We start from the raw sequence: 263,928 nt of genomic DNA on the forward strand, positions 1-263,928 counted from the left end.
TATCTACGCGAGATCGCACCGGAACATTAGATCGCTTAGCGGCACGTCTTTGTCGGTAGGGTGGTAGCTAGCCACGGCCAAAGCCTCCCACCAGACCAGACCAGAGAACATTCGGAAACTAAAAATTCCCAAATCGCCCCTGCTGGGAATCGAACCCGGGTCCTCCTACACAAATTCACAGCACTCATCGCTGCGCTATGGAGGTCATCCAAGTTTTGCTGTTCTTACGCATGCGTCTGTTAGTTACTCCATACGTTGAACATCACTAAGTAGGTCGTCTAAATCCGTACATAACACACTACTTAAAGGTAACTCTTAGTTCTCCTTCAGGGACCCTGTTAGGGGCGAAAAGCCGGGTCGCACGTACATTTTTAATTAGAACCCACTGTAACCTCAATATTGTAGGCAGTGGGCACTCTAATTTTGCTATATTAACCTACCTTTAAAACACTTTCCCACGTATGTGCAAAGATAATTCGCTACGAGAACTGCACAATTTGTGTATAGTAGATATTTATGAAGCTTATTTCTTTTTGACGTGACAACGTCTTATAATTCGATGGAGCCGGCTGCACGCACGAAAAAACATGACGCATGCGGCGTTACCTCGCTCTGAGGCGTTCCATTCAAGGCTTGAAGTTCGAGAGCGCGGAACGAGCGACAAAGAGGCACAGTCGGCCTCCGCGTTCGACATCTGTCTCTCTCCTACTTGAGTGAGCGATGCGTCCGCGTGACAGCTTCTATACAATAATACATTTACATGTTTTCGGCAAGGATGAAGTGCAGTGAAAAGTGAATGTGGTGTCAATTGTTTATAGCAACGATAATATCTATCAAACAAATAAAATTAATTTATTTTTTTGAAAAATGCCGTTCGTTGTCACGTTCAACTATCGTCAGTAAGCCGACTTTACAGACAACCAATTTTTTTATTTTTTCTACGAATAAACACATCTCCATCTAGCCCAAAAAGTAAGCGTAGCTTGTGTTATGGGTGCTAAGATAACTGATGGATATATTTATGAATAATATACCTAAATACTTATAATTTATGAGACTCTGTAAAACATTCATGTTCATCCACAAAAATTTTCCAGTAGTGGGAATCGAACCCACGGCCTTGCGCGGTCGCTGGTTAGCTGCCCACCCCGCCGATCAGCCGTCAAATTTTAGATTTTTTAAATTGCAATAATTATGAAGCTTAGTAGGAAGTTGTGATAGCGCAGTGAGTAGGAGCTCGACTACACTTTCGGCGGGCCCAGATTCGAATCCCAGCACGCACCTCTAACTTTTCTAAGTTATGTTACCTGCATGCCTGAGAGTTCTACATAATGTTCACATTCTGAGAAAAAAAATGTACCCTCCTCGTACATTTTTTTTTAAATAAGCTAGACTAGTTAGACTGAGAAAGCAGGGTCGCTGCCTAATGCGCCAATCGTTCGTCATTGTCGGTAGGGAAACTAGAAGCTAGTTTCCCTAACCAAAGCCAAAGCCGTGACCAGTCTAAAGACAAATCAGAAGTTATGTATTACTAAATTGCCCCTGTCGGGTACCGAACCTGCCATTTTCCACTTACACCACAAATAACTACGTCTTTGACAAAGGTCAACCTAAACTTCACGGATCGTTTGCACCAGTATCCGCAAATCATCGTCGGGACATCACTTACACATTTCAAAGTACAGTGAAAACTCCTTGACAGTTATTGCTTTCAACTGACATGTATTTCTTACTATATATTGTAGCTTACTATATATCCTACTACGGCTGAACGGATTTGGATGAAATTTGACATCCATGTAGCCTTTGACATGGGAAAGAACATGGGCTACCTTTTATCCCGATTCCTGAAGTAGATCCCGAGGGAAAATTGAAAATTGTTTACGAGCTAAGCCGCGGGTAGACAGCTTTGACATTTGGTATGCATGTCAGCTATGCTAAAAATAAAAATAATAATAAATATACTACGATAATACACGCATCGCCATCTAGCCCCAAAGTAAGCGTAGCTTGCGTTATGGGTACTAAGATGACTGATGAATATTTTTATGAATAATATACATAAATACTTATAATATACAGATAAACACCCAGACACTGAAAAACACTTATGTTCATCACAAACATTTTCCAGTTGTGGAAATCGAACCCACGGCCTTGGACTCAGAAAGCAGGGTCGCTGCCCACTGCGCCAGTCTGCCGTCAAACGGCTATGGAAAAGGACATGATCTTTCTATACCGATTTCTCAAATAGTTGTCGTGGTGAGTTTAGAAATTGTTAACGAGCGAAGCTCTAAACCCAGTTCTGAAGTAAACGCAGACGAAGTCGCGGGCAACAGCTAGTATTGTATTGTATATTTTTTCAATATATTACATTTAGGATAGCAGAGCTTTTTTTGACAGAGTTCGTGCAGTGAAGTACGCCGCCATGTTTATTTCTGCCGGCGGCTTTGCTGCTTTGCTGGTCTCGTCTGAAGGGTTTGGTTGCGGGTGTAATTGCAGACACATGAGGCTTAACACATACGCCTCAGGTTAATAATAATATAATAATAATAATAATTTAATTATTTCATATATAAAAACTAGCGGACCCCAGCGCCATCTGTCGGGCTGATTTGTAAATCTAAACCATCCAGGGTGCCACCCAAACGCATACAAAAAAATTCATTGAAATCGGTCCAGCCGTTTAGGAGGAGTTCAGTGACATACACACGCACACAAGAAATAAATATATAAAGATAATGGACACAGTGATACTCTATTGATTTGTGCACAAAAAAGTGCTTAAACACTCGCACTAAGGTAAGGTGTTACGAGTGTCGCCACCTTCCTTCGGACCCATTACAACAACGTGAAATTAGGCAAATACTATCATCGCAATACATAATAGATATAAAACAAATACATATATATTAAATTAATTACAATGATGTGATTGTTTTTTTTTTTTAATTTAATTACATTGTGGTGTGTGTGAGTGTGTGTGTGTGTGTGAAACAAGGTAGATGGACACAGGGCGGCATGTTACAGGACGTGTTCCCATGAGCGTTTGAAACCCTCGTAGCTTTAGTTTTAAGTCGAATTTAGCTATCGCCCTCAACTCACTTCGATGTCATATTTTACATGTAATGTACGCACGCATCAATAGTGCCATCTACGTACCTATACGTACTACGTACATCTTTATTCAATAAAGATGTCCTAGCTGTCCCGTGCAACTTCGTTGCACCAAATCGGTTATTACCGGAAAGCACAAATAAAAAGATATTTTCTAAAAATGAATCCTAGTTAGAGCGATTTATCGCCCCCGAAACCCCCTGTATACTAAATTTCATGAAAATCGTTTGAGCCGATTCCGAGATTCCAATTATATATATATTAGAATTGCTCGTTTAAAGATATAAGATTTGACTTTGAATTTGGGCTAGATGTAGGACCTATACTGTTTATACAGTCCCCAAAGACGGCCCCGCATGTTTTTTTACCCTCATTCTAAATTATGTATGTGTCAATTCGAATAAAGAAATATTTGACTTTGACTTTAACTTTGAGCTCGATGTAGGACCTATACTGTGTGTCTAGTCCAAAAAGAGGGCCTCGCAGGTTTTCTCACACTCATTCTAAATTATGTGTCAATTTGAATACATAAATATTCGACTTTGACTTTGAGATATATTTAGGACCTATAATGTGTATACAGTCCCCAAAGACGGCTCCTCATGTTTGTTTACCCTCATTCTTAATTATGTGTCAATTTGAATAAAGAAATATTTGACTTTGACTTTGAAGCTGAGCTGTAGCTAATACCTATAATGTGTACACAGTCCCGAAAGACGGCCTAACATGTTTTTTCACCCTCATTCTAAATTATACGTTAATTTGAACAAAGTAATATTTGACTTTGACTTTGACTTTAAGCTATACCTGGGACCTATAGATAATGTGTACACAGTCCCGAAAGACGGCCTTACATGTTTCTTTACCCTCATTCTAAATTATATGCTAATTTGAACAAAGAAATATTTGACTTTGACTTTGACTTTGACTTTAAGATATACCTGGTACCTATAATGTGTAGACAGTCCCGAAAGACGGCCTAACATGTTTCTTTACCCTCATTCTAAATTATTTGTTAATTTAAATAACAAAATATTTGACTTTGACTTTGACTTTGAGCTATACCTAAGACCTATAATGTGTATACAGTCCCCAAAGACGGCCCCTCGTGTTTCTTACTCATTCTAAATTACCTTGCTTTATTTCTACGCGAGGAAAGAGTCGCAATAAAAGACATCTCTTTGTATTCTCTCGCTTCGAATTATACGGAATCCCAATTGTGTACGCGTCGTAGTTACAAGCATATCTCACATTACATTATACGGAACATAGCAGGTGCTCTAAACGGTTAGGGCGTACCTAACTCACTGGCGTAACTTTGAGCCATTAGTGATGTGCGTGATTTTGCTTTCGATAAAGTTGAATTCATCGATTTTAATAATAATAAAAATCCTTTTTGCCATACACTATTGTTAATACAAGATTTTTATTATGGCTTTATAACTAAATGTTTATCACTTAATATTAACAATATGGCAAATGGCCGCAACATTGCTCAGCGCTGATTTTCAGTCTGCTCCAGTATCAATCTGAACAAACAATCGCGTCGCCCGTTGCGTTATTACTATAACAAGAGTTAACTTTTAAGAAAAATTAAAAAAAAAAAAAAATTAAATAAAGGACGCCGTTTCTCAGTGCACATGGTATAGATTCAAGTATATTGAATCTATACTTTTTTCTTATATAAACGAATAAATATACTACGACAATATACACACCGCCATCTAGCCCCAAAGTAAGCGTAGCTTGTGTTATGGGAACTAACATGACTGACGAATATTTTTTTTATGAATAATACATACAAATACTTATAATATACATATACACACCCAGACACTGAAAAACACTTATGTTCACCACACAAACATTTTCCAGTTGTGGGTATCGAACCCACGGCCTTGGACTCAGTAAGCAGGGTCGCTGCCCACTTCGCCAACCGGCTGTCATCTTGTTAGACAATACGAATATGTATATATTTTTTTAAAACTATGCTTTCAGAGCTGTATTATTTTAATCCGTAATCGTACGGGTATGATTCTACAATATTTTTTAATCCCGTGAGTACTAATGCCTCCTGAAGGATTTTTCAAAACCCCGGATTTCAAGGGATATATATATATATATGTATATAGCTAGTTAGAAATAATAAAATAAGGAATCTTAAAATACTTAATTACTGTATCTCTTGCATTACATTAAACGTAACAAAACCGATGTTTAATACAGTTTGAACACAGCCACAAGGAAAACTTGGGTCTTGACTAGTAATGTGCGAGATCTTGTTATCGATAAACGTTTTTATTGCCGAGTACAAGAAAGCAGTAGATTTTCGATTCCAACTAAATGCATGTTTATCTATAAGTAGGGATGTATCTATGAAAATATACATCGACATCGACTTAACAAATTTAAGTTTTTATGGGGACTTACATTCGATGGTCGTTGGGGTCCCAACGTGCTAGAATGGCGACCCCGCCAATGCTGAAATTAGAAATGCACGTAACTCCGAAAAGATAGAGGTACGGGCTGGGAATCGAACTCGGTTTTTTCGAAAGGGAGATCGCAACACGAACCACTAGGCCATTGCTACTTTACATGAAAAGAACAGCCAGCTGTGGAAGTACTGTGTTTGAGATGATGATAATAAAACTCTTACATTATTTTTTATTGAACGAAACTGTTGTTGTAAACAGTTTAGGGATTGCGTAAATGGTTAAACTTAACTATTGACTAGTGATGTGCGATGTTTTGCTATCGATAAAAGCTTTGGCCAGGTCCAGGCCACAGAAAGGTAGGCAGACCGCATATCGCTAAAGTTGCCGGCATAAACTGAATGCAAGTAGACAAGGATAGAGACCGGTAGTCATCTCTGGAGGAGGTCTTTACCCTCGCATGAGAAAGGTTCTTGCTAGAAGATATATTACACAAGATAATAATTATTAATTCTCTTAAGTGCAATTTAGAACCACTTATTTATTAGTACTTAAGAACCAGTTATTTTTTTTCTGTTTATTTTTTACTAGCTGTTGCCCGCGACTTCGTCTGCGTTTGATTTTGTTTTTTGATGTGGCATTAAGTTCACTTGTAGTTCTAAAAGATTTTAAAGTATTCAGTATCGCTAAGCCTTGAATGAGGGGTTTGCTGCTGTCCGCTGAGGAGTTCTGCCCTCTGTCTCCAACCACAGTTTGGACAAAATTAAACACATATTATAACCTCTATAGTACAAAAATAATTATTTGAATTGGTTATAATTTGTCGGAGTTACGGTGTAAAATCGTCAAAACCAAAGGAACCGAGCTTAATGTGAATGGGATAAAAAGTATCCTATATTACTTCTAACACTTCCAAGAATATGTGTACAAAGTTTCATGAGGATCGGTTAAGTAGTTTTTGCGTGAAAGCGTAACAAACAAACTTACATTCACATTTATAATATTAGTAGGGATTTATTTTTTTTGTGTTTAATGTTTTCACGTAAACCGTGACCAGTCTAAAGACAAATCAGAAGTTATGTATTACTAAATTGCCCCTGTCGGGTACCGAACCTGCCATTTTCCACTTACACCACAAATAACTACGTCTTTGACAAAGGTCAACCTAAACTTCACGGATCGTTTGCACCAGTATCCGCAAATCATCGTCGGGACATCACTTACACATTTCAAAGTACAGTGAAAACTCCTTGACAGTTATTGCTTTCAACTGACATGTATTTCTTACTATATATTGTAGCTTACTATATATCCTACTACGGCTGAACGGATTTGGATGAAATTTGACATCCATGTAGCCTTTGACATGGGAAAGAACATGGGCTACCTTTTATCCCGATTCCTGAAGTAGATCCCGAGGGAAAATTGAAAATTGTTTACGAGCTAAGCCGCGGGTAGACAGCTTTGACATTTGGTATGCATGTCAGCTATGCTAAAAATAAAAATAATAATAAATATACTACGATAATACACGCATCGCCATCTAGCCCCAAAGTAAGCGTAGCTTGCGTTATGGGTACTAAGATGACTGATGAATATTTTTATGAATAATATACATAAATACTTATAATATACAGATAAACACCCAGACACTGAAAAACACTTATGTTCATCACAAACATTTTCCAGTTGTGGAAATCGAACCCACGGCCTTGGACTCAGAAAGCAGGGTCGCTGCCCACTGCGCCAGTCTGCCGTCAAACGGCTATGGAAAAGGACATGATCTTTCTATACCGATTTCTCAAATAGTTGTCGTGGTGAGTTTAGAAATTGTTAACGAGCGAAGCTCTAAACCCAGTTCTGAAGTAAACGCAGACGAAGTCGCGGGCAACAGCTAGTATTGTATTGTATATTTTTTCAATATATTACATTTAGGATAGCAGAGCTTTTTTTGACAGAGTTCGTGCAGTGAAGTACGCCGCCATGTTTATTTCTGCCGGCGGCTTTGCTGCTTTGCTGGTCTCGTCTGAAGGGTTTGGTTGCGGGTGTAATTGCAGACACATGAGGCTTAACACATACGCCTCAGGTTAATAATAATATAATAATAATAATAATTTAATTATTTCATATATAAAAACTAGCGGACCCCAGCGCCATCTGTCGGGCTGATTTGTAAATCTAAACCATCCAGGGTGCCACCCAAACGCATACAAAAAAATTCATTGAAATCGGTCCAGCCGTTTAGGAGGAGTTCAGTGACATACACACGCACACAAGAAATAAATATATAAAGATAATGGACACAGTGATACTCTATTGATTTGTGCACAAAAAAGTGCTTAAACACTCGCACTAAGGTAAGGTGTTACGAGTGTCGCCACCTTCCTTCGGACCCATTACAACAACGTGAAATTAGGCAAATACTATCATCGCAATACATAATAGATATAAAACAAATACATATATATTAAATTAATTACAATGATGTGATTGTTTTTTTTTTTTAATTTAATTACATTGTGGTGTGTGTGAGTGTGTGTGTGTGTGTGAAACAAGGTAGATGGACACAGGGCGGCATGTTACAGGACGTGTTCCCATGAGCGTTTGAAACCCTCGTAGCTTTAGTTTTAAGTCGAATTTAGCTATCGCCCTCAACTCACTTCGATGTCATATTTTACATGTAATGTACGCACGCATCAATAGTGCCATCTACGTACCTATACGTACTACGTACATCTTTATTCAATAAAGATGTCCTAGCTGTCCCGTGCAACTTCGTTGCACCAAATCGGTTATTACCGGAAAGCACAAATAAAAAGATATTTTCTAAAAATGAATCCTAGTTAGAGCGATTTATCGCCCCCGAAACCCCCTGTATACTAAATTTCATGAAAATCGTTTGAGCCGATTCCGAGATTCCAATTATATATATATTAGAATTGCTCGTTTAAAGATATAAGATTTGACTTTGAATTTGGGCTAGATGTAGGACCTATACTGTTTATACAGTCCCCAAAGACGGCCCCGCATGTTTTTTTACCCTCATTCTAAATTATGTATGTGTCAATTCGAATAAAGAAATATTTGACTTTGACTTTAACTTTGAGCTCGATGTAGGACCTATACTGTGTGTCTAGTCCAAAAAGAGGGCCTCGCAGGTTTTCTCACACTCATTCTAAATTATGTGTCAATTTGAATACATAAATATTCGACTTTGACTTTGAGATATATTTAGGACCTATAATGTGTATACAGTCCCCAAAGACGGCTCCTCATGTTTGTTTACCCTCATTCTTAATTATGTGTCAATTTGAATAAAGAAATATTTGACTTTGACTTTGAAGCTGAGCTGTAGCTAATACCTATAATGTGTACACAGTCCCGAAAGACGGCCTAACATGTTTTTTCACCCTCATTCTAAATTATACGTTAATTTGAACAAAGTAATATTTGACTTTGACTTTGACTTTAAGCTATACCTGGGACCTATAGATAATGTGTACACAGTCCCGAAAGACGGCCTTACATGTTTCTTTACCCTCATTCTAAATTATATGCTAATTTGAACAAAGAAATATTTGACTTTGACTTTGACTTTGACTTTAAGATATACCTGGTACCTATAATGTGTAGACAGTCCCGAAAGACGGCCTAACATGTTTCTTTACCCTCATTCTAAATTATTTGTTAATTTAAATAACAAAATATTTGACTTTGACTTTGACTTTGAGCTATACCTAAGACCTATAATGTGTATACAGTCCCCAAAGACGGCCCCTCGTGTTTCTTACTCATTCTAAATTACCTTGCTTTATTTCTACGCGAGGAAAGAGTCGCAATAAAAGACATCTCTTTGTATTCTCTCGCTTCGAATTATACGGAATCCCAATTGTGTACGCGTCGTAGTTACAAGCATATCTCACATTACATTATACGGAACATAGCAGGTGCTCTAAACGGTTAGGGCGTACCTAACTCACTGGCGTAACTTTGAGCCATTAGTGATGTGCGTGATTTTGCTTTCGATAAAGTTGAATTCATCGATTTTAATAATAATAAAAATCCTTTTTGCCATACACTATTGTTAATACAAGATTTTTATTATGGCTTTATAACTAAATGTTTATCACTTAATATTAACAATATGGCAAATGGCCGCAACATTGCTCAGCGCTGATTTTCAGTCTGCTCCAGTATCAATCTGAACAAACAATCGCGTCGCCCGTTGCGTTATTACTATAACAAGAGTTAACTTTTAAGAAAAATTAAAAAAAAAAAAAAATTAAATAAAGGACGCCGTTTCTCAGTGCACATGGTATAGATTCAAGTATATTGAATCTATACTTTTTTCTTATATAAACGAATAAATATACTACGACAATATACACACCGCCATCTAGCCCCAAAGTAAGCGTAGCTTGTGTTATGGGAACTAACATGACTGACGAATATTTTTTTTATGAATAATACATACAAATACTTATAATATACATATACACACCCAGACACTGAAAAACACTTATGTTCACCACACAAACATTTTCCAGTTGTGGGTATCGAACCCACGGCCTTGGACTCAGTAAGCAGGGTCGCTGCCCACTTCGCCAACCGGCTGTCATCTTGTTAGACAATACGAATATGTATATATTTTTTTAAAACTATGCTTTCAGAGCTGTATTATTTTAATCCGTAATCGTACGGGTATGATTCTACAATATTTTTTAATCCCGTGAGTACTAATGCCTCCTGAAGGATTTTTCAAAACCCCGGATTTCAAGGGATATATATATATATATGTATATAGCTAGTTAGAAATAATAAAATAAGGAATCTTAAAATACTTAATTACTGTATCTCTTGCATTACATTAAACGTAACAAAACCGATGTTTAATACAGTTTGAACACAGCCACAAGGAAAACTTGGGTCTTGACTAGTAATGTGCGAGATCTTGTTATCGATAAACGTTTTTATTGCCGAGTACAAGAAAGCAGTAGATTTTCGATTCCAACTAAATGCATGTTTATCTATAAGTAGGGATGTATCTATGAAAATATACATCGACATCGACTTAACAAATTTAAGTTTTTATGGGGACTTACATTCGATGGTCGTTGGGGTCCCAACGTGCTAGAATGGCGACCCCGCCAATGCTGAAATTAGAAATGCACGTAACTCCGAAAAGATAGAGGTACGGGCTGGGAATCGAACTCGGTTTTTTCGAAAGGGAGATCGCAACACGAACCACTAGGCCATTGCTACTTTACATGAAAAGAACAGCCAGCTGTGGAAGTACTGTGTTTGAGATGATGATAATAAAACTCTTACATTATTTTTTATTGAACGAAACTGTTGTTGTAAACAGTTTAGGGATTGCGTAAATGGTTAAACTTAACTATTGACTAGTGATGTGCGATGTTTTGCTATCGATAAAAGCTTTGGCCAGGTCCAGGCCACAGAAAGGTAGGCAGACCGCATATCGCTAAAGTTGCCGGCATAAACTGAATGCAAGTAGACAAGGATAGAGACCGGTAGTCATCTCTGGAGGAGGTCTTTACCCTCGCATGAGAAAGGTTCTTGCTAGAAGATATATTACACAAGATAATAATTATTAATTCTCTTAAGTGCAATTTAGAACCACTTATTTATTAGTACTTAAGAACCAGTTATTTTTTTTCTGTTTATTTTTTACTAGCTGTTGCCCGCGACTTCGTCTGCGTTTGATTTTGTTTTTTGATGTGGCATTAAGTTCACTTGTAGTTCTAAAAGATTTTAAAGTATTCAGTATCGCTAAGCCTTGAATGAGGGGTTTGCTGCTGTCCGCTGAGGAGTTCTGCCCTCTGTCTCCAACCACAGTTTGGACAAAATTAAACACATATTATAACCTCTATAGTACAAAAATAATTATTTGAATTGGTTATAATTTGTCGGAGTTACGGTGTAAAATCGTCAAAACCAAAGGAACCGAGCTTAATGTGAATGGGATAAAAAGTATCCTATATTACTTCTAACACTTCCAAGAATATGTGTACAAAGTTTCATGAGGATCGGTTAAGTAGTTTTTGCGTGAAAGCGTAACAAACAAACTTACATTCACATTTATAATATTAGTAGGGATTTATTTTTTTTGTGTTTAATGTTTTCACGTAAAATCATAATATGTACTCCAATAAGTAAGAATTAAAAGGCTTTTTTTTTTTATTTATTTATTTAAAAGCTTTGGAAAACATGAAATTCCCCAATCTAAATGCATTTACGTACCTAAGTTTGCCGAATCAAGGTATTTTATTTTAGTAATAATTGGCGGACCGAGCATATGGCTTCATCATATCCCATTACCGGCCAACTACAGGGCACGGGTATCTTCCCATAATGAGTTGAGGCCGTAGTCCACCACGCTGGCCCAGTACGGATTGGTGGACTTCACACACCTTTGAGAACATTCAATAAATAAATAAATATGCTACGACAATACACACATCGCCATCTAGCCCCAAAGTAAGCGTAGCTTGTGTTATGGGTACTAAGATGACTGATGAATATTTTTATGATTAATGTACCTAAATACTTAGAATATAAATATGAACACCCAGACACTGAAAAACGTTCATGTTTATCACACAAAAAATTTCCAGTTGTGGGAATCAAACCCACGGCCTTGGACTCAGAAAGCAAGGTCGCTGCCCACTGCGCCAATCACCGTCAAACTTATAATACATTACGTAGAACTCTCAGGCATGCAGGTTTCCTCATGATATTTTCCTTCACCGTTATATTTTAATTGCTTAAAACTCACATAACTTGGAAAAGAAGTGCTGGGATTCGAACTCGACCACCCGAAAGTGAAGTCGAAGTCTTAGCAGCACGCGTTTTTAATATTTTAATAATTTTTTATTAGTGTTTTTACCTACACTTGGAGGAATTATCAATTTTATAAATTTAAAATGCATATAAAAAATTTCGGAACCGACAGGATTTGAACCTGCGACTCTCGGGCAATCGCGGCCTGAGCGCTTTCACCAATTAAGCGACGGCTCTCCTACCGTCGATGCCGAAATTAGTATATGCCTTTTACATCATATACGCGTTTTTAATTTCTCGACTCACTCGGAACTGTAATCGTTAAAGCATTTTGTTCTCTTCTCTGAGTAATCGATAAATCTTTTGGAATACTATCATCTTCGTCGTATATTACTTACTAGATGTGCCCTGCGGCTTCGCCCGCGTAATTTTGGGAGGCAGCGTACTGCTTCATAGTCTACACCTATAGTCATTCATATATGAGATTTTGAGATTTTTTCACAAACACCTTACGTAATTTTTTTTCAATGAAAAGTATACTATATTATTTCTAATACCTCCAAGAATATGTATAAAAAGTTTCATGAAGATCGGTTCAGTAGTTTCCGCGTGAAAGCGTAACAAACAAACTTACATTCGCATTCATATATATAGTAGGGATTGTTAAATTCTTTTAATAGCCCCGGGAAGACGAATTTTTCAACTGTAATGTATTTACGGGGTGCGTGGCTTTTCACGTCAAAATTGGACTTTTTGGAAATTTATTATGGCAAAATTAGTATTATAAGCTTTAAAAGTTTTTGTTTTAATTTAATTTTGTTGTATAATTTTCGCTTGGTAGGTACTTATTCCTAAGCAATTGTTCAAAAATTCAAAATTCAAAATTCATTTATTTCAAGTAGGCCTAATACAAGCACTTTTGAAACGTCAAGTCTGTCCGTGTGTAGTGACTCTACCACCGTTTCGGAAGGTAGATTCTACCGGAAGAATCCGGCAAGAAACTCAGCAGTTGCTCTATTCCAACATCAACAATTTACATTTTAACATTCATTTTTCTATCTTGTGAGAGATGAAAGCGGAGCCGGATGCTTGCAAGCAACCTTGTCATTAAGAAATTCATTAATTTTATAGTAACCTCGCTGTTATAAATGTGTTTTAACATATTCTTTAAATTTATGCATTGGTAGGTCCAAAATTACCTTAGGAATCATACTATAAAAGCGTATACTCAATCCCACAAATGACCTTTCGCAGACGATATGCAGATGTCAATAATTTATGACCATTTCTTGTAAGTCGACTGTTTATATCAACTTTTTGTTTATAAAGACTAATATGTTGCCTTACAAATACTATATTATTATAAATATATTGTGGTTAATGTTATTGTTTATGTTTAACTAAGTTGTGGAATCTTCATTGGTTTATGTGATATAGAAATACATTTTTAAATAAATTTTATGTGTAATAGTACAGTTTGTTTCCCTTGAAAAGCTAATCTTTATATATATATTTCTTGTGTGCGTGTGTATGTCACTGAACTCCTCCTAAACGGCTGGACCGATTTGAATGAATTTTTTGGTATGCGTTTGGGTGGCACCCTGGATGGTTTAGATTTACAAATTAGCCCGACAGATGGCGCTGGAGTCCGCTAGTACATATATAAATAAATACTATCATTGGCAATAAAAAATACATTTTTGGGGCCCCCGTAATTTAAGTCCAAGCCCATTATATGTTAAAGTCATAAAACATCGCGAACTATGGGCAAGTCACGCTTAGTGCTAGTTTTGTTAATTATTTTTCTCTTCCTTTGGGAGTTAAACGTGTATCTAATTGATTCCCAATGGGGAAAAAATAATTCACTAACTAATTCACTAACTAATTCACCGACCATTTTAACGTAATTACCATGGTGACATATACGCCTTGCGTGGCTTCTGAAGCTTAGAAGTATTATAAAACCCCTGACCTTTAATATCGCGTATATTATTCTGCCAGTCAAGCCCTTTCATTTTATACCCATATTGATGGAGTTGTAAAAAAGGCGCCATTTTGCGGTGGCGGCCATCTTGGAATTGACATTTATCATCCTCATATCAACCGATAGACGTCCACTGCTGGACATAAGTCTTTTGTAGGGAGTTCCAAATTCCACAGTTCTGTGCCGCTTGAATACAGCGGTCACCTTCGACGCGCCTAATGTCCGTCCACCTCCTTGGGTGTCGACCAAATTTATCATACTTTATAAATAAATAAATATATAAGTACTAGCGGACCCCAGCGCCATCTGTCGGGTTGATTTGTGAATCAAAACCATCCCGGGTGCCACCCAAACGCATACTTAAAAAATCATTCAAATCGGTCCAGCCGTCTAGGAGGAGTTCAGTGACATACACACGCACACAAGAAATATATATATATAAAGATAATCAACACAAATACGTATCATCTTCATCACTTAAACCGATTGAAGTCCACTGCTGGACATAGGTCGTTGGTAGGGAGTTCGAAATCCACAGTCCTGGGCCGCTTGCCTTCAGCGGCTCCCAGCGACTCTTTGATGTCGTCTGTCTACCTCGTTAGGGGCCGACCAACGCTGCGTTTACTTGTGCGGGGTCGCCATTCCAGCACCTTGGAACCCCAACGTCCATCGGTTCACCGAGCTATGTGCTTCGCCCATTTCCACTTCAGCTTTGCGACTCGCTGAGCTATGTAACTCAGGTTCTTCTACGGATGTCCGTTTCCTGATTTGAACACGTAGAGATACTCCCAACATTACTCACCCCATCGCCCGCTGAGTGATTTACAGAAAAACACCCAGACACTGAAAAACATTCATGCTCATAACACAAACATTTTTTCAATTGTGGGAATAGAACTCACAGCCTTGAACTCAGAAAACAGGGTCGCTGCCCACTGCGCCAACTAAAATTTGATACACATATTTAACCGCCATTTTGTGGCGGCAGCCATCTTGGACCGATTTTCATCAAACATAGCTAAGGACAATGCAACTAATTCATCTATCAAACGAAAAAAACTTAATTAAAACTGGTTCATCCGTCTGGGAAATGTGATGCCACAGACAGACACACGTCTGTGTCAAAATTGTAACACACATCATCATGTCAACCCATTACCGGCCCACTACAGGGCACGGGTCTCACAATGAGAGGGGGTTAAGGCCGTAGTCCACCACGCAGGCCCAGAGCGGACTGGTGGACATAACACACGTCGATGTTTAAAACACCATAACAGATGTTTATAGACATTATATCTGTTAATAAGTAATATAGTCTCAGCATGTCATAATGAATTTGAACAAAGCTTTTTTCATACTTTATGACATAATAAATTTTTTCTCGAAGCCTTACACTTTATGTGAACTTCGATCCAATTGAGAGTCTTCAAGACGTCGTCATTATAAAATAGCATACAATGCCCTTTGAATGGATAACGAATTTTATGTAGCTAATTAGAGTATATCAAGTTTATATTGCTTTCTACTTATCTTCGGATTTTATTCTTTTTTATATTTATTTTATTAATATATAAAACATGACGTAATTTTCATACTTAGAATAGAGAAGAAAAGAAAAACTTTATTGCAACACAACACAATAGGAGAAACACAAGGAAAACAGTAATAATATTTAGTGCTAGGGTGCAAAGGCGGCCTTATCACTTAATAAATATACTACGACAATGCACACATCGCCATCTAGCTCCAAAGTAAGCGAAGCTTGTGTTATGGGAACTAAGATGACTGATGAATATTTTTATGAATAATGTACATAAATACTTAGAATATAGAGATAAACACCCGGGCACTGAATGAATTAATGAATATACTTTTATTGCACAGAACAAAATGTACATAAAAAAAAGTATAACAAAACAACGTATACATTTAGTATATCAGTCCTAGTATATATATATATATATATATATTTTACTGGAAAACGTCTTGGAGGAAAAAGTTTGACCGTTCTTTTTCTTTGTTTCAGTTGCAAAAGTCTGAATGAACCAAAGCGGTGACAAAGTGACGTTAGGATGGCAGTGCGCACCGGGAGGCGGCGCTAGTGAGAGTGACAGTGCAGTGCGGTTCATATTAATGATCGAAGTGAAGTGAGGGAGATGCGAGACGGGTCCAAAGCTGGCCCGAGTGGAGGCTCGTTGGGGCATGCGCTGGACAAAGACTTTGAAGGTACGTTTTATTTAGGGGTAGTTGCTTTAAATAAATTCAAATTCTAAATTTCTTTATTCATGCCTATCACAGGCACTTATGAAGCGCTCATACCTATATGTTTACATAATTGTAAGGGAATGGTGATAACTTCGTTCGCCAACTTAAACCTAAAGCTACGAGGATTCCAAACACGCCCACAACAAACTTAGCCGGGTAATTTTTTTTTGTTATCACCATCTCACAGTAATTTAATATTAAATTATGAAGTTAGAGCAGTTCAGACTCAAGCTTTTTTATCGTTTTTAAGTAATCCTTAACATTACAATAGCTTACGTTTTATATAAAGTTTAAACTTATTGAGAGACATCTCAGAGATTTCATTCGATAATTTGTTACAAAATAATATATATGTAGCCTAGTAAACTGCACGACGAGTCTATTTTTGCTTCTAATATTTATATTGTTACAGTAATTTTCTTTTTAAATTTTGTCATATTTTTATGGACAACAATTAAATTTTCAAATATGTACTGACTATGCGCCGTCATTATTTAAACTTCTTTAAATGTATCCCTTAATTACTCTCTTGAGCCCATTTTATATATCGCACGAACAGCCCCCTTCTGCAGAACGAAAATTAAACGCATATTATAATCTCTATAGTACAAAAATAATTATTTAAATCGGTTACAATTTGTCGGAGTTATGGTGTAAAATCGTCAAACACTTTCATCCCCTCTCCCAAATGAACCGAGCTTAATGTCGGGATAAAAAGTATTTTATATTACTTCTAACACTTCCAAGAATATGTGTACAAAGCTTCATGTGGATCGGTTAAGTAGTTTTGCGTTAAAGTGTAACAAACAATCTTACATTGGCATTTATAATATTAGTAGGGAAGTAGGGATTTACTTGTTTATTCAAAGTCAAAGTCAAAAATATCTTTATTCCTAAAAATATTCCCTAAAAAGAAAATTTCTCCTAGAAATATTTCCTAAAAATTTGCAATTTAAATTTTTTTTTTAATACTGTTGAATTTTTATTCACTTTGCTATTCACAATTCATCCGTTAGAAAATATTTAAAAAAAAAATGCTAATTCACTATGGATATTTGTCTCTAAATCCGGCAACTTGTTTTACCACCGGGAGGGTGACCAACAGTCACAGGGTGGTGTCGGGTTTATCGTCCACAAGTCTCTCGTCAACAATGTTGTAAAAGTCGAAAGTGTGTCGAGCAGGGTAGCATACCTTATACTCAGAATTACCAAACGGTATTCGTTGAAGGTCATACAGGTATACGCGCCGACTTCGGCACACCCAGACGAGGATGTAGAGGTTTTGTATGAGGACATTTCAAAAGCCATACATGCCTCGAACACCTACTACAATATTGTGATGGGGGATTTCAACGCGAAGCTTGGCGAGCGAACTGGTTCAGAGTTGAGGGTGGGGCAATTTGGGTATGGGCAACGGAACCACAGGGGTCAAATGTTGGCTGACTTCATGGAGAAGGAGGGCCTTTATATGATGAACTCCTTCTTCAAGAAGCGGCCACACAGGAAATGGACCTGGCCCCGGATAAGCCCCGATGGTTCCACGAGAAACGAGATCGACTTCATCATGTCGACCAAACGGCATGTATTCAATGATGTCTCTGTGATCAACAGGGTTAAAACCGGAAGTGATCACCGTATGGTAAGAGGCACATTGAGTATAAACGTTCAACTTGAAAGAGTCAGACTGGTGAAGTCTACACTCCGGCCTACTCGTGCCCATATTCAAAACCCCGAGAGCTTTCAACTAGAACTACAGAACCGGTTCGGTTGCCTAGCAGATTGCGACACTGTGGACGATTTGAACAACAGGCTGGTGGAAACTGTCCAAACAGTCGGGTCCAAATTCTACAAGACCCACCGTAGAAACAAGGCCAATAGGTTCTCAACCAATACACTCAAGCTTATGACGGAGAGGCAAGAGATGAGACTACAGTCTACAGCAGACGCGTCCGCTTACCGGCGGATTAATAGGCAGATCTCTAAATCACAGACTCGTGATATGCGGCACTTCAAAACAGAGCGTATTAAAAATGCCATCGAGCAAAACAGAGGCTCTAAAGTGTTCGCTAGAGATCTGTCTATCGGTCAGAGCCAGTTGATGCGACTGAAGACTAATAATGGTAGTCTTGTCTCTTCCAAACCTGAGTTCTTGGGTGAGGTTGAGAACTTTTATGGACAGTTGTACACCACAGTACAGACGCCTGTTGAAGATTTGGCTAAGGATCCTAGAGCCAAATTAACTCGACACTATACCGAAGATATCCCAGACGTCAGCCTATACGAGATAAGTGTGGCTCTCAAGCAGCTTAAAAATGGCAAGGCGCCGGGTGATGACGGAATAACGGCAGAACTCCTGAAGGCAGGTGGAAAACCGATACTGAAAGTCCTTCAGCGATTGTTTGATTCCGTTATTCACCAAGGCACAACGCCAGAGGCATGGCACAGGAGTGTGGTGGTTCTGTTCTTCAAAAAAGGTGATAATACCTTGTTGAAGAATTACAGACCCATCTCGCTGCTGAGTCATGTCTACAAGCTGTTTTCGAGAGTCATTACGAATCGTCTCGCTCGTAGGTTTGATGACTTCCAGCCTCCCGAACAAGCCGGTTTCCGTAAGGGTTTTAGTACCATAGACCACATTCATACGCTGCGGCAGGTTATACAGAAGTCTGAAGAGTATAACCGGCCACTTTGCTTAGCGTTTGTGGACTATGAAAAAGCCTTTGATTCGGTGGAAACTTGGGCTGTGTTTAGGTCACAGTGTTGCAGTGTTTGTACAAAAACGCCACTATGTCAGTTCGTATACAGGATCAGACTACGAGACCAATCCAATGGCAGCGAGGCGTGCGACAGGGAGATGTTATCTCCCCGAAACTATTTACCGCTGCGTTGGAGGACGTCTTTAAGCTTCTGGATTGGAACGGACTTGCCATCAACATTAACGGCGAGTACATCACTCAACTTCGGTTTGCCGACGATGTAGTCATAATGGCAGAGACTCTGGGAGACCTAAATACGATGCTCAATGGCCTCAGCAGAGCTTCTCAACAGGTTGGCCTACGAATGAACATGAGCAAGACGAAGATTATGTCTAATGCTCATGTTCTGCTTCAACCAGTAATCGTTGAGAACACTGCACTCGAAATTGTTGACAAATACGTATACCTAGGACACACGATCCAGTTAGGTAGGTCCAATTTCGAGAAGGAGGTGAACCGCCGAATCCAACTCGGATGGGCAGCGTTCGGGAAACTTCGTGCCATCTTTTCGTCAAAAATCCCTCAGTGCCTGAAGACGAAAGTCTTCGAACAGTGCGTGTTGCCAGTGATGACCTATGGCTCTGAAACATGGTCGTTAACTGTGGGCCTCATAAGAAGGCTTAGAGTCACTCAGCGGGCGATGGAGAGAGCTATGCTCGGAGTATCTCTACGCGATCGAATCAGAAATGTGGAGATACGTAGAAGAACCAAAGTTACCGACATAGCTCAACGAGTCGCGAAGCTTAAGTGGCAATGGGCCGGGCACATAGTTCGGAGAAAGGATGGACGTTGGGGTCCCAAGGTGCTGGAATGGCAGCCCCGTACTGGTAAGCGCAGCGTTGGTCGACCCCCAACGAGGTGGACAGACGACATTAAACGCGTCGCAGGTAGCCGTTGGATCCAAGCGGCTCAGAATCGTGGAACTTGGAACTCCCTACAAAAGACCTATGTCCAGCAGTGGACGTCTATCGGTTGATGTGATGATGATGATGATTTGTCTCTAGCTCGCGTATAAGTCGAGAAGCGTGAAGTATATGACATATACTTACAACCAATCCAAATTATTATTTTTAAATAGCTACACACAGCTACGTAAGCGTTACTTCCGTCAGAAATAAAATCTAAGTTACTCCCTAGTCGGGCCTAAAGAAGTTTTACTTCGAAAGCTCCACTTCTACAAAACGCACTGTCAGTTTAACATTTTGGCGAAGGAACTCTAAAAATAGAGCTAACTCTATCAAGCAATCAAAGTGTACGTAACAAATTATACAACTATGGAACTAAAAGCGAAAATAAAGGAGGAATCTACAGAGGGTGCTTAATTTGAAAAGTTTGGAAAAACGTCCATTTACACAGCACGGGACGATCGACGCGATACGATTTTACGACTTTTCTGTATATCGAGGAAAATGTAAAAAAAAAAAAAAATGCTGTTTAGCAACCCCATGAACATAATACTATACACAGAAAATATATTATATTGTGAACTATATACGCATTCTCAATTATTCAGGATAACTTTAAGAAAATCACATTTTTTTTTTTTAATTTTGCTACTATTTTAATTCAATCTCTGTAAGGCACACCCATCATCATTCCACGTAATGAAATCGCTGGGAAAAAGTGATATTATAAAAAAATTAAAATACATATACTAATTTAGGATTTAAACCTGTATCGCTCCGGCAATCGTAGACTGTATGTTTTGTAATAGCTTATGGCTACATACTTCCATACTGAGTTTTTTTCTAAATATAATAATTAAGAAGCAAGCAGAAGGACAAGCATACTCTGTCACAAAAAGCATGATTAAAAAAAATCGTAATGAATATTTTAATACAATTTTATTGTACGTCACATGAAAATACAGAAAATTTGCACGTGAACCGTTTACACAATGTAAACAATTTGGCGGCCTACATAGCGATCTCTTGAGTGATCGTATTGCTCACGTTACGTTTTTTTTATCGTGTGGTGTAAAGGGATCGTCAATTAAAATGATAAACTGGCATAAGCCCAACATTTGGCTTAGAATAATAGCTAGCCTGATTGGAATGGATGAAATTTCAGCTTATGGAAACCTAGCATTTGTATGGTTATGCTCACAATTTGTGATGTTATTAAACATATTTTGTATATACCTTCTTCAAATTCAAATTCAAAAAAATTCGAATCCAAATTCAAAAATGTTTACCCTATCATAGGAAATCATGAAGCGTCCATACATTTAACATGTTACACTTATGTTAGTGATGGTGATAACTGCATTCGTTAACTTAAAACTAAAGCTAAGAGGGTACCAAACGCGCTCTGGTCTAAGAAGAGCCCACAACAAACTTAGCCAGTTTTTTTGTTATCACCATCTCACATTGTCATTTAAAACTATTAAAGAAGCCACCTGGTTAGAGCAATAATTTACACCCAAGTATTTTTATCGGTGACGTAGTCCTCAATACTAGAATAGGAGCTATATAAAAAGTGGTGATAGCCTTTCTTTGAAGCGGTGATAGCCCTGTGGGTACGACTTCGACTTCACTTTCGTGGGGCAGGGTTCGAATCCCAGCACGCACCTCCAACTTTTTTAAGTTCGGTGCGTTTTAAGTAATTAAAATATCACTTGCTTTACTTCATCGTAAAGTCAACATCTCCGGTTTCGGAGCGAGACGTTCGTAGAGGGTACATTGCTGAAGATCTGTTTGGTGTGGAGTATATTATATTGAAGAAATTACATTCTCCTGCTTATCGCGGAGTATAGCGAATTGAGGTTAATTTTCATAATATCACTTGCTGTGAAGGAAAACCAAAAAAAAAATGCATGCAGATTTCCTCACGATGTTTTCCTGCACCGTTCAAGCAGCCGATATTTTAATTACTTAAACCGCACATAACTTGGAAGTTTAGAGGTTAGTGGGATTCGAACTCGGCCCCCCGAAAGTTAAGTCGAGTTCCTACCCACTGCGCTATCTCCGCTTCAAGTCTGCTCTGTTTATTGGCGATGGTATCCCAACTGCTTCATTATATCAATCTATTACCACTACAGGGCACGGTCTCCTTCCACAATAAGAAGGGGTTAATGCCGTAGTCCACCACGCTGGCCCAGTGCGGATTGGTGGACTCCACATACCTTTAAGAACAATTTGTAGAACTATCAGGCATGCAGGTTTCCTCACATTCGAAGCAAGTGACATTTAGTATTACTTAAATCGCACACAACTTAGAAAAGTTAGAAGTGGGTGCTGGGATTCGAATACGGTGCCCCGAAAATAAAGTCGAGCTCCTACCAACTGCGCTATCACCGTTTCATGTCAAAAATATCTTCAGAAGATTTTTGACATTAATGTAAAACTAGCCGTGCTTCGTTCTTCTTCGTTGCACCGAATCGTTTATTACCGGAAAAGACAAATAAAATGACATATTCTAAAAATGAATCCTAGCTTGATCGATTTATCGCCCCTGAAACCCCCTGTATACTAAATTTTATGAAAATCGTCGGAGCCGATTCCGAGATTCTAATTATATAAACACAAGAATTCCTCGTTTAAAGATATAAGATATAACAGATGGATTGATCGGTTTTCTTCTGTCCCAGGCACATCATCAGACGACAGCAGCCACGAGGAACTGATCACGTTGCGGACCCTCCTCCATTTCCCAGAGGAAGTAGCCCTGAGGCTCACCGACACAGAGTACAAGATTTTTTATCAGGTACGTAATAATATACTACATAAATATACTAAGACAATACACACATCGCCATCTAGCCCCAAAGTAATACACTAAAAAAATATACTACGACAATACACACATTGCCATGTAGCCCCAAAGTAATACACAAAAAAAATATACTACGACAATACACACATTGCCATGTAGCCCCAAAGTAATACACTAAAAAAATATACTACGACAATACACACATCGCCATCTAGCCCCAAAGAAAGCGTAACTTGTGGTATGGGTACTAAGATGACTGATTAATGAAGATGAACATTTGTATGAATAATATACATAAATGCTTACACGTACATCTATCTATACTTATAATAGAACTGTAACTGGAAGATTTCTGTACATTTAATATATTTCGAAAATTTTGACCGGGGGGTGCTTTATAATCGATACTGAGTCCAAAACAGATTTTTATTAAATGTTTGTTCTGTCTGTCTGTCTGTCCGGGCATCACGTGAAAACTACTGAACGGATTTAAATGTAATTTAGTATATGGTAGCTGATATTCCGGGTCATCGTATAGGATACTTTTTATCCCGATGAACAATAAGTTTCCTCCGGGAAAAGCGATGAAAGTTTTTATCAATTTTAGGACAAAACTCTTCACAGATAACAGCAAGTCGCAAGGCAAATATAAAAAGGATCGAATAGATGCGTACCAACCTACTAATATTGTAAATGCGAAAGTTGAAATTAAAACTGATAATAACCGATTTGATGCAGACGAAGTTGCGCAGGTCAGCTAGTTCTGAATAAATATACTATGACAATACACACATCGCCATCTAGCCCCAAAGTAAGCGTAGCTTGAGTTATAGGTACTAAGATGACTGATGAATATTTTTATTAATAATATACATAAATACTGTAAATAAGTACACACAAGTTTTTTTTTTAAATAAAGATTTGACTTGACCTATATGTTATAAGTACTAAGGATGCATAAATATAAAGAATGCCTTTTTGCCCACCGGTGGGACATTAATAACGCACTCTGCGTCGCGTAAATCCCAAGACAATATGAGTAGATACGAAGGGCCAGTAAGATGTTACTACCCTCGCAGTCCATACGCCTGGAGTTCCCGGGACCTCCATTCGTATGGACTTTACTGTTTTGGAGATGTCCCTAAAGAAGTTCCAAGTTTGTATTAAGCGAAAGTTTATATAAAATTCCTATTATAGTATAAAGGATTACATAAACGATTAAAGAGCTTGGGTGTGAATTATTGCTGTAACCAGGTTGATTCTATAGATATTTTCAAATGACAATGTGAGATGGTGATAACAAAAAGAATACCCGGCTAAGTTTGTAGTGGGCTTCTTCTTAGACCAGGGCGCGTTTGTAACCCTCGTAGCTTGAGTTCTAGGTTTGCGAATGTAGTTATCGCTATTAATACTCAATTTTTTTTTTATATGTCTACTTGAATAAGAATTTTCTCTGGCTTGATCTAGTGGGAGGGTTTAGATGAGGCTAGTTACCATCGTACTGACAAATGCGTACCGCCAATCGTTTTAGCATTCCGGTCAAAAACCGATTGAGTTTCACAGGTTGTACAGGTTCATAAAACTGCCATCCTCCTTAATAGATTAGCATCTGCATGACACCTCTTATGTAGTAGTAGTGCTTCTTGTGCCAGAGCTCACCCGGGGAAGTTAAGACAATAATTCAAAGTCAAAGTCAAAAATATCTTTATTCAAGTAGGCCCATAGTTGGCACTTTTGATGCGTACACAAGAATTACACGGTAGTGAGATGATGGATTCATTAACATAACAATTGCAAAGTCAAATTCATTGTAAAGTCAACATCTCATCATTATTTATGTATTTCATACTAATTGGGGATGTTATATGTAATATATTTATATAGATATTTATGTTATATATTTTATTTGTATTTATATATAATATATTTATATATATATTATAGTTATATTTATATATATATACATATATATATTTTATTTATATTTATATATTTGTATAATTTTTAAATCTTATTTATTGCACCACCTACCTCTTTTCTACGTTTTTTCCTTTTACGCCATTGGTTGCCTGGAAGAAATCGCTATGTAGCGATAAGGCCACCAAATTGTACTCTCTTGATTGTATTTATATCTTTGTAACTACTTTTTGTTTCTTTGGTGTACAATAAAAGTGTATTCATTCATTCATTCATTCATCTCCTGAGGATGCTCCGGTTTCGGAGCGATACGTGCATAGAGGGTACATTGCTGCAATCTGTTTGGTGTGGAGTATAAGGATTGAAGAAATTATAAATTACACCATACAGATTCTCCTGTTGTTCGCAGAGTATAGCAAATTAAGCTTAATTCTCATGAAGCTTAATTTAGCCACCAAGCAGAATCGATCTGTTCCGGTCTAAAGGGCGTGATTTCCGGTACAATCACAGGTATTTGAAGCACGCGTCAAATGCTCGAGGTCGATGGACACAAGGTAGCACTTTGTGGAGCGTGTTTATGCATGCCTTGTTTATAGGCGAATATTTTCAAGAACATCAGGTTAACCTGTGCTTGGTCTTAATTAAAGCATTTGTTTATTAATTTATTTTACATGTTGTTATTACGGCAGGACCACTTACAGTAATTAGATAGAACTACATGATTTAGCGTTAAATCTCCCATTCCTCGCACTCTTTTGGCGCTAAATGCAATGCTGAAGAAGTAGACATTTATAGCAAATTAAGCTTAATTTTCATAATATATCACGGATTTCCGCAAAGTAACGCCTGCTTCTATCCAACATGTAGAGATACTGCGAGCATCTCTCCATCGCCCTCTGAGTGACTCTGAGACTTCTTATGAGGCCAATAGTAACCGACCATGTTTCTGAACCATAGGTCATCACTGGCAACATGTGTGTAGCATGTACCATTAAGAAATCGTAGATAAAGATGTCAGGGAAACTCTAGCGTTAGTGCATCTCATTGCGTAGGCCACTCGAGTATGAAATGAAGAACGTATAACCAAAGTACATTTTAACCTCAAACATGGCCCCGTAGGTATGAAAGGAAAAAGGCAGACCCCCAAGGCAATTCTGCGATAAACTCCCAGCTCTGTGCTTCTAGTGAAATTAGTGGTGTGACCGTCATTTTCGTACCAATTTTGGGACGTTATGAATAATTTTTGACGTGAACACTTTTATTCTTGCTTCCATATAAAAATATCATTATCACCACCATCTTAACCCTTTGTGACACCTTGACATTGTGAGATGGTAATAACAAAAAAAAAAAAAAATAACACCCGGCTTGTAGTGGAATAAAAAAATTAAAGAAAAAAATCTTGGATAGAATCAGGCGTTACTTTGCGGAAATCCAAAATATGTTATGAAAATTAAGCTCAATTTGAGAGAAAAGAAAGAAAGACAGAAAAATCGTATTTATTGTCACACATTTGTGTCATAAAATTGTTAAAGTATAAAAAAAATGTGTGACAAAGGAACTGGCTCAGTATAGCTGCATACTAAAACGCGCAGCACTGGTTTTCAGCCAGCCCCATTATCTTCGTCGTCACTGAATCCTCGTGGCTAAACAATAACAAAATAATCATTAAAAAAGGACAATAACATAGAATTTAATATATAAATAAACAAAAGATATTTTTTACATTAACACAAGCTTATTTACATCGAGAAATACAAAATCATCAAAGAGGTAAATAATAAACAAAATCAAAAATTATGAAATTAATAAACATGAAAAACTAAAAAATTTAATGCAATGTAAAAATGAATAATTATTAAATGAAAACCCCACCTTAACTATTAACTATTTCTATAATTTCTATCTATTATCTATCTAAGCCCCTCCCTTACCTTATATGCGACAATATTCAATTTTTACTTAACAATTATTCATCGGAGCGAAACGTGCGTAGAGGGTACATTGCCAACGATCTGTTTGGTGAAAGAAATTATAAATTACACCATACAGATTTTCTTGCTTTTCGGGGTATAGGAAATTAAGCTTAACTTTCATAATAAAAACATCGTCCACCCACAAAATCCCTACGTCCCTTCCACAAGATAACATTATCTGTTAAATGACTTGTCCTTAACTTTCTTAATCTAGGGACACCCTTTTTCGGGACATTAGGCATGATTTTCAAATAAGCTCAGCGAAATCCTAGTTTTTAAATCTGTCTTTAGCTTCTTATTTGAATTTATTGTATACAGCCATACCACATTTCTATGGGCCTCATAAGAAGGCTCAGAGTCACTCAGCGGGCGATGGAGAGAGCTATTCTCGGAGTATCCTTACGTGATCTAATCAGAAATGTGGAGATCCATAGAAGAGCTAGAGCTACCGACATAGCTCAACGAGTTGCGCAGCTGAAGTGGCAATGGGCGGGGCACATAGTTCGGAGAAGGGATCGACGTTGGGGTCCCAAGGTGATAGAATGGCAACCCTGAACGAGGTGGATGGACGGCATAAGGCGCGTCGCTGGTAGCCGCTGGGTTCAAGTGAACCGTGGAATTCGGAACTCCTTACAAAAGACCTATGTCCAGCAGTGGACGTCTATCGGTTGATATGATGATGATGAGTCATACTTAAAGACATAAACGGTGATAGCCCTTTAGAGAGGTTACTTCAATAGACTTTGGTACCTTTTTGGACCTTCCCCCGATGACGTCAAGTCCTGGAAATATTCTCATGGCGAGGTTCTGCACTCACCGTCTCCCCGGTGACGCTGTTACAACCCTTAAGCTGGTTTACAACTACTGTCCTTCCAAAATATAAAAAAAAGGAAAGGAAAGATTGGTTGTAATTTTGCGCGTTGCTTCGCCATCTTGTATTTCGACAATACACACATCGCCATCTAGCCCCAAAGTAAGCGTAGCTTGTGTCTGTTGTGTGGTGACATTCCTATCATGATATCAATCCTTGACCAAATAAATAGTTTTATAATTAAAATTGATTATGTACCTGCAAATTCCTCTTAAAATTATTCAAATTGGAACTATCGTTTAGAACTTATAGACGATGGGTATAGAAATACTTAAATACAATTTGACAACCGATTGGCGCAGTGGGCAGCGACCTTGCTGTCTGAGTCCAAGGCAGTGGGTTCGACTCCCACGATGGAAAATGCTTGTGTGATGAACATAAATGTTTTTCAGTGTCCGGGCGTTTATCTGTATATATTATAAGTATTTATGTGTATTATTCATAAAAATATTCATCAGAAAATGTGACTGCAATAATTTGAACGTTAGAAGCAAAAATAAACTTGCAGTGCAGTACACTAGACTACACAAAATAAGCAATTCATTTAAAGGAAATTGTATACAATTTTACAATAAATTACCGGTTGATATCTTGGGGATGTCACTAAAGAAGTTCAAAGTTTGTATTAAGCGAAAGCTTATAGAAAAGGCCTATTATAGTATAAAGGATTACGTAAACGATAAAAAAGCTTGGGTGTAAACAATTGCTCTAACCAGGTTGCTTCTTAAATATTTTCTAATGACAATGTGAGATGGTGATAACAAAAAGAACACCCGGCTAAGTTTGTTGTGGGCTTCTTCTTAGACCAGGGCGCGATTGGAACCCTCGTAGCTTTAGTTTTAAGTTTACGATTGTAGTTATCGCCATCACTACTCACTGCTATGTACACATTTTGTATATAATAACGCATCAAAAGTGCCATCTATGTGCCTATTTGAATAAAGATATATTTGACTTTTGACTTTTAAACATACAAACATTTTTTTGCCGAGGGTCACTCAGCCGCGTATTATAGAGTTTGGAAATAAAACTGAACCCGGTAGGTGTGATCAAATCCGTTATTATCCGTTTTAATGTAGACAAAGTTGCGCGGGTCAGCTAGTATACAATAAATTCAAATTCAAATTCAAAATTTCTTTATTCATGTAGGCCTATCACAGGCACTTATGAAGCGTTCATACATAATTGTTTACATAATTGTAACGGGATGGTGATAACTTCGTTCGCCAACTTAAATCTAAAGCTACGAGGGTTCCAAACGCGCCCTGGTCTAAGAAGAGCCCACAACAAACTTAGCCGGGTAAATTTATTTTTTTGTTATCACCATCTTCCAGTAAATTTAAATTAAGCTATGAAGCTAGAGCAATTCACACCCAAGCTTTTTTATCGTTTAAATAATCCTTAATGTTATAATAGGATTTTTCTGTAAGCTTACGTTTTATATAAACTTTGAACTTATTGAGATTTTGAGACTTTGAATATATTTGGTAGTTCTATAAAATTAGTATAAAACACCAATTCAGGACTTTTAATAACTATTTGGCTTAGAAGAGAATAGCTAAGAAACTATTGTCTAATAAAAAAACCCAATATTTTTGTTAGGTTAGGTTTTAGTTAAATAGTTTTTTTAAGGTTTTTCTGGAAACTATAACAAAAAAAGTTATATCAGGAGATTGATAAATGAAAAAGAATGAAAAGAAAAAAACAAAACCAGAAGTAGAACTAGCGTGTCCTGAAACACGCTAGTTCTACTTCTGGTTTTGTTAATAAATGCTCATGCATGTTTGAGATTAAATAAATAAACGACAATACACACATCGCCATCTAGCCCCAAAGTAAGCGGTAAGTTAACTTATGTTATGGGTTGTCAGATGACTGATGATCATTTCATTTCATTTCATTTTATTTCATTTTATGAATAATATACATATGTGCTTAAAAATACATATTAGAGATTATTATGAATCACACTGAAAGTGTTCCATACCTAAAATAGCGCAAACTGTGTATTCTAGTCAGATATCTAATAGACACTTCTCGGTATTTACTGTCGTTTTACGTCCATCTTTTATAGGCAATAAATAATTTAACGCCGCCTTCAACGAATGAGCAAGTTTTACTCGTGATTTTTACGATATCTATGGTGTAACCCAGTGAGGCGTTAATTACTGTCTTTGGCTAAAAGGTTTTTTAAGTGTAAACTTCTTTAGCGATTTTTGACAAAGTAAACACTCAAAATTAGCGCTCCACAAGCAAAGTCCATACGCAGTGTCTATAAAAAAATTTAACCATCGTCAGTTTTTATTACGAACATTGAAAATGAAAATGAATTTAGTAAAATATAAAAAAAATACCTCAAAGATAACACAATAAAAGCATTGCGCTTTTATTCTGTAAATGATTTTGATTATCCCCAATGAAATCGATTTCTATAGTATACTATGTCTTACTTATGTTTTTAATTATTCTTCAATAATTCATAAAATTATTTAATTTATAAAATGACTTTGATCGAACTGGATGTACATACTTTACATTATATAGTTAAATTTATTTAAAATATTGTATTATAAATGTAACATCATGTATTGTGCTGTATAAATTGAGATTGAAACATATGGGCTCGCGTCACCGATCACCTCGATATGCTCGTGAACGAAAAATTAATAATTGTTAAGTCTAAATAATGAATGAATTTATTTTTATTTTATTTATTTATTTTTTTATTACACGAACTACTAAAATTATTGAAGTCAAAGTTCAAAGTTGGACGCTGCACATTCCTCTAAAATCTCATAAGTTTATAAGTTTATCATATACTAGCTGTTGCCCGCGACTTCGTCTACGTTTGATTTTGTTTTTAAAGTATTCAGTATCGCTAAGCCTTAAATGAGTATAGTTGTATATACATATAACATGTGACTGTCAATTAATTATAGACAAATAATTTGCAATAAAATAAAATTGTGACTTTACTTAAAGATCTAAGCTATCCTATCTCTTAAGTTGGACCAGACTGCTCACGGTGTGCCAATTTAATTTAAAATCGGTTCAGTAGTTTAGGAGTCCATCGCGGACAAACATCGTGACAGGAGATTTATATATATTTAGATTAACCATTAAAAAGCAATACAGTATACAGCAGGTAGTACACTAATAAATCCAGTGTAGGTAATTCTGTACTGCGAGCCATCGCGTCGCTCAGTAGATACGAGCGACCGGTTTGGCGCTGCCCCGAATGCATACGAATGAATGTATGAAGTATACTTTATTGCACACCAATAAACTACTCAACACAAATATACAAATAACTAGTTTGCTTTGGATTTAACCCACGCCCGTAACATAAGTTCACCCCTTCGGAGGAATATTGAAAATTAAAGACTTTAAACTAAGTTTTCGTTGTTAATCAACATTTCCCAAATATAGTTAAACGGGTACATACCACGATAATATTTTGGATTTGTCGATATTTCGAGCCAGTTGCATGGATCGTGGTCACGACGGGACTGCGTAGGTGCGAGATGTCAAGTTGGATGTCACGGTCAGAATCTGACTACCCGCTTTCGTGTTCTTTTTGTCAGTATTTAACGAATTCGACACACTACACTGACAATGACACTTTTATTTTTATATTCATAAGACACACCAGCAATTAATTGTAACTACATTCATAAAAAAAAAATATGTGTTAGAATTATAAATTCTGTCTAGCATCATTACAATAATCAATTATAGGTGTATACAGCATTATCGTTGTTATCTCCGGTCACAATTTAAATAAAAAAATTGAAAACTTAAATAAGTATTTAACTATAGATTATTAAAAATAATAATATAAATATGAATTAAGCTATTAAACAGATTGATTAGTAATATTTAATTAAAATTAAAATTTATTATTAAGATTTTTTATATTTAACTAGCGGACCCCAGCGCCATCTGTCGGGCTGATTTGTGAATCTAAACCATCCAGGGTGTCACCCAAACGCATACCGAAAGATTTATTCAAATCGGTCCAGCCGTTTAGGAGGAGTTCAGTGACATACACACGCACACAAGAAATATATATATAAAGATAGTGGTCCCTCGCGACGTCGTCCGCGTAAAAGTCAACCTTAAAAGATAGACATGCTGTCGCCTGTACCAGGCTTTTTTAGAACTTATAAAGGGAGAAACTTTTTTATGCGTGATTTTATCGAAACTTTAACCGTTTACGCAGCGCACGTGGCGTAAGCTAAGTGGCCGAATTTGAAACATTCTTCATTGGTCCTATGCTCCTTTTAGTCTTAGCGTGATGGTATATACTCTATAGCCTTCCTCGATAGATCAGCTATCCAACACTGAAAGAGTTTATCAAATCAGACTCGTACCTGAATAAATCAGCCGTTTATTTGCAGTATAGGTAAATAACCTATATACCGACTGCAGCGCCATCGTTCAGTGACATACACACGCGCAGAAGAATTATATATATAAAGATTTACATGCAATTTTCTTCCTAAAACTTTCTAGGGTATCGTGAAAGATAAGAAGAAACTTTTAAGCAACTGGCTGGAATAACTACAAATCCAAAATATTATCGTGGTTTGTACCCGTTGAACTATATTTAAGAAATGTTGAAAATGTTCCAGTTTCAGTGCAAGTATTGAGCGCTAAAATACTTAAAATGAATCGCTATCTAAAGCCGTATAATCTGTCTGTTTATCTGGAATAATGTACGGACATCTGCGTCCGCGGCCGATCCGCACGCCCCGGTGGATTTACATAGAACATGAATATTTGATAACAAAATGTACCCTCCAAAGTTGAACGTACGCCGCTGTGATAGCCGTTATCATTGCATGAATAAATAGACGGAAAGGACGACCTCTCTAGCGCAACGGTGAGCGCCAGCACTATAAAATAAGTAAGACTAATATGTAGGTAATTTGATGTAATTGTATAGAAGCAGGCGTTACTTTGCGGAAATCCATGATATATTATCAAAATTAAGCTTAATTTGCTATACTCCGCGAAAAGCAGGAGAATCTGTGTGGTGTAATTTATAATTTCTTCAATCCTTATACTCCACACCACACAGATCCTCGGCAATACACCCTCTACGCACGTTTCGCTCCGAAACCGGAGCATCATCAGGAGATGCTGACTTTACAATGAATAATTGTTAAGATTGATAATGAAGATTGATGTAACAAATATTCATTATAAGTCAACATCTCCTGATGATGCTCCGGTTTCGGAGCGAAACGTGCGTAGAGGGTGTATTGCCAAGGATCTGTGTGGTGTGGAGTATAAGGATTGAAGAAATTATAAATGACACCACACAGATTCTCCTGCTTTTCGCGGAGTATAGCAAATTAAGCTTAATTTTGATAATTTGATGTAATGTAAAAGTAGTATACACGTATAATCAGCGTGATAGATAAGAATGTGCACCGAATGACAAATCTGCACCTCAATGCCTATGAAAATACACAAAACAGAGCAAATACAATAACTGAGTGAAATTGTAAGTAACAACAGTCTCCGACTGTCATGTCGGAGGAAAATAGGAAGGTACATATAAAAAAAAAAAAAAAAAAAAAAACGGTGAGCGCCGTGAATTTAAGTTGGCGGGCCCTGGTTCGATTCCCGGCAGGGGAATTTATAATTTACGAATTTCCATCTAATTATATAATAAATATATATATACTAAGACAATACACATCGCCATCTAGCCACAAAGCAAGCGCAACTTGTGCTATGGTACTTATAATATACAGATTAACACCCAGACACTCAGACACTGAAAAACATTCATGTTCGACACACAATTTTTTTTTCCAGTTGTGAGAATCGAACCCACGGCCCTGGACGCAGAAAGCAGGGTCGCTGTCGACTACGCCAACGTGAACGATTTTCAGTGTCTGGGTGTTTATATGTATATTCTAAGTATTTATGTATATTATTGATTCAATAATATCTATCTATATATGTATATAAAAGAGAAAGTGTGCGGGTATGTTCCGTATAGGCTCCGAAACGGCTGGACCGATTTCAATGAAACTTTCAGGGAATCTCCGGATTGACCTGGCGAGTAATCCTGTAAAGTTTGGTGACGATTGGAGCACTTCTATTTTTGAACTGTCAAACTGTCAAATACAGCTTTTATTTACTATGATGATATTCTATTGTTGGGTTTATAAGGGTGTAGATAATGATCTTCACCCGCTCGAGAAGAGAATAGAAGAGAATGAATACGGAGAGAAATAAATGATTTAATATATTATGAGACTTAAATTAAAAATTTAATTATGTAAGTTTATTGTTTAAATAAAATAAAGCAAAATCTAGCCCGGCGTTCATCAGTCATCTTAGTACGTAGTATATTATTGTATATTATATTCAATGAAATAGAAATACATGATTAGGGAAATTATGCAAACGAAACCGCGCTAATGTGCTAGTAATTCCCCTTAGGGTCCGCAATGACTTCAATAAATAAAGCTTCCCAAAGTTTCGGTTGAAAAAGTATAAAGTTACAACCCGGTGTAAAATATCAGAGCGTTTAAAATAATTACCTTGATCCTTTGAGAACTGCGCTAAAATTAAAGGCTTAAAAACTTTTTAATATACAAGCGGTCCGTCGCGACTTCGTCCGCGTATGAGCTCTAGTTCCCCCCTCGCCTTTTTACCATCGAACCGCGAGGCACCGTAAGGATCTGCATTACTACGTGGTCGATATAAAAGTAGAAAGAATTTGTTAAAACACATTTATTAGAGCGAGGTTACTATACAATTGATGAATTTTTTAATGACAAGGTTGCTTGGAAGCATCCGGCTCCGCTTTCAGCTCTCACAAGATAGAAAAATGAATGTTAAAATACAAAATGTAAATTGTTGATGAATTGAATTTTGAATTTGAATTTGAATATACCGCGGACGCGTACGAAGCGCTTCGCTTCTTCGTTTCTGATCCGCACCGCTAGGATCTGGAATGCCCTTCCATCTTCCATTTTCCCCAGTGCCTACAATATGAGTACGATGAAGTCAAGAGTGAATAGGCATCTTCTAGGCTGCATCATCGCTTATCATCAGGTGTGATTGCAGTAAAGCGCTCGTCTATAAACATAAAAAAAAAAGTCGACCTTAAAAGTGTGATGTGAGATAGAAGAGTTATATGTTGCTACGGAATCAAGCACGGCGTTCGTATTTCTTTAAATGAAAATGCGTAATATAAATGTGCAATTTTCGTTTGTTTTTCTATTACTAGCTGATAACAGCGACTTCGTTCGCGTGGATCGAGGTTTTTGTTTCCGCGGAAACTCTCTTATTTCCCGGGATGAAAGTTAGCCTATTTTGTTCTTAGCTCCAGCTCCTTTTTCACGCATTTTTATTGAAAACAATTTTATGATACAAATGTAACATTTGACACAAATGTATTTTTTTTTTCCTCTACAAGTTAGCTATTGACTGAAATCTCACCTGGTGGTAAGTGACGATGCAGTCTAAGATTGTAGCGGGCTAACCTGTTAGGGATTATGGTACTCATACCCCTAATCGGTTTCTACGCGACATCAAAATTCAAAAAATTCAAAATTCAAAATTCATTTATTTCAAGTAGGCCTAATACAAGCACTTTTGAAACGTCAAGTCTGTCCGTCTGTAGTGACTCTACCACCGGTTCGGAAGGCAGATTCTACCGAGAAGAAGCCGGCAAGAAACTCAGCAGTTGCTCTTTTCCAATAGAAAAAATTTACATTTTACATTTTAACATTAATTTTTCTATCTTGTGAAAGATGAAAGCGGAGCCGGATGCTTCCAAGCAACCTTGTCATTAAGAAACATCGCAAACATCGCACCGGAACACTAAATCGCTTAGCGGCACGTCTTTCTCGGTAAGGTTGTAACTAGCCGCGGCCGAAGCCTCCCGCCAGACCAGACCGGAGAAAATTCACAAATTATAAATCCCAAATTGCCTCTGCCGGAAAACGAACCCGGGGCCTCCTACGTAAATTCACAACGCTCGATATTACAGCTTGACCAAAGGACATTCAACCAATCACACTGAAATATTTAATATATTAGTTACGATAAATTCAGTTATCGGGTTACTGTCCCAGTTATCCGCCATTTCGGTTATTAATTATTTATCAAACAGCTTAGCGCTGTCGATATATTTGTCATAGAACCAAAGGCGCGGAACTATTAACTGTACGCAACTGGTAACGGTCATCGTTATTAACTTCTGATACAATAATAATAAGAAGGGATGGAAACGGTTACTAAACACAGCATGTTATGGACATGTGTGGCGGTCTACAAGTTACCAAACTAGATGGCGCCACAAGATCCTACATCGCGCTATCAAAGTTTTTGAAAATGAGCACTATACACAAAGTCAGTGGCGTGCATAGAGAATGAAGCTTATCTCTAGTTTATAACTCTATTATAAAAAACTTAAGAGTTGGCATTGTAAGAGTTATTAAAAGCCTACCCTTAAGTTTCTATTTCTCAATCACGTAAAAAAAAAAATACTTGAATAAAGGTATTTTTGACTTAACTTTGACTTTGATGTTGGAAAATAGCAACCGCTGATAAGATAAAATCTGCCTTTCAAGTCGGTGATAGAGTCACTACAAACAGACAGATTTGATTATTCAAAAGTGATAATAAAGTAAGACTCATCATCATCATACCGACGCACTACCGGCCCACTACTGGGCACGGGTCTCCGCCCATATTGGGAAAGGGTTAAGGCCATAGTCCACCACGCTGGCCCAGTGCGGATTGGTGGACTCCACACACCTTTGAGAACATTATGGAGAACTCTCAGGCATGCAGGTTTCCTCACGATGTTTTCCTTCACCGTTGAAGCAAGTGATATTCAATTACTTAAACCGCACATAACTACATAACTTACTAAAGTTAGAGGTTGTGCTGGGATTCGAACTCGGCCCCCCGAATGTGAAGTCGAGCTCCTACTCAATGCGCTATCACCGCTACAAAAGAAATTTAATTTTTTTGAATTTTGAATTTTATGAATAATCTAACCTTCTCAGCAATGGACAGTCATTCCAGACCTTTTAATAAAAAACTACACTGATTATGGTATACTAAAGTACTAACACGTGGAAGTAGTTTTACTATTCTATTTGCATCCCTGGAGGTAATAAAAATAAAAACGGCTCAGTACAATTTAGTCAGCAAAGCGAGGGTTCTGTAGATTATAAAACTAAAACATTGATTGGTAATGATTATATGGCTGTTTTTGTACACGCATGTGGTGGATAATGGCTTGTTTTTATTTTGATTTGTTGTTTTTCTTTTGTTTATGTTTTGTCATGATCTGTTTTGTGTGTTTAATAAATTGTACGGGATGGTGATACGACCGTTACAAATAGGAGGAAGATCCTCCTCCGTGCGGGTGATCGTGCTCGGGGACCGAGGTCCGAACATTCATTTTTGTAAGTTGTACATATAGCCATTCTTTGTGAACACTTCGCTAGCGGGATGCAGGATTCTTGTGGCGCCATCTAGTTCTGTAATGTGGAGACCGCTACAAAATATAAAAAAACAGCCATTTAATCATCACCAATCAATCATTATTAGTCTATAACTGGACTTCAGGTCTCTCTCAACACTGGCTGGTGATCAAAGTAGATCCGGAGAGATAGACAACAGCTGTATTCTGCCGTCACCGTTTTCAATCAGTACTCGTTACTTCTTCTTTGTTTCTGACAGCCTGGTACATTGCAGGAAGCTACCCATCACCATCGAATCAACTGACTTACGTCCACTGCTGGACATAGGTCTTTTGTAGGGTGTTCCAAACTGCACGATTCTGGGCTGGTTGTATCCAGCGGCTCCCCGCGACTCGTTTGATGTCGTCTGTCCACCTGGTTGGGGGTTGACCAACGCTGCGCTTACCGGTGCGGGGTTGCCACTGTAACACCTTGAAACCCCAGCGTCCATCGGTTTTCCGAGCTATGGGCCCCAACCATCGCCACTTCAGCTTCGCGAACCGAAATGATTCCAATCCGGGTTAGTGACCGAAACGGTTGAAATTTGTTCCGGTTACTTGGCGGCAGAAGTATTGTGAGAGCTGAGTAGCAAGTACTATACAAAAGTTCTACTACTACAATTTAAGGCTTTCACTTAGCCATGATAAAAAAGGGAACCCTAAAAAAATTAATTCAATAAACAACATCATGCCTTATTAGCAGAAAAACCTAAACAGAAACCTGTGCTCGGACATGCCAACGGAAAATATACTTTAACGCACTACGAATAGAGTGTACTTAAGATGTAAAATAAAAAGGGTAGCTTTTCCATGAATTATTATCTCTGGACGTAACCGCGAGAATATAGCGGTTTCACTCCGTCCCTCTCTTTTTAACGGATTAGAAAAGGACGGGCGGTGGTTGGAATTACACTCTTTGTACTCGTGGCGGAGTTTTAAGCTTATTACTTTCATTTTGGTGGTCTTTGGGGCGAGTGAAATACCCAAATTGTCGGGATATAAAATGTTTTTTGCTTGAGCAAGGTGTTTTGAACTCTGTTCGTGGTAGATAAACTAGAAATTATAAAATAATTTGTACAGTACTTTATTTTTTTAAGTAACAAATTTCCCATATAATTTTTTTTGAAGTGAAACTTCTGTTACAGTAAATTTAAAATTTTGTTAACTATAAATTCATATTTGCCAGATATTTTATTGGATTACAATGAACAATTAAAATTATATTTGACTAACAACCAATGTTCATGACATTGAGTTAGTGGGTTTTTCGATATAAATACGACTGCATTATCGATGCACCTCATTCAAGTCCTGCAGAACAAGTTTATGCGTGTAACCACGGACAGTCCGTGGTTCATGCACAAAAAATTTGTACAGTACTTTATTTTTTTAAGTAACAAATTTCCCATATAATTTTTTTTTGAAGTGAAACTTCTGTTCCAGTAAATAATTAAAATTTTGTTAACTATAAATTCATATTTGCCAGATAGTTGATAGATTTCAAGAAACAATTAAAATTATATTTGACTAACAACCAATGTTCATGACATTGAGTTGGTGGGTATTTCGATATAAATACGACTGCATTATCGATGCACCTCATTCAAGTCCTGCAGAACAAGTTTATGCGTATAACCACGGACAGTCCGTGGTTCATGCGCAACGTAGATCTCCACCGAGACCTCGATCTTCCCACCATAGCCCAGTACATGAAATCATTATCAAAGACCTACTTTGAAAATGCAGTCCGACACCCCAACCCCCTAGTGGTCGAGGCGTCCACATATACCCCCGTCCCCGACGTCGAGCCAAAGCGGCGACATCCGAAGCATGTCCTTGACGACCCTGACGATAAAATAACTACCGACAACGTGTCCCAACAACACACACACATACAACAAACACAGCGTCTTCGCCGGCGAAGACGAGGGCCCCGATTTCTGACGTCATCCGGACGTGGATCCTTACCACGGTCACGGGGGCGGTCGGACTAAACAATGATTAGTCCAAAAGTCCACCAACAGTCAGATTAACGTCGAACCGAGCCGAGGTCCGAGTCCTCGCAGGAGGCACCCTCGGGTCGACGTCTCCCACTCTCCCCCCCGATGTCGTCGAGCCCTGGGGCTCTTCTCATGGCGAGCTTTCGCGATCGCCCCACTCCCCCGGTGACGCCGTAGCAACCCCTCAGGTTGTTATCGGCAAGTGTCCTTCCGAAAAATGAAAATTTTCAAGCATTCATTCTGTATCAAGTAGTTGTAGGGGAAACTCTGCTCGATTATATGTCAAATGTGAAAAGTGAAAAATAGTATTATTCCAATCCCCACATTCTTCAACATAATATAATTAAAAAGTTTAGTTTTCTCTGTCCCCATTCATTAGTCTGTGTAAATTACCGAGCGATGGGGTACTACCGGTTAATTAATGTGGGGTCGGAAATGCAATTAGATCGAGTTAACGCGAAAGAAAGAATTTTCCGGATTATTTCATCCTCAGCTTAGTGTCTCCGTTACCCTTCCGATATAAAGTCAAAGTCAAAGTCGAATGTTTCTTTATTCAAATAGGCAAAGAATTGCTTGAGAAGGTAATGCTTCTACTTTTATACGGCTCAGGTACCGTTTACAATGTTGACAACAAAACGAACCAATAATAATATTTTACGATATCAGTTTCCGGTAAGTTATTTCACGAAATATAAAGTTATTATTCTGTTTGGAAAACATTACTTATTTACACAAGTATTATTACGAATTATATAAAGCAAAATAGAACTATTAAAGCAATTCTATATTAATAAATCTTGTAGTGACGTCACAACTTGTTTATGGCGTAGCGTAGGTATCAGCCAGGAGGAGCAACCGCTAACAATTACGTACATGAGTTGAGCTTATTCATGCAATATTCTTTATTCATTTAGGCCTATCACAGGCACTTATGAAGCGTTATATGTTTCCATCACATGGATTTATAATAATAACACTAAAAATAGAATAAATGTATGTCAGAGAGCGATGGAAAGGAGTTTGCTGAATATAAAACGAATACACAGAATAAGAAATACAGAAATAAGAAAAACAACAAAAATAATAGATGCTTTAGAACATTCTCAAAAACTAAAATGGAAATGGGCGGGTCATATTGCACGTATGGACAAGGAAAAATGGGCAAATAGAGTAACTACCTGGCAAGGTCCAACAATCAAAAGGAAAAGAGGTAGACCGAAAGGAAGATGGGTTGACGAAATAATAAGAAAAGCCGGTGAATGTTGGTTAACTTAAGCAAAGGACAGACAGTCGTGGGGAAAAATGGTGGAGGCCTTCACCCGTATAGGGGTCCATAGTGAAACTTGATTTTATTATTTATTACTAAGAATTTAATATATACATATATATATATAGATATCATTTTTTATGCATGCACATATTTTAATGTATTAATAGTTGATAAAAATGTATTATGGAAATAAAGAGGCTATAATAATAATAATAATAACCAAGACCAACTTTCGCTTGGTTGTTGGATCAAGGGTCGGATACAGAAGGCAGTAGTCCTTGAAACGGCGCGTATTGTGAGGAGGTTCCTCACTCTGGAGCCCTGACCACCGGTTGCTTGGGCATTCAAAAGCCCCGCAAGCGGAGGGTGGAAGTTTTTTTTTTTTTATAAATTTTTAATAGTGTTTTTTAATTTATTCTTAAGCATTGTTAATAATTTAAAAAAAAAAAGAAAAATAATAAATGATAGAAATATATAATAATAATATGTTTCCATCATCATTATATCAATCTATTACCCATTACAGAGCAAGGCAGGGTGATAACGTATCTCGCGACAGCAATGCCTCAGACGTAAAGATTTACGTCTGTGGCATTGCTGTCGCGAGATACGTAATCACCCTGCGTGTGTCCTCCCACAGTGGATTCTACCTGCATGCCTGAGAGTTCTACATTATGTTCTGGAAAGGTGACACCGGGAGGTATCTTTGCATCGTTCGAGTCCATGTTGGACTGAAGTGTATCGAAAAGCAGCCGTAATTATATCAAATGAACATTGGTATTTACTCAAATTTATAAAAATCCTACAACAAACAAACAAACAATTTAATAGAATATCTGGCAAATATGAATAATTATCTATAGTTTAATTATTTACCCACTTTATAAATTTACTGTAACAAATCATTAATTCCCAAATATACCTAAGATTATGTCGTCATATATAGAAGCGGTGATAGCCCAGTGGGTAGGAGCTCGACTTCACTTTCAGGGGCCCGAGTTCGAATCCCAGCACCCACCTCTAACTATTCCAAGTTATGTGCGTTTAAGTAATTACAATTTCACATGCTTCAACGGTGAAGGAAAACATCGTGAGGAAACCTGAATGCCTGATAGTTCTCCATAATGTTTTCAAAGGTGTGTAAAGTCCACCTATCCGCACTGGTCCAGCGTGGTGGACTACGGCCTTAACCCCTTCTCATCGTGGGAGGAGACCCGTTCTCTGGAATGGGCCGGCAATGAGTCGATATGATGAAGCTTGAATTCCATGTGCTAAAATTAGCTTCCAACTTTCAAACGTTCTAATAAGTAAACTTAGCTAGCTAATCTCACATTTGACACTCAGATCACGAGGGACTCGTAACCACGAGTCCGAAGTTTTGATTAAAATATGCTTTATAGTGATCTTTATTTATTTATTTATTCATAAGACACACCAGCAATTAATTGTAACTACATTCATAAAAAAAACTACGTGCTAGAATTACAAATTCAAAATTCATTTATTTCAAGTATGCCTAATACAAGCACTTTTGAAACGTCAAGTCTGTCCGTGTGTAGTGACTCTACCACCGGTTCGGAAGGCAGATTCTACCGAGAAGAAGCCGGCAAGAAACTCAGCAGTTGCTCTTTTCCAACATCAAAAATTTACATTTTAACATTTATTTTTCTATCTTGTGAGAGATGAAAGCGGAGCCGGATGCTTCCAAGCAACCTTGTCATTAAGAAACTCATCAATTGTATAATAACCTCTCTGTAATAAATGTGTTTAAACACATTCTTTAAACTTATTCATTGGTAGGTCCAAAATTACCTTAGGAATCATATTATAAAAGCGTATACTCAATCCCACAAATGACTTCTGCACCTTTCGCAGACGACATGCAGATGTCACTTATTTATGACCATTTCTTGTAAGTCGACTGTTTATATCCACTTTTTGTTTAAAAAGACTAATATGTTGTCTTACAAATACTATATTGTTATAAATATATTGTGAGCCTACCGTAAGTATACCTATTTCTTTAAATTTTTCACGGAGGGATTCACGTGATTTAAGTTTATATATTGACCGTACAGCTCTTTTCTGCAATATGAATATACTGTCTAGTATCGTTGTTATCTCCGGTCACAATTTAAATAAAAAAATTTAAAACTTAAAAAAGTATTTAACTATAGATTATTAAAAATAATAATATAAATATGAATTAAGCTATTTAACAGATTGATTAGTAATATTAAATTAAAATTAAAATTTATAATTAAGATTATTTATTATTATTTATATTTAATTTACATACAATTTTCTTCCTAAAACTTATTATTCTAGGGTATCGTGAAAAATATCAATGTCAGGGTCGGCCAGGTTGTTGTAACTTTTTACTAGACGATTATATGCCTAGATTTTACTAACTTAAATCCAAATACAACAAGAAATAAAAAACTCATGTACACTTGTGTAGTCATTTATCTCCCTCTTATTTAAGGGATCGTTTTCGCTTTATTTCTGACGCATCTTCTCATTCCAACCTTCGATCCCGCCTTGGTAACCGTCTGGTACTCCCTTTTAGTAAAACAAAGTTCTTCAGTAATTCTTTCACCTTTAAAGCAGTAATGCTCTGGAACAATCTGCCTGCTGAAATCCGTGGAAATAGTTCCCTTCCGATATTTAAGAGTCGTCTGAAGGACTACTACCTCTCTTTGAGTGATGAATTTTTTTTTTTTTTAACTGTGTGTTAAAATCTACTTATATATATTATGTTTGTTATAAATATATATATATTATGTATATTTTCTATTTATATATCATGTAGGTATATTTTATATATTACGTATATTTATTTAAATTATATATGTATTTTATCTTCACATTTTGGTATGTATGTATATCTATCAACACTCTTGGCACTATCCCGTTCTCTTGCTGTAAGTCCTATCTACAAAGGTTGCATGTAAGAGATTGCTTGTAGCAATAAGGCCGCCTTTGCATGTCTACATTGTGTACTGTATACTCCTTACTGTTTCTTTTCCTGTATGTTATACGTGCAATAAAGTGTTTCTTCTTCTTCTTCTTCTTCTCATTTTCAAACCACGTTATAAACGTGATACGATACATATACGAAGCCTGCATGTATAAAGCTCGAATTCCAGCACGCCTCTAACTTTTCTAAGTTACGTGCGTTTTTGGCAATTGAAATATCACTTGATTCAACGGTGGGGGAAAACATCGTGAGGGAACCCGCATACCTGAGACTTCTCTATAATGTTCTCAACGGTGTGTAAAGTCCACCTATCCGCACTGGTCCAGCGTGGTGGACTACGGCCTTAACCCCTTCTCATCGTGGGAGGAGACCCGTTCTCTGGAGTGGGCCGGCAATGAGTCGATATGATGAAGCTTGAATTCCATGTGCTAAAATTAGCTTCCAACTTTCAAACGTTCTAATAAGTAAACTTAGCTAGCTAATCTCACATTTGACACTCAGATCACGAGGGACTTGTGACCACGAGTCCGAAGTTTTGATTAAAATATGCTTTATAGTGATCTTTATTTATTTATACCTGAGACTTCTCTATAATGTTCTGAAAAGGTGTGTGGAGTCCACCAATCCGCACTGCGCCAGCGTGGTGGACTACATTAACCCCTTCTCATTATGGAAGAAGACCCGTGCAGTTCATTAATCGATATGATGAACCTTGAGTTCCATGAGCTATAATTAGCTTCCAGTCGCGAAGAATATGCCATTGCTACTTAGTTTGATAGAAAATGCGGTTGCACAAAGTCAAAGTCGAAGTCAAATATTTCTTTATTCAAATAGGCACATAGATGGCACTTTTGATGCGTTATTATATACAAAATGTGTACATAGCAGTGAGTAGTGATGGCGATAACTACAATCGTAAACTTAAAACTAAAGCTACGAGGGTTCCAATCGCGCCCTGGTCTAAGAAGAAGCCCACAACAAACTTAGCCGGGTGTTCTTTTTGTTATCACCATCTCACATTGTCATTAGAAAATATTTAAGAAGCAACCTGGTTAGAGCAAATTGTTTACACCCAAGCTTTTTTATCGTTTACGTAATCCTTTATACAATAATAGGACTTTTCTATAAGCTTTCGCTTAATACAAACTTTGAATATCTTTAGTGACATCCCCAAGATATCAACCGGTAATTTATTGTAAAATTGTATACAATTTCCTTTAATCTTTACCTAAATTGCCAATCACCACGAGATCGGCGGTAAGACGCGGTCCTATACTGATACGGAAAATATCATCACTTCAAATTAAAGGCACTAACTTTGCAGATCTTGTTTGCAAAACATTCTCAAAAACACGCAACACTCACACACACTTACATACACTTACACACAAATACAAACACACTGTCGCACACGTACGCATACACGAACACGTACATTATAAAATTGTAAGTTGTTTTGTTTTAGTTAGTTGTAATTCGACGGCCGATTGGCGCAGTTTGCAGCGACCCTGCATACTGAGCCCAAGGCCGTGGGTTTGATTCCCACAACTGGAAAATGTTTGTGTGAAGAGCATGAATGTTTTTCAGTGTCTGGGTTTTTATATGTATATTCTAAGTATTTATGTGTATTATGCATAGAAAATATTCATCAGGCATCTTAGTACCCATAACACAAGCTACGCTTACTTTGCGGCTAGATGGCGATGTGTGTATTGTCTTAGTATATTTATTTGTATTTAAAAAAAAAAAATTCTTTGTTTTAGTCTTTTTGTATCCAATCAAACCCGGAGGTGGGCGTTAATAGCTGGAACACAGTTTTTAACTAATACCGTTGTTACCGTTCCTTAGATATATAGAATCCGTATAAAAAAAAAGATGTGAAGCTACTGTATCTCTTCGTTAACGGAAGTGTCCCACAGGTGGGATTGAAGCCCACGCTTCAGATTAAAGCGACGCCGAGCGTTCGTAAACACGGAATTTCCGCATCAAATAAAACGCTTTGAGAGACACCGACATACCTTTGCCGTATGCTAGTATGGAAAATAGTTTTTCCAATTTTCCGAGTTTTTCCCCGCAGAAGGCTCTTTGTCACTGGCGCTGTGATGATTTCTTTTTGTTTCTTACATCCGTGGAAATATTAGTTCAAGGTTATAGTGAGACATTTATTAATAAATAATAAATATACTACGACATTACACACATCGCCACCTAGCCCCAAAGTAAGCGTAGCTTGTGTTATGGGTACTAAGATAGCTGATGAATATTTCCATGAATATTAAACACAGAATTACTTATAATATACGGATAAACACCCAGACACTGAAAAACATTCATGTTCATCACACAAACATTTTCCAGTTGTGGGAATCGAACCCACGGCCACGATTTAGAATGCAGGTTCGCTGCCCACTGTGCCAGTCGGCCGTCGTCGTATTGTTGCGTTCATGCGATCTTTTTTATGTATCGTAATTGTAAAACCTCATTTGACTTATTAAATAAATAAATATACTTAGACAATACGCACTTCGCCATCTAGTCCCAAAGTAAGCGTAGCTTGTGTTACTGGTACTAATATGACAGATGAATAGTTAATAAATACTGATAACTAGTGGACCCCGCGACTTCGTCCGCCTATGAGTCAATCGAGAAGCTAGAATATATCTGATGCTAACATTATAATCATCCCAGCTAGTAACTACTATTATTTTACGTAACATTTTAGTTGATTCATACATACATACATGCTCACATACTTTGGCATTTATATTATTAGTAAAACGCATGCATTCGATCGTTGTCTTGCGACTAACAGTTATTTGTGAAGAGTTATGTTCTTTATCTCCGACAATATTTATCAAATCCTTATTAAAATAAGACCATATATGCTTGATAGTATACACTTTCAAATAAAAAAAGAATTATTAAAATCGGTTCAAATTTAATGGAGATATGAAGTAAAATTGATAAAAAATATCATCCCATTTCCGGAGGAAATTTATTGTTTATCGGGATAAAAATTATTTTATATGTTGACCCGGAATATCAACTACCACTATACCAAGTTTTATTTAAATCCGTTCAGTAGTTTTCACGTGATACCCGGACAGACAGACAGAAATTAAATAAAAATCTGTTTTGGACTCAGTATCGATTATAAATCTTCGAGTTACAGTTTTATTATAAGTACAGCTAAACACCCAGACACTGAAAAATATTCATGTTCGTAACACAAAAATGTTCCAGTTGTGGGAATCGAACCCACGGACGTGGAGAAAGCAGGGTCGCTGCTCACTGCGCCAGTCGGCCGTCTACTACGAACTTCAGCTACAGAATCAAAGCTAGATCTGAAGTCACTTTACTAGACGGCCGACTGGCGCAGTGGGCAGCAACCCTGCTTTCTGAGTCCAAGGCTGTGAGTTCGATTCCCACAACTGCAAAATGATTGTTGATCTGTATATTATAAGTATTTATGTGTATTACATTCATACAAATATTCATCAGCTATCTTAGTATCCATAAAACAAGCTACGCTTGCATGTTAGATAGAAGCACGCGTAACTAAGCGGTAATCCATGATATATCTGTCTTTGTCTTAACAATTATTCATTGTAAAGTCAACATCTCCTAATGCTCCGGTTTCGGAGCAAAACGTGCTTAGACAGACAGACAGAGCGAAGATCTGTTTGGTGTGGAGTATAAAAATTTAAGAAATTGTAAATTACACCATACAGATTCTTCTGCTTTTCGCGGACTATAGCAAATTAAGTTAAATTTTCATAAGCTACGCTTGCTTTGACGCTATATGGCGATGTGTGTATTGTCGTAGTATATATATGATCTATTATTCATTTATTTCAAGTAGGCTCGGCTCACTTAGCTACCCGTCACTCATATGAGTCTCCCTACTGTCTGAGGGGGGTCCAGCTGTCCTGATCCCCTCCTCCTTAGCGTAGTAGCCACGGCAATCGGTTAGGGCGGTTTGTAGACTTTTGGGAAGTATAAAACGGGTTCCCCGGACGTTTACCAAAGCCAAAGAGAGGGACATGCCGTAGTGGTTTTTATTTTGGGTAAACGAGTCCCACGTAACCTCTGTCCTGCCCAAAAGGAAAAAGAAGGAGAAGAAAAAGTCTTTATTGCACATACAAATATAAAACCAGGTTAACAAAAAAAAAAACGATAATATACATATGCACAAAGGCGGCCTTATCGCTTGAAGCGATCTCCTCCAGACAACATTTGGTTGAAGAAACATATTAGAGAAAACGGGATAGTGCAATACCTAAATTGTACTAATTATAAACAAGGACAGAGGTAGCCATAAAGATTTCCACCACGAACACAAAAAAACTTTGTGCGTATAACCTTTACACGCGGTTGAAGCTGAGTTGATAACTTTTATTATTATTTAATGATGAAAGAGTAAAATGATCCTGGGACTCCATTTCATTTTATCTATATGACATATACTTACGATTAATCCAAATTATTATTTTTAAATAGCGGAAACTACACAGACGTCTAACGTAAGCGTTACTTCCGTCAGGAAAAATCTGAGTCAATCCCTAGTCGCGCCTATAGAAGTTTTACTTAAAAAAAAAAAGGCTCGGCCTTTTTAAATAGCGGAAACTACACAGACGTCTAACGTAAGCATTACTTCCGTCAGGAAAAATCTGAGTCAATCCCTAGTCGCGCCTATAGAAGTTTTACTTCAAAAAAAAAAGGCTCGGCCTTTTTAAATAGCGGAAACTACACAGACGTCTAACGTAAGCGTTACTTCCGTCAGGAAAAATCTGAGTCAACCCCTAGTCGCGCCTATAGAAGTTTTACTTCAAAAAAAAAGGCTCGGCCTTTTTAAATAGCGGAAACTACACAGACGTCCAACGTAAGCGTTACTTCCGTCAGGAAAAATCAGAGTCAATCCCTAGTCGCGCCTATAGAAGTTTTACTTCAAAACAAAAAGGTTCGGCCTTTTTAAATAGCGGAAACTACACAGACGTCTTACGTAAGAATTAATTCTGTCAGGAAAAATCTGAGTTAATCCCTCGTAGCGCCAAAAGAAGTTTTACTTCAAAAAAAAGGCTCGGCCCACTTTGCACTTTTGAAAAGACAAATCAATCTGTATGTATGACTCGACCGCCGGTTCGGGCAGATTCCACCGAGAAGAAGCCGGCAAGAAACTCAGTAGTCGCTGTTTTCCAACAACATTTTAAAGTTAAACATTGTTTTTAATATCCCGTGAGAGATGAAAGCGGAGCGGGTTGCTTCCAAGCAGCCTTGTCATTAAGAAATTCTTCAATTCAAATTCTTCAATTCAAATTCTTCAATTCAAATTCAAATTCAAAATTTCTTTATTCATGTAGGCCTATCACAGGCACTTATGAAGCGTTCATACATAATTGTTTACATAATTTAAGTTTTAATGTTACAATTGTGTAGTAAACACGAATTACGCCCGTTTTCACTAAGCCAAGGCATCGATTAAATCGCCCAAAGATTCGGTTGATGCGTAGCGATAAAAAAACGTTTCACCAACTCTTAGATGATGAACTATTGAGATGGTGAAGATGGGGTAAAGGCCGTAGTCCACCACGCAAGTCCAGTGCGGATTGGTGGACTCCAAATACCTTTAAGAACATTATGAAGATCTCGGCATAAGGCATGCAGGTTTCCTCACGATGTTTTCCTTCACCGTTGAAGCGATTGATATTTAAATTGCTAAAAACGCATATAAACTAGACAAGTAGGAGGCGCGTGCTTGGATTCGAACTCGGCTCCCGAAAGTGAAGTCGAAGTCCTACCCGATGGGCTACCACCGCAACTTAAACTGCGGAAACCCTGCTTTCTGAGTCTAGGTCTGTGGGTTCGATTCCCACAACTGAAAAAATGTTTTAATGTTTCAGTGTCGTTTTTTTATGTATATTATTCATAAAAATATTGACCAGACGTCTTAGTACCCATATGACAAGCTATGCTTACTTTGGGGCTAGTTTGGGATGTATGTATTGTTGTACCTAATATTTTTAGTTAATTATTTAAAAGAAATTTTTTTCTACAAATGGTTATTATCCTGTAGAAAGACGGCCACAGGATACAGTTCATGTTGGAAAAATAGGGGGTCTTAAAAACCCAGAATAAACACGGACAAAGACGTGGGGCAAGAGCTAGTAAATAAATAAAACTTTCTAATCACTAGTTCAACGAGTCATGACGCCTGCTCTTTATTAAATCATATAATAAATATAAATAAATATTACCTACTACGACAATACACACATTGCCTTTTATGCCAAAAGTATCATCACACAAACATTTTTTCAGTTGTGGGAATCGAACCCACAGCCTTGGATTCAGAAATCAGGGTCGCTGCCCAATGCGCCATGCGACCGTCAGCCTTTTGACAAATGGGAATCTGAAAACCCGTTTTTTTTTTTACTTTTGCCGCCCAAAGGTTTTTGTAAACAGCCGAGTGGATTCCTTTTTTTTGTTTTTTATTCACGTTCGTATTCCATAAATATTTTTAAAGTAAATAGGAAATACACTGTTCATACTTATTCGTAAGCGGTTATAGCCCAGTGGTTATCAGTTTCACTTTCAGGGGCCGAGTTCGAATTTTTGTGATATTAAAATAAACTTGATTTAACTAGATAATGCGTTATAATAAAACTTTCAATGTAATAATCGCATTTTTTCTATTGTTAGTGTAGTTTTTTCTACAAACGTAGAGTAAGGCGAGAGATAATCGTCTTGGTATATTTATTATCATACTAATTTGTCATTTTACTTGGCACCGACTTAATACTAAAAAAAGAGTTATAATTTGATTTGTGTAACGGAAAGCATTCGTAACCTAGGAGAAAAACCTTTCTTTTTCTTTCTTTAACTTTATTGATAACTAGACAATAAAACGTAAACCAAACTAAATATGTGCACATCCTGGCTGCCGATCAGCCAGGCTGATTCTTTGGACAAAAAATGAGCAAGTCCTTCTGCCCAGATAAGACAACCAACAGTTCTGTAATGTCTCGCAAGTTTTTTTTTTTGCGTTTAGACACCATGGCCCCATGATATAAGTTACAGTTCAATGTCAATTAATATTAAAAATGGTTTAACCTTCAGGTACCGCCAATCGACTACCTACGTCAAGTAACGCTGGACCTTGGCGGAGAAGGTGTCCTGGGTACAGTCAGCGATCGACATATGATCAGGCGAACTCCTCCCACTCACACTCCGCCACAGAAAAGCAACGTGGGCACCTTAATACGAAGATTCAACGAGGTAAGTTTATTTCAGTACCATTTCTGTAAAATCCCTAGCACATCTCTTATACTAGTTATCATATTCTGATAAAAACCCTCGTGTTTCTTAAACTAGGTACCGTACTGTGCTTAAAACCCGCATGGGTCTCTTATACCAGGTACCGTACTTTGCTTAAAACACTCATGAGTCTCTTATACTACGTACTGTATTATACTCTGATTAAAACTCTCATGTGTCTCTTATACGAGGAACCAAACTCTGATTAAAACCCTCATATGTCTCTTAAACTAGGTACCGTACTCTGATTAAAACCCTCACGTGTCTCTTATACTAAGTACCGTACTCTGATTAAAACCCTCATGTGTCTTTTATACCGGGTACCATACTCTGATTAAGACCCTCATGTGTATCTTATACTTGGTCGAAGGCGAAGCCGGAGTCCTGACCACTAGGCTATCACTGATCTAACAATAAAATAAAAAAAAAAGTTTTGTAACTGAACTAAACTGAATTTGGAAGGCAGGTTTGCGAAGTTGGCAGCGACCCTGTTTTCTGAGTCCAAGGCCGTGGGTTCATATCCCACAACTAGAAAATGTTTGTGTGATGAACATGAATTGTTTTCGGTGTTTGGGTGTTTATCTGTATATTATGTACGTTATTCATAAAAATATTCATCAGCAACTTTAGCACCCATAACACAAATATTGGATAGAAGCAGGCGTTACTTTGCGGAAATCCATGATATATTATCAAAATTAAGCTTAATTTGCTATATTCCGCGAAAAGACCACACAGATTCTCCTGCTTTTCGCGGAGTATAGCAAATTAAGCTTAATTTTGATAATACCCATAACACAAGCTACGCTTACTTTGAGGCTAGATGGCGGTGTGTGTATTGTCGTAGTATATTTATTTATTTATCAACAACTTCCGGTCCACTATAGGGCACAGGTCTCCTTCCACAATGAGATGGGGTTAAGGACAGTAGCTGCTTGCCAGCTACCCATACTCACCTTTACCGGATAACCGTTACCAGAATACCAGAATACCAGAATACCAGAATACCAGAATACCAGAATACCAGAAAACCAGAATACCAGAATACCAGAATACCAGAATACCAGAATACCAGAATACCAAAATACCTGAATACCAGAATACCCTGTCAGATTACCGTACCAGGATAATGGGAAAACAGAGAGTGTAATAACACAGAGAGACATAAAACGCAGGTCTCAAGAAAAGTATTTATTAGAATACCTACCTCTGTTCCCTCGTCGCGGCGTGCTATCGATCTTCGCTGGAGAAGATATTTCCAGCATAGTTAGTGGTTTTACTAAACAGATAGTTACACCCACTAATATTCTGCATCGAGACACTGGACGTCGGCCGATCCACAAACACATTATCACAGCAGAAACTTCTGAAGTTTTATTACGTACGCCATCCCGCTAAAGGACGTTGTTCACCACGCCGGCCCAGTGTTGGATGGTGGAGTCCGAACACCTTTATTTGTATTATGGAGAACTCTCAGGCATGCAGGTTTCTTTCACCGTTGAAGCAAGCGATATTTAAATTGCTTAAAACGCTAAGATTTGAAAAGAAAAGAAAAGTTAGAGGTGCGTGCTGGGATTCAAACTCGGCCCCCCGGAAGTGGAATCGAAGTCATACCCACTGGGCTAATAAATAATAAATAAATATACTACGACAATACACACATCACCATCCAGCCCCAAAGTAAGCGTAGCTTGTGTTATGGGTACTAAGATAGCTGTTGAATATCTTTATGAATATAATACATATAAATACTTATAATATACAGATAAATACCCAGACACTGAAAAACAATCATGTTCATCACACAAACATTTTCCAGTTGTGGGAATCGAACCCACGGCCTTGGACTCAGAAAGCAGGGTCGCTGCCCACTGCGCCAATCGGCCGCCAAATAATAAAACTTGTTTTCCCTCTAATTACTCTTGTTGTACATAAAATATCACTTAGCTTCCTCGTCTCAAATTGATTAATTTACCATCAACTCGTAATCTGTAGTAATTAAGACAAATCTCTGGAAATGTTCAGTGAAATCCAATCCGGAAATGTTTATTTATGATTACAATCTACATTCAATGATACAGCTAAATTCCCGATAAACGTGTCGGCTTTCGGGGTACGCGATATAGTCATATTATAAGTAAGAAGTCACAGGTTCGATCCTTGACCTGCAATTTGGCAATTTATTATTGCACGACTCATGATGCATCAGAGAGTGCTTGACGAAATTTTTTTCGCCTCATTTCGGCGGCTATTTTTATTATTATAGCCTTGTTAGTTCACGGAATCAAGATATTTTGCATACTATTGTCGAGATAATTTAATGGAGATTAATTCCATACTTTTAAAAAATTGATTTACTGCAATAGAATTGGAAAAAAACACCAAAATAGGTCAAAAAATTTTCCCTGTCCGTCATGTGTTAAACCCGAAAACACTCTAACTAACTTGTGAAAAAATCCATTATTTAAGTTAAATTTTTTTTTTTTAAATTCTAATCGACGATTGTAGGTCACTGAATGCGAATGATTAATTAATTCAGTGTAGTTTAATTGCAATTAATAAAAAACGAAAACTGCAAGACTGTATATCTATATATATCCATGTAAAATTAACATGGATGGTGATATATTTATATCTATAGATATTATGTACATTTTATTCCACCAGGGGCGCCTGTGCATCACTTTCCTAGTACAGCTGTTTTAAATTTTTTTTTTTTTTCTTTTTTTTTTGCACGACTCATGTGTTACTTTTTTCGTTATTTATTGACAAATAATTGGATAGCTATTTTATTAATGAGTCGTATGAGTCACTTTTGGATTTTCCAAATTTTTCTTCATTTACTCTATGGTAGGAGGTCCGGACAAAGCTGTACAGCCCAGCGATTTTGCCGCATAGAAACTGCCTTACCCCATTTGTTAGCCCACTTCTATATCTTCATAATGTTCATCATATTTACTCATTACCGGCCCGGGTCGGTCTCCTCCCACAATGAGAAGGGGTTGAGGCCGTAGTTCACTACGCTGGCCCAGTACGGATTGGTGCAGTACGGATTGGTGGACTTCACACACCTTTGAGAACATTATGGAGAACTCTCAGGCATTCAGGTTTCCTCACTATGTTTTCCTTCACCGTTGAAGCATGTGATATTGTAATCAATTAAACGCACATAACTTAGAAAAGTTAGAGGTGGGTGCTGGGATTCGAACTCGGGCCCCCGAAAGTGAAGTCGAGCTCCTACCCACTGGCTATCACCGCTTCTATATATGACGACATAATCTTAGGTATATTTGGGAATTTATGATTTGTTACGGTAAATTTATAAAGTGGGTAAATAATTAAACTATAGATAATTATTCATATTTGCCAGATGTTCTATTAAATTGTTTAGGATTTTTTATAAATTTGAGTAAAAACCAATGTTCATTTGATATAAATACGGCTGCTTTTCGATACACTTTAGTCCTACATGGACTCGAACGATGCAACGATACCTCACGGTGTATTAGTCGTTTATCAGATTTCTTTATTTTCTTGTAGGAGAACCGGACAAAACTGTGCCGCCAAGCGACTTAGCAGCAAAGAAACTGATTAGGGATATTGGTTAAGGGGTATATGCCTTACCCCTAACTAGTTACGACCTATATATCATCACCAACGACCTATACCTATAGTAGGCACTAGATTATTCCCGCTCGCAATCGGGGATACGTTTACGAGTATCGAAATACTTGAGCATCAGAGTAAAATGGATTGATGGATAGACGAAGACGAGGGCCCCGATTTCTGACGTCATCCGGACGTGGACCCTTACCACGGTCACGAAGGCGTTCGGACTAAACAATGTTTTTTTTTTTTTTTTCAATACACACATCGCCATCCAGCCCCAAAGTAAGCGTAACTTGTGTTATTGGTACTGAGATAGCTGATGAATATTTTTATATGAACATAATACACATAAATACTTATAATATACAGATAAACACCCAGACACTGAAAACCATTAATGTTCATCACGCAAACATTTTCCAGTTGTGGGAATCGAATCCACGGGCTTGGACTCAGAAAGCAGGGTCGCTGCCCACTGCGCGACTCGGCCGTCAGATTAGTCCAAAAGTCCACCAACAGTCAGATTAACGTCGAACCGAGCCGAGGTCCGAGTCCTCGCAGGAGGCACCCTCGGGTCGCATCTCCCACCTCCCCCTCGATGTCTTCGAGCCCTGGGGCTCTTGTCATGGCGAGCTCTAGCGCTCGCCCCACTCCCGCGGTTATCGGCAAGTGTCCATCCGAAAAGTAATTGTATCTCTTCTTCTTAGGGTGCCGTCTCCTTACGAAGGTTGGCAATCATTAGGGCTATCTCTACCTTGGACACCGCTGCTCTAAATAATGATTTGGTGCTCTTTCCAAACCATTGTCGTAGATTTTTGAGCCATGATATTCTTCTTCGGCCAGGCCTTCTTCTGCCTGCCACTTTACCTTGTACGATAAGCTGAAGAAGTTCATACTTTTTGGTGTTCCGCATAATTGTATCTATATTGTATTAAAGCTCCAATTTGCCTTTAACTACGACCTCCAAGCGGTGAGCGCTGAAGTTTTAAGTGGAAGGGTTGAACTCCTTGCATGGACAATTTAGGAATTTTCTCTGGCTGGGGATGGGACGTTTTCAAACATGACAAAAAAGTCAACCGCGATTGCTGTTTACGGCAATCGCGGAACGAATCTGCTTAAATTCATAGCCGATTTGACGGCCGATTGGCGCAGTGGGCAGCGACCCTGCTTTCTGAGTCCAAGGCCGTGGGTTCGATTCCCACAACTGGAAAATGTTTGTGTGAAGAACATGAATGTTTTTCAGTGTCTGGGTGTTTATATGTATATTATTCATAAAAATATTCATCAGTTATCTTAGTACCCATAACACAAGCTACGCTTACTTTGGGACTAGATGGCGGTGCGTGTATTGTCGTAGTATTTATTTATTTATAGCACTCACCGTTGCGCCAGTGAGGTCATCAAAATTCATACAATAATTAGTTTACTATTTATTTTGGAAGTCGGTTGTCGGTTTGTTTATAGTACTGATTAGTCCGGCTATCGGAGATTACGCAAGTTAAGCAGGAATTCATTGTATATTTTAGGATATGTAAATGAAGTCCTACCTAAATATACTCTGCTTGACCCAGTAACCTTGTTTTAATATTTCGACCCTCCATTGTTGGCAGTAATTCAATACGCGAATTGAAATTATTGATTTTACAATTTTTCTGTTATTAACTTGTGCTGACATCATACGTTCGAGCCAGGTTATAATAAATTATTGGTTTGTATATTGCGGTTTAAGAAAGGACATTGCCCATACATGATACAAGAGCCATGATAAGATCAAGCAATATTATATGTGATAATATAAATTTTTTTTTTAAATTCAGTTTGAGAATACAAATAAAGTAAAGTAGTACCTCCTAAGAAACAATGCTGGAAAGTGTTGGGTTTTAGAGCACTGTGACTCTCATTAAAGCTAGAGTAGCTAGTGCATAGAGGGTACATTATAAATATAAATAATATAACATAAATATAACTAACGCACAAATCGCCATCAAGCCCCAAAGTAAGCGTAGCTTGTGTTGTGGGTACTAATATGACTGATGAATATTTTTACGAATAATATAAATAAATACTTAAAATATACATATAAACACCCAGACACTGAAAAACATTCATGCTCATCACACAAACATTTTCCAGTAGTGGGAATCGAACCCACGGCCTTGGACTCAGAAAGCAGGGTCGCTGCAAACTGCGCCAATCGGCCGTCATAACATTGCCGGAGATCTGGTTGGTGTGGAGTATAAGGATTGAAGAAATTACACCATACGGATTCTCCCGCTTTTCGGGGATTAATGAAAATTAAGCTTAAATTTCATAACTCTGCTTAGTCCATGGAGCATCGTGTTAAGGTTCCGAGGTACTTGCAAATCAGTGGCGTGCATTGAGGGTACGCACAGGGTATGCAGATGATGTAAAATGAAGAAAATCTCCAGTACGAGTTATAAATACTTACAATGCCTATCCTAAAGTTTTTTGTAACTTTTAATGAAGATTTTCTCCATTTTATATCATCTGCATACCCTGTGCATAGTATGCACGCCACTGTTGCAAATAGATTAAGGCAATAAAGTTTTATTATTAAAGAAGAACCACGCCGAGCACTCTCAAGTAAAGATAAAATCGCTACATCATTTGTGCATCAATCTCTCAACGACATTCGTTATCCTAAGCGACGAAAACAAATCAATGTAATCCATCAAGCCTATACAGATTGCGTCGCGAGATACTCTCACAATAATTGGGTGTTGGAAATGAAATCAAGTGGGTATTAGGAACGATATCTAAGGTAATTTTGGAGCTACATAAATTTAAAGAATATGTTAAAACACATATATTACAGCGAGGTTAGTATACAATTGATTAATTTCTTAATGACAAGGTTGCTTGGAAGCATCCGGCTCCGCAGTCATCTCTCACAAGATAGAAAATGAATGTTAAAATGTAAAATGTAAATTGTTGATGTTGGAAAAGAGCAACTTCTGAGTTTCTTGCCGGCTTCTTCTCTGTAGAATCTGCCTTCCGAACCGGTGGTAGAGTCACTACAATAAGACAGACTTGACGTTTCAAAAGTGCTTATATTTTTTAATTTAGGCACGATTTTAACTGGATGTTTAGTGTAAGGACAAAAATTAATATTAGTCTAATGAACTTTCGGGGAGCTGGATTCAAATCCCAGAACGCACCTCTTAACTTTTCTAAGTTATGTTGATTTTAAGTAACTAACTATCACTTGCTTTAACGGTGAAGGAAAACATCACGAGGAGACCTGCATGCCTGAGAGTTCTACATAATGTTCTCAATGGTGTGTGGAGTCCACCAATCCGCACTGGACCAGCGCGGTGGACTACGGCCTTAAGTGCCATAGATAGATAGATAGATCTTTATTTGTATAATACACACGTTTACATAGATGTAATTTTAATATCAATTGCGAAGTCACAGTGTATTGACATTAGCTGGCGTGCAAATATTGCAAGCCATTAGTTGCAATTAACACAGAATCAATTTAAAAACATGCAATTTTAAAACAATACGAAATAAAAATTAGAGTTAAAAATATATATACATTATTTACCATTTATAAATAATACAACTTGAATAAAGATATTTTTGACTTTGACTTTGAAACTTTGACATGTTTGACTTAAAATCTGTGTACAGCGATCTTGTTACACCCACATAATGTGACTAGCCCCGAGTTCCGCTCTATTAGAGTGTCCATTATGAAGAAAACAAGAACTGTTTTGGTCCATTTGCTCTGAAGATGATTATCGAATGGATATATAAAAACTAGACGTACCTCAATTTGTCACTTTCTTTTTAATATTCGATAACCATTTACTATTCGTATTCTTTTTTCTTATAAAAGTTCTAAAAAAATCCACGATAGTTTATGTTTATCTTTTAATATTGACTTATACGCGGACGAAGCCGCGAGGGACCGCTACTTTATATATATATATATATATAAAAGGCAAAGGTGACTGACTGACTGACTAACTGACTGACTGATCTATCAACGCACAGCTCTAACCACTTGACGGATCGGGCTAAAATTTTGCACACAGACAGTTATTACAACGTAGGCATCAGCTAAGAAAGAATTTTTAAAAATTCCAAGCTGGTTAAATGGGGGATGAAAGTTTGTATAAAATCCTTCATTTACCAATTTATTTTTCAAGTTACATTCATTAAACTTCGATTTTAGGTTTTCGATTAGAACTAAAGAAATACATGTTTCATAAATTTTCAAAACTCCACCCCCAAAGACATCAAATAGGGGATGAATATTTATATTAAAGTTTCTAATTTTTTAAGTAATGTCAATAAACGTATACCATATAGGCATACCAAGACTGACTGAATTTTAACTGTTCTCTCTTCTTTGTTAAGGTTAATCTGTTGATAAACTTTTTGACCTTCTAATTGAAATTGGCAGGGATTTTCCGACATAATAACCATCCCGGTAAGTTTGTGACTATAACCAGAGAAAAAGCTGCTTCTCACATGGGTAGTTCTACGTAGCTTGCTAACGCGTAAGTTCACCCAGTAGCTTGGTAGTTTCGGCTCCTACTGATAGATCAGTATAGAATATCTTTCTTAAAAATTTAAAGAAATTGGTATACTTACGGTAGCCTCACAATACATTTATAACAATATAGTATTTGTAAGACAACATATTAGTCTTTATAAACAAAAAGTGGATATAAACAGTCGACTTACAAGAAATGGTCATAAATTAGTGACATCTGCATATCGTCTGCGAAAGGTGCAGAAGTCATTTGTGGGATTGAGTATACGTTTTTATAATATGATTCCTAAGGTAATTTTGGACCTACCAATGCATAAGTTTAAAGAATGTGTTAAAACACATTTATTACAGCGAGGTTATTATACAATTGATGAGTTTCTTAATGACAAGGTTGGTTGGAAGCATCCGGCTCCGCTTTCATCTCTCACAAGATAGAAAAATGAATGTTAAAATATAAAATGTAAATTTTTGATGTTGGAAAAGAGCAACTGCTGAGTTTCTTGCCGGCTTCTTCTCCGTAGAATCTGCCTTCCTAACCGGTGGTAGAGTCACTGCACACGGACAGACTTGACGTTTCAAAAGTGCTTGTATTAGGCCTACTTGAAATAAATGAATTTTGAATTTTGAATTTTTTGAATCTTATATATATAAAACTTTTATGTTGGTTTGTGTACGCTTCAAAAACTTAAAAAGTTCTGCACTGATCGAGCTGAAATTTAAGCATGATATATAATAAGCAACAAGGATTGTTTTTATCTATTTTTGGCATCAGTCACATATCCGCGACCGCGTAAATACAGGTTTTTGTAACGATCAGCTGTGTACCAGTGGTCGCGCCATCTGCCGAAAGCGAGAAAAACACTCGCTGACAACCGCAACAGTAATGGCGCGGTCACATCAGAAACTGTATTAAACAACTTATGTCCATAGACAAAAAAAAATTCTATGCCATTCATACCAACATTGAGAGTGTCAAAAGAAAAATAAAGAAATTATGTAAGTTGAATGTTGAATCTTTTATACAATTTTATCAACAAGATTGTAAAGGGGCATCAAATACTCATTTACAATAGTTATTTATCCAAATTATAGTATAAATTAAACTTATATAAAATGTATTATTTGTTTTGTTTCACATTTCTCAACTATTCATCTGTATATTTTAATGTCCATGTTTATCCGTATATTATAAGTATTTATGTGTATTATATTCATAAAAAAATATTCATCAGCTATCTTAGTACCCATAACACAAGCTACGCTTACTTTGGGGCTAGATGGCGATGTGTGTATTGTCGTAGTATATTTATTTATTTATTTATTCAATCACAGTGTGCCACAGCGAAGCGTGGCATGGTACAGCTAGGTGTCTATAAATAAGTTCGTATATATATAGTAGTAGTTCATATTTTTATATTAGTAAGACATTTTTGGTTGACGGCCGACTGGCGCAGTGGGCAGCGACCCTGCTTTCTGAGTCCAAGGTCGTGGGTTCGATTCCCACAACTGGAAAATGTTTGTGTGATGAGCATTAAGTGTTTTACAGTGTCTGGGTGTTTATATGTATTTTCTAAGTATTTATGTATATATAATTCATAAAAATATTCATCAGTCATCTTAGTACCCATAACACAAGCTACGCTTACTTTGGGGCTAGATGGCGATGTGAGTATTGTCGTAGTATATTTTTTTTTTTTTTTTTAAACTTTGTATTTAAAATTTACCAAATCGAAAATTAAACTAAACGCGAGCGAAGCGGCTGGCAAAAGCTAGTTGCATATAAACCGCCCCAAGAAAAGCCGTAAGATAGGAATTATCAGCAAATTGAGTGCGCGATAATTATACGGCGAACCGAGAGAGCCCTTGTACAGTCCCTATTAACGCTGAGGGATGGGCGGGTACGTATATCGATGATAATATAATATGATTCTTAAGGTGATTTTGGACCTGCCAATGCATAAGTTTAAAGAATGTTAAAACACATTTATTACAGCGAGTTTACTACACAATTGATGAATTTCTTAATGACAAGGTTGCTTGGAAGCATCCGGCTCCGCTTTCAGCTCTCACAAGATAGAAAAATGAATGTTAAAATGTGAAATGTAAATTGTTGATGTTGGAAAAGAGCAACTGCTGAGTTTCTTGCCGGCTTCTTCTCGGTAGAATCTGCCTTCCGACAAACAGACAGACTTGACGTTTCAAAAGTGCTTATATTAGGCCTACTTGAAATAAATGAATTTTGATTTTTTTTTTAATTTTAATAATATACATTGCTCTACTGGGATCTAACAATTATCACTGACAGGTATATTACAGCTAATAGACCTGATAAAGTGCTTGTCGATCGATCAGTGCGCCGTGCAATAATTGTTGACATTACTATTCCACATGACGATAATCTGGTGAAAGCTGAAAGGGAAAAAGTATCTTACCTAATACTTGGACCTTGCTCACGAGATTACCGCCATGTGGGGTCAGTCGACCGTTATTGTTCCATCGTCGTTCCAGTCAATGGTCTTCTCGCGAAAAGCTTCGACCTACATCTTAAAAAGCTTTCGCTTGGTTGTTGGATCAAAGGTCGGATACAGAAGGCAGTAGTCCTTGAAACGGCGCGTATTGTGAGGAGGTTCCTCACTCTGGAGCCCTGACCGCCGGTTTCTTGGGTATTCAAAAGGCCAAGCAAGCGGAGGGTGGCTGTTTTTTCTTATAAATTTTTAAAAGGGTTTTTTTATTTTTTTAAGCATTGTAAAGAATTTAGAAAAAAATGACAATCCATAAATGATAGAATAGTCGAATAATTTGTTTGCTAGAATTCTGGGTCACGATGCGTTGTTTTACAATAATTAAAAAAACACTCCTACACAATCTACTGTTAACGAAAGTGTGCAAATCTTTCGTTTTCAATCAGATGATTTCTATCCACAGCCAATATTTGAAAATTGCACGCATGTTTACAAAAATATAACTAAATTTTAGTGATATTGTTGATCAATGAGAAATTTGCAAATGTCAAAACATTTATGTTTGGTTGAGGATATTTTTATATCATCATTAATAACCCATGAAAGACCAGTACAGGACACCGGTTGCCTCCTCTTTTGCGCAATACTAAAAATAAAGTTGTTCTTAATTTAGTAATTGAAACTTTTTGATTTTACTCATCCAGTAACGACCCATTCAGAGAAGAGGCCCAAAGCACGGGTCTCCTTTTGAAGTTTTAAGGCCGGTTTTTTTCTGAATTGTTAGCTTATTAACCCTAATGATTTTAACAGCGTAACGCGGGCTTGTTGGCGAGCCTCGGAATGGGGCTCTGCCGGGAAGAGTTTGAGCCCTAGGGCTCGAAGAAGCGAAGGGATCGTTGGCCTGAAGGCGCCTCATGTGAGGCTTTTAGGCCGTAGTCCACCACGCTCGCAAAGTGCACATTGGTGGACTTCTCACACTTTTGAGAACTTTGTTAAGAATGGTCAGGCATACATGCTTCTTCTTCTTCTTCTTCTTCTGTTCCTGAGCCTTTTCCGCACTTGGTTGGTCTGGAACCGTCCGTTGTACGTGTGGCCACTGATGCGGCTCCCCGCTGGATCTCTCCAGCCAGCCGAGCTCGCTCCAGAAACTTAGCAGGCCGCCCAGGTCGCCGAGTGCTTCATGGAGTGTTGCTGAGGAGCCAAGGTGTGCTGCGCGTTGTTCTGCTACCCCATTGCATTGTATCGGTGTTTCTTCCGTCTCCATGCATGCTCTGCAGAGAGGGCTGTCAGTTATACCTAAAATGGAGAGATACCTACAACTGTCCTTAGTTTAGACCGATTTAGTTGCAGTAATTTTGTCTGGTACGGCCTCCTTCGTGTGTTTGCACTCTTTTGTTTTGGACCATAGCATCGAGTGTGATGATTGATGTAGAGGCATACATGCTTCCTCACGATGTTTTTATTTAACCGTTTAAGCTAGTGATTGTGAGTGTCAATTGCTTAATATGCACATAACTTAGAAAAGTTAGAGGTGCGTGCCAAGGTTTGAACCTGTTCTCAAGGATTGAAGAAACACTTCTTAATATTATAAAGAGAAAAGATTTTTTTGTTTGTTAGTACCAAATAGGCTCCGAAAGTACTGAACCGATTTTAACCATTTCATCGCTTAAAGAAAGCAATACTATCACGTCCAGGCTATCAAGTAACAAAGGCTATAATTTTTATTTAAAGGCTTTTAATTTTAAACAATATCGATATCATCAGGTATTCGCAACACTAGCACTCTCCCAATAGCGTCAGTTTCGCGCCCTTGTCTCACTAGACGTCACGTTAAAAATACTTTGTAATTTTTTAGCGAATGCTATTACGAGGTAATATTATTCATTTAATATTGACTATTTCGCATATATAAATATGTGTATACAATTTGTATTTCAATATTTCGAAGTAAAACTTCTTTAGGCGCGACTAGGGGGTAACTCAAATTTTTTACTTACATCAGACGTCTGTAGTTTCCTATATAATAATAATTTGGATTGGTCGTAAGTATATGTCATATATTCCACGCTTCTTGACTTATACGCCAGCTAGTGGCAAATAGCATAATCAATTAGGATTATTTATTTTCAATATTATTTTTAACTCATCATGCTCTGAAAGACTTGTGAAGTATTGATATACTTGAGAACTTGGTCAGCGTGGTGGACTACGGCCTATACCGTTCTAATTTTAAATGAGGAATCGATATCGATAGTATAAGTTAGTCGCAGCACTAGAACTCTCCGAATAGCATCACGTCACGCCCTAACGTCACGTCACGTTAAATATACGTTCCAATTGTTTAGCCAATGTTTGATATAGAGGTCTTGTGTAGCCCGCCGGCTTCGTGGTTAGATTGCGGTGAAAGCCAAGTTCGATTCGAAGCTTTCACCGTTATGTGCGTTATATGCAAATAAATATTTTTAGGACTTCAATAGTACTCATTTTTTACTTGTTACAATTGTTATGTATTCAGCAGAGTATCGTTCTGGCAACTCCTGTTATAACAAAATTCTGTTACTTTTATACCGCCTTGATACCGTTTACAATGTTGAAAACAAAACGGGCCTATCATATTTTAAGATATTAGTTTCTGGGATGGTTTAATACAAACTAAAGAGTGAATATTCTATTTTAGTATTTTATATCAAGCAAAGCTGTAGTGACGTCACAACTTTAAACGAAGAAGCGTTAAACTAAAATGTGATAATATATTAAATTATTGTTTAATAATTCTGGAAGCTTTCAAATTCAAATTCAAATTCATTTTTTCAAGTAGGCCTACTTTATAAGCACTTTTGAAACGTCAAGTATGTATGTTTGTGTGACTCTACCACCGGTTCGGAAAGCAGATTCTACCGAGAAGAGCCGGCAAGAAACTCAGTAGTTGCTCTTTTCCAACATCAACATTTACAATCATTTTGCTATCTTGCGGCAGATGAGAGCGAGGCTGGCTGCTTCCATTCTACCTTGTCATTGAGGAATTCATCAAATGTATAGTAACCTCGCTGTACTAGATGCGTTTTTACACATTTTTTAAATGTATGCATTGGAAGGTCAAGTTTACTTCTTGCAACTCACTGCTAATAATAATTAATTAAAAACTTGAAAAAAAATTGGTTGTCTGTAAAGTCGGCTTACTGACGATAGTTGAACGTGACAACGTCGTAAGAAAATACTGATGGAATGGTTGCAGTTTTCAAAAGATTTTTTTTATTTTATTTGTTTGATAGATATTATCGTTGCTATCTATAAACAATTGACACCACATTCACTTTTCACTGCACTTCATCCTTGCCGAAAACATGTAAATGTATTATTGTATAGACGCTGTCCACGCGGACGCATCGCTCACTCAAGTAGGAGAGAGACAAATGTCGAACGCGGAGGCCGACTGTGCCACTTTGTCGCTCGTTCCTTCGCTTGCACTTCAAGACTTGAAGGGAACGCCTCCGAGCGAGGTAACGCCGCATACGTCATGTTTTTCGTGCGTGCAGCCGGCTCCATCGAATTATAAGACGTTTTCACGTCAAAATCATTCCGATATCACGCTAATATGGCGTAGCCGGTTTGTTTCATTAGTCGGTTAGTGTCTTCTATATTACAGAATATTTTTTTGATGTTAATTTATTATAAAAAAGTAAATACTGTATATCCAAACTCAAATAATTATCTAATCTATACTTATAATAAAACTGTGACTAGAAGATTTCTTTACATCCCTATCCCTATCCCTACTAATATTATAAATGTCACTGTAAGTTTTTTTGTTACGCTTTCACGCAAAAACTACTTAACCGATCCTCATGAAACTTTGTACACGTGTTAGAAGTAATATAGGATACTTTTATCCCGACATTAAGCTCGGTTCCTTTGGGAGAGTGAAAGGATTTAAATAAAATTTGGTATAGCGGTAGCTGGTATTTCGGGTCGACATATAGGATACTTTTTATCTCGATATACAATATGTTTCCTCCTGAAACTGGGAAGAAATTTTCTATCAATTTTCCTTCGTAGCTTGTGTTATGGGTACTAGGATGACTGACGAATATTTTTATGAATGATATACATAAATACTTATAATATACCGATAAACACCCAGACACTGAAAAAAATGTTTCAGCTGTGGGAATCGAACCCACGGCTATGGGCTCAGAAAGCAGGGTCGCTTGCCCACTGCGCCAGTCGGCCGTCAATTAAATTCTGAACACTTTGAAGTTCTTTTCCTTTGAGCTTTCAGTTGTATGGTTTTTGTTTGTTCACAGTAAGAACGCTATAGCTTATAAGATATCATTTCGACGGTGGCAGAAATACTTATTTTATTTGTTAAGCGGGTCGTCGGAATTCGTCGAATCCGTTTAATAAAACACCTTTTTTTGATTCCACTACAAGTTAGACGTATAACTAATTTTAATATCGTTCGGATGGGATTCGAACCCACGGACTTGGACTCAGAAAGCAGGGTCGCTGCAAACTGCGCCAATCGGCCGTCAAATGATTGGCAATGTACCGAAGATCTGTTTGGTGTGGAGCATAAGGATTGAAGAAATTATAAATTACACCATACAGATTCTCCTGCTTTTCGCGAAGTATAGCAAACCAAGCTTCATTTTCATAATATATCATGGATTTCCGTAAAGTAACGCCTGCTTCTATCCAAACATTGAGACACACACAATAATCGTTTGATTATGCTGAAGGATCAGGTCAATTCTTTAAGATTACATTTAACACAAGATACCAACTAAAAGGTCCTGTATCCTACACTCGGTTATAACGTAAAACCTTTTCCAGCTGAGGTAGCTGTGAATTTGGACTTTTCAGGATTAACTCGGTTTTTGACGAGCTCCCTGGCGCTTTGCCACCTATTTCTATTTTATATATATATATCTATATAATAAAAACAGAAAAGAGGTAGATGGTGCAATAAATAAAATTTAAACATTACACAAATATACAAAAATATTTAACTATAATATATATAGATATACATTATAGTAATTATTAGAGAGTATATATACTTATTATAGTATATATATATATATATATATATATATAATAAGTATTTCTATCAAAATGATATCCACCCTACAAACCTACTGGATAAAGCTCTTTTGTAATCGGATCATGTATCCCATATGCAAATAGGGGTCATGTGCCGTTTACATTATCTCCTTCCGACGCGGACGGGCATGTTTGAAGTGCTGATAGTATAAGCTCCCGTTTATGAGTCACTCGGGATTGGACGCTCTCATAGATAATACAGAAGATACGTTTACATTTCGACGCAACGATAAGATCTCTCATATTAATAAATATACTACGACAATGCAGACCTCGCCATCTAACCCCAAAGTTAGCGTAGCTTGTGAAATGGGCACTAAGATGAGTAATGAATATTTTTAATGAATAATATACATACTCTCTGTATATTATAAGTATTTATGTATATTATTCATAAAAAATATTCATCAGTCATCTTAGTACCCATAAAACATGCTACGCTTACTTTGGGGCTAGATGGCGATGCGTGTATTGTCGTAAATACTTAAAATATACAGAAAAACACCCAGACACTGAAAAACATTTATGTTCATCACACATTTAACAGTTGAATCTAAGGGAATCGCACCCACGGCCTTGCACTCAGAAAGCAGGGTCGCTGCCCACTGCGCCAATCAGCCGTCTGATAAAGTGACTTCAGATCTCGCTTCGATTCTGTAAGTAGCTGAAATAATCGCGATAAACAATTGGTTTTATACGAATATGTTCCCTACTAATATTATAAATGTGAATTTAAGTTAGTTTGTTACGCTTTCGCGCGAAAACCACTGAACCGATCTTCATGAAACTTTTTATACATATTCTTGGAGGTATTAGAAATAATATAGTATACTTTTCATTGCAAAAAAAAAATTACGTGAGATTTTTTTTTATGTAGCAGTACGCTACCTCCAAAAATTAAGCGGGCGAAGCTGCAGGGCACATCTAGTATGTTATATTAAGTCATCATCATCAGAGATGATGGTCCACTGGTGGGCTAAAGACTCTCCCAACGGGTGGGCTTGCACATAATCACTACGCTGGGCAGACGGGGTGGTGATCGCAGCCGATGGTAGCAGCATATGCCTCTTAAAAAGGTCAATGTTTGTATTAAACGTAAGTTTAGAGAAAAGTCCTATTATAGTATAAAGGACTATGTTATCGATAAAAAAGCTAGGGTGTGAATGATTGCTCTAACCAGGTTGCTCTTCTAATAATTTTAAATGACAATGTGAGATGGTGATAACAAAAAAAACACCCGGCTAAGTTTGTTGTGGGTTTCTTCTTAGACCAGGACGCGTTTGGAACCCTCGTAGCTTAAGTTTTAAGTAAATTTACAACAGTGATTGCAAGATTTACGCCTGTCGCAAACCTGTCGCGAGATACTTCATTACCTTGCGGAAGCCCTTAAAAAGAACTGCACGATCAACGTCAGATATTTCCATCTAAACTAAAATCGTTTCTACTAAATTCAAACGGATCCATACTAGAATCAAACCCTAGCGCGAATTTATTTTAATATTTATTTTTACTTCATTACAAGTTAGCTCTGGCTTAATGAATACACTGAATGAATGAATAAACTTTTGGATATTGGATAGAAGCAGGCGTTACTTTGCGGAAATACATTATATATTATGAAAATTAAGCTTAATTTGCTATACTCCGCGAAAAGCAGGAGAATCTGTATGGTGTAATTTATAATTTTTTTTTTTTTTTAATTTTTTTATTACACAAACTTCTAAAATTATTATTCTTCGCATCCTGAAACTCACATGAGCTTATTTGGACGCTGCACATTCCTCTAAAATCTCATAAGTTTAAATATATACAAAATCATATATTAACCATTAAAAAGCAATACAGTATACAGCAGGTAGTACACTAATAAATCCAGTGTAGGTAATTCTGTACTGCGAGCCATCGCGTCGCTCAGTAGATACGAGCGATCGGTTTGGCGCTGCCCCGAATGCATACGTTATACAGGTGTTCCAATATTACTATGTTTAAAGTTTTTAAGTTACATTTATTCTTAAATCTGTATACTCCACACCAAACAGATCCTCGGCAATGTACCCTCTACGCACGTTTCGCTCCGAAACCTTTATTTTACGCCACATAGAAAATTTACAGAGATATATATTATATACAAGATATATATATACAACAGCACAATAACATACAACGTACAATTTGGCGGCCTTATCGCTATATAGCCAGTGTGCACAGGGTTTTTGACCAGTGGATGCATAAAGAAGGAAATTTACAAATTAAATAAATAAATATACCACGACAATACACACACTGCCATCTAGCCCCAAAGTAAGCGTCGCTTGTGTTATGGGTACTAAGACGACTGATGAATATTTTTATGAATAATATACATAAATACTTAGAATATACATATAAATACCCAGACACTGACCGACATTCATGCTCATCACACAAACATTTTCCAGTCGTGGGAATCGAACCCACGGCGCTGGACTCAGAGAGCAGGGTTGCTGCAAACTGCGCCAATCTGCTGTCAAAACAAATTGAAAAATTCGCATTTATGAGTTATACAAAAAAATTAAGGGTAGGCAGTGCTTTTGTGCATGTATGCAGTGCACGCCACTATATATAGCGATATCTTCCAGGCCACCAAAGGCATACGAGAAAATGCTATACGAAATCGATAGGTGCTGACCTATCGATTTCGTATAGCATTTTGACTTTACAATGAATAATTCTTAACAATTATTCATTGTAAAGTCAACATCTCCTGAGGATGCTCCGGTTTCGGAGAGAAACGTGCGTAGAGGTTACATTGCCGAGGATATGTCTGGTGTGGAGTATACGGATTGAAGTAATTATAAATTACACCATACAGATTCTCCTGCTGTTCGCGGAGTATAGCATATTAAACTTAATTTTCATAATATATTATCGATTTCCGCAAAGTAACGCCTGCTTCTATCCAATACCGCTAAATGGAAAGAAATGGCTAACCGAATGTTCAAGAAACTGTACTAAAGTGGAGTGGTTTTTGATGCTTCAATATTAGCCGTGTACAAGGTTTCTGTATACATTCTGTATAATTAAATTCCAAGTCAGTCTGCATTACCTACTATTTTCTTTACCGCAATTACGTGTAGGAACAGACATATTACCAGCTGGAACTTGGAACTTATGTTATATAATTACAGTTTTTCGATATTCGAGAACGATCGACGTTTGTGAGTTATAGAACCTCGTATTACGGGTATTGCTCTGAAAGCTTTTGTTAAGAAATCATCGTAAAACCGTGTACTGTATTATTTTAACCCATTCTACCGATTTTATCCTGACTAAGGCTGTAGTTTCATATAAATTCAAAAATTCAAATCCAAAAATGTTTTATTCCTGTAGACCTTATTACAGGCATTTATGAAGCGTTCATACATTGTGCATGTTACATGTTACACTGATGTTAGTGATGGTGATAACCGCATTCGTTAACTTAAAACTGAAGCTACGAGGGTTCCAAACGCGCCCTGGTGTAAGAAGAGCCCACAACAAACTTAGCCAGGTTTTTTTTGTTATCACCATCTCACAGTCTAGTTAATGTTGAGCTATGAAGTAAGAGCCATTCAAACTACTATTTTTATCATACATGTAATCCTTAATATTATAATAGGATCGTTTAGATAACAAAACCTATATTAGCAGAAATCTATATTCTCGTTTCCTACGATTCTGGCGCAGTGAGCAGTGGCCATGGTTTCTAACTCCAAGGCCGCGGGTTCGATTCCCACAACTGGAAAATGCGTGTGTGACGATGATGTATCTGGGTGTTTTTTTCTTTTTTTTTCATATGTACCTATATTATAAATGTGTATGTATAATCTTCATAAAAATATTCATCAGCCATCTAAGTACCCATAACACGAGCTACGCTTACTTCGGGATTAGATGGCGATGTGTATGACGTCAGCAGCGTGCACTTCATACAGGCATACAAGCACTGCCTACCCTAAAATATTCGTATGACCCATAAAGTGGAAGGATGTTCCCTTTTTACGCCATCTTCCTTCTTTAAGCATAACCTGGACAAAGACCTTGTGCACGCCACTGTATGCCGTAGTAGGTACATTTAAAAAATAAACCAGTGTGTGCGTGTAACCTTTACGCGCGATTGAAGTAAAACTTTTAGTATTATTTATTGATGAAAGAGTAAAATGTTCCTTTTTTTTTCATTCCATGTTCTATTTAAAATTCATTAATATCACTTTCACATTTTTTCAATATTTTCATTTGTTAAATAGAATAATTGAAAGAAGAAAATTGAAGGTTAGATCAGCACATGTCAATATAACCTTGTCATTGAATATTATAGAATGTCGCAGTAGACAGAATTTTTTTAAATAATAAATTTAAAAATAAATATACCACGACAATACACACATCGCAATCTAGCCCCAAAGTAAGCTTGTGTTATGGGTACTAAGATGACTGATGAATTATATACATAAATACTTATAGTATACGTATAAACACCCAGATACTGCAAACATTCATGTTCATCATACCAAGTTCATCGTTCCAGTTGTGGGAATCGAACCCACGGCCTTAGACTCGGGAGCAGGGTCGCAGCCCACTGCGCCAATCGGCCGTCAAATTACAAATACAAATTTATTACAAAAGTAATAAATAAACAAGTATATTTTGAGATTATCAAAATACTTTGCAATTTAAAATATTTATTTAAAAATTCACTTTGCTATTCACAATTGATCCGTTTGAAAATATTGGAAATAAATAGTTCTAATTGATTATGATATTTGCCACTGGCTGGCGTATTAGTCAAGAAGCGTGGAGTATGTGACATATACTTACGACCAATCCAAATTATTATTTTTAAATAGCGGAAGCTACACAGACGTCCGACGTAAGCGTTACTTCCGTCAGAAAAAAGTCTGAGTTACTCGCACCTAAAGAAGTTCTACTTCAAAATACATTTATAACATATTGTGGATAAATTCTATATCTATTCCAGTCTTAACATCAATCCGGTGTAGTAACTCGCTCCGTTGACTCCGAAGGGGCTCCGTCCTCGATAATAATCAATCTCCGATCGCTCGCCGTACATTTGAGATAGCGCTGTGGTATAAGTAACTAGATGTGCCACGCGGTTTCGCACGCGATCACATTAATCCCTTCGTGAAAAACCGGCTAAGTATGACTTGGACTCGCGCACGAAGTGCTCCGTGCCATTGTCTATACAAACAATAAAAAAAAATTTATTCACACTCGGCAGAGGTGTAAATTCTGAAAAGTAACCTACGAGATATTGAGGTGGATGTAGAGCATCAGAACTAGCAGGATAAATGTAAGTTTCCAGGGTAACTGGAATAGGTAAAAAAAATACATAATGTTTTCTATCTCAATCTGTCTTTTAATTTTATTTTCATTTTTTTTCAGCCAGTATTCACGATTTTTTTCAACTTTAGTTGTAGTATAATTTTTAAATAAATTTATCAAGGAAATGGAAATATTGACACAAATAAAAATTCATCAACAAACGACACACTAATACTAAAACTTTCTAATACGCAGGCGCAAATACATGCATTATACAGATGGAGTCCGAGAACGTCTAACATGTTCTATCTCACTCTCTCGCCGGCTGAACCCTACATACATTTATGTGTCTCTATGGACTTGTTTTTTCGTTTCATCGAGTTTAAAATCACAACGATTCTAAAGAAGTTTCTGTTACAGTAAATTTGTAAAGTGGGTAACTAATTAAACTTTTGTTAACTATAAATTCATATTTGCCAGATATTTTATTAATTAGTTAATAGATAGTTTTCAAGAAACAATTAAAATTATATCTGATTAACAACCAATGTTCGTGACATTGAGTTGGTGGGTATTTTGATATTTTACGACTGCATTATCGATGCACCGCAGTCCTACATGGATGGACTCGAAGTTCGAACGATGCAAAGATACCTTCCGGGGTCTAAGTCGTTTTCACTTCAAAAATCATGCCTGTTGTTTGAGAGCCCCCTTAAAATTTAAATTCAAAATTCGTTTACTTCAAGTAGGCCTAATATAAGCACCATTTCATTCCAACATCAAAAATTTACATTTTATATTTTAACATTCATTTTTCTATCTTGTGAGAGATGAAAGCGGAGCCGGATGCTTCCAAGCAACCTTGTCATTAAGAAACTCATCAATTGTATAATAACCTCGCTGTAATAAACGCCTCGCACCCGAACACTAAATCGCTTAGCGACACGTCTTTGTCGGTAGGGTTCTAACCAAACCAGAGAAAATTCAGAAATGATAAATTCCCAAATTTCCCTTATCGGGAATCTGACCTGGGACCTCTACTTAAATTCACTGCGCCAGTGTGGTCGTCGAAACTGTGCAATCGTCAGAAATCAATTCAAATGCTTCATTTCTGCAGTCCATTATACACGTAGCAAGTCACATAATTCACCAAATTCGCCATCGTACAATGAGCCCCTCAAAGTGAAAACAAAGTTTTCCCGGCGCGTGTAACGAACCGCATAACTCACGTCACGTAACGAATATATTACGTACAACCTTTTTTCTAGACCCTTCCATAAGTACGTAACGATATAGTGTGTACGGATGTAAGGATATATTTTTCTGGGCACTATTAAAAGAAGCGAATTTTAATGTACCGGTCCGCGTATAGTTAATCGAGAAGCTAACAAATTATAACCGATTTATATAATTATTTTAGTACTATAGTGGTTATAATATGTGTTTAATTTTGCCCAAATTTTGTGTAGAACTGATGAATGTGGTTGGAGATAGAGGACAGAACTCCTCAGCAGACAGCAACAAACCCCTCATTTAAGGCTTAGCGATACTGAATACTTTATTTTTTTAGAACTACAACTAAATGTAATGCCACATCAAAAACAATATCAACCGTAGACAAAGTCCAGTATCCATATAAAGACAGATGTACCCTTGAATAAAAATGTGGATATCGATTTTATCTCGCGCGTCTATTTCAGGGCTACATAAGAGAGCAAAATATAAAGCAACATTCATATGGAAGAAGAAACCTTCGTAATGGAAAGCTTTTAGTTTGAAAAATCTATAGGCGGAGGCGGTTGCGACACGTCGCCACGATATTTGATTGAATTTTTCGTATTTCATATTTAATAATTAAAATGAATATTAATTTTGTAATAAACAGTTATTATTTACAGTCTTACAGAAAGGAGATGAAATTAAATAAATAATTTATCGTCTTCATCATCATGGGCCTATCTTAGTCCACAGCTGGACTAAGGCCTCTTCATTCGCATGCCATCTCGGTCTATTGCTGGTTAGCTGCATCCAGTTCTTCCCTACTGCATTTACAATATCATCCCTCAACCGAGCTGGTGGTCGGCCGATGCTTGTGTCCAGTGCGCGGTTGCCAATCCAGAATCACTCGGCTCCACCGCCCGTCCTCCCCTCGACATATGTGGCCCGCCCAGTTTCAGGCCCGCTGCTCTTTGGACGATGTCAGTGATTCCAGTTCGGTTTCTGATCTCTACGTTGGGAATTTTATCTAATAGAGACAAACTTAACATCGCTCTTTCCATTGCCCGCTGAACCACTTTGAGCCGGTGCACCACCTTTTTTGTAAGGGTCCATGTCTCTGCTCCATATGTCATAGTGGACGTACACATAGTGGACGTACATAGTATGTTAAGGACGTCTGAGAGTGTCCCAAAGGCTACCCACCCGAGTTGGAAGCGTCTGCTAATCTCTATTTCCTGTCCCTCCTTGCTTAAGGTTATTGTTTGTCCGAGGTAGACATATTCGGAAACACACTTTACCTGGCAGCCGTGGACAGTAATATGGGCAATGTTATCCCGACACATTACTTTCTATATTACACAATTGATGAATTTCTTAATGACAAGGTTGCTTGGAAGCATCCGGCTCCGCTTTCATTTCTCACAAGATAGAAAAATGAATTTTAAAATGTAAAATGTAAATTGTTTATATTGGAAAGCAAATTGCTGAGTTTCTTGCCGGCTTCTTCTCGGTAGAATCTACCTTCCGAACCGGTGGTAGAGTTACTACACAAAGTCTGTCTGACTTGACGTTTAAAAGTGCTTATATTAGGCCTACTTGAAATAAATGAATTTTTATTTTTTTAATTTTTTACTACGACGACGCACACATCGCCATCGTAGCTTATGTTATAGGTACTGAGATGACTGATGAATATTTTTATGAATAATATACATAAATACTTATAATATACATATAAACACCCAGACACTGAAGAACATTCATGTTTTTCAGTTGTGCATTCAACATTCGCCAGTAGTTGGGATCGAACCCACAGCCTTGGACTCAGAAAGCAGCCAAAAATAAAGTGCTATGCGATACCTTGAACGCCAAAATGCTTTACACATGTATTCGTATATTGGCAATTAATCGATTTATATAACTTCGAGCGGATGTCGGTAATCTCATCTGCGTAGAATTTCTGATTAACCGTGAGATGAAGAAATTTGCCCGCGGCAGCTAATCCCGTAGCCAGAAAGCACGCGAATCTACTCGTACAAGCAAAAATAAAGTCGAAATACACATATTGCTTGAAAAATTAAATACATTTCAACTAACTGCGAATAATAAATAATAATAATAATAAATAATAATAATATATATGACGGCGCGTCAAAGTTTAGAGTGAATCCGGCCGTGACGGCGCGTCAAAGTTTAGAGTGAATCCGGCCGTGACGGCGCGTCAAAGTTTAGAGTGAATCCGGCCGTGACGGCGCGTCAAAGTTTAGAGTGAATACGGCCTGTCAAAGTCACTCTAGCGGAGCGTCGCGTTTATGGTAGCGGGGAAAAGGATCGCCATCTTGTTTTTCTCGAAAGGCGGGAAGAACCGGCGCGCCGTTTTTGCGACGAACCGCTGTTTGTTAACTTAAACAAATTATTTTATGATAGTCTTTATTGAAATACTGATAATTAGTAATATAGATTGAAATAATTATTATTGTGATATAATACATACTAGAGGAATATAATAATTTTGTGTTTGTACTGACTTGTGTTGTTATTTTAAAAGAAGAGTTGTTAATTTACAATAAGTTAAGAAATGAGTTTAGAAGAAGGCCCTTCTGCGCTTTTATATAAATAATAAATAATAATAATATATAAATAGCAGTGCATTGCTCTACTGGGATCGAACGATTATCACTGACAGGTATATTACAACTAATAGACCTGATATAGTGCTTGTCGATCGATCAGTGCGCCGTGCAATAATTGTAGACATTACTATTCCACATGACGATAATCTGGTGAAAGATGAAAAGGAAAAAGTATCTTACCTAATACTTGGACCTTGCTCACGAGATTACCGCCATGTGGGGTCAGTCGACCGTTATTGTTCCATCGTCGTTCCAGTCAATGGTCTTCTCGTGAAAAGCTTCGACCAACATCTCAAGAAGCTTTCGCTTGGTTGTTGGATCAAGGGTCGGATACAGAAGGCAGTAGTCCTTGAAACGGCGCGTATTGTGAGGAGGTTTCTCACTCTGGAGCCCTGACCACCGGTTGCTTGGGCATTCAAAAGCCCCGCAAGCGGAGGGTGGAAGTTTTTTTTTATAAATTTTTAATAGTGTTTTTTAATTTATTCTTAAGCATTGTTAATAATTTAAAAAAAAAAAAAGAAAAATAATAAATGATACACACATCGCCATCTATATGTTGTGTTATGGGTACTAAGACGACTGATGAATATTTTTATAAATAATATACATAAATACTTAGAATATACATATAAACACCCAAAAACTGAAAAACATTAATGCTCATCACACAAAAAATTTCCAGTTGTGGGAATCGAACCCACGGCCTTGGACTCAGAAAGCAGGGTCGCTGCAAACTGCGCCAATCGGCCGTCAAAAATTTATTGGGAAGAAAATGTATTTATTTTATTTTTAGGACTAGGAAAACATGAGGAAAACAGACTGCGTCGTCATCTACTGTACTTTTATGCATAAAATAATCAGCTTCGTAGCTTTGATGAAAGTTATGAAAATGTTGGTCTAAAGTTAAAAATTTAAGTTAAAAGTTAAATTTTCAACATTACTTCTTCCTTTACGACTGAGTGAATGCTTTGTACATAACTGTTGCATAGTTCCGAGATCACCCTCGTTTAAATAATAAATATACGATTTATGAACAACTATTTATTTATTACTTATTTATTATTTAAACATCTTTATTGCGTAGTGTAAAGGAGAAATTAAAAATATACTTTAAAAAAATTAGAAGCAAAAGGCGACCTTATCACCAAAACTGATATCTGCCAGGTAACTTTATCGAGGAATATGCAATGCATGAGAGACGGGAAGTCGCAATTACAATAAACAATACATAAATTTACACACTAAAGTACATACATACTAATAACTAATATAATAAATTAACCTTCCCTATCCCTCCCTATCCCTATCCCTATCCCTACTAATATTATAAATGTCAATGTAAGTTTGTTTGTTACGCTTTCACGCAAAAACTGCTTAACCGATCCTCATGAAACTTTGTACACATATTCTTGGAAGTGTTAGAAGTAATATAGAATACTTTTTATCCCGACATTAAGCTCGGTTCCATTGGGATAGGTTATGAAAGTGTTTGACGATTTTATTTTATTTTTGTACTATAGATATGGGTTTAATTTTGCCAATCTTTGTGGCGATCTGAAGAATGTGATTGGAGATAGAGAACAGAACTCCTCAGCTGACAGCAGCAAACCCAAATTTTTTTTAGGACTTGAACTAAATTGAATGCCACATCAAAAACAAAATCAAACGCAGACGAAGTCGCAGGCAACAGCTAGTTTTTTAAAAACGTATGTCTGTACGTTCTACGTAAAACATTACGTTCACGTGGATGCACGTGGGGAACAGCGAGTTTGATAAACCGTCGTTTTAAAGTAATACTGATTTAAGCGACAGTAGTAAGCCCCCGGGCGTTTTGGCTTAAACGAGCTTTCAACATACCGTATTGATGGAAATTCAGCGTTTTGTATTTTCAGCGGTACGTTTGGAACGACTGCGATTTAAAATTAGAGTCAAAACAAACGGTGCGATCTGTTTTATCGCTTTATTTATTTACTAGACGACCCGCGCGACTTCAATACGACTTAAAATTAGACTAATAAATCCTTAATAGTATACACTTTCAAATAAAAAAAGAATTATTAAAATAAATTGTTATTTAACGGAGGTATGAAGAAAAAAATTGATAAAAATTTTCGTCCCATTTCCCGGAGGAAACTAACTGTTTATCGGGATAGAAAGTATAAGGATTTAAATTTTATTTAAATCCGTTCAGTAGTTTTCACGGGACGCCCGGACAGACAGACGGACAAAAATTCAATAAAAATCTGTTTTGGACTCAGTATTGATTATAAAGCATCCCACGTTCAAAATTTTCAAAATATATTAAATGTACAGAAATCTTCCAGTTACAGTTTTATTATAAGTATAGATTTATTTATTAGCTTTTAAAGGGAAACAAACAGTACTATCTATCTGTACTTATACAGACGAATAGATGTATGGATGGTGTGACCACACGGATCTTGTCGTTGAGATCCGGTGATGACACTGGGTTTGGAACACTATCGTTAGGCTGATGTTCCACCGATATAACGGACAGATTCTGGTTTTGATGATAAACTGGTCTAGACAAAGGGCAGTTACTTACCGGTTGTACCGAGGCGATCCAGACCGGGTTTCCGTTGGCTAGTTCGCCGCTGATTTGAAGGGAGGAGACGCAATGCCGTCTGGATACAACGTTTCCCTTCTGTTGCTAATGTTGGGTATACTCGTCTCACACACTTCACCAAACTTCACCGTGTCGAATTAACTTGGTTGTTCGATATTGGTTATATTAGAACAACAATGCCTTTTTTTGCTCGGATTAACGGCGTTCGCGTCGGTAGTTCGTTGCCAACTCACTATCGGCCGGGGCCAATGGGCATACGTGTACAACCAGTACACTCATAACGCGAGCTCTGCTATTGGCTAGACCAGATTTAGAGTAGGTAGGAAAAGAATGGAATGAAGTAAGTTTGAGTGAGCGGTAAGAACGGGTTGTATACGCGTAGCGTACAGATGGATGGATGTTTGTTACTCTTTAACGCCACAACGAATGAACCGATATGGCCAAAATTTGGCAGAGATACCTACAATATAGTCTGGCATAGCTCACAGGCTTCTTTATCCCGGAAAAGCGAACAGCTTCTACAGGATGGCTTCGCTATTTTTTCCCCATTTGTCTTTCAATATCCGCGCAACGGAGTTTTATACGACGACGTGATGTGGTTTTTTGGATAGGCATAATTGACGTGGTTTTTTTAAGTCGACTCATTCGCGGACGAAGTCGCGCGGGTCCGCTAGTTACACATAAAAGTAATGCAGTTATTTTATATCACATAAACCAATGAAGTTTCCACAACTTAGTTATACATATACGATAACATTAACCACAATTGCTTAGGAATATGTACGTACCAAGCGAAAATTACACAAAAAAAATTAAATTAAAACAAAAAAAACTTTAAAGCTTATATAATACTTATTTTGCCATAATAATATTTCCAAAGAGTGCCAATTTTGACATGAAAAATGTCCGTCTCACAATATTTGCTGTTGAAAGCAATGGACGCACGAGATAAAAAGTTATTTGCCAAATACCTTGTCTTCCATCGAGCCAACGCAAAAGGAGGTTTACGCCTTGCATTTAACCTACGACATGCTAATTTTGTTATCACCGCTTCAAAAGCGCTTGACTAGTAAAATAATGTACACCTGATTTTTGACGTGACAACGTCTTATAAATTGGTTTGCCGGGTGACACTTCAAGAAACTGCGTTACGCTCCGCTCACGTTATGCGCTCACAATGAGAGCGAGTGAGAGGCACGCGTCCCACTCGGGCATGGTTAGCCCGCCTAAGAGCGAGAGAGACAGACATAAAAAGTGAAAGGCACGCGTCCCTTTGTAGTAAACGCTGTTTCATTGTACGCAAATGTATTGCAAGTTATTGTATGTATATATATTTTTTTATTTTTTTTACATACGTTAATTTGCGACAATCCTCAGCCTATCGTATTCTATTTCAGTATTTTAGCCAGCTATGTTTTGGCAGTTTTTTTTTGGGATAGAGTGCGTTTGGAACCCTCGTAGCTTTAGTTTAAAGTTGTTTTTTGCATTTCATTCCAAAGGTTTAATATATAACTAAGATAAACGTACAAGGCATCTTTTTTTTAGTATCAATAGTCCAATAAGGTTATGTCTACATCCAAGTCATTTAAAAATGCCTACATCATCATATCATAACTCCACACATGAGAACATTATGGAGAACTCGCTAGCAATCTATGTCAAAAGATTACTAGATTGAAAATGTACACGTCAAAGGCTCAAAGAACCTGGAATTCAGCAAAATACGCACATAAATAAAAGCACATTCGAATATAATCTCGACACGACACTGAGGTGTATTTCAGAACGTGGTTGCTTAGAAGTTGCATAATTTTCTTTGAGGTACTCAACTATGATTAAACCGTATAGCGTAAATTTTATAAATTGAAAATGCATATAGTAGATCGAAACTGCAACGTTTCCTACCAGATGACGCTACAGTCGCTATAATACTGATGTGTACGGCATATACTAATTTCGGCATCGACGGTAGGAGAGCCGTAGCTTAATTGGAGAAAGCGCTCAGGCCGCGTTTGCCAGAGAGTCGTAGGTTCAAATCCTGTCGGTTCCGAAAATTTTTATATGCATTTTCAAAATTGATAATTCCTCCAAGTGTAGGTAAAAACACTAATAAAAATTATAAAAATTGTGTACCGTAATACCGTTATGATGCGGTGCCGTACCGGAACGCTAAATCGCTTAGCGGTACGTCTTTATCGGTAGGGTGGTAAGCCACGGCCAAAGCCTCCCACCAGACCAAACCTTAAGAGTTTGGAACATCGTCGCAAGGTTGCCTTCCTTTCTGTATTCTATAGGATATATTTCGGAGAGTGTGCTCAAGAACTATTTGATCTAGTTCCCCCCTCGCCTTTTTACCATCGAACCGCGAGGCACCGTAAGGATCTGCATCCCTACGTGGTCGATATACCGCGGACGCGTACGAAAATGTGATCCGCACCGCTAGGATCTGGAATGCTGTTCCAGCTTCCATTTTCCCCAGTGCCTACAATATGAGTACCTTCAAATCAAGAGTGAATAGGCATCTTCTGGGCAAGCGCGCTCCACCTTAGGCTGCATCATCGCTTACCATCAGGTGTGATTGCAGTCAAGCGCTCGTCTATAAACATAAAAAAAAAAACCCGAGAAAATCCAGACGACATAATTATCAGAATTGCCCCCTCTGGAAGGTCGACACCCGTTGTAGTTTTTCTTCAACTCTGTATTCTGTCTGCAGGTGTCAGCGTGGGTGACAGAGCTGGTGCTAACGCAGTCCTCACTGGAGGAGAGGAAGGTGACCCTCGCCTGCATACTCCGAGTGGCACTGACGTGCTGGAATATTGGCAACTTTAACGGCGCCATGGAGATCGTAGCTGGACTGAAGTAAGTGCGATCTTTCTTATCCCTACTAAAATAATAAATGTCAATATTATATCTTTATATATATATTTCTTGTGTGCGTGTGTATGTCACTGAACTCCTCCTAAACGGCTGGACCGATTTGAATGAATTTTTTGGTATGCGATTTGGTGGCACCCTGGATGGTTTAGATTCACAAATCAGCCCGACAGATGGCGCTGGGGTCCGCTAGTGTCAATATAAGTTTGTTTGTTACGCTTTCACGCAAAAACCACTTAACCGATCCTCACGTAACTTTGTACACATATTCTTGGAAGTGTTGGAAGTAATGAAGGATACTTTTTATACCGACATTAAGCTGGTCATTTTATCCTATACGTTATCCCATGATAGGATTGGTCTGGAAGTTTGTAGCAATTCAAGAATCAGTAATAATAGATAAAAATAATAAGACAATTGTTACAGTAATTTTATAATAAAATAAAAATAAAAATAAAAAATAAAAATAAAAATAAAAAATAAAAATAAAAATAAAAAATAAAAATAAAAAATAAAAATAATAATGCCTTTTAATTCTTGCTTACAACATACTGATAACATCAAAAACACAAAATAAACAGAAAAATAAAAAAAAATAACAAGTGATTCAATTAATAATTTTTATCTGGTGTAACAGTAACAGTAATTTTATAAACATATACTAAATATACTAAAAATTCATATTTGCCAGATACTTTATTAAATTGATTAGGACTTTACAAATACCCTAAGAATTATTAATTATATATATAAATATATTGAAAACTATCTATAAATAAATTCATAGATAGTTTTCAAGAAACCGTCAAAATTATATTTGACTAGCTGTTGCCCGCAACGTCGTCTGCGTTTGATTTTGTTTTTTGATGTCGCATTAAACGCTAGTATCGCTAAGCCTTAATAGAGGGATTTGCTGCTGGCCGCTGAGGAGTTCTGTCCTCTATCTTCAACCAAATGCATCAGATCTACACAAAGTTTGGACAAAATTAAAAAAAATATTATAACATCTATAGCACAAAAATAATTATAAAATCCCAAAGGAACCGAGCTTAATGTCGGGATATAAAGTATTCTATATTACTTCTAACACTTCCAAGAATATGTGTACAAAGTTTCACGAGGATCGGTTAAGTAGTTTTTGCGTGAAAGCGTAACAAACAAACTTACATTGACATTTATAATATTAGTAGGAGATAATAACCAATGTTTATGACATTGAGTTGGTGGGTATTTTGATATAAATACGGGTGCATTTTCGATATACTCCAGTCCTTCATGGACTTGAACGATGCAAAGATACGTCCCGGTGTCTTAGTCGTTTATCACAATACACACACCGCCATCTAGTCTCAAAGTGAGCGTAGCTTGTGCTATGGGTACTAAGATAACTGATGAATATTTTTTATGAATACATATAATATATAGATAAACACCCAGACACTGAAAACCATTTATGTTCATCACACAAATATTGTCCAGTTGTTAGAATCGAACCCACGGCCTTGGACTCAGAAAGCAGGGTCGCTGCCCACTGAGTCAATCGGCCGTCAAGTAATAGTTCTAGTACTCGCAAAGTGTATTAGAAAATAAGAAGATAACAGCGAAAAAAGAAGGTGAGAGAAAAGAGAAGAGAGAAGAATACGAGTGCTATCAGCAGGGGTTTCTTTCGGCCTTCAGCTATTAAAAAGACTGTAGGCCGGCGGAAACTACTTGCTGATGTTACTCTCTGTCTACTGTCAGAAGAAAAGAGAAGAATAAAGAAGATAATTAACAAGAAGAGATGTGGGTTTTTCCTACTATTTGTACCTTGAAAGTAGAAAGCTAAACTAAATAATGCTGATTTTGTTCTACTCAAATCTACTATAACTATTTTGCAATATACCTATAGAGAATTTGCAGCTTCATCAGCTAACTCCTGTAAGAAAAAACTTTAGATTTGTGTACAACAGAATCTGCATTATTTCTAATGTAATTATATATGCCATTGCACCGAATTAGTAAATATTTTCTTTTATAATATCAACCCATATAAAGTGTTTATTTATGGAATATAAATTGTGTGTTTATGTATGGAAAAGTGAAGTTTGACAGCAGTGATTGCAAGATTTACGCCTGTCGCATTGCTGTCGCGAGATGCGTAATCACACTGCCGGTTTCCTCACGATGTTTTCCTTCGCCGTTGAAGCAAGTGATATTTTAATTGCTTAAAACATAACTTTGACAAGTCAGAAGTGCGTGCTGAAATTGGAACTCCGCCTCCCGAAAGTGAAGTCGAAGTCTTTCACACTGGGATATCACCGCTCTAAATATATTGTGCATTTATTATCTTAATATATATAAATCTCCTGTCACGATGTTTGTCCGCGATGGACTCCTAAACTACTGAACCGATTTTAAATTAAATTGGCACACCGTGAGCAGTCTGGTCCAACTTAAGAGATAGGATAGCTTAGATCTTTAAGTAAAGTCACAATTTTATTTTATTGCAAATTATTTGTCTATAATTAATTGACAGTCACATGTTATATGTATATACAACTATACTCATTTAAGGCTTAGCGATACTGAATACTTTAAAAACAAAATCAAACGCAGACGAAGTCGCGGGCAACAGCTAGTAGAGCTATAAAGACCTTTACAAGATGTCGTTTAGATGAATATCTTCGGAGATATTACAATACAAAGGCTTGTCTACAAAATAAGCATTCATAATAATAATTCATTTTTGCAACATTGCAGATGTACAGAGCAAGATTTAATTAAAATAAAATTGCACCCATTCGAAGCCGTGGTGGCTTAAGTAACTTATTTAAATGACTTTTAAAACTTTTACTCCAGTAAAATTAGGCACTCTTTTATTTCTTATTTTTTCTGGTCTGGTCTGGTGGGAGAAAAAGGCTGCTAATACCCTACTAACAAAGTCGTACCGATTGCGATCGAAAGCTAACATGTAGCGGAATAAAAAAATATTAACAACAATACTTTAAAGTACAGAAGTCATTTGTGGGATTGAGTATTCGCTTTTATAACATGATTCCTAAGGTAATTTTGGACCTACCAATGCATAAGTTTAAAGAATGTGTTAAAACACATTTATTACAGCGAGGTTATTATACAATTGATGAATTTCTTAATGACTAGGTTGCTTGGAAGCATCAGGCTCCGCTTTCATCTCTCACAAGATAGAAAAATTAATGTCAAAATGTAAATTGTTGATGTTGGAAAAGAGCAACTGCTGAGTTTCTTGCCGGCTTGTTCTCGGTAGAATCTGCCTTCCGATTTCCGAGCCGGTGGTAGAGTCACTACAAGCAGAAAGATTTGACGTTTCAAAAGTGCTTATATTAGGCCTACTTGAGATAAATGTTTTTTTTTTAAATGCCCGATTATATCGACTATATTCAAAAGAAAAAGTTGAAGAATTTCATGTGCTTCTTATACAGACAGAATTTTTTTGTGTAAGAAAAACTTTGGCGGCCCCTTTTGAAATACTTTCGAACTTTTTCGATCAGTGTTGTATGGTTTTACAATGAACGAGCATTATTTCGACCAAAAATTCTTAATTATTCATTTGTACTCCTTAATAGCTGCTGCCCGCGTTTATTAAGTCACGTGTTTATTAAGGGATTTTAACCCCCGACGCAAAATACACGGGGTGGTATAAAGTTTTACGTGTCAGTATGTGTATGTCTGTAGAATCGTAGTGCCCGAACGGATTGACTAACTTAATTTGACGGATTATAACGGATTGATTAACGAAAAATATGTAAACCGCCATTTTGTATTTGCGGCCATCTTGGACCGATTTTCATAAAAACCTAGCTGAGAACATTCCCGATTAATTCGCTGAGTTTCTTGCCGGCTTCTTCTCGGTAGAATCTGCCTTCCGAACCGGTGGTAGAATCACTACAAACAGACAGACTTGACGTTTCAAAAGTGCTTATATTAGGCCTACTTGAAATAAATGAATTTTGAATTGAATTTCACCATTCAAACAAAAAACCAAAATCAAAATCGGATCAGCCGCTTCGCACACGCACACTCGAAAACAAACCCGTCAAACTTATAACACACCGTCGTCTGCGTCGGGTGTTAAAACAGAATAAAATATACAACGTGTAACCGAATAACGAAATAATGTTGAAAGGTGCACAAGTATATTTCATGAGGAATCTCCCTGTAAAGAAATTAAATGAAAAGAAGCATATTTATTTTCCCATACAAACCAATTCAAAACATTCTAAGTGACAACCCTATTGAAGATAAAAGACCGACACCTGCATAGTACCTATGCTACGCAACGCGTACCTAATAAATTGGCAGGAGTCACTTGAATGAAAATCTGTATGTGATTTCTTTCAGTACAAAGTATAGCAGTGGTTTACTCAAAAACTATGTATTAGAGTTTCAGTTTCACAGATGAGTCTTAGAAATAGACGTCATACAAATAGATTAAGATATCCCGCACATAAAACCGCTCTGTATAACAATAGTTTTTATATTATGGCGATAAAAATATTCAATAAATTACCTACCTGACGAAATTAAGCCACTAATAAATGACATGAAATGTTTAAAAGATAAGTTATTTCAATATTTAAATAGACATTATTTTTATACTATTGATGAATATTTAAAATGACATTTGTTAGTGATTATTAATTTATTTGTATTTCTTTGACATGTGCACATATAAACTTAATAGTAATTTATTATTTTATTAATTGTATTGTGTTATTATAAACATTGTAATTGCCAATATTTGAATTGTACCTAGTAGTAACAAATTAGAATTTTAAACACTACCCTGAAAACAATTTGCATGCCAATTTGGCGTGGTACAGTTAAGATATGCATATATATTTTTTTCCTGTAACACCTATTTACCTGTATCAGCGAATAAATAAAATTGAACTGAATTGAATTGAAACAGTTAAAAATGTACCTCTAAAGCGTGTGAACTTGTGAAGTAATATTGCACTCGCTTTTTTTATTCTTTATTGCTTTTATAAGTGAATATAAATAGACAAATGTTGAGAAAAAACACTATTTTTAACACTCATGATATTTTTAAATCTCTTTTAATTATTTAAACTAATGAAAAAAAAGATTAAAAATGTTCTGTCTTGGACGCCCGTGTGTCTGTATGTGCGGATCCCGTATCTTGTCGTCACGATAACGAGCGAAATACTTCACTTATCGAGTTGGTTTTATTTATAGGCTTCAGTATTTTGAGGAATAGAAAGAAGCCTATTACTTTTCACGGTATAATCAGATGTAGTTTAATTATTATTGACTAATAATCTCAATTTTATTGTAATTAATGAGATTATGAGGCGTGTACTTGTGGATTTTCCAACTATTAACACGTTGTATATTTAAGGGGGCTCATACAACAGCCATGATTTTTTTGTTGTTTGTTAACACCGTTTTCTACGTGATAACATGTTCATTGCCTGTAACCCTCACTAACGCAAGACTGCATGAGTCATCAGTCACAATTTGTGGGTACCGTATGTTTATATTATGTCACGAAAGCTTTTGTGTGACGCCATAAATATTTATTTAGAAACGTTCGCCAAGCGGATAAGGGCATCACTTATATTCAAATGCCACCTAAATAACCGGTTTAGTTATTTTTTTTATTCCGCTACATGTGAGCCTTTGGCGTATACTTTTTTTTAATTTCTGACGTCGAGAAATAAAATCTCAGCGCATGTGATTGTAAATTATCTGTTTTCCATGAAGGAGTGTTCAGTACCATTCTGGAATTAGGAAATCGGCGGTGTCAATCCCCGTGCCCCGGAGACCACGGTAGGCCGTCGTTAAAGCCCACCATCCCGCATTGGAGCAGGGTGGTGGGTCCATGCTCTAAAACCGCCTAGTTGGGGGACGTTAATAGAATGATGATGATGAGGGTGAAAATTATTTTATAACAATGCCAGTTCTGATAGTTCTTTAACTCTATGTAACGAAAACAAATAGTATATAGTAAACGGCCGATTGGCGCAGTGGGCAGCGATCCTGCTTTCTGAGTCCAAGGCCGTGGGTTCGATTCCCACAACTGGACAATATTTGTGTGATGAACATGAATGTTTTTCAGTGTCTGGGTGTTTATCTATATATTATAAGTAATTATTATATATTATTCATAAAAATTATTCATTAGTTATCTTAGTACCCATAACACAAGCTACGCTTACTTTGGGACTAGATGGCGATGTGTGTATTGTCGTAGTATATTTATATTTATTATTATTTACGTTTTATTATTAACTAACTTGAGATTATTGTAATAGGAATTTAAATTTGTTAGTGTAGATGCTTTAATTTAGTGCATTATTTTATGTATTGTAATTGTGTTTATAAATAAATTAATAACAATATGCAATATCAACAATAATACTAATCTTAAGAGCAATTTATAATTATGGTATTTTATTTATTTTCTAACTTTTCGGTGAGGATGAAAATAATTCTTTAACAAGCCAGTTCTGATAGTTCTTTAACTCTATGTAACAAAAACAAACAATACGTGATATTTAATATTCATATCGTACATTTGCGCTATTGCAAATAATTACGTTTTATTGTGAACTAACTGATGCCCGCGACTTCCTCAGCGTACGTTTTCTGATCAGTGTTTTTTTCCAAGAGTAATGAATTTTGGGGGGTCCATCCCCGTGCCGCGGGGAGCACGTTAAGCCATCAATTCCAATCAAATCAAAACACACTATATTGTACACCAAATACAAAGCATTAGAACAAAAAAAACACAATAAAAACAAAAGATACAATAGGCGGCCTTATCGCTTACAAGCGATCTCTAAGGCAACCTACCAAAGCACTTGAAATTAAGAAGAAGGGTTAGGATGTACACAAAATAATACTTAAATGATAAACATAAATGCCTTTTCATAGAACTAAGTTCTATGAGCACTCGTTTACAGTGCAAGCCATAGCGCTGTGGAATGCGCTCCCAAGCGACATAAGGCAGTCTAAGTCACTTTGTATTTTTAAGAAAGCTGTCAAAAACCACTATAGTTTGCATTGAAGACGACTTGTAATAGTATTTACTGTTGTTAATGTATTTATGATATGTTATAGTATATATTAGTTTATTATTATTTTTTTTTTTAATATATAATATATTATGTATTATTTTATGTGTGTAATCTAGTTTAAGTATTAGTATGTAGTTATTAGAATGTATTTTTTTAATATGCATAACCTGCAGTATGTTATCCTTTTGTTTTTCTAATTCTAAGGTTGCCTGGAAGAGATCGCTAAGGCCGCCTTTTGTATACTTCTTCCGTCTTTGTTTTTTTTATTCTTCTTCTGTATTTTTATTTGTGTGCAAATTGAGAGTATAAATAAATAAATTACTAGAAATTAAATAATAGAAATAAATTAAATTCAGCCTCATCGATGCCACTGCGGTGACAGCGTTGACACCTACGGTCACCATGGACTCTCCTGTTCAACAAGCGCTGGTCGCTTCTCTCGCCATAGCACCATCAATGACATCATCCGACGATCTCTTGCTACCGCTCACGTACCAGCTGTATTAGAACCTAATGGTTTGGCGCGGAGCGATGGCAAGAGACCTGATGGTGTGACGCTCATACCTTGGAGGCTTGGAACGTCACTTCTGTGGGACGTAACTTGTGTTGATACCCTAGCTGCATCACACATCCAGGCCACCACGTCAATGGTAGGTGCGGCTGCTACCAGTGCCGAGCAGGCCAAGAGGCGTAAATATGAAAACCTGGATAGCAGCTTCATTTTTTGCCTTTTGGAGTAGAGACTTTGGGACCGTGTGGTCCGGAGGCAAGAGCCCTTTTCAAAGAATTATCGAAAAGGGTTATCGAGTCTACCGGTGATCCTAGAGCGGGCAGTTACCTTGGCCAACGAATTAGTTTGGCCATCCAAAGGGGCAATGCTGCGAGCATCTTAGGAACTCTGCCTCGCTGCGGTGGTTTCGAGGACGTTTTAGATTTAATTTAGTTTTAAATAGTTTATTTTAGGTTATATTTGTAAAACAATTATTTTAAAGAATAATATAAATATATACCAATATACAATATACACCTGCGATTAGTATTATATAAGCCTGAACAAAATAACAAGCATAAATTAATAAGCGCAAGTATAAAATAATCCAATACCATCCAAGATGAAGATCTGTGTTAATTGCTGTGCGTTAGTGATTGTGAAATACCAAGTGTAACTATAGTATGCAACCAGCGGACCCTCGCGACTTCGTCTGCGTATGAGTCAATCAAAAAGCGAGAATAGATCTTATACTAACATCATAATCATCGTAGCTAGATATGTACCCTCTATTATTTTACGTGGTATATTGAGTTAGTAAGTTATCATAATTTTAGTCGATACATCCATACGTACATCCATCCACACATCCGTACTCACAAGCTTTCGCATTTATAATATTAGTACGAAACGATGATACACACGCATTCGATCGTTGTTATGCCTTGCGATTTGCTGTTATTTATGAAGAGTTATGTCCTTTATCTCCGACAATATATATCAGATCCTTTTTAAAATAAGACGACGCATGCTTGATAGTATGAACTTTCGATAAAAAAAAGAATTGTTAAAATCGGTTCAAATTAAACGGAGCTATGAAGTAAAATTGATACAAATTTATATCCCATTTCCTGGAGGAAACTTAATGTTTATCGGGATAAAAACTATCCTATATGTTGACCCGGAATATCAGCTACCACTATACCAAATTTTATTTAAATCCGTTCAGTAGTTTTCACGTTATGCCCGGACAGACAGACAGACAAAAACTAATTAAAATTCTGTTTAGACTCACTATTTATTATAAAGCATCCCCCGGTCAAAATTTTCAAAATATATTAAATGTACAGAAATCGTTCAGGTCCAGTTTTATTATAATTATAGATATAGATTAAACCCTTTGAATCAGTTTATCGTGTTTTATCTGCTCGAGTACCCGCCATGTCACCAGATCATGATGGAAGAACGAGACATACGGACAAACACACTGCAAAACATTCATGTTCATCGCACACTTTTTCTGGAATAGTTCACAGCCTTGGGCTCGGAAAGCAAGGTTTCTGCCCACTCGGCCGTAAATTTCAATTCACTTATATCAATATATCTTCAATTTCTGCAAGTGTAAGGAGACTGGATCAACAAAACTCCGTTGTTTGCATCCACCATTCAATCCTTTTCTTTTTCGTCACCACGACACACCCCGTTCTTGATGCCCGCGCTGACTCGAACCACTTTTCCCTTTTGTTTTTCAACTAATCACTTTTCATTTCCTTTTAAATTTTCCAATAAACGTCGGTGGATCGCTTTTAATCTCACGCAAAATAAAACCTCACACAAGTATAAGATATTATTCCGACAAAGCAGATACTTCCGAACATTTTTTTTATTTTGTAGTCAGGGGCGTTCATTAAATACGTGAGATGTTTGAGGGGGGGAAGGGGACGATTCAAATCTCATCAAAAAAAAGCTTGGGTGTAAATTATTGCTCTAACCAGATTGCTCATAATTTAAAATGACATTGTGAGATGGTGATAACAAAAAAACACCCGGCTAAGTTTGTTGTGGGCTTCTTCTTAGACCAGGACGCGTTTGGAACCCTCGTAGCTTTAGTTTTAAGTGTACGAATGTGGTTATCGCCATCATCTCACTACCGTGTCTTATGTATGCATAAAAAGTGCCACCAATTACTTGAATGAAGATATTTTTGACTCTGACATCTAATCTTACGCAATTTTTTTGTGAAATTTTAATTACACTAATAATTAAACTCTCAGCAATATTGATTACTAGTCTTAACTAGTCGTAAATGAAAGTTCGAAGCATTTTTTTTTTTGTTACAATAACAATCCAACGCTTTTACGTAAGAAACCCACATTTTAAAAACTCTCACGTGAGATTGGGGGATGGAGGTTGAATAAAATCTCACGGCATCTCACCAGGGGGCAGGACTCACGTAATTTATGGACTCATGCCTTTTGTCACTAGATGGCACTCTTTCGATAAATTGAGTAAATAAAGGTCAAAGTGGCATGTCCATTGTAAGTAGAAGAACCGTCAAATTAACGAATTTAAGATTAGATTCGATTGAACGAGGGGCGAAATGACCCCCAAGTCTTTTCCAGTTATCCCGAATGGGGTTCGAACGACACCTGTCAATTACAGGTCGGGTTAAATGGGGCCAAATAACCGCTTTTGTAAGGTTTGATTTTCTGTCGTTACCTAAAAGGCAGCATTTCATCGAACGTAGGTGAGTAAAAAATGAATTTTAAAAAAATGTGTGTGTACTTATGTACACGCGTTAGAAGTTAAATTCCTTTGGCGTAACGAGATAAAAACTTAAAATCTTTTCAAAAATTTCATCTTTCGCATTATTCTACGTTTGTAGAGAAAGGTATTTCAATACATTGAAAGTTTATTTAAATATCACAAAAAAGAAATCTATTAAATTAAAGAAATTGACATAATAAACATAATAAAATTCGGAATACTAATAGACTCATTATCGGACAACCAACATTAAAATTTGAGATTTCTGTACAATTGAATGCGCCCGCAGATTTTGACAATTAAAAGTGTACACTGTCAAACCTTATAGCTAACTTCAGGGTGTCGGTTTTTTGTGACGGTGTGCGCGCGCATCACAAATTTACTCTTCTTCTCCCTAACGCGCCACGCGCCTTCTTACTTTCTCCCTAACGCGCCAAAAGATGTATAACTTCAAAAATACGTTTCATCGTCATCACACATCACCCACTACCGGCCCAGAAGGGGTTAAGGACGTTGTCCACCACGCTGGCCCATTACGGATTGGTGGACTCTTGAATACCGCATCAATTATACTTTGATTTCTCGTTGTGCTAATATTGCGTTGATTGTACATCATCATCATAATTTCAACCAATCGACGTCCACTGCTGGATAAAGGTCTTTTGTAGGGAGTTCCACAATACACGGTCCTGGGCTGTTGCCTCCAGCGGCTACCAGCGACTCGCCTGATGTCATCTGTCCACCTCGTTGGGGGCCGACCTACGCTGCGCTTACCGGTGCGGGGTCGCTATTCCAGCACCTACGATGCTGACAATCTGAAATTTTGAATAAAGAATTTGATTTTACTTGTACAATCTTTTTTTTATAAGTATTGAAAAGATTGTAAGTCAAAATTCAATTATTTCAAGCAGGCCTAATATAAGCACTTTTGAAACGTCAAGTCTGTCTGTGTGTAGTGACTCTACCACCGGTTCGGAAGGCAGATTCTACCGAGAAGAAGCCGGCAAGAAACTCAGCAATTGCTCTTTTCCAACATCAACCATTTACATTTTAACATTCATTTTTCTATCTTGTGAGAGATGAAAGCGGATATGCTTCCAAGCAACCTGGTCATTAAGAAATTCATCAATTGTATAGTAACCTCGCTGTAATAAATGTGTCTTAACATATTCTTTAAACTTATGCATTGGTAGGTCCAAAATTACCTTAGGAATCATATTATAAAAGCATAGCAATGCAAGCAAAATGTACAAAGTAAAATCAAATTCTCTATTCAAAAATTCAAATAGCTGCGTTTCGAAACGGTGCCGCGATTCCAGAGATTATAACTCATCTAAAAATATGCGTACCACGCTAAAAGAAGTTTACACTTTTGTTGGCAGTCCCGGAGTGTAAACCGGTATTTTTTCATTCCCTGTATAGCTCCTTTAAGTTTGGATTAATAATAGATTATTTCACTCATTTCCTCGGGAAGGCTCCGTCTGTCATTTCGCTGTAATCTGAGCTATTTAATAAAAACCTTTTTATCGTTTATGTCGGCATTTAGACGAGTGATTCCCGCCGTTACTGGCAAGTCGTAAATATAAAGACGAGGTGCTTCATTAAGCCCAAACTTTGGCGATAAAGAACTCTTTATAATATTACTAGCTGCGCCACGCGGTTTCACCCGCCGTCATAATTTATTTTTGTCATAATTGTTTAAAGCTTTTTTTAAAAAGTACATAAATAAATTCACCATCATGTCAACCAATTGATGTCCACTGCTGGACATAGGTCTTTTGTAGGGAGTTCCACAATGCACGGTCCTGGGCCGCTTGCCTCCAGCGGCTCCCAGCGAATCGCCTGATGTCATCCGTCCACCTCGTTGGCGGCTGACCAACGCAGCGTTTACCTGTGCGGGGTCGCCATTCCAGCACGTAAATAAATTATAGAAATAAAATTATAATATTCACAAGAATGTAGGTACACTGAGTTTTGGTGGATATCAAAAAGTTCCAATAACATTCTACCAGTCAGTGCATAAATATTTCACTAGCAAAATAGTTAGAAGACGTTACCTAATAATTTATCATTATTATATAGTCTCTGTCTTATAATTTAGTGTCAGTAAAATTAATAACCGGCTAAAATCAAGTATAAGTACCTAAATGTAATAAAGAAGTGTTAGCATTGAATAATGAACTGTCGTGATTAAAGTTTTTAAACTAAGATTCTCGTGGTTAATCAACATTTCTTAAATATAGTGAAAGCTCAGAAGGGTAATCTGGAATGATACTCTGATAAAATTTCATTAAATCATTTTATTATTTATCTCCTATTTAACACACATTAATCACATTAATTATTCACAGTAATATATTTTATGTCCACGTCCGCACGTGACCAAAGCCGAGAATAGACTGCCGTCCGCCTCAACCATTCAATGCCAATAAGTCTTATCAGTATGTACCTATTATGGAGGGTAGAGGTTAGGAGAGTCATCTGTGTATATGAAAAAGTGTCGTCAAAATGTATTAAATTAGGATGGCGCCACATTTGCATCAGGGTAACTCTTAAAAGAAGCGCCAAATATAAATATTGTTAGAGTAGGCTTGAAAAATAAACAAGGAAGTATGGAGATACAAGGAAGTAAGGTTATATTTACCACAATATTTTGTACAACGTAAGTTGTTGAAATTCTCAATAATTAACTACTTTAGTCGATAATGACATTACATTTTTTAACTCGGCATACTTCAATTCATCTACGATTGCTACATTCATACCATACCCTGTGCATCCACCAGCGCCATTGTGGAGGATTTTTGAACTGTTATTTAGAGCAACAACTGGACACTTTTTCAACTTTTCTCCCATATAAGATGACTCTCCTTACCTCTACCCTCCATAGTACCTATACACAAATCGGTATCGCTACCTGTCAATGTACGTCGTACGTTTTTTTTTAATTAAGTATTTATAGTAGCGTATTTGTATGTTTATATGTTTGTATATATGTATGGAATATATTTTATATTTTTGTACATATCTTCAATATGTTATGTTTAGTATATACTATGTTTTATGTTTTGTTTTTTTTTTTTTTTATGTTAATTTAGTTTTAAGTCCTAATATTTAATTTTGTTTGTTGTACCACCTACTTATTTCTTATAACATTTTCTTGTATGTCTTTGGTTGCCTGGAAGAGATCGCTATTTAGCGATAAGGCCGCCAAATTGTACGTTCTACCTTATTGTGCTGTTGTATTTGTATCTCTGTAAATTTTCTCTGTGGTGTACAATAAAAGTGTATTCATTCATTCATTCATTCATACGTCATGAAACGTATGCAACAGGGGTATATTGACATGGTTACACTTATTATTTCATGAGGTACATTGACAGACACTAATCATATTTGAAATTGCTAACAATAGTTCAACGGGTACATACCACGATAATATTTTTGCATTTGCTCTTAAATGCATTTTGACTTATATGGTAATTATTGTCTAGTGACATATATACTTTTTGACAGGTTATAGAGAACGCCTCGGTCCGCTCCGCTCGGCTCTGAGTGGTTCTATAACTTTCTACCAAACCTAACCTAGTTTTTTAAATGCATTTACACAAACGCACAATAATAATTAATAAATTTTTTTTTATATCGCCTGTATGCGGGGTAATTCGACGTCTTGATGCGACAATGACTTTAACTTTTATTTAAAGTTACGTTTTTTAAACCAATATAACCTCAATTTTTTTTTTCATTGTTGATATTCATAAAAACTACGCATTTCCACAGAAAAAGAAAAGCAGTTTGCTATGAAAAGTCACTTTCACCTTTCTATCGATGAGACACCTCAAAACAATAAAATTCATTTTCGCAAAGGTTTTACGTTATTATTGAATTTCATTATCAAAAATTTTCATTTTCGATTTTCTCAAAAACTACGCATTTGCTCGGAAAAAGAAAAACAGTTTGTTTGTGTCTGTCCTCTATCGAATGCACATCTCATTTTAATGAAATTCAGGGCGCACGATATAAAAACCAACCCAAGTAATGTTTCGTTTCCCATAATTAGTTCTCGGTTGGCGTAGGATTATATTGAGGCACTTCTCAAGTGTTGCTATCAAGTATAAATAAATAAGTAATAAAATAAATAAACCAGCATGCCTTATAGTTCTCCGTGATATTCCCGAAGGCTTTTGCTTTTTCGGAAGGACACTTGCCGATAACCACCTAAGGGGTTGCTACGGCGTCACCGGGGGAGTGGGGCGAGCGCGAAAGCTCGCCATGAGAAGAGCCCCAGGGCTCGACGACATCGGGGGGAGTATGGGAGACGTCGACCCGAGGGTGCCTCCTGCGAGGACTCGGACCTCGGCTCGGTTCGACGTTAATCTGACTGTTGGTGGACTTTTGGACTAATCATTGTTTAGTCCGAACGCCCCCGTGACCGTGGTAAGGATCCACGTCCGGATGACGTCAGAAATCGGGGCCCTCGTCTTCGCCGGCGAAGACGCTGTGAATGTTGCGTGTGTGTGTGTTGTTGGGACACGTTGTCGGTAGTTATTTTGTCGTCAGGGTCGTCAAGGACATGCTTCGGACGTCGCCGCTTTGGTTCGACGTCGGGGACGGGGGTATAAGTGGACGCCTCGACCACTAGGGGGTTGGGGTGTCGGACTGCATTTTCAAAGTAGGTCTTTGATAATGTTTTCATGTACTGGGCTATGGTGGGAAGATCGAGGTCTCGGTGGAGATCTACGTTGCGCATGTACCACGGACTGTCCGTGGTCATACGCATAAATTTGTTCTGCAGGACTTGAAAGCTCCTGTAAGAGCTGTGAGGGCGATGGGCGAATACGACGCTGGCGTATGTCATAATGGGACGTATGCACGTTTTATACAAGGTTACCTTGTGACGGAGGGATAATTTGCTTTTGCGGCAAATCATCGGATAGAGACGACCCATCACATACGCAGCCTTGTTGCGGGCCTTGCGAATGTGTGCGGTGAAGCTCATTCTATGATCGAACGTTACTCCCAGGTATTTGGCCTTGTCTTGCCAGGGTATGGGACGCCCGTAGAGGGTGACCTCTGCGGGGTTTACCGTGAAGCGGCCTCTCGGTTTGCCCGTGAAGAGCACCGCTGCGCTCTTCTCGGGGTTAACCTCGATCCTCCAGAGGCGGAACCACTTGCCCAGCAGGTGGAGCGCCTTTTGGAGTCGACTTGCAATGTTGCTCTTTTTGGGATCGGTCGCAAAGAGAGCGGTATCGTCGGCGAATTGGGCCAGTTTGACCGTCGCCGGTAGGTCGCGGGGAATGTCGCTCGTGAAGAGCGCGTATAGAAGTGGGGAGAGCGCGGAGCCCTGAGGGACTCCCGCTCGTATGGGTCTAGGGGAAGAGAGCGTACCGTCTAGACGATAGCGAAATGTGCGATCGGTGAGATACGCTCGCAGCAAACGAACGAGACTAGCTGGCACGCCCAGATGGTGCAGCTTGTACAACAAGCCGGCGTGCCAGACCCTGTCGAAGGCCTTGGCAATGTCTAAGAACACGGCCCCAGTGGGGCTCATGTGTCTGTATCGATTGAATCCTGCCAGTATGTGCTCCGTGAGGCGGTGCGCTTGGTGGACGCAAGAGTGCTTGGCTCGAAAGCCGAATTGCTCGTCGTTAAGGAGGTTTTTCTCCTCTACGACTGCCTTCAGTCTGTGTAATATTACCCTCTCATACACCTTTGCTAAGGTGTTGAGGAGGCTTATAGGGCGATAACTGGAGGGAAGGTCGCGGGGTTTGCCCGACTTGTGGATACCTATGACTGTTGCTTCCTTCCACTGGTTGGGGAAGTAGCAGTTTGCCAAGAATACATTAAAAATTACCACTAGTAGGTTGATAATTTGTCCTGGGAGTAACTTTAGGGTTTTATTGGTAATGCCGTCGGGGCCTGGGGCTTTCTTAGAGTGGAAACCCTTGATAATAGTATGAACTTCATCGCAGGTCGTCGGGGCGAGAGGTTCACCATCGGGAGGGGTCGAGAGGATTGTTGCGAGTTCGCTTTCGACTCGCAAGACGTGGGGCCTATCAATGGATACGGTGCTCGGAGAGCATTGGGATTCGAGGCAGTCAGCCATGCATTCAGCCTTATCGATATCTTCAAAGGCGGGCGGAAGGTCGGGCCGTGCTAACGGGGGGAGGGCGGGAGCGCGGGTCATTTTGAGAGCCTTCGCCAGTTTGTAGAACGCACTACGCGATGGCGAGAGCTCCCCCAAGAACCTGTCCCATTGTCCGTGTCGGAGTGCGGTAATGATAGACACTACCTTCCTCTGGGCTCTCCAGAGTTCTAACCGATTCTGTCGTGTCGGATATTTGTCATGCTCCCTATGGGCCCTATTCTTGTTTGTGATTAGCTCTCGCGCGTCCTCCGTGAGTACCATGCGGTAAAATCCGCACGGCATCTCGCGGGAGCATTCGCTCGTAGCGTCACAAACGTGGTTGGTCAGGTGCAGTGAGGCTGCCTGGGCTTGCTCTAATGTCTCTACGACGTCAGGAATTTTAGAGAGGTGCACAGAGTCCTTCGCTTCGAGTAGCCCGGAGAGCTTCTTGAAGTCGATGACTTTACGGGTCGGGAGGATCGCGGGGCCTACGGGGCCTAGCTGTAGTTTGACAGGTCTGTGATCCGAATATAGCTCGGATAGCACTTCCACAGAGTTCACCTGAAGGGTGATATTCTTGAGGAGCGCTATGTCGAGTATGTCCGGTCGGTCGATCGAACTATCCGACATCGGGAAGCGAGTCGGCGAGTCTGGGGCAACTACGATAAAGTTGAGGTCGGGTCGTCTGACAAGTATGTTAAGTTGTCGTCCGTGCGCGTTAGTGGAGCGGGACCAGTCGGTGTGCTTAGCGTTGAAGTCGCCAGCCAAAATGACAGAGTCACCTAAGGAGAGGAGAGCGAGTAAGTCACTCTCTAAAAAGGTTTTGTTCGGTGAGAGATAAACGGATGCTAGTATGATCGACGGATGGCCGGTCATACCCACCTGACATACGGAGGCTTCCATGTTGGTAAGCTGTGGAGGATCGAGAGGAGTGCAGTGAAGAGCCCTTCTGTAATAGATCGCGGTACCACCCAACCGGTTGGTGGTCCGATCATTTCTAATTAAGTTATAATTTCCAACTTTGGGATCGCTTCTACTAGGTTTTAAGAAGGTCTCTTGCACTAGGAAGATATCGATTTGTTGTGCACATATAAATTCACGGATTTTATGCATTTGATCGATAATGCCGTTTGCATTAAAGAAGCTGACTGCCAGGGAGTGTGGTTTTACCCTACCTTTATATGTACTACCCATTAACGGATTGCTTTTTGGATAGTCCCGATGGTTGTTAGGAGGCTAGAGTGCTCACGCATAGCCTGGTTGAGGGAGACCTTTGCCTTTGCAAAGAATACTTTTACCTCGTTCATGTCAACCGCAGACACGAGGTACTGGATGAAGTCCAGGGGGTCCATATCCGGAGATAGGTGCATGGGCGAGGGCGCTGAGGCCGGGTGGGCCGCTGCCGGTGCGGTGGCCTGAGGGGCTACCGGCACCGGTGCGGGGGCGGGGGCGGAGGCGCTAGGCGCTCCGTTAAGGGGCTTGGCCCATGCGCTGGTAGCGGGTACCGGCGCTGGGACGAAGCGTTGGGCGGGCTGTGCTGCGGGTCTCCGAGCCGGCGGCGGACCCCTGCGCCGTGTAAACTGCGGCGCCTTTGGGCATCCGCGATAATTCGCGGGGTGCCCTTGGGTGTAGCAGAGTACACAGCTCGGTGGTTCGTCGACGGTCGGGTCCCGTCGGGAGCAATCGGCGGTGCCGTGGTCGCCCAGGCACTTGACGCACCTAGGGCGGGCGAAACAATTCCTTGCGGAATGGCCGTACAGTTGGCATCGGTGGCACTGGCCGACCTTGCCTCTGTTATGGGGCTTCTCGATAGTGAGTCCTGAAAGGTGGCACACTTTTTCGAGATTGTAAATCTCTTTACCTTCGGGGGAAAGTTCTAATAAAACGAGAACCATCTCGTAGACATATTTCGTCCTGGTATTGTACATCCTATGTACCTCCAGGACAGGTAGATTTTGCGACAAAAGGTCGGCTTTTATTACCTCGGAGCTAATCTCCTTCGGTAATCCTTTAATGACGACGCGGAGAATGCGTTCGTCTCTTAGGGCGTAGGTATGAAAACCTATATTATGCTCTCTGAGCATTGAAGTTAGCCGACGGTGGTCGTCGGAGGATAGGCACTGTACTCTAATGCCTATAGCGGTGGATCGGGCACCGGTGAAGCCGATGCCGTTCGCTTCAAGAAGCGGGATGATTTTCATCCATGCGAGCTTGTCGCGGATGAAGAGAGGTGGGATTCTATCCCTGGGTTGGGGTTGCTCCTCCATAGGGGAGTCTTCGGGCTCGTCTTCGTCCGCAGGGGAAGCCTGGGACGCTGCGCGAGGCGCTGCGCGGGGCGCTTGGGACTGGGTCTTAGTTGGGCGGTCCGTTACCACTTTCTTTGGCGGGTTCGCCTTGGATTTGGAAGCCTTAAGCTTCCGCTTTTTAGCACCGACGACGGTGAAGCCGTCGTCGGTCTCGGATGATGCCGGGGAGGTAGATTCTTCGATCGCTATCGCAGGGATAGCGACCGGGTCGTCGGTAATCGGCTCTGCGGGAGCCGGGGATTGCGGGCTGTCCGTGAACACTCTAGGCCTAACAGTCCTAAAGCGGTTTAGGTAACCCGCGTTATTCTCCTGGAGGTCCTTTAAGACGGCCTCCAGATTAAGGTCGGAGTCGGCGAGGGCCATGGCGGCCCCCGGGGTAGCGGTTGACCTCCCTGCCATGCAGGGAGGTGTGTGCCTAAAAAAGGGTGTGGCCCTATGGGGCCTCGCCTTTAGGTGACGAGGGTGTTAAACTACGCTAATAATAACACGTGTACTTACAGGAATCCTAGACCCTAGAACTACACTGCACTACCACAACGCAGAAACGGACACTGATTTCCACTGACACTTTCACCTCGAGCAATCGGTTGCGAGACAGACATCCGTACGGGACGGATGCGCGAGTCGGAATACATTCCCGAAGGCGTGTGAAGCCCACCAATCCGCACTGGGCCGGCGTGATGGTAGTCCAAACCCTTCACATTGTGGGAGGAGAACCGTGCCCTGTATTGGGCCCGTAATAGGTTCTAGAGATGAGATGATTAAAGTCGACACATAATTCCTTTATTGTGTTTATTGCATGCCACATATTTTTGCGAATGTTTAAGATTACGAAAATCATTTGAAAACCACGTTCCCTTTACCTCCCTTATTTATGATGGCGGACGAAAAAAAAAAATGGCGGCCGGAAAGGTATAAATTAAAGGTCACTGCTAAAACGTTGGGAGCGCTGAAATCGAATTTTAAATTTATGTTTTGATATTCAATATTCATTTTTAGTCTGTAATCAACAGCTTTTTATGTTTATACCACGATAATGTTTTTGGATTTGTCGATATTTAAGACTGCGTAGGCACGAGATGTCAAGTTGGATGTCACGGGCAGAATCTGACTATCCGCTATCGTGTTCTTTTTGTCGGTATTTTACGAACTGTTCGACACACTACACTGACAACGTCACTTTAAAATTGAGAAGCTGTACGATGCTTTCTTAGTTGGCATAATTCTACACATTTGCTAATTTAAAACCGTCCTCACGATTGAAGTTTCTGTGCTTCCGAATTTCAATCGCTTCACGAACTAGTCTTGGAGTATAGTGCGTGCGAGTTATGCTCGAACATACAGAAACAAAACCGGACCTACCAATGCATAAGTTTAAAGAATGTGTTAAAACACATTTATTACAGCGAGGTTATTATACAATTGATGAGTTTCTTAATGACAAGGTTGCTTGGAAGCATCCGGCTCCGCTTTCATCTCTCACAAGATAGAAAAATGAATGTTAAAATATAAAATGTAAATTTTTGATGTTGGAAAAGAGCAACTGCTGAGTTTCTTGCCGGCTTCTTCTCGGTAGAATCTGCCTTCCGAACCGGTGGTAGAGTCACTACACACGGACAGACTTGACGTTTCAAAAGTGCTTGTATTAGGCCTACTTGAAATAAATGAATTTTGAATACAAATTCACCGATGTGTCAACACTGGCTGTGAATCAAATATAATTTTAATTAAATAAATTTGACGGCCGACTGGCGCAGTGGGCAGCGACCCTGCTTTCTGAGTCCAAGGCCGGTTCGATTCCAGCAACTGGAAAATGTTTGTGTGATGAGCATAAGTGTTTTTTAGTGTCTGGGTGTTTATCTGTATATTATAAGTATTTATGTATATTATCCATAAAAATATTCATCAGTCGTCGTCGTACCCATAACACAAGCTACGCTTACTTTGGGGCTAGAAGTCGATGTGTGTATTGTCGTAGTATATATAAAAAAATAATAATAATAATTATTTCTTCAAAACTAAATAACTTTATTAGTTAAATAAGAATTATCATCAAATTTGTTTAAATGCTAAACAATTTAATTGAAATATTCGGTATCATATAGTTATCCAAAGTTTTTAAAAATACTGTTAAACTGAAACAGCAGCAGACAGCAGGCGAAGTATTGTAGACGTGGTAATAAATTAGTATGGCCCAAAGTAAACTTCACTTTATATAAAAGAAATGTTTATTGTATGGCAATAACAATTTAAAACAAATTACCAAATACTTTAATTGACATACCTCTGCCTCAATTTAGGATTAAAATAATTGAATGGCTTATGCTTCGTCAGTTTTATTCCATAGACGAATATCTAAAACTAAAGGTTTAAATAATGGTGTTTCTAGGTTTATATTTTGGTTTACTTTATATTATTTAATTTTAGTTGCTATTGTTATTTAATTTCACAGCTTTGATACCTTAATTTTCTGACATTTTGTATAAAATGGAAAATAATTTTATAATTAAGGTGTTGTTAAAGTTAAAGTCAAAGTCAAAAATATCTTCATTCAAGTAAGGACCATAGGTGGCACTTTTGATGAGTACATAAGAATTACACGGTAGTGAGATGATGGCGATAACCACATTCGTAAACTTAAAACTAAAGCTACGAGAGTTCCAAACGCGTTCTGGTCTAAGAAGAAGCCCACAACAAACTTATTCATATAATATAATTTGCATGCCACAGAATGGTAGATTGTATGACGTAACTTGTTAGGTTTTATTATAAGATCAAATTTGTTAACCACGCAAATAAAGATTTGAATTTGTTTTTTTTTTTCTGATAAGGTAATTTAATTATCATTTAAATTTAAATGGCAATATATATATAACCTAAAATAAACTATTTAAAACTAAATAAAATCTAAAACGTCCTCGAAACCACCGCAGCGAAACATAGTTCCTAAGATTTAAGATTTGAATTTGAACTTTTACTTGCAGATCGCATAAGCTGAAGTCTTTCTGGCTGAGCATCTCGGAGGAACCTCTACCAGTGCTGGACTTCCTCTCCGCCGCGCTGCTGTCCGCGGAGTACGAGCGAGCGTTGGCTCGAGCGTTGGCCATGCCGGAATGCAGACTGATCCCTTTCTTCGGCGCCTTTTTAAGGGAACTAAGGTAAAAATGTAGCTAAGAAGCTAAAAGAGCAACCTGCTGTGTTTCTTCCGGCCTATTCTCAGTGGAATCTGCCTGCCGAACCGGTGGTAGACTCACTACAAACAGACTGACTTGACATTTCAAAAGGGCTCATAAACTAGGCCTACTTGAAATAAATGATTTTTTAAGGTAATAACGTAGCTAGTGGTGACACTATGTACGAGTAGCTAAAAGAGCAATCTGCTGTGTTTCTTGCTGGCTCTTCTCAGTGGAATCTGTCATCTGAACCGGTGGTAGAGTCACTACAAACAGACTGAGTTGACGTTTCAAAAGGGCTCATAAACTAGGCCTACTTGAAATAAATGATTTTTTAAGGTAATAACGTAGCTAGTGGTGACACTATGTACGAGTAGCTAAAAGAGCAATCTGCTGTGTTTCTTGCCGGCTCTTCTCAGTGGAATCTGTCATCTGAACCGGTGGTAGAGTCACTACAAACAGACTGACTTGACGTTTCAAAAGTGCTTATAAACTAGGCCTACTTGAATAAATGAATTTTGAATTTTGAATTTTTTATTTTTAGGGTAAGAATGTAGCTAGTGGTGACACTATGTAGCTAGAAGAGCAATCTGCTGTGTTTCTTGCCGGCTCTTCTCAGTGGAATCTGCCTTTCGAACCGGTGGTAGAGTCACTACAAAAAGACTAACTTGAAGTTTTAAAGTGCTTATAAACTAGGTCTACTTGAAATAAATGAATTTTGAATTTTGAATTAGAATTTTTATGGTAAGAATGTAGCCAGTGGTGACGCTAAGGTAAGAATGTAGCTAGTGGTGACGGTAAACCAGAATACACCACCTCTCCTCATCCCGCGGGACTCTGGGGCGGTACTTCCATGGAAGCCGAAAAGCCGAGCTTTATCATGATTATCATCACATCAACCTGTTACCCCCACTACAGAGCACGGGTCTCCTCCCACAATGAGAAGGGTTTAAGGCTGTAGTCCACCACGCTGGCCCAGTGCAGATTGGCGGACTCCACACACCTTATTGTGCAGAACTTTCAGGTATGCAGGTTTCCTCACGATGTTTTCCTTCACCGTTTAAGCAAGTGATATTTTAATTACATAAAAAACGCACATAACTTAGAGGTGCGTGCTGGAATTCGAACTCGGCCCCCCGAAAATGAAGTCAAGCTCCTACCCAATGCGCTATTATATATCTTTTAAATTGTAATCGACTTTTCCGAAATGCAATTGCAATGAGGGAATAAACAGAATGTTTTAAGTTTTGCTCAATAATGTATGGACAAAGAGTATACAAGCTATAAGTTACTCTACCTTTTGAAAACCTCCCGGCTACCATCAACGGTGAGGGATGTGAATTTAAGTAGGACGCCCCGGGAAATTTGGGAATTTATAATTTCCGAATTTTCTCTGGTCTGGTCTGGTGGTCACGGCTTTGGCCGTGACTAGTTACCACCCCACCGACAAAGACGTGCCGCTAAGCGATGTCGCGTAGAAACCGATTAGGGGTACGCCTACCATACTCCCTAACAGGTTAGCCCGCTACCATCTTAGACTGCATCATCATATTGTAGTGGAATAAAAAAATTTAAAAAACTAGCAGGTAGACTCTGTGGTACCGGCCGATAGAGTGACATTATGATGACTTTATATATTTTTTGGGTACCTACCGGTGACTGAAGAAGATAAAAATTAAAGAGACCAGAATTAACAGAATAAAATAATAAATAAATATACTAAGACAATACACACATCGCCATCTAGCCCCAAAGTAAGCGTAGCCTGTGTTATGGATACTAAGATGACTGATGAATATTTAATACTTATAGTATATAGATAAACACCCAGACACTGAAAACCATTCATGTTCATCACGCAAATATTTACCAGCTGTGGGAATCGAACCCACGGCCTCGGACTCGGAAGCAGGGTCGCTGCCCACTGCGCCATTCGGCCTTCAAAAAGAAACAGAACAGCAAACCTTGGGGTGTTTTTATTTCTGTTTTTGCATTTGAAACATACACGAAAAAGTACTCTTTTTAAATCATTTCACACACACTACCATGTGTTTGACCCAACACGTATAAATTCTGTTTAGTAATCATTTTTATGATTAAAATTTGTTTACAAAAATAACAGTCCTTGGCGAAGTCCGTAACTAAACAAGTATAGTCTCTGTTCAAACTTATAATTTTGTTTAATTATGGTCGATATCGACCATTAGGCGACTACTAGTTTTCATAAATGCACGTGGAAAACAAAACAATCGCAAAAGAAAAATTTCTCACCATAAACTCGTAGGGAATTTACGAAATTAGACCGGTAGCTTCGCAGCGACGGAATACCTCGCCCGGACGAAAGAATCTTTGATATCCGATGCTGGCGCGACTGGCTATAGAAAGTTGGGTATGCGAGTTGACGCCCCGCAAGTGGCCTGGGAAAGCTTATTGTAATACAAAAGCTGTTTTCTTCTACTCCGCTCGCAAAATTAGTTCGGTAGCTAAATTCAGTTCGGCTGGGATTCGAACTCGGTCCCCGAAAGTGAAGTCGACTTCCTACCCAATGCGCTATCACCGCCCACCCAATAGGCTATCATACAGTGGCGAACATGAAGAAAATCTCCAGTACGAATTATAAAAAACTATTTGTTTTCTTTTTAGTTTTCCTAATCCTAAGGTTGCCTGGCAGAGATCGCTACTTAGCGATAAGGCCGCCTTTTGTATCCTGCTTCATTCTTCATGTGTTTGTTCTTTTTTTTGTCTCGTTTTTCTGAGTGGTGTACAAATAAAGAGTATAAATAAAATAAATAAAAAAATAAAAAACTGAGACAGTCATTGTAAGAGTTATGAAAAGCCATTTTTCTTCATTTTATATCATCGACGGCCGATTGGCGTAGTGGGCCGCGACCCTGCTTGCTGAGCCAAGGCCGTGAGTTCGATTCCCACAACTGGACAATGTTTGTGTGATGATCATGAATGTATTTCAGTGTCTGGGTGTTTATCTATATATTATAAGTATTTATGTATATTATTCATATAATTATTCATCAGTCATCTTAGTACCCATAACACAAGCTATGCTTACTTTGGGGCTAGATGGCGATGTGTGTATTGTCCTAGTATATTTATTTATTTATTAAAAAAAAAAAAAAAAACTGCATGCCCTGTGCATACCCTCAATGCACGCCACTGTTATCATATATCTGAGATTGTATTCGACTTTTCCGAAATGCATTCAATGAGGAAATAAACAGAATATTTTAAGTTCTGCTCAATAATGTATGGACAAAGAGTATACGATCTCTTCGTTACGTTTTTGACGACCTCCCTGGCGCAATGCTGGGCGCTGTGAATATATGTTGGGGGCCCCGGGTTCGATTCCCGGGTGTGCGAGTTCTTCTTCTTCTTCTTCTTCTGGGCATTTTCCGCACGTAAGCGCTTCGCTTGTTGTACGTGAAATTTCCCATTGTTTCTCGCTACTCCAGCCATCCAAGCTCGTTCCAGAATCCCAGCATGCCGCCCAGGTTGCTGAGGACTTCTGGGATAGTGGCTGGTGATCCCAGGTAGATCTCGCGTTGCTCTGTCACGCCCGTGCACTCCAGCATCACGTGCGTAGGTGTTTCATTCTTCTCCATGCATGCTCTGCAAAGAGGGCTGTCGGTGACACCTATAATGGAAAGATGTCTGTTTAAGGAGCTATGTCCTGTTATGAGTCCCACCACCTTCCTAAGTTTGGGTGTGCGAGTTTTGGGAATTTATAATTTCCGAATTTTCCCTGGTCTCTTGGAGGGTTAGGCCGTGGTTAGTTACCACCATACCGACAAAGTCGTGCTAAGCGATTAAGCTTTCCCGTACGATGTCGCGTAGAAATCGATTAGGAATATGGCTTAAATATAACTGCCATACTCCCTAACAGGTTAGCCCGTAGTCGAGGGAAAAATCCATCTATTGTATAATAACCTCGATGCAGGTATTATTTAAACCCAATGGGTATACGCAAGGGGGGAGTTCAGCGAACACACAGACAGATCACACTTCAAACTTATAGCACACTAGTTTTTGCGTCGGGACTTAAAATACAGTGTGTATATGACGGAGTTATCCCCGAGCTTACATAGTCGGGTAAAAAGGAGGTAGAACAAGTCGCGAACTACTGCCTGTATACCGTTAATACGTTCGGGAAATACGATGCCACACACACACACACACAGACACACACACACACACACATACCAAACACGTCAAACTTATAACAGCCTGTAGTTTTTGCCTCGGGACTACATATACAGACTGCAGTCTGTATATGACGGAGTTATCCCGGAACATACATAGTCGGTTAAAGAGGAGGTCGAACAAGTCGCGAACTACTGCCTGTATATCGTTAATAAGTTCGCTAGAGACGCACACACACACACACACATACCAAACACGTCAAACTTATAACACCCTGTAGTTTTTGCCCGAACGTACTTAGTCGGTTAAGAAGGAAGTATGGTAGCGAACTACTGCCTCTATTCGAAAACCGCGTGTCAATGTAACAGAAACCCTGTAATTATCACAACTAAGCAATCCCGCAGCTCATTAATCACACTAAACAACTGTCATTTGATGTTGACGTCAAATATCAGTACTTAATTAACCGGCCAAACCACCCCCACCCCCCCTCTACTAATAAGCTAATGACGGCCTATTGGCGCAGTGCGCAGCGACCCTGCTTGCTGAGTCCGAGGCCGTGGGCTCGAGTTTTTTTTTTTCACTACGACAATACACACATCGCCATCTAGTCCCAAAGTAAGCGTAGCTTGTGTTATGGGTACTAAGATGACTGATGAATAATTTTATGAATAATATACATAAATACTTATAATACACACATATACACCCAGACACTGAAAAACATTCATTAAGTAACAAAACATCGGTTAAGTAGTTTTTGCGTGGAAGCGTAATAAACAAACTTACATTCACATTTATAATATTAAGGATGTTATGTTGGTTTGTGTACGCTTAAAAACTCAAAAAGTTCTGCACCGATCGGGCTGAAATTTTAGCATGACATACGCATCAAGGATTGTTTTTATCTATTTTTCTCAAACATCCAATCACGATGTGCCACAGCGAAGCGTGGCAGGGTACAACTAGTTATTCATAAGAATATTCATCAGTCATCTTAGTACCCATAACACAAGCTACGCTTACTTTGGGGCTAGATGGCGATGTGTGTATTGACGTAGTATATTTACTTACTTCTAACTTATCAGTTTAATCACGTCGCGCGCATGGAATTAAGTAAATATTCAGCCATTATTGTATGCAGTACATTGTGCCCAAAACAAGTGCAAAACGCCCCGCGCACATTTAGCGCTGTGAACTTAAGTAGGAGGTCCCGGGATCGCTTCCCGGAAAGGGTATTTTGTTGAATTTATAATTTATAAATTTTCTCTGGTCTTGTCTGGTGGGAGGCTTTGGCCGTGGCTAGTTAATAATAATAATATATAAATTTATTAACCAAAATTCACAAGTAGACTTAAAACTATTATGGTGTAATCACAAATTCTTACGAATTTTCCCGTACACCATGGTGCCGTCGACAAAAGGTAACATCTAAAGAAATTAATTAACACCCCACCTACTCACTACATCAATCAAGATATTCCATATAAATAAAATTCCCTCAATATAATTAGGTAGATACATCGGAAGTTTAAAATTGGTAGCAGGTAGGCAGGTAGGTACTATAAATTTCTTTTAATATTAACTAACAATCTTATTTAAACCTATATCCTATAACTTTATTAGTAATGTTAACTATTGCTATTTACAAAAAACCTTAAGTGGATAACAAAGAAGGTAGTTTAAAAATGCGGTAAGTTAATGCCACGAACGTCCACCGAGCAACGCAATACAGGATGTTCAGTTGTCGCATATTTTTACCACCCCACCGACAAAGACGTGCGATTTAGTGTTCCGGTGCGATGTTTCGATTAGGGGTATAGCTACCATACTCCCTAACAGGTTAGCCCGCTACCATCTTAGACTGCATCATCACTAACAACCAGTTGGGATTGCAGTCGAGGGCTAACTTGTAATAGAATGATTTTTTTTTTAAATGCACTCCGTGCATGGCGGCGGCCATCTTGGATTTTCATTAAGCAGCTTAAAACACTCCCGACGAATTCACCTTTCTATAAAAAAAAAAACAAAATCATCCGTTCATCCGTTCCGGCGCTACGACGCCACAAATAGACACGTCAAACTTATAACAACCCGTTCGACAATAAAAATATGGACTCATCGATATTTCTTCAAGCGTATATCAGATTTAGCGGTGATAGCGCATTGGGTAGAAGCTCGACTTCACTTTCGGGGTGCAGAGTTCGAATCCCAGCTTCCTCTAACTGTTCTAAGTAATGTGCGTTTTAAGTAATTAATAAATAAATAAATAAATATACTACGACAATACACACATCGCCATCTAGCCCCATAGTAAGCGTAGCTTGTGTTATGGGTACTAAGATGACTGATGAGTATTTTTATGAATTATATATACATAAATACTTTGAAAATACATATAAACAACCAGACACTGAAAAACACTTATTGCTCATCACACAAACATTTTCCAGTTGCGGGAATCGAACCCGGCCTTGGACTCAGAAAGCAGGGTCGCTGCCCACTGCGCCAGTCGGCCGTCATAATAAAGTAATTAAAATATCACTTGCTTAAACAGTAAAGGAAAACATCGTGAGGAAACCTGCATGCCTGAGAGTTCTACATAATGTTCTCAAAGGTGTGTGGAGTCCGCCAATCCGCACTGGGCCAGCGTGGTGGACTACGGCCTTACCCCCTTTGGGTGGAGACCCGTGCTCTATAGTGGGCTGGTAATGGGTTAATATGTTGTCAGATTGTCCAGAATTGGAGACAACCCTAAGTGACGTTGAGCTATTGACGTTCCGAAGTCGTTGAGCTTGTACACAGGTATGGGGGTTTTAAAGGGGTAAAACGGGGTAAGGGTAACCCCTTACCCCGTTTTCACCCCTGCGGTAAAATGACGTAGAAGGTAGTAATTAAAAAATAACATGCAGATGCGACCACTCGAGCGGTATGTGGCGATGATTAATATTTACACGGAGCTGTTATTACCACCGGATTGGCTCGTTGGCCTAGTGGATAGCATGTTGAACTACGGATCAAAGGGTCCTAGATTGGAATCCCAGGACTGGAAAAATATTGTTATAACATGATACCGAAGATTATATTAGATCTACCTTTACCTAAGTTTAAACAATATATTAAAACACATTTAATAAATCGTGATTATACACGATTGAGGAATTCCTTAACGACAAGGCTGCTTGAAAACAGGCCACTCCGCTCTCATCTCTCACAAAACAGAAAAATTCTAAAGATTGTTAAACTTTAAAATGATGTTGGAAAAGAGCAATCTGCTGAGTATCTTGCCGGCTCTTCTCAGTGGAATCTGCCTTCCGAACCGGTGGTAGAGTCACTACAAACAGACTTGACGTTTCATAAGTGCTTATTAATTAGGCCTACTTCAAATAAATGAATTTTAAATTTTGAATTTTGACTGGTGATTTTGTTTGTTGTGGGCCCTTCCTAGACCAGGGCTCGTTTGGAATTCTTGTAGCTTTAGGTTTAAGTTATCGCCGTCACCTTAAAATTAAGTAAACATGTATGTATGAACGCTTCAAAACTGCATGTGATAGGCCTACATGAATAAATAGTTTTTGAATTTGAATTTTGAATTTAAGCTACTGCACCATTTGATGCAGTATGCCTATTTTTTAACTCTGTTTTTCGTGGCAAAAGTATCTAAGACCTATCTTAGACCGTTTTTAGTCGCTTTTTCTAGCTGTTATCTTCATAACAACCCTTTACCGGCCCAATAAAGGGCTCTCTCCCACAATGAGAAGGGGTCAAGTCCGTAATCCACCACACTAGCCCAGTGCGGATTGGTGGACTCCACACACCTTTGAGAACATTAACTCTAAGGCTTGCAGGTCTACTCACTGTTTTCATTCACAGTCTAGGTGTTAACCCAAAAAAAAATGTCTCGACGGTGGTATTAACAACTCTAAGCGCATTCGGCAGATGTATTAACCCTCTTAAAACAGCGTGTATTCATGATTTTAGGATGTAGCTGAAGTGCGGTTTATTTTTGGTTTTTTTTTGCCAACATTCCGAACGCCTCCTAAGTTTTTTGACACGTGCTTCGAATATTATGACATTTAATAAGTTAAATAATCTTTAATTGGTTCCTCATATTAACCCATTACCAGCCCACTACAGAGCACGGGTCTCCTTCCACATTGAGAAGGGGTTAAGGCCGTAGTCCACCTAGCTAACCCAGTGCGGATTGGTGGACTCCACCGATCCGGCCCAACTTTTGCGAACATTATATAGAACTCTCAGGCATGCAGGCTCACTTCACCGTTGAAGAAAGTGATATTTTAATTACCAAAAACGCACATAACTTAAGGTGCACGCTGGGATTCGAACTTGGTCCCCCAAAAGTCAAGTCGAGCTTCTACCCACCGTTCCATCCGTTCGAGAGCTACGATGCCATAGTTAAAAACACACACAGACACGTCAAACTAATAACACCCCGTCGATTTTGCGCTGGGGGTTTAAAATATAGAAAAAAAAATATATATATATGGAGAAAAAACATGGTAGTACTGGGCGGGCTCATTCAAAAAAAAAAGCAGGCAGTGCTTTTACGCATTTATGAAGTGCTCGTCTCCAAAGTAAGCAACGCGGGTAGGTATATTAAAGTGGCAAAACATTTCTCTCGTAAAATTAGTAAATAACAAACCCCACGGACTCCTACAGACCCTTCATCTCTCTTAAATGTAGGCCAAGATCAGAGGGCTGGAGTAGCATAGGGGTAGGGGGACGACCTTGCTCCAGATACTCCCCCAAGGTAGTCTTGCGTACTTGTTACACATTTACCCCTTTTAGCAAACTATCTCTTAACTAGAAGAGCGAAAGAAATAATAGCGTTTTATAATTTTAAAAAACTCACTATTGAATCAAGTTTCCACAAGTTTTTAATATGCTTTCAGAATCTAGGTTATGATTTTATCCGAGTAGGCGACACTGACATCCAAAATTCCTTTATTATCTAAGCACTTTTGGAACAAATAGTCAATATTATAATTTTTAAATGCATATAAAATTTTTTGGGACCGACAGGATTCGAAACCGCGACTCTCGGGCAATCGATGCATTTATATGCATTTTAAATTTATAAAATTGATAATTCCTCCAAGTGTAAGTAAAAACACTAATAAAAATAAAAAAATTGGTTGCCTGTAAAGTCGGTATACGGGCGAAAGTTTTACGTGACAACGACTTTGAGTGGTAAAATAATTTTAATGTGAATATTCATTCGTATAGTAGGAAGAAGGATGAAATAATAGTAACAATTTAAAACATTTATTTATACAAAGAATTATATTTAAAACATTAATTTATACAAAGAATCTCGCACTGAATTTCATATTAACAAAGTTTTATTTTTACCTTTACACATACATACGTATTTATATACAAATATACATACAATAACTTGCAATACATTTGCGTACAATGAAACAGCGTTTACTACAAAGGGACGCGTGCCTTTCACTTTTTATGTCTGTCTCTCTCGCTCTTAGGCGGGCTAACCATGCCCGAGTGGAAGGGACGCGTGCCTCTCACTCGCTCTCATTGTGAGCGCATAACGTGAGCGGAGCGTAACGCAGTTTCTTGAAGTGTCACCCGGCAAACCAATTTATAAGACGTTGTCACGTCAAAAAAAGCAATCGGCTCGGCTGCCGTCGAGTGCACACGTTTGCACCGGCGCTCGGGTCCGCTAGTTCGGTTTCGCGTGACTGCCTACCGAACACACTGCGTCCAGCGGCGGCGCTCGGAACCACACGCCTTTCCTCTCCGATTGGGTTCCCGGTCTGCCACCAGCGGCAAGCCCCGGGGACCGGGTCGGTGGGGTTGGCGTGCCGGCACCGCGGCTCGGACCGCGCCTAGGCAGCTCCGCCCCGCTACACGCACTGCGTCCCGCGTACCGCGCCCCGCGTCGAGCCCCTGCGCTCCGCACCCCCCGCGTCCCGCGTCGAGCCCCCGCGCTCCGCACCCCCCCGCGTTCCGCGTCGAGCGCCCTGCGCTCCGCACCGCCGCGTTTCGCGTCGAGCCTCTAGCTCCGCGACCCGCAACCCTTGCGTGCCTTCGGCCAGTGGCCTGCGGCCATGCCGCCACCGGCACCCAACCCACCGCCACTATCCCAGCGGCGCGTCACCCGACCGCGCGCGATCCGCCGTAGGGTGTTCGTGCGGTCAACAAACTCCGCAATTGAAGCTGGCCTGGATGCTATAATAGCGACCGGCCATGCTACAATCTCCGCCCGCGCAACCAGGAAGCCCACGGGCTTCCCGTCCGATGCCGGACCTTCCTCCGGAGCCGGTGAGGAGGCTTTTGATGCGAGCCCGCTCAGCCTTTCGCCGACCCCCTCAAGAATGCTGACACCAGCGCCCCCCACGGCACAGGCAAGAACTGCTGTGCCGACTCCGTCCCCGCGCCTCATCGCCCCGCAAATGGATATTGCGGTGGGGCGCTTCCCGTCTCCGCCACCAAGGAGAAATGAGAAAACCCCGGCGGCATTTACTGCAAGGAACATGCCAGTAATATCGCCGAGTTCCCCAATGGACGAATCCTCGTCCCCAGGCCCTTCGTACGCGGCAACAGCCGCGAAGAAAACTGGTGCGGCACCCGCCGGCACCACCAATGCCACGGCAGCAACCTCTGCTGTCCCAACCAGCGCTCCCACTGTCACAATAGATGTCGGCAGCGCACCGAAGGCCACCGTCCGCTACCCTCCGCTCATCGTGGAAGCACTGCCGGACTGGCCCCAGCACTTCCGGGAGCTTAAGAGACTCCTCGGACACACACCGAACGGACGCCCATTTGGCAAGAGGGTCCGTTTCCTGCCGAAGTCGGATCAGGAGTTTCGGCTGATCCAGCGCTACCTCACGCAGCTGGAGAGCACCAGCAGAATCTCCTGGTTCTGCTACTCGCTGCCCGCCGAGCGAAGCCTTAAGGTCGCGATTCGTGGCCTGCCGGCTGACACGGACCCGGCACTAGTGGAGGAGGAACTGCGCGAGCTCGGGTTTGTGCCAGAGCACGTGCGTGCCATCCCCGCCCGTCCAGGCAGACCAGGCTGCCTCATGTTCGCGCAGCTGAAGCGAACATCGGAGACCATCCCGGGTATATATGAGGTGCGCGAGCTCCTCTGTATGCCCGGTGTTATCATCGAGGCATGGCGCGGCAGGAAGGGGCCCGCCCAATGCCATCGCTGCCAACAATTCCGGCACTCGTCGCACAATTGCCATAGGCCTATTGCCTGTGTGCGGTGCGGTGAGAGCCACCCAGCAAGAGACTGCCCTAGATCCCGGGAGGAGCCGCCAACCTGCGCTAACTGCGGGGAGGCGCATACCGCAAACAATGCTGCTTGCCCGGTTTTCCGAAAGGAGAACCGAAATCGCCGAGCAGGCACCATTGCGCGCACCGCTACAGCGAGGCGCACCACCGCCGCCACGCTTCATGCCGAAGCCGACGCACCCGGCTCGCTGACGGCCGCCGCCAGCCGGGCCGTCCTCCGGGCAGCAAGCGCCGACGTAAACGGGGCAAGCGTGCCCAAGCCCGTAAAAAGAGCATGCTACCCACGTCGCCTGCGACAGTGCCACCTTCGTCTTCTTCTACGACGGCACCGCCTTCCGTGCTGCCGCGCAACGAACCGTCCAAGCCCACCGTGGTCGCTGCCCCCGAAAGGGGGACGAAGGCGAAGCGAGTGGGAGTCCCGCAGCCGGCAGCCCAGCCGGCCCGCGGGCACTTGGACCCTAGATTAACCAGGATCATTGGGATCCTAAACGAGGTGCTGATGGCAATCCAGGAGCAGCGCGACCCAGTCCCGCTCATCCTGGGATGCATCAAGGAGCTCTGCAATGGCTGAGCTCCCCATCACCTACTGGAACGCCGACAGGCTTTTTACACAAAAAGCCCGTCCCACACAGAGCCTGCTCTTCCAGCGTCGAGTGGACACCACGCTGCACCTTCAGCCACGCGACGAGCAGTTCGGTTCCCGTGCCGAGTCTCTCGATCGCGCCTGGTATACCGGCCCCATGCATGAGACGCCCACGTCGGCTATTCCCCGTCGAATAGTCAAGACTGTGGGCACCTCTTTGCAAGACAGGCGTCTTCAAGTGGCGGATGAAGACGCGCTGTCTACGGAGCGCCCCACGAGGACCACATAACCACCGGACTTCCAAACGCTTCCTCGCCGCTGGCTGACGGGCGCTTGCCAATGCACATTGGCAAGCTCGACCTCGCTGAGCGGCGGGCGTAAGCCCCATCCAGGACATACCAAGTCGCCGCAGTTCCGCTGATCGGCGCGTCATAACGCAGGTTTGATCGCGCTGCCGCGACTTCTTCCCCGGACTCGACACCACGGACCCAACGGTCCCACCAAGTGACCCGTCTGTAGTTGCAGACGGCGTTGCTACCACCGAAAAGGGCCATCGCCCTGAGCGGTTACCCCGAGCCCCATTTGGGACTCCTAGGAAGAAGAGTAGGAAAAAGCAATGTGTCATCTCTTGTTTCAAACGTGTCGCATTGTAATATGGACCTTTGAAAAAGTAGATCGAAACTGCAACGTTTCCTACTAGGTGACGTTACAGTCGCTATAGGACTGATGTGAAAGGTATATATATATATATATATATATATATACGTAATTTTATTGACTTGTTATTTTTTATTTTTTTTATAATTTTTGCAGGTATATATATATATATATATGTTATAAAATTGATAATTCCTCCAAGTGTAGGTAAAAACACTAATAAAAATTATAAAAAAAAAATGCAAGTCAATAAAATTACGACTAATAGAAACTAGAGATTTTGGGACCGTGGGGTCCGGAGGCACGAACTCTTTTTAAAGAATTATCAAAAAGGGTTATCGAGTCTACCGGTGATTCTAGAGCAGGCAGTTACCTTGGCCAAGGAATTAGTTTGGCCATCCAAAGGGACAAAGCTGCCCAGCATCTTAGGAACTGTGCCTCGCTGCGGTGGTTTCGAAGACGTTTTAGAATTTATTTTGGTTTTACATAGTTTATTTTAGGCTATATACATAAAACAAATGTAAAAGTGATATTATTAAAGAGATTATCAGGTATGAACTGCAACTTTCGACTATTAAATATACGTGCGACCAATCCAAATTATTATTTTAAAATAGCGGAAACAACAAAGACGTCTGACGTAAGCGTTACTTCCGTGGAAAAAAATGTGAGTTACTTTTTGTAGCGGTCTCAAAATAACCGAACTTGATGGCGCAACATCCTGCATCGCGCTAGCGAAGTGTTCACACAAATTGACTATATATACAACTTCCAAAGATGAATGTTCGGACCTCGTTCCCCGAGCCCGATCTTCCTAAAGTCAAAGTCAAAGTCAAAAATATCTTTATTCAAGTAGGCCCATAGGTGGCACTTTTGATACGTACATAAGAATTACACGGTAGTGAGATGATGGCGATAACCACATTCGTAAACTTAAAACTAAAGCTACGAGGGTTCCAAACGCGTTGTGGGCTTCTTCTAAGACCACTAAGAAGAAGCCCACAACAAACTTAGCCGGGTGTTTTTTTTTTTTGTTATCACCATCTCACAATGTCATTTTAAATTATTAGAAGAGCGACCTGGTTAGAGCAATAATAATCCGCGTGAGCAATCCTATTGTTACGGTCGAGCGTATCACCATAGCTCCCGTACACTTTTACTTCAAAAAATGCATATATACAAATTTTGTAACCGACAGGATAGGTCAGCCGCTATAAGACTGATAAAGAGGGCATTTATTAATTTCTCCACTTATGGAATGAGGGCCGTAGCTTTGTCGTAAAGCGCCACATGCCGCGATTGCCAGAGAGTTACAGGTTAAATACCTGTCAGTTCTGAAATTTTAAATGCATTTTATAAATTTACTAGCTGCCCCCAGCGCCATCTGTCGGGCTGATTTGTGAATCTAAACAATCCAGGGTGCCACCCAAACGCATACCGAAAAATTCATTCAAATCGGTCCAGCCGTCTAGGAGGAGTTCAGTGACATACACACGCACACAAGAAATATATATAAATCTATATTTCCAAGTGTAGGTAAAAACATTATGAAAATTATACAATGACAATATATGTCGATGCCAATTAGCGCAGTGGGCAGCGACCCTGCTTTCTGAGTCGAAGGCCGTGCGTTCGATTCCCACAACTGGACAATATTTGTGTGATGAACATGAATGTTTTCAGTGTCTGGGTGTTTATATATTATAAGTATTTATGTATATTATTCATAAAATTATTCATCAGCTATCTTAGTACCCATAACACAAGCTACGCTTACTTTGGGACTAGATGGCGATGTCTGTATTGTCGTAGTATATTTATTTATTTATTTATGTCTGTATATTTAAAGTTACTTCTACCACCAGCTTGAAAGACAGATTACAGGTGGCGATACCATAATTCTAATTTATTTAATTCAAGTGAAATTTCTCTAAGTGGGTATAGCCCAGTTAAACTTCGACTTCACTTTCGATGGGCCGAAATTAAAATATCACTTGCTTCAACGGTGAAGGAAAACATCGTGAGGAAGCCTGCATGCCTGAGAGTTGCTCATAATGTTCTCAAAGATGTGTGGAGTCCACCGATCTGCACTGGGCCAGCGTGGTGGACTACGGCCTTAACCCCTTCTCATTGTGGGTGGAGACCCGCACCATGTAGTGGGCCTTAAATGGGTTGATATGATGACGATGGTAATTTCTCTATAAGCACTTTTGAAACTGTCTGTCTGTTTATAGTGCCTACTACTAGAAGGCACTATAAACAGACAGACAGTTATTACTAGCTCTGGAAGGCAGATACTACGGAGATGAAACACCTAGGAAATCAGCTGTTGCTCTTTTCCAAAATTAACAGTTTTAAGTTGTAATTTGACTAGAGAACACCTCTAACCTTATAGGCTTACTCTATAAGCACTTTTGAAACGTCAAATCTGTGTAATTAAAGTGACTGCCACCGGTTTGGAAGGCAGATTCTACAGAGAAGAAGCCGGCGAGAAACTCAGCAATTGTTCTTTTCCAACATAACATGTTGCGATAACAAACATCGAAATTCATTTATTTCAAGGCTATCTCTTTAAGCAGTTTGAGGTGAGAATTTATTTGCGTGCTTTTAACTTTACCGTTTCTTTTTCAGAGAGATTCTCGCAGCAACGCCTCTTTTGATGAGTCATTCGGTAGCGGCGACACCCACGCATAGGAGAGATTTCAAACGGGACGCCGACAGGTAATTATTCTTCATCTTTTTCTTCACCGTCTTCTTCAGCTTCTCCTAGTTACACTTCTTCTCATTCTCCTTCTGAAACTGGGCCCTTATATTTACATCAACAAAAATTATACCCGGATACTTTACCGCCCTCGTCAGCTTCTCCTAGTTTACTTCTTCACATTATTGGGCCCTTCGCAAGAACAAAAATAATACCCAGCCAAGTTTTTTTGTGTGATACGTCTGAGTCTTCTTGGAGCACGTTTGGAACACGCGTTTATCTTTCTTCTTCTTCATTTTTCTTCTGTCTAGTATCTCTTCTGTATAGAATGACATTAAAATGTAGAAAATATTTCTAGTAGTATTAAGAAAAAAAAAAGTTTAAAATTAAAACAATGTCTCTCAAATCATAAAGAAGATCTTTATGATTTAAGAGACATTGTTAAGCAAAACCGCCTAAAAGCAAAAAAATATAATCCTTATTACGCTCTCAAATGCAATATCAGTTTGCGTTAACCTGTTTCTTATTAAAAGCAATAAAATGAACCCATTAGTTTAAGCCGTATTCCAACATCATATAGCATTGGCATCGTACCAGAACGCAAAGCTTGTCGGCACCACAAAAAAGTTATAAATTTCCAAATTGCCCTGCCAGTAATCGCACACGGAATTTACTACCAAGACCACAGCGCCAAACCATGATTCTCTCTACAGTTTATTTACAATTTGTATTGTCAACTTAAGTTAATTTAACTAACTTTTTGTCAAAGCAAATTTGTAAATGTTACTTTGCGGAGAGTTAATTCTATAAATCCTGAGCCACCGCCGCAAAATACAATATTGACACAATCAGTAGAAGCTTTGAAATTAAAACCACATTTATTTTAAAACAATTTTTTGAACAATGTTTGTGTTGGGGCGACGAAGCACGTGGTGTTCTGTAGGTGCTTTTCTTTCATTTTCGAAGTTATTGTTTTGGCGCGTTTGGAAAAAATTATGAGAGTAAATATTTACGATGCGTGCCGTCTTCACTGACACCCTGAATTCAGTTATAAGGTTTGACAATGTATACTTTCAATTGTCAAAGTCTGCGGGCTCATTTCGGTGATTCAATTGTACAAAAATCTAAAATTTTGAAGTTAAGTGAAACTTGTCTGTTTATTAGTTTTCCAAATTTAATTATGTTTTTTGATATTTGTATAAACTTTATTTACTAGATAATGCGTTATAACAAAAATTTCAATGTATTTTCCTTTTTTCTTTGTGTCGCTTTTACTACAAACTTAGAATAAGGCGAAAGATTTTTATCTTGTTACGCCAAAACAGTATAACTTCAAACGCGTGAACATAAGTACACACACGTTTTTAAAGTTCTACTTCACACCACCCCCTGAAGTAGCTACACATTTCCATTTTCGTTTTTTTATCGTAGCTATTAATTAAAGAAATAAGTGCTATTAATTGGTGGACCGAGCAAATATCCCACCTGATACTGTTCGTGCGACACAATCACCTGTTTATATAAGAACAACACTTTGCAGTTTTTACAAAGATTTGCATTGAGATATGATGGTTGGTCTCTCCACAGATCCTCAATAAAAAGGGACACACGAAGAGAAAGCGGTAAGAGGATAGACCAAAGCACGACCAGCCCCTTTCGAGAGAGCAATAAACGAGATCCAAGATACAGCGAACCTAACAGACAAGTGGTGAGTAAACTAAGAAAACCAATTAGGTTGGCCCTAAACGAGGTAGACAGACGATATCAGGCGAGTCACTGGAAGCCGCTGGATGCAAGTCACCCAGAACCGTGGATTGTGGAAGTCCCTACAAAATAACTATGTCCAGCAGTGGACTTCAATTGGTTGAATTTATGATGATGATGACGAATGAACTAACTTCTAGTAAGTTCGATAATAATTAAGTAAAAAAATTTGGAAAATCCAAAAGTGCACGACTCATAATGCTCATTTAATTATCAAATATAAAAAAAAAAAAAAAAACATAAGTCGTTCAAAATTAGTTGCCGAAAAAACAGCTGTACTAGGAAGGTACTGCACAAGCGCCCCTGGTGGAATAAATGTACATAATATCTATAGATATAAATATATCACCATCCATGTTAATTTTACATGGATATATATAGATATACAGTCTTGCAGTTTTCGTTTTTTATTAATTGCAATTAAACTACACTGAATTAATTAATCATTCGCATTCAGTGACCTACAATCGTCGATTAGAATTAAAAAAAAAAAAATTAAACTTAAATAATGGATTTTTTCACAAGTGTTTTCAGGTTTCACACATGACGGACAGGAATTTTTTTTGACCTATTTTGGTGTATTTCCAATTCTATTGCAGTAAATCAATTTTTTAAAAGTATGGAATTAATCTCCATTAAATTATCTCGACAATAGTATGCAAAATATCTTGTTTCCGTGAACTAACAAGGCTATAATAATAAAAATAGCCGCCGAAATGAGGTGAAAAAATTTTTGCGATCGTAAAGCACTCTCTGATGCTTCGCATCATGAGTCGTGCAACATTCATTATTTCTTCCAAGTATAGGTAAAAAAATGTAATATCTCTTGATAAACATTTAAGAATTCCTTGTGAGATTAACAGTTTACTCTAGTGTATTTCAAAAAGAGACAGTAACAAAATTCATCATCGTCGTCCACCCGTTAACGGCCTACTACAGGGCCCTCTCGGAATGAGTAGGGCTAAAAAAAATAGCCCAGCGGCTGGAACTTCGGCTTTACTGTCGGAGGGCCGAGTTCACAGCACGCACCTCTTAACTAACCTCACTAACCGCTGCTTCAAAGGTGAAGGAAAACATCGTGAGGAAACCTGCATGCCTCAGAGTTCTCCATAATGTTCTTAAAGGTGTGTGGAGTCCACCAATCCTCATTGGGCCAGCGTGGTGGACTACGGCCTTAACCCCGTCTCAATTTGGGAGGAGAACCCTGTAGCGGGCCGATTATGGGTTGATATGGTGACGATGATGAGACGAATCCTGTCATCTTCATCATCATACTGGCCCAAAATTATAATGAGGCACTTTTTGAAACAAAAAATAACACATTGCTTTTTGTATAATTTTTATTATCTTTATATATATATTTCTTGTGTGCGTGTGTATGTCACTGAACTCCTCCTAGACGGCTGGACCGATTGCATGATTATTTTGGTATACGTTTGGGTGGAACCCGGAATGGTTTAGATTCACAAATTAGCCCGACAGATGGCGCTAGGGTCCGCTAGTAGTAACATAATAATAATAATAAGAAAGCTTTATTTACATTCCTTACAATTAATTACCTTACTGGCTAAATATAATAGAGTTAAATACAATTTTCCTTAATCCTAATTTCTTATTCTCTATTTATAATGTTTTCTTAACTAAGTAATATATTGCCCTTATAGTACTTATACTATCTAATTTAGAACATTTATGTAATGGCCGCCAGCGGCGGTAAAATCTTCCTCCATATTTTTCCATTTGCACCTGTCCCTTGCAAGAGTACTCCATGTCTTACCCGCAACTTTCGCGATGTCGTCCTCCCATCTTTTCAATGGCCTACCGGGTCTTCTCTTCCAATCCATGGGATGCCAGTTGGTAACAATTTTTGTCCATCTACTATCTTGACATCTTTGAATAATAATAATAAATAATAATAAATATACTACGACAATACACACATCACCATCTAGCCCCAAAGTAAGCGTAGCTGGTGTTATGGGTACTAAGATAGCTGTTGAATATTTTTATGAATATAACACATATAAATACTTATAATATACAGATAAATACCCAGACACTAAAAAACAATCCTGTTCATCACACAAACATTTTCTAGTTGTGGGAATCGCACCCACGGCCTAGGACTCAGAAAGCAGGGTCGCTGCCCACTGCGCCAGTCGGCCGTCAAATGTGACCCGCCCATCTCCATTTAAGTTGCAGAGATAGTTTATATTAATAGTTTACCTAAACTTGGAGGAAGAATCAAATTTATAAATTTCTTAAATGCGTAGCAAAATATCGGTATCGTCAGGATTGAACTAACACTCTGGCCTGAGCGTTTTACCACTAAGCTACGGTTCTGAGCACTTTACGACTAAGCTACGGCTCATATTCTATGATTGCCAGAGAGTCGCAGGGTTCAAAATCCTGTCGGTTCCGAAATTTTTATAAGCTTTAATAAACATTATACGCACACTAATAATAAGCGCAATATTTTAATAATTTTCACTTTTTTACAGTACATAGCATCATTCGATGAAGAGGGCGAACAGTTCCGCAGGGTGGGACCCGAGGGTCTGGTGAACTTGGAGAAGGTGTACCGGACCCAGGCGGTGATGGACCACATAGCCAGCTTCCACCACCATCGGTACAGCCTCGCGAGGACCTCCGCACCTTTGTTCGGAGACTATTTAAGGTGGTCATCTTACCAACATGCCTATAAATATGCATTTTTATAATTTTTATAAGTGTTTTTATCTACACTTGGAGGAATTATCAATATTATAAATTTAAAATGCATATCAATTCCTCTCCCAGCACCTCCAACTTTTCTAAGTTATGTGCGTTTTAAGTAATTAAAATATCACTAGCTTCAACCGTGAAGGAAAACATCGTTAGGAAACCTGCATACCTGAGAGTTCTTCATGTCTGGTCTCATATATGTGTAGTCCACCAATCCGCATTGGGCCAGCGTGGTCAAGTCAAGTCAAGTCAAGTCAAGTCAAAAATATCTTTATTCAAGTAGGCCCATAGGTACTTTTGATGCGTACATTACATAATGGCGATAAACATATTCGTAAACTCCAAATTAAAGATACGAGGGTTCCAATGCGTCCTGGACTAAGAAGAAGCCCCCAACAAACTTGTTGGGGGTGTTTTTTTTTGTTAGCACCATCTCACATTGTCATTTAAAATTATTAGAAGAGCAACCTGGTAGAGCAATAATTTACACCGAAGTTTTTTTATCGATTACGTAGTCCTTTATAATGTAATAGGACTTTTCTATAACCTTACGTTTAATACAAACTTTGAACTTTTAAGAGACATCTCCAAGATGTCAATGGGTAGTTTATTGTAGAATTGTATGCAATTTCCTTTTAACGAATTATGAATTTTAACTATTGTGTAACTTATTATATTGCACTGTAAGTTTATTCTTACTTCTAATGTTTAAGTTATTGCACTCATATTTTTTTCTTAAATTTAGAAATGTTTTATGAACAATGAACATATGTTTCTTAAGCATAGATCAACGGGTACATACCACGATAATATTTTGAATTTGTCGATATTTCGACCCATCGTGGTATGTACCCGTTGATCTATGCTTAAGAAATGTTCATTAACCACAAAAATCTTAGTTTAAAATGAACATATGTATATTAAACTAACTAATATCAGACTTGCAGTGGATTTTCACCTGTATGTATCCTGTACTGTCCCCAAAAATTACATGCCCCATATCTTTCCAGAACAGCCATGGCAGCGTGCGAGAGCCCGGTGTTCGTGCAGCCGCAACGTCGGAGTAGCGGTGCTGACTTCGAGAACGAGGCGCTGTATGAGCTAGAGGGAGGGGGGTACTGCCCCGTGCAACCCCTTCCACATGACCACGGGGTCACCATGTTCCCCCTCGCGCCGCAGAACGGGGACCGGATGGACAGACATATACTTCAGGTAAGAGTACCATCGGGCTATTGTGTCCTAAACGTAATGCTAAACCTAACTAAGTATTATGAAAGAATTATTTATTGTAATAGTAATAAACATGTTGTATAGTTCAATTCTTTTTGTAAACAAAACAATAAAAATTACAATGAAAATTTGAGGCGATTCTAATGACCTTCTTTTTTTTTAAAGCGAGTGCGAGTTTGCACTCGCGTGAATGACACTATTCTTTTTTTGAAATTCATACACATACCACGCATCGAGCAGATATATATTGACTGTCTGTGTGAAATCCTTTGCGCAAATGCTATCGGAAAAAAACAAAAGAGTTTTAGTGTAGTGTGACTTAGGTGTAGTGGCGTGAAAGTAAATAGTGAAAAGCGTGTGAATGTCAATTTTCTTTTTTTTAAGTTCATACAGATGTTCTTTTTTTGAAATTCATACAGATGTCATAAGGATACAGATTTACGGGGAGACATTTCTTATGTTATGTACGCATAAGTGCCATCTATGGGCAGACTTGTATTGTAGACTTGAGATTTAAAGCATGAGAGTAGATAAAAGTGTTATTGTTATTTCACAGATAATGCATCACGGCACTTCCTGTGTGGTGGGGGAGGCGGAGTGGGGGGGGACGTTTGCTCACCTGCGGCTCGAGCGGTCGTGCGCACTGCTCACGTGGTCGCGGACGACGCATCGCCCGCACTCCCATCATGGTCAGTTATCATTACTTCATCTCATTACTCAAATACATATCTAGAACATAGTGTCCGCACTAATATTATAAATGCACAATGCTGCACTTGGCGGCCAGACAGACATACAGGCATACAGAAAGACATACAGACATAAATACAGACAGACATACATACAGTCAGACATAAAGCAGACAGACATACAGACAGACAGACATACAGACAGACAGACATAAAGACAGATATACATACAGACATGCAGACAGACAAACAGACGTAAAGACAGACAGACAGACTGACAGATATACAGACAGACATAAAGACAGACACACAGCAGACGTATAAACAGACATATAAACAGACATACAGATAGACATACTAACCGATATACAGACAGACATACAAACAGACAGACAGACAGACTAGACATACAGCAGAAATGCCGGTCATGCCTAATGACTTATGACCATTTCTTAGCCCCTTGTATTTTATACTGATTTTCTGTTTCAGGCGACACCCCATCGGAAAGTGTACAGCAACCCGAAATAAGTCTTTCATATAATCCTGAAGAAGTGATACCGCTTAAGTATTCTGGGAACCTGGTACATGAAAACGAAGCTGGAGTTGTTGGTGAAGAGGGGTAATCTATTTTTGAAGTTAAACCTCCTTTAGAATCAAACAAACTCAATTAAAATGCCATGTAAAAAAGACAAATATAATATAGTCTAAAATCCCGATATAAAACGACCTTCACCGAGATAGTTATTTGATGAAACGTATTTTATATTTAATTTAATATGTCAATAAATATATTGCATATGGGTTGTCTAACAAATTTCAGTCCATGATATTTTTAAAATTCGACAACCGGAATTCGGGACTGATTTTACTAAAAAGTATCACCGCTGTGCCGGTTGGAGTGAGGGGTGTTAGGTTATTTTCGTTACGGAATTTCTGGATTCGGTCTCCACGCTCAAGGCCCGCGATAGAAGCTATGCTTAAAATATTAACAAAAAAAATTATGTGTTTTCTGAAATTGAAATTATATTTATGTACGAAAGGGGTTTAAATAAAATAAATCATTGGATAAAAAAAAACATGATTTCAATATTTTGGATTTTTTATTTTTTTATTTTATTCCATTTTTAAATGATTGTTATATTCATGCGTACCTAGTTCATTTCACTAACAACTACTGTTTCAGGACGAAGTAATGAAATAGACATTTTTTTTCTTTACTGACTACTCCAGTTCGTGCCTTTTCCAGGCTATTTGTATTATGGGTACTAAGATGACTGACGAATAATTTTATGAATAATATACATAACAATACTTATTAAATACAGATAAACACCTAAACACTAAAAGACATTGATACTCATCACACAAACATTTTCCGGTTGTGGGAATCGAACCCACGCCCTTCGACTCAGAAAGCAGGGTCGCTGCCCACTGCGCCTATCGACGTCAGAATACCACTATGACATATTTGAAATCCAAGATGGCCGCCACCATAAAACGGGAAATAAAAATTTTCTTTCACAACCCCCTCAATATGAATATCAAAAAAAAAGATTGACTAGTAAAATAATGTACATTATATTTAAGGAAGGGATTATAAACATTTTTAATTTAAAAAAAACTCTATTTTCAGATTCATCGATCTTCAGTGTGTCAAGGACATGCGTCTGAATGGAAAGCTCATAGAACCTCGTGACATAGCAGAACTATGTGCCTCCGCGAAAAGATTCGGCTTAGAAACTTGCAGCCAACGGCCACAAGTCATATCACTAGTCTACGGGAAGACACTCAGTGATAATAGAATAGTCCATTTTGTTCTACCTCTATATTCATTTAGGTAAGTAATATAGATATATATAAGATATTAAAAACAATAATTCCATAAATCCGCAGCCTTAACAGTTATAACGCGCTCACGCCTGCAACGGTGGAAGTTCCCTTTTTTGAGAACGAAGTTTCGACGTAGATTTTACCTGTTTGCTGGACCATTCCTCTATACGAAGGTTAACAGAATACTAAAAATTGAAAAAATGTCACGATATAAATGTAAAAAAATCTTATTTTCTATATTGAAAATTGGAATAATCTTCTCAGATTAGTGTATTGTCATCGGTCCTCGATGTGTCTACAAAGTTTGAAAGAGATGTCTTTCAACTTTGACCGTTTAAAGTGGGTCAAAATAGCGTCCAAAGAAGTCGGTTACAAACATACAAACATACAAGTGAAGCTAATAAAAGCGTGTTAAAAACACTTGATATAATGGTTAATTGAATCAAGCTACGGAGAAACAGAAAAAATGCTCACAATATTAGAATAAATATAACATACAATAAACACACAGACACACGGATGCACTCACAAATACAGTCATACACAAACATCAACACAATTATACACACGCACACACACTCACTAAAGAACATTGTTTGTCATTATTGCTCCAACAGAATTTGAATGCTAAGCTGTTTTCTTTTTTTTCTTAAATTTTTTTTTTGTTTTTGTTTTTTTTTGTTTTATTATTAAGTTACCTTTATTTATCTTTATTGTATTCAACCATGAAGGAAATGATTTCCACGACACAGGGAATCTTAGTGTGGAAATCACAGACTTTATCTCCATTACTTAGGCTTTCTTTTTATGTGTTTGTTTGAAATAAATAAATAATAAATAAAAAAAAATAATAATGTGTGGCAATTCACAAGCAAAGTTTCATTTGAATGCACGTAAAAGTGTTTTTTGAATTAGCTAACAAGTCTAGAGATGTAATCTTAATAACACTTTCAACCAATAGACAAATTAGTTAAAGCTTTTTGAAGTTATACTTCTTTTGGCGCGTTAGGTAAAAATTATAAGAGTAAATTACCACGATGCGCGCGCGCACCGTCACGAAAAACCGACACCCTGAAGTTAACTATAGTCAACAATTTTGATTTTCAATAAAAGGTTTGACAGTGTACACTTTGAATTGTCAAAGCCTGCGGGCTCATTCCGGTGATTTATTTCATTCAATTGTACAAAAAAAATCTCTTAAATTTTAATGATAAAACTTGGTTTTCCGATAACGAGATAACTAGATAATGCGTTATAATAAATCTTTCAATGTATTAAATACCTTTTTCTATTGTTAGTGTAGTTTTTTCTACAAACGCAGAATAAGGCGCAAGATAACATTTTTGAAAAGATTTTACGCCATACAAGTATAACGTCTATCGCGTCTACATAAGTACATACACTTTTTTTTTTAACTAAGTCTTTATCCTTCTAATTGAAGTAATAATAAAACCAAATTATAAGAACATGAAAATAAAACAAACAAAACTCGGAATAGGGTATGTTGATCATTTATTTCACATAAATCTTTTTGAAGAATCCCCAGGGAATTCTTTTTAAATATCACATCTATACTTGTAATAAAACTGTAACTGGAAGATTTATGTACATTTAATATATTTAGAAAATTTTGATTACGGGACGCTTAATAATCGATACTGAGTCCAAAACAGATTTTTATTTAATTTTTGTCTGTCTGTCTGTTTGTCCGGGCATCACGTGAAAACTACCGAACGGATTTAAATAAAAATTGGTATACTGGTCGCTGGTATTCCGGGTCAACATATAGGATACTTTTTATCCCGATAAACAATAAGGTTCCTCCGGGAAACGAGATGAAAATTTTTATCAATATTATTTCATAGGTCGGTTAAATTTGAACCGATTTTTATAACTCTTTTTTTATTTGAACGTGTATACTAACAAGCATGTATTATATAATTGTAATGAAGATCTGATAAATACTGTTGTAGATAAAGGACATAACTCTTGACAGATACTAGCAAGTCGCAAGGCATATGGCACGATTGAATGCATGCGTACCATCCTACTGATATTATGATAGCGAAAGTTTGTGAGAATAGATGGACCTGGTAGGCAGCGCTGCAATTCGTTTCTAGGTTTTTTTAAGATATTGAAACCTCTAATAACCGATTCGGTGCAGACGAAATGAGGTCTAAAATATGTTTTCCTTGTCAAGCTACTAGTTATAAAACTTTTGATTCCCGTTACAGAGTATGGGCAGTGGGCCTTCATTCGGTCATCAAATCGCTTATAAGTCAGACTAAACTGGCAGACAGGAGCCTGGCTTGGCTCAAAAACAAATACACCGCACTGTATTACGAAGACGCGTGCTGTTGCGAGCCATTGGTTTCTGATGCAATTCGGGTGAGTACTGTCACCAAATCGAATTATTCAAAATTCAAAATTCATTTATTTCAAGGAGGCCTAATTAATAAGCACTTTTGAAACGTCAAGTCAGTCTGTTTGTAGTGACTCTACCACCGGTTCGGAAGGCAGATTCCACTGAGAAGAGCCGGCAAGAAACTCAGCAGATTGCTCTTTTCCAACATCATTTTAAAGTTTAACAATCTTTAGAATTTTCCTGTTTTGTGAGATGAGAGCGGAGTGGCCTGCTTCGAAGCAGCCTTGTCGTTAAGGAATTCATCAATCGTTATAATCGTCGTCGTAATTCATCGTCGTTATTATTGAAGTTAGTGAACGCCCCGTTCATAAAATACCTGAGATGTTTAAGCGGGGGAGGGGGTCGACTCAATTTTACGAGTTAGCAAAAAGTATTTTTATGAATCATATACACTTTATACATATAATATACTGATATAATATATACTTAATTGACGCAGTGGGCAGCGACCCTGTTTTCTGAGTCCAAGGCCGTGGTTTCGATTCCCACTACTGGAAAATATTTGTAGGATAAACATGAATATTTTTTAGTGTCTGGGTGTTTATAAGTATTTATGTATATTATACAAAAAAATATACATCATGCGTCTTAGTACCCATAACAGCTACGCTTACTTTGGGGCGATGTGTGTATTGTCGTAGTATATTTATTTATTTATTAATACGGCTCACGATTATTGTGTAGCAACTTCTGTCTATCTCCTAGGTATTTGGAGGTCGGGAGTCAATATACGGCAGCTCCAGTCACTCAACACCAGTCAAGTACGCAGAATCCCACAGCGACTCCGCGAAGAGCGCGGGAATGAAGTTCAAGAAGAACAAATCCACTTCAGAGCTGAAGAGTTCTCCGAGGAGTTTCAGCTCGCACGCTTCCGGGACCAGGAGCGATGATGACGCAGCGCAGAGTTCACCAAGACACAGGTATTCTTTTTGACCACAAACAAAAACAATAGATGGATGTATCTAAGACAAAAACTTTCATCATCGTCATATACCCCTTATTGCATACTACAGGGCTTCTCCCATTATGAGAAGGGGTTAAGGCCGTAGTCCACCACACTGGCCCAGTGCGGATTGGTGGACTCCACACGCCTTTGAGATCATTATGGAGAACTCTCAGGCGTGCAGGTTTCGTCACACTGTTTTCCTTCACCCTTAAAGCAAGTGAAATTTGATTGTCTTTATCTTTACATATTATAAAATGAAGTCCCCCGCCACGTCTGTCTGTCTGGACGCTTAAAACTGAAAAACTACCGAACCGATTATCCTGTATGCCAGAAAATGCACTTTAACAATATAAATATTAGAAGCAAAAATAAACTCGTTGTGCAGTTTACTAGGCTACACAAAATTGCAAATTCCAGGGCAATTGTATATTATTTATAACAAATTACCAAATGAAATCTTTGAGATGCCTCTCAAAAAGTTCAAAGTTTATATAAAACGTAAGCTTACAGAAAAATCCTGTTATAATATTAAGGATTACTTAAACGATAAAAAAGCTTGGGTGTGAATTGCTCTAGCTTCATAGCTTAATATAAATTTACTGGAAGATAGTGATAACAAAAAAAATTTACCCGGCTAAGTTTGTTGTGGGCTCTTCTTAGACCAGGGCGCGTTTGGAACCCTCGTAGCTTTAGATTTAAGTTGGCGAACGGAGTTATCACCATCCCCTTACAATTATGTAAACAAATATGTATAATAAACATTTACGAAACGCGCGCACCGTCATAAAAAACCCTGAAGTTAGCTATACTCAACACATTAGTACTTCAAAAAGAGCGTTCAATTGTCAAAGTCTGCGGGCTCATTCCGGTGATTTAATTGTGTCAATTATACAAAAATCTAAAATTTTAATGCTCAGTGAAACTTGATGGCCCGATAGTAAGATATCTAGATAATTTGTTGTAATAAAACTTTCAATGTATTAAATACCTCACTTCGTACAAACGTAGAATAAGGCGTAAGTTAAAAAAAAAAAAAATCTTGTAAACGCCAAAGAAGTATAACTTCTAACGCGTGTACATAAGTAGACACGGGGTTTTTTTTTTAATTTTAATTTTTCTATTTCTCGAGTTATAATTATAACATACCTAAAATAATATACTAGGGTAGCATAATTCTTTGTTCAACAGCTCTTACTCGGCGGCGTCGAGTCAGCACACGACTTGCACACAACGTCACAGTAGCCTCACCACCAGCGGTCATAGCAGCTCACCGAATCGTAGTAGGTAAGCTTTCCTACTGTATGCAGGAAGAAGTATAGCTTCTCTTGACAGAGCTCGTTCAGTACCAGGCAAATCTGCACAGTGCTATTTATATACGTTTACACACCTCACAGATGTTCCTAAATTATAAATAAATATAAAATAAATATACGACGACAAGACACACATCGCCATCTAGCCTCAAAGTAAGCGTAGCTTGTGTTATGGGTACTAGGATAGCTGATATTTTTATGAATATAATACACATTAATATTTATAATATACATATAAACACCCAGATTCTGAAAAACATTCATGTTTATCACACAAACACTTTTCCAGTTGTGGGAATCGAACCCACAGCCTTGGACGCGGAAAGCAGGGTCACTGCCCACTGCGCCACTCGGCTGTCAATTAAACCTCCAAAGTCATAAGTCAAATGTTATGAAAATGAAGCTTAATTTGCTATATTCCGCGAAAAGCAGGAGAATCTGTGTGGTGTTATTTACAATTTCTCCAATCCTTATACTCCACGCCAAACAGATCTTCGGCAATGTACCCTCTACGCACGTTTCGTTCCGAAGCATCCGGTCAGGAGATGACTTTGCAATGAATAATTGTTAAAACAATTATTACAAATGAATTATCCAATATTTCGTAAGACGAAGTGAAAAATATCTTTACAAGAACATATTATGTTTATATTTATGTAGGCCTATCACAGGTACTTATTGAAGCGTTCATATATATATGTTTACATAATTGTAAGGGGATGGTGATAACTTCGTTTGCCAACTTAAACCTAAAGCTACGAGGGTTTCAAACGCGCTCTGGAATTGCTCTAACCTCATAACTTCGTAGCTTAATATTAATTTACTGTCTGAGGGTGATAACAAAAAAAAATACCCGACTAAGTTTGTTGTGGGTTACCAGGGCCAGGGCGTATTTGGAACCCTATTACCTTTAGGTTCAATTGGCGAACGTAGATATCACCATCACCTTACAATAATTATGTAAACATATATGAACGCGTCATAAGTGCCTGTGATAGGCCTACATGCATCACCACTTTAACAGGTGAAATTGTAGTCAAGTTTGCAGTGTAATAAAAAAAATGTTAGATAAGATTAGAAGCGATCTCTTTAGTCCCAAACTTATTTTTAACAAGACTTCATAATCAATCTATCCTCAGTTTACGAAGACTAGAGACCAGCGAGAGGTTCTGGGAGAATCTCAAGCACCTACGGACGGGGTCGGTCGGATACGACACTCAACTGGACTTTATGGACTTCGTCGCATTGTTCCGAAGCTTCAGGTAAGCAAACTGTTTGTATGTACCCTCAATTAATCTTACTATCGTAGGATGGTAAGATTTAAGATTTAAGATTAATTCCTATCCTTTCCTATCCTATCCCTATACTTATTACTAATATTATAAATGTCAATGTAAGTTTGTTTGTTACGCCTTCACGCAAAAACTACTTAACCGATCCTCATGAAACTTTGTACTCATATTCTTGGAAGTGTTAGAAGTAATATAGGATACTTTTTATCTCGACATTAAGCTCGGTTCCTTTGGGAGAGGGGATGAGTGTTTGGAGATTTTACACCATAACTCCGAAATTATAACCCATTTAAATAATTATTTTTGTACTATAGAGGTTATAATATGTGTTTAATTTTGTCCAAACTGTGGTTGGAGATAGAGGACAGAACTCCTCAGCGGACAGCAGCAAATCCCTCATTTAAGGCTTAGCGATATTGAATACTTTAATTTTTTTTTAGATCCACAACTAAATTTAAAGCCACATCAAAAAAAAAACAAACGCAGATGAAGTCGCGGGCAACAGCTAGTGATATTATAAATGTGAAAGTGTGGATGTTTGTTACTCAATCACGCAAAAGAACATAGGCTAACTTTAATTCCGATTCCTTAAGTAGTCCAGCTGGAAAAATTGAAAATTGTTAACGAGCGAAGCCGCGGACAAATAATTAATAAATAAATATATTACGACAATACACACATCGCCATCTAGCCCCAAAGTAAGCGTAGCTTGTGTTATGGGTACTAAGATAGCTGATGCATATTTTTATGAATAATATACATAAATAGTTAGAATATACATATATATAGCTGGAACATCCTGTGTAAAGTTTACTCAAACGATAAAGTGCGATATGTGGAACTGGTTGAAACGCGATCATTATTTTTTATATTTTTTTTTTGGAACTACCCGTCATATTTTGTATGTAGCTTTAAAATACTTTACCTACTTATAATTCCGAGCGCTTAACGATGAATACCGGTGTACGGATAAACCCGACTGCGTCTTTGTTACGCCGTAACAGATATTATTATGTTAACATAAAAAATGTATATTTTTCATTAAATAAATAAATAATAATAATACATATAAACACCCAGACACTGACAGACATTCATGCTCATAACACCGACATTTTCCAGTAGTGTGGTTAATGTTATAGTATATGTATAAAAAAGTTGTGGACACTTCATTGGTTTATGTGATATAAAAATACGGGATTACTTTTATAATAAAACTGTAACTGGAAGATTTCTGTACATTTAATATATTTTGGAAAATTTTGACCGGGGGATGCTTTATAATCGATATTGAGTCCAAAACAGATTTTTATTTAAATTTTGTCTGTCAGTCTGTCTGTTCGGGCACCTGTATAGTGGTAGTTGAAATTCCGGGTCAACATATAGGCTACTTTTTATCCCGATAAACAATAAGTTTCCTCCGGGAAATGGGATGAAATTTTTAATCAATTTTACTTCATAGCTCCGTTAAATTTGAACCGATTTTAATCATTCCTTTTTTATTTGAAAGTGTATACTAACAAGCATGTACGGTCTTATTTTAATAAGGATTTGATAAATATTGTCGGAGATAAAGAACATAACTCTTCACAAATACCTGTTAGTCGCAAGGCATATGGGACAACGATCGAAGGATGGTAATCCTACTAATATTTAAAATGCGAAAGTTTGTGAGGACGGATGTATGGATGGATGGCATGTATGTATGTATCAACTGAAATACAACGTAAGATATATTCTAGCTTCCCGATTGACTCATACGCGGACGAAGTCGTGGGGGTCCGCTAGTTTACTAATAATTTAATTCGTAATTAAGTAATTAATTATCTTACGGTTTTAATATAACTGCCCCCACCCCCCCCCCCCCCCCCCCCCAATGGGTAGCCCGTTACCATCTTACCATAAGGGAGATTGCAGTCAAGGGCTAACTTGTATTCAGTGGCGTGCACTTCATACATGCACAAAAGCACTGCATACCCTAATTTTTTCGTATAACTCATAAAGGCGAAGGATTTTTCACTTTTATGCCATCTTCCTTCTTTATGCATACCCTGGTCACAAACACTGTGCACGCCACTGCTTGTATTGGAATAAAATGAAGTTCAGGTATGCGTACTCGGAGTACCTACAATTGATCTGTTTGTTACAGTTTAGTGATGCGATCTGAATTGCGTGACGTGTTTGAGCAGCTGGCAGTACCTAGGATGAAGAGTCCACTACTCGGTGCTGAGATGAGCAGAAGTTCGCCGGAACTGTTCAGAACTAAAGCCGTATTTCGAACGGGTAAGTTACTTGTCTTAAGAGCTTTCTTTTCATCCCATCTAACAAATGACGGACAAATCAGATAGACAGTACGAAACTGAAGATGCAATACACAATATGTTCAACTGCGTCAAGGAAGGACGGGAAATTATTGCAGAAAATTAAAAGAAATAATAGTGTTGAAAGCTTGGTGCATAAAATAGTGAAGATGGAAAAAAACTGGCTTTCCTACTATCGCAAACTATTTGTTTGAGACTATAACACGAGAGAAAGAGAAAATGGGAAAGAGGAGAAAGACAAGACCAAAATAGTCCTGCACTACCTAGAGTATGGGAAATATTCTCATGTGGCGCTAGTAACCCTGTATAATAAAAAGAAAAGTGTGTGTACTTATCGTACACGCGTTAGAAGTTATACTTCTTTGGCGTAACACGATAAAAAATCTTTCCAAAAAATTTATCTTACGTCTTATACTGCGTTTGTACAGAAAACGACTCTAACAATATAAATAAGGTATTTAATACACTGAAAGTTTTATTATAACGCATTATCTAGATATCTCATTATCGGACCACCAAGTTTCACTGAACATTTAAATTTAAGATTTTTGAAGTTATACTTCAAATTCAAAATGTCTTTATTCATGTAGGCCTATCACAGGCACTTATGAAGCGTTCATACATATATGTTTACATAATTGTAACGGAATGGTGATAACTTCGTACGCCAACTAAAACCTAAAGCTACGAGGGTACCAAACCCGCCCTGGTTTAAGAAGTGCCCACAACAAACTTAGCCGGAATTTTTTTTTTTGTTATCAACATCTCACAGTTTATTTATATTAAGCTATGAAGGTAGAGCTTTCTTCTTTTGACGCGTTAGGGAAAAATGATGAGAGTAAACTTTTACGATGCGCGCGCACACCGTCACAAAAAACCGACACCTTGAAGTTAGCTATAAGGTTTGAGAGTGTACACTTTCAATTGTCAAAGTCTGCGGGCGCATTCCGGTGATATAATGTCCGGTTTTCTGGCCATTTCTGGTGATACTTAAATAAACTTTATTTAACTAGATAGTGCGTTATAATAAACTTTTATTACTAAAGTACGTAAAACGCTTGGCGCTACGTCCACAGGTTTACTAACTCGGAACGGTTCAATGGACTTGGAGCCTCCATCGGATAAGGCTGGAAGGAAAAAGGCTTTCGACATCCTCGCAGCTGCTGCCCTACCAGGTATTTTTTTTTTTTTAGGCAAAAACAGACATAACGTTTTGGATAAAAGCAGGCGTTACTTTGCGGAAATCCATGATACTCGTATTTGCTATAGTCTGCGAAAAGCAGGAGAATCTGTATGGTGTAATTTATAATTTCTTCAATCCTTATACTCAACAGATTTTCGGCAATCCGGAGAGAATAATTGTTAAACCGTCATTACGTAGAACTTAGAAGTAACTTAATACGTATAATAACAATCTTATAATTTTGCCGAAAAAGAACAGTTTATTTACAATCGTAGAAAATTTTAAATGCATTGAGCAGGCTAGCAGTGGCTTGCACTTCATACATGCACAAAAGCACTGCCTATCCAAAAAATTAAATATAACTCGTATAGGAGAAGGAATTTTGCCGTTTGATGCAATCTTCCTACTGTATGCATACCCTAATAAATAAACTTGCAGTGCAATACTAGACTACATAAAAGAAGTAATTCATTTAAAGGAAATTGTATACAATTTTACAATAAATTACCAGTTGATATCTTGGAGATGTCTCTGAAAAAGTTCAAAGTTTGTATTAAACGCAAGCTTATCTTCTAAGTCGGTAAGCTTATAGAGAAGTCCTATTATAGTATTAAGGACTACGTCAACGATAAAAATGCTTAGGTGCAAATTATTGCTCTAACCAGGTTGCAGGATGGTGATAACAAAATAACAACCGGCTAAGTTTGTTGTGGGCTTCTTCTTAGACCAGGGCGCGTTTGGAACCCTCGTAGCTTTAGTTCATCAATCAACTCACTCCTATATCATATTTTACATGTAATGTACGCATCAAAAGTGCCATCTATGTGCCTATTTGAATAAAGAAATATTTGACTTTGACTTTACTCTGGTAAATAGCTCAGTGAACGCCACTGCAGAGCAGTAAGGCAATCGGTGGTGGGAAAAAAGAATAGGTACATAAGCAGGAAGAAAAAGATATAGTTACATATCAAAAGCTAAAAGTTATACATCAAAAGTATAAAGGTAAAACAAAAGTATTTTCTTTAAAATGCAGTTTTAATTTCCTTTAAAAAAAAGGTCCACGTCAAAAAAATCCCGCAGTCACAGCACGAGAAACGTAACAGTTGCATGTGTATTTTTTATGGAAAAATGGTGGCCAGAACAAGTTTAGTTGACATCATGTCTACAAAGTCTGTCTGTATGATTGTTCGCTAACGCTTCATATACCTACCATCAACTCACTTCTATATTATATTTTACATGTAAAAAATATATGGCACAAACCTAACGCTAAATCCTAAACCCTCCTTTTGATTTAACATTTTTACAGTCCTTATGAAATATCCTTATGGTGCCTTCAATATTATTTCGCATATTTATCTTGCAGGCGCCAACCCAGACATGAGCGGTCGGGTGCTCTCGCTACCCACGCTCGGCAAGTTCTGCGAGACCAGGCAATGTGAACCTAAGACTGAGCAACAATTAAAAGACATTATACAGGTATAATACCCAACAACAACGGTATACAGGTATACGGTATACGGTAGGTACATGAATTGCCCGCTCGCAGTGGAAGAGTCGTTTTCGAGTATGGTAACATTTGAACAGCGGAGTAAAATGTATCTTATTTTAACTGAGTTAGAGCTCACAACTATTTAGCTTGGACTTTATGCAGAACGTTTGTAAATTAAAAAAAATCTGTATTTGTTTTCTTCGCCATTGGTTGCCTGAAAGAAATAGCAATGAAGCGATAAGGCCGTCAAATGTATACGTTGTTTTTTCATGCTTTTCTATTTTTATGTACTTTTTGTGGTGTGCAATAAAAGTATATTCATTCATTCATGCATAAAAAACAGAAGTACAGGATTTATGACTTTAAAACGTCCATTTTACATGGGCGATATAGACTTTTAAGTCGGAACGACTCGTCGATTGAGAGATAATCTTGTAGCCTCAGTAGGTATAGCATTATAGTATAGTAAATTATAGTATATATTATAAGCAGTAAATTATAGTAAATAAATAAATATACTACGACAATACACATATCGCCATCTAGCCCCAAAGTAAGCATGTAAATCGGTTTTAGAGTATAAAAACGCTGAAACATCAGGGTAAAATGAAGCTTATCCTGCTTGTTTTAAGTCTCAGTTTTGTTTACAATTCTACAGCTAGTGCTTTTAGCAGAACTTTTGTAAAGTAAAAGTCAGTAGCACAGAATTCTACTCTGAATTTAGGATTATCAGGTCATTTTTGCTATGACTGTATGTGCTTTGATACTCTTAAGCGATTTCACATACTGGGGGCGTAGTTATAATAGTATCGATAGAGCGCCATCTAGTTATAATAATGGGAAACAGTATTGCCAATATGGCGCTGTTTACGCAATCTCATCATTATACTTAACTCTCGTACTAGTTGCTTCTTTTGTTTTCGTCTTTGTTATTCATTTATACTGTTTTCTATCGAAAAAAATACTGAATCAGTCAGAAATATGGTCAAGATTTTTTTTTTTTGCTGTGGAAAAGTATTTTAGGGTATTGTTACTTTAGTTATTTTCAATCTCATTTTGGAGTAGTAAGAATACCTAGGTACCTATAATTTCCTCCGCAGAGGCATGAGCCGGACTCGACGTTGAGGGGTGAGAACTGCCTCTCGTTCGAGGGCTTCGTGAGATTTCTCACCGACAAAGACAACTACGCGTTTGTGCCGGAACAGCGGAGGGCTAACAATTTCGTGGGGTGAGTCTATGCTGTATTTTTTTTTTTAATTGAAAACATCATGTTAGTCGAAACGTTCAAATTCAAAAATGTTTTATTATGTAGACCTTATCACAGGCACTTGTGAAGAGTTCGTACATTTAACATGGTACACTAATGTCACAGACACAGTGTACCGCGAGTGCGCGAGCACAGTGTGCGAGCCCACAATAAACTTAGCCAGGTTTTTTTTTTGTTATCACCATCTCATAGTCTAGTTAATGTTGAACTAGATTTCATCTGGTAATTTGTTATAAAACGTTAAAAAGCACATGGCAGCACGTTTTTGCCCATAAGGTGGGAACTAGCCACGGCTGTAGCCAAAAGAAAATTCCGATAATATTATAAATTTCCAAATTGCCCCAATTCTGAAATAATAAATTACCAAATTGCCCCAATTCTGAAATAAAAAATCCAAATTGCCCCAATTCAGAAATTAATAATTACCCAATTGCCCCTTCCGGGAATCGAGCTCAGAACCTCTGATTTAGTTCGCAGCGCTAATTGGTGTTGTCAATCTGACTCATAGTGTTTTCCAGCAAGCCAATGCACCCGGACGAGGATGTGTCAGCCAAGGAGTTGTCCCGGGAGATGTCGGGTCCGCTGAGCCAGTATTACATCGCGAGCAGTCACAACACCTACCTCACGGGACACCAACTTAAGGGCGAATCATCCGTCGAGCTGTACAGCCAGGTATGATATATATTTTTAGAGATATCTATTCAATTTTATAGTCATAAAGCCACTACGTATTTAAAATTTTGCAGTACTTAAGTACATTTTACATATGTCGAGTTACATCATATCGGCGCACGTGGATGTAGAATCTCATTGGAACTTTTTCCATTGGTTTTCTTTATAAATACCATTATTATAGGCTGTTATATTATATATAAACTGAAATAAAACATTTTATTATACTCACTTTATGTTATAATAAATAATTTATTGACCGTAAGCTAACTTTCTCACTGACTTAATAAGTCGGTAACTTCTAATCTGTAAGTTTTGAACCATCCTTAAGATAGAGAGTGTAATACGAAAATAAAGGACGATGAAGTACATCAATATACATTTATTCAGTCACAAAAGTACAATGTAGAAAATCGTATTCCCAAAATACCCCACGAGGCATCACATTAAATTACGGAAACGCCCCATGGGGCAATTCACTATTCTGGCGATGCTCCAAGGGGAATCAAATGTATTACGTATTTGCCCCACGGGGCAATAAACCTAAACTCACAACAGACACACATTAAAATATACGACACTTAGTACATACAAAAGTTTAAAATTATTTACTTAATCACAAAACGTGTTTAGATTTTAATTACTTAAATTATTAGGCTCAATAAATGTGCGAGTGAAAGTATTGTTAACGAAACTATAACACAAATAGCGGGAGAATACCTAGTGTTCGTTTATTATTGAGAGTTTTCCCTTTATAGATCTCCATTAGACATTTAATAAATAATATGGGCATAGGGAGAGCCCTATTTCAAATGTTAAAGAATACACAACGTTTAAATGAAACCGAAATAATACTTCACAGGCTTTATAGGTACATTATTAACTGTCTCTGAGACTTATCTGTGAAATCGAAAGCCTATTTAATAGTTTTGAGTAAACCACTGCCATAGTTTTTACTAAAATAAATCAGATACAGCATACAGCATCTCAAGTGCGAACAAGCATGGAGTACTGCAGTCACCTGTGGGGTGGCTCTGCCAAGTACCAGCTTGAAGCTTCAGATTCGGTGGATCGTCGGGCCAGGAGAATTATAGGCGACAAATCGTTAACTTAACAATCGAAACTACAGTCTCCAGCACCGACGCAATGTTGCCTGCTTATCGGTTTTTTACCGGATATGCTTACGGTGAGTGTGCTCAGGAACTTCACAATCCTGTTCCTCCTTCCCCGTTCTACCACAGAACAGCGAGACACCGTGAGCGGTGGCATCCTTATGTGGTTGATATTCCATCAACACGCACGAAACGTTTTTTATTCACGTTTCTGATACGTGCCGCTAAGATGTGGAACGCCCTCCCGGCAACTGTGTTTCCTGCCACGTATAATTTCAGTACGTTCAAGGGTAGAGTGAATAGGCTTTTTCTAGGCAAGCGTGCTCCAACCTAGACCTCATCATTGCTTTCTAACGGGCATGATTGTCGTCAAGCGCTGGCATATCGATAATAAAATAAAAAAAAACAGCCCAAACATCTGATGCAAAATTAAAATTATGTGACTCCTGTCACTTTATTCACGCGTCGCGTAGGTCGGTCTTTTATCTTCAATAGGGTTGTCATAAGTTAACACTTAGAATGTTTTTAATTCGTTTGTATGGAAAAATAAATATGCTTCTTTTGATTTAATATTTTTACAGGGCGATTCCTTATGAAATATACTTATGCATTCTTCAATATTATTTCGTAATTCTATTACACGTTGTATTTATTGAAATCGTTTTTGTTTTGACGAAGATAATAAGCCACAACTTCAAGAAAGCTTAACATTGGATTTTAATTGAAAATGAGTATCATTCTCCATCTCCTTGGTTTTTTAAAAATTAAATTAGTAAAAGAAGACAGTACACGTTTTAAAGTTACAAAAAAATATCGAAATCTGTTGAGATTTTGAGCAACATTGTCGAAAGTAATCACGGTAAATTCACGCACGGTTTGGAGAACGGGTGAAAATCTTTTTGAAAGTCATTGGATACATTGCTGGTAATTTCGCTGCTACAAGAAAACTTGCAAACATGTCGTTTGTGCTATATATAGAATTGCCATCGTACTAAAACATTCGCCAAATATCGGATATAAGCAGGCGTTACTTTGCGGAATTCCATGATATATTATGATAATTATGATTAATTTGCTCCGCTGGCTTCACAATGAATAATTGTTAAGAATTATTCATTGTAAAGTCAACATCTCCTTAGGATGCTCTGGTTTCGGAGCGAAACGAGAAAAAGATTGAAGAAATTATAAATTGCACCATACAGATTCTCCAGCTTTTCGCGGAGTATAGCGAATTAGGCTTAATTTTCATAATAAAATCTGATATCCCCCACATATAATTTGTTATTTTAATTTTAAGTAATTAATTTCGGGAACTTTAATCGCTTGATGTTATTCTTTATTTAATGGGTATTTCGTCTGTACCAAAATCTTGCGCGGTAATCGTCGCTGCACGTGAGAAAAGCTGGCGCCGTGCCCGAATGGACAATGTGTCTGTAACCACAAAAAACGGTTAAAATATCCACGACCAAAAAATATAGTATAGAACTAAAGAACCTATCCCACACTGCATTTAATCTGCTTAGTTTCTTGTTGGCTTTACTCAGTGGAATCTGCCTTCCGAACCGGTGGTAGTGTCTACAAACAGACAGACTTGACGTTTCAAAGTGCTTAAGTCAGTCTGGCTACTCGGCTTCTCGAAATAAATGAATTTTGAATTTGAATTTGACTGCCCCAACGATTAAAGTGCGTGCACTTTGCAAATGCATATTTTCAAAAGTTTTAATTTTTGATTACCTAACTAGACCATTGTGGCATGTCGACAGATTTTTGAACAATTACAATAGAATAAGTTTTTTTCACCTACTTCAACAATTAAAACAATGTAAATTGACTAATAACTTGATAATGATTTAACATCTACCGATCTAGACATTTACATTCACAGATGGACATTAGTACTTTTTTTTACATGATTACCTCAATGCCCCATTGTGTTCCAACGGCATGAGTAATAAAGTCTCATAGGCTCATACTTTTAAGATCTACCGATCTAGACATGGACGTTCACGGATGGACATTAGTACTTTTTTACATGATTACCTAAATGCCCCATTGTGTTCCAACGGCATGAGTAATAAAGTCTCATAGGCTCATACTTTTAACATCTACCGATCTAGACATGGACGTTCACAACTGGACATTAGTACTTTTTTTTACATGATTACCTAAATGCCCCATTGTGTTCCAACGGCATGAGTAATAAAGTCTCATAGGCTCATACTTTTAACATCTACCGATCTAGACATGGACGTTCACAACTGGACATTAGTACTTTTTTTTAGATGATTACCTAAATGCCCCATTGTGTTCCAACGGCACGAGTAAAAAATTCTCATCGGATCATACTTTTAACATATACCGATCTAGACATGGACGTTCACAACTGGACATTAGTACCTTTTTTACATGATTACCTAAATGCCCCATTGTGTTCCAACGGCATGAGTAATAAAGTCTCATAGGCTCATACTTCTAACATCTACCGATTAACCCATGGACGTCCACGGCTGGCCATAGGTAGTTTGAAAGGAATTATTTTCAAAATCTTAAGCTCCTCGCGACCCACTCGTTGTTTCCTTTTCACCTAGAGAGGTCTGCCACAACTGCGTTTTCCGGCGTGGTGTCACCATTTGGGACCCAATCCATCGGTTCGCCAAGCTATGTGATTCACCCATTACTTTTAGCTTCATAACTCAATGACCTATATTATTAACTCAGTTTATTCTTCTTATCTCCTAAATCCCACTAATATTATAAATGTGAAAGTATGGATGTTTGTTACTCAATCAAACACAAACGGCTGAGAGAATTTGGATGAAATTTGGTAGCATGTAGCCTTTGACATAGAAAAGAACATAGACTACCTTTTATCCCGATTCCTTGAGAAGTTGCTGAGGGAAAATTGTTTACGAGCTAAGCATGCAGAGAGCTTTGAAATTTGGTATGCATGTCACCTACACTATGGAAAAGGACATGTATTTTCTATACCGATCTCTCAAATAGTTCCCGTGGTAGGATTATAATTGTTAACGAGCGAAGCTTAAGACCCAATTTAGAAGTCCACGCAGAGGAAATCGCGGGCAGAAGCTAGTTGAGAATAAATTAGTCGACAGTTAGCGACATTTATGATAATGGATCTCGTTTCTGATTCGATCACACAAAAAAACTCCAAGCATTACGCTTTCCATTGCCAATTGATGTTTATATAAAAATAGAGCATTAATAGCTCTTTCCATCGCCATATGAGCTATATTTTTATTTAAAAAAATATTTTTATATGATTACCTGACTGCCCCATTGTGCCCCAACGACATCAGCTGACACCGGCTCGCGCTACGCGAATGCCATGTACACAGAGACGTGGTAGCTTCATCGGGGAACATTATGTAGTCTTCAGTGTGGTTGAAAATTGCTTGCGCAATGTTATCTTGTTTACCTAGATGATAAATGAAATATAATTAATATTTTTTCTTTTATATACGTCTTTATGATAGGTTTTAGTTTTTAATAAATCCAGTTTGGGACTGTGTGTAATAAGAGAGGTATATAGTTTTGAGAGATCTCTCAAAACTATATACCTCTAGAGACTAAGCTGCTTTAATTATTTGGATATGGTATTACAAGTGAGAGGTGCCGAATTCCCCCAGAGGACATATGGGAAACTTTTAATTTCATGATTTTGTTTAGTCTAATAACCCAGTGGGTTATTAGACTAAAACATCTAAAGTTATGTGCGTTTTAAGTTATTAAAATATCACTTGCTTAAACTGTGAAGGAAAACATCGTGAGGAAACCTGCATGCCCTGAGAGGTCTCGGTAACGTTCTCAAAAGTGTGTGGAGTCCACCAAACCGCATTGGACCAGCGTGGTGGACTACGGCCTTAACCCCTTCTCATTGTGGGTGTAGACTCGGGCCCTGTAGTGGGCCGGTAATGGGTTGATATGATGTTTAGTCTGTTCTGGTGGGATACTTCGACGACTAAGACGTGCCCGCCAGCCGAAGAAACTGTATGGGCTTAAAATAAGAACCAATTCTCTTACAAGTTAGCCCGCTAACATCTTAGACTGCATCGTCACTTAACACCAGGTGAGATTGCATTCAATAGCTTGTAGTGGACACATAAGCTACCTTCATTTAATTTGTAATTAAATGAAGGTAGCTTATGTGCTTCTGTAATCTTACCCGTGGTTCCAGCACCAGTGTATTGTATAAGACATCTGCTGCTAGCTAGTTCCCAAAGCTTGATCGATGAGTCCATCCCAGAAGTTAAGAGATACTGAAATATGGGGCAAATTGGGATTAAATACAAATAATAATAAACATTTTATAAAAGAAAACCATATAATAGAAGATACATAAAATTCAAATCTTGGGGCAAGTCGGGACACAACTATGTGTTGTACATTTTATATTCAAACTAAAATATTGGTGGGGTAAGTTGAGATAAAATATAAATAAAAATAAAGTAATTATTAAAGACAATCATAATGTAGAAGGTACATATAATTCCCAAAATATATAAATTGTATTAAAATTAAAAATCTTGGGGCAAGTTGGGACATTACTATATTCTGTACTTTTTATATTGAAACTGCAATTTTCGTGGGGTGAATTGGGATAAAATAAAAATAAAGTATTCATTAAAATAGAAGGTACATATGATTCACAAAATATTATAATAAAATTAAAAATCTTGGGGCAAATTGGGACACTTAACTAAATTTTGTAAATTTTATATTGAAATTAGAATATTCGTGGGGTGAGTTGGAATGAAATTAAAAATCAAAAGGCCAGTTTAACATTTTGCTTTTTACACATTTATAACACAGTACATACATGGAGAAAAAACATAATAAATGGTTCTTAAAAGGATATGAAGTGAGATGTAGAGGATTTACCTTGCTGTTTCGCGTGAAGGCGACAGAGCAAACTTCCGCACCTTCGTGCGCGTTGATAAAAGTGTTGAAACACCGGTTGGACACTGTGTCCCAGAGCTTGATCGACCCGTCCGCACTGCCGCTAGCGAAATACTTACCGTTCGGCGAGAACCTGTTCAATAAAATGACGTCAAGAAAGCGCATGTACAACGTGTAAAGCAATTACGTAAAAATGCTGAAGGATGCATAGCTATATTTCATAAGGAATCACCCTGTAAAAAAATTTAAATCAAAAGAAGCATATTTATATTTCCATACAAACTAATTCAAAACATTCTTAGTGTTTTATCATAAGTGACAACCCTATTGAAGATAAAAGACCGTCACGCGCATAGTAGCGACGCTATGCGATGCATAGCTATATTTCATAAGGAATCACCCTGTAAAAAATTTTAAATCAAAAGAAGCATATTTATATTTCCATACAAACTAATTCAAAACATTCTTAGTGTTTTATCATAAGTGACAACCCTATTGAAGATAAAAGACCGTCACGCGCATAGTAGCGACGCTATGCGATGCATAGCTATATTTCATAAGGAATCACCCTGTAAAAAATTTTAAATCAAAAGAAGCATATTTATATTTCCATACAAACTAATTCAAAACATTCTTAATGTTTTATCATAAGTGACCCTATTGAAGATAAAAGACCGACACGCGCATAGTAGCGACGCTATGCAACGCGTAACTCATAAAGTGATGGGAGTCACATGATTTCAATTTTGTGCGTGATGTTAGGGCTGTATCTGAATTAATTCTAAGTAAAAACTATGGCAGTGGTTTACTCAAAAACTATTAGGTTTTCAGTTTCACAGCTAAGTCTCAGATACAGTACATAATGTAACTCTAAAGCCTGTGAACAATAATTTCAGTTTTCCTTTACCCACGTAGTACTTGCTATTTGGTTGGAAACTAGTGCCCGTGTTTACTATCGACGACCAAGGCAATAAAAGAATCATGCTCATCACACAAACATTTTCCAGTTGTGAGAATCGAACCCATTCGGCCTTGGACTCAGAAAGCAGGGTCGCTGCCAGTGGCGTGCACGGGGTTCTTGACATAAAGAAGAAAGATGGCATAAAATGGAAAAAATCCCTCGCATTTATGTGGTTTAAAAAATAATAAGGGTAGGCAAAGCTTTTGTGTATGTATGAAGTGCACGCCCCTGGTCGCTGCAAAATGCACCAATATAGTATAAGAGTCCGTGAAACGTATTATTCTCTAGGAATCACCTATATTTACACCCGGCTAAGTTTGTTGTGGGCTTCTTCTTAGAGCAGGGCGCGATTGGAACCCTCGTAGCTTTAGTTTTAAGTTTACGATTGTAGTTATCGCCATCACTACTCACTGCTATGTACACATGCATATAATAACGCATCAAAAGTGCCATCTATGTGCCTATTTGAATGAAGAAATATTTGACTTTGACTTTATTACTAGGCATCCGATTAAGGAGATACCTAGGTTATGTGAAAACGGGCTTTAATGTCATGGTAATAGGGTTCATTTTAACAATAGAATGATAATGATTGTCAAGAATGACGTACCTGATCGAGTTGACCTGCTTCTTGTGGTGGTGCGAGGGTATGGGGCACACGAAGCACTGGCTCGTGGTGACGTCATACAGCCTGATAACCGGGTGCGTGGTGGACGCTATGACGTGGTCTCCAAGCGGGTGGAAAGACACGCATAGAACTTGCTCCGCGTCCTACAGGAAATACGTCATCATAAACTCACTACCGGCCCAATACAGGGTACGGGTCTCCTCCCACAATGAGAAAAGGTTAAGGCCGTAGTCCACCACCCGCAGTGAAGTTTCTTGTTTTAATATTAGTTTGTTAAGTTTTGTGTTTATTGAGTTTATAGACCTACTATTTAATCATGTTTTCATATTAAGTTGTGTGTTATATATGTTTTTTAACAGTGAACTTTATCAGTACATTACATTACAGTATTTATAGTATGAATACTGTTCATGCAACTAGTCCGAGGTAGAATATGTGATATCCTAAATACAGTTGTAACTGGTTATTGGTGGTGGTGGGGTAGGTATGGTGGGGGTGAGTAGTCAGATACTCACCCACACCATGGCCAAAGTAGGACTTTTTACCTTCATCTATTCAATTATTTGTGGATCATAGTAAACCTTGTTTTTATATATATGTAAAGCGGCGTGCACTGGGTTTCTCACCAGGGTATGCATTAGGCTGATTAAAAAAAAACGGCTAATGTTTTCTTTCAAAATCCTCACATAAAAACTTTCTAGAAGGTGTGAAAAGACACCTGTAAAAAGCAGAGCCCTTAATATTATTATTAAGAGGTCGCGCATCGGGAATTTCAATTTCCCGTTCAAATAACACAGGCAATTTCTTTTTTAAATTTTGCAATTTCGTATTTCTGCAACGGCTCATTGAATTAGCGGGCCAAAGCATGTTTTTATAGGAAATTTAACGCTCTACAAAAAAGGTCCTTACAAAGTTTTCGATAGTCACACTCCTTCAAAAGTTATTCGAGGTCAAAGTTGAACTTACAAAAAAATTTGCATTTTTTTAATCAGCCTAGTGTGCATGCAGCAGGAAAATTGGGTAAAACGGCTAAAATTCTTCTCTTATACGAGTTTTATATCAATTTTAGGGTAGGCAGTGCTTTTGTGCATGTATTAAGTGCACGCCACTGTATATAAATTAATAATAAATAATCCTGGCCCAGTGCGGATTGGTGGACTCCACACACCTTTGAGAACTTTATGGAGAACTCTAAGGCTTGCAGGTTTCCTCACGATGTTTTCCTTCACCGTTGAAGCAAGTGATATTTTAATTGGTTAAAACGCACATCACTTTCAAAAGTTTGGGATTCGAACTCGAAGTCCCGCCCACTGGGCTATCACCGCTACTATAAAAAATTAATAAGCACATATATTAATATTGGATAGAAACGGGCGTTACTTTGCGGAATTCCATAGTATATTATGAAAATTAAGCTTAATTTGCTATACTCCGCGAACAGCAGGAAAATCTGTATGGTGTAATTTACAATTTCTTCAATCCTTATACTCCACACCGAACAGATCTTCGGCAATGTACCCTCAACGCACGTTTCGCTCCGAAACCGGAGCATCCTCGGGAGATGTTGACTTTACAATGCATATTTGTTAAGAAAACTTAATATTTTTTTTATTTTCATACTACATATTTAAATATAAACAAAATTTCAGTCTTTACAAATATCTTCAGGCATAAATAAATAACAATAAATATAACTTACCGTTATAGATTTATACGCCTTCTTTGCGGATGCCTTCGTGATGTCGAATAGTTTGATGCAGCAATCTCGGGAGGCGGACACTAGTATCTGTTCCCGCGGGTGGAAGTCTAGGGCGGTTATTTCGTCGGTATGATCATATCTAGATATGATTAGAAGAGAAAAACTCCCAGTCAATATTTTTACTATTTTTTTATATTTTTTTTCAATATTTGTATTAATAAAAATTATATTTTATTAATAAATACATCAAAGTAATTAAAAAAAAAAAAGTGGAATAAAAAAAAAGTGGAATTTTAACTTAAAATATTCCTATTTATTTACTACGATATTATAGTGTCAGTAAAATGTAAAGTATAAATACAAATTGAATTGACATATTTTTTTTTTCATGTGTAAAAGATTTTCCTAATTCAAAGGTTGCCTGGCAGAGATCGCTATTAAGCGATAAGGCTGCCTTTTGTATTCTACTTCTCTCTATATGTTTCTGTTTTTATTATATTTTGTATATGTTAATGTTGTGGTATACAAATAAAGAGTTTAATAATAATAAAATTTGTAAAGGAGGTACAAGTATTTTTTTTTAGTGACAGGTTACTGAAAAAAAAACTCGTTTTTACTCAACTAGTGATAAACGACGGCCACAGTCTGAAAAACAATAGTAATGAATAACAATCGACATTTCAGCTGACAGTCAAATCAAAGTTAGGTAGTTAAGCGTAGAAATGCAAGGACAGAAGAAACATTCCATTATAGAATACTCACAGGGTCCTAATGACCGGATGTCCCTGCTGTTCTCTCCCGGGATCCACTTCTTCCGGTGCTGATTTTGCCAACATACGTTCCACATCCAATATCTGAACAATATTTATTTCTAGTATGAAGTTTCTACTATTAGGAAACTTTTGTACACAAATTCAAAAAATTCTTTATTCATGTAGGCCTATCGCAGGCAATCATGAGTATATATATTATTAACCCACCCAAACATATACAAAAAAACTGATTAAAATCGGTCCAGCCTAGACGGCGGAGTCCGGAGGATCCAGACTCCGGAGGACTAGCGGAGGCGACGGAGGAGTTCAGTGACATACACGCGCACACAAGAAATATAAATAAAGATATGACTTTATAATATAATACGACGGCCGACTGGCGCAGTGGGCAGTGTCACTACTTTCTGAGTCCTAGGCCATGGGTTCGAATCCGACAACTGGAAAATGTTTGTGTGATGAACATGATTGTTTTTCAGTGACCGGGTGTTTATATGTGTTTTATAAGTATTTATGTGTATTACATTCATAAAAATATTCAACAGCTATCCATATAACCCATAAAACAAGCTACGCTTACTTTGGGGCTACATGGCGATGTGTGTATTATCGTAGTATATTTATTTATTTATTTATTTTCAAAAACATTCATGCTCATCACACAAACGTTTTCCAGTATTGGGAATAGAACCCACGGCCTTGGACTCAGAAAGCAGGGCAGTGACCCTGCTTTCTGATCTTTCTGATCAAACTGCGCCAATCGGCCGTCATGTGTATTGTCGTAGTATATTTCTGTCGTGGTAGTATATTATAATCAAACCCGCGGCTTGGACTCAGATAGCCGCCCACTGCGCCGGCCATCATTAAAAAGACAAAAACAAAAACATTTCAAAAAAATCCACTGCAAAAGGTTACATTCTATTCGTCTGTTACTGTGCAAAATAGAAACTAACTGTCTCTTTTCCTTTATATATTGCGTGCAATGAAATATTTCTTCTTCATCTATTAAGATAAACGACTAAGACACCGGGATGTATCTCTGCATCGTTCGAGTCCATGTAGGACTGGAGTGTATCGATAATGCAGCCGTATTTATATCGAAATACCCACCAACTCAATGTCATTAACATTGGTTGTTAATCAAATATAATTTCAATTGTTTCTTGAAAACTATCTATAAATTAAATAATAATTATTATCGTATTTGTAAAAATCCTAATCAATTAAATAAAATATCTGGCAAATATGAATTTATAGTTATCTAAAGTTTAATTATTTACCCAGTTTATAAATTTACTGTAACAATTATACCTTAATACTAGCGTCGACACTACCAGTGGCAACGAGTTGCCCGCAAGAGCTGAAAGCTCCAGCACGACATGACATCTTGTGTGACGTCACGTACGCAGTTTCATACGTGGCCGGTTCCGGGGCGAGCGACGATGCGTCCATTTCGAACTCCAGATCTAAAGGTTTACGTAAATCCTGATATTATTAAAATTAAGCTTAATTTGCTATGTCCCGCGAAAAGCAGGAGTATCTGTACTATGGTGTAATTTATAATCTCTCCAATCCTTATACTCCACACCGAACTGATCTTCGGCAATGTACCCTCTACGCACGTTTCGCTCCGAAACCGGAGTATCCTCAGGAGATGTTGACTATACAATGAATAATTGTTAAGTCAGCAGTAAGTATTATTGGAGTGGAGGATAAGGATCGAAGAAATTATAAATCACAACGTACAGATTTTCTTGCTTTTCGCGGAGTATAGCGAATTAAGATTAATTTTAATAATATAACATGGAATTCCGCAAAGTAACGCCTTATTCTGTCTAATAAATCCTGATATGTTGGCAAAATTACCGGGTATTTATTAAGAAAACACATTTTGCCCCAAAATTCCGACTGTGCCCCATGATTACCATTATGCCCCAAAATTCCCACTCATCCCCATGATTACCATTACGCCCCAAGTTTATAATTTCCTACCCCTTTACTACAGTGAATTACTTTCCCTAGGGTTATCTGGAAGATACTGCTTTAGTCGCGTAGAAACCGATTGGGGTATGACTACCATACTCCCTAACAGGTTAGCCCGCTGCCATCTTTAACTGCATCATAACTTACCACCAGGTGCGATTGCAGTCAAGGGATAAATAAGAACCAAGGAAATAGTAAATGAATACATACCAAAACCAGTGGTCCCAAGTAGATGCTCAGCCCCACTCGATGCAGCTAGTCGGTCCTTCCTATCCGGCTCGTGTTGTAGGCCCACCATCATTAGGTTCAGAAGCCTAAAAGTTTAATTGTCACACTATCAACCCATTACAGACCCACTACAGCTTCTAGCATGAGCTGGAGACAATTGCATCCCCGGGAAAGGATAAAAATTTATCTTCTCCCACAGCTTCATCAACTCTCAGAGCACTGAAATAATCCCTTCCCTACTAATATTATATATATTGTAAGTTTGTTTGTAAAGCTTTCACGCAAAAACTACTAAACCGATCCTCATGAAACTTTGTACACAATATGTGTACAAAGTTTCTTTGTACACAATATGTGTACTTTGTACACAATATGTGTACAAAGTTTCTTGAGAACTTGGAAGTGTTAGAAGTAATATAGGATACATTTTATCAAGTTTATTTTTGCTTCTAATGTTCAAATTATTGCAGTCACATTTTCTCTTAAATTCTCCCAGAGCGACACTTGTTCAAGAAACACTTGTACAAATAATGATATACACAAAAGTTATTTATTACCTGTCGCTCGGTGGGCACGGTGGGTCAGCATGAACGGCTGCAGATAAAGTTGCAGCTATCGGCTGGAATCCATCGTAGTACAGCTGGCTGAAATATTAAAAATTAATTCAAAATTCATTTATTTCAAGTAGGTAGTAGTAGTAATATAAGCTCTTTTGAAAATTCAAGCATGTCTGCTTGTAGTGACTGTAACACCGGTTCGGAAGGCAGATTCTACCGAGAGGAAGCCGGCAAGAAACTCATAAATTGCTTTTTTCCAACATTGTTTTACAATTTAACAATCTTTTTTCTATCTAGTGTGAGATGAAAGCGGAGGGGCTGGCTTCCAGGCAACCTTGTCAATTATAATTTAAAGCCTATAGTAAGAATTTCTTGTTAGAATAACCCAATCCTATTAGTTGGCTCAACCTGGGGATCAAACCCACAATATTTTAACTGCAGTTGACAGGGATAGTTATTAAAATAGCTTTAAACTCTTTATTCACCATCATCATCATATCAGCACGACAGGGCATGGGGCTCCTACCGCAATGACAAGGGGTTAAGGCCATAGAAAACCACACTGGCCCAGTTAGTGGACTCCACAAGCGTTTGAGAACAATATAGAAATCTCAGGGATGCAGGTTTCCTCACATTGTTTTCCTGCACCATAGATGCAAGTGATAATTTAGTAATTAAAAAGCACGGCCAACTACAGGGCAGGGATCTCCTACCACAATGAGAAGGTATTAAGGCTGTAATCCACTAAGCTGGCCCATTGGACGACTCCACAAGCCTTTCAGAATATAGAAATCTCAGGGATGCAGGTTTCCTCATGCAGGCTTTGGTGAAGCAGAACATTGTTCTGGTGTCTGGGTGTTTATCTGTATTTTATAAGTATTTATGTATTTTATTCATAAAATTATTCATCAGTCATCCTAGTACCCATAACACAAGCTACGCTTACCTTGGATTTGTATAAAACCTTCGAATAAATAATATATAAATAAATATACTACGACAATACACACATCGCTATCTAGCCCCAAAGTAAGCGTATGGTCCGGTAGTTGTGTATGCTCCGGTGTCGGAGCGAAACCTGAAATTGAACCATACAGATTTTCCTGCTTCGCGGAGTAAGCGAATTAAGCTAAGTTTTCATAAAATATCAAGAAGTTCTTGCAAAGGAACGCCTGCTTCTTTCCAATGGTCATATTTATCTTAGGACCGAGTGAAAACCGAGCACATTTATAAAATTGATGAGGCCGGGATTGTGACGCCATATTTGTGTTAAATGCATTAGAATATTCGATATACACGAAAATATGCGAAAAATTGTCGATCACAATAATAAATGGAAAAGTCACATACTTTGGTAAGATGGATGGATGTCAAAGCAATTGACAATTATGTAATTAAAACGCAAATAACCTAAAGTTACACTTGGCGACCTGGGCGGCCTGCTAAGCTTCTGGAGTGAGCTCAACTGGCTGGAGTGAACCAGCAGGGAGCCCTCCCAGTGGCTCTACGTACAACGGAAAGTTCCGGCCGGCCAAGTACGGAGACAAGCCCAGAGAAAGAAGAAGAACCTAAAGTTAGAGGTGCATGCTGGGATTCAAACTCTGCATCCCTAAAGTGAAGTTGAAGTGCTACCCACTGGGCTATCACCGCTTCCGAAATTCTTTATTAATATAATAAAATAATAAATCCCATAAAAATATTACAAAATTTAAGAAAAATGGGAATGAAATTACATTTAATTTTGTAATAAACTACCTATTGTATGTAATCTTAGAGATGTCTCTTAAAAAGCTTTAAGTTTGTATTAAGCATAACCTAATTGTAAAATCCTATAATAGTATAAAAGACTGAAATCAATAAAAAAGACTCGAGAAAGAAGATTAAATAAATAAATATACTACAACAATACACACATTGACATCTAGCCCTAAAGTAAGCGTAGCTTGTGTTATGGATACTAAGATAACTGATGAATATTTTTAAAGGTTGCTCTTCTAATAATTTTAATTGTCAATGTGAGATGGTTATAACAAAAAAGAACACCCAGATAAGTTTATTGTGGGCTTCTTCTAGTTTTACATTTACTACTATGGTTATTGCCATCATGCCAATAATGACAGTGTATAGTCAGTACATATTTGAAAATTTATTGTACGTTCATAAAATAATTTCTAAATTTAGAAAAAATCTGACTGCAATAATTTAAACATTAGAAGTAAGAAAAAACTTACAGTGCAATATACTAGGTTACATAAAATACATAATTCGTTTAAAGGAAATTGCATACAATTTTACAATAAACTACCAATTGACATCTTGGAGATGTCTCTTAAAAAGTTCAAAGTTTGTATTAAACGTAAGCTTATAGAAAAGTCCTATTATAGTATAAAGGACTATGTAAATAAATTATTGCTCTAACCAGGTTGCTCTTCTAATAATTTAAAATGACATTGATAGATGGTGATAACAAAAAAAAAAAACACCCGGCTAAGTTTGTTGTGGGCTTCTTCTTAGACCAGGACGCGTTTGGAACCCTCGTAGCTTTAGTTTTAGGTTTACGAATGTGATTTTCGCCATCATCTCACTACCGTGTAATTCTTATGTACGCATCAAAAGTGCCACCTATGGGCCTACTTGAATAAAGATATTTTTGACTTTGACTTTGACATCTCACTACCATGTACACATTTCTCATGTTATGTATGCATCATAAGTGCCATCTATGGGCCTATTTGTATAAAAAATTCTTAACTTGACTAATACAGGCACATGAGGTCTAACACATCCTACACACAGGAAGTTGCAGGTTGTATTCCTTGCAAGGCCTGCGAAGTATTGCTCTATTTATTTCTACTGACTATTAGGTGGGCTCCGTTAATTGTTACTAAATATATACAAATTAGAACACTTTAATCGTATTGGGCGACTTAAAATCATGGTTTTACGTAAATACACAACGATATTTTGTAAATAAAACGTTTATTTTATTTGTATTTAGTTCGCAAATTGAATGTAAGAACATAACCTATACAAAACTTTAGTTAAGAACAAATATCTTGCGTAAATATTCCAATTTCAAAACAATATGACTACAGTTAATAAAATTGTGGTAACTTTTATAGTTTCACCCTATTTACGAGATTTATAATTAAAACACCAAGTATTAATAACGAAAACATCAAAAACAAAAGTATGTACATTGGTTACCTTATCATCATTCGATAAAGCAGCTCCCTAGTCTTAACCACATTCCTTGTATCCACATCTCCAGTAGTTTCCTTCATACTGTCTTCTATATTTGAAGAAATCTTGAATAATTTCACTAAAACCGGCGGCGAAAACTTCTGGCTTCTGTTTTCAAAACAGAAATCACCAGAAATCACAATGACACGGCCACAGACACAGACGAACAACCTCAATGATATATGACAGTCACAGGCAGATTATATACGGACAGGCTACAAGATTTATAACGACAATCCAAGTCGATTTTGTAAACGCGATGTGGAAATGCAGACAGGTGAAATAGAAGACAGTAGGTACAGACTGTATTCAGACTCCAGACGAGTTCGAGTAAATGAGAGAAATAATCAATACTTTTGATCATGCGCCGACAACACAAGCTATCACGTACTGTTCATTTTCTCATTACAGCCACTTTAAGCTTAATTTCCACTGACAAACGGCTATTCAAAACTAGGTGCAACCAGCAAGGCCTCCTGCCTCCTGTAGTTCGCCTACAAAATCCCTTTATTTATATATTTACCGCTTTTCCCTACCTACCTTGGTGTGGAACCTAGCTATAAAACTTTTTTGTAACTTCAAGACTTATATCGTAAATCGATATAAGGTATCGATTAATATAAATCAAAAGCTAATATTATTTGAAAAAAAAGCTAGAGCAATGAGTTCACTTTTAAATGATTATACTAAAGCTTAATTATTGCATTGGTTTTGTATTATTCTCAGAAAACATGTAAAATGTTCGCACTAAATTGAACATCACAAAATATTGATCATGGTCACCATCGTAAAAAATACAAAGAGAATACAAACGTAAGGCAAATGTACTTCAAGATTCTGGCCAAAGGGTAAAATATAACTGGGGGGGCTAAATTAAATATAATCAGTAACAGTATAATCCAACTGCTCCACTTGCGTGAAAGTTAGCAGCTGCGTCTTTATGTGCAATATTTTAAGGCACTAAAAGTAACGCCAATATTACCCCCGTCTAGGGTTACCATATCTTAGGATTTGTCCTGAGATTTCGAGATTTTTGGACTCATCTCAGGATTGCGGCTGGATTTAGCAAATCTTATTAAATCTCCCCAAGCAGCTTTGTTGCAAAGTGTTCCGGTCTGAATATAGTATGTGCATTTATCTTACATCAGTACATAACTCATTTTTTTCGGATTGTGTGTAGCTGCGTTTTAACAGCGTAACGCGGGCTTGTTGGCGACCCTCGGAATCGGGCTCTGCCAGGAAGAGTTTGAACCCTAGGGCTCGAAAAAGCGAAGGGATAGGTAACTCGTGCAAGCAGCTTGATCCAGTAACATTTGCAGTTTTAGTGGTACCTAGTAAAGCTTTTTGCGACCGAGCCCGTCCGGGGAAGTTAATACCGCCATGTTTATTTTTGACGGCCGACTTGCGCAGTGGGCAGCGACCCTGCTTTCCGAGTCCTAGGCCGTGGGTTCGATTCCCACAACTGGAAAATGTTTGTGTGATGAGCATGATTTTTTTTCAGTGTCTGGGTGTTTATATGTATGTTATAAGTATTTATGTGTATTATATTCAGCTATCTTAGTACCCATAACACAAGCTACGCTTACTTTGGGGCTAGATTGCGATGTGTGTATTGTCAAAGTATATATATATTTTTTTTTTTAGTATATATATTTTTACCTCGAGCAGCTCTGTTGTAATGCTGTATTACGGTCCGAATACTGAGGTGTACACAGGCACCTGTGGCTAAACCTTACACTTGAGGTTCAAGGACACAGGTCCGGGAGGTATACGCAGTGGCGTGCACTGGCTTTTTTACCAGAGTATGCATACAGCAGGAAAATTGCATTAAACGAGTTATATATCAATTTTAGGGTAGGCAGTGCTTTTGTGCATGTATGAAGTGCCCTCCACTGGTTATACGACGGTTTCCCCGGGCGTCTAACAAAGCCAACAAGAGGGACATGCCGTGGGGGTTTTTAGTTTGGTTTCTGGGTATACCCCTTTAGAGGGGGGAGTCCCACATAACCTCCGTCCTACCCAAGGGTCGGAGGTAGCAATAAAGCTTTTCCACTACGCCAAAAAAAAAAAAATGGTTGGCACGATGCAGAACGTGTTCCTAGCATGACTTAGCGTCGCCCGGTTTATAGGCGATGGTTTTACTTTTACCATCTGCTTGGCCAGTCAATTATTACAAAAGAAAAAAAAGTTAACAGACGTTAAATAAAACGGTAAAGCATATAGCGTGGAAGTCTTAATAAGTTTAATGGTATGAAATAAAAAAAATTTAATTGTTTCATTTTAGGTCGGGGACTCATATACAAAATTAAGAGATTAACATAAAATGAATATAAATGACACTCAGATATAAAAAAAAAAAAAAAAAAAAATAATAATAAAGCCTTTATTTCCAACTTTAAGTCAATAACAATTTTTAGTCGTACATAGTAATTCATACATTTATTCATTGTAATTTTAGTTAGTTTGTGTATGTCAAAAATTTTACAATCATTTGCTATCTTAAATTTAATCTTAATTATTTTTGTTATTTTTCTTTGTCATTTATAAAATCGTTGTATGTCAATGTTAGGTATTTAATGTCAATGTTAGGTATTCTACGTCAATTGGAATGCCCATTTTTGGGCATAGGCCTCCTCCATCCTTTTCCATCTGTTTCTCTCTCTCGCCAGCCTTGTCCAGGTAGACCCAACAATAAAAAAATAAAATAAAAAAAAACAATAATTAATTTGAAATAAAAAACTAAAAATGAAAAAATTAGAATAAATTCAATTAAGTTAGAATTCAACTATTTTATACTATTTCAGGTTTTGAATCTGGAGCACTTTTTGCCAATGTTTAAAAAATACTTTGTCAGCGACTGAGCGACGATTCTAATGATATTAATATAAATTATTAGAATTTTGAACGGTTTCCCAAAAACTCGCGATTCTTTTACGAAGCACAGCGTAGATGTCTGGGACTCCGGCATCGGCAAACATGCCCGACACACTACAACGCCTCGCCTTTTTTTAACAAAATGCAAAGTGCTTCGTTTTACTGGACTCTGAAGGTGTTCGTGAATCGATCTTAGCTGATCCACAACTGCGAAGTATAAAAACTAAAACTAAAGTCACATATATATTTCTTTATTCAAATAGGCACATAGATGGCACTTTTGATGCGTTATTATATACAAAATGTGTACATAGCAGTGAGTAGTGATGGCGATAACTACAATCGTAAACTTTAAACTAAAGCTACGAGGGTTCCGATCGCGCCCTGGTCTAAGAAGAAGCCCACAACAAACTTAGCCGGGTGTTCTTTTTGTTATCACCATCTCACATTGTCATTTGGGAATATTTAAGAAGCAACCTGGTTAGAGCAATTGTTAAAAACAAACTATAAGCTAGCGGCCAGCGACCTCCGCTCCCATTCTATATCCACATCGTCGCCCAAGGATCCTGACAGCATCTGACCTAGATACATAAACTGCACAACTACCTACACTGGTCTGACAACACCTCGCCTTTTCTAACAAAATGCTAAACGCTTCGTTTTACTGGACTCTGAAGGTTTTAAACGATCTTAGCTGATCCACAAGTTCTGTGAAGTATAAAAACTTAACTTTAAACAGTGTTATTTCAATATCCTAGGAGCACCGAGCAAATCTACGAGCGAGCATGTTACGCCGAATTGGTGCTCCATCCAACAGGAATCCTCTCCAGACCCTAACCAGCTAGAAACACTACCATTTCCGATTTTCGACCATCATCTAACCAATTTTATTATTTCCAGGTGTTGTTGACAGGCTGTCGGTGCGTGGAGCTGGACTGCTGGGACGGTGACGATGGAAATCCTGTCATCTACCACGGACACACGTTCACTACTAAAATACCGTTTCGGAGAGTTGTCGAGACTATTGCGAGGTTTGTATCAGTAGGATAGAAAGAAAATTTTCTATGACAGATGCATAGAAAGGGACTGTAAAGTTCACTATTTTTTTTTAAGTTATATCGTAGTAAACGATAATGACCAAAATAATTTTTATTATCTATATGTTCATAACTATTTATGTATGATTGATTATATATTAGTTTATTATTTTATATTTATTTATTATATTTTTCTTATTTGTGCAATTTTGTTTATGTATTTGTAATTAGCTATTTGAATGTACGTTTATAATAATTTTACACCACCTGTCCGCTCTCTCTCATCTTGTCCTAATCCAAAGGTTGCCTGGCAGAGATCGCTACTAAGCGATAAGGCCGCGTTTTGTATTCTACTTCCGTCTTTGTATTTCTATTGTTTTTTTTATTTTCCTAACTTCATTGTGGTGTACAAATAAAGAGTTAAATAAATAAATAATTAATAAAAAAAGTATTTAGGTGCGTTAGGGAAAAATGGCAAGAGTAATTTTTTACGATGCGCGCGCACACCGTCACCAAAAACCGACACCATGAAGTTAGCTATAGCGAACATTTCAGTTTTTCTAAAAAGGGTTTGACAGTTGACTCTCAATAATTCAAACAATGCCTTTTTTGTATTGTTAGTGTCGTTTTTTCTACAAAAGAATAAGGAAAGATAAATTTTTTGATAAGATTTTTATCTTGTTACGCCAAAGAAGTATAACTTCTAACGCGTATACATAAGTACACACATATATTGTATACACACTGTATTTTTTTCTTTTTAATACAAAAAAAACATGTTTGCATTTTGGCCTGTTATATTTGCCAAGATTAAATGGCTTATTTATTTATTTATTTATTTTATATCTGCCAACATAACTATATATAACAATTTGTTACATCATTGAATGTAAGTTAAAAAAAATGTGTCACACTACATGGCACAGAGGTGAGCGCTTTGGTATTGTGTTGGAGGTTCCGGGTTCGATTCCCGGCAGGAGCGGTTTGGGAATTTATAATTTGCTAAATTTCCTCTGGTCTCGTGGGAGGCTTTGGCCGTGGCTAGTCACCACCCTACCGACAAAGACGTGCCGCTAATCGATTAAGTGCGATGCGATTTCGCGTATAATCCGATTAGGAGTATGACTGCCATAGCCCATACCCCTAACAGGTTATCCCAGTACCATTTAGACTGCATCATCACTTACCACCAGGTGAGATTGCAGTCAAGGGCTAACTTGTAATGGAATAAACTCATTACCGGCCCACTGCAAGGTTAACTTTAGAGTTTTATATTCGACAAAAAGGGCAATAATTATAATTATTTATTTGCAAAATTGTGGGTACATAACAAGAACACATTTCATTAAACAGACCCTTCACAATCGACCACAGACAGTGTGCAAATGTTTATAAAAATAAAAAAAATAAAATATAAATTACATTACAATTTAAAGAATAAAAATACAATAATCTATAATATATAATTGACGGCCTAGTGGCGCAGTGCGCAGCGACCCTGCTTTCTGAGTCCAAGGTCGTGGGTTCGATTCCCACAACTGGAAAATGTTTGTGTGATGAACATGAATGTTTTTCAGTGTCTGGGTGTTTATCTGTATATTATAAGTATTTATGTGTATTTCATTCATAAAAAAAAAATATTCATCAGCTATCTTAGTACCCATAACACAAGCTACGCTTACTTTGGGGCTTGATGGCGTTGTGTGTATTGTCTTAGTATATTTATTTATTTATTTATTTATTTATTCCCATCTTACATTTTTGTCATTACAGGAAAAAGTTATCCTAATACGACAATGCAGCATGTTATGTAAATAATAATAATAATCTATAATATAAAATAATAAGATACCTAAAACTATAGTTCTACATTAGTCACCATTTTTTTTTATTATTCACAGAAGTGCCTTTGTGACGTCACCGTACCCTTTGATACTGAGCATCGAAAATCATTGCAGCCTTCCACAGCAACAAGTGATGGCAAGCACTTTTGAGGTCAGCGTCCTTACTATAATATAATATATATATATTTGTATATATAGGTATAGGCATGTTTATTTAAATGCACCACCTACCTCTCTTCTTGAGCTGTGTTTAACGCCTTTGGTTGCCTGGAAGAGATCGCTATGTAGCGATAAGGCCGCCAAATTGTATACTTTTTGTAATTTTTTTTACTTATAATTTGTTATTTTTATTTGGTGAACAATAAAAGATTTAAAAATTCATTCATTCATTCTTTCATTCATTCATTCATTTATATATTACTAGCGGACCCCAGCGCAATCTGTCGGGCTTATTCGTGAATCGAAACCATCCAGGGTTCCGCCCTAACGCATACCAAAAAATTCAAATCGGTCCTGCCGTTTAGGACGAGTTCAGTGATTTACACGCGCACACAAGAAATATATATATCCCTCTCCCTATCCCTACTAATATTATAAATGCCAATGTAAGTTTGTTTGTTACGCTTTCACGCAAAAACTACTTAACTTTAAAATTTTAACTTATCCTCATGAAACTTTGTACACATATTCTTGGAAGTGTTAGAAGCAATATAGAATACTTTTTATCCCAACATTAAGCTCGGTTCATTTGGGAGAGGGGATGAAAGTGTTTGACGATTTTACACCATAAAATTATAACCGATTTAAATAATTATTTTTGTACTATAGAGGTTATAATATGCGTTAACTTTGCCCAAACTTGGTGTAGATCTGATGAATGTGGTTGGAGATAGAGGACAGAACTCCTCAGCGGACAGCAGCAGACCCCTCATTTAAGGCTTAGCGATACTGAATACTTTAAAAACAAAATCAAACGCAGACGAAGTCGCGGGCAACAGCTAGTATAGATATATATATATAAGTAGATTTTAATACATAATTTACAAACAATAATAAAGAATCTACTTCAAATACGGTCAGTCAAAGAGAGGTAGTAGTCCTTCAGACGACTCTTAAATATCTAATCTCCATTCATTTAATTTTAAGTAAACAAATGTGCCTAATAAGTCTATTGTACCTTTTCTTTTTTATTTGTGTTTTTTTTTGTTCTAATTCTTTGTATTTTGTGTACAATAAAGTGTATTTTGATTTTGATTTTTGAGTTTGGAATTTTTAAATTCGAATTTAGGAGCAGCGACCAGCTTATGTTGTAAGGCGGGCGGCGGCTACTACAAAGGATCGGCACGTACACATTAGCAGGGACGATAGCGATCGAAGAATCTACCTCCCCGGCATCATCCGAGACCGACGACGGCTTCACCATCGTCGGTGCTAAAAAGCGGAAGCTTAAGGCTTCCAAATCCAAGGCGAACCCACCAAAGAAAGTGGTACCGGACCGCCCGATTAAGACCCAGTCCCAAGCGCCCCGCGCAGCGCCTCGCGCAGCGTCCCAGGCTTCCCCTGCGGACGAAGACGAGCCCGAAGACTCCCCTATGGAGGAGCAACCCCAACCCAGGGATAGAATCCCACCTCTCTTCATCCGCGACAAGCTCGCATGGATGAAAATCATCCCGCTTCTTGAAGCGAACGGCATCGGCTTCACCGGTGCCCGATCCACCGCTATAGGCATTAGAGTACAGTGCCTATCCTCCGACGACCACCGTCGGCTAACTTCAATGCTCAGAGAGCATAATATAGGTTTTCATACCTACGCCCTAAGAGACGAACGCATTCTCCGCGTCGTCATTAAAGGATTACCGAAGGAGATTAGCTCCGAGGTAATAAAAGCCGACCTTTTGTCGCAAAATCTACCTGTCCTGGAGGTACATAGGATGTACAATACCAGGACGAAATATGTCTACGAGATGGTTCTCGTTTTATTAGAACTTTCCCCCGAAGGTAAAGAGATTTACAATCTCGAAAAAGTGTGCCACCTTTCAGGACTCACTATCGAGAAGCCCCATAACAGAGGCAAGGTCGGCCAGTGCCACCGATGCCAACTGTACGGCCATTCCGCAAGGAATTGTTTCGCCCGCCCTAGGTGCGTCAAGTGCCTGGGCGACCACGGCACCGCCGATTGCTCCCGACGGGACCCGACCGTCGACGAACCACCGAGCTGTGTACTCTGCTACACCCAAGGGCACCCCGCGAATTATCGCGGATGCCCAAAGGCGCCGCAGTTTACACGGCGCAGGGGTCCGCCGCCGGCTCGGAGACCCGCAGCACAGCCCGCCCAACGCTTCGTCCCAGCGCCGGTACCCGCTACCAGCGCATGGGCCAAGCACCTTAACGGAGCGCCTAGCGCCTCCGCCCCCGCCCCCGCACCGGTGCCGGTAGCCCCTCAGGCCACCGCACCGGCAGCGGCCCACCCGGCCTCAGCGCCCTCGCCCATGCACCTATCTCCGGATATGGACCCCCTGGACTTCATCCAGTACCTCGTGTCTGCGGTTGACATGAACGAGGTAAAAGTATTCTTTGCAAAGGCAAAGGTCTCCCTCAACCAGGCTATGCGTGAGCACTCTAGCCTCCTAACAACCATCGGGACTATCCAAAAAGCAATCCGTTAATGGGTAGTACATATAAAGGTAGGGTAAAACCACACTCCCTGGCAGTCAGCTTCTTTAATGCAAACGGCATTATCGATCAAATGCATCAAATCCGTGAATTTATATGTGCACAACAAATCGATATCTTCCTAGTGCAAGAGACCTTCTTAAAACCTAGTAGAAGCGATCCCAAAGTTGGAAATTATAACTTAATTAGAAATGATCGGACCACCAACCGGTTGGGTGGTACCGCGATCTATTACAGAAGGGCTCTTCACTGCACTCCTCTCGATCCTCCACAGCTTACCAACATGGAAGCCTCCGTATGTCAGGTGGGTATGACCGGCCATCCGTCGATCATACTAGCATCCGTTTATCTCTCACCGAACAAAACCTTTTTAGAGAGTGACTTACTCGCTCTCCTCTCCTTAGGTGACTCTGTCATTTTGGCTGGCGACTTCAACGCTAAGCACACCGACTGGTCCCGCTCCACTAACGCGCACGGACGACAACTTAACATACTTGTCAGACGACCCGACCTCAACTTTATCGTAGTTGCCCCAGACTCGCCGACTCGCTTCCCGATGTCGGATAGTTCGATCGACCGACCGGACATACTCGACATAGCGCTCCTCAAGAATATCACCCTTCAGGTGAACTCTGTGGAAGTGCTATCCGAGCTATATTCGGATCACAGACCTGTCAAACTACAGCTAGGCCCCGTAGGCCCCGCGATCCTCCCGACCCGTAAAGTCATCGACTTCAAGAAGCTCTCCGGGCTACTCGAAGCGAAGGACTCTGTGCACCTCTCTAAAATTCCTGACGTCGTAGAGACATTAGAGCAAGCCCAGGCAGCCTCACTGCACCTGACCAACCACGTTTGTGACGCTACGAGCGAATGCTCCCGCGAGATGCCGTGCGGATTTTACCGCATGGTACTCACGGAGGACGCGCGAGAGCTAATCACAAACAAGAATAGGGCCCATAGGGAGCATGACAAATATCCGACACGACAGAATCGGTTAGAACTCTGGAGAGCCCAGAGGAAGGTAGTGTCTATCATTACCGCACTCCGACACGGACAATGGGACAGGTTCTTGGGGGAGCTCTCGCCATCGCGTAGTGCGTTCTACAAACTGGCGAAGGCTCTCAAAATGACCCGCGCTCCCGCCCTCCCACCGTTAGCACGCCCCGACCTTCCGCCCGCCTTTGAAGATATCGATAAGGCTGAATGCATGGCTGACTGCCTCGAATCCCAATGCTCTCCGAGCACCGTATCCATTGATAGGCCCCACGTCTTGCGAGTCGAAAGCGAACTCGCAACAATCCTCTCGACCCCTCCCGATGGTGAACCTCTCGCCCCGACGACCTGCGATGAAGTTCATACTATTATCAAGGGTTTCCACTCTAAGAAAGCCCCAGGCCCCGACGGCATTACCAATAAAACCCTAAAGTTACTCCCAGGACAAATTATCAACCTACTTGTGGTAATTTTTAATGTATTCTTGGCAAACTGCTACTTCCCCAACCAGTGGAAGGAAGCAACAGTCATAGGTATCCACAAGTCGGGCAAACCCCGCGACCTTCCCTCCAGTTATCGCCCTATAAGCCTCCTCAACACCTTAGCAAAGGTGTATGAGAGGGTAATATTACACAGACTGAAGGCAGTCGTAGAGGAGAAAAACCTCCTTAACGACGAGCAATTCGGCTTTCGAGCCAAGCACTCTTGCGTCCACCAAGCGCACCGCCTCACGGAGCACATACTGGCAGGATTCAATCGATACAGACACATGAGCCCCACTGGGGCCGTGTTCTTAGACATTGCCAAGGCCTTCGACAGGGTCTGGCACGCCGGCTTGTTGTACAAGCTGCACCATCTGGGCGTGCCAGCTAGTCTCGTTCGTTTGCTGCGAGCGTATCTCACCGATCGCACATTTCGCTATCGTCTAGACGGTACGCTCTCTTCCCCTAGACCCATACGAGCGGGAGTCCCTCAGGGCTCCGCGCTCTCCCCACTTCTATACGCGCTCTTCACGAGCGACATTCCCCGCGACCTACCGGCGACGGTCAAACTGGCCCAATTCGCCGACGATACCGCTCTCTTTGCGACCGATCCCAAAAAGAGCAACATTGCAAGTCGACTCCAAAAGGCGCTCCACCTGCTGGGCAAGTGGTTCCGCCTCTGGAGGATCGAGGTTAACCCCGAGAAGAGCGCAGCGGTGCTCTTCACGGGCAAACCGAGAGGCCGCTTCACGGTAAACCCCGCAGAGGTCACCCTCTACGGGCGTCCCATACCCTGGCAAGACAAGGCCAAATACCTGGGAGTAACGTTCGATCATAGAATGAGCTTCACCGCACACATTCGCAAGGCCCGCAACAAGGCTGCGTATGTGATGGGTCGTCTCTATCCGATGATTTGCCGCAAAAGCAAATTATCCCTCCGTCACAAGGTAACCTTGTATAAAACGTGCATACGTCCCATTATGACATACGCCAGCGTCGTATTCGCCCATCGCCCTCACAGCTCTTACAGGAGCTTTCAAGTCCTGCAGAACAAATTTATGCGTATGACCACGGACAGTCCGTGGTACATGCGCAACGTAGATCTCCACCGAGACCTCGATCTTCCCACCATAGCCCAGTACATGAAAACATTATCAAAGACCTACTTTGAAAATGCAGTCCGACACCCCAACCCCCTAGTGGTCGAGGCGTCCACTTATACCCCCGTCCCCGACGTCGAACCAAAGCGGCGACGTCCGAAGCATGTCCTTGACGACCCTGACGACAAAATAACTACCGACAACGTGTCCCAACAACACACACACACGCAACATTCACAGCGTCTTCGCCGGCGAAGACGAGGGCCCCGATTTCTGACGTCATCCGGACGTGGATCCTTACCACGGTCACGGGGCGTTCGGACTAAACAATGATTAGTCCAAAAGTCCACCAACAGTCAGATTAACGTCGAACCGAGCCGAGGTCCGAGTCCTCGCAGGAGGCACCCTCGGGTCGACGTCTCCCATACTCCCCCCGATGTCGTCGAGCCCTGGGGCTCTTCTCATGGCGAGCTTTCGCGCTCGCCCCACTCCCCCGGTGACGCCGTAGCAACCCCTTAGGAGGTTATCGGCAAGTGTCCTTCCGAAAAAGCAAAAAGCATTAGCAGGGTAGATTGGCGCCCCAGGGACTCCTAACTGCAAGTCAAGATGTAGGCGATACCTATGTTTTGTGATACCGGGCAGTCTAGAGCACTTTATGAACGTCACGTTGCACATTGAAGGCAAATTGTACCGAGAAGAAGTCAGCGAGAAACTCGCAGTAGCTCTTTTCCTAACGAACTGTATTAAATCTTTACCCATTTCTATCGCACATGCTTTACTGGATCTGTCTTCATCCAGGCAGTGTTTGGAGATCAACTGGTGACGTCGTTTCTATTTGAAGTTGACTACACGGACGAGCCGCGACTTCCAAGTCCCGAGCAGTTAAAGTATAAGGTAACATAATATACTTATTTAACTTCATAGATTTATCTACAGACAACTTAACATTCAAATTCAAATTCATTTATTTCAAGTAGGCCTACTTTATAAGCACTTTTGAAACGTCAAGTATGCATGTTTGTGTGACTCTACCACCGGTTCGGAAAGCAGAATCTACGAAGAAGAGCCAGCAAGAAACTCAGTAGTTGCTCTTTTCCAACATCAACATTTACAATCATTTTGCTATCTTGCGGGAGATGAGAGCGAGGCTGGCTGCTTCCATTCCACCTTGTCATTGAGGAATTCATCAAATGTATAATAACCTCGCTGTACTAGATGCGTTTTTACATATTTTTTTAATGTATGCATTGGTAGGTCAAGAATTTCCTTAGGAATCATGTTGTAAAAGCGTATACTCAACCCCACAAAGGAGTTCTGCACCTTTCGCAGACGATATGCAGATATCACTAATTTATGACCGTTCCTGGTAAGTCGATTGTTAATTACAGCTTTTGATTTATAAAGAGTAATATTTTGTCTCACAAAGACTATATTATTATAAATGTATTGCGAAGCTACTGTAAGAATACCTATTTGTTTCAATTTTTCACGAAGCGATTCGCGTGATCCAAGTTTATATATTGATCGTACGGCTCTTTTCTCATTACCTTATCCCTATACTTACTAATATTATAAATGTCGATGTAAGTTTGTTTGTTACGCTTTAACGCAAAAACTACTGAACCGATCCCCATGAAACTTTGTACACATATTCATGGAAGCGTTAGATGTAATATAGGATACTTTTATCCCGACATTAAGCTCGGTTCCTTTGGGAGAGGGGATGAGTGTTTGACGATTTTACTCCATAACCGATTTGAATAATTATTTTTGTAGTATAGAGGTTATAATATGTGTTTAATTTTGCCCAAACTGTGGTTGGAGATAGAGGACAGAACTCCTCAGCGGACAGCTGCAAACCTTTCATTCAAGGCTTAGCGATACTGAATATTTTAATTTTCTTTAGATCTACACCTAAATTTAATGCCACATCAAAAAACAAAATCAAACGCACACCAAGTCGCGGGCAACAGCTAGTTAGTTATTCAAAGTCAAAGTCAAAAATATCTTTATTCAAGTAGGCCCACAGGTGGCACTTTTGATGCGTACATAAGAATTACACGGTAGTGAGATGATGGCGATAACCACATTCGTAAACTTAAAACTAAAGCTACGAGGGTTCCAAACGCGTCCCGGTCTAAGAAGAAGCCCACAGCAAACTTAGCCGGGTGATATTTATAGGTTATGTTAAGTTTTTGAGTACATAGAAAGTCAAGTTGGGATCAATTTTGGTGAGGACAGGCAGTGGCTTGCATTGAGGATATGCACAGGGTATGCAGATGATATAAAGTGAAAAAATGTCCGATCATCTTCATCATATCATTTCAGGAAATAACCTGAAATGACATGAATAAGGAATGTTTAAATTTGTAATTTTTGAATTTTATTCAAACTTTTGACACGCGTTATAAATCCATCATCATCATCATATCCACCCATTACCAGCCCACTACAGGGCACGGGTCTCCTCCCACAATAAGAAGGGGTTAAGGCCATAGTCCACCACGCAGGCCCAGTGCGGATTGATGGACTCCACACACGATTGAGAACACTATGTAAAACTCTCAGGCATGCAGGTATCCTCACGATGTTTTCCTTCACCGTTTAAGCAAGTGATATTTCATTACTTAAAGCGCACGTAACGTAGAAAAGTTTGAGGTGCGTGCTGGGATTCTAACTCGGCAACCCGAAAGTGAAGTCGAGCTCCTGCCCACTTGGCTATCACCGCTTCATTACTACATTAGTATGGAGGGTAGAGGTAAGGAGGATCATCTGTGTATATTAAAAGGTGTCGTCAAAATGTATTAAATTAGGATGGCGCCACATTTGCATCAAGGTAACTCTTAAAAGAAGCGCCAAACCAAATATTGTTAGAGTAGGCTTGAAAAATAAACAACAATAAACAACTTACGTTGTACAATATTTTGTACAACGTAAGGTAACGTATTGTGTACAATATTTTGTACAACGTAAGTTGTTGAAATTCTCAATAATTAACTACTTTAGTCGATAATGACATTAAATTTTTTAACTCGGCATACTTCAATTCATCTGCGATTGCTACATTCATACCATACCCTGTGCATCCACCAGCGCCATTGTGGAGGATTTTTGAACTGTTATTTAGCGCATACAACTGGACACTTTTTCAACTTTTCTCCTATATAAGATGACTCTCCTTACCTCTACCCTCCATATACATTAGTAAACTAAAACTAAAGCTACGAGAGTTCCAAACGCGAGCTCTATGGTCTACGCGAGCTCTATGGTCTACACGAGCTCTAAGAGTCTATGGTCCAGCAGATACTGTATCAACTGTACCGATATAAATAAATATACTGAGACAATACAAACAGGTGTATACAGCATTATCGTTGTTATATCCGGTCACAATTAAAAAAAAAAAATTAAAGATAACGTTTACTATGTCCACTTTTTTTTGTGGTATTTAAATAAACTTTATCTAACTAGATAATGAGTTATAATAAAACTTTCAATGTATTAAATAGGTACCTTTTTTCTATTGTTAGTGTCGTTTTCCCTACAAACGTAAGGCGAAAGATAAAATTTTTTGAAAAGATTTTTATACGACAAAGAAGTATAAGTTCTAACGCGTATACATAAGTAGGTACACACACGGTTTTTTATATGAATAATATACATAAATATCTATAATATACAAATAGACACCCGGACACTGAAAAAACATTCAAGTTCATCACACAATTATTATCCAGTTGTTGGAATCGACAGCCTTGACTCAGAAAGCAGTCGCTGCAAACTGCGCCAATCGGCCGTCAAATATAATGTCTGTTTATATCCATTTACTTTCTTGTAGGTTCTAATCAAAAACAAAAAGCTGTTGCCAATGGAGTCGAGCCCTACGATAGGGCTGACAGGTGCCAGTTCCGCGCAGGGCTACGGCGGCGCAATGACAACAGTGACAAGGTATAGTATATCTGTATATTTATATATATACAAGTTGTACCCTGCCACGCTTCGCTGTGGCACATTGTGATTGAATGGTTGAGAAAATTAGATAAAAACAACTCTTGATGCGTATTATATATCATGCTAAAATTTCAGCCCGATCATTGCAGAACTTTTTGAGTTTTTGAAGCGTACACAAACCAACATAACATTTTTATATAAATAGATATGTGTTTTAGCAATAAAGATGTCCCTCCTACTTCCGCACTTTAAGTTTTAGTAGTAGTACCTATTAAAGCATTTTGTGGCCAAGCTTGTCCAGGGAAGTCCCTACTACCCCCATGTATGTCCCTTTTGCCTTATATATATATATATATATATATATATATATATATATATATGAAAGGCAAAAGGGACTGACTGACTGACTAAACGGAAGAAAAATTCTATACGTATTGTAGTGGAATAAAAACAGTCCCTCGATGTTATCCAGGTCAAACGGAATGAGGCACACGAGCTCATCCCTGCCCGACGCCAGTAACCGAACGAGTTCCATCATGTCCAACCAGTCTGCTGGTTCATCTATCACGGAGTTCTTCTCTGATGAAGACTATGACGAAGACGATGAGTTTGACGGTAAGATTCGATAATACTCAAAGTAAATACGATTGAGAATACGACAAACAATAAGACAGACAATACGACAGACGATATGACAGACTATATGACGGATAATATTTTAGAAGGTACGGTAAAAATACGACGGTAAAAACGATAGACAGTACGACAACAAATACAGAAAAAAAAACGTAGGGAAAATACGATAAACAATATGGCAGTCAATAAGACAGACAATATGAACGACGGTATGACAGATGATATTATAGAAATACTTTATACAATACCAGAAAAATAAAACCGAAAACACGATAAAAATACTCGTATGTACGACGGAAGATGCAGAAAAAATACGGAGGGAAAAAACGATAGACGATATGATAAAAAAGTACAGTAGAAAATACGATAGGCAATACGAGAGACTATATGACATATAATATTATAGATAATACTTTAAAAAGTACAATAAAAGTACGACGGAAAACGCGATAGACCGTACGACAGAAAATACAGAGTATTACAAAATAAGACAGAAACTGCAGTTGAAAAGTGGTTAGAATTGTGACACTTGAAAACGACTTTGCGCGCGTTTTCATTAGGTATACTATTTTCCGCATTTCTTTTTTTTCAGAAAAAGAACTCCACAAAATTCTGAACTTACTAGAAGAGAAAGTCGGTCGGACGTCTCTTTCCCTCTACCAGAGTTTTCGCAGGGGTGAGGGAGAGGCCGAAGCCGCGGGTGCTATGAAACACGCAACCTCAAGGAAAAGGAGTAACCAGATCGCGAGGGAACTAAGCGACATGGTTACCTATGTTCAGGTAAATATATATATATATATATATATATCTGGATAATAAGCTTTATAACATGTTTGATAATTATATATTCAGGTAATTAGATATTCGAGATCGCTTTTAAGCGATAAGGCCGCCTTTTGTATTCTACTCCAGTTTCTGTGTTTCTCTCTATTCGTCCTTTATTTTCCTAACTGTGTAGTGGTGTACAAATATAGAGTTTAAATAAATAAATATTCGGGGGATTATATATTCGCATGGTGATAGCGCAGGGTAGTAGATCTACAACACTTTCCGGGGGCCGAGTTCACCTCTAGCTTTTCTACATTATTTGCGTTTTAAGTAATTCAAATATAACTTGCTTCAACGGTGAAGAGAAACATCGTGAGGAAACCAGCATGTCTTAGAGTTCTGCATCTCAAAGGTGCCTGGAGTCCACTAATACTGGGTCAGCGAGGTGGACCTTAACCCCTTCTCACTGTGGGAGGAGACCCGTACCTTGTAGTGAGCCGGTAATATGATGGTAATGATGGATTAATTTAAACCTGATACTGGCTAAGTTTATTGTGGGCTCTTCTTAGACCAGGGCGCGTTTGGAACCCTCGTAGCTTTAGTTTTAAGTTAACGAATGCAGTTATCACTGGGCCAGCGTGGTGGACTAAGGCCTTAACTTCTCATAGTGTAAGGAAACCCGTGCTCTGTAGTGGATAACGGGTTAGTGTGATGTTAATGCCATATTCGGGAGATTATATATTCAGACAAGTAGATATTCGGGTAATAAGATATTCATAAACTCTTTCTTTTTTGTCTCCTTGGCGCAGTAAAATTATTACTGGATCCCTGGTTAAATACCTGGACACTGGACAGTGCAATTATTTAGTGGCAGGGTATGTGCTGATGCAGTAAAGCGTTCTACATACGCAACGTGTAAATGAAAACCGAAATAATACTTCACACGCTTTGGAGGTAAATTATTACTGCCATAGTTTTTACTGAAAGAAATAATAAACGGCCCTAAAATCACGCGCAAAATTAAAATCATCTGACTCCTGCCACTCTATTAGAAACGCGTCGCGTAGCGTAGGTACTATGCGCCTGTCGGTATTTCATCTTCCGTAGGGTTGTCATGAATATGCTTATTTTGGTTTAATATTTTAAGTGTCACTTTATTAGAAACGCGTCGCGTAGCGTAGGTACTATGCGCGTGACGGTATTTTATTTTCAGTAGAGTTGTCATAAATGTGCTTCTATTGATTTAATATTTTTACAGGGTGATTCCTAATGAAATATACACATGCATCCTTCAATATTATTTCTTTATTTTGCTACACGTTGTATTGAGCTTTTAGAAGGTCAAAGTACGCAGATGATAATTATTTAAATAATAATAATAAATAATAAATAAATATACTACGACAATACACACATCGCCATCTAGTCCCTAAGTAAGCGTAGCTTGTGTTATGGGTGCTAAGATAACTGATGAATATTTTCTATGAATAATATACATAATATATAGATAAACACCCAGACACAGAAGAAAATTCATGTTCATCACACAAATATTGTCCAGTTGTGGGATTGGAACCCACGGCCTTGTACTCAGTAAGCAGGGTCACTGCCCACTGCGCCAATCGGCCTTCAAATGAATACATCACATCGTCCGCAGCCTATCAGGTCTGTTCAGATAATTCAGCAGCAGAAATTTAACTTCGACAGGCGATAAAGTTCCGCGGCCTGAACCCTATCTCACCTCGGAGTTCCATCAAGCGCACGAGCAACGCTGTCAAGGATACTGCCAGCGGTGCTGCCTGCAGCAGCTTCGAGTCCTCGGAGAGCAGCGACAGCGCCGGCACGGTGAGGCTTAGGCAGCGTAACACCAACACAGACTTTTTTTTTCTTATTTTTGATTATGATTTATTTATTAATAAAGGGCAGTTAAATAAATAAAATAAAATAAATATATTACGACAATACACACACCGCCATCTAGCCCCAAAGTAAGCGTAGCTTGTGTTATGGGTACTAAGGTGACTGATGAATATTTTTATGAATAACACACATAAATACTTACCGTAACATACACCCAACAATAGAATATCATCATAGTAAATAAAAGCTGTATTTGACAGTGCGAGAGTTCAAAAATAGGAGTGCCCCGATCGTCACCCAAGTAAACTATAGAATTACTCGCCAGGTCAATCCGGAGATTCCCTTAAAGTTTCACTGAAGTCGGTCCAGCCGTTTCGGAGCCTATACGGAACATACCCACACACTTTATCTTTTATATATATAGATATACATAAATACTTAGAATATACATATAAACACCCAGACACTGAAAAACATTCATGTTCATCACACAAACATTTTCCAGTTGTGGGAATCGAACCCACGGCCTTGGACTCAGATAGCAGGGTCGCTGCCCACTGCGCCAATCGGCCGTCAAGTTACCTTGGCCAACGAATAAGTTTGGCCATCCAATGCTGCCAGCATATTAGGAACTGTGCCTCGCTGCGGTGGTTTCGAGGACGTTTTAGATTTTATTTAGTTTTAAATAGTTTATTTTGGGTTATATTTATAAAACAATTATTTCAAAGAATATTTTAAGTAACGCAATAAAAAATAATACTGACCTTCATTAATATAGCTTATCATAATATATGTTATTACTAGCTGTTGCTCGCGACTTCGTCTGCGTTTGTATTTGTTTTTTGAGACACATGGACACTAAATGAAGGTGTAGTTGTACTGAAATTTTTAAGTTGTGTATTCTTATTAAAAAAAAAAATCTTTTCGCATAAACAATACCAGCTTGTCTTCAACTTGTCTGACCAGTCTCAGCTCCCTCTATCACTTACAAAAAATAGTAATAGTTAAATGACGAATCGAAATCGCATTGTTAGTTGATTTACATGCTAGGTTTAGGTTAACGAAGAACATTACTAACATTTTTTATATAGTCCTTGTGTGAAATCGTCAAACTTTTTCGTCACCTCTCCCAAAGAAACTGAGCTTAATTTAGGGATTCAAAAGTATCCTATATTACTTCTATTACCTCCAAGAATATGTTTCCAAAGTTTCATGATGATCGGTTCAGTATTGCACGACTCATGATGCGAAGCATCAGAGGGTGCTTTACGATCGAAAAATATTTTTCGCCTCATTTCGGCGGCTATTTTTATTATTATAGCCTTGTTAGTTTACGAAATCAAGATATTTTGCATACTATTGTCGAGATCCGTAAGTCATCACTTACGGATCAGAGACATGGTCGCTAACTATGGGCCTCATAAGAAGGCTCAGAGTCACTCAGCGGGCGATGGAGAGAGCTATGTTAGGAGTGTCTCTACGTGATCTAATCAGAAATGAGGAGATCAGTAGAAGAACTAGAGTTACCGACATAGCTCAGCGAGTTGCGAAGCTGAAGTGGCAATGGGCGGGGCACATAGCTCGGAGAACCGATGGACGTTGGGGTCTTAAGGTGCTGGAATGGCGACCCCGCACCGGTAAATGCAGCGTAGGTCGGCCCCAAACGAGGTGGACAGATGACATCAGGCGAGTTGCTGGGAGCCGTTGGAGGCAAGCGGCCCAGGACCGTGCATTGTGGAACTCCCTACAAAAGACCTATGTCCAGCAGTGGACGTCAATTGGTTGAGATGATGATGATGATGATGATTGTCGAGATAATTTAATGGAGATTAATTCCATACTTTAAAAAAATTGATTTACTGCAACAGAATTGGAAAAAAACACCAAAATAGGTCAAAAAAATTTCCTGTCCGTCATGTGTGAAACCCGAAAACACTCTTACTTGTGAAAAATCCATTATTTGAGTTAAATTTTTTTTTTAAAAATTCTTATCGACGATTGTAGGTCACTGAATGCGAATGGTTAATTAATTCAGTGTAGTTTAATTGCAATTAATAAAAAACGAAAACTGCAAGACTGTATATCTATATTTATCCATGTTGAATTAACATGGATGGTGATATATCTATATCTATAGATATTGTGTACATTTTATTCCACCAGGGGCGCCTGTACAGCACTTTCCTAGTACAGCTGTTTTTTAATTAATTTTTTTTTCTTCAATATTTGATAATTAAATGAGCATTATGAGTCGTGCACTTTTGGATTTTCCAATTTTTTTTAACTTACAGTCACATTTATAATATTAGTAGGAAGTAGGGATAGGGATAGGGATAGGGAAACCTAATAGTGTATATACAACATTCTTCTAATTACAAATGTTTATTATTTTTAATATACATATTAGCAATTGAGTGGGGATATGACATACCTAATTACTTTAAGATTTGCATGTCGTAAACTGCGACTAAACATGTATAATGTTTTTTCATGTTTTAAGCAAATTAATGGATTCGAATTTTGACTTTGTTAAGGTATAGTCCATTCGCTTGGATACGGTCGAATTTGTACCGTGCCGTCTTGGCCCTTGGAAAAATAAAAATGCTTCTTTTGTTTTAAAATTTTTAAAGGATTACAGGTATCCTTATGAAATAAACGTATAGATCAATTCAATATTATTTCATAATTCTGTTACACGTTGTATATATTTTTTTTAAATAATTTATCCTTCAAGGTCCAGGTAAAATTTTGTGTCCACCCTTTTAATTTTCACCCTATCCCAGCGACTAGAAGCGTCTTAGAACCACCGTCGTAAATAACTACCTTTATTTTCGCCCCACTCTTTTTAGCAATTAGCAGTTGGGTCTCAACACTCACGCGGGCGTTGCCTCAACACCCCCGCCGCTCACCACCCCTGCTACAGATGCTCGTCGGTGAACGAGGCGATCGCCAAGAAGATCTGCAGGAAACACCCCCTCGCACTCATCGCGCACACAGAAACACAGCTCGTGAGGACTTATCCAGCCGGGTAAGTGTTGATTTTAATAAAAAAATATCACTTGCTTCATCGGTGAAGGAAAACATCGTGAGGAAACCTGCATGCCTGAGTCTTCTACATAATCTTCTCAAAGGTGTCTGGAGTCCACCAATAGTGGGTCAGCGTGGTTGACTACGGCCTTAACCCATCTTATTGTGGGAGGAGACCCTTGTAGTGAGCCAGTAATAAGGATGAATTAATTTAAACCTGACCCTGGCTAAGTTTGTTGTGGGCTCTTCTTAGACCAGGGCGCGTTTGGAACCCTCGTAGCTTTAGTTTTAAGTTAACGAATGCAGTTATCACCATCACTAACATTAGTGTAACATGTTAAATGTATGAACGCTTCATAAGTGCCTGTAATGGTGGACTTTCCACATGAATAAAACATTTTTGAATTTGAATTTTAACGCCAGAAAGGTTAATGGCTCCATTTCTTACAGCCTAAGAATAGATTCCTCGAACTTCGACCCAGTAATGTTCTGGTCGAGCGGTGTGCAACTGGTGGCGTTGAACTATCAGACAGAAGACGCGGCGATGGCCGTCAACGCAGCCATGTGTGAGAGCAACGGCTGTCTAGGCTACGTGCGGAAACCCAGGGTCATGTGGGATCCCAGCCATATCGCTTATAGAAGGTAAGTTCAAAACAAATAATTGTACGAGTGATGAAGCAGTTTTAAATGAGTGATGAATGAGCGGAATAAAAATGAGTGACTGATGGTTGTTGGATCAAGGGTCGGATACAGAAGGCAGTAGTCATTGAAACGGCGCGTATTGTGACGAGGTTCCTCACTGTGGAGCCCTGACCGCCGGTTGCTTGGGCATTCAAAAGCCCCGCAAGCGGAGGGTGATTTTTTTTTATAATTTTTTGATCGTGTATTTTGTTTTTGTAAGCATTGTTAAGAATTAAAAAAAAATGAAATTACATACTAACATTAATATTTTTTTTATTTGTACGTTCTACCTTATTGTGCTGTTGTATTTGTAACTCTGTAAATTTTCTCTGCGGTGTACAATAAAAGTGTAATCAATCATTCATTCATTAATATATTAAACAAAAAATATAAGCCGTCTATACTGTACTGTAAAATTGTTCATGCATGGTACCAAAAAAAAAAAAAAAAAAAAAAATTGTATCTTTATTTCCTTTTTTTCAATATTTCTGCCAGATTTAATCCAATGGACAAGGAGTTCGACGGGATACACGCAGCACAACTCACGCTAGCGGTCATATCCGGGCAGTACGTCGCTGAAAACGTGTACTCGTTTTACAACGCGTACGTCGAAGTGGAAATACTCGGGGTGCCTGCGGACTGTAAGAAAATTAAGACGAGGGTCGCCAGAAGAAACGCTTTGAACCCGATATGGAATGAAACGTTCACTTTCAAGGTGAGAAGCTAAATGGTAAACGGACGAGTGGCGCAGTGGGCAGCGACCCTGCTTTCTGAGTCCAAGGTCGTGGGTTCGATTCCCACAGCTGGAAAATGTTTTTGCGATGAACATGAATGTTTTCAGTGTCTGGGTGTTTATCTATCTTCTTAATATATATAAATCTCCTGTCACGATGTTTGTCCGCGATGGACTCCTAAACTACTGAACCGATTTTAAATTAAATTGGCACACCGTGAGCAGTCTGGTCCAACTTAAGAGATAGGATAGCTTAGATCTTTAATTATAGTCGCAATTTTATTTTATTGTAAATTATTTGTCTATATTTGACAGTCACATGTTACATATATATATATATATATATATATATATATATATATATATATACTACTATAGTCATTTAAGGCTTAGCGATACTGAATACTTTAAAAACAAAATCAAACGCAGACGAAGTCGCGGGCAACAGCTAGTATATTATAAGTATTTATGTATATTATTCATACAATTATTCACCAGCTATCTCAGTACCCATAACACAAGCTACGCTTACTTTGGGGCTAGATGGCGATGTCTGTATTGTCGTAGTATATTTATTTATTTATTCTGAAATAAACTGGCTAAGAGCTAAGACGAGATCTGAGTCCTCGGTTCGACCCCTTCTTCTAATACTCCTTTTACTTTTATTCCACTACAAGTTAGCCCCCAACTACAATCTCACCTGGTAAGTAAGTGACGATGCAGTCTAGGTAGCGGGCTAACCTGTTAGGGAGTATGGTAGTCATACCCCAAATCGGTTTCCACGCGACATCGCACCGGAACACTAAATCGCTTAGCGGCACGTCTTTGTCGGTAGGCTGGTAACTATCCACGGCCGAAGCCTTCCACCAGACCAGACCAGAGAAAATTCAGAAAAGAATCGAACCCTCCTACTAGTGGCGTGCACAGGGATTTTGACCAGGGTATGCATTAAGAGAGAAAATGGCATAAAATGGACAAAAACCTTCCCCTTTATGAGTAATACAAAATTTGTAGGGTATGCAGTGCTTTTGTGCATGTATGAAGTGCACGCCACCGCCTCCTACTTAAATTCACAGCCCTCACCGTTGCGTCTGGGAGGTCGTCGAAAACTGAACTTCTCCCAAATTCCACTGCTACAATCCTTAAGATTCTTACCAGCTACTGTCCTCAGTAGAATCTTAGAAGCGTACACAAACCAACATAACATTTATATATATATAGATTACACAGAACACTTCTCGAGCTATTCTTCTCGCACTTGGCCGGTTTTTTCACTATTCGGATCCTTAATAGGCTTAATTGAACTATGAGAACGAGGTTTTGAAGAGCACCCTCACAATCTTTAGATATTATGACGATAACCCAATGTGGATCGTCAGTTTTATAAATTTAAAATGCATATAAAAAATTTCGGAACCGACAGGATTCGAACCTGCGACTCTCGAGTTTACGGTAGCCTCACAATATATTTATAACAATATAGTATTTGTAAGACAACATATTAATCTTTATAAACAAAAAGTGGATATAAACAGTCGACTTACAAGAAATGGTCATAAATTAGTGTCATCTGCATATCGTCTGCGAAAGGTGGAGAAGTAATTTGTGGGATTGAGTATACGCTTTTATAATATGATTCCTAAGGTAATTTTGGACCTACCAATGAATAAGTTTCAAGAATGTGTTAAAACACATTTATTACAGCGAGGTTATTATACAATTTATGAGTTTCTTAATGACAAGGTTGCTAGGAAGCATCCGGCTCCGCTTTCATCTCTCACGAGATAGAAAAAATAATTTTAAAATGTAAAATGTAAATTGTTGAAATTGGAAAAGAGAGAGAAAAGATCGTTTCAAAAGTGCTTATATTAGGCTTATTATTTGAAATAAATGAATTTTGAATTTTGATTTTTTTATTTTTTTGAGCAATCGTGGCCTGAGTGCTTTCTCCAATTAAGCTACGGCTCTCCTACCGTCGATGCCGAAATTAGTATATGCCTTTCACATCAGTCTTATAGCGACTGTAGCGTCATCTAGTAGGAAACGTTGCAGTTTCGATCTACTTTTTCAGAAGACAATATTACAATGAGACACGTTTGAAACATGAGATGACACATTGCCTTTTTTTATATTTTTATAATTTTTTTTTTATTAGTCAGGCTTTAAAATTTATACGTTAGTCATTATGAGTGCCGCAGGGTGATTACGTATCTCGCGACAGTCTTGCGACAGGCGTAAATCTTGCAATCACTGCTGTCAAACGTCACTTTTCCATACAATAAATAAACGTTTGTTTTTATCCTTCCGAATAATGAAGAAAACCGGGAAAATGCGAGAAGAATAGCTCGAGAAGTGTTCTGTTTAATCTATATATATAAAAATGTTATCTTGGTTTGTGTACGCTTCAAAAACACTGCACCGATCGAGCTGTAATTTTAGCATGATATATAATACGCATCGAGGATTGTTTTCATCCATTTTTTGCATCAGTCACATATCCGCGACCGCGAAACTACAGTTTTTTTTTAACGATCGACGTACCAGTGACCGCGCCATCTGCCGAAAGCGAGAAAAACACTCGCTGACATATTTAATGTATTCTTTGTTTTGTTTCTCATTTCTCAACCATTCCATAAAAATGTGCCACAGCGAAGCTTAGCAAAGTACAACGTAGTAGTAAGTAGTATTAGAACTGTAGTAGGATAGCGATGAGGCCACGAAAGGATGCAAATAAACATACCATACAAATATCACTTTATTAATTTATTTTATAAACTATGACAATATGAACTTATCGTTTTATAGCCTCGCAATTCACTTCATAACTCTCCAGAGTACGATCCAACCCGCCAAGAAAAAAACCCAATTTTCCCGCCAAAACTCATAGCCGTCCAGGTAGGATCCAAGCAATTTGATTGGTTCCCGCCGTTATGCGTCTACCGGCTTTAACCAATCGGAGAATGACAACCGATCGTCTCGTTCAAAAATAAGAGTAAATTAAAAAAAATAACAGAGAAGTGGAAATTATAATGCTAGTTAAATTTAAATCCTAACACTAGTTATCTATAAAAACGGCAAAAAATTATGTCATTTGTATGCCCCCTTGAATTTATATTTTACTGCCATCACGGGTCTACTCTTAAAATGAGACGATTTTTTTTTAATTTAATATATACTCCGAGCATAGCTCTCTCCATCGCCCGTTGAGTGACTCTGAGGCCGATTTGGGGTACCGATACAGATTCTCCTGCTTTTCGCGGAGTATAACAAATTAAGCAAAATTTTTATAATATATCATGGAATTCCGCAAAGTAACGCCTGCTTCTATACAATCCCTATCCCTATCCCTACTAATATTATAAAAGTGAATGTAAGTTTGTTTGTTACGCTTTCATGCAAAAACCACTAAACCGATCATCATGAAACTTTGTACACATATTCTTGGAAGTATAAGAAGTAACGTTACTTTGGGAGAGGGGATGAAAGTGTTTGACGATTGTACACCATAACTCCGTCAAATGATAACCGATTTAAATAATTAACTAATATTATAAATGTCAATGTAAGTTTGTTTGTCACGCTTTCACGCAATAACTACTCCTCATGAAACTTTGTACACATATTCCTGAAGGTATTAGAAGTAATATAGGATGCTTTTTATCCCGAAATTAAGCTCAGTTCTCGAGGATTTTACACCAGGCTCAGCTATCCTAAATACATAAAGTGCTGCCACATTTATGAGGCACATGTCTTTCGAAAGACAAAAAACAACAGCAGACGAAGTCGCGGGCAACAGCTAGTAACTTAATATTCGTTTCAGGTGAACTTCCCCGAGCTGGCGTTCGTCCGGTTCGAAGTTTACGACGCTGACACGAACTACATGCTGTCGCAGAGGGTCATACCGCTACAGTGTCTACGACCTGGATACCGGCACGTGAGACTTAGGTGAGTAAACGTAAAGCCTAGCATAGAATAAATAAATAAACTACGACAATACCAACTATACATCTAGGAGATCTTGGAGATGTCTCTTAAAAAGTTCAAAGTTTGTATTAAACGTAAGCTTATAGAAAAGTCCTATTATAGTATAAAGGACTTCTTCTTCTTTGTCGTAACACTCTTGCCAGAGTGGTCGTGGTCATCACGGTGGGACATTGTTTGTGGCAGTTGTTACTCGCCTCACGATGATTCGCCACTTCTCCCTGTTTGCAGATAGACTGGTACACTCATGCAAGGGACCTCCCACTGAAGATTTGATTTTAACGGTCCATCGCATGGGTGACCTACCGCGTGCTCTAGTGCCTTCTTTCTGCCCTGCACAATAAGGCGTTCTATGGAGTTGCTGTCTTTCCGAGAGACGTGACCGAAGAATTTAATATGCGGCTATGCACTAATGTTGAGAGACGTTGCTTGATAAAGGACTAAGTAATCGATAAAAAAGCTTGGGTGTAAATTATTGCTCTAACCAGGTTGCTCTTCTAATGATTTAAAATGACATTGCGAGATGGTGATAACAAAAAAAAAACACCCGGCTAAGTTTGTTGTGGGCTTCTTCTTAGACCAGGACGCGTTTGGAACCCTCGTAGCTTTATTTTTAAGTTTACGAATGTGGTTTTCGCCGTCATCTCACTATTATTTTAAAGCCAGCTCTGTAACACTGTAGGTCGCCGACCAACCAGCCTCTGAACATGGCGTCTCTGCTGATCTTTTCGCGGTGCTCCGAGGAGCTGGCGGGTGAGAGCTGCCGGGCGGACGCGGAGCCCGGCTCGCCCGCGCAGCGCCGCCGCATCCACTTCCTCCTGGTGCACGCCGTGCTACTCCACGAGCCCTACTCCATCCTCAAGGTCACGCACGACACCACCACCAACGAGGTCAGCTAACAGCTTTTTGCCTTTTTTTCTGGCTTCAGCACGTGGCACAGATTAGCCAATTTTTTATTTTATTTATTTATTTATTTTTTATTTAGAATACTTTATTGCACAAACTTAGAAACAATACAAGAAACACACAAGAAAACAAAAAAAAAATAAGTAAAATTAAAAACAATTAAAAAAAAAATAATAATAATAAAAAAAAGTTAAATACAGTTGTGTGCAAAGGCGGCCTTATTGCAAAAGCAATCTCTTACAGACAACCCTTGGTGAAAGTAATAATAGAAAACAATTTATGTATACTCTTTATAAATACAGAAGAAGAATAAATGAAAACACAGACAGAAGAAGTATACAAAAGGCGGCCTTACCGCTTTGTAGCGATCTCTTCCAGGCAACCTTAGAATACCATACTGCAGGTTGTGCATATTAAAAAAAAAAATACATACTAATACTTAAACTAGATTACACAAATAAAATAATACGTAATATATTAAATATTAAAAAAAAAAAAAAATAATAAACTAATATATACTATAACATATCATAAATACATTAACAACAGTAAATACTATTACAAGTCGTCTTCAATGCAAACTATAGTGGTTTTTGACAGCTTTCTTAAAAATACAAAGTGATAGTCGATTGGGAGCGCATTCCACAGCGCTATGGCTTGCACTGTAAACGAGTGCTCATAGAACTTAGGTCTATGACAAGGCATAATCAGAGTCAGCGCGTGACACGATCTTAAATCGGATTGCACCTTCGGATTTATAAATAATACACAGTACAGAAGCGAAAGTACATGCAAATCCCGGCGACTTGAGTTGAGCCAATTCCAGGTGTCTGTATGTTTTATAAAGGACATTGCCCATTTTCTTGGGAACTTTGGGCCCCTGATTACATTATGTCACTGTGGTTTTAATTTTATTACTGAGAAAAATAATTATCTTTCAAAATTCCGCAAACTATTTTGATTTATTCACCCAGTTTTGAGAGAAATCTTTTTGTTTAAGTTGCTGAAATCGAGGTTATATGTTATTATTATGATGTAACACAAAAACAACTTGCCGCAACCGGCCGAATTCATCATCACACAAACATTTTCCAGTTGTGGGAAGGTGGCTGCCTACTGCCTACTACGTCAGTCGGCCGCAATAAAATATACATAGGTTATCCTGTCTGTCCTTATTTCAGGCAATAGCCCAATGCCTCACAAAAGCTGGAGTCTGTAAATCATCAAGAGCAAACTACGTCCTGGTGGAGGAAGTGCCTTCACGAGCACCAACACAGAGAGTCCTTGCCCCTCACGAGAGGGTTCTGAAGGCTGCCACCTCGAGGCCTGGAGCCAAGTTACTACTGAAGAGGGTGGGAGATGATCCCAGCAGCAGAGCATGGCTAACGAGTATCAGGTAAGGGTTTCTTATTCATTGTAAAATAAATAGATAAATATATTACGACAATACACACTTCGCCATTTAGCCCCAAAGTAAGCGTAGCTTGTGTTATGGGTACTACTAGCTGTTGAATATTTTTATGAATATAATACACATAAATACTTATACATGCTCATCACACAAACATTTTCCAGTTGTGGGAATCGAACCCACGGCCTAGGACTTAAAAAGCAGGGTCGCTGCCAACTGCGCCAGTCGGCCGTCAACATCTGCTGAGAAGGCTCCGGTTTCGGAGCGAAACGTTGTCTAGCATCTGTTTGGTGTGGAGTATAACGATTGAAGAAATTATAAATTACACCATACAGATTCACCTGCTTTTTGCGGAGTATGGCAAATTAAGCTTAATTTTCATAATGCATCGTGGAATACCGCAAAGTAACGTGCTTCTATCCAATATTTCCCGCATTTTTTAATAATGATCTTTTTTCAAGAGTGCAGGACGTAATCCAAAACATGTCGTGGTCACATTGTAGATCGACCTCAACAGACAGGTCCCGAGATCTCTCGGTGCCGTCTGATGAAGATTCCAGTACTCAAGAGGAGCCGCGGAAACCCTCCGACAGCTTCCTGGTCTGCGTGCACAATGTGTGCCACGAGATACCGTACGCCATTTTGAAGGTACCCCAATAAATTAAGATATCAACTTTGAATGAATGAATGAATGAATACTATAAATAAATAAAATATTGTAGAATTGTATGCATAATTTAAATTGCATACAATTCTACAATAAACTACCCATTTAAATCTTGGAGATGTCTCTTAAAAAGTTTAAAGTTTGTATTAAAAGTAAGCTTACAGAAAAGTCCTATTATAGAATAAAGGAATACGTCATCGATAAAAAAGCTTGCTCTAACCAGGTTGCTCTTCTAATAATTTAAAAATGACAATGTGAGATGGTGATAACAAAAAAAAACACCCGGCTAAGTTTGTTGTCGGCTTCTTCTTAGACCAGGACGCGTTTGGAACCTTGTAGCTTTAGTTTTATGTTTGCGAATATGGTTATCGCCATCATCTCACTACGGTGTAGTATCATCATCTCACATCTCAATACTCAAGTAATGTAAGCATCAAAAGGGCCACCTATGGGCCTACTTGAATAAAGATATTTTTGACTTTGACATAATGTTCAATCAAAAATGTAGGTGGTGTATATAAATGAACATATATAGCTACCCTTTACCCTGCCTTTCAATGTTGAACAAACGTGCAACGAATTTTTTTTTTACTCTTTTTTTTTTAAGGTACCGCTGACTGCTTCAGCGTCTTACGTGATCTACCAAGCATTAACCAAAGCAAGATGCCAAGACGACCCCAAACGGTGAGTAGCATATCTGTGACGTTTTGAAGTTATGCTTCTTTTGGTGCGTAAGGGAAAAATGATGAGAGTAAATTTTTACAATGCGCGCGCACACATCACCACAACAATTGTCCCATAATGCGATACTAACTAGATAATGCGTTAATAAATCTTTCAATGTATTTCAAATAATATTACATTTTAGCTGAAATTTCTAGCTTTGTTTAATCAATGACCATAGAATGTTGCACAATACAGATTCATAATGAATGAATGAACGAATGAATACACTTTCATGGTTCACCACATAAAAATACAGGAAAATTTACAAAAAACTAGTTTACACGGTAAATAACATAATCATACATCTATATATATAGAAGAGAACTTGTGTGGGTATGTTCCGTATAGGCTCCGAAACGGCTGAACCGATTTCAATGAAACTTTCAGGGAATCTCCGGATGAACCTGGCGAGTAATCCTATTAAGTTTCGTTAGGTTAGCTTTTATTTACTATGATGATATTCTATTGTTGGGTGTACATGGGTGTAGATAATAATCTTCACCTGCTCGAGAAGAGAATAGAAGAGAATGAATACGGAGAAAAATAAATGATTATTATGAGACTTAAACACATAAAAATAATAATTTGCAGTATGTCATATGTCATGTCATATGCGCAGACGGCCCAGCGTACTGATTACGGGGAAATCGTCTCGTAGCATTGGCAGTGGCTTCTAGTCCAGTGGAGTAGAGGCTATAGATGGATTTTAATTATTGTACGCTTGCATTCATTGCACGGAGAATGTCGCACGACGCCACGCAGCGACCGTTCGCGGCGCAAGCGGCGGGTAGGCACACAAATTCCAGTAGGCAATATTGTTCGGTATTCACGTATTGTATGAGTGAGTTTTTATTAAAATACTAGCTGTTGCCCGCGACTTCGTCCGCTTTTGTTTTTGTTTTTCGAAAGACCTGTGCCTCATAAAAGTGAGAGAACTTTATGTATTTAGGACAGCTAAGCCTGGTTTAAAATCGTCAAACACTTTCGTCCCCTCTCCCAAGAGAACTGAGCTTAATTTCGAGATTAAAAGCCTCCTACAATACTTCTAATACCTTCTGGAATATGTGTACAAAGTGACGTGATGATCGGTTTAGTAGTTTTTGCGTGAAAGCGTAAAAAACAAACTTACATTCACATTATAATATTAAGTAGGGATATCAAGAAGTATGCAGTAAAGTTTCTTGTTTAAATGTTATTTTGTTAAGTTTTGTGTATATTTTGTGTATAAACTCAATACTATTTAATCATGTTTTGATATTGAGTTAGTAAATTCTAGTGTTTTAACAGTGCACTTTATCAGTACATTACATTACAGTATTTATAGTATGACTACTGTTCATGCAACTAGTTCGCGGTAGAATATGTTATATCTTAAATACAGTTGTAATTAGATACTCACCCACACCATGGCCAAATTAGGTCTTTTTACCTTCATCTATTCAAATATTTGTGGGTCATAGTAAACCTTGTTTATGTATATATTTTATATCCTTACTAATATTATAAATGTCAATGTAAGTTTGTTTGTTACGCTTTCACGCAAAAACTACTTAACCGATCCTCATGAAACTTTTTACACATATTCTTGGAAGTTTTAGAAGTAATATAGGATGGATACCTTTTATTCCGACATTAAGCTCGGGAGAGGGGATGAAAGTGTTTGATGATTTTACACCATAACTCCAACAAATTATAACCGATTTAAATAATTATTTTTGTACTATAGAGGTTATATTATGTGTTTAATTTTGTCCAAACTGTGGTTGGAGATAGAGGACAGAACTCCTCAGCGGACAGCAGCAAACCCCACATTCAAGGTTTAGCGATACTGAATACTTTAAATCCGACGACCGATTGGCGCAGTGGGCAGCGACCCTGCTTTCTGAGTCCAAGGCCGTGGGTTCGATTCCCACAACTGGAAAATGTTTGTGTGATGAACATGATTTAGTATTTATCTGTATATTATAAGTATTTATATGTATTATATTCATAAAGATATTCAACAGCTATCTTAGTACCCATAACACAAGCTACGCTTACTTTGGGGCTAGATGGTGATGTGTGTATTGTAGTAGTATATTTATTTATTATATTTATTTAAATTTTTTTAGAACTACAACTAAATTTAATGCCGCATCAAAAAACAAAATCAAACGCAGACGAAGTCGCGGGCAACAGCTAGTATATACATAAATAAATATAAATAAATTTCTGTTGTAGATTCGTCCTAGTGGAGGAGTTGGAGTGGGGTGGCAGAGCAGGCGCTGGTCCTCAGCAAAGAGCCCTTGCTGATGATGAGGTGGTTTACGCTGCTCAGGTACGACCTCAAAAAAAGTTTTGGGGCATAGACCCACCATGCTATTCCACGTTAACCGGCTTTAAGGCTTATTTTTCATTACCCGTACCCAGGGGGGGGGGGGGCAGAGGAGGGCAGCTGCTCCTCCTGAAAATCTCGTAGAGAATTTATGGCGGCCAATACAGACAGACATACAGACTTAAATAAAAAAATACAGTTTTGGCTTCAGTATAGATTATGGAGGGCCATCTAAAAAACCTCCTTTTCACAAAACAGCCGCTGAATATCTGACCTAAAATAATCATATCCATATCCTCGCATTAGTACGGTAACAGCGAATAGGAAAAGTCCATCAACGTTAATAACTTGGATATTATTTCCACCTGTGCACCAAATAATAGTTGATAACTACTTAATATTATAAATGTGAATGTAAGTTTGTTTGTTACGCTTTCACGCAAAAACTACTTAACCGCTCCTCATGAAACTTTGTACACATATTCTTGGAAGTGTTAGAAGTAATATAGGATAATTTTTATCCCGACATTAAGCACGGTTCCTTTGGGAGAGGGTATGAGTGTTTGATGATTTAACACCATAACTATGACAAATTATAACCGATTTAAATAATTATTTTTGTACTATAGAGGTTATAATATGTGTTTAATTTTGCCCAAACTGTGGTTAAAGATAGAGGACATACCTCCTCAGCGGACAGCAGCAATCCCCTCATTTAAGGCTTAGCGATACCTTAATTTTCACATCAAAAAACAAAATCAAACGCAGACGAAGTCGCGGGCAACAGCTAGTAGTTGATAAATAAGTAAACAAAATCATTTATTTTGACCGGCTTGTACAGAAACTGTACAACAAGCAAACCGCGTGCGATCACATTCGCCCGCACAATAAGCGTAAAGCTGTATGAGAAGACAACATTTTATCCTTTCCCGAGGAGATAAATCTCTCCGTTAGCCGTGCTACTTGGTGGAGTGCCGCCTAAACCCTCCTCATTCTGAGAGGTGGCCCGTGTATTGAGCCATTTGATTTTGATGGTTTCAAATTTAATTTTCCAGGCAAGTTGGAAAACTCTTGGTAGGTTCGTCTTGCAGGAAAGAGGTAGCACGGTCCCGCTACCCCGACACAGGGCGTGCATCGCGCGTATCCAACGCGGTCTAAGCATGACTCGAGGAGCTATAATTGGTAAGTGAAATGTAGAATAAAACCACTGCAACTTATTCTACGCTCAGTTGTATAAAAGTGCAGTAAAAGAAAGAAATAAAGTTGTTTGGGGGAAAGAAAAAAAGAAGAATGTTTCGGTAGCTACTAGAAGTCAGTTTTGCAGTTACCTGCCTATTGAAAGCATTGCTATAGACTTTTGACTGCTCTTTTAATATTGTTTTAGGAGCATATGTGTCATACACAAAACAGCACAGTACATGAATTCAATTTTTGTTCAATAATAATGAATAATATATTATAAATAATACAAAGAGTGTACGACAAGAAACCCCACTTTACTTCACTTTTACTAAATTCATCAGTGGTGTAATAGGTAAAATAAAATAGACTTCATTTCACTTTTACAACACTCGTGTAAAGTTTAAAAGTTGAGTGAAACGACTTCTTCTTTAAGTTAGTTATTTTAGGCTTCATGTCCCCGTTAATTTACATTTATTATATTCGTGGGTGATATAAATTCTAAATGCCCCAATGACAAGACTGCTAGAATCAGATTTGTCGCCTTACGAGGACCTCCTTAACGGCTAAGAGCACGAAATTATGCATTGAACTGTGATAGCCCATTCTAAGTGCCAACATGACATAGCTGCTGCACTAAGGAATGGCTCACGACAGGGAACTCCTCAACAGCTAAGAGCACAAATACGAAATTTTGTATACTCGTTCAATTTTGATAGTTCTTTCTAAATGCTAGTATAAAATGTCTGCTGCACTTAGGTTTGTCTCCCAACAGGGAACTCCTCACCAGCTAAGAGCACAGACACGACCTTTTGCATACGTGTCTATTATGATAGTCCGTTTTAAGTGTTAACGTGACATGGCTGCTGCACTCAAGATTATCTCCCGACGAAGAACTCCTCAACGGCTGATAGGCACTAGAAATTTGTATAATCAATGCTTTAAGGCGGGTTTTCGGATATTTTACTTTTTCGGATATTTCACATATTAGTAAATATAGCCGGAACCGGCTTAACTTGTTCTCCAAGAGAAGGGGCTGGACCCCGCCAGGATTCTCGGTATACAGAGAATTCTTTTAGAGGAAAACGCACTACCCTTAAATTTGTTTTCAGTTAGATAAAACAAAAATTGAATAATTTCTACGATGCGACGTTGTATCGCGTTTTGTTTGTATTTGCGAGCTAAAAAGATTCAAAACCCGAGTGCCAGTTCAACCGTAATTTCAAGAAAACCAGATATTTTATATATTTCTTGCAGGGGGTACAGGATTCCCTCTCGGCAACATCATATCAAGTGACAATGTCGCTACAACCGAAGGCAAAACCCCGGTCCAGACTGCCTACAGTGACCCGACACACTGCAGGTAATCCCCATTTTGTTTATGACGTAGATTATACCGCTAAGCTAGAAGCACACCTGCCGAAAAGTGCTCACCTTTTCACTCTAGATTTGAAGGATTTATATAAGTCTATTTATAAATTGTGAATGTCATAAATTTCTCTATTCCAATAGGTCACACTAGGATACATAGGATAGGTAGGATGACACTTTTGATGCGTATATTTGATAGATGTATTTAAATGAGTAAAAAATTTATAAAGATAATCTTAACATGAAGTGCTATAGTTATATTTAAAAAAACACGTAATGAAATCCCGACTAGTATAGTTAGCTAGGTATAAGTGTCAACCCCCGTATATCGTAGAGCAAGTTACGCCGTCGGTCCGCGCGGTGATCATGTATCTCACGAAAGGCTTGCGACAGACGTAAATCTTGCGATTTGAAAAGTGACGTATGAAATGATCGTTAGATTTACGCGTGTCGCAAGACTGTTGTGCCATACGTAATCACCCTACGGGCTATCACTTACTTGTGATAAAGGTCGTTAAAACCCACCAACCCGCATTGGAGTAGCGTTGTGGGTCTATGCTCTACAACCCTCTCCTATGAAAGACAGTGCCCAACAGTGGGACGTGAACAGGCGATTAAACACACGAAGACTTATTCAGACTTCTCTTCCAGAAGAGTGTCTTCAGTACCTCTCGGCAAAGGCATCGGGCGTGCGAAGGGACATTCGGACAAGGATATCAGGTCGTACACGCAGAGGAGAGCTGGCGCGAGGGAGGTCCACTCGGAGGGGGAGGTTGGTGGGTCCCTGGGGGCTGAGGCCCTGGCGGCGCAAGTGGCGCGGTTCAAGAGAGTCTCTTTACGGAAACTCAGGGCTTGGCGCTCCTGAGTGTTGCAGGTATACACTATCATGAAGGTTTTTTTATCCTTTCTGTATTCCTATTTGTTTTAATTCCGAGCATTATCATCAATTGATAAAATTAAGTACTTCACAAGCCACAACTGAGCATTGTTGGACGTTTCATGACAAGGTTGCCTGGGAGCAAGCCGCTCCGCTTTCATCTCACACAAGATGGAACAATGATTGTTAAATTGTAAAATGATGTTGGAAAAGAGCAACTGCTGAGTTTCTTGCCGGCTTGTTCTCGGTAGAATCTGCCTTCCGAACCGGTGGTAGAGTCACTACAAATAGACAGACTTGACGTTTCAAAAGTGCTTATACCTACCTACTTGAAATAAATGAATTTTGAAAAACTTAACTTCTTCTGTAGGTAAGTTAGGCTTAACCGTCACGCTCTGAGGTGAAAGGCTCGATCGGAACTCTTCACTGTAGTGTCGCTGTGTTTAGTATATTCAATCCATACCTAATAATTGTCTTTGTTAATTCAATAGTTATTATTGGTACGTAATAATTATTATTTTAGCAATTATTCGGTTCACATTGTGAGGTTTGTGTGTGTAGTCAGCGGTTTATGGTGCTAGTCAAAAAACATAATAAACATTAAAGATTATAGAAAACACAGTTTTTTTTAACTTTTGCCGTGCGGTCTTAAGCATACACTCTTTTTTTTTTGTTCATTAACTTCATGTAAATCTCCAGGTCTTCCGTCGGCTTGGCACGAGTCTGGCGAACCATCGGGCATCTCTGTCCTCAGAACTGGGTTCACTCTGGGACTTCTTCCGCATCGACCGTGAGAGGAGGCGATCCGCACCCGCAACCTCCGCATTCGAGCACCAGATCCCGCCAGTAGACACCAAATCACCCGCAAAACTGGCCAGGGATTTGCTCCAAGTTGTTCAGGACACGGTTTTCTCGAGAAAGTTCGAAGAGAAACGATGCCCATTGGTCAAGGAAGAATCTGACTTGAGTTCTGACGATGAAGACGGAACGGAGCGGAGAATAGCTAACCTGATTGATTTCTTCTTCACGATAGTCAAAAGTCAAAAGGAGGAAAGAAAAGGTAATATGTACGACCACCTGCTGTCTGAAAATCAAGCATCGTTCTTCAGGGTGTCTGCCCAAAATTTTGTCTAGATCAGTTTAGCAAGGTCCAAGGCTGAGGGTTCGATTCCCACGACTAAAAAACGTTTGTGTGATGAACTTGAATTTTTTTCAGTGGCTAGGTCTTTCTATGTACATATAAGTACAAGTATTTGGGGATGGGAATAAAATTATTCATCCGTCATCTTAGTACCTATAACACAAGCTACGCTTAGTTTAGATGGCGATAAGTGTATTGTCGTAGTATACTTATTTGTTATTTCAAGTATCCTTCCTCTATCTATAAACACTGTTGGAAACTTCAGGTATGTCTGTTTGTAGTGACTCTACCACCGGTTCAGAAGGCAGATTCCATCATGAAGAAGCCGTCATGAAACTCAGCAGTTGCTCTTGTCCAACATCTACAATTGACATTTTAACATATTTTTTTATATCTTATGAGAGATAAAAGAGGAAGCAGGAAACCTCGCTGTAATTATGTGTTTTATTAAATGTTTAAACTTATGCATTTGTGGGTCCAAAATTATCATATTCGTAGGAATCATATTCTTCTTCTTTATAGGTAGCGGTGGAAGTTGTTTCAAAAGCGAAGCCAGCCCGGAAGATACAAATAACGTATACGTGCCAACAAAAGTTAATACAGAGTTAGAGAGAAAGATGGAGACCCTTATAGAGTTTTTAGCGACAACAGGCTGTGTTGATGATAATAACGAAGAAAAGAAAATCACTTTAATGGAGTTTTTGTTCGGGACAGAGGAAAGGAAGTTGGAGAATCCCACCATAGAAATAAACGCGAGGGGTATAAGTCTATCCGAATCTAATGTTAATGTTAAAAACTTAACGTTCATAGATGAAACGCCCGGAGACGAAGGAAACGACACTCTAGTTGAAATGTTATTAAAATACATGGAAGATTACGGCGGACAGGAGAAGGAGGAAGCTCCTAAATCTCTGTCAGTTACTCCATCGCTATCAGAAAAATCGAAATCGGACATGACAATAAGCAAATTTGAAACGATAAGTGACATAAGCAAAACTAAATCGGACTCAACATTGACGCATACACAAGACACTGTAATAGATAGAGGTGAAAATTCCGAGAGGAGAATCTCTGAAACAGTTATAGATTTGAGTTGCATTAAATCTGATCTCGAAGAGATCTTCGAGGAAGCAATCTTAAGAGTTTACGAACTGAATATGATGTTTGAAGACGATACTATGAGTGAACAAGAGGACATCGAAAACTTTAATTCGTATACACAGCCTCCCAAACTAAATTATAGTCAAGGACAACCATATAGTGTAGAGCTATCCGATATAATAGAAGAAGATGAACCCGAAGCTTCTTCTCCAGGTCTGGATAACAACATGGATCAAATTAGACAATGTGCCGAAGAATTAGTACAATACATAGAAAATAAGATTAAAGATTATCCATTCGACGACAGTTCCGGCCCATCAACGGAGGAATACAGTCGCGAATTCGATTTGAGTCCAAGTTTAAAATCAGTCAGTTTAGTAGACTTGAGGAACATACCGGATCTTCCGCCGAGTACTATAACGAAGCCTAAAGTTTTGAGAGTAGATAAATCGACATCTACAACGGAAATATCAGAATCTATATCAGAGATGTGCAGGCGAATAGATTCTGCGTGCATGACTGATGATACGACATTAACGTCCAGCTCGGAAAGAAATGAAAGGGCGTTGGACAAATTGGAATCTTTGCATCGTTTCTTCTCGAGATCACGATTGGAAATAATCGATGAGAGTTTAGAAGAAAATGGCGAGAAGGTCAAAAGTGCGAAAGAGGATAAAACCTCAAATGTTGAAGTTCTTAAAGGTGATATGACAGAGTATAAAAAAGGACAAGCCAGTTTAGACGACGTTGAAGATCTGCTAGATGATAATGATAAGACGGAGAGAGATTTGGACAAAATGGAAGATATTAGTGACGTTACTGAGGAATAAATGTAAATATATGAATATTTTATAACCATATAACTTTAGCTAGCACTGGGTGACACTTTCTTGCTCAGTAGAGACGTGCGTATCCGTTTTTTATACACATTGATAAATTGATACAAGTCCTGTATTTAGATTATCGATATCGGCCTCCGATATCAGAAGTACAGTTTGCTACCGATACCATCAGAGGTACATTATTCATGGTATATCTATATCCTGTATATTTTGATCCAACGTATGACCATTTATTTATGTTTTGATACTATAAATTACTATTCTGGCACGCTTCGATTGTGCAGGAAAATGTTCTGGTGTTCGAAACTCATACTAACATTTTAATATGATGTGAGCATACCTTATACGTACAAAAGACTACGATTTATTATTGACGTCAATTTATGACAAACGAGAGGTCAATGCTAAATTGACAGGACTAAGAAGTGTAATTCCTTTACCATAAAGGCGATTTCTTTCAGTTTAGTAATACATTAGCGTTTATTTTTTTTATTTTTTTTAGTGGAATTTCATGAGAAGCTGCGTTAGGAAGAAGTTTTTATAGTACCTACACTTTTTTTTTTTTACTAAATTTATAAAAAAAGTTTTAATGATTAAAAATATTTCTCTGAATAGGTACTAAAGAGGGCATCATATCAACACAGCATATACCGGTTGATATATAAAATATCGACTATTTTTGATTAAACTCTTTTTATTTAATCTTAGCAATTTTATTAAAAATTTCGCTTTAACTTTAAAACTGTTTTTTTTAGCTTCGAGACGTTATCATAACAACGTTTATATCATCATTTGGCGAAACTACAACACCGCTGCACTTTACTTTACCTATACTTCGTCTAATATAAGATGTTAATTTTGACAGCTCGCAGATTCATATTCGATTACCGATTATTCTTTTCATAGAAATTGGAATCGATAGTTTCATCCCTTGCGTGGCAAAGTCAGATTATAATTTAAGATACAAAACATTTAAAATATCATTTCTTTTTTGATGAAATAATTCCCATATTATATGAAATTTGAATGCTACACGGCTGGCAATATTAATGTGTTATAACTAATAATTTCTAATTATTTTTAAACTAGAAAGATTTGTTATAAAAGTAACAGTTTAGTGTAACAAATAATTGTGTGATATATATTTTGGTTACACTCAAGCAACTTTAGCGTGCATCTGCCAAAATAATCATCCTAAATTAGACAAAGCATATAAACTTCACAGGAATTTCGTGTTCATTGTAATTTTTAGTTGTATAAATTGTATAAAAAAGGAAATACGGGTATTTATAAATAACTCTACAAAATATCACTTTGTCGTGCGTTCGTTGATTAATATACAGGTTGTGACACGGGAATAGGGGAAAAATATGACAGCCAGGCGTAACTATGCTATTAAAGATCATCATTTCAAGCGAATGGTGTCCACCGCTTTTGTAAGAAATTCAAAATTCATTTATTTCCAGTAGGCCTACTTTATAAGCACTTTTGAAACGTCAAGTATGTGTTTATAGTGACTCTACCACCGGTTCGGAAAGCAGATTCTACCGAGTAGCCGGCAAGAAACTCAGTAGTTGCTCTTTTAAGGACTTTTATACTCCACGGTCGCAAATCTGTGTCGGTCGCACAAGTCACTGGACCGTCAATTGCGTTATGATAGTCAAGGACCGAAGACGTCAGTGATTTCTTGCGACTCGCTTGACTTCTTCTGTCCACCTGGTGGGGGTACGTATACTAGTATACGACCTTTGGACCCCAACTTCCATCGGCCCTCTGTACTATATTCATTGCAACTTTAGCTTCGTAACTTCTACAGATGCCCTTATTACTTACTGATTTACCACGAAGCGGTACTGCAAGCATAGCTGTCTTCACTGTTCGCTGAGTGCTTATAAAAGTTAATGGGATACGTTGTCTGATAAATAAATAAATAATTCAATTTCCATTTTTAATATATCACCGAGCGATCATCTCTAATACAATATTTACAAATAAGCTACCTTACTGTAAAATTGACAATTTTCATAAATCGATTGATAGAAATCGATATTTATCGATACATTTTGGTCCGACCCTAGATATCTGTATGTACATTATTTAGCTGACGGTTTTTTAATTACCATCTAAACCCACTTAAAATAGATCCTACTTTCGTGACACAACTGTATATAAATATAACATACTATTAACCCGCGATTACGTTCGCGAGGACCATTTTTTAGCATATCCCTGTTGCCATATTAAAATAAAAACTTCAAAAAAATAATTGTAAAAAAAACTCTTGAATTTTTATCTTATACGCAAACGTTTAAGAATAACACAGATTTCATATATTTATTTAATTTAATAAAATCACTATATTATATTTAAATACAAAGTTATTCTTTTTAAGATTTAAATCAATAAATTACCTTAATGTTGGTATGTACCTACTTAAATTAATTTTATAATCTATATAAAAAAGACATACTTAACAAAAACATAATAATAATTATGGTATATGACAACAGGCTTAGAATGTAATGAAATATAATATAATATATGCTTAATAAAAATATCTCGTCAAATTCGAGAGGAAATAGTGAGATTTTTTAATATTAATAAAAATATATAGTAATTAAATATATTATTCTTAGACATAGAAATATAGGCATAATGTATTTATTAGTGTTCTAAAATTAAAAAAATATATATTAAAATTAGGGAAACTATTACTATAGATCTATCTCACGAACACGATTTCACTTCTCTTGGTAACATGAACATTGGTTTAGTGTGCGCAAATCTGGGATCTGAACTCTTTTTGTAACTTATCTTATAATGTAAGTACCTACGCTTTAAATTATAAAAAAAAACAAGTTAAAAAAAGAATTCTTAAATTATTATGGCATTATTATTTTCTAAGCAATTTTTAAATAGGCTTAACACTAATATTAAACAAAAAGATTGTTTACAATATATAATAAATGTAATAAAAAGTTGACTGTAGAGTTTTGACAGACACACGCTTGACATCGCACTAATACTACAATCGTAACCATTCTTCGTGAGATAGGACAACACTACACCACAGGTATAAGCCTATACGTGTTTTGTAAACATTTACTTTAAGAAGTCTGCCTTAAAATATTCTTTTTTTAATAATACACACATGCTAATACGCACTCACATGCACGTGTAAATGCGATTTCAAGTCGCAAGAAATGGTATTATAATTTTTTTTTAATGTTTTTATTGGAAAACTGAAATAGGTCATTAGCTATGGCGAGTGCTGGCAGTTAAAATGCAGTTACCACCACCCCTCATTTTCCTGAGGGTGTCGTACGAGTCGACTAAGGGAAAATAACTGAGAATGTACAGCAGAGCCCTCTGTGGATTACCAACAATAGGTTGTTGATCAGCGTCACGAATATGGGGTATTCCGAAAGGCCTTTAATAGTCCAGCAGTGTAATGTTATAGAATATCTCGATTGAAACAGGTCACATTAATCGATATAACCCCCTTTCTAACTTACCATGTATGAATAGTTATTGTCATAAAAACGAATTGAAATTGCTGTTCAATATGTGTGTATGACAAATATGTGTGAACATTTTCACACATATTTGTCGTACATGCAAATTGAACATACATTTTTCATACAAACAAATTTTACAAAAAACAATTATATATATTTTAATAGCGCGATTATCCTCCAGTAAATGTTTGCAAAAACAATATTGACCTACCTACACATTTACGGCAAATTGAATTTATATTTAGTGAAATTAAATGATAAATTTATTATCTACACAACGTTTTATACTATCCCTTTAACTGTAGTGAATAAGAGAAATAATATTTAAACTTATTCAGCCTCTTGGATATGGAAACTTCTTTATATTTCAAATAAATTAAAATATATAAATTATTGTATACCAATCTAGATAATGTTTGCTTAGTTCTTGTACAATTATAAAATGTATAATTTATTTATTACGAAATTAAATGTAGTTTATATTATAAAGATCGTATAACTATGTATTATATTAATAGTATATTTAATTTCCTTTTATAATTTTTAGAAATAGATGTTCTTTGCCCCAATCCAAGATTTTTTTAAATGCTATAAATTTAAGGTATACTGTCACTGAAAAGGTTTAAATGTAATTAGTTGGATCAGCATATCTACGTGGTCCTGCGTTGAAAAAAAAACCTGGATTCTGGTCACAGCGCAACCTGCCAGGTCGAGTTGTGAATTTTATACAAACCTGACATCAAAATCAGTCCAGCCATTTAGTTCAGTGGCACACATGTACAGAAGAATTATTCATATAAGAAAAATATATCCACTTCAAGAACTAATGCCAAATTAATCAACACACTGATGATAGCATTTCTAGCAATTTTTATCATGTAAATTATTTTTGTATACATCATAAATGTTTATACAAAATAAATTGCATAGTTATTTTTTCTTACCCGATCTTATAATGTTCAGTTCAATCGTCCTTTCAAATATTTTAGAAGTGTGTTAAAAATACCTTTATAAATAAATGAAAGTAATTTTTTTTATTTTTTTTTTTAATTGTTTAAATTTCACAACACGTAAGAATATATAAACTATGCCTATGAAAATATGTTGTTTGTGACTAAAGTTAAAACCCCCTATGCAAAGTTATATTATTAATGAAATAAATAAATATATAAAATATTTGTCTAAATATTTAACTGTATTATATTTATATTTATAATTTTTCATATGTTAAAATATAACGTCTGTAAATATGGTTTAAGGTTCCATACTACTGCCCCAAGAAAAGAAGTGGCAAATACTTCAATTTTTTTTTTTTTAATCATTATGTTGATGTCTGTAGATACACCTTATTAATCTATTTAATGTTTGAAAATCAATGGAATTATATTTTATGAAACGAAATAAATTTTATTTTACCGTGTCCAGTTGCTTTATTTATTCTTCTTATTTAACAATGAAGGAAAACATTGTGAGAAAACCTGCCTACTTGTGGGTTCTCTATAGTCCTCAAAAATTTTGTGCACTTGGCCAGCATGGTAGAACCTACTCCTCCAAACCTTTGTCATTCTGTAAGTTGGTAATAGGTTGATTGTAATGAAGATCTTTATGGATTTGGGATATCTAGAGGCATTATAAGCTATTTCCTCTATAGATAAAAAAAAACGGTTAAATACAGAGCCAAATATTATCTCCATCCTCAGAAACGAAACATAACACAATATTGAATTGAAAGTAGTTTGGTTTTTAGTACTTAACTTTGTTTTATTCTTTAGGCACCACTTAAGGTTTTATCACATAATCAATGATATCTTATATCAATACTATAGCTTATATAAATAGATAGCCATAAGGCAAATCTTAAAAAAAATACAAACATGTATTTTATAACACCTGCGGTTAGTTCTTTATTTTTCTAATTCTACTGTGGCCTAGCAGAGATCGCTAATAAGCCGCCTTTTGTATTCTGCTTTTTTTTTCTTTTTTTTTTTATAATTCTTTTACTTCAAAAGTACAAATAAAGAGTAAGTAAGAGTAATATTAATAATAATAAAACATGTTTTTGATAAATTTAGAAATGCCACAAGAGTGAACTTTCAGATTACAGCATACCCAATATCTGGTAATACCCACAGTGATAGTCGAATAAACTGTGGCTTATGATGAAATGCGGTCCTTGCCAGTGTTGGCCAGTAAACGCAAATCTGTATCCAAGCCCAACGCACTTTACTATCTATAAACTCCTGATGGTAGTGAGTTTTTTTTTCGGAAGCAATATTTTCAGTGTTAAAGAATTTGGCTAGAAATGCTCACAACTTACCACAGATTGATTTGAAGTATTAACAGAATCTGCTCTGTGAGACATGTCGGCGTACCCAAGAGGAACAAGACTGTTATTTGGAACTCCCTATACAAATAAACCTATATACGGCAGTGCAATGGACGCTCCTTTAGTAAATGATGATGATTAAAGTCATTTTGATTCAAATGATTACTTTGTCGCTCAAGTGAAACATGTTCACATTTCCCTTGAGCGACAAAGTTTCCTGTGTGCTTGTAATTTGTTGGAGTAGTAAACAAAGTAGTTGTTGAATAGACCAAATATTGACTGGTAGCTGAAAGTTCATGGCATCAATTTTAATCTGAATCTGAAAATCTTCTTCTTTCCTTTACATATGACCATGCTTTACTGACACAGTCCTCAAATACATGTACCAGCAACTCAGGGTCTTCCTCGCAAGTTTTATTTAAGCTCCGAAAGGCGTCAACAATTTTTTCTTGCATCTCCTCTTCACATACACATAAGTCTTCGTACACCCTCTCATAAACATAATCCCATATAAACTGTGTTGGCATAAGCTCAGGGGATTCATTAGGAAATATGATGACACCACACGGGCCAATCCATTGGTCCGAAAAGAGTTTCTCAATTTCCCTAGAAACTAATACACTTTTATGCCATTTCGCAGAGTCATGAGCGAACCATAACTCATTATAGATATTTAACGGTAAATCTTCTTTTATACTTGGTAGGGTTTCACGTATAAATTCACAGTATTTGTCTATAGTCAAGTCTTTGGGTATTATGTAAGGGCCATAGATTTTCTTGTTTAGTATTGCCGCCCAGATTCGTATAGACCACTTTTCCACTGGATAGCTGTCGAAGTGAGCTGGATAAAATTTGTGACGGTTAGACATACCTCTAGGGTTTAAAACGGCGGTGTCCGTCCATAAAACATGTTGTGTAAAACCTCCTTTTCGCTTCTGCTTTTTTATTAACCATTCGCAGAATTTTAAACGGTCTCCCAATTTCTGATTTTGATTACCAAGTTTTATTTTCTTAGCTATAGGTTCGGGGGCTACAGATGACTTTAGTGTGGCTATCGGTGCAGTCTCCGAATCAGAATCCTCACTACCAATTTCGTTAGTAGACGGTACCAAACGTAAGTTTTTTCTCAGTCTATTGTAAGCATCCAATATTACTTTAGGGTTTTTAGGATGGCGGGCTTTCGGTCGTCTCTCCTTGTATATCTCTAAAGCTAGTTCGGCATTGCAATCAGCTTCGCCATAGTATAAAATCATATTGGCGTATTCGCGGGATGTGAACTCTTCCTCTTGGTCGTCTAGCGAACCATTGATACAATCCATTTCGATTATATAACAATTCTAGAGATCCACAATCACTTTTAGTTGTGTTAGTCTAATAAAATATTGTAAATCTCAATCCTTTTAAATAACAATTCAATTCAATTCAATTCTTGTTTATGGCTTTTGTCTGTGCCAACTGGGCACAAGGTACTTCGCCAATGTCTTGTAGATGAAGAAGGCACGAAGGAGATTGATCGGTGAAACTAATGAAAAGTTAATTTTGAATATGTACCAAGAAATAGTTGTTATTAGCTGGTTAGCTCTTTAACCTAAGGCAGCACAGACAACACATGCATATATATCTAACACGGATATTTTTTGTACATTATACTTTAATTTTATTACTTACTATATATTTACATAAAAATCTACAATAAGGACTGAAAACAAACATTAAAAAACATTTAACACTCAAAGGACGGGGGACTTTGGGAGGAAGAACGTCATAGAGGGGATAGGTAAACAAATACCTTTACTTTTACAGATTTACAGTTGTGACTTGTTTACAATAATAGTTTTTTTTTCTTTATTCCTTCTCGTAGGAAAAAAGCAAAGGCATATCACCGTACAGCCAATTACAAACGATTGTTACAGACAAATAATCACACCCCGTTATTCATGAGAATTAGTAGGTATACAGAATATTTTAGAAACACATATGAATATCTCGTAAATATAATCGCAACTATGTTTTAAGTAGTATTATTTATTTGAGATTATAAATATGTAGCTACAATTAATAATAATTGAAAGTTAAGTATTACAATTCATTACTACCTAACTTATAGATAGCTTATTATACGTTACAAATTAGTTACAAAGTAGCGTCCGCAGGTAGTTACGTAAATTAAAATAGGCGACATGCGTACTTGCTATCTTTGCTGTCAAACGTCACTTTTGTATTTTTATTGTATGCAAAAACGCGAGATTTACGCCTGTCGCAAGTAGTCTAAGTACAAGATTCGCTCGCTCTCAATAAGAGTCGTCAGTGAGATACCACAGAGTATTGCGTTACACTTAAAATAACGGAACCCGCATCTATTAAATTCAATCACATTTGGATCATTACACATTAATATACCACCGGCAATATCATATTTTCTAATAAATAGACAATTTGTATCAGTTAAGGTAACATTAATTCAATCTGTACAAGATATGCAGGATTGGCTGCTACATTGATGGGGTTTGTTTAAATAAGTTACGTCGATGATATGATGCTGCCGAGTGTATCGTTGACGGCCGACTGGCGCAGTGGGCAGCGACCCTTCTTTCTGAGTCCAAGGCCGTGGGTTCGATTCCCACAACTGGAAAATGTTTGTGTGATGAGCATTAAGTGTTTTTCAGTGTCTGGGTGTTTATATGTATTTTCTAAGTATTTATGTATATATAATTCATAAAAATATTCATCAGTCATCTTAGTACCCATAAGCTACGCTTACTTTGGGGCTAGGTGGCGATGTGTGTATTGTCGTAGTATATTTATTTATTATTTTTATCGTTCTGTGGACTTAGGAAGCTGTTGGCTAACGCCTTTCTAACGCCTAGTCACATTTTTCAGAGCCTATTGCACTAATTATTACACGTGCTGCGGGGGCCGAGTACTCTCTAAAAACTTACATCGCACGGAGTACATTATAATAATGCATTCAGTGTTGATGAGGCTGCCCCGCTTTTGTAGCGCATCAGGGATGTTTGCGGGGGCGAGAATTGACTGCTTCTATAACATAATGCGTAAAACATGACATGACATGACATGACATGCATAACCAATGTGGCTCCCTGGTGCGGGTGAGCAGCATCCGGAAGATGATTGCTGGCAGGTTGGGCTGCGGGTATGTGAGACACTGCTGTGCTATTTCAAATGCATTGGAGCGGCAGTGATACGCATATTGAATAATATGTACTTATTGATTTTTGTTTATTATTTTATATTTATCTTTTCGCTAAATAAAAGTAATGTATTTTTTATAACAAAAAGTAGGAGCCATGATGTTTTTTTTTTTATTTTGTTTTACTGCACTTAAACTTAGCCGTTGACTGCAATCTCACCTGGTAGTAAGTGATGATGCAGTCTAAGATGGTAGCGGGCTAACCTGTTAGGGATTATGGTCCACTAATCGGTTTTTAAGCGACATCGCACCGAGACACTAACGATAGCGATAAGGCCGCCTTTTGTATACTGCTTCTGTTTCTGTTTTATTCTTATTCTTCTTATGTATTATTTTTGTGTGCGAATAAAGAGTACTTATAAATTTTATTTTTTTATTTTTATTTTATTTATTTATTAGGAACAACAGACAGTCATGCACAAAAATAACAAAAAATACATCTAAAAATAAAATAGCATTAGCACAAGACCCACATCATTGTCCACGAATTACTAAACTTATATTAAAAAATAGGGCTAAATTTTTAAAAGAGATTAAAGTTATTACAAAAGTAATAAATAATCCATCACTTATAATGCAAACTAACTAACTACTTAAAACGACTTATTATTTAAACTTTTTATATATCTAATTGCTTATTACCAACTTCTTGAAATTACTTACACTAGTTGCATGAATGTCAACGTCGCCAAAGTGTTCGTTATACATCTGTGTCATTCTTAACATTGGTGAGCGTTTACCTGCATTAGTGCGCCATTTTGTGGTAGCAAAAATCTGATATGTTCTGCAACTACGTATAGAAGTTCTAAAAGGCACACGGTAGCAGAGCTTACGAGTCAAAGCGATGCAGTCATATTTGTTGTGACACAGATCATACAAGAACGTGGCTTGTAGTTGTAAATAAATGAATGAAAAAAATAAAACACTAAATCGCTTAGCGGCACGTATTTGTCGGTAGGGTGGTAACTAGCCACAGCCAAAGCATCCCACTAGACCAGATTACCATGCGGCGTATAGCAAATTAAGCTTAATTTTCGAAATATATTATGGATTTCTGCAAAGTAACGCCTGCTTCTTCTATCCAATACAATCGTAACTGAATTACAATGGCAAAGTCGCCATATTCAAAAATAATGTAAAATAGCAGGCTTTGGGGCCCAGCAGGGCAACGTGACCGTAACGCTAAAGCACAGTAACATGAAATAGGAGACGTTTACCCCCTTTATTAATACACATATATTATTTTGATTGACTGGCGCAGTAGGCAGCGACCCTGCTTTCTGAGTCCATAGCCGTTGGTTCGATTCCCACAACTGGAACATGTTTGTGTGATGAACATGAATGTTTTTCAGTGTCTGGGTGTTCATCTGTATATTAAAAGTATTTATGTATTTTATTCATAAAAATATTCAGCAGTCATCTTAGTACCCATAACAAGCTACGCTTACTTTGGGGCTAGATGGCGATATGTGTATTGTCGTAGTATATTTATTTATTATTTATTTAAGAGTTCATAAAGCTGCGGGGGAAGATACATTTTCATCCTTTCCACGGGGAAGATAACTGTCTCATGCCCATGTTAGCCGTGCTAGATGCAAGTTACATGTGTGCTAAATTTCATGAAGATCAGTTCAACCCTGTTGGCTAACATATGTAATAAACAAACAGACAGACACAATGTTGTGTTTATAGTATTACTATGGGCGAACACAATTATCACAGTATTCTATCCCGCTAGCTGTTGCCCGCGATTTTGTCCGCGTTTGTTAACATTTTAAAAGCATCCAGCATATAGGACTAATTTGGTATCTACTTATTTAAAAATTGAAACTACATAACATATGATTATAAAATATTTTAATGGATACCACAAAACGAGACAGGAACGTCATTATTAAATCAAACAATTAAGTATACATTTATTAAAATAGTTCATAATATCATTAATAGGTAATTATTATTATAGTAATATATAAAAAAATATATAAACATCTTATTAATATCAACATTTATTAAATTATCAGTTCTTTTTATTATTTAACAACTCATTAAAATACAACCCCGCTTTGAAAAAGAATCACTTACTCTAATAGCTAACAATTAAAAAATATATATTTTAAAATAATTAAAATACATCTCGAGATAATAATGAATTATAACTTACATTATTACATATGATCGTTCGATTCTGAATAATAATTAATCATTTAATTTAATCGAGTATTATAAAATTATATTTACAATCGATAAACTGTATGGTTTTTTTAATTGCAAATTTTTACATAACAAAATAACAATGCGAAAAAATATCGTAAAAAAACATTTTAAAAATAAATCACAATAATTCTTTTACATCATAAAAAAAATATCATTTTAATAATAACAGTAACTGAACAATTTTGCACAACAAAATCGCAGAACGTTTAAATATTCTTTCATTCAAAATATGTATTATTAAATTGAAATAAAAATTACAAAAAATATGCAAATACGACTTGTAGGTATTGCTAAAGTTAAAAATAAATGGTGACTTCCTTTTGTTTAAAGCCTGTTTTAGCTGTGCATGGAAATACTTTAAAATAAATGAGAAAATCTTGGGCCAGAAAATACTGTGCAGCTCTGTCCATTTTTTTTTACCTGTCAAGTTTTTATAAACACGTAAACATGACATGTATGAAAAGCAATCTTTTCAATTTATGGTCTAGTAATAAAAATATATGAATTGAAAATTTAGAAACCCCTGACTATATGTATAGTGTTCATTATTCTACTAGTCGAGCCCTTTTTTTTGATAGCCATATTAAATGAGTTACGAAAAAAATTAAATTCGCCATTTTGTGGTAGTGGCCATCATGGATTTAAAATTAGCCATAGTGTTTAGTATTCTACTAGTCAAGCCGTTTCATTTGCGATATTGAGCGAGTTGTGAAAAATATGTACATTTTGTCTCCCCTTTCTACTGACTAATTCACCTTTCAAATAAAAATAAACAACAAAAATCGTTTCATTCGAACTTATAACACCCCTATATCCGCAGGAGGTTAAAACTGGTTTTGTTTGAAATGTTCACTGTGACTCTTTTCGTATCCATTTTATCTGTCCAATGGTTTATGATAAACAAAGAGACCGATAAGAAAATTACGGTGGGATATAGATATATGGGCCTCATAAGAAGCGGGCGATGGAGAGAGCTATGCTTGGAGTGTCTCTACGTGATCAAATCAGAAATGTGGAGATTCGTAGAATAAAATAAATAAATATACTACGACAATACACACACCGCCATCTAGCCCCAAAGTAAGCGTAGCTTGTGTTATGGGTACTAAGATGACTGATGAATATTTTTTCAATGAATAATATATATATATATATATAAATGACCAAGTTGCGCCTCGCAGGGAATCGAACCCCGAACCCCACAAATAAAGCCCAGAGACCGCAGTGCCTTTGAGGTCATCGGAAGCTTGTATGGTAAAATTCCGCGGCTATGACCATGAAATGTTGAACTTAAAGACGTGTCCCACAAACCAAGGTTCGGTGCTCATTACTTCCTGTTTGCCACTCATTTTAATTCATTTCATCTTGTCGGTAACGCGTGTTCCTACCATATAGGATATTTGATGGAATATAAGGTCTTGAAGTTACATTTGAGTTATTGATGCTATTTTTATAAAACTTGTAAATGAAAACCGAAATATTACTTCAGAGTCTATAGAGTTACATTATATAATGTCTCTAAGACTTATTCGTGGAACCGAAACGCTAATAACTTTTGAGTAAACCACTGCCATAGTTTTTACTGAGAGAAATCAGATGCTTAATTAAAATCAAGTGACACAAGTGAGAGTTGATACTGTGCTCGTGTCAGTCTTTAATATTCAATAGGGTTGTCATAACTACACTAAGAATGTTTCGAATTCGTTTGTATTGAAACATAAATACGCTACTTTTGATTTCTTGTTGACAAGGTGATTCTTTATGATATATACTTACGCAACCTTCTACTTGTATGCACGTTGTATAAGCGATGATGCGAAGCGATGACTTGTGGTTATGACTTAGGCAGCAATTTCTGATGGCTGAATTATGTGCGTTTTAAGCAATCTTATATCTTATGTCTCATAAGAATATAAAATTTAATTAGATAAGAATATTTATTTTTATCCTTTATTTTGTGTTTAATTTAATTCCAAGTTGTGTACACATACTTTGGGTTGTAGCTTAGAACAAAACTTGTTATTACTTATATTTAGATCTACTTTTAGTTATTACCTGTTTTGTGTACCTAATAACAATAAACAATAAAAAGCTAATCGGTTTTTTTGTTTGTTTTTTTGAACGCGATGATCGATGATTTGACAACATTAAATCGAGTGTCACAAAGTGACCTATAAGAATGTTACATAGTAGTGGGATATAAATATGTGCAATGAAAAGTTTTTTTTTTTTTTTTTATCAAGACAATCTTGTAAACATGACATGTAACAGACATATCCCAAAAAATATCAAAGGAAAAGATAATTATAACTTGTTTATATATAACCTTGTGGGCGTGGGCCTCATAAGAAGGCTTAGAGTCACTCAGCGGGCGATGGAGAGAGCTATGCTCGGAGTATCTCTACGCGATTGAATCAGAAATGTGGAGATTCGTAGAAGAACCAAAGTTACCGACATAGCTCAACGAGTCGCGAAGCTTAAGTGGCAATGGGCCGGGCACATAGTTCGGAGAAAGGATGGACGTTGGGGTCCCAAGGTGCTGGAATGGCAGCCCCGTACTGGTAAGCGCAGCGTTGGTCGAACCCCAACGAGGTGGACAGACGACATTAAGCGCGTCGCAGGTAGCCTTTGGATCCAAGCGGCTCAGAATCGTGGAACTTGGAACTCCCTACAAAAGACCTATGTCCAGCAGTGGACGTCTATCGGTTGATGTGATGATGATGATGATGATATATAACCTTAAAAATATAACTTATAACACGTGATTTTTTTAAATAATTAAATTTTACATCTTTTAGTATTGAATGGTCTACTACCCTAATTGCTGAGCCATAAGGGGGTTTAAATTACAATTGCTTTTGATAATTGTGATATTATTATGGACAATGTACGAGTAATGTAATGTGAAATGCAAATAAATTGAAATTGATACAGTAATCGCCATCATCTCACTACCATGTACACATTCTAATCAAGAGTGCCAACGGACCTTTTTTAATAAAGCAATTCTTTTTTACCTGTCTTTGGCGCAGCTCGTGTAAAAATTAAAAAAATTGTATTTTTTTTTACATGTTTACGTAAAGTTCAGTAAAGTTTCTTTATTGTGATCAAATTCAAAATTCAAATTCAAAATTTCTTTATTCATGTAGGCCTATCACAGGCACTTATGAGAGAAGAAAGATCCTGAGAGAAGTGTATAGAGTAGCAGGAATTTTGTTGTATTCGTGGAATTGATTCCAATTATTTTTTTGTAGTTATGAATAACATATTATTTACATTACATAAGCTAGTTGCCTATTTATATCAAACTACAGGCAAAGCTGAAACTCAAAAGAGCAAATTTGTGGACATAAATTTATTACCTATTTAATATGTCTCAAGTAAAGTTCAAAGTTTGTATTAAGCGAAAGCTAATAAAAAAAGTCCTATTTTAGTATAAAGATTACGTGAACGATAAAAAAGGTTGGGTGTGAACAATTACTCTAACCATGTTGCTTCTTAAATATTTTCAAATGACCATGTGAGATGGAGATAACAAAAAGAACACCCGGCTAAGTTTGTTGTGGGCTTCTTCTTAGACCAGGGCGTTTTTGCAACCCTCGTAGCTTTAAGTTGTTGTTTAAAGTTTACGAATGTAGTTATCGCCATCACTACTCAATGAAAAACATTTTGTATGTAATCAACGCATCAAAAGTGCCATCTGTGTCCCTATTTTAATAAAGAAATATTTGGTTTTGACTTTTATACTTGAAGGGTGAATTTTTAAAACCGAAAGCCAAAATTACAGTTTTCCTACATCGAACTTGAAGAATGTCTTGAGAAATAAAAGCGTTCCCTATTTTACACATTTAGGGGTAAGATATTCAGAAACCGTAAAACAAATATTTTTAATTTTGTAACCAAACGCCCAAATATCAAGTTTCATTGATATAAATCACTGACCTCTATTATACTATATACAGATTAAAAATGACAGATTTTTCATACAAACTCTCTTTCCCAGTGTAATAAACCTTCTTTAGGAGTTAAATTAAAAAAAAAAAACAACATTATGACTATAACACCTAGAATGCGCAAAGAATATTATCAAAATTTTTCTTTTTTCGTTCAGCCGTTTGGGCTATAGGCTGTATGCTATTCAGTGAGGACAAAGTCTTTTATAGTAATTGATAACACATTTTTATAGTCTATCTGACCCAAACAAATGAGATCAAAGATTTAACTCTCCTTGACATAAGATAACGTTAACATATACACAAACAGGAACTTCGAAGTAAGTTTATATGTTGTATTTATTTACTATCATGTGTCACTTAGCATGAGGCATTATGCAGTTTAATGGATAGTACGAACTGTCTTCCCTGCAATTCGAAGAAAGAATAAACGCAAGTTACGAATTTAAAATTAAAAAAAATAATAATAAGTGGCTTTAAAAAAAGAAAGATATAGTGTACCCACTCGATTAATTTGTGTCCAGTAACGTCAGTGACACTCCAAATAACTCATATGCTAACAAAACTGTAGATCGCGAATTCGTTCGCGTTTGTTTCGTTTTCAACGTGACAACGTCTTATAATTCGATGGAGCCCGATGCACGCATGAAAAAACATGACGTATGCGGCGTTACCTCGCTCTGAGGCGTTCCATTCAGTCTGCCTCCGCTTTCGACATATGTCTCTTCTACTTGAGTGAGCGATGCGTCCGCGGGACAGCTTCTGCACAACAATACATTTACATGTTTTCGGCAAGGATGAAGTGCAGTGAAAAGTGAATGTGGTGTCAATTGTTTATAGCAACGATAAATGATAAAATTTTCTTTTGACATGCAACTATTCCATCAGTATTTTCTTACGACGTTGTCACGTTCAACTATCGTCAGTAAGCCGACTTTACAGACAACCAATTTTTTTTTAAATTACGATGGCAATTTTTAAATGGGAAAAATTCCGGTATACACATTCTCTGCGGAGTTTAACCGTTTTAACATAGCACGCAATATTTTTGCTATTTTTACAACATTTTTCATTGATGCTCTTCTCGTACGGTCGCAGCGATAAAGCGTAGCTTTCCTCGATTAATGGACAAGCCAAAAAAAGTTCTAACCTGTAGTTTTTGATGATAGAAACAGATTTAGAATAAATGAGTCTAATATTCATATATGTGCTCTCAGGTTAGCTCGAGCAACTCTCTGCTGAGTTTCTTGCCGGCTTCTGCTCGGTAGAATCTGCCTTCGGAACTGGTGGTTGCGTCACTACAAACAGACAGACTTGACGTTTCAAAAGTGCTTATATTAGGCCTACTTGAAATAAATGAATTTTGAATTTAACTTGTCCGATCCATTACCTTGTTTATATGCAACCTACTACAATGAAATGGCGTTAAGTGAAATAATTTGTTATTACTATTAGATATATATAATAATCGCTGTAGAAATAAAACAGATAGTTATCACAATTAATTACTCAATTAATATAATTGCCTTTAATATACCTAACGTAATAACTTAAAAACACGTGTATTAGACGCTATAGCACACATGAATATTTGTGAGGATGTATGGATGTATCGGTGTACTTATGTATAGATGTATGGATATATGGATGTCCTGATATACGGATGTATGGATTTTTTACTCTTTCACGCAAAAACAACACAGTCAATTTAAATAAAACTTAAACTGAATGTTTATGATACTTTCTTTAAAGCAGGTGTTTGTCTTTCAACAAAATTTGAGGTTATCAATACAGATGTTTTTTGAAAAAAAAGATAAAGATAAAAATTTAAAATCTTTTCAAAAATTTCATCTTTCGCCTAAATCTACGTTTTTTTTCTAATGTCATATGTAGGCAAATAACTATATCACTTAAAGGCAGTTTTATAAAACGTTTTTTTTTTTCGTTCAAAAGGGGTTAATTTCGAAATGTGCAGCAGGACTAGCAAAGGCAGGAGAAAGAATTTGAAATATCCTCCTCACAAGGGACATAATTAATGTGTCACCTGCTAAAGCACGGGAACGTAGAATGGGAGGAGTTTAACCCCGTTTATTTTTAAATAAGTATATATTATTTGGATATTACTTGCAGAGAGTTGATAAAGCTGTAGGAGAAGATAAATTTGTATCCTTTCCACGGCGAGATAATTGTCTCCTGCACATTCTAGCCATGCGGATGAATTCAGTATTTCGGTGTACACAAAAGTTTGCTAGTAGCGCATAGTATGAAAGCTTGATTTGTACTTTTTATTTTGTAGTCTGTTTTTTTTTATTGAAAATTTTTCTTGTTTAAATATTGTTTTACTTACTTATATGTTTATTTATTGTGTAGAGGAGCACCATTGAAACACTAGGATATGCATATTTTTTGTAATTAAAAAAAAAAAGTCATCAATCAACAATTTTTAAAAAGAGTAGATATAAAAATTAAGCACATAAATATTGGAATATTGAAATAAATAATAATAAAAAAATAGATTATATATTCTTCGATATTGATTTTCATAGAGACGTCGTTTCACTTTAAACATCTTTGCACTTTTATAAATTGGACAAAGATATGAAATATTGAAATAAAAATATAAAGATCAAGTATTAATTAATTAAAATAGTAAAATCATTTTCCTAAATTGGCTTTCATTAAGATTATTATTCAGACATTATCGCAGCTGTACAATAGGTAATATATTAAATAAAGATATTGAATATAAAATGAATATAAAAATATTAAATTCGATATTGACTTTCAATGGGACATTTTAAAGGCTTTGACTTATAATATAACATAATTACATCAATTATATTCATTTTAAGCAATACCTATATTTATATACAAAAAAAATAGTAAAAGTATTTTTCGATATTGACTTGAGAAATTGTATTGACTATTTGTCTTTTGACATCATCGCACCTATAATAAACTCAATTTTTTCTGATTTGTCATTTTCAAATTGTTAAGAAAATAATACATTGTTTACATTATAAGACAGGTAAGATAAAATAGACTTAATGTTGAACATACTTTCCATTGAGCATACAAACATACAAACCACACATCGTAGCATAATTTCTATTTACCCTTTCACTGACAGCTAGAAATCAGTCTATCAATAAATCGTAGTGTAAGGCGCTGTCCACACATAGACACTTTAGTTAGTTAGTTGCTTTCATCTGAAACACACAATTGCCAATCCAGAAGAATCTTTTGTTTGCCATACACGCTGTGATAATAGTCTTCAAATGGCAAATTGAATTCAGTAGTGCTAACCAGAAATCTTTAATTCAATGTAATTAAAAGAATTTGGGATAAAACATACATCGGGCGTACATAAAGCTGAGCTTTATAGATCGTAACACTTTGACTTTGCTCTGCCAGACAAACAGATTTATGTCAGGCACATAACTATGTCATTATTTATTATTTCTTAAGTCTGTAGTAAGGCGAAGCGTGATTTCAAAATAATTTTGTCTCAGTAGAATCAATGTACGCTCTTATATGACATTTTCAGACAAGCTTGAGTTCAAACGATTAAATTTATATTACACACAAAACTTTATCACATATTATTTGTTTCTTGTATGTGAGGGAAGGTTAAGAAAGCTATGAATATCGCAGGTTCAAGTCTCTTCGACGTGCCGCAAATAAAAACTTTTGCTGAGTAAAGCTTGTTAATTTCTTGTGGAAAATAAGCTATATCACTTGTGTCTTCCTATTTGATCGCATGAAAAAAAAATGTATAAAGCTAGCTTGTTAAAATATAGCTTCGAAGGTAGGTAATACACAAGCTACCTTTTAATACCTACAACAAGACGCCATAGTGTCTTTGTGTGCACAGCGCCTAAAGCTAACTTAGGCTAAACATCCACTAGAGAGAGCAAGCGACGATTTTGTCACATTATTCGCTCGCAGAGACGCAGCCTTAAGGTGCCTTAATTAAAATAGAATTAACCAAAAGCAGTCTAGTTTTTAGCTGTATATTTTTACAATAGCTAAGTCTTTCATCATCTTCCTACACCTCCAAGTTCTGATATTAATTTGACGGCCCCCTAATTTTCACATACTAATTTAATGACACAATTCATTTATATTTAATGACTGCACGTTAACAAATTAAACAAAAGAATTAAGTGTGTAATTTCATTAAGTATATTATTTACCGGCATTTTTGTGTACAGACGCAAATACATAAATAGTTAAGTTTAGTGCCATCTTTATCATAATATACCTAGGTAACTACGTTCTAGAAAGGCACTGACGGCTTGACGTTCTCTACAGGGCATGGGGGAGATCGTATCAATTGCTTAACTGCAGGCCGCCGTAGTAGTTCAAGTCGTTTGATATTCGTGTGATATGTGCCACAGACTACGATTGTTAAAGTTCCAACTTTTTCATTCATTTTCATTCTCGAGTTCCGTAGTCAAAATAACAGCCATTAGTCCAATGCAGCAATCAAAAGATTAATAAAGGCTTGGATGACCAGGAAATTGCTACATATCCGTTCCCATTTGATTTACGATTTAGGATCGGAAATAGCCTTTAAATGACCATACAATGACGATATCAACGAGCGCCATAAGAGTAGGGTCATGTCAAAACCAAAACAACTTTTATTTGGTTTGTTCCATTCGAATTACTTACCTATATCGAATGCATTATACGATGTTACCGTTAAATTAAATAATTGAAAAATAAGAAGTTTGGCAGCACTCAGAGTATAAAAAAAAATAAGAAGTTTGGCAGCACACAGAGTATAAATTCGAGGGATATTATAGTCTGTACAATTTGCTCTTGATTCGTCACCTGTAGGGGTAAATTTATTGGTAGTGTGGCTTGCCATTTTTATCATACTAACAAATAATATTCTAAATAAAATTCAAGATTTCTTCGTTGCATTTTAGTGTAAAAAGGAACTATGCTTTAAAAGTAATATCCTCTTTTTCGATTTTTATAAGATTCTTTGCAAAGAAAAGAAAATAAAATGAATTATAAGACAGGTCGGAGAGAAGGAGAAGATATCATCAACATCTCCCTTTTAACATGATACATTTTTGGTCCCACTGGCACAATTTCAAGGTCAAAAATTCATTGAACTATTATAGCGCAACTGAAGATAATTCAAAGTGCTCCATACAATAAAGACCTGGTGACCGGTGAAAAAACAAACCGTACCCAAATCGTCTATGTAAGTTGAAACCCAAACACAATAATCAAATCAGCCGTTTATAAATAGAAACCATATGTTTTTCTGTTGTCAAACGATAACATTTTTTTTACATTGTTAGATTACAGCACTCATTTTAGTTCAAGAATTTGTCAAAAGATGGCACTAAACGTATCGAATATAGCGCTTTGCTTTCACTCTTATCTACACGGCAAAACCTTTTACGTACTTAATATTCGAGTCAAATGGCAATTTCATTTTGCTGTTATCGAATTGCTATTCAAATAGTTCCAGTTCGTGAACTTTAAGATTAGCTTCTGCCATGATTCACCTTAAATTATATTTAAAAAGGATTCTTACAAACCTTATGACTCTTTGATTTATTCCACCAACACAATATGGCACAAAATCACTAATTGGCTTAAGCCGAACAGAACCAATAAACTTTTTAACACCATTCACCAGTACGGCGTATTTCCATCGTTGCTGGATTTGTCCGTCCAAGAATTTCCGTAATTGATTCTAGCGCACGCAATCGCTGGCGATTTTCTCACAGACGACTTCTCGATCGTGTAGTTTTCGCCGTTTTTATTGTCCCAGTACTCCACGTCCTTACAGCGGAAGCAAACACAGAAATCTAACCTTCGAGAGTGTATCGGCAGCTGTAGGCGGAACCCAAAAGTGTCGTAAGATGAAATCCCCGCTTGGTTCACTGGTCCGGACTCCACAAACTCACAATACGTGTCTTCCTGCGTTCTCCACCCATCAGACGTTGTTCTTATAAACACTTCCTTGCTGAAATCTAAGTTTTTAACTTTTACCGTCCCGTCTACCGCACATTCGTTTTGTTTGACTATAACGTTTTCCAATGACACAAAATCTTCGTTGATTCTTCTTCGGAATGCTAAGTAATCGGATGCTGGTTGGGGAAACCTCTGCTCCCAAACGTCTACCACGGGGACTGGAGCTTTCCTTTCTAATGGTGGGCTTGCGACTATTTTGAGAGCCCAATATGGTGGTACGTGAGACGGTTCCGTCATAAACTTCACATGTTCTAACGCATATCCTCTGTCATCGGCGAAAACTACTCTTTTGTTCTTCTTATCCGTGGATAATCTTATGCAGGATCTTGGAGCCGCTTTTAAAGTGAGTTGCACTGGTTTAAGCAGCGAGAGACACGGGGCTGAGTACCCTCTTGACGTCAATTTGGTCGGCCGCCTCACTTGCGGGGTGTAGTCCGTCAAGAAGCCGGCTGGAGGGCTCCGGCCGTAAAACATTTGCTCGGAGCCGAGCATGTCTATTGCGGCACACATCGCGTATCTGTGAAAAATGAACACGTGTGTATACGACCGCGGCCGGCGATGAACTAAACGGATTTTATCGCGTCGCGCGGTTATATAGATGCGCGTGCGCCAACCTCGAGTCGATGTAAGAGTAGTGTGACGTTGAAGCTAAAGAAAATTTCCGGATAAAAGTTTATTGACATTGCGTTTGTTGTGCGAAATGGGGAACCGGGTCAAGGCGAGGATGATTTCCTGACTGTTTACATAAATTTAATATAATGGACGTTTAATATTAATACATTGTCGACAACTCTGTGTCCATATTGTGTGATACATATTTTATGTTTATGTTTATGGAGCGAGGCCTTTTGTTATATATTTAAGTTGAACTCAGTAAAAAGATGTATCTTCCTTTAAGATAATTTTTTATTAATTACATTCTTTAGGGCTAATTTTATAAATTATATCTTTGAATATGTTGCAATAAGGAATATAAGTGTAAGGAATACATTTTATGTTAAAATGAAAATGTAAATAGTTGATTGCTTCTTCTCGGTAGAATCTGCCTTCTGAACCGATGGTAGAGTCACTTTAAACAGACAGACTTGATGTTTCAAAAGTGCTTATATTGCACCTAAAATAAATTTATTTTAAACTTTAGGAATTTATCTTCTGAACAACACCCGAAAAGTAAGCAATATATTTCTCCATTTACGGTTATTTGGCACTTACAAGCGAATTTAAAGCGTTATTCATTAAAGTGCACCATAGTATGGGATCAGATCAACAACAGATTGGAACATGAGTCTAACACGTTGAAACTTCGTGGAGGCTTGTATCTAAATTGTAACATACCAACATTGTTTTATTGTTATCGAACACATAAATAATTATTAATATTAGATTTATAACTATTAATAGTTACTAAAATAATAAATTGTCTTATGGAAAACTTTAAGTGACTAATTAGCAAAATCACGTATTAGTTTAATGATTGCAATTAAATTAATTATAACCGTCGCGATGGTTCATTGACATGTTTATATATTTTTATCTCACTGATAGTGAATTGAGCACAAATAGCATAATAGCCTCTTATCGCTACAGAAATATGTGTATATCATGGTGGGAATGTGACCTTGACCTAAACGCATTGACACACCAAATGTGATCAAGTGCAAAACTTTGCATAGTAAATATTGATTTATCATTTTATCAAATGAAATCTAAATAACTAATATTAAGTGTGCCATTTAGATATACCTTTTGTGTTTTGGTTCTTGTCGACATGGACTCAATGGGCACTAAAGAATAGCGGCGATTAACCCGTATGCTTTTAAATATTAATAAAACCTAAGAATAATGGTATCACAATAGAATTAAACATAAGTAAAAGGGTGTCATATTTTGAGACATGTCTACTGTGCAGTAATCAAAGATTTTTACTCTATACGTTACGTATACGTTATATTTTATACGGCAAATAATAGCGTAAGGTTTAAGCCCATTTAGACCGCTACTTGTGAGTTTGATATTATACGTGGACACTAAAACGTTGTATATTTTTATACACCTAGTCGTAAAAAAAATGGTAGGTACGTCTTTAGTAGTCATAACCCTACCGTGTCGTAATTAAAGAAAGTTTTTGCAGTCATTATTGCTATTAATAAAGTTTATAGTAAATATTTGCTCCAATTAGTATTACCGTAAAAGTAAACATTATGTTTACAACGTCTATATATCGCATTAGCAAGAAATTTAAAACAACCAACATACATAATGTCTGTTTATAATTTTTCTTATCTACCCACATTTTTGCAAATAAAATTGTAATGTATAGTCATTTTTTGATAGTTATAAAATTTATGTGTTTTCTGATATTACAAACAACTTTATTCATTTTAAAGACACACTTTATAATAAACCAAATTCAAGAATCTGCCAGATTGTCTGTTTGAGCTGTGAACTTGAGTACGACGTTTAAACTTTATTTTATATATCACAGCTACCAGCAGGTAGCTGATATAGGTAGCCTTTCTCAAAAACAGGGCTATCAAATGCCAAAAGACTTTTCAAACCTCACTTGTAGTTCCAAGAATTAGTGGGCTCAAACAAAAAAATAAACTTCAATATAAGCGTATTGAATATAATAAATTGAGATGTAATTATGAAAATAACTATGCGAACAGAGAATCTAAACGGGTGAATATTATACCAAGTGAGCGACTATGAAATCCGAAGCGCTCAAAAAAAAGTTAATTTCTACAGTTAGGTTAGAACATAAGTATTCATGGGTAGTACTGTTTTATTGTGTAATGAATAGTAGCCGTTTTCAAGATTTGTAGTCGCTACAGTACATTCGCTCACTTAGTATTTTATATATTATTACACCTATGCCCTGCAGGGGGCACTTTTGGAACCCTCGTAGCTATAGTTTTAAATTTACGATATATATAAATATTTTTATTTTATTTTTATGTTATTTATTTATTTGGTATCTAGGACCCATCACTACGCACTACACTATAACATAAATAGAATAATTAAAAACTAAACTAAATATGCCATATAAAAAAAAATAAAAAAAAGTTACAAATTAAAATTTCTGCGTCCAGGCAGCCCTACGTGGAGTTTAATATAAAACTTGTAAATTGTTATGTACGTACGAAAGTTCTATCTATGTGCCTATTAGAATAAAGATATATTTGACTTTGACTTTGACTTATATTAGTATTTTCTCGGGACTGTCCCACGACGTCCCGAGCGTGGACAGCCTACTCAGTGCACGCCGTTGTCACCATCGCCGGCGAAGCATTTGCGTGATACTCGGCCGTAAATTACGAGATCTATGTATAGCACTCATATGCAATCGTATATCGGTGCTGTGGCTGCCATTTTGATATAGAGGTGTAGGTTCGATTAAATATCCCTACGATAAAAAGCTGAATTATTTATCAACATTTTTTTTTTCTCAATGGAACTTCTTTATTTAATAACTAGCTATTGCCCACGACTTCGTCTGCGTATGATTTTGTTTTTTTATGTGGAATTCAATTTAGTTGTAGTTCTAAAAAAAATAAAGTGATTTAGTAGCTTAAATGAGGGGTTTGCTGCTGTCCGCTGAGGAGTACTGTCAATACTGTACTCTATCTCCAACCAAATTCATCAGATCTACACAAAGTTTGGGAAAAATTAAACACATATTATAACCTCTATAGTAGAAAAATAATTATTTAAATCGGTTATATGTCGGAGTTATGGTGTAAAATCGTCAAACACTTCCATCCCCTCTCTCAAAGGAACCGAGCTTAATGTCGAGATAGAACTATCCTATATTACTTCTAACACTTCCAAGAATATGTGCACAAAGTTTCATGAGGATCGTTTAAGTAGTTTTTGCGTGAAAGCGTAACAAACAAACTTACATTGACATCTGATAATGAACATCTCTCATATTTTGCTACTGTTTATAAACAAAATAAACTAAGCTAATCTTTTCGTACGACCACCGCAGGAGGAGAGGTGTTGACAACTGTATTTTGATCTGAACTCTTAAAAATGGTTAAAATAAGAACTTTTGTACTGTTAATGATTTTTACAACAAAATGACATTTGTTGCATTATTTGCATGATGCTTAAATTTTGCACGCCATGTATGGCGATACACTGTAACCTAAAACCTTTTTAAATATGTAGCTTTAAAACGTTTTGCAAATAAAGATGTTCTTATTCCTCTTTAAAATCGTTGTGATTTGAAAGTAGATGAAACGGAAATGCGTCGCGATAAATAATGTATGGGAGACAATGAGGTTTATGCGTTACACGTTTTGTTTTTTATTTTAGTTACCATGGAAACGGAATAATATGTTATATTTCTATTATTAAAGTTATACTTGTTTTGGCGCGTTAGGGAAAAATGGTGACAGTAAATTTTTACGATGCGCGCGCACACCGTCACAAAAAACCGACAGCGTGAAGTTAGCTATAGTCAACATTTTAGTTTTTCTAAAAAAGGTTTGACAGTTGACTTTCAGTAATTCAAACAATACCTTTATTCTATTGTTAGTGTAATTTTTACTGCAAACGTAGAAATAGGCGAAAGATAAAATTTTTGAAAGACTTTTATCTTGTTACGCCAAATAAGTCTCACTTCTAACGCGTGTACAAGACAAGAGTACACACCCGTTTTTTTTCTTCTATACTCATATTTTAAGACAGGTTTTCTTTTTTATTTTTTACCCTATAGGCTCCGAAAGTACGAGACCAATTTTAACCATTTCTTCGCCAAAAGTAAGCTCAACTATCACGAAGTAACGTGGGCTATAATTTAATTAAAAAGAAATTGGAGATCCTAAAGAAAATTTCAATAATGTAACCCAAAGTAGCAATATTTTGCCTATAAAATTAATTTCTTGGCGTGCGATGTTAGAAAACTATTGATATTGGCTCATAAGTTAGCGACCATGTAGTCGAAAGCATCCGATGATGCGTAAATGGTTACAGTTACGCCAAAATAATGTATGACGGGATTTTTCCTCTTTATAAGCTCCAAAACAACACTGCATATATGTCTATCTTTTCTTTCTTTTGTCTATCTTTTTCTTTTCTAAGGTTTTCTTTATGTAAGTAGATGTTTTGTTGTTATTTATTAAACGGTTTGAAGATAATCTTTACACTAATAGTAACAAATAAAAAATTAGGAAAATCCAAAAGTGCACGCCTCATAATCTAATTTTTTTCACAATAAAATTGAAAATTTTTTAACTGAAACTTTCAATGCTCATTACAATTTTTTTTTTCATATTAATTATTATTAATTTTTTGTAAACAAGACACGGGAATGTCATAATGATTGCACATTGAAAGTTACAATTAATATTAGCTAGAATAATTACATGGAAATTTAACGACAGTGAATTGAACGCTCATATTAACTAAGAAATTATGTCGTGTGTTACTTTAGATAATTAAAAAAAAATTATTCCGATACGATCATTTTTTCGACCAATTTTGATGCCACATACACCTGTCCATACACGGACGTCCAGAAAAGATTATGTTTAATGTTATTATTTACTATGTTAAACAAAAAAATTGTTATTGAAATGTATTTTATGTGCCTGACAAATTATTTGACTTGATATTAGTGTACTCAAATTAACCTGTAAGTGCAATATAAATAACAAAAAATCAATTTCAGTTTCGAGAAAACTGCTTTTTTTGAAATGTCTACAGTAGAGCACAACCTCAACGCATCGCACGCTTATGAGGCGTGCAATAATTTGAAAATCCAAAAGTGCACGCTTCATAATTTCAAGATTTTCAATAGCAAACAGCGCGCTGTGATTATGAAAAAAGAAAAAACTTCGATACGTTATTTTTTACGGTCGTAAGAATGCCAGATCCATACGGACAGACATCCGGACGTCGTCAAATATTTTTGTAATTTTTTTTTTTTTACTTTAAACAAAATAATTGTTTTTTTTTTAAAATACCAAATACGTTTAAACGAATGTTTTTCTTGATATATATATAACAATATATTGCACGTATGGAGGGTAGAGGTAAGGAGGATCATCTGTGTATATGAAAAAGTGTCGTCAAAATGTATTAAATTAGGATGGCGCCACATTTGCATCAAGGTAACTCTTAAAAGAAGCGCCAAATATAAATATTGTTAGAGTAGGCTTGAAAAATAAACAAGGAAGTATGGAGATACAAGGAAGTAAGGTTATATTTACCACAATATTTTGTACAACGTAAGTTGTTGAAATTCTCAATAATTAACTACTTTAGTCGATAATGACATAAATTTTTTTAACTCGGCATACTTCAATTCATCTACGATTGCTACATTCATACCATACCCTGTGCATCCACCAGCGCCATTGTGGAGGATTTTTGAACTGTTATTTAGCGCATACACTGGACACTTTTTCAACTTTTCTCCCATATAAGATGACTCTCCTTACCTCTACCCTCCATACCGCAAGGAAAAACCATTTTTTTTTTATTTAAACGCTAATTTGGAAGTGTTCTTAGCTGTTTGATGAAAATCGGTTCAAGATGGCTGTCGCCACAAAATGGCGAAGTACCCTTTTTTTTCACAACACCGTTAATGCCGGTTTCAAATGAAAGGGCTTCACAAGTACTTAGAGTATGCAAGATATTGAAGGATGACGTTTTCTTAATTTATATATTCTTGAAGCGGAAAATTCTTTAGCCGCTTTCTCCGAGCAATGTGACCTACCCAAAAGCTATGTCGGTAACTCTCGTTCTTCTATGGATCTACTCATTCCTGATTTGATCACGTAAAGATACTCCGAGCATAGCTCTAAATGAGACTTTCTCTCTGTCCATCGTCCGCTGTGCTACTCTATCGCGTAAATAGACTGAATTATCACACACAACTTACTAGGTGAGATTGCTGTAAATGGCTAACATATAGCCACAAACATTTGGCGCGCTGGCCAATTGGCGCAGAGGGCTACCCTGCTTTCTGAATCCAAGGATTCGATTCCCACAACTGGAAAAATGTTGTGCGATGAACATAAATGTTTTTTCAGTGTCTGGATGTTTATATGTATATTATAAGTGATTATAAATAAATAAATAAATATATTACGACAGTACACACATCGCCACCTAGCCCCAAAGTAAGCGTAGCTTGTGTTATGGGTACTAAGACAGCTGATGGATATTGTTATGAATATAATACACTGAAATACTTATAATATACAGATAAATACCCAGACACTGAAAAACATTCATGTTCATCACACAAACATTTTCCAGTTGTGGGAATCGAACCCACGGCCACGACTCAGCAAGCGTGTTCGCTGCGCACTGCGCCAGTCGGCCGTCATTATGGATATATTATTCATAAAAAGATATTCATCTGTCATCTTAGTACCCATAACACAAGCTACGCTTACATTATGCCTAGGTGGCAATGTGTGTATTGTCGTAGTATCTTTATTTATGCAACGTGTAAATTAAAACCGAAATAATACTTTAGAGGCTTTAGAGGTACATGATGTACTGTCTCTGAGACTTATCTGTGAAACTGAAAAGGTAATAGTTTTTGAGTAAACCACTGCGATAGTTTTTACTGAAAGAAATCACACGCAAAAGTAAAATCAAGTGACACCTGTCATTTACGCGTCGCGTAGCGTAGGTATGTCATAAGTAAACACTAAGAATGTTTTGAATTCGTTTGTTTGGAAAAATAAATATGCTTATTTTTATTTAATACTACCTGTTGCCCGCGACTTCGTCTGCGTTTGATTTTGTTTTTTTATGTGGAATTCAATTTAATTGTAGTTCTAAAAAAAATAAAGTGATTTAGTAGCTTAAATGAGTTGTTTGCTGCTGTCCGCTGAGGAGTACTGTCCCCTATCGCCAACCACATTCATCAGATCTACACAAAGTTCGGGCAAAATTAAACACATATTATATCGTGCGTACCATATATTATATAGTGGAACATGCGACATTGTATTGTTTGCAGATGATACATCTCTAATTTTGAAGACTGATAGGAGTAAAGATAACTCTGACGAAGTAAACCGTGTTATGTCGCATGTGTCGCACTGGTTTACAGTTAACAACTTACTTTTAAATGCAAAAAAAACTGATAAAAATATAATGTAAAGAAATTTGATAAAAATATAATGATAAATGGTGAATCACTAAAAATAGAGACTTCCACAGTTTTTCTGGGCGTGACCTTGGATAATAAGCTACAGTGGGGTGCCCATATAGATTCACTAGCGGGTAAACTAAGCTCGGCTGCCTACGCAGTCAGAAAAATTAGACAGATTACTGACGTTGAAATAGCTAGGCTAGTTTATTTTGCGTACTTTCATAGTGTTGTTTGTTGTGTTTCATCCTATAGAATCTTGTTATGGGGTAAAGCAGCTGATATCGAAACTATATTTATATTGCAGAAAAGAGCTGTACGGTCAATATATAAACTTAAATCACGCGAATCCCTCCGTGAGAAGTTTAAAGAAATAGGCATACTTACTGTAGCTTCACAATATATTTATAACAATATAGTATTTGTAAGACAACATATTAGTCTTTATAAACAAAAAGTGGACATAAACAGTCGACTTACAAGAAATGGTCATAAATTAGTGTCATCTGCATATCGTCTGCGTAAGGTACAGGGATCATTTGTGGGATTGAGTATACGCTTTTATAATATGATTCCTAAGATGACAAGGTTGCTTGGAAGCATCCGGCTCCGCTTTCAGCTCTCACAAGATAGAAAAATGAATGTTAAAATGCAAAATGTAAATTTTGGTTTCGAAAAAAAAATTAAATAAAATTTAAATTTAAATTAAAAAAAATTTAAATTTTTTAATTCAGCTTCATTTTTGTGCCTTTTGGAGTAGAGACTTTGGGACCGTGGGGTCCGGAGGCAAGAGCCCTTTTCAAAGAATTATCGAAAAGGGTTATCGAGTCTACCGGTGATCCTAGAGCGGGCAGTTACCTTGGCCAACGAATTAGTTTGGCCATCCAGAGGGGCAATGCTGCCAGCATCTTAGGAACTGTGCCTCGCTGCGGTGGTTTCGAGGACGTTTTAGATTTTATTTAGTTTTTAAATAGTTTATTTTAGGTTATAGTTATGTATTAATAAAAATTATATTTTCGTATGCTAATCTATTCAATGTTATGAGAATTGCCTGAAAATAAAGAATTATTATCATAAAAATGTAAATTGTTGATGTTGGAAAAGAGCAACTGCTGAGTTTCTTGCCGGCTTCTTCTCGGTAGAATCTGCCTTCCTAACCGGCGGTAGAATCACTACAAACAGACAGACTTGACGTTTCAAAAGTGGTTATATTAGGCCTACTTGAAATAAATTAATTTTGAATTTTATCCTCTATAGTACAAAAATAATTATTTAAATCGGTTATAATTTGTCGGGAGTTATGGTGTTAAATCGTCAAACACTTTCATCCCCTCTCCCGCAGGAACCGAGCTTAATGTCGGGATAAAAAGTATCCTATATTACTTCTAACACTTCCAAGAATATGTGTACAAAGTTTTATGAGGATCGGTTGAGTATTTTTTGCGTAAAAGCGTAACAAACAAACTTACATTAATAAATAAAATAAATAAATATACTACGACAATACACACATCGCCACCTAGCCCCAAAGTAAGCGTAGCTTGTGTTATGGGTACAAAGATAGCTGTTGAATATTGTTATGAATATAATACATAAATACTTATAATACATATAAACACCCAGACACTGAAAACATTCATGCTCATCACCCAAACATTTTCCAGTTGTGGGAATCGAACCCACGGCCTTGGACTGAGAAAGCAGGGTCGCTGCAAACTGCGCCAATCGGCCGTCGACATTGACAATTATAATATTAGTAGGGATTTTTACAGGGTGATTGCTTATGAAATATACTTATGCAAGCTTCAACAGTATTTCATAATTCCGCTTCACGTTGTACAGGACAACAGGATAAAAAAGACGGTTGCCTAAAAGGTTAAAATGATACATACATACATAATACGTAGACATTGCGTATGTACCGATAACATTTGAAAAAACCCTATGTACGTGACTAAACATAATTTCACAACCACTAACGGATAGACAGGAAAATTTCTTTAATTTAAGTTAATTGCGAATTTAGATTTTTGTATGTAATGCCTACATCAATAGCCATATCGTCTGCGAAAGGTACAGAAGTCATTGAGGATACGCGTTTATAATTTGATTCCAATAAATGTACTACGGCAACACACACATCGCCATCTAGCCCCAAAGTAAGCGTAGCTTGTGTTATGGGTACTAAGACTGATGAATAATATACATAAATACTTAGAATATACATATAAACACCCAGACACTGAAAAACATTCATGCTCATCACACAAACATTTTCCAGTAGTGGGAATCGAACCCACGGCCTTGGGCCCAGAAAGCAGGGTCGCTGCAAACTGCGCCAATCGGCCGTCAATGCATAAGTTAGTGGTGATATCCCAGTGAGTAGGACTTTATATAATTCAATTTTATTTATTTGCTGATACAGGTTAATAGATGTTACAGGAAAAAAAACTATGCAGATCTTAACTGTACCACGCCAAATTGGTATGCAAATTGTTGTCAGGGAAGTATTTAAAATTTTAATCGATGTAACTACTAGGTTTCGGAGTTATCTGCGTTTTAAGCAAATGAAATATCTTCGACGGTAAAGGAAAACATCGTAAGGAAACCTGAATACCTGAGAGTTCTCCATAACGTTCGCAAAAGCATGTGAAGTCCATCAAACAGCACTTGGCGAGCGTGGTGGACTACAGCTTAAACCCTTCTAAACCCAAGAGGAGACCAGTGCTATGTAGTGCCCACTATCTCTCTTTTATCAGCCCACACACTCAGCACGTGGCTGTAGGCCGTCTGGCTCACGTCGCGTTATCACTGACTGATAAGGAATTCGTATTCCAATTCATGCATATTGCCTTGGTATCACACTGGAGCCTTGGTGTTATTTGTTGTGAACGATAATTCGATACGAAATGAAGGCTTCATCACTGATGACTTCAGACAAGGTTGACTTAACACATCCTGAATTATATCATCTGACATAGGATTTAATAAAAGTGTCCACCTTCTAAAGCATGGGAACATGGACTAGGACTAGTTTACCCCCGTTTATGAATTCGGAGGCTGGGTCTGGAGGTGGCGCTTAACAAGTCTGAGGCTCTGTTTTTCTATGAGCCTCGACGCACACCATCTTCAAGATCCCACATTATTGTTGGTGACGTTCGCATCGGTGTCGAGTCAACGATGAAATACTTAGAACATCTTAGTATATTAAGAAAATTAAGCTTACTTTGCTACTCCGCGAAAAGCAGGAGAATCTGTATGGTTTAATTTATAATTTCTTCAATTTTATACTCCAATCCAAATAGATCTTCGGCAATGACGCACGTTTCGCACCGAAACCGGAGCATCCTCATGATATGTTGACTTTACAAAGAATAATTGTTACTCGACAATGACTTGACAACCATACAGATTCTCCTGCTTTCCGCGGAGTATAGCAAATTAAGGTTAATTTTCATAATATATCATGGAATTCCGCAAAGTAACGACTGTTCATTAGCATTTTAGTAGGTCGGTCCCTAAATTGAAGGCTGCGGGGGCGCTTGCCCGTCTGTTGCCCAATCTTGGTGGTCCAAACTACTCATGTCAGAGGCTCTACACGGGAGTTATGTTCCCCGTGGCTGTATATGGAGCACTAGGGCGTATAACCTCAAGGCCAGCAACGTCGCAATATTGCGTAGACCGCAGAGCGATGACCGTAAGGGTAATAAAAGGATATCGCATGATTTCTTCTGAAGTGGCGAGCCTCCTAGCTGGATCTGCGCCATGGGATCTTGACCCGCGCCTCCATACATTAGTGGAAAATGGGACAACGATGGAGGGCGAGGACCCAATGCCGCGGGAATACACGCAGCGTTGTTCCGAGCTCCGTCGGGTCCTAATGGCGGTATGGAAGGGACGACTGAAAAATCCCAGCCAAGGACACAATAGAGGCGATAAGGCCCGTTGTGGAGGACTGGCTAGGAAGCCACGATGGTGCCTTATCATTTCGGCCGACGCAGATACTAACTGGACACGGTTGCTTTGGTAAGTATCTGAGTGAAATACGTCGGGAGCAATCGCCAGGTTGCCACCATTGACTGCCTCGAGGACACGGCACAGCGCACCTTGGAAGTGTGTCTAGCCTGGGCGGAGCAGCGCCGTACCCTCGAAAATACGGTAGCTGACCTCTGGGTTTCAACTATCTTATTTTTTTTCGCACACAGTTATCCTCTGACATGGTGTCAGAGACCTTCTTTATGCGACTTTGTCGTGATATGGTTATGCTACTTTGCTTTTTCTTTTGTTTTTACTGCCTTTTAACTTCTCCTCCAACTATCTTTCAGACGATAGTTCGGAGCGAGTTAGCGTGAAACATCGCTGCCTCTTTTTGCGCAGGGGACGCACCAGGCGCCGGAGGGCAATCAATGACCTCCGTCCTCCATTTGCAGGCCTGTGGGTGGCGAATTTAAGGGGAAGTTTGTCACCCGACTTTTGACAGGCCTGAGAAGGTGACGTGCAGTGTAGCGTCCTACCTCGAAGATTCGGCAGTGACCAGGCCATCGACGATGGGACCCGCCATGCAATGGGGGTCAAAACCTTGGCGCGAGTGAAGTGTATACGCAAGTCAATTCCGTACTCTCACTCATAGGTCTGTCGAGGGACACAGTTCTTCAGTTTCAGTTGAGTTTTTAGTGGGCGCAAGTCCCACATAACTGATCCCTGTTGACCAGCTATAAACCCTACGAGTTCAGTATAATGATGGTTTCAGAATGCTGTTGGGCTTACCCCGTTATTGTAGTGCATCAGATGTGTTCGCGATGGCTCATACTGATGGCTTTTTTGTCATCAGAAGAAAACGAATAGCATCCTTGATGAACAGAACGTGGGCAAGCAGTAACGGCATTCTGAAAGCATCAATAAATCGATACGACTCTCCGATTTACAAGCTGTATATTAACTCCACGTTGGGCTGCCTGGATGCAGAAATACTAATTCGTAAGTTGTTGTGATTTAGTTTCCTTTTTACACGCAAATCTTACCCGATTTATCTATTTCGAATTAATCATGTTTTTGTCGGAAAAGAAAACACAGTTATCTATTTCTAGAAGCCACTGTCACTTACACAAGTAATAAATATTTTGTCCCAGATTAGGTTAAATGAGGAAAAAAGATATCATATCAAATATATGAAATTCTCGTGACGTCGTGTTCGGGAACACACTCCTCAAAATCGTGTTTATCGTATCGTAATCGTGTTTATTTTTTGTTTCATCTTTAATTTTAGCTTTACTTTTTGTTTACTTGAATTCTAAGTTGTGTGCACATACTTTGGGTTGTAGTTTAGAACAAAACTTGTTATAATTTACCTATATTTAGATCTACTTTTAGTTATTACCTGTTTTGTGTACCTGATAACAATAAACAATTGATGAATTTCTTAATGACAAGGTTGCTTGGAAGCATCCGGCTCCGCTTTCAGCTTTCACAAGACAGAAAAATGAATGTTAAAATGTAAAATGTAAATTGTTGATGTTGGAAAAGAGCAACTGCTGAGTTTCTTGCCGGCTTCTTCTCGGTAGTATCTGCCTTCCGAACCGGTGGTAGTCACTACAAACAGACAGACTTGACGTTTCAAAAGTGCTTATATTAGGCCTACTCGACATAAATGAATTTTGAATTATTTGAATTTTAAAACAATCGGCTTGACCGATTCTTATGTTTTTTTTCATATACAGTAGGTCTGAAAATCGGTCTTAATCTGACGCCAAATAATAAGGGCGCCCCTACCTAAACATAGGCATTTATAATACTAGCGGAACCGCGCGACTTCGTCCGCGAATGAGTCAGCTTCAAAGTAGTCGTATATGTTGTCGAGGACTCTTGTATAGAACTTTAAAGAAACAATTCCGATATACTTACTACATATTTCCGTCGTTTGGCGTAACGTTTACCCTTCACGCATCGCACGCATCGGAATCTCTTAAAAGAATAGTTTTTGCAGTTTTTGCAACATTTCTCATTAATGATGGTAGCCATTGGTCGTACCGTGATGTTATATAGCCTTAATTGATACTAACAATCCAAAAAAAAAAAATCGAAATATCATTTCATGAGATTAGTGCGTTCCACCAAACAAACTGAAAAGCTTGATAATATTTTAACTATGCATATCTAAAAAAACCATGTCATTCTAAAAATCCGATAAAATTCATTCTAAAAATTGCGATGCTATCCTGTAGTAGCTGTTTGCTATTCCGGGATAAAAAGAAGCCTATGAGCTATTCCAGGATGGTACGCATGCATTCGATCGTTGTCCCACATGCCTATAGACGTGCTGTTATCTGTGAAGAGTTATGTCCTTCATCTCCGACAATATTTATCAGATCCTCATTAAAATAAGACTATACATGCTTAATAGTATACACTTTTAAATAAAAAAAGAATTATTAAAATCGATTAAAATTTAACGATGGTATGAAGTTAAATTGATAAAAAATTTCATCCCATTTCCCGGAGGAAACTATTGTTTATCGGGATAAAAAGTATCCTATATGTTGACCCGGAATATCAGCTACAACTATACCAAATTTTATTTAAATCCGTTCAGTAGTTTTCACGTGATGCCCGGACAGACAGACAGACAGACAAAAATTAAATAAAAATCTTTTTCAGACTCAGTATCGATTATAAAGCATCCCCCGGTCAAAATTTTTAAAATATATTAAATTTACAGAATATAGATGTGCGGGCATCCTTATGAGTAGTCGCATAACGAATACCTATGAGCTACCTACATTGTCTGTTGCTAAGAGCGTTTGTTATTGACTGGATAGGTACTTATTATTATTTATCAAAGTTAATTGGGTAGACTACACAAATTAAAATAAAATAAAAAATATGTAAAAGAAGATAGGTACTTAATGTTTCTGAACGAAAACAACATAGTCAATATGGCGGCCTTGACATTGGTTTAAATTTGGAATGCCTGATAACGCGCGTTCATCGGTACATAGGAATGTTATCACATCACGTGACGCTAGCATTCGATTGCTTAGGTTTGCCCACGCTTTCAACATTAATAGACAAACCACCCTGCTTTCTGAGTCCAAGGCCGTGGGTTCGATTCCCACAACTGGAACGATGTTTGTGTGATGGACATAAATGTTTTTTCAGTTTCTGGGTATTTATAAATAAATAATAATTAAATATATTACGACAATACACACATCGCCATCTAGCCCCAAAGTAAGCGTAGCTTGTGTTTTGGGTACTAAGATGAGTGATGAATATTTTTATGAATAAATACTTATAATATGCAGATCAACACCCAGACACTGGAAATCACTTATGTCATCACACAAACATTTTCCAGTTGTGGGAATCGAACCCACGGCCATGGACTCAGAAAGCTGGGTCGCTGCCCACTGCGCCAGCCGGCCGTCTTGTATATAATAAGTTTTATGTATATTATTAATAAAAATATGCATCTGTTATCTTAGTACCCATAACACAAGCTACGCTTACTTTGGGGCTAGGTGGCGATGTGTGTATTGTCGTAGTATATTTATATGTATATGAATTTCATTTCAAAGACCTCCTTGGCGCGTTGTTAAGGGCTGAAATCTTATAATTGGGAGGTTTTTTGGGTTCTATTTCCGGTATAAGCAATTATAGTCGTATTTTTAATTAGACGAAGCCAACTGACAGTAGCTAATGTCACTTTGTAAAATAATGTTGCCATATTTAAAGTAATAGTGATGCGTTCTGTTTTCTTACAATCAGATGAATGAACAATGTGTGTAAATAGTTAATCATTTCAAAACTATAAAAGACTATTATTTCTATTTTATAATAAAATTGTATAAAAACGCTCTGATATAAGTTACTAACTACAACCAGTTTTTTGTCGGCTTCTTAAAAAACGCGGCGCGGCGACTCATTCGCCTTCATTCATTCAGGAGTTTTTTCAATGATTCACTTTGTCACAACACTATTTTTATTTCATCATAAACTGACAACACAGTAAACGTCAGTTGACTTCGTTTAATTAAAAATACGACTATAGGGAGTCTATTCATCAGACATGTTACTGGCCGAAAAAAGACACAATTTTATCTTCTCCCACAGGTTTATAAACTCTCAGAAGCATTGGCTGGCAGGTGAAAACAACATCCAAATAATATGAATGAATGAATGACTGAAAAAATTAATGATTGCATGAATGAATACACTTTTATTGTAGACCACATAAAAATACAGGAAAAATTATAAATAACTAGTTTACACGAACTATACAATTAGGCGGCCTTATCGCTACATATACGCATACTCACAGAATTAAGAATATACAGAAACCGTGAAACGCGACTTTAGTAATGCTTCTCGAACGTTATGAAGGCTTTCAGGCATGCAGTTTTCCTCACGATGTTTTCCTTCACCGTTGAAGTTTTGAGTATGTTTTTCAAATATCCCTTACATTTAAAAACATACTCAAAAACACGCAACACTCACGCACACACACACACACACCACACACACACATACACATACATAACAACAAATACACTGTCGCAAACGTACGCATACACGAACACGTACATTATAAAATTGTAAGTTGCATTTTGTATTCAAGCGAACCCGGAGGTGGGTGCTAGCTGTAACACAGTTTTTAACTAATAAGAATCCGTTGTAAATAAGAAACAATGAAGACAATTATTATTTTAATTACTTAAAACGCACATAACTTTGAAAAGTTAGAGGTGCGTGCTGGGATTCGAACTTGGCTCGGCCTGTTAGTGAAGTCGAGCTGAGCGAGTCCTACCCACTGAGCTATCAACGTTTTTGTGGTTTTCTCTATTCGTTTCGTTTACTTCCTAACAGTGTAGTGGTTTACAAATAAAGAGTTTAAATAAATAAACAAATAATAACAGTTGCATACTGGATTCGTATCCGATCATAACACTGTGTACGCTATGTAATCACCTTGCATGGAAGATGGGTCTACGCAGACAGTGGAAAAAACATAAAATATTGTATATCTAAAAAGGTCACACAGACACATTGCTGACACCGTATGATTAATATCACAATCACCACTTTTTCCAAAAAATTCGTAGACAAACGTTAAAGATGGCCACAGTCTGAAAAACAATAGTCGCTAAGAACAATCGTTATTTCAGCTGACAGTCAAATCGAAAGAAAGAAAGAAAGAAAAGTCGTATTTATTGTCACACATTTGTGTAAAATGTTACATTTGTGAAATAAAATAATTGTTAAAGTATAAAAATTAAAAAAAAAAATGTGTGACAAAGGAGCTGGCTCAGTATAGCTGCAAACTAAAACGCGCAGCACTGGTTTTCAGCCAGCCCCATTATCTTCGTCGTCACTGAATCCTCGCGACTAAACAATAACAAAATAATCATAAAATAGAACAATAACATAGAATATAATATATAATATAATATAATATATAAACAAACAAAGGATATCAAACTTATTTACATCGAGAAATACAAAATCATCAGAGGAAAATAATAAACAAAATCAAATATTATGAAATTAATAAACATGAAAAACTAAAAAAAAAAAAGAAAAAAAAAACAAGGTCACCACGTGACTATATATATAGTGTAGTAGATAAACGACTAAGACACCGGGAGGTTTCTATGCATCGTTCGAGTACATGTAGGACTGGAGTATATCGATAATGCAGTCGTATTTATATCGAATTACCCACCAATGCCATGTCATGAACATTGGTTATTAATGAAATGTTTAATTATTTACCCACTTCATAAAATTACTGTAACACTAGGTTTTAGCCCGCGGATTCGCTCATGTCAAGTTTTCCAATCTGTGATTTCTTAAATTTTAACTACAGAGGTTAAAAAAATGTTTGGCTGCTAATAAAAAAATATGAACGCAAATTACTTTAAAAATTAGAAACTTTAAAATTTTCATCCTCTATTTGTTGTAGGAGTTGGAATTTTAAAAATTTGTGAAACACGTATTTTTTTCTTTTTTATCGAAAATTGAAATATAAATTGGTAAATGAAGGATTTTATACAAACTTTCATCCCCTCATTTAACCCTCTTAGGGTTGGAATTTTCGAAAATCCTTTCCTAGCGGATGCCTACGTTGTAATAACTGTCTGTGTGCAACATTTCAGCCTGATCCGTCAAGTGGTTAGAGTTGTGCGTTGATAGATCAGTCAAAAAAGTCAAAAGTCAAAAATATCTTTATTCAACTAGTAGTATATGTGGTATTTTGATGTGTACATAAGAATTACACGGTAGTGAGATGACGGCGATAACCACATTCGTAAACTTAAAACTTAAGCTACGAGGGTTCCAAACGCGTCCTGGTCTAAGAAGAAGCCCACAACAAACTTAGCCGGGTGTTTTTTTTTGTTATCACCATCTCAAAATGTCATTTAAAATTATTATAAGAGCAACCTGGTTAGAACAATAATTTACACCCAAGCATTTTTATCGATTACGTAGTCCTTTATACTATAATAGGACTTTTCTGTAAGCTTACGTTTAATACAAACTTTGAACTTTTTAAGAGACATCTCCAAGATGTCAATGGGTAGTTTATTGTAGAATTGTATGCAATTTCCTTTAAGCGAATTATGAATTTTATGTAAGTCAGTCAGACAGTCACCTTTACCTTTTATATATAGATGTATTCTCTGTTTCTCATTTCTCAACCATTCAATCACAATTATAAAAGAATAATAAAATTCGCATACTGGATTCGTATCCGATCAAATCACCGTGTACGTAACGTACTGGCAGGCCGGCCTCACGATGTTACAAAGCGATGTAACCAGCTGTATCTAATTAGAAATTAGGAGGTTTTCGTGCGTGCACCGCCGGCGGGTTTTTGTGAGACCGGCTAATACCGGTCAAGCGTGAAACTGGCAAATAGATACATTTTATTTGAAAGCAGAGTTGTAAATCGACGATGACGAGCGATCACCCGAATTATGCTATATCGTATCTTTGCATCGTTCGAGTCCATGTAGGACTGTAGTATATAATGTATTAATGACCGATTATAAAATATAATTAATAGTTTAGTTATTTTTTACTTGACATTCCATGTTTATTGTTCCATACAGTAAAATTAATGAAATTTTATTATATTCAGCCGATTATTTTGATTTTATTTATTTTGATGTTTTATTAATTATTACATAAATGAATTTGTTTAAATTAAGATTTGCATGTCATATATTATGACTAAACATGTATACCTACAATGTTTTATGCAAATAAAAGGATTTGATTTGATTTAATTATGAAAATTAAGCTTAATTTGCTATACTCCGCGAACAGCAGAAGAATATGTATGGTGTAATTTATAATTTCTTCAATCCATAAGGTATATTGCCGAGGATCTGTTTGGTGTGGAGTATAAACTCCACACCAAACAGATCCTCGGCAATATACCCAATGAATAATTGTAAAGTCAACTTCTCCTGAGGATGCACCGGTCTCGGAACGAAACGTGCGTACAGGGTACATTGCCGAGGATCATTACACCATACAGATTCTCCTGCTGTTCGCTGAGTATAGCAAATTAAGCTTAATTTTCATAATATACTATGGATTTCCGCAAAGTAACGCCTGCTTCTATCCAACATTAGTCATTAATCAAATATAATTTTAATTGTTTCTTGAAAACTATCTATTAACCAATTATTAGGGTTTTTTTAAAATCCTTTTCAAATTAATAAAATATCTGGAATTTATAGTTATCAAAAGTTTAGTTATTTACCGACTTTATAAAATTACTGTAATATATATCATTACTTAAATTCGAGGACCTCTCTGGCGCAACGGTGAGCGCTATGAATTTAAGTAGGCCTCGGGTTCGATTCCCGGTAAAGGCAATCTTGGAATTTATAAATTCTAGTCTGGTGGGAGGCTTTGGCCGTGGTTAGTTACCACCCTACCGACAAAGACGTGCCGCTAAGCGATTTAGGGTTCCGGTGCGATGTCGCGTAGAAACCGATTAGGGGTATGACTACCATACTCCCTAACAGGTTAGCCCGCTACCATTTTAGACTGCATCATCACTTACCATCAGGTGAGATTGCAGTCAAGGGCTAGCTTGTAACAACCACAAGGCTATCACCGCTTGTCTGAATCATTGTAATATAATCGACGTACTAATAAATAAATAAATATACTACGACAAATATACTACACACATCGCCATCTAGCCCCAAAGTAAGCGTAGCTTGTGTTATGAGTACTAAGATAGCTGATGAATATTTTTATGAATAATATACATAAACACTTATAAAATACAGATAAACACCCAGACACTGATAAACATCACACATCACACAATCATTGTGCGAATTGAATCCACGGCCTTCGAGTCAGAAAGCAGGGTCGCGACCCACTAAGCCATGCGGCAAAATAAATCTATTAAACCCCCATACTGGTAATTTAAACTTAAACTCTCAAATTAATAAATTTAAAATTTCTTTATGCATGTAGGCCTATAACAGGCACTTATGAAGCGTTCATACATATATTTTTACATAATTGTAAGGGGATGGTGATAACTTTGTTCGCCAACTTAAAACTAAAGCTACGAGGGTTCCAAACGCGCCCTGGTCTAAGAAGAAGCCCACAACAAACTTAGCCGGGCAAATTTTGATGTGAAACATCTACAGGCGGAGTAAACCTGTTTTTGGCGTGGCGACACAGGCCGTGGCGACGCATCGCCACGTTGTATGATAGAATATATGTACTACTAGCTGTTTCCCGCGACTTCGTCTGCGTTTGATTTTGTTTTTTTGATGTGGCATTAAATTTAGTTGTAAATCTAAAAAAGTATTCAGTATTGCTAAGTCTTAAATAACCCTTTATTTGCTGCTGTCCGCTGAGGAGTTCTGTCCTCTATCTCCAACCACAGTTTGGACAAAATTAAACACATATTATAACCTCTATAGTACAAAAATAATTATTTAAATCGGTTATGGTGTAAAATCGTCAAACACTCATCCCCTCTCCATAAGGATTAAAGCTTAGTGTCGGGATAAAAAGTATCCTATATTACTTCTAACACTTCCAAGAATATGTGTACAAAGTTTCATGGGGATCGGTTTAGTAGTTTTACTAAACCGATCCCCATGAACATATAACATTTATAATATTAGTAGGGATAGGGATGCGTAGTCTATAGTTACCTTATGTTAGACATGGCGTTGCGATGCCATGCGCAATCTCTCTCGCCACACTGAGCTCGCATACCTATAGTATATATAGAGTTATTTTTGTTTTTGATAATAATGCATATTTATATAAAAAAACCGTCATTATTTTATAGAACTAATTTGTAATGCTTTATCTTTTCTGTATGCCATATCTGATTCCTTTTGCATATAAATTGTTTTACATCTGCCAGGCGTCTTATACACACTCACACATTTTTTTTGTTATCACCATCTCACAGTAAATTAATATTAAGTTATGAAGTCATAGCAATTCACACCCAAGCTTACCGAGTAACGTTATAATAGGAAAAACTGATCCCTACTTTACACGTGAATTACTGTAATCATTCGATTACGTGAAGCACGAATTAAAATCGCATTGCAGGCGTTCTGACTACACGCAATGAAAGCGGATTTCTTCGTTTTTTTTAAGTTACAATTGACGGACCAAGATGGCCGACCTGATGGATACCTTTGCCTCTGAACAGAGCAAAACTTCACAGGGCATGCAAGGAGCACGTCCTGCATGCCGTTCTTTGTTTATCCATAAGAAGCATAGGTGCAACTTCACGTGCCTGTCATTTTTGTTATTGGAGTTTACTCCTTAAGAATCGATTTTCATATATAAGGCGCCCGGTATGAGAAAAATTTGAGGCGTAAAATCTACTGATGAATGACCTCGTTACGTTTTCGTAACTGTGATGCGCAAACATGCAACGTCGCGTTTAATTACCTTATTTTTCCTATTTAAGTTACCCATGAAACCGAATATTGTCTAGGTAAAGAAACAAACACATAAATATATGAGAGTGAGATAGAAAACATTCATCATCATCATCTCAACCAATTGACGTCCACTGCTGGACATAGGTCTTTTGTAGGGAGTTCCACAATGCACGGTCCTGGGCCGCTTGCCTCCAACGGCTCCCAGCTACTCGCCTGATGTCATCTGTCCACCTCGTTGGGGGCCGACCTACGCTGTGTTTACCGGTGCGGGGTCGCCATTCCAGCACCTTAAGACCCCAACGTCCATCGGTTCTCCGAGCTATGTGCCCCGCCCATTGCCACTTCAGCTTCGCAACTCGCTGAGCTATGTCGGTAACTCTAGTTCTTCTACGGATCTCCTCATTTCTGATTTGATCACGTAGAGATACTCCTAACATAGCTCTCTCCATCGCCCGCTGAGTGACTCTGAGCCTTCTTATGAGGCCCATAGTTAGCGACCATGTCTCTGATCCGTAAGTCATCACTGGCAACACGCACTGTTCGAAGACTTTAGTCTTCAGGCACTGGGGGATTTTGGACGAGAAGATTATACTTTTCCTATTCTTGTTACCATGGAAACTAAATAATAAACATTACATTTGTCCTAATAGTTCAGATACTCTACATCCACCTCAATCTCCCGTAGGCTACTTTTCAGAAGTTACACTTCCGCCGCGTGTGAATAAATTGCACAGGATTTTTAATTTACCTTTTCACATGGTATTAATCTTTATTCAGCTAAATAAACTCTTTTTGTGTATGTTTCGACAATCGTACTTGAGGAGTTAACTCCAGTCGTGCGTCGGAGCTGACACACACTTTTTATTTTTTGCGACTTCGTCTGCGTTTGATTTTCTTTTTAAAGTATTCAGTATCGCTAAGCCTTATATGAGATATATATATATATATATATTGCGAATATAATTAAATATCTAAGCTATCCTATCTCTTAAGTTGGACCAGACTGCTCACGGTGTGCCAATTTAATTTAAAATCGGTTAAGTAGTTTAGGAGTCCATCGCGGACAAACATCGTGACAGGAGATTTATATATATTAAGACTAGCTGTTCCGGCGAACTTCGTACCGCGGACCTTTTTTTTTTGATAAATGTTATATTTGAATACTCATTATCCTATTCCGGACTAAGAGAAATCCAAAAAATCAAATATCATAAAAATTGGTCCAGCCGTTCTTGAGTTATAAATGGTGTAACTAACACAACTTCCTTTTATATATATAGATAATTAAAATTTCGTTTGTGATTAAAATAATTGTTTCATTTATTATGATTCGTTGAAAATCAGTTCTCAAAGTTAATAAGGCCATCTCCCCTGGAATTACCCTAATAAATAAATTTACTACGCCAACACATCGCCCCAAAATAAGCGTAGCTTGATTTGATAGTATATGAAAGGTTTCTTGAAAACTGTTAATTTTGTAAAAATCCTGATAAATTTAATAAAATATCTGGCCAATATGAATTACAGTTTCAAAAGTTTATTTATTTAACCACTATAAAATTACTGTAAAGTACAAGTGAGTATACAAACTACAACAACACATATTTAAGTGTATAGTTTCAGTTTCTATACTCACTTCTCGCTTATCGTCGACGGTGGGACACTGTGCCTGGGGATACTTTTTTGCTCGGGGTATTCCTAATAATGACAGAGACACACTTATCTCGGGTTGTAAGTTCACCCTCGAAGCTTTATAACCAACAGATAACGTATGAAAATATGTTGATATGTTCATACATAAATACCTAAGTGGCATAGGTTAATCTCACTGTTCTATTATCGGGCGAGACGTTCAAAACAAAATGGCGACTGAACTTATGAATACATCACCTCATCTGGCCAGTTTTAGTCGCACAGTTTACGTGCTGGCCATGGGACATTAGTGCATTAATACGTGGCGCAATCGACGTAGCCTCTCGCGACAAAACAAATGTCTGGAAATGTACAATGCATGTCACGGGTAGTTAGGCGAGACGTTCAGAGCAAAATGATGACTGACACTTGTCAATACATGACCTTACCTGACCAGTTTTAGTGGCATAGTTTACATGCTGGCCATGGGGCATTTGACGCGTGCTAATTCGTGGTGCAATTGACGAGTGTCTAGCAGCAAAACAAATGTATGGAAATGTACAAAGTATATCACGGGTAGTTAGGAGACGTTCAGAACAAAATGGCAACTGGACACTTATATACCTCCTCATCCGACCAGTTTTAGTGGCATAGTTTACATGCTGGCCACGGGACATTTTACGCGCGTTAATCTGTGGTGCAATCGACGAAGCATCTAGTGACAAAACAAATGTATGGCAATGTACAATGCATGTCACGGGTAGTTAGGCGAGACGTTCAGAACAAAATGGTGACTGGGCACATAAAATCATCAATTAATCTGACCAGTTTTAGTCGCATAGTTTACATGGTGGCCACGGGACATTTGACGCGCGCTAATTCGTGGTGCAATTGACGAGTGTCTAGCTACAGAACAAATATACTGAAATGTTTATAATTATTGTTATCATAATTTACTTCTTACTTAGATTTGTTACATTTTGTTTTTGATAATGTCCTTCATAGGTTTTTAAGCTATGTGTTTATTTAAATGTGCAACTTTCATTTGTTTATTTTGTACTAGCTGACCCACGCAACTTCGTCAGCATCACATCGGTTATGAATATTATATAATGTTATTAAATCCAAGAACCTAATTGCAGCGCCATCTACTGAACCTCAACCTCAACACGCCTATCCACGTCAATCTAAAACTCCGTTGTGCGAATTTTGAAAGACAAACGCGGAAAAAATTGCGATGCTGTCCTGTACGAGCTGTCTACTTTTCCGGGATAAAAAAAAAGACTATGAGCTATTCCAGGCTGTATTGTATGTGTCTGCCAAATTTCAGCCAAATCAGTTCATTCGTTGTGGCGTTTAATTGTAACAAACATCCATCCATCCATACATCCATCCTCACAAACTTTCTCATTTGTAGGATGGTACGCATGCATTCGATCGTTGTCCTATATACCTTGCGATTTGCTGTTATCTGTGAAGAATAATGTCCTTAAAAAATAAATATCAAAATAGGTTTAACTTTAACGGAGCTATAAAGTAAAATTGATAAAAAAAAAATTCCCATTTCCCGAAGGAAACTTATTGTTTGTATGGGATAAAAAGTATCCTATATGTTGACCCGGAATATCAGCTACCATTATATCAATTTTTTTTTAAATCCGTTCAGTAGTTCTCACGTGAGCCCGCACAGACAGACAGACAGACGGAAAAAATTAAATAAAAATCTGTTTTGGACTCAGTATCGATTATAAAGCATCCCACAGTCAAAATTTTCAAAATATATTAAATGTAAAGAAATCTTCCAGTTACAGTTTAATTATAAAAACCTATAGATAATAGATTCTGTCATTTTCAACATTAATTAAATTTTATTGCATTACTGCATTACTGAATAAATGTCTAAACATATATTATTAATTAATAAGGTTATAATGTTATAAAATAAAATAGGATTAAAATAAAATTGAATTAAAAATAAAATTTTAAACGTCAAAGTCCTAGTTTTTTTAAGCTTTTTTATAATTATAATTATTTATTTTAGTGAAATCGGGCATAAATCTAGTAGACTAGTCACGGCAAAAGCCTCCCACCTAAAGACGATGACGAAGTTTTAGATGATGGGATAATACTCACATAAAATCTCTCGCGAACAGCAGAACCCTCCTTTACAATAAGATAGTCGAGTAAATACTGAATGTGATTGAGATAGGATCTTCGTGATGCAACTATGTGACACGATTGCTAATTATTAGGGCTGCCAATTTTTTTTATTTCAATTCGGCAAAGGCATTCACTGCTACAGGCAACCGGACACTTATTTCAAAAAAAAAAAACTAGAATGTATTATTAAGTAGGATGTTCGGAATTTGATTGTCGAATAATATTTATTTATAATTATAATTGAACAAAATTAAAAAATAATCGTATTTTTAATCTGTTGTTCACTCCAATAGAAACACGGTTACCTGCGCATCAAAAATGTTTATTCATGTAGACCTTATTACAGGCACTTATGAAGCGTTCATACATTTAACATGTTACACTAATGTTAGTGATGGTGATAACTGCATTCGTTAACTTAAAACTAAAGCTGGGAGGGTTCCGAACGCGCCCTGGTCTAAGAAGAGCCCACAACAAACTTAGCCAGGTTTTTTTTTGTTCTCACCATCTCACAGTCTAGTTAATGTTGAGCTATGAAGTAAGAGCAATTCATACCCAAGCTTTTTTATCATACATGTAATCCTTAATATTATAATAGGAATCTGTGATAATCAAAAAGTAAACATTACTGACAGCCTTTTTTTCACGATTTCCTTTTTTTATGTTAATAAAACTGGATAAGAATTGTAAGGTGTAATAGAAGTATTGAATGCCAAAAGATCCACTCAAAAGTAAATCGAGAAAATGCACACATTCCATCAGTATTGCGGCTTGCCAAGTTCTAATTGTTTTGCTTATTTATATATTTTACTAGCTATTGCCCGCGACTTCGTCTTAGTTTGATTGTGTTTTTTGATGTGGCATAAAATTTAAAGTACCTACTAAGTATGGCTAAGCCTTGAATGAGGGGTTTGCTGCTGTCCGCTGAAGAGTTCTGTCCTCTATCTCCAACAGTTTTGACTAAATTAAACACATATCATACCCTCTATATTTTTCGGAGTTATGGTATAAATCGTCAAACACTTTCATTCCCTCTCCCATAGGAACCGAGCTTAATGTCGGGATAAAAAGTACCCTGTATTACTTCTAACACTTCCAAGAATATGTGTACAAAGTTTCATGAGGATCGGTTAAGTAAATTTTGCGTGAAAGCGTAACAAACAAACTTACGTTCACATTTATAATATTAGTAGGGAAGTTGGGATAGGGATAGGGATAAGAGAAGTATTTTATAATTGCCGTACTGAACGTCACCGAAGTGATTTTGTATCCATTTCCATTATTTAGAAGGCTTTAAAAAGCAATATGTTTATTTGATCGCTTTATTTACACACAGGTGACGTTACGCGGTTTGATAAGACCGTTGGGCAGGAGACCTCCGAGAAATTTAATTTCTATCACAACTTTATTAACTCTCAGAGCATTGGCGCACAAGTAAATATAAATATACTACGATAATACACATCGCCATCTAGCCCCAAAGTAAACGTAGCTTGTGTTATGGGTGCTAAAATGGACGGACGGCCGACTGGCGCAGTGGGCAGCGACCCTTCTTTCTGAGTCCAAGGCCGTGGGTTCGATTCCCACAACTGGAAAATGTTTGTGTGATGAGCATTAAGTGTTTTTCAGTGTCTGGGTGTTTATATGTATTTTCTAAGTATTTATGTATATATAATTCATACAAATATTCATCAGTCATCTTAGTACCCATAACACAAGCTACGCTTACTTTGGGGCTAGGTGGCGATGTGTGTATTGTCGTAGTATATTTATTTTATTTTATTTTATTTTTAAAATGACTGATGAATATAATACACATAAATATTTATAATATACAGACACCCAGACACTGAAAAACATTCATGTTCATCACACAAACATTTTCCAATTGTGGGAATCGAACCCACGGCCATGGACTCAGAAAGCAGGATCGCTGCCCACTGCGCCAGTCAGCCGTCAATTTCCGTCGTCAATGTCATTATTATCATTGACGCGGGCTTGACTTTTACAGTAATTAGTTCTAAAGTTTTATTGTAACACTATCATTGTACACTACTATGTTTTATGTTTTTTTTTTTTTTTTTTTATTTTAATTTAGTTTTAAGTCCTAATATTTAATTTTGTTTGTTGTACCACCTACTTATTTCTTATAACATTTTCTTGTATGCCTTTGGTTGCCTGGAAGAGATCGCTATTTAGCGATAAGGCCGCCATATTGTACGTTCTACCTTATTGTGCTGTTGTATTTGTATCTCTGTAAATTTTCTCTGTGGTGTACAATAAAAGTGTATTCATTCATTCATTGTAACCCAGCGCCATCTGTCGGGCTGATTTGTGAATCTAACCAGGGTGCCACCCAAACGCATACCAAAAAAATCATTCAAATCCGTCCAGCCGTTTAGGAGGAGTACAGTGACATACACACGCACATAAGACATATATTTATAAAGATAAATATATATTCTTTTTATTTTATGAAAATTTATTTCTATGAAATATTTTTTAAGTCTACTATTTGATAAAAATGTTCTTTATTACCCAACCCTAAATTAATGACACTTGACCCCATACGCAATACAACGTGTTAACACAAATTAATTGACTTTTATTTCCTCTATGCAATATTATGTCACATGTTTGATAAGCCCGTGATACAACGTGATGCGTATCACACGTAAACACAGAGTGATATTTTAATTGCGATATTACTCTATTGATTTTTTATTTATTTGTAAGCTCACTTTATTCCTCGCTGAAGAATTGCTCACCTGCTGCTACCTAATAATTATAATATTAAATATAGCATCTCTTTTAAAAATAACTGTCAATTTACTCATTACTTATTAGGTACTTATTCTTTAGCAATTGTTGTTAATGTTATCGTATTATATTCAATTCAATTTTCAATTTTATTTATTTGCTGATACAGCTAAATAGGTGTTACAGGAAAAAAAATATATGCAGATCTTAACTGTACCACGCCAAATTGGCATGCGAATTGTTTTCAGGGTAGTGTTTAAAATTTTAATTTGTTACTACTAGGTACAATTAAAATATTGGCAATCACAATGTTTTTAATAACACAATACAATTAATAAAATAATAAATTACAATTAATTTTATATGGGCACATGTCAAAGGTATATATGTATAACTAAGTTGTGGAAACTTCATTGGTGTATGTGATATAAAAATACGGCATTACTTTTATGTGTAATAGTACTGTTTGTTTCCCTTGAAAAGCTAATAAATAAGAAAAAAAATTGTTTGCTTCTCAAATAGTCTTATCCGGCCTTTAGCAAAAGGCCCAAAAATCACCTCTTTTTACCCTACTAAAAAAGCGAAGTCTGAGTTAACAGTTTATGTATGCATGTATAGTTGTATTCTGCGAAGTCCCTTTTGGACCTCGTTGGATCTCGTTGGCTTCATTGACTACATCTCAGTGTCACAAGTATAGGCTAATTTGCATTGCGATAAATTCAATATGGTGGATATTATGACAGGAATGGAAAAACAGGTAAACAATAAAAAAATCACCGGTACAATTTTTTTGCATTTGATATTTTAAAAGAATGAAATATTTTTGAATTATGATTTTCTCTGTCCAAATCTTTGTCGTATTTTCAAAATTCAACAAGACAAAATCGACAGATTTTATGTGTTAACTGTTAGAAACTCATGAACTTCTTAACAAATCTACAAAAAAAATTTTAAACATAAATCTTTTAATTATCTACGTACCTAACCTTTATATTTAACGTAAAAAATTATACCTTTGTTATTTGCTTATAATAATTACTCATTCCAATTGAGGCTGTATGGTCAATGATCTTTGCCTGTCCAAGGGGACTATCAGTAAACAACAATTTCATACTACTATCTTTTTTTTTTAATTTCATTCGCTGGAAGTTTATTCGTTTATTTATTTATTGATACAAAATATAACATGTAGGCTCATATAGGTTCTTCGCAATACTTATCTTAACTTAAACTATTCTGATTATTCTACTCACTTTTACATATTTTTTTTTTTTAATAATAAAGGACGGTGCCTTGTTTATATATGTAGATATAGATCCGAGTTCAGAGTGGAGAACTTGCTTGCTACGTAGACTGGTTTGGTCGAGCGATCGTCGTATAAATAAAATATGCTAATGACATATTTGTATGGTAATTAACTTCGATTATTATCATAAGTGATAGCGTGCGCAACGCGTGCTCGGGACGTGCCCTGGTGGCTGACCTTTTGGGGAAAAAAAATATATATATATATATATATATATATATAATATATATAAACACAGTGGGTTATTTTTAGCGTTTTTTGAATTTGTACTTCTTTTGGCGCTTTAGGGGAAAATGATGAGAGTAAATTTTTAAGATGCGCGCGCACACCGTCACTAAAAACCGACACCCTGAAGTTAGCTATAAGGTTTGACAGTGTACACTTTCAATTGTCAAATTGTAATTTAATTATGTTTATTCTGCCCATTTCTTTAATTATGTAGAAATATTTTTTTTTATATTTTGATATTTAGATAAACTTTATTTAACTAGATAATGAGTTATAATACAATTTTCAATGTGTTAAATACCTTTTTTCTGTTGTCAGTGTAATTTTTTCTACAAACGTAGAATAAGACGAAAGGTAAAAATTTTGAATATATTTTAATCTTGAATGAATGAATGAATGAATGAATACACTTTTATTGTACACCAAAGAAAAAAGTAGTTACAGAGATATAAATACAGAGCAAGAGAGTACAATTTGGAAGCCTTATCGCTACATAGCGATTTCTTCCAGGCAACCAAAGGCGTGAAAGGCAAAAACATAGAAAAGAGGTAGGTATCTTGCTACGCCAAAGAAGTATAACTTCTAACGCGTGTACATAAGTTACATAGTAAGCAATTAAAATATCACTTGCTTCAACGGTGAAGGAAAACATCGTGAGGAAACCTGCATGCCTGAGATTTTTTTTGTTTCTATATTAATAGCGGGCATACGAGCAAGTGGGTCACCTGATGTTAAGTGATCACCGCCGCCCAGAAACATCTGCAGCACCAGAGGAGCCACCGATGCTTTGCCGATCTTTAAGGAATTTGTTTATATGATAATGATATTTAAAAAAAAAAAAAAAAAGTATGATAAATACAGAGTTAATGATATATATATATATATATATACATGACATTGGAGGAGATAAGTGATGAACAAACAAGCATCTTCCAAGTCAGCCGTTAATCTTAAGTAGGCTGTTATGTAAATAATAACAACTTTTATCTGTGGCGCCATACTAAAAATACAGTTTTATCGTGGAATCACGTTTAACTCGTAAGTGAGTGTTCGGTGTGGGATATTCTACCTACGTCTACTTATTCTCTTATTCGATTGCGTAAAATTTAATTGCGATTCATATTAAACCGATATAGCGCCATCTAGTTATAATATTAGTAAAGTGTAAAGTAGAAGTAAAGCTTTTGTGAAAGAGCCTATCCGGGGAAAGTATCATCATGCTTATTTTTAGTAGCGTGCATAGAGTATACCCACTCAGATTTTGCATTGTGAATATAAATGATTTGTGTGCTGCAGTTTGCGATCAATAATGTACGAAATCTCCAGTCCCTTACAAATTCGAAGAGAAACATTGTCTGTCGTTTCTGTAAAGACTGTTACGGGACTTATTTTCAACCGACTCAAAAAAAGAGGAAGTTCTAAATTCGACTGTATGCTTTTTTGAAGTTCAACTTCTTTAGGCGCGACTAGGGAGCAAAACCGATTTTTTTAACGTAAGCGTTACTTCTGTCAGACGTCTATTTAGTTTCCGCTATTTAAAAATAATAATTTGGAATGCTCACCCTTTAATCTGTATGATATACTACCTTCTAAAATTCCTCGTCCCTTAAATGTCAGTGTATAGTCGGTATGTTAAAAAAAAATCTCCAGTACGACTTATAAATACTTAAGAATAGGCTTTTTATAACTCTTGCAATGCCTATCCTCAAGTTTTTTCTAACTCGTACTGGAGATTTTCTTCATTTTATATCATCTGCATACACTGAGCATACCCTCTATGCACGCGAAGATTGGCCTTGAGTCCTTGTTTCTGGGTCCATGCCCGAAGGTTGTATTCCCACAACTGGAAAATGTTTGTGTCATGAACATGATTGTTTAACAGTGTCTGTGTGTTTATATGTATTTTTTTTTTATTAGGACTACCAACAAAATTACATGTATTAAAGTTATGAATAAAGCTAGCCTTAGGTTACAAATGACTCATAATTTCACTTATAGGTAGTCACAGCATGCACTGGTTAGTATGTACGATAACTCACTTTAATACAAACATTATTAAAAGATAGGTATATTTATAATAATAAAATTTAAACAGAAAGCTTCATAAGTGTCTGTGATAGGCCTACATTGATAAATAAATTTTGAATTTGAATTTGAAATAGAAACTTACATTACAAATGTTAATATTTAAGGAACTTAGAAAACAAAGTTGGGGTAACTAATCATCGGATTACGAGTCACCTTCTAGCGAAGTGCCAAACGTTTTAATAATTTTGGTTTTAAATTTTCCTAATTTGACAAATCAATACACACACTTTTAGCACTAAATTCATTATACAATCTACTTAGCCTATATTATAAGTATTTATGTGTATCATTCATAAAAATATTCATCAGCCATCTTAGTAACCATAACACAAGCTACGCTTACTTTGGGTCTAGATGGCGATGTGTGTAATGTTGTAGCATATTTACTTAGTATATTTAGTATATGTACTAAGCGCCGTTCGTATTTCCTTAGCCACAGGTATGTCTGTCATTACAACGCGATGTCGGAAACTAAGTCATCTGCGGTCTGCGGCCGGGTTTCTTTATATCGGATGACGACTCAATCACTTTGGAAACCCTGATGGCTTAGTGGAATTTTGTTTTATTAATAATAATCACACAGAAGAAGATCAAGATCAAGGGTCGGATAAAGAAGGAAGTAGTCCTTGAAACGGCGCGAATTGTGAGGAGGTTCCTCACTCGCTTGATACCATCCGTCCATTTCGAGGGGGTTTCAAATCTTCGTTTATAGGTGCGAGGGCATCAGTGGCGTGAATAGAGGTTATGCACAGGGTTCATAAATCATAAAATCAATATTTATAAAATCAATAAAATGTTGCTTTTTAAAGTCAATTTACTTTGCTCAGACAGTATGGACTTTAAAAAAAAATGTTCTTAAAAGAACTAAAAAAAAAAGCTTTCTTTCACTCATGTACACTTCATGTATCTTATGTTCACAATCACAATTTATGGTACATAAATAATAAAATAAAACTAAGCAATATTAATCATTTGGTGAACGTACAAAAATCTTTTTTATATTCATATTTTTTTTTCTATTAATTACAAGAAAACAAAACAAACAAAACAGTATTCATTTTAAGAAAATTTTTCTTGTTTGCTCACCCAGATTTCCGAACGGGAAGTACTATGGAGGGTAGAGGTAAGGAGGATCATCTGTGTATATGAAAAAGTGTCGTCAAAATGTATTAAATTAGGATGGCGCCACATTTGCATCAAGGTAACTCTTAAAAGAAGCGCCAAATATAAATATTGTTAGAGTAGGCTTGAAAAATAAACAAGGAAGTAAGGTTATATTTACCACAATATTTTGTACAACGTAAGTTGTTGAAATTCTCAATAATTAACTACTTTAGTCGATAATGACATTAATTTTTTTAACTCGGCATACTTCAATTCATCTACGATTGCTACATTCATACCATACCCTGTGCATCCACCAGCGCCATTGTGGAGGATTTTTGTGTTATTTAGCGCATACAACTGGACACTTTTTCAACTTTTCTCCCATATAAGATGACTCTCCTTACCTCTACCCTCCATAGGAAGTACCTAAGTAAGCAATTTGTTATCTGTGCGGCTTAACATTCCAGCTGTCAAACAGCGAGGGACGCGACTGTTTCAATGGCGGCGTATAATCTATTTCTATAATCGGATCGCACCGAAATAGATACACGTTTATAATTCGAATGTTTATTGCATTTCTACTAGTTAACTGCCTTACCTGGCCCTATATTTAAGTATTTGTACATACAATTTTAAAATAAACTACCGGTTAACTTCTTGTCATATGGGACTCAGTAATGGATAAAAAAAGCTTGGTTGTGAATAGTTATTGCGCCAACTAAGTTTCTCTACAAAGAATTTTAAATGACAATGTGATGGTGATAACAAAAAAGTCTGCTAAGTTTGTTTGTTTTTGTTACATTACTTGGAAACCGTACTGACACTAAATGGTACTCTTTCAATACCATATAAATCATAGGTAGTTACTTTCACACACACAAATCGAATTAACGCAGGTAGAAAATGACACACCTAGCACTCTGAAGTTTTTTTTAATACATCCTACAATCATACATGTGTAGATGAAATACTGGCCTCACTATGAATCACGATCAAAGCACGCCTCTGATTTATTATTAATGTATTTTTGTACGCATACATTTTAATACTTACTATAATTTATTCATAGACTTCGTACTTCTTTATAATTAATTATAGATAATATACTCATAGGGATTAAAAGGGCGGCAACCGAAAGCGGTAAAAGCAATTATAAAAAAATAGAATGTGATTTAAAAATTCGAAATTTGTGTTCGATAAGCTGAGCGCGCATCGACTTTAATTTGTTCGTAGGGCAAGTTCACACGTCGTCTTTTATTTTTAGCTGAAAGACCTTTCGTTTTCTTTGTCACGATACTTTACTGCTGGGATGGCATTTAACACGCGTTTCCAAAATGGCATGCGTGCCAAATACTAAAATATATTATAATTTATATAATATAAATGGAAATGTTTCATATAGTTTTTTTTTTTTTAATCTGTTTAACAAACAAAACACAAAGTATGAACAGTTAGGTTCTTAAGAATTACCGACGTTAATTTTGTTAATTATAACATGTAGGTATATACTACTACAATTATAAATTTGAAAGTGCCGATGTTTGTTACTCAATCACGCAGAAACGGCTGAACGGATTTGGATGAAATTTGGCATGCATGTAGCCTTTGACATGGAAAAGAACATAGGCTACCTTTTATCCCGATTCCTTAAGTAGTTCTCGAGTGAAAATTAAAAATTGTTAACGAGCCACGGGCAGACAGGACAAGTACTTTCTTTACCGATCTCTCAAAAAGTTCCCGTGGTAAAATTAAAAATTGGTAACGAGCGAAACTTTAGACCCAATCCTAAAGTCCACGTAGACGAAGTCGCGGGAAGAAGCTATTAATTAATATTTTTACAATTACAATTAAAATTTAACAAACTAAAAACGAAACTACTGGAAGCCTAACTCAAAGATTCTAGTGCTTTGAGTGAGCCTGAATGCTATAGGCATAATAAAAACTAGGAACTCATTGTGCGTGCTGACCACTGCAAGAGGCAGTTGTACGTATTAATTATACACGTGCTGTACGAAGATCTGTTAGGTGTTGCAAAAGGATCGCCATCTACTGATCAGCCACGAAGGAAGAGATCTTTCTCCTGCAGCAGTGATAGCAGCAATGCTCGCGGAGGATAGAGCGTGGAAGGCGGTAGTCTCCTTCTGCGAAACTGTACTAGTCAAGAAGGAGGCTGCTGAGCGAGATCGAGAGCGAGCCAATCCTGCTCGTAGAAGACAGCGCCCTACAGGTAATCGGGAATCATAAATCTTCCCGGGACGAGCTATAAGTGTTGTGCAAGGGAGGCACCGGTGCGTTCCTAGGAGATCCCGGAGCCTCCCATTATGTACTTAGGCTGGCAACCGAGGGGGTTTTAGTGGGTAGAAATCCCACATAACCCAAATTCTCCCACAGAGAATTGGGCATCTTTTGAGAAGATTTCCCCCCCGTCAACAAAAAAAAAAAAAAAAGGTGTTGCAAGATGACTGCCATGGAGATCTGCGGCGGCATCTACTCGTATAGTATGTTTAGCATATTAGTGTCTACGTCAACAGATGCTGTTTGTCAATAAAACTTATTGCTTTCTCGAATCGGGCATCTCTGAAATAAAATAATAATAAATACATATTCGCCAGTCAACGAACTTATAATAGCTTAATTATCATAAGGAGCTGACTTCTAACCTCTTATGAGCAATTTAATAAGTAATCGACGCATAAAAAATAATATTTGTTACACATTAAAAATTGCATTGATACCGAAACCGAAAACAGATGGATATAATCATTATTATGCAGAGTTGCTAGTAGGTATAACTATTGTAACGTTATTTTATTTATTATTTTTATTAGGACTACCAACAAAATTACATGTATTATAGTTATGAATAAAGCTAGCCTTAGGTTACTAATGACACATATTGTATGTACCATACATTTAAAAAATGTGTAAAAACGCATCTAGTACAGCGAGGTTACTATACATTTGATGAATTCCTCAATGACAAGGTAGAATGGAAGCAGCCAGCCTCGGTCTCATCTGCCGCAAGATAGCAAAATGATTGTAAATGTTGATGTTGGAAAAGAGCAACTACTGAGTTTCTTGCCGGCTCTTCTCGGTAGAATCTGCTTTCCGAACCGGTGTTAGAGTCACACAAACATGCATACTTGACGTTTCAAAAGTGCTTATAAAGTAGGCCTACTTGAAATAAATGAATTTGAATTTGATAACTCAATTTTATACAAGCATTATTAAAAGATATATTTATAATAATAAAATTTACCAATGTTAATATTTAAGGAACTTGGAAAACAAAGTTGGGGTACCTAATCATCACATTACGAGTCACCTTCTAGCCAGTGCCAAACGTTTTAATAATTTTGGTTTTAAATTTTCCTAATGTATAGTTTAATGTCAAATTATTTAAAATATCGTTGTTTTAATGATCATTTTAAAATAAAACAAAAAAGAAAGTTAATGTTTTTTGTTTTTTTTTTTTTTTTTTTTCGTTCTCTTCAATTTGTATAATTTAATTTATTATGACGTATTTAATTAGTTTGATTGGTGTTAAACGTAATGATTGAATTAAAAATAAATAAATAGGAATTTTTTTAAATTATTTTTTACTCTAATTATTATTACCGCTAATGTATTATTGTAATGTATTTAAATTGATTCTACGTGTTAATCGCAACCAATGGTTTGTAATATTTGCACGCCAGCTAATGGCAATACATTGTAACATCGTAATCTTATATCCTTAAAAGAGCAATTCTTGTATATATATAATTGGAATCTCGGAATCGGCTCCAAAGATTTTCATGAAATTTTGTATACAGGGCGTTTCGGGGGCGATAAATCGATCTAGCTAGAATTCATTCAGGATTTTAGAAAATGACATTTTATTTGTGTTTTCCGGTAACAGCCGATTTGGTGCAGACGAAGTTGCACGGGTCAGCTAGTTGATATTTAAATGACATATTTGTAAACGTGTGTATTATGCAAATAAAGATCTATCTATCTAAAGTACGTCCACGGCTGGATATAAATAAATAAATATATATCGACAATACTCATATAATCGCCATCTAGCCCCAAAGTAAGCGTAGCTTGTGTTATGGATACTAAGATGACACAGAGACTGAAAAACAATCATGTTCATCACACAAACATTTTGCAGTTGTGGGAATTGAAACCAGTCTTAGATTGAGAAAGCAGGGCCAATGCCCACTGCGCCAATCGGCTGTTAAGTACGAGTAGTTCCTCTGTACGGAGTTAAAAATACCACGGTTTCGGTAGAAATTTTGACGACCACCCTGGCGCAAAGGTTAGCGTTGTGAATTTAACAAGGAGGCCCCGGATTCGAGTCACGGAAGAGACAATTTGGGAATTTATTATTTCTGTATATTTTCTGTCTGATGGGAGGCTTGGGCCGTGGCTAGTCACCACCCTACCTACAAAGACTTGCCGTTAGCGATTTAGTGTTCCGGTGCGATGTCGCGTAGAAACCAATTATGACTACCAGATATGAGGCTGCTACGTCGGCCAGGCGCGCCAGCGACGAGCGCCGTGCAAGCTGCGCCCTCGCATATCTGTTTAGCGCCTGCGGACACGACACACATCACACGGGACTACATGTCTCGACTCATATAAAAACATTGGATTATGAATACTAAGGTTAATTTGTTATACTCCGCGAACAGCAGGAGAATCTGTACGGTGTAATTTATATTCAAATTCAAAATTCATTTATTTGAAGTAGGCCTAATTAACAAGCATGAAACGTCAAGTCTGTTTGTAGTGACTCTACCATCGGTTCGGAAGGCAGATTCCACTGAGAAGAGCCGGCAAGAAACTCAGCAGATTGCTCTTTTCCAACATAATTTTAAAGTTTAACAATCTTTAGAATGTTTCTGTTTTGTGAGAGATGGGAGCGTTGTCGTTTAGGAATTCATCAATCGTGTAGTAACCACGATTTATTAAATGTGTTTTAATATATTTTTTAAACTTAGGTAAAGGTAGATCTAATATTACCTTCGGTATCATGTTGTAAAAGCATATACCCATCCCCACAAAGGATTTCTTTACTTTTCTCAGACGATATGCAGATATCACTAATTTATGGCCGTTTCTAGTTAGTCGACTGTTTATATCGACTTTTTGTTCATAATTACTTATGTTTTGTTTAAATCCTTATACTCCACACCCGACAGATCTCCGGCAATGTACCCTCTAGGCACGTTTCGCTCCGACACCGGAGCATCCTCAGGAGATATTGACTTTACCATGACATATACAATGACTATGTCACTGTACAGTACATTGCCGAAGATCTGTTTGGTGTGGAGTATAAGGATTGAGGCCCATACTTAGCGACCATGTTCCAGAATTTAACAGGTTAGCCCGCTACTAACTTAGACTGCATCATCACATACCAACTGGTGAGATTGCAGTCAAGGGCTAACCTGTAGTGGAATAAAAAAAGAGACACTTAAATTTTAGACCCACTCCGCTGCTTCAATAAGGGCTGGCGGGTTTGAGGCCCAGCTGTGAGACTGCATCTGATGATGAAATACACTTATAAGGTCACTCAAGTGAATAAGTTTGTATATTATAAGTGCTGATGGCAATATTGAAACGACAACTTGAAAATGATGAAATTAAAAACAGTTATATAAGTAGGGTTACCAAACTTATGTAGCTTTACGAACGGTTCCGGTTTGACATGAAATAATATAAAATAGTTGAATTTTAATTGTAATTTAATTCTAGCTTTTAATTAATTACTGTTTTTTTTTTTACTTTATTTACTTATTTTTAAAATCTGAGTGTCTTTATATTTTTTTTATGTTAACCTCTCAATTTTGTATATGGGTTTATATTATTATCTTTATTTATTTATTTATTTATTTTATTTATAAGCGACTGGTTGCGATTATAACAATACGAGTAAATAAAAGTGTGAACACGCACAGACTTTTTTTTTCGCACAACCTTTACGCGCGATTGAAGTACAACTTTTATTATTATTTATTGATGAAAGAGTAAAATGTTCCTGGGACTCCGCCATTTCATTTAATATTCATTTTTAAAATTCATTATGTTGTATCTATTTCTTTCACATTTGTTTTATAAATATTTTCTGCAGTTTCATTTTTGTGCCTTTTGGAGTAGAGACTTTGGGACCCGAGCTCTTTTTAAAGAACTATCTAAAAGGGTTATCGAGTCTACCGGTGATCCTAGAGCGGGCAGTTACCTTGGCCAACGAATTAGTTTCGCCATCCAAAGGGGCAATGCTGCCAGCATCTTAGGAACTGTATCTCGCTGCGGTGGTTTCGAAGACGCTTTAGATTTTATTTAGTTTCACATAGTTTATTTTAGGTTATATTTAAAAAAAATGTGAGTGAAATAGACTAGTGAAATAACTATTATCATACATAGTACACAGAAAAAAAAACATAAATTTCACTTTCTCATTTTAGCAATATTATCATTTGTTAAATAAAAAAATGAAGGTTAGATCAGCACATGTCAATATAATCTTGTCGATTAATATTTAAAATTTTATTAATAATTTATTTATTACAAAAGTAAATGAACAATGTTTAGAGATTTTCAAAAAACTTTGCAATATTTTTTTTAATACTGTTGAATTTTTATGCACTTTGCTATTCACATTGGATCCATTTGAAAATATTGGATATAAAAAAATCCTAATTGATTATGATATTTGCCACTAGCTGGCGTATAAGTCAAGAAGCGTGGAGTATATGACATATACTTACGACCAATCCAAATTATTATTTGTAAATAGCGGAAACTACACAGACGTCTGACGTAAGCGTTACGTCCATAAAAAAAAAAGTCTGAGTTACTCCTTAGTCGCGCCTAAAGAAGTTTTACTTCAAAAAATAAAAGCGAGCAATAATCGAGGCGGTTTATCCCACATCACTAATAATACCACTAGTGTGCCAGAGTGGTTGTCCGTACAGTTTCAGGTTAAAAATAAAATTAAAGAATAATTTTACATATTTACTTACAGATAAATCATATTAATCTAATATTATTTGATTAGAAATCATACTAAACTTATTTGTAGGTTTACATAATAAAATAAAAAATAAATAAATATACTACGACAAAACACACATCACCATCTAGCCATTCAACATCAACAATTTTTATGAGTACTTATAATATACATATAAACACCCAGACACCGAACAACATTCGTGTTCATCACACAAACATCATTCATACACTGTCCAGTGATAATATTAGAGGTCAGTTATTTATCCCGATTTTATAAAATCTAATCTGGCAACACTATTCAAAAGTGTTTTTTAATCATGAGCAAGTGAAAGTCAGGGCCTACGAGATACAAACACCTTCCATCATTCACGCATCCATCACGTGTACACATTGTTATTTGTCAAACACACTAGTTAAATATACTAGTTAAATATTTAGTTTACAACGCAAACCGGTTGTTACCGGTACCTGTACAGGCAAACGGCAATACTACTTCATGTCACAACACTATTAATAGATAATAGATAGGTTATTATTCATTATTTAATCTGTGCCCATTAAGTTTGACGTATGGAGGGTAGTTTGACGCACATGATTGTCTATTTTTATCATTCTAATTTTTAAATTCTAATGTGGACCATGGATTTATTGTTTTTTTTTATACACACCAAGGTCATATTGTTTGAGTTTTCAAAACCTAAAGCAGTTAAGTTAGGCCGCTATCATCTTAGACTGCCTTATCTTACTACCAGCAATCCTATTCTATATCTTTTCTTTTAGGTGCTCTATCATCTTGCGATGAAGATGGTTTAACATCTGTCAAATTATGCGTTATAATTATGGAGGGTAGAGGTAAGGAGAGTCATCTTATATGGGAGAAAAGTTGAAAAAGTGTCCAGTTGTTGCGCTAAACAACAGTTCAAAAATCCTCCACAATGGCGCTGGTGGATGCACAGGGTATGGTATGAATGTAGCAATCGTAGATGAATTGAAGTATGCCGAGTTAAAAAATTATCGACTAAAGTAGTTAATTATTGAGAATTTCAACAACTTACGTTGTACAAAATATTGTGGTAAATAAAACCTTACTTCCTTGTATCTCCATACTTCCTTGTTTATTTTTCAAGCCTACTCTAACAATATTTATATTTGGCGCTTCTTTTAAGAGTTACCCTGATGCAAATGTGGCGCCATCCTAATTTAATACATTTTGACGACACTTTTTCATATACACAGATGACTCTCCTTACCTCTACCCTCCATAGTTATAATAAAAGAACCAGTTGGCAACTTGTTGCACACTTACTGAATTAGGTCGCGGGTGAGATTGCAGACAAGGGTTAACTTGTAGTGGAATAAAAATGGAATAAAAATATTATATAAAGCGGTGATAGCGCGTTCGGTTAGCTCGACTTCACTTTCCGGGGGGCCAAGTTCGAATCCCAGCACGCACCTCTAACTTTTAAAAGTTATGTGTTTTCAGTAATTAAAATATCACTTGTTACAACGTTAAAGGAAAAAAACATGAGGAAACCTGCACGCCTGAGAGTTCTACATAATGTGCTGAAAGGTGTGTGGACTCCACCAATCCGCACTGGGCCGGTAGTGGGCCGGTAATAGGCCGATGTGATGATGAAGCACGGCTAGGAAACAATTATCTCCCCGGGTAAAGGATATTAATTTATCTTCTCCCACAGCTTTATTAACTCAGAGCACTGGCGCAGAAGTGGAAATAATATCCAAATAATATATGTGTCGTAATAAACGGGGGGGTAACCTTCTCGTATTCCTTGTTCCCGTGCTTTAGCAGTGGACATAATTATAATTGACGTGGCCATTGATTTTGAGGTGTTTTGAGATTATGGTAAAGCGGTTTTTAGGTGATGCTCTCATATATTCTGCATATGTATATTCTAAGTATTTTTGTATTACTCATGTGTGGAAAGTAGTATCTTGACACTCGCTGTTGCGGTTGAAAAAGAACCGTTTGCCCATTTTAAAATTTGGCACACGCAAATTTAGATAAAATTGCTAAAATAAAAAAAATAATAACAAAAAAAAACACAATCGACATATTAAAACTGAATTGAGGTTGACGCGTCTGACAGTTTAATTTAATAAATAAAATTGTAATTAAATTAAAATTAGTTTAAAAACTTTCCCCGCATGAGTAATACAAAATAGTATGTGCGACTAGTCGATTACCCACTCAAGCGAATGACAAGCGAACTTGTCGCACTTGTTGCACAATATTCTAATGTACATCTTTATATATATATAAAAGAAAGTTGTGTTAGTTACACCATTTATAACTCAAGCACGGCTCGACCAATTTTTATGACATTTAATTTTTTGGATTCCTCTTAGACCGGAATAAGATAATAAGTATTAAAATTTAACATTCATCAAAAAAAATGTTCCGCGGTACAAAGTTCGCCGGGACAGCTAGTTATTCATAAAAATATTCATCAGTCATCTTAGTACCCATAAACAAGCTACGCTTACTTTGGGGCCAAATGGCGATTTGTGTATTGTCGTAGTATATTTATTTATTATTTACTAGCTGTTGCCCGCGACTTCGTCTGCGTTTGATTTTGTTTTTTGATGTGGCATTAAATTTTGTTGTTGATCTAAAAAAATATTCAGTATCGCTAAGCCTTAAATGAGGGGTTTGCTGCTGTCCGCTGAGGAGTTCTGTCTTCTATCTCCAACTACAGTTTGGGCAAAATTAAACAACATAGAGGTTATTACTCTATAGTACAAAAATAATTATTTAAATCGGTTATAATTTGTCGGAGTTATGGTGTAAAATCGTCAAACACAAATCCCCTCTCCCAAAGGAACCGAGCTTAATGTCGGGATAAAAAGTATGCTATATTACTTCAAACACTTCCAAGAATATGTATACAAAGTTTCATGAGGATTGGTTAAGTAGTTTTTGCGTGAAAGCGTATCAAACAAACTTACATTGATATTTATAATATTAGTAGGGATAGGGATATGTTGCGGGTCCGTTTTTTTTTTGTTTTACCGGCCGTCAATTATTACCTACTATAAAAAAATAAAGTAGACAAGTAGGTATATCCCACACGAATATCATTTAGTTGACCTCTGCAAACATGTTTTGAAAAGAAATCTCCACCGATATCAGCTTCCGTCCTTTTACATTTAAATACGACATTTTATCTTATCGTCGCTGTTGCCAAGGTCGCTTTTATGAATATTGAAGCTTCTGAACTTAAGAGGCTAGGAGCTTCAATAATGTACCTACTAGATAACGGCCTTAAACCTTTTCATTCTGAGAGGATACCGTGCTCTGTAGTAAATATACTACGATAAATTAATATAAAATATACTAGGACAATACACACATCGCCATCTAGCCCCATAGTAAGCGTAGCTTGTGTTATGGGCGCTAAGATAGCTGATGAATATTTTTATGAATAATATATTAAACATAAATACTTAGAAAATACATATAAACACCCAGACACTGTTCATATGAAAAACATGCATGTTCATCACACGAACATTTTTCAATAGTGTGAATAATTTTTTTTCTAAAGTAATTAAATTTTCAATTTATATGTTACGTTTTGACTTATTAATGGAACTAAAAATTGCTACAAAGTTGTAAATGGAATGGTTCGCGAGGCGGCCGTTCTCAAGTTGAATACGCTCAAGTTAAACTATTTTTTGATTTAAGAAATAAATACTATATCTCGATTACTAAATATCTACTTATATCTATACTTATAATAAAACTGTAACTGGAAGAATTCTGTATTTTTTAATTTTTTTTTTTTATTTATTATTTTTATTTAATTTTTGTCTATCTGTCGGCCTGTCTGGGCATAGCGTGAAAACTACTGGACGGATTTAAATACAATTTGGTATAGTGGTAGCTGATATTCCGGGTCAACATATAGGACACCTTTTATCCCGATAAACAATAAGTTGTATCCCCATTCGCGGGCAGGCAGCTCTGAAATTTGCTATGTATGTCAGTGTCACCTATGCTATGGAAAAAGACATGTACTTTTAATACCGATCTCCCAAATAGTTTCCGTGGTTTGATAAAAAATTGTTAACAAGCAAATCTATAGAACCATTTCTGAAGTCCACGCAGACGAAGTCGTGGGCAGAACCTAGTAAATATATAAATACGAAATTTTGTATGGATGTTTTTTTTTTAAATTGATCTACAAAGATAGTCCGTCAACGCAAAGCGATGCTATCACCATTCCAAAATTGGAGTCTATTCATATTTAAATTGAGGGGCATTAACTGTCCCTAAGAAGGTCGAAAGTCCGCACGGTGGCATTCGAAAGGGATCGTAGGGTGGCCACGTGGTAACATTTTCGAAGACCTCGAATGTCCCGAGTTCGAATTAAAATGGTGATAGTGGATACATGACTAACATCTTCTATTAGTTTAGTAGGTACCTAATTTAGGAGAGTGTCTGTTTGTAATATTGAAATACGGTATATACACTAAAATAATATTTTTGAGGATAGGCATTGTAAGAGTTATAAAAAGCCTACCCATAAGTATTCATAACTCGTACTGGGGATTTTGTTCATTTTATATCATCTGCATACCCTGTGCATACCCTCTATGCACGCCACTGCCAGTAGTGGGAATCAAAACCACAGACACAGCTTACAGAAAAGACCTATTTTAAGTTAAGGATTACTTAAACGTTAAAAAAGCTTGGGTGTCAATTGCTCTAACTTCATAGCTTAATATTAATTTACTGCGAGATGGTGATAAAAAAAATTAAAACCGGCTCAGTTGGTTACGGTCTCTTCTTAGACCAGGGCGCGTTTGGAACCCTCGTAGCTTTAGGTTTAAGTTGGCGATCGAAGTTATCGCCATGCCCTCACAATTATGTAAACATATTTGTATGAACGTTTCATAAGTGTCCGTGATAGACGTACATTCAAAAGGAATTTTTGAATTTGAAATTTGAATTAAATTTGTTAAAAGGCTGAGAGTGATGATGATTCCTTAAGATTTAAATACATTTAATTAAGTTAACTTACATAAGCAATTTTAAAATGTCCAGTCTGTCTGTTTATAGTGACTCTCCCACCGGCACAGACGGCAGATTCTACATTTGTTCCTTTTCAACATTAATATTGTAATTAAATAGAACTTAGTGGAAACCAATCGGGAGGCACGGCAGTCAAAACCAGTGCTTCGCTTTTTAGTATGCAGCTATACTGAGCCAGCTCCTTTGTCACACATTTTTTTTTTATTCTGTAACAAATTTATGACACAAATAAAGACGATTTTTCTTTTTTTCTTTACTGGAACCATTTCACCACATTTTCAGGCCACTATTTGAGAACCTGCTGATGACGAAAATTTCTGGTCTAACTGGATTAGACCGGAACGCAGAAATTTTCGTCATCCACTATAAGCTATAATGACATACTTAAAATCCAAAATTACAAGTCTGTAGGTCATTGAGTTCAAGAGTTAAGCGAAAGCAATGTTTCGCATTAACACAGAACATTCCTGAGCATTGAGAACTTTTGGACATCGTACATTGATTTTAGCTCGATGCTTTCTATCAAAGATAAACAAACTACTCTTTTTATGATGTACGAATAGATTTTAATAAAAATGTTTGAGAAGTCAATACTATTACTAACATAACAAAATTCCTATTGACCAGTCAATAATTTAAAAGATTAATGGATTTTATTTAATAGATTCCGTTAAGATTAACTTCTTAGCTTCGTCTATCGATTCGATATCGATTATGATATCGATATTATAATCGATATCGATTTTGATAAAAAATCAATAACTGTAATCGATATCAATATCGATATGGTTATCGATTCGATATCGATAACTGCATTATATTGATATCAATTGCAGTTATCGATATCGAATCGTTATTTATATTCATATATATATATATTTATATTTATATATATATATCGTTAATACAACGATTATTCAATAAGTCATTTTGATCCGTTTTTCAATTATTTTCAATAACTTTATCGTCAATTCCATCTTCATCATGAGTTTCACAGTTGTTTATAAATGTAACTCATATTTCAAGGAGCACTGGCACAAATGAATCTTCGGCTGATGCGAACTATAGGCGCCACCATATTGGCCTCGGCTGCTCTGTCGAGCGTCTGTCACTTTATCCCTACTCCGCGGCCGACCGTCACGCGACATGCAACACACAGTCGAAAAAGTCTGAGACTATGTAATAAAATAACTTTAATTACTATTATTTTTATTGTTTTTCAACACGGACACGTCAAACTTATTACATCCCTTCCGCCGTTTTTGCGTTCGGGGTTAAAAATACAAGAATAATAATAATAATAATAATAAATTTATTTATTCATAGTGGTGAAAACATTACAAATACCAATTTAACATAATTTATCAAAGATACAGTTTTCTTTTTCAAATAATGCAAAATATAATAAATTAATTTAAAATGGTTGAACCAAAAACTAAGCTAAAATCTTGCGATTTTGTGGTATAGCTTTTGGATCTCTTCCTGATAGAAGGTATCCGTTATTGCACATAATAATTTATAACTAAGTGTTACAATTTCAAATAATATAATTGATGAAAATTGCAAACTATTATATTTATTGAATCAATTATTTTTTTTTTTTTTTTTTTTTATTTGAGTTAAGAGAATTGAGATATAATATATAGATTATTTAATAAGTGTGGCGAATTGGGTGTGTATAGGTGTGGGTGTATGGGTGTTTGTGTGTGTGTGTGTGTGTGTCTGTGCATGTGTGTGTTTCGCGTGCGTGTGTAAGGATAGGTTTAAATATTGATACGGTTAAATTTTATCTGGTAATTCTTAATAGCTTTTCCGTTTTATCGTAATCTAGTGTTTGAAGCCGGCCTGGCTTAACCTTTATTTTACAATTATGCTTTGACAAAGAATGAATTTTTATCTCCTTGCTGGCTGCATCATATAAGAATCTGCCAAGAAAAGTTTGGTGTTTCTGAGCAAATCTGGTTCGGCACGGTGTGACACCACAAATTTTGTCTTGTCTACGCCTTTCGGTAAAATTTTCTTTAAATTGGTTTTTTGCATGTTGCCGCATTATGCTGTTGTAAATGAATAACTGTCGGACGGTCAGGACTTGACACTGTTGATAGAGGTCACCAGTTGGGTGGTCAAAGGGCCTACAAGTAGCCACCTTGAGTACCATCCTTTGAGCTCTCCCGAGTGGAAGCATGTGAGATGTACAAGATCCTCCCCAAACAGTAATACAATATGATATTAGAGATTGAGGTGATGTGATCTCAGATAATGGAACTTATGACCTTTGGTCTGAAATTACTCAATCTACGGCACCTACGGTCTGACATGATCTTTATAACCAAAGACACTAGACGA

The 263,928-nt window shown here is 37.4% G+C and overlaps 4 protein-coding genes across 4 annotated transcripts; 2 read left to right on the forward strand and 2 right to left on the reverse strand.

Annotated features, from left to right (window-relative positions):
- Positions 1–16,490: 16,490 nt before the first annotated feature.
- On the forward strand, positions 16,491–192,615 carry LOC120635171 (1-phosphatidylinositol 4,5-bisphosphate phosphodiesterase epsilon-1-like). Its single transcript, XM_039906104.1, has 41 exons — positions 16,491–16,560; positions 22,945–23,060; positions 50,705–50,863; positions 81,057–81,202; positions 102,955–103,128; positions 118,451–118,540; positions 120,108–120,228; positions 122,786–122,961; positions 124,019–124,220; positions 124,795–124,927; positions 125,417–125,546; positions 126,561–126,764; positions 128,992–129,145; positions 129,888–130,102; positions 131,317–131,412; positions 132,581–132,703; positions 134,883–135,016; positions 136,131–136,229; positions 137,604–137,716; positions 138,830–138,957; positions 139,515–139,668; positions 159,541–159,671; positions 161,579–161,672; positions 167,568–167,663; positions 170,608–170,717; positions 171,193–171,335; positions 171,949–172,136; positions 173,832–173,969; positions 176,834–177,012; positions 177,462–177,653; positions 178,188–178,407; positions 182,246–182,370; positions 183,089–183,296; positions 184,494–184,708; positions 185,227–185,371; positions 185,998–186,074; positions 188,337–188,433; positions 189,486–189,612; positions 190,867–190,972; positions 191,632–191,854; positions 192,557–192,615. The coding sequence occupies exons 1-40, from the start codon at positions 16,491–16,493 to the stop codon at positions 191,843–191,845; spliced, it is 5,742 nt and encodes a 1,913-aa protein (XP_039762038.1). The 3' UTR covers positions 191,846–191,854; positions 192,557–192,615.
- LOC120635226 (cleavage stimulation factor subunit 1) lies at positions 142,053–155,807 on the reverse strand. Its single transcript, XM_039906180.1, has 11 exons — positions 155,731–155,807; positions 152,524–152,610; positions 151,949–152,052; positions 151,067–151,221; positions 149,748–149,839; positions 148,986–149,124; positions 147,269–147,429; positions 145,680–145,830; positions 144,964–145,057; positions 144,066–144,216; positions 142,053–142,211 (listed from the first exon to the last, which is right to left on the reverse strand). Exons 1-11 carry the CDS (start codon positions 155,805–155,807, stop codon positions 142,121–142,123), a joined length of 1,302 nt encoding a protein of 433 aa, XP_039762114.1. The 3' UTR covers positions 142,053–142,120.
- On the forward strand, positions 191,867–195,594 carry LOC120635172. Its single transcript, XM_039906105.1, has 3 exons — positions 191,867–191,872; positions 192,557–192,917; positions 193,521–195,594. The coding sequence occupies exons 1-3, from the start codon at positions 191,867–191,869 to the stop codon at positions 194,927–194,929; spliced, it is 1,776 nt and encodes a 591-aa protein (XP_039762039.1). The 3' UTR covers positions 194,930–195,594.
- An 18,604-nt stretch (positions 195,595–214,198) lies between these two features.
- Positions 214,199–216,717, reverse strand: LOC120635309 (protein phosphatase 1 regulatory subunit 3C). Its single transcript, XM_039906280.1, has one exon. The coding sequence runs from the start codon at positions 216,677–216,679 to the stop codon at positions 215,825–215,827; it is 855 nt and encodes a 284-aa protein (XP_039762214.1). The 5' UTR covers positions 216,680–216,717; the 3' UTR covers positions 214,199–215,824.
- Positions 216,718–263,928: the final 47,211 nt, after the last annotated feature.

The sequence above is a fragment of the Pararge aegeria genome, chromosome 26, assembly GCF_905163445.1.
Source record: "Pararge aegeria chromosome 26, ilParAegt1.1, whole genome shotgun sequence".
In the NCBI taxonomy this organism is placed as follows: domain Eukaryota; kingdom Metazoa; phylum Arthropoda; class Insecta; order Lepidoptera; family Nymphalidae; genus Pararge; species Pararge aegeria.

Coding starts and splice junctions, on each gene's coding strand:
- LOC120635171 (XM_039906104.1), top strand. CDS start 16,491: ATGCGAGACGGGTCCAAAGCTGGCCCGAGTGGAGGCTCGTTGGGGCAT. Junction 120,229..122,785: donor GCGAACCTAACAGACAAGTG/GTGAGTAAACTA, acceptor ACTTTTTTACAG/TACATAGCATCATTCGATGA. Junction 137,717..138,829: donor AATTAAAAGACATTATACAG/GTATAATACCCA, acceptor TTTCCTCCGCAG/AGGCATGAGCCGGACTCGAC.
- LOC120635226 (XM_039906180.1), bottom strand. CDS start 155,807: ATGAAGGAAACTACTGGAGATGTGGATACAAGGAATGTGGTTAAGACT. Junction 149,840..151,066: donor GTGTCGACGCTAGTATTAAG/GTATAATTGTTA, acceptor AATATTGTTCAG/ATATTGGATGTGGAACGTAT. Junction 147,430..148,985: donor AGGCGTATAAATCTATAACG/GTAAGTTATATT, acceptor TATTTCCTGTAG/GACGCGGAGCAAGTTCTATG.
- LOC120635172 (XM_039906105.1), top strand. Junction 192,918..193,520: donor TCAAAAGGAGGAAAGAAAAG/GTAATATGTACG, acceptor TCTTCTTTATAG/GTAGCGGTGGAAGTTGTTTC.
- LOC120635309 (XM_039906280.1), bottom strand. CDS start 216,679: ATGTGTGCCGCAATAGACATGCTCGGCTCCGAGCAAATGTTTTACGGC.